Below are 288,358 nucleotides of genomic sequence, written 5' to 3'. Positions count from 1 at the left end.
GTGAATTCCTTCACGCAGCACAGGGGCAAGCGGCTCAGCTATGAACGCCCCTCTTTCTTGAAAACTCCCACAGTGCTCACGTCGGTCTCCTGGTGGAGATTCACAAGTCAAACCACCTCAAGCATGAGTTCACTCCCCTTTTTTGTTTGATTTTTGAGACAGGGACTCATAGAGCTCAGGCTGGCCTGGAGTTCCTGATCTTCCTGCCTCCACTCCTGATGTCTCTCCGTGACTCTAACCAAAGTTCAACCCAGAGCTGCCGGCTGCCAGGCTGTACTTGCCTGGAAAGTACAGGGAAACAGGTAAAAGCAGAGATGAGCAATCACAAAACCGGAAGATTTATTCACTCATTCCACAAGTCCTCCTTACTGTGTGTTTGCTGATCCTCTTCTAAAAATTGTAACGCATTGAGTTTGAATGCTCACTCTGTGTCAGACACAGTTTCAAATGCTTTTTATAGCTCTAGGCATAGATTTATTAAATTCTCACAGTTATTCCTTGCAAAAGGTTTGTTTTGTTTTGTTTTTACAGTTGTAGCTATTTGTTCTGCATTTTACATTTGAGCAAACTGAGATGCCCCACAGTAAAATAACTAGATAATAAAATAAACCCAGGTGAGAGCTAAAATCTGGCTCTATATTCTTAACCCTGCTTCTTTGTTGATAAGAGTGTCTTAACCCAGTACCCACTCATATTTCCCCATATGAATGTGAGGGCTGCAAGGCATCATGGCTTACATGGAGAAGCCAGAGGAGAGCTTCTGGGAGTTGCTTCTCTGCCTCTACTATGTGAGTTCCAGGAGTTGAACTCAGATCTGCCAGGCTTGGCGCAAGTGTAACAACACTGAGCCATACCATAGGCCCTTCTTATTTTTAACAGACTTGATTTAATAGACACTTTCCTGGTGATATCAAATGCTTCGTCATCTTCCATATGGTGAGAATGCAAATACAAATAACACAGGAATGCTTCTTCCCTCTGGAACAATGGTTCTCCACCTTCCTGACGCTGAGACCCTTTAATACAGTTCCTCATGCTGTGGTGACCCCAACTACAATATTATTTCATCACTATTTGTAACTGTAATTTTGCTACTGTAATGAATCATAGTGTAAATATCTGATATGCAGATAATGATAGGTGACAGGGGTCACAACCACAGGCTGAGAACCACTGCTTGGGAAGCTCACACCCTGGTAGGGGAGCGCTAACGAGAGCTACCCCTTGCCAGTGCCACTCGGGAAGCTCACACCCTGGTAGGAGAGCGCTAACGAGAGCTACCCCTTGCCAGTGCCACTCGGGAAGCTCACACCCTGGTAGGGGAGCGCTAACGAGAGCTACCCATGTCAGTGCTGCTGGTTTACAATTGACTTCTGTTGTTTGAGTGCAGATCGTACGAGAGGTGCGTAGAACTATAGGAGTGTTGCTTTATAGGGAGGAACCATATGGCATTTCATCGGAAGACTAGAGCCCCAAGTCTGGTGCAGTGAGTGGCACCTGTCCCCAGTCCCAGGAAGCTGAGACAGGAGGATTGCTGTGAAGGTTATCTTCCTGTCCTCACACACCCACCTCAAGCCTAAGAATCCCCAGAGAGCTCTGGTGGATTCCAGGCCCAGTGCCCCCAAGAATTCTGTCTTCCACAAGAGCTATCTTCAGTAACTTTTTAGAATGTGTTATGCTGATATCTTGTTTTTACTCTATCAAATAAAGCTTGCCTGAAGATCAGAGAGAGGAGCTACCCACTAGTCAACCCTAGAGGTCTGGACAAACAGACAGGAAGTAGTATGGCTGGGCAGAGAGAAATATAAGGTGAGAGGAGACAAGGTTCAACCCTTTTTGGTTGAGGAGTTAGCAAGGTAAGAGTTGGCTGTGGCTTGCTCCTTTCTCTCTCTGATCTCTCAGCATTTACCCCCTATCTGGCTCCAGATGTTTTTATTATTAAGACCAATTAGAACTCGTGCATCAATGTATATACAAGCACATGTATAAAAATATTTTTATGTAACTCATCTTATTAAGAACCAACCATATACAAGAAAATCAGAAAGGTACAAAACTCATGCCTCCAGCCTGCCTTAGCAATAATCAAGCCCCATGGTGCTCTTTTTTTCCCCCTCAGTTTACTTTAATATGTGGTCAGAATGGAGACTACGGGTCGAAATGATTCCAGCAAAGACAGAAATATTGATGGATATAAAGGAAACAAGGAGGGACAATGAACTCTCAACATAGAGGTTTCCGTGACCCTTTCCTAGATCCTGAAGTCTCCAAGGCTAACAGTACCTCTGGACCCCAAAGAGAATCCCAGGCCAGTGCTGGTATTCACACAGAAGAAAACCAAAGACCTTATAAAATATATATGCTAAATTACATTAAAGTTGTGCTTTCTAGGTTATATAAAATGACACCCTGCAGATGTGAGTTTTTAAGTGCATTTTTGCACCCAAGACAGAAGTTAAAACAATTTAAGAACTATGTTGGGGGAAGAGGAAAAGTATAAGTGGTTAAGTGAAGAGAAATTGGATTGCGAGAAAGGAAATTCATGGAAAGGGGAAGAAACCAAAAAGGATAAAGGCTAAAAGCAACCAATATTTTCGTCTTTGACCCTTGAAAGAAGATGCGTAAAGAAGAAGCTTCACTGGGCTGGAGGTGGGGAAAATCAGGCCTAAGTGATTCATCAGGGTCTCAAGAAACCACAAAACCTCTGTCCTCACTGCTTTTAAAGAGCCAGGGAAAGAGTTGGGCATGGTGGCTCATGCCTTTAATCCCTGCACTCTGGAAGCAGAGGCAGGGGGATCTCTGTGAGTTCTAGGCCAGACTGAGTTCCAGGAAAACCAGAGCTACATGGTGAGATCTTGCCTTGAAAAAACAATTTAAAAGAGATGAACCAGAGAAAGAAAAGGGGCCCTGACTTGGATAGAAGAGAGAAGCTGAAAAACCTGGAAATGGAAAGAGAAACCCAGAACTCCGAGTGCTTGCTCTGCTCATCTTGGGAGGGATGTGCAAGTCACCCTGGTAACAGCAACAGAGTTGAAGAGACCCCAAGCAATTGCCAACCGGGTGCCAAGCCTGAGACCCTGTGACATGCCCCAGCCACAGCAAGGACAGAAACCTCCTACTCTCAAGTGCCTGAGAGGAATGAGCTGAGGGTCCCAGGGGCCCCACAGAGAACAATGACAGAGTAGGCAGGTGGCAGTTACAGTGGGAAGGGAGAGATACTGAGTGGGGAATAGGATCAGGCAGCGGGGCAGTAGAGAGCTGCTTTAGCCTTTAGCCGAGATTCGGTTTCTAGGCTGTGCAAATCAGATTTGTGAAGTGGTGATGTCCTGGGTTTTCCCATCTGAAGAGGTCATGTGACAATTGCAACTGTACACAGTATTGAAGCACTTTGGGGAAGGAGCATGTTGGAGGAATATACCAAAAGCGAAGTAAAGTCTCATGGTCTCTAGGTAAATTTCTGAAGGGGAAGACAGCTCTGTGTATGGACACCATGACACCCGGAAGTGAAACTGCCCATATCCTCGCTCACCCTTCCGGCCCTGGGCTTTGTGTAGGCGTCTGCAAGCCAGTGTGTCAAGGACACGGAGAAGGTCATTAAGAGTAGATAAGAACCTCTTAAGATTAACAGGGACCTTTTTTGTCATCAAATGTATATGAAAGAGACACAATACATATACAATCTTATTTCAGAAAAAAAAAAAATCAGAAACACCACCAGAGCCGTATGGGACACCTAAGTTCTATCACATATAAGACTGAAACCCCAAAGGGAGAGGGAAAGGAAGACAGGACTCCTAATGTGTACGTAGGGCAAGGGGACCCAGGATGGTGTTGAGGTGAGATGGACCTCTTCGCTGAGCTGGTGACATCTGCTACGAGACTCAGATGAGAAGACACTAGCCAAGAGAAGGCCAGAGTGAAAACATTTAGACAAAGGAACAACTGGAAGGGCCCTAAATACAAGGTTGGTGTGGCTGGAACACCAGGGACAGGGGTGAACACATACTGGAGTGTAGATGGTGTGAATAGGTAGGCAGACTAAAGAGTAGAAATTGCTTGGAGATTCATTTCCTTCCCCATAGTCTCTGCCTGCCCTTGGTCAACAAAACCGTGGTTAGGTAGGTATGGCCCCATAGACACATGTATTTGAATGCTTGGCCTATAAAAAGTGGAACTCTTAGGAGGTGTGGCCTTTTGGAGGAAGTGTGTCACTGTGGGGGTGGGCTTTGAGGTCTCATATGTTCAAGCCATGCCCAGTGTGGCGCACAGTCTCCTTCGGCTGCCTGCAGACCAACAAATATGATGTAGAACATTTCACTCTTTCTCCAGCACCGTGTTTGCCTGCGTGCTGCCTTGTCCCACCATGATGATGATGGACTAAATCTGAAACTTGAATCCAGCCCCATTAAATGTTTTCCTTTATAAAAGTTGTTGTGGTCATGGTGTCTCTTCACAGCAATAGAAACCCTAATTAAGACAGAAGACAAGGCTGAGAACGAGCTGGGCCAGTGTGACAAGGTCTAAACACTGGATGGTGGCATGCACTCTTAGTTCAGAGCAGAGGAAAGAAAACAGGAGATGTCTTCCTGAAGATGCCAGCATCCAATGATCAAAGTCAATCAAATCACTGAACAGGTCAGGCAGGCAGATGCCCTTGTCCGTCACAGGGCCCCTCAGTGAATAAACCTTATGTTAATGTCATTCATTAAGAGATTCAGATTTTATTCAAGTGGAATAGAGAATCATTTGAAGTTTAGCTGGAGAATGATACGCTCTTACACATGTCTATTTATCTTCCTTATGGTGGTTAGGTCCAAATCGGGTCCCTCAAAATGGCAGTGCTGGTGACAACGTCCTACACACAAGGACTTTGGCTGGGTATAGAGAAGGATTGTTACTGGGCAAATAGCCTGAAGTCGGGTTTCTGTTTACTGGAAAATTGGATCTCACAAGGCATGTTTGTGTTTACCTGGAATCTCCTTTAATCCCTCAATCCTCCCAAAGGCTTTAACTACCGTGGGCAAGGGCATCTGGTTCCTAGTCAATCTGAACAGTTCCAAGATTCCTTCCCTGCTGACTGTCATATAAAGTCCATTTGCTTTTCCACCAATCATCTTCTCTCTGCCCTGCCCACAGCCTTGCAGTCTGAGTCACAAAGAACTTTTCTTTCTGCCTGGGGAGTGGTCTAGCTCGGTGATTTCACTGGACGCTTGAAAACGATGAAATGTACCAGGAGGTGGTGGTGCAGGTGTTTAATCCCAGTACTCAGCAGGCAGAGACAGGCAGATCTCTGTGAGTTCGAGGCCAGCCTGGTCTACAAAGTGAGTTCCAGGACAGGTTCCAAAGCTACAGAAAAACCCTGTCTCAAAAAACAAAACAAAATAAAATAGTGAAAAGCATTCAGACTCCTGCACATCCAAACGAGCATTTTGCTGTGTGTGGAACAGAACCGCGGGGAGAGGGGCAGCAGAGTAGTTACATTACAGGGAATCTAATTTTGAAGTGACGCTGGCTTCATGTTAGCACTTACTGTGAAATTGCACGGGACAGAATCTGAAGACAGGACTGACTGTGCGACAAAAATTCTCCAAGGTTTGGGCGGGAACAAATTAGCAAAGAATAGACAGGGTAAGGCGGAAGGGTGGGATTCAAAATTATGCTTTGATTAAAACATCTGTTTTAGAGAATATGTATCCTACTTGTAGAATTCACGGTGTTAACAGGATAAAGGAGAAAAATAATCTCAATAGATGCAGACACCTGCTGTGGTGACACACACCTGTCATCTCGGCATTGGGAAGTGGAGGCAGGGGACCAGGAATGTAAAGCCATCCTTGGCTACATAACAAGTTTCAGTCCAGCCTGGGTTACATGAAATCCCCAAAACAAAACAACAACAACAAAAAACAAACAAAACTATCGATAAGATCAACAGTCATTAATGTTTTAAAGAAAGAGAAATATAGAAAACTTTCATCTGAAAAAGAAAAGCATTCTAAAAACCTACTAATAGATACATCAGTGTGTACCTGTGACAGCCAGACGCCCGGTGTGCGCCTGAGATAACAACACTCAGGGGGCAGATACAAGGTTACTAGTTGAAAACACTGTGAGACTGTTTTTGGTTTTGGTTTTTTCTTAAGAAAAAAAAAATAGCGGTACCCCTTAGATTACTGGTGAAATATCAAAAATATTTTCCTCTGGCTAACTGTAAAAGAAAGATGCCTTCTGTCATCCACTCTGCCCCTGTACTGAGTCCCTACCTAACCCACAGGTCTGCCGTCCACTCTGCCCCTGTACTGAGTCCCTACCTAACCCACAGGTCTGCTGTCCACTATGTCCCTGTACTGAGTCCCTACCTAACCCACAGGTCTGCCGTCCACTATGTCCCTGTATTGAGGTCCTACCTAATCCACAGGTCTGCCATCCACTATGTCCCTGTATTGAGGTCCTACCTAACCCACAGGTCTGCCATCCACTATGTCCCTGTACTGAGTCCCTACCTAACCCACAGGTCTGCCATCCACTATGTCCCTGTATTGAGTCCCTACCTAACCCACAGGTCTGCCGTCCACTATGTCCCTGTACTGAGTCCCTACCTAACCCACAGGTACCAGAAAGGGAAGAAAGGGAAGAAGGGGACGTGTGGGTCAGGAATGAAAAAATAGAACTGTCATTATTTTATCTTTGGAAAATGCTGCAGCATGTATAGATTAATGATGAGAATTAATACATGTATTTATCATAATCACTGGTGGAAGTTACAAACACTAGTTGTATTATGTAAGCAGCAATGGACAATCAGAAAGTAAAAGAGTATTTAATGATACTACTTACAGTCATATCAAATTTGTCAAATAACTATAAAAATATGCAAGGCCATCTACTTCAAAAACAGAAAAATGATTGTGAGAAAAATGTAAATGAAATGCTAAACCATGTTCACAGGTTTAAAGATCAAGGTTGTAAAGATAATGCTTTTTCACACTTGATCGGTTTGTGCTTCAAGACTGACACGCTGGTTGTGAAACTTATGTGGATGTGTAAAGGAAAGACCTATAGTAACCAAGATCCAAGAAACTGTTAGACTGCCAGATAGCAAAGCTGACTACGACACCATAGTAACTACGCCAAAGTGGGATTATTAATGGTCAGAAACACAGACCAGAGAGAGTCGGGATGTAGCACAGGACTAGTACAGAGAGCAAACAGAGTGATGATACAGCTCCGAAAAGAGTCTGGGTCCAGGGACATTTGACTTACGACAAAGATGATGGTGACTATCAGAATGAGGGCTAAAATAGCCATTTTAGTGACTAGTGTCCAGGCAACTGCACACCCAAATGGGCCATTGCTTCATGCCATACTCCAAAAACAAATAAAGGCTATCACCAGCCTCGTTGTTAACTATAAAACATTTAAGAGGTTGAGATGGAGACCGTCTTCACAAGAACACATCATTCAACAAGACACAGAAAGTACTAGCCTCAGGAAAGGACAAAACCAGCACTATAGTGAACTCAAACTCTGTTCATCAAAAGACACCATTTAGAGGAAAAAGAATGTGTTGGGGGAAATGTGTAAAAATTTTTAACCTGAATATTTTTATCTTGATTATTTAAAATATTTCTTTAAATTGGTAAGAAAAGGGGAAACAAACTAATAGAGAAATAGCTAAGGGACTAGATTAGCCACTTAATAATAGAAGACATGAGCTGGGCGGTGGTGGTGCACGCCTTTAATTTCAGCACTCGGGAGACAGAGGCAGGCAGATCTCTGTGAATTCGAGGCCAGCCTGGTCTACAAGAGCTAGTTCCAGGACAGGAACCAAGAAGCTACGGAAAAACCCTGTCTCGAAAATCAAAATAAATAAATAAATAATAGAAGACATGCTCATGAGGGATGGGGATGGGACTGGAGAAATGGCTCAGCAGTTAAGGGAACCTGTTACACAGCTAGGAAGAATGGAGTTTGGATTCCAGCAGCCATGTAATAAAGCCAGGTGTCCCAGCACTTAGTCCAGCTTTGAGGAAAGGGTGGGGAGGTAGGAGAGTGGGGACAGGAGATAGTTGGAGTTTGCTAGCCTCCAGGTTAGCCAAGTAAGGGGGCACAGAAAAAAAAAAGGGTATTCAACCTTAATATTCATCAGGAAAATGAAAACTGTCACCACAATGAAATGTTGCTATTCATGCCCAAAAGGCAAAGGTTAGAAAACAAAAAACAACAACAACAAAAAAATAATGACAACTACCGGAGAGGGAGCCTCAAACATTGGAGAGCAGAATGCAAGTTGCTACGATCACTTAAGAAAACAATCTGGAAGGAGGACTGTGATCGCCGTGCTTCTCACGTGATGGTGGCCACGTGGGACTTCCCTCCCTTTGTTCAGAATGGCTAAAGCTCCACAGGAGCAGATCCAGACCAAGGACATTTGCAGAGGCAGGACTGAGTCAGCCATCTGGGCCAGCACAGATCTGAGACAGCTAACTCCACAGGAGCTGGTACAGGGGACCAACTGCTGAATGAGTGGGCCAGAGCCAGAGACCACTGTGGGTTCAGGCCTGAATCTGGGACCTTTGAGGGAGTAGACCTGAGTCAGGTCCCCTGTGAGTCTGGGCTTGAGTCTAGGACCTCCAAGGAACTAGGCCTGAGCCAGGACCTCTGCGGGTCCCAGTGCACCCGAGTCTGGAACCTCCAAGGGAGTAGATCAGAGCCGGAGACCTTTGCAGGACCAACCCCAAGCCAGGGACCTCTGCACAAACAGATCCAGATCAGGGAAATTTACAGAAATTGGTCTGAGCCAGCAACCTAGACCTGAGCAAGCCTGAGGCAGCAAGCTCCACAAGAGCAGAGCAAACCCCAGGAGAGCAACCTCCAGGAATAAGGAGTGATCAATGGGTAACTAGAACCGTGGCACTGACTGTACCATGAAGAACAACCATCTGAGCCCTAGATCCACTGGCACCTAGAAGATTAATCACCAGAGTCACAGACAGCCACAACCACACCAATTAGAGGAAAAGATGGGTAGACAAGGTAAGAACACACACACAACACCACAAAGAGCAACACGACACCAGTAAAACCTAAGGACCCTATAGCAGCAAGACTTGAATAACCAAATATAGATGAAAGAGAAGAAAATGACCTAAAAGAAAACAATCTGGCAGAATCCACTGTAGTTGAACATATATACACTGGATGCCTGAGTAGTGCCTTGAGGGTACCACTCCTAGGTATCTGAAATGCAGAGGTACGCGGACCGAAGCATCTGTACAAGGATGTCCACAGGAACACTGTTTTAATCACGCCAAGATGGGAACAGTTCAAGCGCATACCAGGAGTAGAATGCATGAGTACATCGTGGTACACACTAGCTAGAGTCAACCGCTGGCGATGGAGCGAGGGTTCCCGCTTCATGAGCAAACCAAGTGATTACACCAGTTTTCAGCCACTGTATTGGGGAGAGGTTTTACACAGCAGTAGGTAAGCAGAAAACACAGTGAGCTTCTTAATGAACAACAACGTAGAATATATTCAGCAAAGCATGGTGGTGTCTACCCGCAGTTCTAGCATTCAGGAAAGGGAGGCAGGAGAACTGTCAATTCAAGACCCATCTCAGGCACGGTAGTCAGATGCTGTCTCAATCAAAATAAATAATCAGATAAAAAGAGAGCAGGATAGATCCAACTTGTAAGTCACTTTTAAAAGTTTAAGGAAAGAAAACTAATTGGTTAAGTTTATAAAATTTTTCTAAAAACTATCATCTAATACTAGATTCATAAACAGAACATGGTTATTTGTATCTTGAACATAAAAGTTGAAGAAAATATTAGGGTTTAAAATTTTCTACTTCAATAGAAACTTATTTGGGAACCAAAAATACCCACGGGAGGAAGTCACTGGATCTTTACAATTTAAAGCAACGACATTGGGAGAGACGTGGCGTGCCTGCTTGAGGCCATGCCATGTCATAGGAGCTCTGCCTCACTAGATCCTCACCGCGACCCTGTGAGGTGAGTTCATAGCCCCGTTTGACAGACCAGGTTCATAGGCTGTGTAATCAGCCAAGGTCTTACAGCCCATAGAAGATGGAATCAGACCGACGACTCTGGACCCTCCTCCTGTGAGGAAGGTCGTGAAGGCAAGTTTCTTCGTGTCAACCCTGGCGCAGTTGTGGGACTAGCATGGCATGTCCACTTCCCCCATCTTGCCCCAGATCTTTCTGATGGATGAGAGGAGGGATGTGAGTACAAGTGGCCATCCAGGGAACACGGAAGGGAGACATCTGGAAGAGAAGCCATTGTCTCTGTGATTCTTAAAGCTCAGGAGTGTGGGTTGGAGCCAAAGGGGCCCGTGCTCTGGTCATAACCTGAGAAGAGTTCTGGAGAGTTCTGAAAGCTGTGGAGAGAAACAGAAAAAGGGTATCAGCACCTGGCTCCAGGGGGCATGCGCAGTATCACAGGATCCTGTGGGTTTCCATTTCCCCTGCGGACCCCCCCTCCCCTTGCCGCCGTGTACCCCATGCCCAATGCCTGGCCATGGGCAGCTGTGCCTTTCAGTTCTTTCATTATGGAATACAGGCGGGGGTCGCTTCTGAAGCTATCCATCCCTGTTCTCTCAGTCTACCGTTCTATCCTCCTCTCGCCACTTCAGGAAGCTCAAAGGAACGCATTCTGCTTCCCACTTGCCACTCATGGATGATAAAGACAGCCCCAGTCCCACACTGAAATTCAACAGGCTTTCTACGGTCCCGCCTTTCATTTCACAAAATGAAGAAGAGGCCTGCAGTGCAGAACTGGAAAAATGACCTGAGAACCGTGCAGGGAGTGACTGCCGCCCTGGGCCTGACCCACACAGGGGCGTCTGCGAGCCGATCAGCCCCTGAGAGACTCCAGAGCCTGCCAGCCTACTAAGAATCAAATGTCTGCTCAGGAGCTGTCTGCTTGCATGGGCAGTCACCAGCTTTCCCTCTGAGAGAAGAGTCCGAAGGCAATGTGACGGCTGTCTCTGTCAGAACACGCGGGGCGGGGTGGTGGGAGGTAGAGCGCCACGCGGTTCTTCTGAAGCTGGGGGGGGGGGGGCAGGGCGTGGTCTCTCTCAGCCTCCTCCCAGGCTGCCTAGGAAGAGGATTCTGGCAGCTGTCAGAAACCAAATCGCTTCCACCAGGTCCCATCTGTTGCTGAGCTGTTGAACTGCTGTCCACACCAGTCCTTTCCCGTGGGGTAGGTTTCAGGGAGGAAGGAGAAGCAGCCAGCCACATGGAAGCTGTCTAAAACAGGACCACGTTTTCACCTCCTTGGGAACATTCCGTGGTTTGAAAGTAAAAGCCACCTGCTGTTTCCTTCCTCCCGGCTATTTAAATAACAGGGACAGACGCAGGAGGATCTGGGGGCCAACAGTGGTTCTGGGAAAGATCTTCTGACAACTGGAATCATTCTTAGAGGAGGAAATGAGCTCACGGCTGCAAGCTGGACGGATTCCAGCTTGGTAGGAGCAGTGGATCGCCCCTGCTCCGAGAATCACACTGTGAAGAGCTCTTGCCGGGACCCCAGGACACTTTGAGATTTTACAAAGTGAGTTAGGCTCCCGGGAAAGGAGGCCTCAGATTATTCCTGCTGAGGTGAATGCTAACGCTGACGAGCGGTCTGTTCTGTCCTGACGTCCCTCACTGACAAGTCGCCTGTCCTTTGATGTCTGGGGGCCTTTATTTGAATGGTTTTCTTTATCCTTAGAGAAATAGGTACCGACCTTGGAGGAGTTAGAATTCAAAATGAACAGAGACACAAGGTTGCTTACGGAAGAGAAGAGAGAGCAAAGCCAGAGATTGGGCAAGAGGGGATGGGTAACAGCGCTAAACAAAAATAAAAGCAGGAGAAGTCAGGGGCAGGTGGAGAGGGAGAGGGACACTCGGAGCCACACACTGAGACAGCAGGGACAAGTAGGAGTCAGGAATGAGAAGGGTCAGCAGTCAGAGCTCTGTGAACCAAAGAGGCAGTGCAGCAGGCTGGACAGCATGCGGCACCCACGGGTCACACTGGTCAGCAAGGAAGGGAACAGAGCAGGAGGTGTGGAAAGATAATGGGGGACCAGGGAGCGGGAAAATAAACTAAATTATCATGGGTCTCAGAGCCCTGGAATTCCTCCCCAGGAGATGACAACTTCTGTATCTCTGAAGCCAATGTCTATCTTCATGGCCTTCACCTATCTTGCCTCTTTCATCTGCTATGTGGATTGTTCTGGAAATACGCATCCACTCACTCACTCCGTGTGCCTCAGAGGCCTTCCGCACTGGGCTAGTTCCTCAAATCTGTTGGTGCTTCCCAAAGAGCGACAGGCCCCTTCAGTGGCTCCCTTGTCACTTAAAATACCTTCTAGATCGTGAAGGGTGAGTGGGGTTTTCCTCAGGAAAAGCCAAGCCTCCACTATATTTGAGTAGAGACCAGAGGAAAATGTCACAGCGTTGTAAGATCAATCAGGGGAACATGAAAGTGACTTCCCGGAACTACGGAGCGAGGCCTTCCTGGTGCACACTCCTAGGAGGGAAATCCTGTCGGCACCGGGAGGTCACCTGGGTCCAGGCCCGGCTCACGGCCACTGCCCACACGCTGCTGGGGAAAACCAGGCTGTTCCACACCTGTTGTGGTAATGTTTAAATCAAAGCAGTGCCTAGGCCTCTGCCTGAGTGACCAGCACGTCTGCCCCTGGGCAGGAGGAAAGCAAGACAGGGCCATTTACTTCCCAGAACTGTGTCGGCCATCACCAGTCTCTTTGATTTGAACAGTCCTTCCTAGTCAAGTCTCACTAACTCTGCGTCCCCAGAGCTCATCTGTACACCAGGAAACCCATGGCGAGAACCATATTGAAATGCATGCGGCAGACAGAACCTCCTTCGTCCCAGCAGTGCTGTTAGCTGTTAGCAAAATCTAGCCCCTCCCACGCCCAAAAGATCAGCAGCCCATTGGCCTGCTCTAAATGTCAATCAACCCATTCTCTGAAATGTAAACCCACCACTCCCACCCCGCTGTGAGTAAGTTTAGAAAATTCTTCAGGCAAGCGTGCGCCCGGCTGTAAGCGCAGGGCTGGGTTAGAGCAGTGAGCCCTCTGGGCGGGACTCCAAAGCAGTGCTTCTGCCGTAAGATGGCCGATGTGACCAGCAGCGGCAGGAACAGGCACATTCGCCTTTGCATACTTACGTGGGATCCTTAGCTGGTGACTGTGCCCGTGTTAGTTCCGCCCTCACCTCATGTACTCCCCATCACTCCTATAATCCATAAACGACTCTGATCCTGAAACCTCTTCAAAATCCTCCAGCACCAGACTGGTGGAGTCCTCACCCAGGGGGCCACTGTCAGGTCTGGACATCCTAGCCCGGGGCAGAGATGTAGGGAAGTTGGTCGGAGCTGGAGGTGGGGAGCAAGGGGGTGTTGGCAGGATACAGATGGGCCTGGCCTCAGCAGGGGACACGGCAGCCTCAAAGACTTCTTCCTCATCCTTCTCAGACTCGGGTCCTCCATCTGAGGCTGAGGACCCCAGAACATGGTAGAGACTGGGGAGGCGGATGTCAAAGCGCAGCCCAAACTTAGCGAACAGCTTGTCATTGAGCGTGTAGAGCTTCTCGGAGATATCATAGCCCAGCAGGGCTGAGAAGAGGCGGGAGATGTATCGCTCTTTGTTCAGAAGAAGGTGGAGATTTTTCCTGGGCCAGGAAATGTAGCTACATTCGGTCTCAGCAGTCAGCGTGACCTGGGGGGTTAGGAGCAGATAAAGATTTAATGTGCAGAGACACAAGTGGCTATTTTGATTAGGGTACCTCTCTTCAGCCTAGCCGGGAGGAAGTCCAGGTACAAGTTTCTTGTGTGTGCTGTGATGTGCATGCCCTGTGTCAGGAGCTGGGGACAGCCTGGTGCTCACTTGACCATCACCTCCAAAGAGATGAGGGAAACGTTTATCGAGGGACAAGGCTACAGATCAAGCAAGTATCAAGCAAGCCAAGATGTATCAGAGGGACAGAGCACTAGGGTTCAGGTACCCGAATCTGTTCTTAACTTGGTTACAGACCGAAAGGATCTCATGACTCAAGAAGGAATAAAGACAGAAAAAGAAGTCACGAGCAGAACAGAACAGGCCCCCTTCTTCGGTTATTTATTTAAGGACCTGGGAATGTCTGCATAATCACTGTGCCTGGGATGTGAATCAGATTATGCCAGCAGGAGAGAGAAGAAACACTGTGTGCTTGGCACACAGTGGGCCTCCATAATCCTTGTTAAAATGATGATCTAGACATGGTGGCTCATGCCTTTCAACCCAGCACTCCGAAGGTGGAGGCAATGGATCGGGTACATAGTGAGTTCTAGGATAGCCTGAGCTATGCAGTGAGATCCTGTCTCAAAACCAAAACCAAAACCAAACATGAGTAGCAAAGCTAAGGTTAAAGTGGAATCATTCCAAGGATAGTAAGGAGAAGGGGATAAACTTAGACAATTTGTAACGATCTGTTTGACACAAGCCTTGGGCTGGCAGGGTTAGGGTGTGTTTGTGAGTGGAGGAGGAGGGACATGGCGGCTAACCTTTACTGAACTGTGACTATGTGCCAGGCACTCTGTTGACGCCTTATACTGACTATGAAGTGTGGTGTTGGCTTTTGAAGCAGTCTTTGTTAGAGATTATATACAACCCCTCTCGTGCCTTTCAGGGCCAGAACGATAGTTGAGCGGGTTAAGAGCACTTGATGTTCTTACAGAGGACTCTAAGTTTGATTCCCAGCACCCACATGGAGCAACTCACAACTGCCTATAACTTCAGCTCCAATGGGTCTAAAGCCTTTGGCCTCTGTGTGTGTGTGTGGGGGGGGGCACACACGTGTGCGCGCGCACACGCACACAAATTAAAAATAAAACTTCTAAAAAGACACTACTTTACCTCCCGTCCCTGTCCTCTCCTCCTCAGTGTCTGCTGAGCCCCTCCTCCACTTCCTGCTCCCCACAGCCCCCTGTCTCCTCTGTTAGACCAGGGCCCTAGCTAAATTAGTCATCAAGTCAGGGGCTGGTCGCTGGTTTCAGCCTGACCCTTCACCAGCCGTGTAATTTCCGTTAAATAACTATGCCCGGGCATGTCACCTCTTTGAGAGAGTCCTGAAGAGAACACTCACAATCTGTCACACTCAGTCATAGCCTCTGCCTCATATGTCCTTGACAGAACGTCCCAGGACAAAAGACACGGTGCCAACCACAGGGCAGATACGCCTGATGATGTCCTAACATGGATGACGTCGATGTCTGTACGGCCAGACACAGAGATTATGGGCTTTTTTCCCTTGTGTAGGTTGTTATTGCTTTCATTTTTTTTTTTAAAAAAAAGGATAAAATATGAAACTCCTTTTCTTCATCTTACTTTCATGGCTACCATTATATTTATTCCCATTTTAGCAAACTCCACAGAAACCTGTCTGTATGTACTGTCTCCTTTCTTCTGACTTGCTCTTTGGCAAATAAAACTGTCAATCATTGTTCCTGTCAATCAAGACACCCTGTGACCTCTCAGTTGCTGCTCTCACAGGCCAGCTGCACTCTGCCAGATCACCTCTCTTTGCCACACTGTCTCTGTGGGGTTCTGGGGTGCCAAACACTCCTAGGACGACCTCCTAACTTCTCCTCAGGTTCACTTTCTATCTCTTCCTTTTCTCCCCAACTTCACAGAAGAGGTCAGTTTCTTGACCACTTCTCTATGCTTGCATTCACTATGGAATGCTATCCCACCCAATGGCTTTTAGTCTTACCTGCATAAAACCCATTCCCAAATGTATCTCTCAAGCCCAGACCTCATTCCTGGATTCCAGACTCGACTATTCCAGCTGCCTTTGCAACACCCCCACTGTCCAACGTGAAGCAAACTGAACACATCCCAAGATGCATTTCTCCCCCTCTGGCAAGCTCCGCCTGCAGCCACCCCATCCTTCTAGCGCTCAGGTCAGAAAGTCATAAGCCTCCTTCTTCAATAACTAAGCATTCATTAGCCTTTCAGGCTCCATCTAGAAAACATATGTGCTGGCCCTTATGCAATCTGGTTCCCATGACACCTCTGCGGCTTCCTCTCCTGCTAGCTGCACCCCACCTCTCAGTGCTCCCCTTTCTGTACCGGAAGCCTGCAGCTCTCCCTCAGGACTTTAGTATTTGTTCTCTCCAGAGTGCACACTGTCCCCGCTCAAGCCCTTACTCAGCTGTCACCTGTTTAACAAGGACACCCACGTGCACTGTATTTAAACTGCAACCTTACGTTGCATTCTCTGCTGCTCTTTTAATCAGCAGTTACTGTTCTCCAATAGATTCATCTGTTTGTTATATCTAGGGTTTATTTTTGCCTCTTCTGCTCAAATGCAGCTTGCATAAGGGCAGGATGTGTGCTGTCCATTGGTGTCTTCCAAACCCTTTGGTCAGTGCCAACATATACCAAGTTCCCCAAGAGCGTCTTTGAAGGGAACAAATGATTCAAGTGAAGATGAACAGTCTTGTATGCAGCCCAAACAACCCAGTGTCATTTCTTCTTGTCTTGTAACCTTCCTTAGAGTCTGAAGAGATGGTTCAGTGGTTAAGAGCGCTCCCTACTCTTCCAGAGGACCAGAGCTTTGCTCCCAGAACCCATGTCAGGCCACTCACAACAGCAACAGCCTGTAATTTTGGCTGATGCCCTCTTCTGGCCTTCCAGGGTGCTGCACCTATGTGCACATACCTCTTCCACCACATACACACACAACTAAAAACAAATCTTTTTAAAAAGTCCTTCCCTGAAGGTTCTCTGGAAGTCTACTTTCTTTCATTTGTGTGTGTGTGTGTGTGTTGGGGGGTATGTATGTATGAATGTATGTGTGTATATGTTAGGGGGTATGTATGGGCATGTATGTATATATGTATGTGGGTGTGCTGGCCTGTGCATGTACATGTGGAGGCAGAAACTGACTTCTGGTTCCTTCTCTATTGCTTTACATCATATTTTTTGAGACTACACCTCGCACTTGACATTCAACTAGACTGGCGGGCCAGCAAGCCTCCAGATCTGCTTGTCCCTGCCTTGCCTGGTGCTGGGGTTACAGGCACATGTCACTATGTCCTGCTTTCTGTTGGTTGCTGATGATCCTAATTCAGCCCCTCGTGCTTGCATAGCAAGCGTTTCCCTACTGCACCAGGCTCTTAACCTCCAGAAACCTACCTTTTCATCGGTTCCCACAGGCATCCAGGACTGTCTGTAACAAAGTTTTGATAAGCACAAAGCCTTTTCTCTGTGAGAACATATGTAATTAAGACAGGGGTCCAGTGAAACAGGACACAGACCGCAGGCTGGTGATGAGTTCTGCAGGCTGTGCTGTGCTCTGCTCTTGGCGAATAATGGAAGTGTCACGGTGCCACCAGCCAGCAGATCTGGGAAAACTGAACTGTGGAGAAGTGTGACAGGACGCTGAGATTTGGGTTAAATTTGCTGTGAAATGTGATGTAAGCAGTCACTAGAATTGCTCTTGCAATCCACAGAGCTAGGTAAGAGGCAAGATCAAGACGAACTATAACCCAAGAACACGTGATACCTGCAAAGAGGAAATGGGATTTTACACAGCCAACAGCAAGGGTGTGGATCCCATTGCTTCTAAATGAGGCATACACACAAGATATAAAAGGGAGGAATATGAGCATGCTTACATTCCAGGCCGAGAGGCCATCTGGGGTAACAGTCTTTCCTCTGGAGTACGACCCACCTGCTCCTCCCTGTCATTGCTGTAGCCTGGTCTGGCTGGCTCCAGCCCTAAGCTCTTCTGTCATTCTCCTGGCCTGAGGGAGTTCCCAGAGAATGCCTTTGGGTGAGGCAGAGAGGGTGGGGATGGGACAAAAGATATTTGATTGGAGGGAGTCAGTGGCTAGTGGCCCTGGCAATGGCGGCAAGACTGCCTCTCTGACAATATCACCATAGAGCTAGGATTAGGACAGAAGCCAGCCCAGACAGTGGCATTGCCTGGCATGTGTCTGTTCCGGGGTTAGCTCATATGCTGGCTAGAGGACTCTCTGGTAGACATCACAGAAGATACACAGATCCTAGGACCAGCAAACTGCCTAGCAGAGTCCCTAAGAGGACTGAGTGAATCACTCTTATGAAGGCCCTTTCATTTCTCAGAGAAAAGAGACAGACAGTAGAAGCAGGCTCTTTCTGGGCTTTGTCGCTTTCTGGCTGGGTGCATGATGCTTTGGAACCTGAGATGGGCTATCTGTTAAATGGTAACAGTATTTCTGGCTGGTTGCATGATGCTTTGGAACCTGAGATGGGCTATCTGTTAAACGGTAACAGTATTATCCAGCCTAGCAATTTGTGTGACTCAGGAAGGCAATACAATATGCAGTGTGTGTCACGTTCTAGCCATCAGCAACCCGGAACCACAAATGTGAACGGCTGTAGAGAGGTCAGTAGGAGCTGAGTGGTCAGCATCCTTGTGGCCTCATGGGTGTGAGTGACCCGTTGAGTCTTCTGAGACACCAACCTGTCCAGTAAAAACTGTGTTCTTGGTACTGTGTTTTGAAGTGTGGGGACAGAGACAGATACAAACAGAGATAGGGTCAGAGATGGAGAGATGGAGCTGTCTCTGTGTCATTAGAATAGACAGTAATGTGCACAAGGCCAGCATGAAGGAAGGGAAGAACTTGAGCTGGCGGGTGGCTGCAGTAAGCTGTGAACAGGGAGGCAGGAAGGTGAGTCTGAGTAACCCTCATAAAAGAGTCCTGGGGATCATGGTGTCTCATTTAGAAGTGAAAATGTGGTTCAGATAAAGAGGCCATAGCAGGGTCAAGGTATACGGGTACCGGTGTTCAGCAGAGCTAGAATGAGCAGCATGAACCGGGAGAGCTGGGGCTACAGCCAGGGGATGCTAGGAGTTTCCATGATCCTACGTAGGATGGGTTTTTTTTTTTTTTTTTTTTTTTTTTTTTATATTCTAGGCATTAGTCTTTTGGAAGGTTTGTAGGCACAGGCGTGACATGACTGCCTGTCAGGGACCAATACCACCCTTCCCTGTTCCCCAGACCCAGGAGCCTAGGCACTCTTCTCCCACCAAAGGCAGGGGTCATGACCCCACCCCCTCTTAGCATCACATCTGGTGATGGCCCAAGGGCAGATGTGAGAGAGGGAGGCAGCGACAGGTGAGCAGTGCTGCCATTGGGCTCCTTGTTACCTGGAAGGTCCCCTCCTCGGAAGGATGCAGCGATTCCCATTCGGGAGAGTCCATGAACTGGTACGGAAAGATGTAGTGCAGAAACTGCCCATCTTGGCTCACTCGAACCCTGACGGAAGGAAAGAAGACACTGTCTGGGAAAGGGTAATTACTGCCCTGTGCCCTCTGCCGAAGTCACTTATGGCTGATTGGCTCAAATCCTCCAGCAGAAACACCTAGCTCAAGTGTGGAGAGGCCAGAGCAGATGTGACCCAATGAAACACAGAGAGCAGGTTCTCAGGGTCCTTCTCCTCCTCACCAAGCATGGTTCTCACTCCAGACTGCAGAACTAGAGTCCTGGGAATTGGGGGAGTGTAGGCAGAGGCTGCCTGTTCATTTCCCGGTTGACCAGACCCAAAATAATTACACAGAGACTATACTAATTAAAACACTGCTCAACCTATTAGATCAGACTTCTTTTAACTAACTCTTACATCTTAAATTAACCCATTCCTATTGCTTTATATTTTACCATGAGGCTTGTGGTTTACCGGTAAAGTTCTGGAGAGATGGGAGTGGCCATATTGGTGTCTCCCTGATTCTGCCTTTTTCCCTCCTCTATCCCTGCTTGTAATTCCTGCCTTGTTCTATTTTGCACTACCATAGGCCCAAAGCAGAGTCTTTATTAACCAGTGTTAATAAAACATATTTACAGTATACAGAGGGGAATCCCACATCACCTCCCCCTTTCTGTCTAAATAAAATGAAGGTTTTTAACTTTAACATAGTAAAATTCTATTTAAAAAACAGATATCAAGCAAGAATTATAGTTACAATATTTATATCTATTTTATCTTTTATTATAACTGAGGAAAACTATAACTATCTATTCTTCATTTCCATCAAAGACTCCAGAAGGATATAATATTACCTAAGTAAATAAGAATTACATTGTAAGCAACTTCCAAAACTCTAGAATTGACATACACACACCACCACCAAAAACAACAACAACAAAAAAGGAGAGGAGGAGAAAAGGAAGGAAGGAAGGGAGGGAGGGAGGGAAGGAGGGAGGAAGGAAGGAAGCAAGCAAGGAAAAAAGGAAGGAACGAAGGAAGGAACAAACGAACGAACGAACGAAAACCTCTTGAAAAGTGCCTTGGGCATGGGCCTTATCCCAAAGCAATAAGAAACATGTCTGAGGGTGAGGGTTGGACACTATTAGTTTAAGAATCTCCCCAGTAAGGTAAGAAATTGGAGGAGTGAAGTGAATTTTTTCTTGTTGTTTGTATTTTTATTATTTATTTATTTATTTATTTATTTATTTATTTTTTAGTTTTCCTTTGGGTGGCAATGCTACAGGGTGAAGGACAGATATGGAGAGACTGGGAAATGAGAGGGACTGGGATCCTTAATGTGAAATTCCCAAAGAATCAGTCAAAACAATATGTTTAAAGCCACAAAAAAAGAATCTCCTCAGTGAGTCCACTGTGTGTCCAGTACACAAACCACTGGGTTGTGGCTCCTCTGTCCACTAACCACGTGTGGCTATTTCAATTAAGATCGATGTCCATTAAAACTAAATACAGTTAACAGTCCAGTTCCTCCGTCACACTGATCAAACCCAGGTGCTCCGAGCTGTGGCTGTGCGCAGTCTGTGACTACCACATTGTACGGCGTGGCTGTAGAATGGCACCATTGCCATGGAAGATGCTGTCCTACCGGTCCTCTGTCCGGCAGGTTACATGAGCAGCAGTACTGAGGAGAGAACATGTTTGCAAGGGAAAGAAGACAGTGTGTGAGAGACGAACAGATGCTCCACGTGTGCCTGCCCCTTTAGTCATCACGGCAATGCAAGGTGGACCGTTTGGTTCCCTTCCCCGCCCCACCCTCTGTTTTACAGCCAAGAACACAGATGGTAAGGAAACCTTAAGGTCATATGGCTAGCAGGAAACAAAACCGAGATTCTGTGTTCTCACCATGATGTCATCTTACCAGTTTTCGTAGGTGGTGGTGGACACTTTCAACATCACCTTTCTGAACCCTCAGCAGCCATAAGGAAATGAGAATCCAGATACCTCATTCAGTGGACAGTCTTGGGATGCACACCTAGCCCAGCGACATTTCAACCCCATCTGTGAGACTTTGGAACTGGGGTGAAGTCACTGTGACTTGTGCTTCCAACAGAGACAACTACCAGACATTGGTTAAACTGACACACTCCTGTATTCAGGTATTAAAACCTTGACTCTCCTATAATGGAATTCAGACTTTACACAAGGATGTGCTCCAGCGGGCCACAGGGAAGGAGAACCTAAAGTCATACAGAATACCCAATAGACATGATTTTATGTTCTTCTAGCCTGAGGCCAGGCTGCATGTCTCTCTTTAAGTTTGAAAAGAAGTCATTTGCTTTTTCTAAAGGGCAACAACTAGACAGAATGGATTTCTGTGGCTCCAGTAAAGAATATAATTAATTAAAAAAATTTATGTATATAATTATTCCTTACTACCAACAAGTTAAGCAAACGCTTTAGCCTTTCTTATGCCCTGAGGCTTGTTTTCCAGCTCAGGGTTAGCAACCCCACCCATACTGCTTGTTGTCTTGTCTAGCCTTATGGCCAGCATCGATATGGGCGCTTTGCTCCTGCAGAGAAGGGACCTGCCCAACAGCAGTACGCCTGAATAAAGAGAGTGGTTTGGGGATGTGATGTAGCATCTAGACAGAGATTAAGATCCAGTAAGGGTCTTTTTCCCCGTTTCCCAAAAAACCCAGGCTTTCACATTTGCCTTCTCTTTTCTTTTTTTTTTTTTATTTATTTTTTTTAAAGATTTATTTATTTATTATGTACATAGTGTTCAGCCTCCATGTAAGCCTGCAGGCCAGAAGAGGGTTCCAGATCTCATTACAGATGGTTGTAAGCCACCATGTGGGTTGCTGGGAATTGAACTCAGGACCTCCGGAAGAGCAGTCAGTGCTGTTAACCTCTGAGCCATCTCTCCAGCCCCTTTGCCTTCTCTTTTCAAGCGGGTTACATTGGGCGAAGACGCGAAGAGACAAGCGCACCTCAGTGGCGCACACCCCCACTTGGAAGGAGCTGGCCTGCTGTCACTTCTGGAAATTTTCTAACTAAACCAACATTCACAGAACCTCCCGTCTTCCTGAACACTGGGGGTTACTGAGGTGGGTATAATCTGGTCCTTGCCTTCGAGAGGTTCGCAGCTGAACGGAAGACTCGAACATATAAGTAACAGGTTCAAGTCAGTGTGCTGAGTACTGGGGTAGAGCGGGCTCACAGGAGGGGGAGACGAAGAGCCTGGCTCTGTGCAGGGAGCAGGCTTCTCAAGGATGACGTTCATGTGAGTGCTGCAGGATTATCAGGCCACTGATGAGCACTTAAGGATGGAGGTGGACAGAGATCTGTTAATGTAATGAGAGCCCGCTCTTTTTTTTTTTTTTTTGGTTTTTCGAGACAGGGTTTCTCTGTGGTTTTGGAGCCTGTCCTGGAACTAGCTCTTGTAGACCAGGCTGAATACTTTCTACTTCTCCTCCTCCGTGCTGCTAGAGGTCCAGCTGGATCTGTGTGTATCTCTGCAGGTCAGAAGAGGGCACCAGACCCCATTACAGATGGTTGTGAGCCACCATGTGGTTGCTGAGAATTGAATTCAGGGCCTATTGGAAGAGCAGGTAATGCTCTTAACCTCTGAGCCATCTCTCCAGCCCCAGTCTTTCTACTCTTAATGTACAAAGAGGGCAGGGAAAAAAGGAAGGAGGGAGGGAAGGAAAGAAGGAAGAAATGATGGACAAAGATGTGTGTGTGTGTGCGTGTGTGAGTGTGTGAAGAGATTAAAACCTCAAAAAAAAAAAAGCAACTCTAAGGAAAGAAGACACAAAGAGAGAAGGAAGCCTGTGATATATATATCATTTCTCCTCCTCATTTCTTCAGGTAAGGAAGCTGGTTCCCAAAGCACCTCACCAAGATATGACACTGTCTGTATAACGTAGAACCAGGCAGCAAGCTGAACTGAAGTGCTTTTCATGGGTGTACTGTCTCTTTCGTCATTGGTGTCCTCCTTGGTCACACAGGTGGCAGGCAGGTCATTTCCTTTCCTAGCTTAGGCAGCCAGCCACCTGTTCAGAAGGCTGTATGTGCGGGAGTTGGTACATGTCATCGGCTATGAAACCGAAAGAGTAAGTATAGTTTAGCCGGGTGACAGGTTTTGAGGAAGCCACTTTGTTCTCAGAATATTGGGAGGGATGGCTGGCCGCCCTTGCTAAAACCAAACTAAAAGGCTTCTGGGGTTGGAGCAAAGGTCTCCAGGTCACCCTCCACATAGGACAGGGAGGTCTGCATAAGAGGCCTGCACTTCCTGGTCCAGAAGGAGTCTTTTCTGTGACTGGGAAGCATCCGTGTCGCACTTACCCGGATGCAGTGACTCCCTCTTAAATCCAGAGCCCAGCCACCAGCTAGAGGCCTGTTCCCTCTTGTCCATCCAGCAAAGCTGAGACAGAGGACAGGAAAGACGACAAGTCAAAAAGAACAGTGACAAAACCCTACTCCAAACCTTGAGAACCTAGAGAAAACTTGAAATGGCCTGGTTTCTACCTGCTGGTGCCTAAGTATAGCAGGAAAAGCTCTGTGGAAAAGCAAGCTTTGCTTCCCCCTTGTCAGGGGAACAGGCTTATACAAGTGCACAAGACATCAGAACTATATGCTAACTGTGTTTCTGCTAAGTGAACACCAGGCAAGGAGAAGCCGTTCTTTATTAGCCTCAGTCCCCTCAGCCCAGCAGAGGAGTGATGAGGAGCAAACAGCCTGGACCCCACGAATGAGGAAGTCTCTGCATTAGCTGTTAGTCCTAGAAGCATACAGCTGTGAGGTGAACCAGACAACAGTCACCATGCACGCTTGTCTACAGATTGCTGCGTTTGCTCATCCTGTCAACAAAAGGGTGTCTCCCCATAAAAATTCCCCCTTCCTAACTCAGTCAACCCTTGTCTTCTAGTCCAGAAAAACAGAAAACCAAAGTCTACATAACAATTTAGATCCTATAAAGTCAGATATAAATGCATGTTATGACTTTGACCTTAGCTGTCCCACCATCATCAGAGACCTTTCCCCACTGTGTAGATGGCCATCTTAGTTTGTCTGCCTCTCCCCCATCTCTCCTCCCTTCCCTTCTTCGCTTTCCCCTCCCTTCTTTTTCCCTTTCCCTTCTTCCCCTCCTCCTTCCATTCCCTTCTTCCCTTTGCCTTCCGGAACGCTCTGATTACCGTCATTTTTAGCCACACATGATCTCCAGCAAGGTGACGGGAGGGATTGTCTATGGTCAAGTGCCATGAGGTAGCATCTCAAAGGATGCAAATGCCTGTGAAGTGTGACATGCAGAGCCCATGGTGTTTTCTCATTAAACAGCCATGGCCGCTGCTGTCATGCAGGCTACGTGGACACACTTTGGTCCTAAAGTCAGCCAACGCCCAGCTGTCACTCTTCCTCTGAGGCTCATGTCTCCACTAAATCCCCAGTGGGACATCTGTGGGCCTCACTGCTCTTCTGTCACCACGGGGCCCACAGATTACAGTACAGACGCTCAGAAGAACAATCGGACTGCAAATAACACAGAGCTATTTTCTCTCTGTAGCTGCCAGTACATGGGCTGTCCTCCAAGGCTTGTATAGGAGATCTCAGATACAACAGGGTGCTTCCTTGAGGCCCTGGCAGGAAACAGGGGTCACGGCAAGTCTCCTGTTTCTAGGTTTATTTCCTGGACACAGTTGGTGCTTAGCAAATGTTAAATGCATATATAAAAGGAAGAAATCAATCTTACCGAAATGGTCAGTTTCCTAAAGGTCACAGCGAGGTTGCTTCATTACACATTAGGGTGTGTGTATGTGTGTGTGTGTGGGGGGGTGTGTTTCAGGTCTGGCCTCACCAGACTTTGCACTAGCAAGTGAACACAGTTATCCTTGAGAGCCTGGAAGATGCCCCGTGATCTAGTTTCCTCTTGGAAAGTGTCAAGAAAGAGGAAGCAAAGTCACTCCTAGAAAAATCTATTTGGGTTTGTTTGACTTGCCACATCCTTCCCTCGACGAAAGGAGACACGAAATGGAAAAGGACACTAGGCCATGGGAAGTGTGGGCCGGGGAAATTCCAGGCACTGACAACACAGAGCAGCTTACCGGCCAGAGAGGAGCAGGGACAGGCGGTTGATGGGTGTCTCACCCTCCACAGCATAGGTCTGCTCCGTGGCCAGTGTCAAGACCTGCTCATGGCAGCAGTGGACAATTTCTTTGTAGACCTGCAGGGGCACCTGCAGGGGCAGGCACAGCGTCTTGTAGAGGAGGTTGAACTCCTCGGGGAGGGTATTTACCCGGAGGCGATACACCAGATGCGCCAGTTGAAGCAGGCAAGCCGCAGTCAGCAGGAAGTTCCAAAGGACGATGTCCAGCCCGCAGGCATCAAACCAGCCCCACAGCACACAGCACAGGTAGCCTGGGCCCAGGATGCCGAAAAGATAGAAGCAGCCGTACACCCCACTGCCTGCCATGAAACCCATGAGCAAGAAGCAGCTGGCAAGGTGGTAGACAGCACCTTCCATATCCTGCTTCCAGCTACTGCACACTGGCCCCCGCCAGAGGAGCTCACCCAGCGCGCTGCTGTTGGGACTCATCTTTGGGGCTCTCAAAGACTCTCCAGGCCTCTCCACAAAGGAAAGTGGAAGAAAAAAAAAATCAAGCAACCTGGACTCCCCAGTGACTTCTCACCACCAACTCTGCCTTTGCTGGCAGGAATGCTTCTGGTGGCTCTGAGAAAGAATGCCAGAACATAGTACGCTTCATGGAAGACTAAAAACCTGTTTGTTGTTCGGGATGTTTTTTCTTCTCTCTCTCTCTCTCTCAGCACCGCTCTCGTCCTAGCTGCAGCACTCTGGCAAACTTCTTTGGCTCCGGCTTTCTTAGAATACTCTTCACCTTTAGTTTTCAGCAAAAAGCACACACTGTCCTCAGAGAAAGTAGGACCGCAACACCAGAAACTTCAGTAGCACAGGACGACAAAGCCACATCCTGCTTTCTGTTGTTCCCAGGCAGACTGAGGAGTGAGAGCCAGCAGGAGAGACACCCTTGGGCTCCATTTGGAATGCATGTTCTCTTGGCACCGGAAGAAAGGGTGACCCCAGAGGGATACCATGTTTGGAATTGGAATCCAAGAGGTACTGGCAGTGAGAGAAAACAGGCCAGGCCAACAGGCAGGCTGGTACGACACTTAGCATACCTCCAGAGGACAAGATAAGACCCTGGGGTCAACAGAGGCAGGCAGAGCAGTCAAAGGAAAAGCGAGCAGAGAATTGAGGTCCACAGAGCAGGCGGGACACAGTGCAGAAGCCCTGTCAGGAGGATTTGGGGATTTGTGTGTGGTAGGAGGGCAGTTCAAAGTGGGAACGCCTGGGGCTATTAACAGAAACAGTCCTGGCAGTGAGAACCGGAAAGCCCCATGAAAGGTCTAAGACACTCTGCAAACATCACTGTGCACTGATTTGACGTTCATTCGACAAAAGCAGCTGGGTAAAGCAGCCCCTTCAACTCTAAACTGCCACTCCGCTGCAAAATCTGCACCTAGTAAGAGTTAATGAAAGGTAACACATTACCCAAATCACCACTCCATCTACATCGATGACCTCCAATAAAAATGACTCATTTGGTGTTCAACCTCCAGTGGCCACTTTATATATGTATTGTAGGGACATAGCCCCACCCATTGGGGGCGTGTTCGCCTCGGGCTAATGTTTACGGATAAATCTGCCGGGCGTGAGCCCAACAGCCCCTTTTTTGTCTTTTGCTCCGCCGCTGGAACCTGTGGTCCTGTAAGTCTATTTCCTTATTAAAGCTGTATATATCTATATAATCTGTCTACATTCATTTGCTCCGCCACATTTGGCGTCCCAACGTCGGGCTATTTTGCCCCCGACCCGGCACAGGGGGGGCGCAAGCTCCACCTTTCCCGGCTAGTTGCCTGTGGTTGGTTTAGGGTTGAGGGGATGGGGTGATAATTTTTTGAAAAAAAAAAAAAAAAAAAAAAAAGAGACAAGAGGAAGAAGAAGGGGGATTAACTGGTTTTTTGGGATGATTGGTATTTGTGAATTACTGTTTATAGAAAATTGTACTGGTACTGTTTCTTGTATACTGATATGTTGAATATTGAATATGAGTGTTCCTACCTCTATTTTTGTATGAGTATGCTTATAACTTTGTCTATATTGTATTGATACTTCTACCATATTACATTGTACATTTCTACCTCTGATACTATGACATTGTTTACAGTTGAAGATCATTGTCTTCATATATTGCACAGTTGTTTATTCTTTTAGTCTTCAAAGTTAGATAGGTATTGAGAATTATATGTTTGTCATATTTATTTTTAAGTTTATCAGGTCTTTTAGTTACATAAAGATTATATTTAGTATAGATAGTATGATCTTCAGCCTCTTCGAAGAGCTGTAAAAAATGGCCTTTAATCTAACCTAAAATTTCTATGCCAAAGAGACACAATTACTCCTGGCAACACCACTCTACTCCCGAGAGAACGTTGAGCACCAAAGACACTCCACTGGGAGTTTGTCTTCTTGGCAGAACTGGCCTTTGGGTTAAGAAAAGCCCATACCTCAACTTCTGACAAAGATACAGAATATCCCTAAGTGGATAAAACAGGATTGTCTTATCTTGCCAAGACAGGGTAGGATAGTCCTAAAAAAGTTCCTTGCCTTTAATAATGGTATGCCAGTTATGTTAGGCCTTAGCCAAAGTTGGTTGACTCAACATTGCAAACGAGACTTTGGGTGATTGCCCAGGTAGTCAGTTGTCTCTGTCAATTGTTGCACATTTTGGATATCTCTCGATTGTTAAGTAATCTTTATTCCCTTCTCAGATCTTTGACGGAGTTAAAGATTATATAATTGTAGTTACTCTCTATGTTATTTAGACTCCTTGAGATAGAATGTTTAGCAAAAGTTTTGTTCTCAATATTGTTTGTTATATTTATTATTTGTTATTATTGTATATAGTTGTATTTGGTTTGGTTCTATCTTATTTAGACAAAAGGGGGAGATGTAGGGACATAGCCCCACCCATTGGGGGCGTGTTCGCCTCGGGCTAATGTTTACGGATAAATCTGCCGGGCGTGAGCCCAACAGCCCCTTTTTTGTCTTTTGCTCCGCCGCTGGAACCTGTGGTCCTGTAAGTCTATTTCCTTATTAAAGCTGTATATATCTATATAATCTGTCTACATTCATTTGCTCCGCCACAATGTATATATAAAAATATATATTAAACATCTATAACATATTGTGTATATATAAATATTATAAATATATATATGTTACTCAGTCATCACCAGTCTCCCAGAGTTTAGGAAAATGGGGGCCTCAGAGAGGTCACATGTACCAACACAGAGTAGGCAACAAAGTTGGAATTTGAACCCAAGTTTGTCATACTTAAGGCTGTTTTAAGTGGGCTTTACCATAAGTAGAAATGCCAAACATGCTGAACTAGATCCACTGACTCCCAACTTCACACTCCTAAGACATCTGATGACTTTCAAGAAACTTCTAAACAAACCCAGGGGATCCACTTTGCACTGCACAGAAGTAAATGTGAACTAAGCAAACATTAAGCCAAGAAACTTGACTTTCTTGCTTCTAGAGGACTTGCTGGGTCTCCATCCTGGCTGCTGGTTTGGTAGCGCCTTTGCCCTGTTGTTCTCAAGGTTTAAGTGCGTGCTGAGCAGCCTAGAACCATCCAAATGCTAAGTCTACTGGGAGTCACTGAACTAACAGTCTAAGGCTGAGGAAAAATTAGGAATTGTTGAATGCACTGTTGGAGTTCCCACCTGGACAAATACTTACTAAGTGCGCACTAACATTGTTGGGGTTCCCACCAGGACAAATACTAAGTGCGCACTAACATTGTTGGGGTTCCCACCAGGACAAATACTAAGTGCACACTAACATTGTTGGGGTTCCCACCAGAACAAATACTAAGTGCACACTAACATTGTTGGGGTTCCCACCCGGACAAATATTAAGTGCACACTAACGTTGTTGGAGTTCCCACCCGGACAAATATTAAGTGCGCATTAACGACCTGAGCGCCACTTTTCAAGGAGGAGGCTACAGACAACAATGGCAACTGGATGCCTGCAACAAATGACCAAATTAGGCTTAAAGAACAGCGTGACCCAGGAAGAAGGGCAGTATGGGGAGGGCAGAGCTGAGGGAGGGGCGAGGTGTGAGTAGAGGGGAGTCACGTTGTCCTGAGATGGTGGAAGCACAGTTTCTGAACTGTGAAAGCTCTCTGCGTGATAAGGGAGACATTTTAAATTTTTAATTGGAGTCAATTGATCTGCAAATGGTTTCATACTTCTCTCTCTCTCTCTCTCTCTCTCTCTCTCTCTCTCTCTCTCTCTCTCTGGAGACAGGTAGAAAAAGTGCTGGAGCAAATCTGGAGAACAAAGACCACAAGCCTCTCTCACAATGGTGCTTTGGTCCTGTGATATTTTTGTTGTTATATTTTTTGAGCCTGATGTCACTTCGGCATAGACTGACCCAGAACTCACTGGTCTACACAGGCAGGTCTACAGTTCTCGGCAATCCTCCTGTCTGACCTCCCACACGCTACGATTCCAGGTGTGACTGTGGTGTCATCTGAGCAGTGGAGGGTGGGGATTTCCATACACTGCTTTTGTCGTTTGCCGCTTCCTGTCAACCTGCCTACTTTAGCAAGCAGCAGCTGTCTGGGCATCATGCACAGGGCTCCCGGGGCTGGAGTCCCTGCCAGCTGTGGACAGGAAAGTCAGGGGAGGCCGGCAGGGAGAAACAACCAAGGCTCTATCCCAGATAGAATTTCAAAGCAGGTCAGCAAGACTAACCAAAGGCTTGGCCCTGACTCTTTAAAGAGACAGGCGGCTCAGCTAACCACTGCTGGCTTGTCCAGGATCCCTACCAGTGCACCTGGGATTAATTGAGCAGGGGGCCTAACTTTTATCAAGCAGTTATCATTTTCTAATGGTAAACGCGACACCCACTGTTTTATTATCTAATTTTTTTGACACGGTCTCATTACGTAATTCCTCTCCATTTTTTTTCTTTCTTTTTTTATGGAAGAAAGGGGCTTAGAAACTTGTCTAAGATCACAGAATTAATGTGAATGACGATTAAAGCCTAGGGCAGTGTGAGTCTAAATTGCAATTCTCCATTGGACCGTTCTCCAGCATATGTGGAGGAGTTGATAACACCTACACACATGTATTATAACAGAGGACCTGACTATGTTTGCGTGGTGAGATTAATGCCCAAAGACCAACAGAATGCAACAACAGGAAATTATTATTTTTTTAAAAAAGTCAATTTGATAGAAAAAAAGAAAAACTATACTGTCTGTGTTAAGATAGCATGTCCTTCTGAGGAAACCCACAGACATGAAAATACACACACAGTGGGAAGAAACAGAAGTAACTTGACAATTTAAGTCAGTAAGCTTTTATTCAGACAGACTGTGAGGTAGTGGCAAGGGACACAAAGATGAATGAAAAGGAATTTGAGGGTTTTTTGGTTTGTTTGTTTTTTATCTAGAGGGAAGACTAACCTGGAAAAAACTGCAGTCTCATAAAAGATGACCCCAGGATGAAAGGAAAATCTCTGATGTGATACAAAGAACAGGGGAAACAATTGGAGGGAGGTGAGTTGAGGGGGCCTGGCATCTGGGCAGGTGCTCTCCAGCTGGGGAGGGCATCTGAGGAAGAGGGAACAGATGTGTGGGCAAGCCTAGGGTTCCAGGTGTGCACCATGACAGTAAGGTGGCCTGAGCCCTCTCGTCCAACTGTGTGACAAACACTTGTAGGTACCATGTTCAGGACACGCCAAAGGATGAGGACAAAGAGAACCAGCAGCAGCCTGGGTTGCTCAAAGTGTGACTCTGCCGTGATCGTAAACACGGCGCCTCCCATCTCCTGACCAGAGAGTGAGTCCCACATCTGTACTGCTTATGTCACCTCAGCTGGGCATCCAGCTGCGTGGAGCCGAATGTGCCCTGTCTCAGACCCCCACACGCTCTTCTCCAGGGAACAGCTTCCTGAGCGCTTGCTGACTGTTGGAGCCTGGACGTTGATTTCTCACACTTCACCAAGTTTTCTCTTTGACATTTGAGTCAACACAAAGAGGAACTCATCTTGTACACTCAGTGTGATCATTCAGGATGACCTCATGGTCTGCTGGGTGAGATGGAAAACTAGTTTCTGACTTAATATCCATCGGCTCCTTCCTCCTGTGAAGCAGAATTTCAGTTTTGCCCAGAGATCTGATGAGATACGAAAGAGGTGGGCCCTGTTTAGACCACTTAGCCTTAGGTGCACCACGGACAACTATTGTTTTATAAAATACACGTAACAATACTGCTCAGGCAGACTGAGGGGTGGACTCAGAATTCCATGCCTGGGGACAGGTCTCTGCCTCTTCTGCCTGTCTTGAACAAGGATGTCCAAATGTGCATGCTTGGTTTCATTGGTCCTGGAAGACAGAACTGAGATGAAAATAAACCCGGGTGCTGGGTAGCATCAGCACCTAGCTGGCATAAAATTGCATGCAACTCCAGACTCTTACACTTATCCTCATTTTCCTTGATGGGAATTTTCTATATGTGCTATTGAACTCATTAGACTCAACAAAAGGTGAAACTACTAGGAGTCTCTCTCTCTCTCTCTCTCTCAGGGTCTCCTAGCCCTGGCTGGCCAGGAATCACTATGTAGAGCAGGCTAGTTTTGAATTTAGAAAGATCCCTTTGCCCCAGCCTCAAGTGCTGGGATTTAAGGTATGTGCCTCCTTGGTTAGGAGTGGGACTTTGTGCCTACTTTCCTTTCTCCTGTGCTGAGGTTTTGTCTGGCTTGAACTTGCAAAGGTCTTGTACACTCTGTCACAAGTCTCTCTGAGTTCATATGTGCACTGGCCCTGCTGTGCCTGGAAAATACATGATATCGGCTAGGAGAGGGAAAATACAGTTTTCTCCAATGGAGTGGCACTGGGTGTATCCACCCCGCACCAGGGTAGGCAGGTGCCATGGTCAGGAAGACAAGTCAGACTCCACGGTGTGTGTGTGTGTGATAAGTGTATATATGGTCATGTGGGTATGTGTGCATTCAGAGCCCAGGTGTCAATGCTGTATTGATTTCCCCCCTTTTTTTGAGACCGGGCTTCTCAGTGAACCAGGAGCTCAAAATGGCTAGAGTGGCTGGCCAGAAAGCTAGAGCTCTGGAGAGCTGCCTATTTTACACACACACACACACACACACACACACACACACACAAACACACATGCACACACATGCACGCACGCACACACACATGTGCACAGTGTTGGGGTTACAGACGCACACCTCTGCACCTGGCTTTTATACAGGGCTGAAGACTGGAACTCAAGTCCTAATGCTCACGAAGCAGGCACTTAATCGAGCCATCTCCCAGCCCTTACGTTTTTAATAGCTAAATAAAGAACCCGTGGGCAGTTACACATGAACTCTTGTGGGAAGCACCTTGAATACCCACACCCATCAGAATTAAAAAACAACATTCAAATTTTCACGACTGTTTTTTATTTATGTACTCATTTTCTTAGAAGCTCTTTATGAGCAGAGTACACATCTTTCAAATCTTTGTATACTCTGAGCACACCAAAGTTGAAACAGTGTGCCCTTTCATTCAGCCCCTCTGCCCGGAGGAGAGTCTGGATATATAATGTACATTGTCATTTGTTGTTTGAGCCTCTTGAGAAGCTCACTCTGGAAGTGGTGAAGTGGTGTTGCTCCCTCCCCCACAGCCCCAACCTTTCCCCCCCCACCCCTGCTGCCATGCACACACTTTAGACCAGTGGTTCTAATGCTTCTAATGCTGAGACCCTTTAAGACAGGTCATGTTGAGGTGACCTCTAATCATAACATTCTTTTCATTGCTGCTTCATAACTGTAACTTTGTTACTGTTATGAACGGTAATGTAAACATCTGTACCTCTGACAGTCTTAGGCAGCCCCTGTGAAAGGGTCATTCAACCCACAAAGGGACCACAACCTATAGGCTGAGAACCACTGCTTTAGACCACGCATGTTTGTTTATGTCAAGTGTCCTCCAAAACTTGTCCTGGGTCAGGCTGGACTCCTGGCTCAGAAACAGGGAGAGCCGTCAAGGTCACAAGGGCATTTAAAACGCCGTGCCTCTGAGAACTGCGAGAAAGCTTTTTCATCAGAGACTATCCCACAATATAAAAAATGCTTGCGGTGAGGATGGGAAGCGGAAAGGACCCTCTCTATCAGGAGGTTCAGTTGCCTTGGCTTCTCAGTCAGGTGTCTGCTGGATAATGAAAGCAGCTGATTTGAGGATGTCGCCTTCCCGTTGTCACGTGCTCCTTTATGAAGGAGACTCTGCTCCACCCAGAGAGAAACTCCAGCTGGCTGCCTCAGCACGGCTTCCCTGTTCATTTCTGCTAGGTGTTCTGAGCTCCAGCTTTGATGGTCTTTTGCTGTTTGTTCTCCGACTTCTGCTTACTATATACTTAATAAATCCACTCATTCACAATCGAAAGCGTAGCTATAAATCATAGATCATTCTCCGGTCCAACAGAGCGAGCAGCACATCAGATCACATAACTCAATATTTAGGGCTGTTCCCACACATCATAAGCCTTTACTAAGCATGTGCTGGATCAAGAAATACATATCCACAAATGGGAATTTTTACTGGGCTCAGGTGCCAACAACCTAGACTTAGTGCCTGCTCATCAATTACTTGTCTCTAAACACCTGTACTCACCTCGCCTGTAAAGCAGGGATTAGTTTCTCCAGAAGCATCTCCCCAGACTGTGGAAGGCAGAGTAATTCTAGGACTGGCCCTGTCTAGGGACACGGCCTGTTTTCACTAACTTTGAAGCTGACCGTTTCAAGGTTAGACAAAGGGAACTGTTAGACAAAGTATCTATACTGAGTTTAGGAATTACCGAGCATAAGAAAGACATGGCAGAGGTATGTCACCTACTAGATCAAATTCTTTACTTTTCCACTCCTGTGTTAGTATCTAGGCATTATAACTGAAATGCTGCTTACTGTCTCTGGGAAGGCTATATACTTAATGGATCCACCAGGGAAGGCTGGGCAGAGGGTCTTCTGAGGTGCGCTGTCAATAGGGTGCCTTAGTTCTTTGCAAATCAGGCGAGGATACCAAACTAGAAAAGGTCAAAATATCAACGTGTTACCTTTAAGCTGAGGAAATTGGCCTCCTCAGACACTAAGGGACACATGGATAATGCTTTTCTAAATATGAATTGCCTCTAGCTACCCTTCACGTGAGGGACAGGCTTGTGGGTTTCGGGTGATTTCTTCTTTACATGACCATAAATCCAGTCAACATCACACACACACACCAGAATTTATGTATCTGACACTGCCTGCCTTGGCTGGAGATGCAGTTGCTGGAGGGTGTCTGACACATAGTAAGTACATACACAATGTTCTGGTTAAGTTACAGTAAGTCACAGAATGAATTCTTATATCTAATTAACTGAGAGCAAAATAAAGGGAAGAGCTATTAAATCTCATTAGTAAGAGCACATTTAGAAAATATAAAAGTCTTATTTCCACCTTAAGATATGAGCAACTAGGACTGGAGAGGTGGCTCAGCAGCTAAGACTGTTTGCTGCTCTTGCAAAGGAGCCCTGTCAGGTTCCCAGTACCACACAATGACTGGCATCTGTAACTCCAGTCCCAGGGGCTCTTAGGGCACCAGTACTCATGCGAGATAGACACACATACAGGAAAACACTCAGACACATAAAACAAAAACCATCTCTTTCTATAAAGTAGAATATGGCTGCACATACCTGCACCTCCAGCATGCGGGAAGCAGAGGCAAGGGCACAAGTTCAAGGCTACCTGGGCTACAAGGAAAGACCTGTCTCACCACTCCCCAAATGTAAACACAGAGGGTATCTGCGACAGTTTATTTAAAACTTAACATTGGCTGCTGGGGTTGTAGATCCGTCTTCCACTTTGTAGTCTAGGGCATATGCAAGCAGTCTGAACAGCAATCTACTAAGGGTCTGTCCTGGACAGAAAGTTGGTGTATAGCTGTCTCTGTAAACTATACACTATTTATTAAAAGTATCCAAATGAATGTTAAGTAAAACTGACTAAAGAATCAAAGAATTACTCCTAGTAACACTACACGCTAGTGGCATCTGATTTACAAATGACGTCAGTGCTCACAAAACCTTAAGTTAGCTATTGTTACTTTTCAGATGACAACTCAGATTCAGAGACACTGTGATTTACTGATAGCTCACAGCCAGCAGATGAGCCAGAGACTTGCTGGAGTTGTAATCCAAAGCAGGAGGAACCCAAGTTCAAGGCCTCAGAACACATTCAGGTCCAGCCTGGGCAACTCAGTGAGACCCTGCCTCCATCACACTATAGACAGTACGCACAGGGCTAGGGGCAAAGCTGCAGAACACTTCCCTCACTTAAGGTCCTAGGCTCAATCCCCAGCACAATGACTACCAGAACAAAAGGGAAAAAAAAGAGGGAAAAAGTCACGTTTAACCAGTGAATTAGGCCAGTCTTAAAGGATCTGAACTCTTTTATTATATAAAGAAACACCCTCGCCACCCTGCCACACATGAAGATTAAATAGTCCTCTCGTGATATTCCTCAGCATCCTTTGTTTTTGAGGTTTTATCTGTTTGAGGTTAGAACTCAAGGCCTTGTGTATACCAGGCAAGTTCTCAGCCACTGCGCTCAATCTCCAGTCTGTACTTGAGATTTTCAGTTCAACGCACGAAAAGGCTAAATCTGGTTAAGTGCAAGTCTTGCTGAGATGACATGGCTGTGACGTCATTTTCAATAGGGAAAAAAAATGTTCATTCTATTTCCATAACCTAATGTTGGAGATTCTACTGGTTGAGAGAAGAATCTGCTTGCTCCTACAATAACTATGCAATCCTGTGAGTCACAATAATGAGGAAGAAACTCACAGCCAAGGTTGTTACCATATGCTGTGAGAGGGAAAGGGAAGGAACAGAAAGTCCCATGGGTCTGTGAGGAACAGAAGAACCACAACGAAGATGGTTTGCCACACTTTCTTTTTGTTTTTTAATAAATTATAAATACTTCATTCACTTATCAAAGTGCATCAAGGAACTTCCAAAATATTTACTCTTCTTCATTCTTCATGGATTTTTCATTCACAGTGTAGGCCACCTGCAGAAAAGATTTTATTTCAGAAAGTCAGAGTTCAAACATCAAACCAGACCTTGGGATTTAGGGACTTAAGACCGTCAGAAATACATGCTTCCCTGAAACATTAAATAACTGTCACAATTCTTCTAAACAAGGCATGAAACAAAGACTGCTTTTCAAAATCCTAGCTTAGCTTAGCTAACACTACCCTAAACTGTTCATTACAGTACCTAATCTTTAGAAGTTTTTGGTGAGGTAAAAACGCCATTTTTCCTAGAAGTACCTTTAAAAACAGGCCAAGGCACTGTGCTTTTACACCTGCATGTCTCTGCTGATTCAAGAACTGCTGGCAGCACTGTTAGAGGCGGAAGGAAGGTCATTTCAGTACAGTTCCTGTGGGAAGCTCCTCCTTGATCCAAGGGCAAATAAAGAAAAGCCTCTGAGTCCACAGCCAAGATCCAGAGAGAGAGCAGCAGAGGAGAGCGGGGTTGGCCTGGGCTCCGCAGTGCCAGGCCTCTCCATAGCCCCTCATTCACCCCACCCTAGTCTCTAAGCAAGAAGACAGAGAGTAGCATTGAAAAGATGGTTACTCAGGTGCCAAGTCTAACTCACGAACTTCCTAAACCTGTTCCCTTCGTTTAGATTTTAGACAGGAAGTAAGCCTCACCATGACACAAACATCTAAATTCCCTTTTCCCTAAAGAGCTTGAAGAAAGAACGATACACTTAAGCAAAAGTCTGAGCAGGAAAAGGAACCAGAAACAGAGCTATGCCCCATTTCAACAGCCTGCACACCTCTTGGTACCGGCTCCATATCAGAAGGGGCTGACTGTGAAAGAGGGTATAAACTCCTGGTTCTCTGGGTGGGGGGCCTGGCAGTTGGGACTGTCTTTTCATTTTGGCATTTCCGAGAGTCTTAACAGGTGATCCCTATAATGCATTATCTTGAGATACTTTTTCTTTCCTTTTTTGTTTTTTGAGACAGGGTTTCTCTGTGTAACAACCCTGGCCATCCTGGAACTGGCTCTTGTGGACCAGGCTGGCCTTGAACTCACAGAGATCCACCTGTCTCTGCCTCCGAGTACTGGGATTAAAGTGTGTGCCACTACCGCCAGGCTCTTGAGATACTTTTGTAAATAATCTATGTATAAAATAAAGTTCAAGCCGGGCGGTGGTGGCGCGCGCCTTTAATCCCAGCACTCGGGAGGCAGAGGCAGGTGCATCTCTGTGAGTTCGAGACCAGCCTGGTCTACAAGAGCTAGGTCCAGGACAGGCTCCAAAACTACAGAGAAACCCTGTCTTGAAAAACCAAAAAAAATAAATAAATAAATAAAGTTCATACCGGGTGGTGGTGGCACACACCTTTAATCCCAGCACGCAGAAGGCAGATCTCTTGTGAGTTCAAAATCAGCCTGGACTACAGACCAAGTACCAGGACAGGCTCCAAAGCCACACAGAGAAACCCTGCCTCAAAAAAAAAAAAAAAAAAAGACAAACGAATAAAGTTCAATTAAACAAACAAATAGCAGCATCACCAAGACTTTAATTTTATTTTAGTGGGTTTCCATATTTCTTTTGACCTTAAAAGCAGGAAGGGAAGAGCCACCTACTCACTCCCTGATATTTCTAATTCGATGCCGATTTGTCTACCTTGGCTCTCAGTGAGAGAACACTGTACGACTGAAGACTCACTACCAAGATACCTATTTTTCTTTATAGTTTCTGAGTCTCTTCTTTTTTTTTTTTTTTTTTTTTTCCGAGACAGGGTTTCTCCGTATCTTTTTTTTTGGTTCCCGTCCTGGAACTAGCTCTTGTAGACCAGGCTGGCTTCGAACTCACAGAGATCCGCCTGCCTCTGCCTCCCGAGTGCTGGGATTAAAGGCGTGCGCCACCACCGCCCTCTGAGTCTCTTCTTTTGCTACCATTAAATCTTCAGAGATTTGCTATTCGGCATAGTCCCCGTTTCTTCAGTACTAGGAGTTGGAGTCAGCAGGTGACACGGCCTGTGAGTTCTGGAAAGTGTCCCTTAGGTGTTCCTGAGGTCCAGCTCTAGGTGAGAACCAGTGACTGATGTAGAGTTCCGGAAAGTGTCCCTTAGGTGTTCCTGAAGTCCAGCCTAGGTGAGAACCAGTGACTGATGTAGAGTCACTTGAGAGAGGGCAGAAGAGGGGATAACTTATCCCCAACTGCTGTGCCTGCTCCGATTGAGATCCACTTAGGTTTCTGAATTAAGGAGCTTTTATGACTGCTGAAACACCCCAAGTTTGTGAAGTGCTTTTCCTCTGAAGAGGTTCTCAGAAGATATAGTCTAGCAGTCTAAGAGACAGGGCGGGGCAGGCAGCTGTGCTGGAGTCTAGTGCATCGAGGCTTGGGTGGGAAGTGTGCTCCCACGCACCCCAGCAACAGATCTTTTTCATTATCAGTCATCCTAAGTCTGAACTCAAGGTAATGTAGAGCCCTAAAATGAGCATGCTGGCGAGGAAAGCTCACAGAGTGTAGGAGCAACACGCCGAGGGCCTCTGTTTGGAGAATGTAATCCTACCACTGCCCTTCCACGGCTCCAACTCCCCCATGATGCTCTGGGGACAAGACTTAACACAACTGAGGAGAAAGCGCCAGGGCGCGGAGCGAGCGTTCTGATGTACAGATGCTGGGGCCTGTGCCTTCAAACACCTTCTCCAGCCACACTTCTTATCGGGTGGGGGACACCCATCTCCTTTCTGTACTTCAAAGACCAAGAGCACTCGTGTGACATTCCAAAGAGAGGTGAAAGAGAAGGAAGCCAGCTCTCCACCACTGCTAAACTGGAATGTGGCCTTGGTATCTCCCTGCTGTCGTTAAATTAGGGGTGGCAGGGGAGGTGTGACTTGAGCAGCACAAATAGCTCTGCCTGGAGTCTGAGCTTCCAGTCCCCCTCCTGCTCAGCCCACCTCAGGAATCCTGCTGCAGTGAACCCCATTAATTTCTCCTCTCATTCACTCATTCCCTTAATTAACAACACCCTATTCAGCACCCACTACAAGCCAGACTGTGGTCTAGGTGCTGGGGACAGGCTGGGGGTAAAACCAGATGCTTCCCAGAGTGTAGGTCCTGGCTGGAGGGAAGCAGGGTGGTCCCTGGAAGAGGATGCTCAGTACACAGGTGGTGACTAAAGACACAGTAGCGGTCAGCCACACACTATTAACCTTCTAAATTAAGAACTCAGTTCCCCGGCCTCATGAGGTCCAATTCAAGTGCTTAAAAGTCACGCATGGCTAGTACTGACCGTCTGAGCAATGTGCCATACACAGGACACCTCTTCCATCGTAGGTGGTACTGGATGCGGCTGGAACAGTCAGGGAAACACATCCCTACTTCACGTGGGGCATGGAGGAAAAGCCTCCCTAACGAGACCTCAAAATAGCAACTGGAACAGAACAGGGTTCTGAACTTCCCACGGCCTGAGTCCCTCTTACTATAATGTAAACCTAAGGCTCTCAGCAAACCAGTTCTCAAAAGCTTCATACCAGCTCGGATTTACTGGCTGCTCTCAAGCTGTTGCCATCACTTACTACCCCATACTAGGGACTGAAGTTACTTTCTGAGTGCTATTTAAACATGCTGGACTAACCAGGCAAGCTGCCTCGGAGCTAACCCTGTGGAGCAACGCGGACTCTAAGCAACACAGTTCACTCACCACGTCATATCTTAAATCCCAGTGCTCGCATGCACTCCTTGTGGGCCTCGATGAGATGGCCACAGTGCTCTTCTCCTTTCTCGATGATGCTGTAAGATAAGACGCACTAGTTACCTAGTAACTAACGGTAAGCACATGCATGGAGTGTACATGGCAGTGCAGGAGAGCGGGGCCAAGCACACAGAATGCGGCTGAAGTTACGAGCAAATCTCTGCTATACCGAACAGCTTGGCTCCTTTGCTCTAGCTGTTCTTACAATGGGTCCACGCCCATAAAGATGTTCCACAGAACTAAGGTTCTGAGGTTTGTTTTTATTGTTGTTTGGGGAAGGTTCTAACTGGATGAAATAATTACACATAGCAAACGATAGCTTTAGTCTATACCCAAGGAATAAACATTTCTTTAAAATGAAATAAACTGAATAAAATATTTACATGAAATGAAGGGAAGGGGAAGAGCTTAACTTGTGAGCCTATTATCACACAGAAATTAACTTCCTGTTTCTCCTTACATCCAAACACACTTAAACCCATTTTTAATCATTAAACACCCGACAACATAAACATCCAAAAGGATCTGGCAGCCAAGAGCCACAAGATAAATCCTACTCAAGGACTTAGCTTTGGAGTTCACCAAAGTCCATCAGTGAAGAGAAAGGAAGACAGTTCCAGCCAAGTTTTTAAAGCAGGAAGAAAATAAAAACTTGTAATGACCCACACTGTGCCCATCCATCAAAACAGCATCGGAAGTTAGGACGCTGGCAGTGACATTAAGACCGTCTGCCATGCAAGGCCAAAGTGGCTGGCGCTAAGGAAGAACAATCATTTCTCCTAGTGTTTGAGATCACCAATGTGTAGCCAGGGAGCTGAAATCCACCCTTGAAAAAGTCGTCAGGGAAGGCGGGAACGGAGTGAGCTTACTCACACTAAATAAAATCCTTCTTTGAAAGATTAAGGGACATTTCACTGATAAAATCTACAAAGTAACCCAAAGGCCCAAAATGTACTGGCACATGCCTGAAACCATGTTTGGGAAGCTAAGGCAAGAGAATCCTGAGTAGGAGGCCGGCCTGGGCTATGTGTCAAGACCCCGTCTCAAACGAAGTTGGGAAATACGGAGGGTTTACTATTAAAATCCTTGCCAGCAGATGAGGCAGACTGGGTGGGATGCCGGGGAGTCCCGCATAGCAGAAACCTTACAGAAATGCTGGACTCGGTCAACACACACGGGAGGCAGACATGATAAGTACCCTGCTGAAGCTGGAGAATCGGGAGTGCGGTTCGCCTGTATTTCTAAGCTCTCAGCATTTCCACAAGCAGGCATTACCACTGCGGGACCCTCAGCATCAGACCGCTCTTTAAATTCTCCACTTCCAGTAGGGCTTGCAAAGTGGTCACTCTCACTACACCAACAAATTTTTCTTTCGTCTATGTTTTTTTAAAAACATGGTCTCACTCTGTTGCTCAGGCTAGATGAACTGTGGCAACCCTCCTGCCTCAGTCTCCTGGGTAACGAGATAACAGGCTCGAGCACCCATACCTGTTTTTACTATTACTTCCTCACTTTGACGGGAGAAATAGCTGGAGATGCATATTCACATCATCTGAGGGCTCCTCATGAGATCTGCTCCAGAACTGAGACTTCATCAAAGTGAGAAAACCCAAACCTTTCGTGACTTGATAAGCATTAATGTCACCTATACTGTAGAAAGGCTTTTAAAATATGTATTTGTTTTTATTTCATGTGTATGGTTGTTTTGCCTACATGTTTGTCTGTACAGCAGGTGTATGCAATGCCAGCAAAAGCCAGGAGAGGCTGTCGGACTCCTCTGGGACTGGAGTTAAAGATGGGTGTTGGGAATCGAAACCAGGTCCTCTGGACCAGCAACCAGCGCTCTTAAAGCAGAACCATCTCTCCAGCCCCAGACAGGCTGACTTTTAACCTTCGGCCTTTTAAAAGGGGATCCCTACAGAAATGTATTCTGTGTATCCTATTCGCGCACATTTTGAAAATATTCTCAGAAGTTACTTGAAATTTTTTTACTTTAATCTTGCTAAAGGTATCAGAGCTAGTGGTATAGTAATGGCAGGTAACAAACCTCCACATAGTTTAAGTTCCTTTAAGTCAAGTAGCATTTCTATGCACTTCTATATATCTGGACCTAATACCTAAGAAGGTTAAAGGGCATTGCAGCAAGGAATGAAGAACGAGAACCTTGGGGGCCAACCCGATCTTTTGCCCTCTCCCGTTACCCCTAAGTGAGCCTGAGGTGCGCGCTCAGGGAACAGAGACGACTGCGAAACTATGGGTTCCCGTTACTCCGGAGGGCCAGGGGGCAGAGCGGAGGCGAGCGTGCGGAAGCCCGGCCGTCCCTCCCCGGCCGCGCACTGACCACGCATCGCGCGCCTTCTTGGTCTCCGGGCAGGCGCAGCATGGCTTCAGCGGCTTCTTCTCCTGAGCCTCAGGAGGGGCAGGGCTGGCGGCGGCCAGACCCGGCATCTTTCCAGCGAGACGCAGCAGCGAGCGCACACGCGCAAAGACCCCAAGCGGCAGCGATCTGCACTCACTTTCCGCAGTCAAGCTAATGGAGAACAGGAAGTCCCGCCTCTCAGAACGGAAGCGAGCCTAAGATGCGCGTGCGCGAAAGAGCAGTACGAGGGCTTTGACCCAAGGGCATGGTTTCTTCTGCGCAGGCGCAAAGGTTAAAAGGTCACCCAGTGTTGCTTTTGAGATAATCGCAACATTTTTTTCTTTCTCTTTCCTCGCTGCAAACCGTCACGTGTGCGTACCCGTTCCCTTCTGTCCTTCAAATTCATGGCTTCTCTTTTTCTTTAATAATTGTTATTGCATGCATATGTATAAATGTATACATATATATTCCCAAATATAACTTTCTCGGTTCAGTATAATTCTACCTGTATGTACGTTTTAAGGATTGACCTTTTGGCACTGAACAATCAGTGTGCCTTTCCCGGGGAAGGCCCCCCTTCCCATTCCCGGCTTTCCTCTGCTGCCCGCAGTTTTTCCCATAGAGTTGAGGCCTCATGGACTTTTCTCCATCCGATTTGACGTGCTCATTTCACCCAGAGTTTAAAAGTGTGCGTGGGCAGATTTTGCATAGCTGGAAGATGGGGAGAGAGTTGAGAGGCCTCTAACCCCCTTCCGTGGATGTTGAAACTATAGCTGAAGAAGGCAACATTACCTCTCTGAGCTCCTTAAGAGTGAAATTCAGTTCCTTTGAGTACCAGATCTTGGGGCATTTCATGACCTCCCGTCTTCCTGCCCTTCCCCCTTCATGCTGTAAGGTCTGCAGATGTTGAAGGCAAAGGCAAAGGTCCCTTACCCCCTATTCCTCTCTGGCATATGCACGAAGTCTTCAGCTAACATTTCATGACACAGTAGCTATGCGACTTTTTTTTGTCTAGTTTCAACTGTCCCCCCCCCCCCCATGTTGGGTACATGAATAAAAAGGCAAGGTAACCGATAGTGAAAGTAAAACCCTCAGTGCTGCTCCATTCTAACTGTAGAGATGTTCACTTAGAACTGGGCACATGTTTGGGTAACTTTCTTAAACTAGCTTTTAGCTAATGGCGTGGGGCAGGTTATTTTTTTTCCAAATACAAGTATTTATAGGCAAGGAACTCTACCCTCAGCTGCACGACCCTGACTGGTCATTAAGCGCTGGGATTACAAGTGTGTGCCATCCGAGCCTGGTTTGTAAGGCTTCCTGAATGCTGAGCAAACACTACCAACTGAGCTACGTCTCTTCAGTCTCCAGCTGGTTTTACTATAAATTGTCCAATCATATATTTGTCACTCAAACAAAATTAAAAAATACTTTTTCCAGGTATTTCTTTAAATCCAAGTAGGAACAATATAATCTTCAGGATAATAGCTTCCATGGATAGTGTTGAGTTTGAGAGTCATTTCATCCTCATAACAAACCGAGGTTCAGAAATGCATCTAATTTGTTCAGAGTTCCATGGCTCCTGAGGTTCCACCTCTCCCAGTGTTCCGTGTGCTATGCCAATGTATCTAAATGCAAAGTGACTTGCATTTTAAAACCACTGACCTGGATTTATTGTGCTACTGGCAGTTTTTTTTTCTTTTCTTTCTCTTTCTTTCTTTCTTTCTTTCTTTCTTTCTTTCTTTCTTTCTTTCTTTCTTTCTTTCTTTCTTTCTTTTTTTGTAAATGAGCAAGGAAGAAAAAGAGAACTGGAAAATGTAGGGAATTATGAGGATTGAGTTTGATACAAATTGTAGGCCAAAAGGGGCGGGGGAGGAGAAAAATTGTAACTTTTTTGTAACTGATAGTTTTTTATCCCATTTTCCCCTTTGTGGAGGAAAGTTCCTGGAATGAACCCTGCCTCACTCTGGACGTCCTGAGAGGCCGATCAATTGACTAGAACTCTAATGCTGTAGCGAGGATGGAATGTTGCTAGTCCACAGCCAGCTTGTCTAGGAGCAGGTTTAGCCCCCTTAGCTGCCCTGATTGCCCCCTCCGGTACATGACCAAATTCTTTTGTGAGTGTTAGGTAAACAAACAGACACTCTAGTTCCCAGCAACCACAAGGCTGAGAACACAATCAGATACTAATTGAGGCTCTAGCTAAGATTTTCTCTCTTTCTTGTGACCTATCTTTTGTTTTTACCACTACATCTGGGAAGTGTCTTGATGTATGATTTTCTTTGTTCCTTCACTGTAAAGCTGTGGGAGACTATTACCATAATAGAATGTGGAACTTGGGATAATGTGAAACTTCCCAGACCATGGCCATTCAGTTTGTCTCCAGAATAAACTATCCCTTGTCCCCTTTGATGCTTGAGTTGTATTTTTGTGTTGAAACTTTTTTTTTAAAGTGGAATTGATATGGACTGGTTCCCTGTGTGGCCTCCTTAGCAGAGGCAGGCCCCTCAAAGCCATCTCCTGCCTTTGCTTTCTTTAGATGGATCTATCTGAGGCTGGAATAAACCCTTGGCTGCCTCTTGAGCACCATGACCTATAACAGCTGCTTCTCTGAGGTGGAATAGTCTTCTGCTCATGAACAAAATAAAGAGCACACTGGAAACGATCAAACAAACTTATAAGCTCAGCCCTCAGAAGACAGACACAGGAGGATGCAGAGTTTAAGGCCAGCCTGGGTTCTATACTGGGTTCAAGTCCAGCCTAGGTCTCAAAGCTTGATCATGTCTAAAAAACGAAAGATCTCCTTTCAAAAGGGAAATAGTTACTAATTTGTACTCTAGGATGCTATAACCAGCATACGTATGTGGTTACTTTTCCTTTTGCCTTTGATAAGTGGGTAAACATTAAGCTTTACTTTTCTTTCTCATCCTAGATGCTTGTAGACTAAGATGGTTTATTTTATATTAAATGGAAATTAAGAATATAAAACATACCCAATATTGCTTCCTATATAATCCCATGAAAAACACCAATAACCTATTTCCCCCAAGAAGAGCTATAATTAGATTATTAAGTTGAAGGGCCTGAGAGATAGTTCAGTGAGTAATTACACTAGCCACCAGGTCTAGCGACCTGAGTTCAGTCTCCAGGACTCAAATGGTGGCATAAGATAACCCCATAAGTACACTGTGATGCGCACGTGCGCGCATGCGCGCACACAGACACCAAACACACACAGACAGACACACAGACACACACACACACGCCAAAATTTTAAATCTTGAAAATCGGTTAACATAAGGATGGACACTAATAAAAGATAAGATTAGTAAGACATTTAATAGTTTTTATATCCAGTTTTTATCGCTCCTCAATTTTTATTTTAACTAGCAAATTTACCCTTTTTAGCTCTTGGATTATTGTTGCTAAAATTACTAAATTAATAGGCAACAAGCTTGAAATAGTGAGTTGGGTAGAGTGGGATGGCCCCAAATAGCAAATGGCTTCTATGAATGCGATGGCAGAGCCACTGACATGACAGTGTAACCCTGGCTGCCCTGGAACTCACTCTAGACCAGGCTGGCCTTGTACTCAGAGATCCACCTGCCTCTGCCTCCAGAGTGCTGGGATTAAAGGCGTGCGCCACCACCACCCAGCATGAATTACTTTTTAAACTTCTTCAGTGTTAAAGGTGTGTAGCCCTGTTCCATGCCTACCGTGCCGAAATTTGATGACTTCACCCAAGGATGTGCAGTTGCTGTTAGTAGCGAAGGAGCGACACCATGTGTTGAGAGAGAAGAATTACAAGGCTTAAAATCTCATCAGTCTATTTAATGGCTAGCCTCTGTGTTGCTTACAGAGCTAAGCAACTTTACATAATATTTGCACGTCTGCCTCTAAAGGAAAAAAAAAAAGCTTTCCAATTTCCCTGGGGAAATATGTACTATACAACGTCCTCTAGCTTCTGAATCTCGAGAAGGCTGAGTTCTGACTTCATTTGCAGGTCAGTTCGTAAGTGGTGGGAGAAGCCATCAAGCCACCGGGCCACTGGGAGATGACACTTATCACTGACAGCAGCAGCAGCACAGAGCGTTAGAGCATCTTGACACCAGTCTCCAGAATCCCTTTTCCCACACGTGATGTGAAAAGGCCAAATAGCCACACGTGTATTGAGTTGCTTCGTAGGAAGAGAATTCGTAATACAGAGAAATAAAAATGTCCTTCCTGCCTTCTGCCTAAAGGGCAGTACCGTCTCTATCGGGCAACATTGCTTCCCACGCAAAGGGACAAGGACAGACAATGCCCCCTGCCTTGCAAGACACAATGGAAATTAGTCCCTGTGCAGCGTTCAAATATGATCAAATCTTCCCTTTTAACTGAATTTCATTAACAAGAACCCCTCCTCAGTGTTGAAGTTTCTTTTATACAACTACATCAGATAGCGAGACCCAGCTTCATGAAGGCTATCTGTCCAGTCATTTATTGTTTACTGTGGACATCTTTGTGTCCCGCCCAAATGAAGCCCTAGTCTCCACTGTGGCAGTTAAGATCAATGACGTCACAGGATGCAGTCCCTATGAAGGGATTTGGACCCTTAAAGAAGAGACTGGTTCCTCCCCCTCAATTATGTCATATAAGAATAGAACAGAACAAGAAGGTAGCCATGAGCCAGCCAGAAAGCCCCTCGGCCCTTATCAGAAACAAAATAGATTTGCACCTTTCTTATGTTAGACATTCTAGAGCCCTTGCGAGAAATGAGCATCTGTTGTTTAAGTCACACATGCTTAACAAGCCATGGCACCAAGACATCCATGTAACATTTTTAACACAGCCTAATGGTAGCACACATTTGTCACGTCACCGTTTCTCTAGGTCAGGAGTCTGGGCGTAGCTTATGGATTTTTCCAGATTGCAATTTAAGATTGGTAGAGGTGACTGTTTTATCTGAGCTTCCAGCGGAGATGAGAATGTGGCCAGCCTCACCCCAGTTATTAGAGAAATACAGTTTCTTGCTGTTGTAGGGGGGAGGGTTTCGGATTTTGGCTTCTTTCTGGCTATCAGTCGGAGGCCATGTCAGTTCCTAGAAGCCATCTGCAAGTTCTTTGCAATGTGGAGTTCCAAACATGGTCACTTGTTTCCTCAAAATCGCTTATGAAGAGAGAGCAAAGTGAACACTAAAGGTCTCTGTAAAAGATCAATCACATAGCCACTTCTTTTCCCCTGTGGCCTGTGGAGTCTTTTGGTTAAAGCAGGTCCTAACACTAGAGGTGTAGGTGTGACCCAGGACAGAGGCCTGCCAAACTCAAACCCATGGGCACACAGCCCAGGACAGTTATGAAGGCATCCCAATATGAACTTGCTTGAACCATTGAATTCTTAAAAAGTTTTTTATTAGTATTGTGTGTGTGATTTGGGGGAGGTGCTTGCTGTGGCCAGCATGTGGAGGCCAGAGGACGACTTTGGGGAGTTGTTCCTCTCTGTCTACCTTTACATGAATTCTGGGGCTCAGACTCAGATTGCCGGGCCTGGATTGTCCTTGGTAGCCAGCACCTTTACCTGCAGAGGGACCAACATTAAGAGTATTTGTGTGTGTGTGTGTGTGTGTGTGTGTGTTTTAAAAAGCCTCAATTGTGAGTGGCTAGAGTGTGATCTTTATAGAGAGAAATGACAACGCCGGGTTGCAATGTCACAAGGCTGGACACGCTGACCAGAGCATCAATACCAAGGGGTGACCTGGGAGCCACCTTAGGACTCCCAGGTAGCTTACCACAAGTTGATTAGTTATTTGAAGATAAATGTAAGACAGACTGTGTGGAAATAGATCTAAAAATGGAGAGAAGTGTTGAATTATTACCTTAAGTTCCTGGCCTGGGAAAATTTCCCGATTTCTATAGTTGCGAGTCCATGAACCAAAATTCACCACAGACTGTGTGGAAATAGATCTAAAAATGGAGAGAAGTGTTGAATTATTACCTTAAGTTCCTGGCCTGAGAAAATTTCCCGATTTCTATAGTTGCGAGTCCATGAACCAAAATTCAGGAAAAAAAAATCGACAAGTTTCCAAAATATGTTCTAAAGTGAAATATTATTTTAGAAGCTGTAAAGTTCGAGCTAATTAGAATATCAGATATGTGGAAATGCATGTAACCATAGCAGCAGCACTAAAAACAACAAAGCATATGGTTCCAAACTCACAGAGACAGCTGTCTCAGGTGGGATTAAAGATGTGCAATAGCATGCCCTGATCATTTCTCTGATTTTGATGCATAAAAAAAAAATCTAGTATTGATCTTATCTTTATCATCGTAGTTCAGGAGAACCAAGTTGGTTTAAGAAAGTTTTTTAAATTACAAAATGCTAGAAACTCAGTGCTCTAGAACAAAATGAGGGCTTAAAAAAATCTTTAGTGGGACGGACCAAGAATAAATAGCATCTTTGAGTCAACCATGTAAATGTGAATATGTACTATATGCTTGAACAAAATAATTAATATTAACATTGTTAGCTATGATGGTAGCAATTTTTTTTAAATCCATAGCTTGGGCTAGAGTGTATGTATCTCAGTAGGGGAGCGCTTGTAGCGTGTGTGAGACCCTAAATTTAGTTTGCAACCACCAATAATGAATGAGCAAACAACGTCATTAATTTGAGATGCTGGCTACTTTTAAAGTAAAGTGATAAATGAATGAAATTTCTTTTAAAAAGAAGAATGTGTTGTGGGCAAAAGGTTCTGAGTATTCTCAAAAACTGACTTTTTTTTTTTTTTTTTTTTTTCTTAGCAGAGCCTACTATGCATGCGCCGAATTGTCCATATCTGCTCTAAACGCGAAGAGCAGCAGCTGGGAGACAGATTTCCAATTACTGATGTTCTAGTTCACTCTGAAGCTGATATTATCTTGGTTACTGCCCCAAGGCCCAGCATTTAGGAGCTTGGATTCCTTGATCCTGCGAAAAGGGGCTTTCAGAAAAGTACCCAATTCTTCTAGAAGGTTACGAGACCTCCCAGGGATCTCCAAAAGAGACTGGTGGCAAGGGCTGTTACTAGCAAATGGTTCTTGGTTCTCTAGAGTAGCCCTTTCTCCAGCTTGTGCTCTAAACCCTAGCTGGGCGGGAGCGAGGTCGTCCGCCCCCTAGCTCTTCTTCCTAGCCCCACCTCCGTCCACATCAGCGTTTCCTTTCTCTTGCCTCCTTCCTTCCTTTCAGTTCCCAACTCCTCAGGGAGCTCCACATCCTGCTTCTTCATCCTGCCAGGTGTGCCTACCGTGCATCCCCCAAATCTACTTTGTCACTCCGTCCTGCCTCTTCAAATTGCCCATCTAGGTCCCGCCCCGCCCCTCCCTGCCCCGCTGTCCCGCCTCTGAAACTCGCCCCGCCCCTTACCCCGCGTGTGCGTCTGAGGTTGCTATAGCTACGGTGTACCCAGCTACCAAACCTCCCATAGCTGGTGTTCTGCTGGCCAGACGAAAAAGGCAGCACCATGAGCCGCACAGTGACCATCCAGGAGCCCAGAACCAAGCTTCAGGGGTTTCCGTACCGGTGCCAGCGGTTGGGGGCCAAGGGCAGCGCCAGTCGAACGTATGATTTCCTGTACGGTAAGGGCTGTCCACTTCTCCCAAGAGTTAATGTTACCTGGTAGGGGTGTAGCTTGCTAAAAATAAAATAAAATAAAATAAAATAAAATAAAATAAAATAAAATAAAATAAAATAGCTCCAGGACAAGCCCCCTGTCCCCAGACCGCATAGTTAGGGGTAGTGGTCCCTGCATGCAGGTGGCCACGCGCTGCGGCGCTTCGGAAGCCACAGGTGCACTCAGCTTCTCCAAACAACAGGCGGGGTCACCTTTTTTCTCCTGATAACTTATTTTCCTGAAACCTAGTCCGAGGTTTTGGGTACACATTCAGAAAAGTGTGAAATGACTTGCAGAGCTGAAAACTCACGCAACGTGCCCGCATTCAACCTGCATAAAACATGCAGCGAAAATAATCTTCCTGCCCTCAGGATCCAGACAACTCCAAGTTCGGTGTTCTGGGTAAAGTGGTGCCAGTTTCTCTCGCATTTGTTTTCAGAGGACCTTTTGTTTTCGTTCAACCTTCCTATCTACCAAAACATTGTTAATAGACTTGGTGCACTGATTCCCCCGGGGCTAATTAAACTCCAGTTTACGTTAATGTCTCGATTATCCATACGTGGTTTGTTTCTCCGGACCTTAATTTCTGGTCCATTCGTGTTTGTAGCCTCCTCGGACCTATTCCAGCACACAATGTTAGGTGTGTAAGTGTTAACTAAATTATTGGATTTGCTGCTACTGCTTACGCACCGCAACTGCTTACGCACGATGCCTTCCTTCTCGGATTTTGCCCACGGTAGAACCAGGCTGTCACCTGAACCCGACACTATTTTCAACTATGTCCCTTTGGGTTCCCATGAGACATCCATAAGACCCATCTTCCTTGGCGTGGGCTGTGTAATGACAGCTCACATGTTCTGCCTAATTGTCTACTTTGTTACTCTTGGTTTCATCTTAGGAAATAAATCTTATAAGTGTTTGGCCAGGGTATTTGTTCCCCTAGAGAAAAATCGACTTGGGAAATCAAATGACTCTCCAAGCTGCTTATGAATTTAGTCTCATGTTGGTTGATTTTTTTTTTAAAAAAGAGTTTTATACTTATCTACCGTATTGTATGTATATGAGTGTTTACCTGCATGTATTATTACACCCCTGGAAGTCAGAAAAGGGCATCAGATCCCCTGGAACTAAAGATCCAGATGGTTGTGAGTCATCTTGTGGGTGCTGGGAATGAACCCAAGCCTTCTGCTAGACTCTAGACTAGCAGCTAGACTAGCGAAAGTGCTCTTACTAGTTGAACCATTTCTCCAGCCTCATGTGGCTCGATCGTAATAGATAATACACTCAGTCACCAGTACCATTCATCACTAAAGATGTGCCCAGGGAGCAGGTACTTACTGGAATGGGTTAATCAGTTGTTGACCTTTGGAGAGATAACGTGGGCCCATCATCAACAGAGTCTTTATAAATCTGAGGGATGAATTCTAAAGATGACTGATATTTCTTATTAGAAACAATATTTTCTTACCATGTCTACAGTTCTCAAGATGTCATGATATCTGCATCCTTCCAGTGCACTGAACATGGAAAACGGTGCCCAAATTTATCCACCGTGTGTGTGTGTGTGTGCGTGTGCGTGTGTGCGTGTGTAGTGGGAGGGGGCAGGAATCAATACTGGAAGCCCTTCTCAATTGTTTTCCACCTTATTTTTTTGATTTTTATTGTTGTTGTATTTTTTTTTTTTTTTTTTTTGGATTTTCGAGACAGGGTTTCTCGGTTCCTGTCCTGGAACTAGCTCTTGTAGACCAGGCTGGCCTCGAACTCACAGAGATCCGCCTGCCTCTACCTCCCGAGTGCTGGGATTAAAGGCATGCGCCACCATCGCCCAGCTGTTGTTGTATTTTTTATTGATATTTATTGAACTTTACATTTTTCTCTGCTTCCCTTCCTGCCTCTCCCCTCCCCCCTTCAGCCCTCCCCCAAGGTCCCCATGCTCCCAATTTACTCAGGAGATCTTGTCTTTTTCTACTTTCTACTTCCCATGTAGATTAGATCTATGTAAGTCCCTCTTAGTGTCCTCGTTGTTGTCTAAGTTCTCTGGGATCGTGGTTTGTGGGCTAGTTTTCTTTGCTTTATGTTTAAAAACTACCTATGAGTGAGTACATCTGATAATTGTCTTTCTGTGTCTGGGTTAGCTCAAAATAATGTTTTCTAGCTCCATCCATTTTCCTGCAAAATTCAAGGTGTCGTTATTTTTTTCTGCTGTGTAGTACTCCATTGTGTAAATGTACCACATTTTTCTTATCCATTCTTTGGTCAAGGGGCATTTAGGTTGTTTTCAGGTTCTGGCTATGACAAACAAAACTGCTATGAACATAGTTGAGCACATGTCTTTATGGCACGATTGAGCATCCTTTGGATATATACCCAAAAGTGGTATTACTGGGTCTTGAGGAAGGTTGTTTCCTAATTTACTGAGAAATTGCCACACTGACATCCAAAGGGGTTGTACCATCTTGCATTCTCACCAACAATGCAGAAGTGTTCCCTTTACCCCACAACCTCTCCAGCATAAGTTGTCATCAGTGTTTTTGATCTTGGCCATTCTTACAGATGTAAGATGGAATCTCAGAGTTGTTTTGATTTGCATTTCTCTGATGACTAAGGATGTTGAACATTTTCTTAAGTGTCTTTCAGCCATTTTAGATTCCTCTGTTGAGAGTTCTCTGTTTAGGTCTGTACTCCATTTTTTTTATTAGATTATGTGATCTTTTGGTGTCCAATTTCTTGAGTTCTTTGTATATTTTGGAGATCGGCCCTCTGTCTGATGTGGGGTTGGTGAAGATCTTTTCCCATTCTGTAGACTGTTGTTTTGTCTTGTTGACCATGTCCTTTGCTTTACAGAAGCTTTTCAGTTTCAGGAGGTCCCATTTATTAATTGTTTCTCCCAGTGTCTGTGCTGCTGGGGTTATATTTACGAAGTGGTTTCGTGTGCCAAAGTGTTCAAGTGTACTTCCCACTTTCTCTTCTATGAGGTTCAGTGTGTCTGGCTTTATGTTGAGGTCTTTGATCCATTTGGACTTGAGTTTTGTGCATGGTGATAGATATGAATCTATTTTCACTCTTCTACATGTTGATACCCAGTTATGCCAGCACCATTTGTTAAATATGCTTTCTTTTTTTCCATTTGGTAATTTTTGCTTCTTTGTCAAAGATCAGGTGTTTGAAGATGTGTGGATTGATATTCGGCTCTTCCATTTGGTTTCATTGGTCCTCCTGTCTGTTCTTATGCCAATACCAGGCTGTTTTTAGTACTGTATCTCTGTAGCAGAGTTTGAAGTCAGGGATTGTGATGCCTCCAGAAGTTCTTTTATTGTATAGTGTTGTTTTGGCTGTCCTGGGTTTTTTTGCTTTTCCAAATGAAGTTGAGTACCATTCTTTCGAGGTCTTTGAAGAATTTTGCTGGGATTTTGATGAACATTGCGTTGAATTCTCCACCTTATTTTTAACACAAAGTCTCATCGGACCTAGAGCTTACAGACTCTGCTGTACTGCCCTGGGAATCCTCCTGGCCCTACCTCCCAAGTTCTGGGATTACAAGTATACAGGCTGCTGTGCTGGCTCTTTGTATACTTGCTGGGGCTCTAAACTCACATCTTCACACTGGTGTCGTAAGCACTTTACTGAGTGAGCACTGCTCTGCTAAAAATTTGTTCTTTTGACTAGAAATGGAAATAGTGTTTATATACAAGATTCCTCCTCTTGAAGTATTTTTTAGGTGACCCAGACCCCAAAAGAAGGGGGAAAAAGGAGTATTTAGGGTACTGTGCTAGAAACATGATAGGCTTTTTGTTTGCATCCCAATTCCACAAGATGACTTGGAATTCACAGGAAAGAAACACATCCAAGAGATTCCCTGTTAGGTGGGAGAGGGTAACAGGACCATCACCTGCTACAGTTAGGCACTGTCTAAACCCTCTAATTTGCTTTCCACTTAAGAAATTGCAAGCCAAGTATAGTGGCGTTTACCTCCAGCCCTTCCTTCCTGCTCAGACGGCAGAGACAGGAAGATCTACTACATTCAGGAGTTCAGGCCTCTCCTGGACAACATAGCAAGAATCAGGAGTCCAGGGCTCTTCTGGACAACATAGCAAGAATCAGGAGTTCAAGACTAGCTCAGACAACATACCAAGAATCAGGAGTTCAGGGATCTCCTGGACAACATAGCAAGAATCAGGAGTGCAGTGCGGCGCGCAACTCTGCCAGCAGAGAAGACGACCACAACAGGATTCTTCTTGGAACGTACTTTATTGGAGCGCAGAAGACTGAAGATAAGATGGAGGCGAAAAGACCCCGAGCCCGACCGCGCGGGGGGGGGGGGGGGGGGGGGGGGGTGATATATACAGTGCCTGTTCCACCTATGATGTGTCATTGCTTGATTGGCTCGGCCCACACTGATGCAATTGGGTGAGCAAGACGTGTGAGCAATTGATAGGTGGATTCAAACCACTCTTGGGCCGGTAGCGAGCATGCGCAGAAGTTGTTTACTACTAGGGACACTAGCAAATGGCGGTAACGGGCTTAGTGCCAGACCCTGTGAACATGACTGCTGACAGCGCCGAGGTGCGCAAAGCGCCTGGTGCACGGAGCGCCGTGGCGCTACATCGGAACATGACAGCTGACAGCGCCATGGTGCGCAGAGCGCCGTGGCGTGCTACAGTGCAGGACTAGCTTGGACAACATATAGCAAGGCTCAGCATTGAATATAGAAAGGGCCAGTAAGATAGCTCAGTATGTAAGGGCCTCATGACCCGGGTTTCTGTCCTAGAACCTACGTGGTTCAAGGAGGGAACTGGCTCCTGCAAGTTGTCCCTTTGTATCTGCAAATGAGCAATGGCAAATAAACAAATGTAAAACCATTCATTTTCAAAATATACAACAGTGGCACAAAGCTTCTGGGAGTGACCAACCAATATCTGATTGGATTTAGGCCTGCTCTAAAGCTGGAACCCATCCCCGACACTGCTCAGGCCAAGAACCTGAGACTCGACAGGCCACGAACAGAGGGGAAAATAAAATACTGCTTGTAACAGGAGGAGCAGGCTTGTGGGGATTTCTGTCCTGCCCAGTTCCCACAGCCGGCAAGTCCCAAAGAAATCACAGAGGTCTCCATAAGTTATAAACTGATTGGCCCATTTGCTCAGGTTTCTTATTAGCTCTTGTAGCTTATATTAACCCATTGTTCTAGTCTATGTTAGCCACATGACTCAGTACCTTTTTCAGCAGGGCAGGTCACATCTTGCTTCTTAGGTGGTTGAGACAGGACTGGGGAAAGAGTTTCCTTCTTCCCAGAATACTCCTGTTCTCATTACCCTGCCTTTACTTCCTGTTTGGTTGACCTGCCTGGCCAATCAGTATTTATTTAAAACATGATTGACAGAATACAGACAATTCTCCTACACCAACTATTGTTCTGCTAAAGGAATGTAGCAATAAAATGTCTCCTAATGACATTCTGCTATACACATAGATCAGTGTCTTGCTCAGCCATCATCAGAGAAGCTTCCTCCTGCAGTAAATGGGAAAGACAGAGAGACCCACAACTGGACAATATCCAGAGAGAAAGAGACCTCGGAACACCCAGTCCTAAATGGGATGAATACATCAAGTCCCTCTCCTCAGGGAACTCCACAGAAGAGGAGGTGGAAAGACTGTAAAAGCCAGAGGGCATGGCAGATATCAAGGATGCAAAGCCTTGTAAACACAGCAGGCCTGATATTCACACGAATTCACAGAGCTCGTGGTAGCATGCAGAGGCCTGCATGGGTCCAAGCCAGAGGTGGTTCCAGTGCTGAGAGGGAAATGGACACAAGCCCCCATCCCTAACCCAGAAGCCATCTCTAGCTGATAACTGCTCACAAAGCAAAACTTAATTCTCTCCGACAGAGTCTCACTGGAACAAATATGATGGCATTTCTGAAGATTCTTTGTCCCATAATTTGTTAGGGACTTTGTTTCCTCTAATGATCTTCTGTATATATATATATATATATATATATATATATATATATATATATTGGCTTCCACTTTTGTGTTTTTACGGAATTTCTGTGTGAGCAAATGTGTGTGTGTGTGTGTGTCTGCGTCTGTATATGTTTCTTGTGCTTTTCCTTTGTGTTTTTCTTCTCTTTGTTTGCTTGATCTTATTCCAATTTGTTCGCTTTTATTTTATCTTATTTTACTTATTTTCTTTACTTACTTATTTTATTTTACTTATTTTTTAGATGCCTGTTTGTTTTCTAAAGAGAGAAAGAAAGGGCGTGGATTTGGGTGGGAAGGGGGAGGATCTGGAGGAGTTTGGAGAGGGAAAACCAGAATCAGAATATATTGTATGAAAAAAATCTATCTTCAATTAAAAATAGAAAAAAAATAAATAAAGACGAGAGAGAGAGATAAGGGGGAGAAAGTTGCATTCTTGGCCCAGGATTCTCCCTGGAGGTGTAAACATACTTTAATCTTTACGTCACTCTACTGCTTTACAGACCCGTTATTCATTGTGTCGAGTGAGCGAGACCATGCACAGGCGAATATACAAGCCACCCTGGTTCGAAGCAGACTGGTAAGTTCAACTTATCTACTAGCACAACCTAATCGGTAGGAATCAGCAGGTTTGGCTACTGCACTAATCAGAGTGATTAATCCAGATTGGGGGTAATGTAGGAATTACTGCACCATGATTACAGGGACCAGGCATGTTAGGACACGTAGCTCATTGCAGGAGTTAAGTAATAGCGAACAAAAAACCCATAAACTGGTCTGGAGAGACGGCTCGGAGGTTAATGGTGCTTGCTGCTCTTGCAAAAGTATGGGATTCAGTTTCCAGCAACCAGGTGCGGTGACTCACAACCACCTGCAACTGAGTTGCCTGTCACAGCAGTTCTGTGGGATTGGATGACCTCTTCTGGCCTCTGTGGGCACCTGGGTTCATGTATACATGCACGCATGTACACACACACACACACAGGAATCCATAAGCTAAGTCAATGGAAATTGTGTGTGTGCCTTGGTTAGGAAATTTAAGTGGTGGAAAAGCATATACAGTACAGAATAATATAGTCCTAGCACCTGTCACATAAATACGGTTGCTAGCCTTTTGAGTATCCTCCTAAAGATAGTCTGTGCATGCACTAGTAACTCCTCCACTGGTGCTAGATACATTGTTTTGTACTTTTGAAAAAACTTACAACGTAATTAAGTTGTATAGAAAACCTGACCATGTAATTTTGACCTTTTTCTCTCTGCCTCCCTTCCCCACCTTTAGAGAAAAGTTCCTCACTTTAGGTCCATGTTTAGTAACCTGTTTCATCATCCACGATATTCCATGTATTGGAGCAAGTCGGATCCTGTCCCATTGTGTGTCAATCGAGAATGGAGGGGACAAGAAGCCAGACACAAAGAAGTCCTTCGACTCTGTGCTACGTAAGTATCAAGGGGTCCTACTCCAAAATATACTCATGTTTTTAATGAACATATTGATTTTTTAAAATTGTAATTATTTCACATGATTTGAAAACTTATGGCTGTGATGTAAATCCCTCTTTGTAAAATAAAACTGATTAAGAAACAAAAGCCATACATTTTATACATATATAGGTTATATTTATTAACCATATATTAATATATATGAGTTTTATAATTATTTGAAAAACATGTAAATATATGAAATAAGTTCTAAAATATATGTTTATATATAAATATGATAATTTATTAGTCATATATGTAATCATTCTCTTATATATATTTACACATAAATATATATGTAAATATATATTTACAATTAAACCATATTTATATATGGTTAAAAGTTCTCAGAAGGTTGGCATGCATTTTTACATGTATGTTAAAGGACAGCTCACCACCAAAGCCAGGGATGATCCAGTCTGTTGTTCCTTTGGCTCACCTTAGAAATTGTAAGTGACCTTTTGGGGGCTAGAGAGATAACTCAGTGGTTAAGAGCACTGACTGTTCTTCCAGAGGCCCTGGGTTCAATTCCCAGCACCCACATGGCAGCTTGCAACTGTCTGTAACACCAAGATCAGACAAACATGCAGGCAAAACACCAATACACATAGAAAATAAAGAAAGTGATCTTTTCTTCTGGAACCTAAACTATGGTGGGTTTTTTTTGGTTTTTTATTTTTGTTTTTGTACTTACAAGTAAATCACCTTCAAAAATAAATTTATTGAAATCTTAATTATTTAAATGATTTACAAGTAAGTCATGGTAAGTTAATATAAATAATAATGTGGCCCAGAAAGGGCATGAAATTTTTATTAAAAATGGCATTTTCGTATTGGGGATTTTATAAATCTATTCATTTCCCAACTCTGACTTTCCTCTTACCAGATCAGCTAAGCTCAGCTCTGTTCCTACGCACAGAAACACAACACCTAGAGAGGATGGCTTGAATGTATTTCTCTGCTTCATTTTAGGGTGGATGCTTCCTTCCAGACACCCAAGGAAGAGTACGAAGATGCGGATGTTTCTGGACGGAATCGCTATAAATTTTTTGACAGGTAGAAAATGAAGAGTAATAAATGTTAGAGCCTGAGGCTCTGAGGAGCCTCTTTATGGTGGTGGCAGCAGTTGTCACTCCTAGGTGGGTGCAGGATGCCAGCCCTCAAGGTCAATTCTTTGCTTGGATGTTACCTAATCTTCACAGTAGACATACAAGAGGGCAGATGAGGTACCCATGGCAACGAAGGATGGATAGTTGATAGCAAAACGTCATCAAATGAAGTCAAATATAACACATATCTTGAAAGCAGCGGGTAGGAGAAATTGCTAAAAGCGTCCAAACAGACAATACTTGCAAATGTTGTTCAAACCCAACCACAAGCTTTTACTTCATCAATGACTGCTACTCTTGTGAAAATCATATTCTCAAGGCAGACCAACCTCAAATGAGGATATCCCTGCCAATCGTGGGCTGGAAGATAATCTTGATACCACATCTGAATTAACTTCCTTTCAAAGGTGACTTTCTGATCTACTTTATCACACATAAACATTTCCTCATGGAGATGTTCTCATACTTTAAGAAAACATTTTTTAAGAGAAATTTAATTTCTTAACTATAATAGATGCAAGTTCGTAGGCTCTCGGCAGGAGGGGAAGCTTCAAATGAAGGCCTTGGTCATCTCAGAAGGTCTTAAGAACTTGAGGACTTGCTGGGGACTAACAGGTACCTGAAGCCCGAGTGCAGAGAATCTCCTGAGAACACGGCTGCCTAGGAGACACCAGCGTGCAGAGTAACCAGCTGTGCCAGATCCTGGCTGGATCTCCTGGGCCAGAGCTGGGAATTTGCATTTTAAATAAGAGCATCTCCAGTGGTTTTGTATACACAAAACTTTGAATATTACTCATATCTTTTTAGTTTATTCAAACCCACTGATTTTTTAAAGGAAGAAATATTTAGGTAAGGAGAAAGGTTGAGCCAGTACGAAAATCTCACACGTGTTTTCCTGTTCCTCCCAGGCCCTTCCTTCCATTTCTTCAACAGATGCCGCTCAATGTTGTCTTAGCACCAGCCAAGTAAGTGTTTTATTTCGCAACTCTCTCATCATTCACTTCATTTTTACTTCAGGAAGGCAGTTCTCGAGATCAGTGCTTTGCAACCTATAAACCACCAACTACCATAGTCAGGAGCCTACCTGATCCCTCTGGTGATTTTCTGTGTGCCAAGGTCTGAGTAATAGTGTTACAAAGAATATAATTTTTCTAGTGGGTCAAAGTATCAGACATATGTTGCCATCTTATATACCATTTGTTTAATAAAGATGAATGGCCATGTCTATATGGATATAATGGTTATGACATGAAATATATTTCTGATATTGAGTTATGTGTGCTACACATTGTCATAGACTGAGGACTGAGTGATTTATAAGTAATAGAAATTCATTTCTCATCTTTCTGGAGGCTAGGAAGTCTGAGACCAAAGTACCAGCATTGAGGGTCTGGTGAAGGCTCTCTTGCCATGTCCTCATGTAGGGAAAGGGGGGAAGACTATGCTCACACATACTAAGAAGTGGGCCCTAAGTTGTTACCTCTAGCACCATTATAAGGTTCCAATCTACCCATGAAGGCTTATCACTTCCCAAGAGTTCAATCTTTGAGTCCCATCAAAAGAGGAATTAAGTTTTTCATCCGTAACACACATACACACACACACACACACACACACACACACATATTTCACACGTCTTTTTTTTTTTTGTTTCCCTGGAAAAACTTTTGGGGTGGCAATGCCTCAGTATTTTATCAGGAAGATGAATCAGTCATGAAATTTTTTGGGGGGGAGGGGAGTTAGGGTTTTAAGAGTCCATGAGTTCCCACTAGCTTGTGTCAGTTGTCTCTGTGGTTTTCCCCATTATGATCTTGGTACCTCTTGCTCATATAATCCCTCCTCCCTCTCTTCAATTGAAATCCAAGAGTTCAGCCCAGTGCTTGGCTGTGGGTCACTGCATCTGCTTCCATCAGTTACTGGATGCAGGTTCTGTAATGACAATTAGGATCATCACTAATCTGATTAAAGGGGAAGGCCTGTTCAGGTACCCTCTCCACTATTGCTAGGAGTCTTAGCTGGGGTCATCCTTGTGGATTCCTGGGAATTCCCCTACACCAGATTTCTCCCTGACCCCATAATGGCTTCCTTTATCAAGATATCTCTTTCATTGCTCTTCCTCTCTGTCCCTCCCTCAACTCAGCCATCTTGAATCTTCATGTTCCCATTCCCCATCCCCTCCCACTTAACTATCTTAACTACTCTTCCTTCCTGGGACTGCCCATGTGTGTTCTCCTCTTGGTCCCCCTTTTTACCAAGTTTTTCTGGAATTGTGCATTATAGCCTGGTTGTCCTTTGCTTTGCATCTAATATCCACTTATGAGTCAGTACATACTGTGTTTGTCTTTCTGGGTCTGGGTTACCTCACTCAGGATTTTTTTTTCTAGTTCTATCTATTTGCCTGCAAATTGTAAGATGTCATTGTTTTTTACTGCTGAGTAGTACTCAATTATATAAAGTGCCACATCTATTTTCTTTACCCATTCTTTGGTTGGTGGGTATCTAGGTTGTTTCCAGGTTCTGGCTATTAACCATGCTGCTATGAACATAGTGCATCCTTTGGGTATTTGCCCATGAGTGATATTGGTGGGTCTTGAGGTAGATTGATCCCCAAATTTCTGAGAAACCGTCATACTGATTTCCAAAATGCCTGTACAAGTTTGCACTTCCACCCGCGATGGAGCTGTCTCTCTGCGTCATAAGCTGTCCTCAGTATTTTGATCTTAGACATTCTAATAGGTGTTCAGGGTCGTTTTGATTTGAATTTCCCTGATGGGTAAGGATGCTGAGCAATTCCTTAAATGTCTTTTGGGCATTTGAGATTCTTCTGTTGAGAATTCTGCTTAGATTGTACCCCATTTTTAAATTGAATTATTTGGCACTTTAGTGTCTAGTTACTAGAGTCATTTATATTTTTGATGTCAGATGTGGGGTTGGTAAAGATCATTTTCCATTTTGTAGACTGCCATTTTGTCTTATTGACTGTAACCTTTGCCTTACAGCAGCTTCTCGGTTTCAGGGGTCCCATTTATTAATTGTGGCTCTCAAAGTCCGTGCTACTGGTATTATATTTAGGAAGTAGTCTTCTGTGCTAAGGCATTCAAAACTACTTCCTACTTTCTCTTCTATGAGGTTCAATTGGCTGGGTTTATATTCAGGTCTTTGATCCACTTCGACTTGAGTTTTGTGCATGGTGATAGATATGGATCTATTTACATTCTTCTACATGTCGACATCCAGTTATGCCAGCAGCATTTGTTGAAGATGCTTTCTTTTTTTTCATTGTATAATTTTAGTTTCTTTGTCAAAAATCAGGTGTTCATAGGTCTATGAATTAGTATCAAGGTCTTCAATTCGATTCCATTGACCCACATGTCTGTTTTAGTGCTAATAGCAAACCGTTTTTATTACTGCAGCTCTAGAGTAGAGCTTGATGCCAGGGATGGTTGACACCCCAGAAGCTCCTTTATTGTGCAGTATTGATTTGGCTATTCTGGGCTTTTGTTTTTCCATATGTTCTTATCTGTCCATTCCTCTGTCTATTTATGTGTGAGTGTGGGCACACATGTACCATGTCCTCTGTGTATGTCAGAGGACAACTTTTTAAGAGTCAGGTTTCTCCTTCTGTCTTGTTGACTCTCTGTGAGTGTGTTCAAGCTAGCTGAGGGAGAGTCTTTCTGTGAGTGTGTTCAAGCTAGCCGAGGGAGAGTCTTTCTGTGAGTGTGTCCAGGCTAGCTGAGGGAGGGTCTCTCTGTGCAGTGTGTTTAGGCTAGCCGAGGGAGGGTCTCTCTCTCTCTCTCTCTCTCTCTCTCTCTCTCTCTCTCTCTCTCTCTCTCTCTCCTCTCCCCCCCCCTGCAGTGTGCTCTAGGCTAAATGGCCCTTGAACTCCCTGCTGGTTCTTTCTCTGTCTCTTATCTTCCACTGGGAGTTCTGGGGTTACAGACACATGCCCCTGCAGTGGGCTCCAGGCATCAAACTCAAGTCACCAGGCTTGTTCAGCAAACACTTTTACCCCCTAAGCCACCTCCCTAGCCCCAGTATAAGTATTTTCACTTGTGCATTTTTTTTTTGAGACAACTTCTTGCTATATAGCTAGACTTGGTCTCCAGCTCACCATGTCCCTATCTCCCAGTACTGGATTATAGGTATATGCCCCATACCAGGATACGTTTGCTAGCAAAAGAAAAGAAAAGCACATTTACTTATTAATTGTGGGAGGGTTGTATGTGGGTGTGGGAGCACATGTGTGACACTGGACAGCATGCGGGAATCCATTCTGCCCTTCCATCATATAATTCCAGGCCATCAAACTTGTTGGCAAGTGCCTTTACCCACTGGGTTATCCCACTGGCCCCTGGTTATACTTTCTGTTGATGCGTTTGCAGTTTCCCTGCAGAAGATTTTTGTGGCGGGGGTTTGCTAACTCTCCCACGTGCTCACTGCGTTATCCCAGCCTTGCTTAAAGACCATCATCCATGAAGACACGTGGGTCCTGGTGCCTGGTGCCTTCAGCGAGCATTCTGTCCTCTGCATCTCTGCAAAGACACAGCTAAGCTGGGCTATAACTGAGATCAGGGACACAGCAGGGAATGCAGCGAAGCTGAGCAGTTCAGACCTGGGGATGCAGCACCCCCAGCTGTGAGCCATCTCTGGCTGTGCAGCACACACACACACTGTTTATGTCCACTCACTGCCCTGGTACCAGTGAGAGCAACACGGTTGTTCTCTAGGAACTGTAGGGCACACGGACACACTCATAGTCATGCTGGACTCTGTGAGCATTTAAGGGGGGGGGTCTTAACGAAGCCCAAAGACTTGTTTTTACCTGGTTCTGTAGTGTTCTAAATGTTCACATTGAGTTTCAACCTTTAATTTTATCCTCCCAGGACAGAACCATTTGTTTTTTCTTCTGAATCTTCCAAGTATACCGTCATCCCTTCGAAGTCTACTGTGGGCACTCAGACCGACTACCGGGATGCGGATGTGCAAACGGATCCGTACTCTCCAGAATATGTCGTGTGTCAAGACACTATTCCTGAGCTCCTGACCCTGGCTAACCTGACTTGGGGTGAGTTGGTAACTGTCACTGACTATCGCAGACAGCAATGCAAGCTACTGAGTTCCTGGGAATGACGCATTTTCAGGCAGTTCTGCTTTTTACAGTGAAGGATAACTCACATGCTGGGAGAAAATATTTGTACATAATATATTAGGCAGGGGTTAGTCTCCGTCTTCAGACTATACAAGGACTGCACACTACGCAATAGAAAGCAAACATAACCTTACTTAAAACTGGGCAATGAGCCTGAATAGACATTTCTCAAAAGAGGACAAGTAGCCAGAGATTTATTTGAAAACAAAGATGAGTCCCAGAATGCAACAGAGAGGTAGGATGACATGAGCATGAATGAGATAGAAAAGAAATGGGATAAGGGTCAGCCAGCAGCAGCACAACTATTGAAAACCCTAACAAGAGTCTGGGGTGATGGCTCAGTGGTTACTTCAGTGGGAATCAGCTCAGTGGCTGATTTCCAGAGGACCTAGGTTCAACTCCCAGGACATAGATGGTACCTCACAATCATCTGTACCTTCTGTTCCAGGGAATATGACACCCTCTTCTGGCCTCTGCAAGAAGCCAGGCATGTAAGTGGTACATAGTCATACATGCAAGCAAAACAACGCCCACGCACATAAAATAAAATGTGATTAAAAAAAAAAACCTGTTAAGAGGCCATTGTGGATAAGACAACATAAGGGGATCAAGGGGATTCGTATTGGAAAGGAAGAAGTTAAGCTTTCGTTATTTGCAGATGATATGATAGTATACATAAGCGACCCCCAAAACTCTACCAAAGAACTCCTACAGCTGATAAACACCTTTAGTAATGTGGCAGGATACAAGATCAACTCCAAAAAATCAGTTGCCTTCCTATACACTAAGGATAAGGAAGCAGAGATGGAAATCAGAGAAACATCACCTTTCACGATAGCCACAAATAGCATAAAATATCTTGGGGTAACTCTGACCAAGGAAGCGAAAGATCTATTTGACAAGAATTTTAAGTCTTTGAAGAAAGAAATAGATGAGGACACCAGAAAATGGAAGGATCTCCCTTGCTTTTGGATTGGGAGGATCAACATAGTAAAAATGGCAATTCTACCAAAAGCAATCTATAGATTCAACGCAATCCCCATAAAAATCCCATCAAAATTCTTCACAGATCTGGAGAAGACAATAATCAACTTTATATGGAAAAACAAACCCAGGATAGCCAAAACAATCTTATACAATAAAGGATCGTCTGGAGGCATTACCATCCCTGACTTCAAACTCTATTACAGAGCTACAGTATTGAAAACAGCTTGGTATTGGCATAAAAACAGAGAAGTCGACCAATGGAATCGAATAGAAGACCCGGACTTTAACCCACAAACCTATGAACACCTGATTTTCGATAAAGGAGCTAAAAGTATACAATGGAAAAAAGAGAGCATCTTCAACAAATTGTGCTGGCAAAACTGGATGTCAATCTGTAGAAGAATGAAAATAGATCCATATCTATCACCATGCACAAAACTCAAGTCCAAATGGATTAAAGACCTCAATATCAGTTCGAACACACTAAACCTGATAGAAGAGAAAGTGGGAAGTACTCTACAACACATGGGCACAGGAGAACACTTCCTACGTATAACCCCAGCAGCACAAACACTAAGACATCATTGAATAAATGGGACCTCCTGAGACTGAGAAGCTTCTGTAAAGCAAAGGACACTGTCACTAAGACAAAAAGGGAACCCACTGACTGGGAGAAGATCTTCACCAACCCCGCAACTGACAAAGGTCTGATCTCCAAAATATATAAAGAACTCAAGAAACTAGACCGTAAAAGGCTAATCAACCCAATTATAAAATGGGGCACTGAGATGAACAGAAAATTCTCAACAGAAGAAGTTCAAATGGCCAAAGACACTTAAGGTCATGCTCAACTTCCTTAGCGATCAGGGAAATGCAAATCAAAACTTTAAGATACCATCTTACACCTGTCAGAATGGCTAAAATAAAAAACACCAATGATAGCCTTTGCTGGAGAGGTTGTGGAGAAAGGGGTACACTCATCCATTGCTGGTGGGAATGCAAACTTGTGCAACCACTTTGGAAAGCAGTGTGGCAGTTTCTCAGGAAATTCGGGATCAACCTACCTCTGAACCCAGCAATACCACTCTTGGGAATATACTCAAGAGATGCCTTATCATACAACAAAAGTATATGCTCAACTATGTTCATAGCAGCATTGTTTGTAATAACCAGAACCTGGAAACAACCTAGATGCCCTTCAATGGAAGAATGGATGAAGAAAGTATGGAATATATACATATTAGAGTACTACTCAGCAGTAAAAAACAATGACTTCTTGAATTTTGCATGCAAATGGACGGAAATAGAAAACACTATCCTGAGTGAGGTAAGCCAGACCCAAAAAGAGGAACAGGGGATGTACTCACTTATATTTGGTTTCTAGCCATAAATAAAGGACATTGAGCCTATAATTCGTGATCCTAGAGAAGCTAAATAAGAAGGTGAACCCAAAGAAAAACATATAAGCATCCTCCTGAATAATAATATTCATAAGGCGATGTAAGGAGACAGAGACAGAGACCCACATTGGAGCACCGGACTGAAATCTCAAGGTCCAAATCAGGAGCAGAAGGAGAGAGAGGACGGCAAGAAACTCAGGACCGCGAGGGGTGCACCCACACACTGAGACAATTGGGATGTTCTATCGGGAACTCACCAAGGTCAGCTAGCCTGGGTCTGAAAAAGCATGGGATAAAACCGGACTCACTGAACATAGCGGACAATGAGGACTACTGAGAACTCAAGAACAATGGCAAGTGGTTTTTGATCCTACTGCACGTACTGGCTTTGTGGGAGCCTAGGCAGTTTGTATGCTCACCTTACTAGACCGGGATGGAGGTGGGTGGTCCTTGGACTTCCCACAGGGCAGGGAACCCTGATTGCTCTTCGGGCTGAAGAGGGAGGGGGACTTGATTGGGGGAGGGGGAGGGAAATGGGAGGTGGTGGCGGGGAGGAGGCAGAAATCTTTAATAAATAAATAAATAAATAAATAAATAAAAAAAAAAACAAAAAAGAATTCAAGGAAAAAAAAAGGCCATTGTGGCAGCGCATACCTTTGATCTCAGCGCTCAGAAGGCAGAGACAAGTGGGCCTCCGTGAGTTCCAGGCTAGCCAGTGTTACTTAGTGAGACCCTGTCTCAAAACAGCACACCGAGGAATCGAACTAAAACAAAATGATCCACAAGAGAGCTGAGCATGAAATCAACACACGCACAAAGACTAGTGTCCTTACTGCACAGGCAGCAAGTAATTAGAGAAGTTACTGGGAAAGATCACAGCCTAGTTGTAGCAAATGAGAATGGGCTTAATCACTTAATGACAGGCCAAGACTTTATAGAGAAATTAAAAATGGTTCTTTAGGCCTACAGAGGTGCGAGGAAGGCAGAAACAGACCATGCTTGTGGGTGGGGAGCTCAAATGGGTGTGATTTCCTTCCTTATATCTTCAAGTAATTCTAACTGAAATCCCTACTCCTGCTCTAACTGTCCCTGTGTAAGATAGGTAAGGTTCTCAAACTCCCCAGGGAATCCATGAGCTCCTTTGTGTTTGCAAAGCCTGTAGGGGGCAACTGAGATTGACTTTAAACCCTGTGGGCAGGAGGGAGGAATTGTAATACCCAGCAGGAATACCCGCCCACTGTAGATTTAGCAGTTTCCAGAATTAATGCGATCCTATCTTAAATCCTAGCTTCCAGACTGGAGCCTTTCTTGTGAGAAGCTCACACTGGGCCCAGTGAGACCAAAGGAGGGGGTTTGCTGCAGCCTTGTGTAGATGTAGATATTCAGACAATCTAGGGGTCCATCAGACATGCGAGTTTAAACCGAATGAAGTCCTGGATCGCTCTGAGAGTGCAGTCAAGGGTCCCCCACCACGGAATGGAATAAAGACAAGTTTCAGGATAACACATAGCCTCTGGCTATGAGCAAGCACATGTGAATCCAGCTCGCATGTGCTTGTAAAAACAGCATGTAAAGTCGGTTCATTTGTTTCTATGTTGCTCTTTCCGTTTCATCTTCAAATCAAATCTGTTTTCCGATTCCTGCCTCATGAGGAGCATAACTGCCGACGCATAAGAACACAGTATAGACCGCTGCGCTTGATCCCGACCTCCACTTCATGCCACTGGCTTTTAGCACCCCCCCCCCCCCCCGTTTCTTTATTTGTAAGATAGGAATCATTATACTTCTATGATAGGGATCTATTGACGAGTAGGTAAATTTGGACAGTTCTTGCTATATTATAAGTGATTAAAGGTGTAATTTATCACCGGGTAGCATACCTTTAATCCCAGAGCTAAGGAGACAGAGGCAGGTGGATCACTGTGAGTTCGAGGCCAGCCTGGTCTACAGAGTGAGTGCCAGGACAGCCAGAGCTACACAGAGAAACCCTGTCTGGAAAACAAAATGAAGTGTAACTCCCAGAGTCCCAAAATGCCTAGGTTAGGAAGAATGCTCTAAATTCCTTTTGTGTTTATCTTGGGAGAGGGAGGAGGAGAGCGGGGCTCGTAATTAAAAGAATCTTTAGCTTTAGTTTTAATTTTTAAATTTCTTTCATTAGAAAAGGTAAAGATATTTGATAGATAATACAGATGTCTGGTATGAAAATGATATTTTCATACTTTTATTTTTAAGTTACTAAACAAAACCCTATACAAATACCAGATATATTTATTTTCATATGTATTAGACATGGGATTAGTCATTTCTTTTTAAGCTGTTACATTTTCTTTTTAGGAACATATTTTACTCATATTAAAAAATTGTAATTATGCAAGTGTGTGTGAGGGGCCCAGGGGAGGGTGTATGCATGTGAGTACAGGTACCTGTAGAGGCCAAAATAGAGCGAGATCCCTTGGAAATGATGTTATAGGCTGTTGTGAGCCACCTGATGTAGGTGCTGGGACCCAAACGCTGGCCCTCTGCAAGAACAGCACGTACTCTTAAAATGCTTAATTGTTTTTAATTCTTTCCAGCCCTACTCATTTCTTTCTTTCTTTCTTTCTTCTTTCTTTCTTTCTTTCTTTCTTTCTTTCTTTCTTTCTTTCTTCTTTCTTCTTTCTTCTTTTTTTTTGGTTTTTTGAGACAGGGTTTCTCTGTTGCTTTGGAGCCTGTTCTGGAACTAGCTCTTGTAGACCAGGCTGGTCTTGAACTCACAAAGATCTGTCTGCCTTTGCCTCCCATGTGCTGGGATTAAAGGCATATGCCGCCACCACCCGGCCCCTACTCATTTCTTTAAACATATGTATTTCTTCATATATTAAATGAATTGATGAATAAACAAAAGATGTAGAACAAATAGAACAGAAAATTAAGAAGTAGCTCACTGTATGTGGTAGAAATATATTTTTCTTTAGACTTTTCTATATAATTATTTTTAAAATAAAAATTAAAATATTAAACAGGAACTCACTTGATACCTATTTCCTTAAGTAGTTTTTGGCCCTATGAAGATAATGGACCAAGACAAAGCTACATTTAGATCTGCTAGCTATAAAATCTGCAACTGGGTTCCCAAACCCTGGGTCAGAGGAGGCTAAGTTGAGCTAGGTCCTGGCTTGTGCTTCTGAGCTATACTATGACTATGACTAGATCAGTATTTGAACTCTTAAAGGTGGAGGTGAGACCTACTGCTAGACTGTATATTCACTAGAGGGGACAGATATAAGGAAGATTCTTGGCTCAGGATTATTTCTTTGTCATCTGTTCCTTTTTAAAAGTATGGTTCTTTTTAACTTTCATTCAACAAAACTCCAGTCTCAGATCTGTTTTCCCCTCTGCATTGAACATTTTGGAGATTTATTTATTTTTATTTTAAGTATGTGGGTGTTTTGCCTGCATATTAATTTGTGCACTACAATATGTACAGTGCCCACCAGGCCAGAAGAGGGCGCCGGTTTTGAGTCACTGTGTGGGTGCTGAGAACTGAGCCTGTGTCCTTCGGAAGATCAGCCAGTGCTCCTAACCACAAGCCATCTCTCCAGCCCCTCTTTGGATTTTAAAACATGGACTTGTACAGGACTTTCGAAGGTGTGGTCATTCTGTGGTCACTGACCATTTCCTCAGTGCTTTCCTTGAACATGTATGCAACCAGAAATTGTTGGTTTTTTCACCTCATCTCTTCATGCAGCTCCCATATAAATACACACAGAACCTTGTGGGGAACCTTGTTAGCCAATCATCTTTAAGAGGTGGGTCTTAGTTAAGGCATGGTTTTACTGGGACCCAGGGTAAAACGTGGGCACCTCCAGGTATGCGCTCTCTCTGTGCCTTTTCCCACGGGACATTGCTGTGCTTGGATTTCTCTTTTCCTGTTTCGTGAGTTTTCCCCTTATAATAAATAAAATTTAATTGTTTTATTCTTAACTAGCCTAGTTATTTCAACATCTTATTATTACTTACAAATAACCGACCTTAGCTTTGCCTGTCTCTAGCCAGTTGTTCGTAAATTTATCCCATCTATCTTTCACCTCTGGGCTTTTATCTTTCTCTATTTTATGCACCTTTCATTCTTTCTTACTCCATCACTGTTCGTGTAGCTGGGTAGCTGGCCCCTTACATCCTCCTCTCCTCCTTTCCCCTTGATCTCTTTCTCGTCCAATTTCTTCTCTCTGCCTGCCAGCCCTGCCTATCCTATTGGCTGTTCAGTTCTTTATTAGACCCATCAGGTGTTTTAGGCAGGCAAAGTAACACGACTTCACAGAGTTAAACAAACGCAACATATCTTTGCATCATTAAACAAATGTTCCACCGCATAAATAAATGTAACTCATCTTAAAGTAATATTCTATAACAAAACAACTTCTGCCTCAGTAAGAGGAGGCATGAATGAAGGGCACAGGTAACACACAAGCTTTGAGGCCTCCAGGGAAACTTTCCCAGTGACATCGTGATCTAGCCCAACGCTTGAATTTAGAGCAGGGCAGGAGGTGGCTTGTGAGTGTGCCCTGTGTTCCTGAGCTGTGACATTCCCTTTCAGGCCGAGGTCTCCCAGCAGGACAAGCTGAGGTGGAGATGATAGAACGGGCCCGGGAAAAGCGTGCGTGGGAAGCCACTCTGCCCCCACTGAACGACAGCCTCCAGGCTGAGAAGAGGAGGATGATGATGAACGCCATGGAGAGGAAGGAGTGGGCCTTCAGAGAGGGAGAGATTGAAAAGTAGGTTCTCTGGCTCCTGGACAGCTGTCCTGGGTTGGTGAGAGCAGCGTTCATGCTTCACCATCATCGCCGTCACCATCATTATCATTACTATTATGGTTTTTAGAGAACACATCGCTCAGAGTGCTCACTCTGTGCACACTGTTCTGAGAACACTCTAGAAACCCATAGTCTTGGGCACATCCTACTGAATCAGGAGGTCAGAGTCATCAATCTGCATCGGAGCAGACCTTCCAGAGAGCTCTGTTTCACACTTAAGTTCGAGAAGTTTTCCTGCAGTTACTCATTTAACGCCCACAACAACCTCATGAAAGAGGCACTATTATCTTCATTCTGCCACAGAAGAAATGGAAGTAAAAGCAAGATGGAGAAGTGACCCTGATGCCACCTAGAACAGTCACTGCCTGCTTAACAGAGGGACGTGGGTGACCCTGGTACCACTCAGTACAGTCACTGTCTGCTTAACCGAGGGATGTGGGTCACCCTGGTACCACCTAGAATAGTCACTGTCTGATTAACAGAGGGATGTGGGGTGTGTTCTGAGAAGTGTGTCACTAGGTGGGCCCGTCGCTGGGTGACTCTCAGAGTGCTCTTTCTCATCCTGAACAGCTAAGGTCACTCAGTGTGGCCCTTCGGTGCCATTGGAGATGTGGTAAATATGAGGTATACGGGGCTGCCACCAACATAAAATAGCAGTAAATTCCAACAAGAAGCTTTAAAAATAACACAGTAAAATAACAATAAAAGCCTGGTCTGGAGGTTAACGTCAGTGGTCAACAGGTAGAGGCAGGAGGGTCAGGAGTTCAAGACAACTGATGGTGTACTGAGTTTGCGGTCATCCTAGGCTGCATGAGGCCCTGTCTCTAAATACATAAATAAAACAGCAATAAACAAGCGGCATAAATCTGTCAGCATACATAGTGAGTTGTTGCCATCATCAAGTGCTGTATAGTATTGTATTGGCCAAGCTTTACATGGCTGGCTGCCCAGTGCGTCTGTTTACAACATCACCATAAGTGGGAACAATGTGTTGATCTGTGGAGCTTCAATGGCTCTGCCGTCACTAGGTGACAGGAACTGTTCTGCCTCCTCACAGTGTCACAGAACCATCACAGTACTTAAGACCGGATTCCTTGTGTAGCGTGTGACTATATATCCTTCACTCTGGGAAGCAGCGAGGCTGTGTGCCTTCATGTTAATAGCGCAGTCTCCAGAAGCGTTGATCGCCTGGCTCCATCCTCCGTCACTGTCTGCACTTAGGGAAGATCTGAGGCACGCTCTGTCCTCTCTGCCCCCCTACTTTCAGCCCCATCATCCCCTTGGTCTTTTCTGAGTCAGAATTTCTCTATGTAGTCCAGGCTGGCTTTGAATACATATCCTCCTGTCTCAGCCTTTCACGTGCTGATTGGTATGTGCATACCAGGTTTCCCAAGGCAGAAACACTGGTTCCTAAGGAGTTGAGGGCACAGACATCGCCACCACTTGCATGTGGTTGGATATATAAGCAAGGCAGCGCTAGAACACATGAGGAGGGAGCACAGATTCACGAACGAAAGAGAAGGTTAACAACTGAGTTCCTACTATGTGTAAGGACCAGTCCTGTCTCAAGATCGCTTACTACCTACCCCGGCTTTCTTCCCTCCTCCTCTTAACTCTGGTTAGTCTGGTACTGTTCACAAACCTCTTGTTCTCTAGGTTCAGCTGCTTAGAGAGCCCACCTCTTGCCCCATCTGTCTGCTCTTGGTCTTCCGGATTGTGTGCATGAACGCGCCCCCTTTCCCAAGCTCCCACGATATAGAGATCTGCGGCCGGAATAACCTCCCCGGGATTTCAGCTCACTTGTCCCGTTTTTTACCACAGTGGTCTTTTTAAACCGCACGAATATGATGCTTATAGGGAGGGCCTTCTGTGGCTCTCCAATAGAACTTGCGGTTTGGGAGAGTAATGCTCTGTAACCCACCCCAAGACTGCAGGACCTGCGGCTGGAGGTTCTGAAGCAGCTGCTGAGGAGGCGCGAGGAGAACCAGAACGAGCAGGACATGAAGCACCTGAATGCCCAGTGGTGGAAGCTGCAGGAGGCGAAGGAGGCCAAAGTGGCGCAGATCCAGCACACACACGTGTCAAGTAATTTGTGGCGTGGGCTTTGGGGGTTTTGATCAAGCCTTCCTGAGCTATGATGGAGTTCTGATTTGGCCTTAGTGTATCGCATAGGCAAGGAAGAAAGAGGAGTTATTTTTTGGAAGGTGGACATTGGCGGAAAATTGTTAAGAAGGTGTGACCATGTTCTAATAAGTAGTCGAGTTCTTGGCAGGCACACATATGCCATTGTTGGTGTGAGGCTCCCCACATTCATAGACCAAGGTTCTACTTAGGAAGCCTATTGATTAACTGTTTCGTTGTTTGTTTTTGTTGTTGTTTGTTTGTTTATTTGGTTGATTTTTTGAGACAGGGTTTCTCAGCAGCTATGGAGCCAGTCCTGGAACTTGCTCTGTAGACCAGGCTGGCCTTGAACTCACAAAGATCCACCTGCCTCTGCCTCCCAGAGTTCTGGGATTAAAAGCATGCGCCAGGCAACTAACTGTTTTTTTTTTTTTAATTCTTGCCCCCTAAGATATTTTAGTCTTCTGATTTCCTAATTGCTTCTCTCTAAGAGATTTTTAATGCCACAGATATATTTATGATTATATATCCTATAATTGTACATTTTCATACTCACTTCACTGATCATTTAGGGCAGGATTAAGAATGACTATGTCAGTGGCTAAGCACACCTGCTGTGCGAGCACAAAGACCTGAGTTCAAACACCCAGCACCCGGTGAAAAGTCGGGTGTGGCTATGTGTGTCTGTCCTGCCAATGCAAGGGAGGAGGGGAGAGGATCGCTGGGGTTGGCTGAGCAGCCCGTGTGTCTGAAATAGCGAGCCCCGAGTTCAGTGTGAGACCCCGTTTCAGTGGATAGAACAGCGCATACAGTGTTCTCCTCTGGCCTCCGCACCTGCTAGCACGGGCGTGTGCGCGCACCACATGAACATACAGCACACACAAAGAACTAAACTAAAAACTCAAGTTAAATCTTGAATTATTATTATTTAATTTTGTAGCTTTTCCTACTGAAAAAAAAACTTTTTAAATTACCTGTAAAATTGCCTTACTGAGGTCATTGAGATTGTTTATGGGTAAATGTGTTTGATCCTCAGGACCTACACGGTCGGAAGAGGAGAACTGACTCCTGAAGGTTGTCCTCAACCTTCACACGTGTGCCGTGGCACTTGACAGCCTCCAGCACAAACACTCACATCCACACACACTTAAAATAGAAGGTAATTAACGTTTTAAACAGTGTATTACCTTTTGAGAGTGTTGACCCTGGTAAGTGGCCACACCCCACTGGAGAGCTACACACCCAAGAATACACGAACAGCACAGATTGGACTTGATGGATGAGGACACAATAGACAAAAATAGGACACTAAATTGGGCAACAGGAGAAGGGGACGTGGCTCTGAGAGGACTAAGGAGGGGTGAAGGAAAAGGGGGCGTGGCTCTGAGAGGACTGAGGAGGGGTGAAGGAAAAGGGGGCGTGGCTCTGAGAGGACTGAGGAGGGGGCGAATATAATCAAACCACACTGTACAAAATTTTCAAGGAGCTAATTAAAAAAAAAATTTAAAACCAGCTCTGAAAGTTTTCAGATTGCCCCAAATTCATAAAAAAAAAACCCTGAAGAGTCTTAGTACCAATACATAGCAAATGATATGCACCCTAGCAACTCAATCACATTTTTTTAGAAAAATACGTGAACATTGATTTTTTTTTTCTGAAATTAAATTCTTACTTAAAAATTCTTTTTAGTGAACTCAGCTTATGTTTTATTTTCTCAAGCTAACCTCACTAGCTGTTGGCCATGTATTCAGACATTTTTTCTTTTCAATACAAGACATAGCTAGTGATGGATTCGACTTTTAGAGATAAGTAGTTAGATAAAAATTATTTTACTAAATTCTAACACTCCGCGTCACATAAAGAGTCCTGTGGCTGAACCGTGAACGGCAGGCGCAAGGCAGCAGTGGCTCTGGACTCCTCGCTCTAGTGATAGGCTGTCACAGCTGTTAGCGGTGGCCCAGGGAGGGCTGCAGAAGGGATGGCTCTCTGGGGAGAAGGGACAGAAGAGCAGATGGGAGTGCACGCATGACTCCCCGGATGAGTGCTTGGTTGTGCACAAGTGCACCTTCTTCCTCTGCCCACCAAGTCAGGCTGGAGGCTATGAGCCGGAACATCTGAAACCCTGGTGTTAGCCAGCATGAATCTGCAGAGCTCCCCTTACAAGGAGGTGGGTTGATCTAGCATTGCACAGAACATAGATTTTCTATTTACTCTGAATTGCTTTCGGTTATTTCACAATCTTCTATTGACTGCTTCTTTTTAGCCCAGAGCGTGCAGTTATCAAAGGGAAGTGTGTGGGGGTGGGTGTATGTGCGCGTGCGTGTGACTCCACACTTAGGACACTAACTGATTCAGCTTCTGCCTCCCTGCCTGTCATGGTATTCAGAGACACACAGATGGCTCACCTGTTTCTAGAGCTGCATTCTGGCTGTCGTGGGCCATCGTAAAATTTACCCAGCTCTATATCTTCCTTGTGAACCAAACGAGTTGCTTTACTAGTCTACATTCATAATTGGGAGTAGCGTCTGGGAAAGAATCATGGCAGTACTTTTTATTTCAGACATCAGAAAACTCCTAATAAAAGGGAAGAATATAGAGGGGAAGCTGCAGAGGAGAGACATCATCAAGGAGTATTCTGATTTTGCATCTCAGGTCTATGGGCCTTTGTCTCGCCTTGGTCGTTTCCCAGACAACAACTCAGAGGACTTTGTCGTCAGAAACCACTACCTCAACACCTACGAAGGTAAACAAATCCCGAGGGCAAACGATAGAATGCCTGAAAAGCAAAGGCAAACAGATGGCAGATGCTTGTCAGTACAGCTTCATATGAAGTAATAAAAACTCAGACGCAAAGAACAGAAAACCCCTGTGGAATAATCTAACACAGAGCAAATTCAGTTCTCTACGAAACGCAGTAGCTTAAGTGTAGCTAGCCAACGTCTGTGGTTCCTAATTCTCAGAGCTGGAGACCGGCAATCACCGGAGTCCAGAAGTCCAGGCTAGCCTGGGCAACTCAGCAAGATTTCTACTTAAAAACAAATGACAGCAATCACGCTTTGAAATATATATATATTGGTTTTTCAAGACAGGGTTTCTCTGTAGCTTTTGGTCCCTGTCCCGGAACTAGCTCTTGTAGACCAGGCTGGCCTCAAACTCCCAGAGATCGGCCTGCCTCTGCCTCCCGAGTGCTGGGATTAAAGGCATGTGCCACTACCGCCCGGCCAAATTTATTTTATTTTTTAATTTTATTTATTTATTATGTATATAATATTCTGTCTGTGTGTATGCCTGCAGGCCAGAAGAGGGCGCCAAACCCCATTACAGATGGTTGTGAGCCACCATGTGGTTGCTGGGAATTGAACTCAGGACCTTTGGAAGAGCAGGCAATGCTCTTAACCTCTGAGCCATCTCTCCAGCCCGAAATATATTTTTATTTAAAAGCTTTACCTCTGCTTATGAAACAAACAATGAAATCTAAAGGACAAAGTCAACTGGGTGGTCAATTCATGAAGGGCTCTGTGCCTCTTATGAAGCCCAAGAAACTTGTTTCAATTTTTAAGAGTTTAGCTCCCAAGCTGGCGCATCCTCTGGCCAAGATCCCGAGTTAGCGGCCAGACTCTTGAGCTTAGAGCCCTGGCTGGTGTCTCCAGAGCAAACTATGATGAGTTGGTGAACACCCACTTTAGAATGGGGATGCCATCTGTCATAAAGCTGTATAGATCGCTGCTGGCTGTACTTTCTGTAAAACACATCTTTAGTTTAGAATAGGCTCTTACCGTGCCGCCCAAGGCACTGAGAGCAGACGCTAACTCCACATACTTGACGCTTTAGAAACAGTTCATCCTCTTAAAAGACGTCACCTTCCAAAGCTCACGGTCCTAACAGTACGCCCTCAGCCCGTTCAAAGTAAGCAGGGGACGCTAAAACCACATGCTTCCTCCCACAGGGTTAGTGGAACTTGAATCATGCCTCCCCGATTTTGTGACGCAGCCCAGGATCAAAGCTCCAAAGCCCAAGATCATCACCACCAAGGCCGGCTTTCTGAAGAGGGCCGCGAGGATGGACTATGAGTTGGCCGAGGTTCACAAGGTATCGAGGAGGGGGGGGAGCTCTGAAGACTAGACGCTTCCTCTGACCTCTGCAGAGCGGTGCTGCACCCTGAATTGCACGTCATCACGGACAACAGTGACCATGCACCTGAAACACAACCTGCATTCTTTCTGCTCTCAGAGGTCCCCTGGGTGTCCTGATCTCCTGTGCAAGTTCACCTTCATTTCAAACTATGACAGGCCTTTCTAGGGTTCACCTTCCCTTATACAAAAGCTATTACTTTCTTAAAGGGCTTTCACCTGGGATCTATATAGGGTAAAGTCTGGAACTATGAAGTTAGCTAATTCTAGCATTGGGAATCACTTTGTTAAGAGTCCTCGTTCTGTTTTCTTCCTGTTATCTTAGCTGTGAGGGCACCACGAGGAAGAGGAGATGTGACCAAGGTTCTTATTTTTTTAAATCTAGTTTAAAAATCAACTAAGCAAGAAAGTGTGATGCCCATCAGATGTCAGCATTAGAATCCCATGGAGGGCTTCTTAAGATGTGCTGCTTGGCTCCACCCCCAGAGTTTCTGCTCAGTAGATGTGGGCGAGGCTGTGGAGATGGGCAGGCTTCACATGTCTCCAGGTGATGCTGTTGCTGGAGGCCCAGGAGTCACACTCTGGAATCCCTGGTTTATGACATCCTCTTGTCCATAGATATTTTCTTGCTCCCCTGATTCTTGTAACACATAAGAATCTACGGGACCCAAACTCAACATTAAAAAAAAAATAGGTCCTTGAGGACTGGGGGATGGCAGAGCCTGTGAAGAACCCCCCGGGGAAGCATGAATACCTAAGTCCAACCCCCAGCACCCAGGTAAGAAAGCTGGGCGTATGATAATCCCAGCAACTGAGAAAACAGGAGCAGCATCCCTGGGGGTCATTGGTCAGCTAGCCTGGCGTAATCAGCAAGTCCAGGTCCAACTGAGAGATATGAAAGAACCAAGGTGGCTGGCTGCCTCTGGAGAAACAGCACCTGAGTTTGACCTCTGGTTTCCACACGCATAAGCATGAGCATATACCTACACATACACATAAGAACACATTCCCTTGTGAACACACACACACACACACACATGCACTTTGGAAAAGCTTAGGACCTTTGAATTGATCACATGTGTCTTTTCTCCCTGACTGTGTCTCCATCTGTGTTCACCCTTCCTGAATACCATGCTCACCATTTTCTGTAAGAATTTTTTCTGTACTTTGTATTGCATTATAGAAACTCTCTTTTCCTCCTGATTTGCTAAAGCTTTTGACCATGTGCTTATGTTATTTTATCCAATGATCTACTGTGTTTCCAGAGCAAATGTTTACAGATGCTAATCTGTCCTGCGTCCGTGGTTGACCTTGCTTGGTCCAGACACGTCGCTCATTTTAACACATCGTTGGATCTGGTTAAACTTTTCGCTTCTCTGCTCATGAGTGAAACGGCTCTCTTTTTTCCTTCTAATTTGTCTGTGTGTGATACCAGAGTTGAACAGGTTTCCTGAAGTGACCTGGGAGCATCTCTTCTTCCTTCTCCCCTGAGAAGAATTTAAGGAATACCAAGCCGATCTGTCCCTTCAGTGTGGAAGGATGCACAAAGTCACACAGTGTTTTCATGGAAAAGAGTTTAACCCATGCCTCAGTTTCTCTACAGCATGTACAGTTTCTTTGCATTCATTTTGGTAAATTATCTTGTATAGAATCTCACTTTATCTGTTCAGTTTTTTGACATGATCACTGATCATGTTGTTTATATATAATCATGTTCATTTTTTCATTTGTAACATTGTTTATATCTTAACTCTTTTTCCTTAATCTGTTTTACTGAAGGGTTGCTTATTTTCTTGGAACTATTTTTCTAAACAATGAATTTTCAGGTTTGGACATATATTCACACTCTCTCTTTTCTTGTATTTTTAAATATCTCTTCTTTGAGTTGTTCTGTGATTATTTTCCTACACTCAAAAAATTAAATGTATAGATTATCGATTTCAGTCATTCATCAACTTTATATAAATATTTTAAACTAAACATTTCCTTTCAAAACACTGAGTTTTGCTACATTTCATTAGTTTTGATATGTGATGTTTGCCATTCTTAATCTCTAATATCCAAAAGTATTCAGTGTGGCTTTTTATACCATGCCTGTCAGATGTGTGAGACAGATTGCTTCCAAGGCCCCCTTCATCCCTGGGACGCTACTGGCGTTCAGCTCACTGACACTTGTCCTATAAACACATAATGCATTTTCACTCTGTTTTGATTTCTTTGAGATGGGTCTCGCACAGCCCAGGTCGGCCTTGGATAACTGCGTAGCTGAGGAAGACCTTGACCTCCTAACCCCTTGCTTCCATTTCCCGTGACCAGGAATTATAGGTGGATGCCATCACACTTGCCACATTTTTACTTTTATTGCTTTAAAAAAAAGATTTCTTTTTGATCAATAAACAATCAAACAACAACAACAAAAACCAAACAAACGGGCCCAGTAGATGGCTCAGCCGAAAAAGGTGCTTGCTGAGGAGTCACCCTGAGTTCTTCCTCAGACAGGCTGCAGGAGAGAGCTGAATCCAGAAAGCAGCCCTCTGACCCCCACATGTGCTCATGTCACAGACGTGCATGTGTGCAAGCACGCACGGACACACACACACACACACACGGCTACACTGGATATTTTAAAACTTAAGAAAAAAACAAAAGATTTTATCTTCCCTTTGTTTATTCCTTCCCTGCCGCTCCCCCTGTCTTTACAGACCTGCGCATCTCTGACCCCTGTCATTTTTCTTCTGCCTTAGGAATTGGATCATTTTCGGCATGGTCTGCCGGCAGTGAGCTCCAGGTTTTGTGTCCAGAATCTTCCTCCTTTGCTTTCAGCTGGGGGAGGGAAGTAAAAATTCAGGTACAATAAGAGTCACCCTTTAAAGTATGCAGTTCAATGGCTGTTAGGGCGTCCACAAGGTTGTGTCTGTGATCACTCTAATCCATCTTCCCCACGACGAACCCCATACCTCTGAGCAGTCACTTCCGTCCTCCTCGCTCTCCTCCAGTCTGTTCTTCTTCCTCTTTGTGGATGTGCTTGTTCTGAGCATGCTGTATAAGCAGAGCCCTACAGTAAACGGCGCCCCTCGACTAGCCCCATTCGTCCACTCGTATTCTAGCACAGTTCCCGGTCCTCATTCTTTTCTATGACTACACAATATCCCATTAATGGACACACCACATTCTGTGTCTCCACTCTCAGCTCATCAGCCTTTTGGTTCTTCCTGCTGTTGGTGCCGTGGGCTTCTGTGTTCTCGTTTGGATAGACATGCTGCTTTTGGTTCTTTTGGATGTATCTCTAGGAGGAGGATCATAGGCCATACAGCAACTGTTTTACTTTTTGAAGAACCTCCTGATTGTTAACAAATCGACTACACTATTTTTATCTCAGTGGCCGTGTGCGTGGATTCCTTTCTGTACATCCTTTCTGTCTCTTATCATCTGTTTGTTTTGAGCCATGTTGGTATGAGGGGGATGGTGGCTCCATGGGGTTTTGGTTTGCAATTCCCTGATAATTGATGACATTAAGGATCTTTTAAAATACCTATCGGTAATTTGTATGTTTTTCTAATACATGTCTATTTGAATATTTTGTCTATTTTAAAAACTAGTTGTCTTTTTATTACTGAATTTAAAAAAATATCCCAGAGACCAGACCTTTTTCACTTTAAAACTGTTTTCCTAGTCTCTAAGTTATCTCTTCCCTCCAGACAGTGTCCGTGTCCTTCAAAGCACAGAAGCTTTCTTATTTTTTATTTTTGGCCTTTTCACTCTTAATAAAATATTTATCTTATTGTTTTGAGAGAGAGAGAGAGAGAGAGAGAGAGAGAGGTGTGTGTGTGTGTGCACATGCGCACATATCAGCGCGAGTGCCCCAAGGTGGCCAGAAGAGGGTGCTAGACACCGTGCAGCTGGAGTGACAGGTGGATGTGAGCCGCCTAATGTGGGTGCCTCGAACCAAACTCTGGTCTAACATCTCAGCCATGTTTCCAGCCAGAGCCTCACGGCCTTGTACTGAACTCCGCCTTTGGCCTTTTTCTCTATTTTCCCACTGTATTGATGAGGATTTCTGACTGGAAATCTGCTGGTCATCCTCATTGTCTTTCCTCCAGGAAGGGTGGGGCTCCCATACCCTCTGGGGTCTTTCCAGGTCTTTATCTGAGGCATTTCTCCTGTTTACTGTTCCTTAAGTTTCCAAGATCATTACCAGGGTCTTTAGAGTAATCCTTGCAAGAAACCCTGTCTTGAAAAAAAGAAAAGAAAAGAAAAAACATTTCACTGTGTGGCTCAGCTAGCTTGAGCCTCATGACCCCTCCTGCTTCAGCCTTCCAAGTGCTGAGATTACAGGAATGAGCCACCATGTCTTGTCTCTTTGGACTTTAAAGTGTGGTATGTGTGCATGTGTGTGCATGTCTGTGTGTGTGTGCACGTGTGCATGTGCGTACGTGCGTATGCACTTGTGTGGCCAGAGGTAGATGCTTTTGTCTTCCTCCATTGCTTCCCACCTTATTAGTTTTGAGATAGTGTCCTTCTCTGAACATGTAAATTGCTGATGTAACTGGTCGGTCAGCAAAACCCAGGGATCGCCTGCCTCTGTCTCCCCAGGGTTAGGATTATCCCCCTGCCTCTGTCTCCCCAGGGTTAGGATTACAGCAGCTCTTTGCTAGCTTTGCCTTCTTAAATAGATCCTTAGAAGTGAAACTCGGGTCCTCTTCTGACTGAGCCACTCCCCCAATCCCCTACGGGCATCTTTTAAAACTTCTTTCTTTTTGGTGCTGGGAATTGAACTTACACCTCTCACCTATACCTCCTGCCTATTGGTCATTTAGCTCTTTCTTAAACCAATCAGAAGGCACCTTATTCAAACACACGTCTTCACAATGTACACAAAGTTTACTCCACAACAGTGTGAATTTCTCATGTTGATGAATAGTGCCAACTTTTCTCATATAACTAAGTTTCAGCAGTACATACAATTGCCCGTTTCCCCACACCCTTGCCAACCTTTAGTCCTGAAGGACTGACTTTGGAGTGGCTGGTGTGGGTTTGTGATCCATGTGGTGTGGCCAGGGCTCTGCTCTCGGAGCTCCCCAGCTCTCGGAGCTCCCCAGCTCTCGGAGCTCCCCAGCTCTCAGCATGCCCATATCCACCCACTGCTACGTCTTTACTGCTGCACCAGCAGCGGCTGCCCAGAGATGACAGCAACCACTGCCATTTTTGCTTGGGCCAAGTCCAGAGGTTCTATTACCTATACAGTTAGAAGATGCTAAATTTACATATATACATTTTTACCAGTTTCAACTTTCAGTGCTGTAGTTTTTTCAAACATCACTTGCCTGTGTTCTCATGAAAATATGCTGTAAAAATGATTTTATGACAAAAATTAGCTAAGTTATAGTCTCTAAGTCACAACACAAGAACTTGATACTTCTCTATTTAAAGTATTTCCCTGAGGCTAATGGAATTGTCTTATGTGTAATTGCGACAGGGTTTCTGGTGACACAAACAGGGGGAAACATCAAAAAATACAGAACACACACTCGGCCCCAGGAAATGAGCTTGTTGTTACCTAGTATCCACATCCTCCCAGACCAAAGGGATGGTCCCTCTCCACTTAGAGACCAATGCTGTTTAATGTCCTCCAGCTCCTCTGCAACAGCAAAACAAACGTTTAACCACTCACTACACAGGAGAACATCCTTTTTGATATTTATCTGAAAACAATAAGTTCTGTTTGGGCAGTGGTGGTGGCACACGCCTTTAATTCCATCACTCGGGAGGGGAGGCAGGTGGATCTCAGTGAGTTCGAGGCCAGCCTGGTCTACAAAGCAAGTTCCAGGACAGCCAGGACTGTTACTCAGAGAAATCCTGTCTCAAAAAAACTAATAATAATAAGTGATGTACACACAGGACAGAACATTTTTAAAAAATTAAAAAAAAAAATCCCACGCTCTCTGATGGAAACGGACACAAAACTAGGTAGGAATCGAAGAGACAGTTCAGCAACTAAGAGAAAGTTTACTGCTCTTGCAAAGAACCAGGGTTTGGTTTACCGAGGACCAGGGTTCTGTTCCCAGCACCTATGTGGTGCGTAACTCCAGTTCCAAATGATCTGACTCCTGCTTCTGACCTTTGAAGGCTTCTGCACACACACACACACACACACACACACACACACACACACACACGATGTGAGGAGTCCTTCTGTATATGTGTTGCTTTTATTGGTTAATGAATAAAGAATCTTGCTTGGCCTGTGATAGGGCAGAGTAGAGTTAGGTGGGGAAAACTGAATGCTGGGAGGAAGAAGACAGAGTCAAGAGAAAAAGAGAAACCATGTAGCCGCCAGAGGGGAAAGACACAAGCCAGCAGTTGGAATCTTGCCAATAGGCCACAATTCTCATGGTAAAATATAAAATAGTAGAAATGGGTTAATTTAAGAGATAAGAGTGATCTAGAAATATACATAAGGCGATAGGCCAAGCAATGTTGTAATTAATACAGTTTCTGTATGGTTATTTTGGGGCTGAGCAGCCAGGAACAAACAAGCAGCCTCCTACAACACACACACACACACACACACACACACACACACACACAGTAAAAATTATGCACTCAGACACGCACACATATACATAACATAAAATTAATTAATGTATATTTTAAAAAATAGATGCCACATTTATTCAGTGGTTAATGTGTTCTTAGGAATGTCATAGCACATGGTTGAGAATACACGCACCCAGCTGGCTCTTTCTCAGCTAACCTTGAATAAAGGCATAGGGATCGGGGTTGATACCCAGACTTACAGCCTAGACCTGTCACTGGGGAGGGTGGAAGTTAAGAGGTGACCTTAGCTGGTATATATTTCAGGCGCTGTTGGATAAGAAGAATAAAGTGCTAGACGGAAAGAAGCCTCTGCGGTTCCTGCAAAAGAACCCCATCCCCCAGGCTCGGCTTCCCACCCCCACGCTGGAGATGCGTTCCAGTGTAAGTCTGAAACTTCTACTTGAAGCACTAAGATCAGGATTGCAATCAGTTCGTGCTTAGGGTAGTTTGGGTTGGAAACAAATCAGGTTAGCAATGTTAGCATCTCAAGCTCTGGTTTAAAATCAGTTCCCTCTGTTTTAAATTTCTTTTGAGATTTTCTTTTATGTGTAGGGGCATTTTGTCTGCACCACATGCATGTATGGACCATGGAGACCAAAAGAGGGCTTTGGATTACCCGGGACCTGGGTTACAGATGGTTGTGAGCTACCACGGGGCTACTGAAGATGGCAATGCAGGCCTCTGTGAGAACAGCTAGTGCCCTTAATCCCTGAGCTATCTCTTCACCCACCACCCACCCCCACTTCCCTCTTAACTTGTGTGTAGCAAACATCTAACATAAACAAATATAATCCATGTGAAATCTAAACTATTTAGTATTTTAAAGAATAGAAACACAAGAATGAAAAATAGCTATTAGAAGGTAAACACCATGTATGTTGCGAAAAAAAAGGAAGAGAGAGAGAGGAGGAGGCTATGGGAGGAGACAGAGAGAAAGATGGCCTGGCACAGTGACAGATCCCTGTAATCTCAGCACTGGGAGGGGGGGCAAGGCAACAGCACCATTCAGATGTATGGAGGACCCCGATAAGTGGATGAGGCGTCTCCAGACTATAGCTTTCTTTGGTGGGGACCCTGACTGGACCGCTCCACACAGTTGGGCCAAGAAAGGCTCCCTCCCCATACCCTGTGCCTCCCTCTGGTTACCCATAGCCTTCCTCCATTGCCTGTTGCTTGCCTTTTCATCGAGAGGCCTTATCAGACTTCCAGGTTTGTTTCTGCTGCACTGGACACACATTTATAGACGCATATAATGTGTTTTGATCAGGGCTTCCATTCACTCTGCTCTAATTCCTTCCTTCTCCTCCTCCACCATGATTTCCTCATAATATCAAGGTCTCTTTTGTAAACCCACCAAGTCTGGCGTGTGCACGGGCACAGGGCCCTGTAGTGGAGCATGGCTAGCTTCTCAGGAGTTACATCCCTGCAGAAATCAGTCCCTCCCCGACTCCCAATGCCAGAACTGTTACATAAGTTGGTGTTTCTAGCTGCCGACTCTCACCACTATGTTCTGATTTGCTAGTAGAGCTACCTCGTGTGAACAGGGCCCTGCTCTAGCCACTTCCTTCATTACTCAAAAGCAAACATGAAAACCCCAATGTTAAAGGACATTGTTAGCTTATTTGTGGATTCAGAACAAGTTTTCTGGGAATGGCTCCAGGTACAGGGCTAACTTGGCGGTCCCATCATTTCTTTCTTTTAGGCTCTCTTCATGATGTATTGCTCATAATAAAAGTGATACATTTTAATGATACAGTACATAATATTTAAGACACCGTGTGTTCAATGACAACAGTGGATCCACATCTTAGCTCTCTTTCAATTCTTTTGACATCTCCCACAGTCTCACTCTTCAAAGAGGTCCCCCCAAAAACGTACGATGCTCTAGCTGCTGCAGTCCTCACCCGGTCCTCCCTTTGTCTCTTTAGGAAGAAGGAGAAAAAGAAATGGCTGTGATCTATCTGCAGAAGTTACTCCGGGGCAGAGCCGTACAGAACATGGTGCGTAGGTCAGACTACTGGCCAGCATTTCTCCTGTGATCGTGAACGCTGGAGACCGCGTTTGTGCTTCTGCCAAGGCCAATTCCCACATGCGCCTTGCCCTCCTATTCCGCTGTGCTCTGGGACAAGCTCCCCTTCCCTCCCAGTGCCATCCTTGTCCGCTGGGGCCACACAAGGTCACGATGAGCGGAATCACCTGCCTGTCCTGTGCCACAGTTATAACTTGGGCTATGTGAACTCCTTTTTCTTTTGTGGAATTGCTAACTCCCCAGATATGCGCATCTGAATTTTGACGGTTAGAGCATGGTAAACCAAGAGGGACTCCCTAATTTTCTATGATGCCTTAAAACAATTGAGTTTGCATAGAGTGAACAATATTTGTGTTAGAAACACAAAGTTGTTATAGTTTTGAGCTATATACCCGTGTGTATTCTTTTTTTTTCTTTCTTCCTACCAGAAATCTCATTTTAGAAGGAAGTAGTTTGAGTCTGAGGGGTGTTCCCTTAACAGGCAGCAGGCCCAGTGCTGGTCCTGACTTTAGGCTTTGGCCAGATGATCTCTGCGGTTGCAATAGACACACCTCACTTTAAAACACACAAATCCCTCTTCATGCCTTTCCCTCCTGAGGCCGTCAGTTCTTGAGAGACTGCCAGTGCAGGGCAGCTGGTGAGCGCCTGTGCTCAGCACTGGGCTTTCTCTCCTTAATCCGCGGAGAAGCTTGCAGTTCCCTTCAGATAGCGGATTGTGTGCTATGAACCCAGGGGTTAGTTCATCAGAAAAGCAAACTGCCCTCAAATAGTGCCGTCGTAGGGTTTTGTTTTGTTTGTTTGCTTTTTCTTTTTAAAGAGGGCGCAGTAAGTTAGCGGCAGAACCTGCGGCTTGCACATGCCTCCCAGCTCACCGTGCTGCTCTGGTAACAGGTAACTCTTTCTGGATTTGCTTTGGTGCAGATGTTTGAGGGCAAAGAGAAGCGGCTGGAGTTGATCATGGAGTTGCGCACCAGCCACGCCCTGCAGGAGGACGACAAGCTAGTGAAGAAAGCGGAGAAGCAAGTGACTCTGGCCCTACAGCGGCAGCGGAACCTGCATGAGAATAAGGTTCTGTCCTTTGCGCCCTTTGTGGCTTGCTGCGCCTTCCCCCTAGGGGCGGCTACTGTCCTGTGAACAGCGCTGTAATAACAATAGATGAAAAGATTCTAACAATTGCTCTACAGCCCGGGCACACAGCATTCTGCAGCAGCCCATATTACATGGGGTATGCCCTCGCTGAATCTAACGAGTGCTCTTGTCTTTACTTAAAAAATAGAAAGTAACCTCAAAAATCAAACCAAACAAATACACTTTTTCCAACTTTAAGATTTCCCCTTTGGATTTATCTGAAGCACTGACTAATGTTGCCCAACTCCCTGAAGCCTGGATATAGTGGAATGTCTCAAGGAGTAACAGCGGCAACACAAAAGTAACATGAAAAGCACAGTATGAGATTTTCTTTTAAAACACTGACCTTTAATTGTAGAACTTTGGAGCCACACATGAGTTGCTCCTGCTGGTGGAGGTACCCATTAAATACGCCACTGTCTCACCACGTTTGGTGACTTCTGTCAGGCTCTCCTGCTCTGCTGTCTGACATAACTAACAATGGCACCCACGTCCCATCCAGCATTCATCTCTCCGTGATCGCTCTCAAGTGTCACCGACTATATACCACAGTTATTTACTCCAAATCCCAGGTGTCTGCAAACCAAGCCTCAAAGTGAATCGATTTGCTGGTTAGTGTTAAAGTAGTAGTGCTTACAGCAGCACTGTTTGACCCGCTTTTAGTAAGCACACACGACTTTCGTGCTAGACAGGAATTGAGCAAAAATAAGAAGCTCAACTTGGGAATGACAGCAGCTTTACTGTTTTATACGGCAGCAATGCCATTGGTGTCCAGTGGGCTTGGGGGAGTAGGCGCAGGTGAAGCAGTAAGAACGTCCCAAGCTGTGCCACCTAAAAGTAGGACGGATGAAAGCTGAGGCTACCGTAGACCTGGAGTGTCTGACTCGGGTGGTCCTGGAGTCTTGGAGATGTTTGGACAGGATGGTAAGCCATGAAAGCAGGAGGTCCTGGGCTGCCTCCTGGGGGAAATGCCCTCCTTAGCCCTTTGAGGTGCATGGAGCTAAGCCAACTATGAGTAGATATTCAGGTCAACTGAGCTGGATGCAAATGTCTGTTGGGAAATAGTGTCGCTCCTCCAAAGACTGCGTATCTTTGGTCCTATCAAGGTACCCAGTGCAGGGGCCTCAGGGAGGGTGTGCTTCACAGGTTTAGCAATGCTGGTCTGGCTACCTCTTTCCACTTCTGTGGGAAACTGTCCAGGAAACACAGCTTCACTTCATGAGGAATTAGTGGTACAGCTGTAGCAGAATGCCTCCCAAGTGAGTTTGCTTTCAAATTGTGTTTCCCGACCCGAGCACTCCTGGCTACGTTCCCTGCAAAGGAATGGCGCTGGACCTGAAAAGGCAGCTGTTAGCACCCACCCCTACCCTGGAAGTGAGAGCGTTTTTGGTCCATGATGACAGGCAGAGAAGCCACCCTCTCTGGGCTGAGCATCCACTGTTGATACATGAGCAGTGACGTGCCCTAGCTTTACCTGTCGGCGCCCCTGTTTAAAACAAAACAAAACAAAAAACGTCAAGCTTCAGGACTTGAAAGTATGTGTGGGTGAGGATGGGGATGAGGGAGCTGGCCTAACAACTGCCCTTGACAGACGCCTCAGCCAGTGACCTCATTGTCCTTCCCTTCAGCCACAAACAGGAGGGGTGCAGAGTAGAGCCCTCAGTGCTAAAGCGGCACATGGTGGGAAGATGGGGGACTGTCCCTTACGTTTAGGAGAGGGAAGCCAAACAGGTAAGACATCCTAAACACATTTCTGTGTGAAAGCCCGGACACGGATATCCACATACCAGTGACTTCCTCCTGGCCAAGCTCCCCACGGGCCCATTATTTTACCCCAACAATATATGGACATCTAAGCTTTATTCTGTGCTGGTTCAAAGATAATTGTTAATAGTTTCGAAGTTATTAAAAGTTTAGAAAGTACCATGGTTTTTCACTTTCACGCTATTCATTGTTTTTAAAGCTCTTCAAGTTGGTAGATGAAGATCAGATATTTAAAAATTAAAAGTTCTCATGAGTGAATTTCTAGGAAGTTCTACTTTGTTGAATTGAATGCAATGTTAACTTCTTGTCTTCCTTCATGTCTGACTTTCTGCATAAAACTGAACAAAAAATTACAGTTGTGTGTCTTGCTGAGACAATGTTTCAGTAAGTCCTCTTCACGACTTGAGGGCTCTGAACCCTGGGACTTTCTCAGATCTGCTTTCTCGGGTCTAAGTTTGTGTTACATTTTCTAACAAGTGCCCAGGGATGGGGGTCACCGGGGAATGATATTCCTGGTGAAGGCTGTTGTAACAAGAAGTTGCCTTGCTTGGTTATTCTGGGTCGCCCAACACTTGAGAACCACCGTCCTTAAAGTCTTTCTTGTGTTTAAGTTGTCAGTCATTGAAAACCATCTGGGTGACCTGGAAGGAAGAGTGTTAGCAGACATGCTTGACTTCCTGTCCAAAGAGCTGGTGAGGCTGCAGGAGGAGAGGAGGATCCATGCCTTTGCGATGCTGGCTGAGCGCCAACGGCGCATGCGGGAGGCCGAAGAGAGTGGTCGACGGCAGGTGGAGCAAAGGCGCCTGCAGCAAGAGGACCAGATATTTATGGAGGCAAGTGGGGCAGCCGGGCATAGTAAACTTCCTAGGTCCAGGGCTTACGGGGAGCCAGGTTTAACCAAAGACATCTCATATTGGGATGTCTCGCGAAATCCTACAGACACTTCATGATTTAAATGGGATTTGGGTTTGTGTTCATCTTGCTTCCGCACTCTCCACTAAAGAGTACAAAGGCATTGTGGGTACTCTGGAGGGAAGATGCAGGCACAGCCCTTCCGTCCTGCAATTTAAATAACACGGAACATGCACATAATTATAGAATTAGAAATTCTATGAAGGGCGCAAACGAGGCAACAAATGGGGTCCTCTTTAAAGGGTATGATCAAGAATGGCGACTAGTCCACGGCTTACGTGACTGACTGCTCCTTTGGGAGGTCGGTAGGTGGAGAGGATGACGGGTCAGGGGCAGAAGCACAATCAGGAGTTCATCGGAAACTTAGCTTGGGACAGTCGAGTGGAAAGGCAGAGATTTCAGTCTCATCTGGGAAGGACACAAAAGAGTTAACAACGTTTTTGGTTTGACTTAAGGACGGCTTTGTGTGAGCGCATGTGTGACCAGTATTTCTCTCCCCTCCCTCATCTCTATGTTATAACCCAGCTATCTAGTGTCCTGTGTCTTTATAGCTTGCTTCCTGAATAAAGGCTCAGCTTCACGAGGGCAAGTGTGCCGTGTACTCACACTGTGCTCTCTGCACCATCAGCGTGGGCCCTGGACATACTAGGCATTTGACAAATATGTCTTGGCTGATAATGTATTCCACTGCCATTAAGACACTAACATCAGGAAGGCGTGGGGCTTAAGGCTGATATTTGGGTTCAAGGTACATAAAGACTAAGTATCACGCTGGGCAGTGGTGGGACACACCTTTAATCCCAGCACTCAGGAGGCAGAGGCAGGTGGATCTCTGTGAGTTCGAGACCAGCCTGGTCTACAGAGCTAGTTTCAGGACAGGCTCCAAAGCTACAGAGAAACCCTGTCTGGAAAATATATGTAAAAAGAATAAGTATCACATACTTAGGTTACACCTTTGGGCCCTCTAAGAAACGGGCCACACAGGTCTCGGTGCCTACCAGCAGCCCAGAGTCCTGGGCATTATCTCAGATTCAAAGGAGTATTCAGACATAAAAATGTTTTTGCCTCCATGAGACTCACAGTTTGTTGAGACAAAGACACACACGCAAAGTAGTGTTGATGCCCGTGATACTTTCTGTGTGTGTGTGTGTGTGCATGTGTGTGAAACAAACAAAGCTAAGTGGTTTTGCCTGAGATTACATAGTTAGTGAGCAAAATTCTAAAGCTAAATAAGCACTCACTAGGACCCTCATGAAAGTGGATACAGGCTGTGGTCAGGAAGGACCCCCGTGGTCTTCTTAGGCACTAACAGCGACTATATGGGTACTGATTTTATCTTAATTCATTATATTGTATGTACATTTATGTGCTCTGCATACCAAAAAAAACCCTCTGCATTCTATCTCATGATCTCAAGAAATCTTCAAAAAGTTATTAAGGGCCGTTATGACCTGGAATCCTTTCCCTTTCTGCTCTACAGCCTCTAAAATACGGCCCTTGTGGCAACTTAAGGTCACTACTGTCCACAAAGGTTTCATGTCCATAAAATAAAAAATAAAAAGAGCGAGAAAGAAGAGGGGGAAGCTAAGTCTTTCTTGGGCATATCACCTCAGCTCGTATTGACTTGGCCTGGCCTTGGTCATGTGGTCCTACAGAAACTGGAACTAGGAAATGTAGTCCTTGCGTACCTGTTTGCCTAGCTGAAATCCAAAGATTCTGTTATTTAAGATAAAAGACAGCAAGGGTATTAGGAAATATTCCTTAACCTCTGCTACAGTTAGGTGGCCTGGCCAAGTCACACAACTGATAAGGACAACCGGGATCCAAACCAGGTTATTGATCATCATTATTTTGTAGAGCTTTTAACCAACATCCAAGTAAGACCCAGGATCCAAGTTATGAGATGGGCTAAGTGGCTTGGGCTGCCCAGAAAACACGGGTAGGTGGATGAGAGACAGACTAGTGTCTTAATGAAAGAAATATATGAGCTGTGAGACCATCAAGCAATGTCTGTGTGGTTTCTGTACTGCCAACAATGGAAGTTCTTAAGCAGTATATATATTTTAATTTCTGCAGGTGATTAAAGTCCACCAAAGCACTGTGACCTCCTACCTGGAAGACATCATACTGAACACCGAAGAGAGTACTGCGGAAGAACAAGCCAGGGCCGAAATTGAGAGGATCGCTGAGGAAATCAATGACATCGCTTATGAAATGGAAAACCGGTACGCATCACGAGAAAAGACTGTGAAATGGATGATGACATTTACTGTTATTCAAGTGTAATCTTTCAGAACCTTCAGGCCCCGCCAGAAATATATAAGCCATGCTCTGATGTCCGTTGCTTTGCTAGCAGACCTCACTGGGACTCAACATGCCCATACCCCTCTTGGTAGGAACACTGTGGACTGAGTCCTTTATTTTCCTCTATCCTTCTGGTCCATTTCCATTTTATACATTACAATACCCAGAACATAAAAGCAGAGTAGATATATGTATTTGACATAGATTTGATTATTTGGACTGAATCCCAGTATGTTTTAGACTTCCAAGTATTTGCTGAATTTTTAACATGTGCTTCATAGCAGGCAGGATGGGGTCAAATTCTAATGTTTTTATGAAGTCAAACAAGCTTGCCAGGCAGGAATGTGCTCTTTCAGATCATCCAATCAAGGGAAAGGTGGCATTGAGGAATGGCTTGTGTAGGTCACGTGGGTCTCAGTGCCTATCAGCAGCCCAAGCAGAGAAAGCAGGAGTTCATTTTTTATTTATCTGCTCATTTGTTTTTGATGTTGTTTTCTAGTCGAACGTCTCTTCAGTCAGAGGAGATTGTTGCTGAGTTGGTTTATAGTTTTCTCATCCCAGAGGTACAGAAAGACTTCGTCAAAGAGAAAGGTAAGGGGTGTAATTCTAGACAAAGGTGGAGTGGCATTTCATTTTTATTTTAATAAATAAAGCTTGCCTGAGGATCAGAAAAGTTAAACAGCCCCTGCTGGCCAGCCTTACAGACCAGGCAGCAATGACACACACTTTTAATCTCAGTAGCCACACTAGCTTGCCATAGAAACCAGGCAGTAGTGGTGTATGTCCTTAATCCCAGAACTAGAGAGGATTATAAAATGGGAGGAGACAGCTCTCAGTCTCATTCTGAGGTTTCTTAGAGGCCGAATCACCATTTCGGACTGAGGTTGAGGCAAGAGCCAGTGGCTGGCTGGTTGGCTTTTGTGACCTTCATGTTGAACCCCTTTTTTTCTGTCATTGAGTTTTTATTAATCGTGCCTCACAAAGGTGTGGGGATTTCTGAAAAAGCAGTGGATTCTTGCTTCAGAGTTTATCGCTTTCTTCCTGAAGCTTGACTGCAGAAACTAATCACCTCCAGCAGGGGGCAGAATCCGCTCCCATCAGATTGGCAGAACGCCAATTACTTTAACAGGAAGTTCTGAAGTTCGCAGGGAGTTTTATGCCTTGCCTTGACCCACACACTTGCGGCCTTTTGCAGACCAGTGCAGAAACAGTGGGTACTGAGGCAGGGGTGCCCGAAGAGTCTAAAGACACCCTGCTGCTAATAGAATTTCTGCTGGGGTGACATGTAAGTTTAACGGTTTCAATTTGTCCTTTGTCAAAAATGGCAAGTTTTAAAATAATGGTGCTTTTAGTCAATAGGAAAGAAAGAATGTGTCTTAAAGAGAAAAGGACCCGGGGCTGGAGAGATGGCTTTAGTGGTACATACTGCTCTTCCTGAGGACCTGGGTTTGATTCCCAGCATTCTTCAGGTGGTTTAAACTTCCTGTAACCCCAGCTGCCAGGGGATCTGACACCTCTGACCTCTGACCTCTGTGGGGACTTGCATTCATATGGACATCCTCCCGCCCACAAATACATAATTAAAATTGTAATAACAATAAAAATTTTAAAGAAGAAGCGAAAGATTCTTTCAGAACCTTAAACTGTTGGGGCCAGGGCTGATCCCAGAGAGGGGGCGTCGTTAGGACAAAACCCTGAAACAGTGGCCCACAGGCCTTTAGCTGGTAGAGAGCCCTGGAGAGCCTGAGACAGAAAAGCACAGCACATGTTGATCAAGGACAAAGGGCTGGTGGACTCCGGTGCATTAGGTCGAAGAATGTTGCTTTTTGCCTACACATGGTAGTGTAACTTGAGAACAGGATCTCTCTAGCACTCCGCGCGTTAGGCCGCTTACAGTGTCTTTTCTGTCGTCCTTAGTTTACTGCAATCAGTGTATTTACACACATCATGGCCACCACCCTTAGATTCCCAGCAGCACAAGTCGGTGTTGGACAGAAGAATGTGTGGGTTTTATGTTTTCGTGGGTTCCACTGGATCCCCACACAAAAGATGCTGAGCTCCCACCGCCGGTGCATTGCAGTGTCCACAGCGGCAGAGTTAAAGACGCAGACCAAGTAATATATATTGTAGTGTAAAGGGCTGCTATGTTTTCAAGATCCCTGAGAATTAATGGTACATATTAAGCCTTCTTCAGAGCCAGCTTTCCTGAGGGAATTGAAAGAGATGGAAGAAAAAAATGGGCTTATTATTTATCAGTTTGCAACTCCCTCCGGGCAGCAGAAACAGAAGTCCCAATTTTGGTTTCCAGCACCCATGTTGGGTGGCTCACAGGCCGGGTAACTCCAGCTCTGGAGGCTCTGGCACTCCTAGCCTCTGAGAGACCCTGCATTCATGACCACAACCCTGTAACACATACATAGAAACATTTTAAAGATGAAATGATTTAAAAAAAAAAAACCCTCTCTCAAATCTCTTTCTGTGCCTAAGGGGAACTATTTTACCCCCAAGTGGGGGTGATCTGCTCTATACACTACCCTGTATAAAGTAATTGATACCCAAATAGCAAAGAATACATAGTTCATTTAATTTCCTTTGGGAGACAGGGTCTCATATATTCTATAGCCCAGGCTGACCTGAATTAGCAATCTTTAGTGCTAAGTTTACAGGCATGTGCCGCCATGCCCCATCCGCAGTACCTCTTAACGATCCTTAACTAGCTAGCTGTATGGTTCTGGATAGATCGCTGATGAACTCCCTTGTGGCTACAGCCTTCTAAAGATGAGACTGCTAATGATATTCTCTTTTAAGGCTGTGGTGGAATTAAATGAGTGCTCACACGCCAACTGTCTGAAGCAGTCTCTAGCATGAGTTAGGGACAAGTGCAGGTTGCGAACGTCACTGCCGTTATCACCGTGAACACTCATCCTTCCCAGGGACTTTGGCATTTGCTGTTGCCCGTGCTAAAGCTTGGTTCAGAGCGTTTGCTCCTAGGACCACCATCTGAGCTCATAGTCCCAGATGGTCCCATCCAACAGATCCGTGGAACTGTTGTTTCTGGGTTTTGGTGAGGCAGAAGGACCAAAAAGTGTAGCTGAGGAAAGATATCCATGCCCTGGTCCCACCACAAAAGCCCGAGAAAGGAGTGGTCCAGAGCCGAGATGCACCCTTCAAAGGCAACGCCCCAATGACCTACTTCCTCTACTAAGCCCCACCCCCATTAGTCCATGCAACTATGACTTAATAGATTCTTTGTTATATAAATTTTGTTATTAGCCGGGCGGTGGTGGAGCACACCTTTAATCCCAGCACTCGGGAGGCAGAGGCAGGCGGATCTCTGTGAGTTCGAGGCCAGCCTGGTCTACAAGAGCTAGTTCCAGGACAGGAACCAAAAGCTACGGAGAAACCCTGTCTCGAAAAATCAAAAAAAAATTATTATTAAAAAATACTTTTATGATTAAAAACATCACACACCAAAATTAGTCAGATCCCAAGTCTATACAATTCAATGAGTAAGGTTAGATTTGGCACTTGACATAACTCGTAAAATTAGTACACTGATAACCCAATTATTTCTCAATAGTGCCACAGCTGGTGGCCAAGCTTTCCATGGAAAAATACTTCAAATTAAAAATATAACAGGTCTGGTTTATTTTCAGAAAATGTCCTTCTAAAACATGCAATGTGTCGTTTTTATTGAGCACAGTAAACCCAAAACAGAAAATATGCATTTTGAAAAAAAATATATATATATTTTACCCCTGTCTTAAAAACGCTGAGGGACGATTTCGAGCAGAAAAGTAAAAGCTTCCCCTGTTGCTTTGGTTCAGTGAGGCTTGCGCAGCGGAAGCACATTCTCGCGGCCCATCAGATCATTCAAAGCTACACGGAAGCTATGATCCAGAAGAACGCCTCTGAGGAACTGCGGAGAACGGCCCTGGCGCAAGAGATACAAGAAAGGGAAGAGACACAAGAGATGCAAGAGATCGATGCGAGCTCAGCATCTGACCCACCAACTGAAGAACATACTCCAAGTGAGGGAAGCAACTAGGCGAGCTTGACATTTCCATCCGGAAGAGAGCCCCAGAGGAGAAGCAGCTCCGTTCAGTTTGGGCCACTGCTCAAGCAAGTGTGCCGTGAATGGACTGGCCGTTGTTTACAAGAAGAATGAAACGCTTCCACCGAAACTGTCTCCTCTCCTCTGGGCTAGCCTACGTATTGCTGTGTTTATTAGAAAGCTAGCGTTGGTTCTACAGCAGTTGGATTCTTGCGATCTAAAAAGTAAGGCTGTAGGTTATCGGGGAGGGGCCTTTTATTGTATGAGTGTACTCTTCCATGAATAAAGCATCATGGAATGTGCGAACACTGTTTGCAAAACTTGCTCTCCCAGAGGCGGGCCAGGTGCACCATGGTGCCTTGTGCTCCCTGTAAGCAGAGACAAACGTGATGCAGAACCTGCTGAGTTCAACCCAAACATCTGCAGTGCACCCGGGGGGGGGGGAGCTGGTGTTAGCCTCAACTAAATGTTCATATGCACAGAACTAAGGAGGTTCATATTTGGCATGGGGCTGCTCAGTTGGAATAGAAGACAGGAACACACCAGGTAGGTATAGGACCTGCCTAGAATACAAACACCACATCCCAGAGGCTAGAATCTCTTGTAATAATTTTGTTGACTTAGCTTCCAGGGGCCCTCAAATGGATCGTCCCACCTAGAAAAGTTAGTATGCTGAGGGAGACTCACAACTGTGGGTCCCTGGTGGGCACAAACAGTGCGTCTGCAAGTCATCCCGGTAGAGATGTGTTTTAGCAGTCAGGGCCATTTTTACTGTAAGTAGTGAGTTGCTTGGTAACTGACACATACATAGCACATGCTCTACCAGGAGAGCAGAACAGGAGAGTCCTGCATGATCCATGGTTGGTACATACAATATTTGTCAGTAAGAAAGGTAAGACAAAACCATAAAAGATATTGGAAGTAAGCCAAAGAGAAGCAGAGGAGAATCGGAAACAGCGTACATCACTCCCGGTGTCTGCATGCCACCTGTGTCCAGACATACTTTGCACAGAACATGTTCTTCAAGGAAGAGAAGGCAGGATGCAGACAGAAGATTCCTCATGGAGTAGCGACCACGGCCAAAGTACACTGCAAGTCCTTAGGAAAGGGTCACCTGGGAGCCGGCTTTGTCCTCTACTGCACAGCAATCAACAACAACAATAGAAAACTATTCTCCATCAACAGCTCTGCCCCGGATCTCTGTGAGAGTCAAGAGTATGATTGAAAATATTTCAAAGTTACAAATCAGTCTAACCTACTATTAGATCACCTGTGTTCTACCCCACCCACTTTAAAGTAACTTTAAAAAGGGAGGTGGGTAGGCAGAAACGTATGTGGTATGAACAGAAACCAGGCTGTATACCGTTACAAAGGCATGGGTTCTGCTTCAAGTGCCCTCAGTGACAGATGGTGTCCTGGATGAGAAAGTTAGATAAACCCTTTCCTGTCCTCCCCTGAGTTTCTTTTGGCCACCGTGTTTATCACAGCAACAGAAAGCAAACTAGGGTCCCTCTGAGTCTACCCCATAGGGACCTCTGTGCTCTGAAGGTCAGCTTGGGCCACACACACCCAAGAAGGATGTTAAGAGATTTTGAGAAAGACCATTGGGCAGGTTGATAAACTCCTGACTTCCTTCGACTTCACCTGTATTTACACCCTCAGTGTGTCTAACTCTGTTTTTTATTTATAACAACATATAAGATCCGCCTGCTTCTGCCTCGATTAAAGGCATGCACCTCCACTGCCCGGCTCATAATTTCCCATTTTTATATGAGTTGTAAACCTAGACCTTTGTGTGCCAGAAGAGCTTGGAGAGATGATAACAAGCTGTAATAATTTACCTGTGACTCAAGGACTTCTGGCCTGCTGCCCCACCTCAGCTGGAATCCTGCCCACTCTCCTTGGCTACAAAAGTGCCAGTCAGAACCGGAAGACCTACCTCTGATCATGGAAGTCAGTGTCCTTTTTCAGTTTTCCCAGCCTCTTAGGCTGTGACACTCTCCTGCTACCCCCAGAGCTCACTAGATAGGCTGTTTCTTCTGGGGACTTCAATCTCTATTTCATGTGTTGTAGGGCCCTGTTGAAGGCTAAGGCAACCTTGAAGGTCTTGGAGTTTATAAGCAACAGCTTCCCAATCCTGGAAGGTTTGGGGGGAGAAAACATCACTCAAAGCCTTCCTGCTGACCCAGCGGTGGTGGCGCACGCCTTTAATCCCAGCACTCAGGAGGCAGAGGCAGGCGAATCTCTATGAATTCAAGGCCAGCCTAGCTACAAGAGCTAGTTCCAGGACAGCTAGGGTTGTTACACAGAGAAACCCTGTCTTGGGGAAAAAAAAAAAGGCCTCACACAAAAAAAACAAAAAAACCTTTCCTGCTGGGCCAGTTCCTAGCCAGTCTTCTAGGAGAGTCTGAGGAAAGAAGAAGCTCTCAGAACTTTCTCAACGGTCCAGTTCACTGCTCCTAGATAGCGTTGTGCCCTGAGGTTGGAACTGCGAACTCATACCTGTCTCATAGCCCCCGCCTTTGTTTTCCTGCTCCTCCCCGCTTCTCACATTAACGTGCCAGTATCACAACTGTTGTCCTAGAAAGTGACTTAGAAAAATAGCGTGTTAGGAACTACAGACTCCAAGACACCTTATCTCCAGTGACAAACACCCTCAGAGAGGCAGGCACAGGCCCAGAATTAGGGCAGACACTTAAAACACCCTTTCCTTTATATGTTTTACAGTGATTGAAACTATGAAAAAAAAAGGAGGGTGTATAACAAGAGTAAATACGGTAGTCTGGTCATGACTAGTCCAGGCGCTGGACTTGGGACTTAGGAGTGCCATCTGGGGCCTCTTGGGGTGAAATGTGGGCAAGAAAAACCGTAGCTCTTATGGCCAGGGACGCCATAGCCGAAGATTAGCCAAGAAGGAGGAGTGGAGACACTGGTCATTTTTCTAGCAAGAGGCTCACCCTCTCCCTGGGAGCTCGACCTTGGCCCTACGAAACACTGCAGGCTTACGGCGAGACCTCTGTGTGCAACCAGGCAGCCACTGCAGGTGCCAAGCTCCGAGCAGAGCCCTCATTCCTGATTCTTCAAAGTGGACCCCAAGGGAGAAATTCAACGAAAGCAGTGGCCCCCAAGCAGGTACAATTTTGCTTTCTTTCTCTTTCTGGGAGTCAAGTGCCTCCTTTCTCTGTCCGGAAGGTTTATGGGAGCAGGGCTGAGGTCAGCGATGGGATATGGAGCAGGGTGCAACCTTGTATTTTCCTCTCCTCCTTTCTGGGTTAAGTACAGCGTGAAGACAGTTGCTGGACGTGGAGCCAGGAGGCCCTTCTACCTGGCCTACGTTTGTGTTGCAGAGGAATTATCAAAAGAGAAGCTATATTTCTGCAGGTGCTCTCAGGCGTTAGACGGCAGCAAGCCCCTCTGTAACAGGATTGGAGTCCCTGTAGAAAATAGCACTGCTGAAGACTGTGAGAACCAGGAACGATTAACCCTGGCTCCTAGAGCTTGGCAGGTTAGCGTTGGCGGCCCCCAGGGTGGAGGACGGCAGCAGGACAGTCACAAGGCCTCACATCCTCAACACACACTGTGCCTACCTCTGTAAGGAGCCAGCACTTGCCCCCATGTCAGAATCGTCCCCATGTATGCTCAGCATCCCGAGGCCCCCTCTCTGCCCCACAGGGCAGCTAGAGACACTGCTGTAAGGCTCCCACACACCTAGGGCTTCTTAGGAGACACCTTCAAGACTGCCAAACTTCCCTCTGAGTTTCAAGTGTGGTGCTGGCCTTTCCACAGGCTCAGCTGTTTTTCATTGCTGCTGGAAAGGTGAATGGCCACCACCCAGATGAAAGGTGGCTGGACTATCTACACTGAGATAAATGTTTGGTCTCTAATGATGTGGCCAGAGTCTAAATTATTCTGAGCAAGGCCTCTAAGTCTGTGGCTTACCCAATTGGCAATAGGAAGACTATTTATTATACTAAGTACTTGCTTAAAAATGCTACAGTTACCTGGTGAACTTAATCTAAACTGGCATCACCATATTATAACCCATAGGCCAAATCAGGCCCATCAGCTGTTTTTTTAATCAATAAAGTTTTATTAGGACACAATGCCATGTGGCTGCTTTTACCCTAGAACAGCAGAAGCAAGTGGCCTTCACAGAAAACACTTGTCAACTGGTCTAAAGGCAATCAACTTGATGCTAAATGATTGTGAAATAAACATAGACCCCCACAAAACCAGTTAGACAGTTTCTGTAGGGGGTCAGTGTTTACATTGCTAGGTCATTAATGATTGCAGGCTCCTCGTAGAATGAAAAAGCGGTGTAAATTCAGCTAACTGACTTCACCCATGCCCATTCTGCCAATCCTAATCCTCGGGTCCCACCAAAGCAACTGGCATGATGTGTTTACGCCAGACCACGATTCTGGCATTCATGTTTGTATACATAAATAGAATACACATAAGTCTAACAATAGGATTGTTGTCCTGCTATCTACGTTCTGTTTCTCCACTGCACGTGATATGGAGACCTCCCATGTCCACATTAAACCTGGTCTCATTTATTTTAAGTGCTTTGAGATATTTCAGCGTATATTTAAATTTTTTTTATTACCTGCATGCATGTGTGCGCATACATACGTGCCACGGCATGCACGTGGGAGGTCAAGGGACCACTTGCGGGAGTCAGTCCTCTCCTTCCACTCCGTGGGTTCCAGGGAAGGAGCTCACGTCTTTGGGCTTGATGGCAAACCCTGTCTCCCTGCATATGTTCGTGACTGGTTCCTCCAGCCTTCCTGCTGCCCCCCTCTGCGAAGATTCCAAGCCTTGGAGGCAGAGGTGTGATAAGCTGTTCCTTTAGAGCTGAACACGCCACTGTCTTACTATCTGTATGCTGACCAGTTGAGCCTAGTAATCAAAAACTGCAAGAAAGGAGCTTCTCTGATAAAGGTCGGAAGATACACTAATCTGTGCACTCAGGGTGTATTTAATACTATGTTTATTTAGCAGAGTACTAACCTTGGGTTCCCCTCTAGAGTCTATGTCCTAGACAGCCATGGGATCTTGGTGCAGTTAATTGTACCTGGTATGAATTGTACTTTGTGAAGTGGACATTAAACCCAATCAGAAAACTGTCGCTTACTCCTGTAACATTCCCGCCATGAATGCGCCAAGGAGCAGAAAGCGCCAGGTCAGTCTTGCAGGGTTCGGTTGCAGGGGAGAACGGTGAATGACTTCTCTTCCCTGGTTGCATGCGTTGAACCTCTCATTACTATTAAAGCTACTCAGTGGCGATGAAGTTTCCAGGTCAGGACCAGCCTGATTTCTCCATGTCTCAGGACCCAAGTGTGCAGGGTCTGCATCAATAGTCTTGTCATGGAGGTCTGGAGGGAAACCAAGAGCAATGGCAGCAACCTGGCATGTGTGGGCGGGGTCTGTGAAACTACATTGACATCTTGAGGAGAGGTAGCCCAAACCAGCTCCAGACTTCTTTATTTTATAGCTCTGGTGTCTGGGGAAGGCATTGCCTTTTCCCTTCTCCCACTACAGGGTGGCTCCATTTAAACTCCTTTAACATATGCGTATATTTTAGGAAGCTTCCATAGCATTTGGTTGCATGTGACTTTTTCTTTTTTTTTTTTTTTTTTTTTTTTTTGGTTTTTTCGAGACAGGGTTTCTCTGTGGTTTTGGAGCCTGTCCTGGAACTAGCTCTGTACACCAGGCTGGTCTCGAACTCACAGAGATCCGCCTGCCTCTGCCTCCCGAGTGCTGGGATTAAAGGCGTGCGCCACCACCGCCCGGCGCATGTGACTTTTTCAAATGTCTTCAGTGTCAGTTATCCCTCCTCTACTCTGCCTTCCCATCTTCCGCCCCATTTAACCCTTCCTTCTCCATTACTCCTATTTCTTCTTTACACCACCTTGTTCTAACCCTCCCTTGAAACCCTTCCTCCATGCCCCCTTACTAATCCTCTGCCTCCTATGGATACTCCCGCTTAAACACACACACATCTAAAGAGTCAAAGCCAGCATCTGCAGAGGAGAAAGAAAATGTGACATTTGCCTTTCTGGGTCTGAGTTACCTCACTCAGAATGACTATTTCTAGCTCCATCCATTTACCTACAAAGTTCGTTTTTCTTTACAGCCGACTAATATCTCATTGTGTATTATACTACATTTTCTTCTCCTCAGCTGATAGACGTCTAAGCCATTTCCATGTCCTAGTCATTGTGAATAGAGTAACAATGGTATAGATTTTAACTTCCCTGATTATAAGGTGAATATGGGCATTTTTAAAAATTTTAATTTACGGTCATGTGTCTGTTCCTGAAAGTCCATATACGCACAGAGGTCAGAAGTTTCGGGTGCCCTGGAACGGGGGTACAGATGCTTGTGAGCTGCCATGTGGTGGGGACCACACTCTGATCTTCTGCAGGAGCAGTAAGTGTTCTTATCCTCTGAGGCATCTCTCCAGAATTTATATAATTCTGGGCCATAGTGTTTCTTTTTTATTTTGTTCTTTATTTTTAATTATTCTCTAAAGACAGGGCTTCTCTGTGTAGCCCTAGCTGTCCCGGACCTCACTTTGTAGACTGGGCTGGCCTCACACTCAGAGGCCTCCGTCTCCGATTCTGGGATCATATGTGTATGCCACTACCAACCAGCCTGTTTTTCTTTTCGTCAGGTTGTCTTTTCATGTCCTTAGCTCATTTTTTTTTTATTTGTTCAGTTTTTGAGATAGGGTCTTATGTAACATAGGCTGGCCTCAAATTTGCTATGGAGCTAGGGCTACCCTTGAACTCCTGACCCTCCTCCCTCCACCTCCTAAATGCTAGCATCACAGGTCTGTGGCTCCATGCCCAGCCTTAGCTCTTCTTGTATTGAGTCTTCTTCCTCATGGGAAGGAGCCTGTTGCTTAGACTTGGAGCTAATGCTTTAGTCCAGAGTTGTGAGTTTCCTGAGTAACTTGTTCAGTTTGTGGTATCCTCCTGCCCACGGCGCAGTGACCTGACACGGGGGAACTGGCTTTCTGACCTCTGTCTTTCTCTGGGAGGATTGTTTCAGCCTTCAGGATTATGAAGGTATTTTAGCAAATTGTTCTTATCATTTGAAAATATGTTTGTAGTTTGTATGGACTATATTTCACACAGTATGACGTTTTGTCTTCTTAGAATCCCCTCCCCCTGAGCCCATTCCACTATGGATTTCATATTTTTTAATTTTTCTCCTGGAGACTTATTTTATTTCAGCTATTTTATTTGGTTACTGTATTGAACTCTCTTAATCTAGACAGATTCTATTAATTCTTAATCTAGATTAAGATGCTCTTAATCTAGGAATCTAGAGATTCCTTTGGAATTTCTAGATAGCCGGCCGTATTTTCTATGTACAGTAAGAGTCATGTTCTGTTATTTCTTATCCAGTTTAATTTTTCCTTACCGCTTTTTGATGACCTTTGTGCGTAAAATGAGCAATAGTCGGGACAGAGAGTAGTCTTGGGTTGATGCAGTCAACCAAATGGTCTTTACATCGTACTTCTTTGTTCAGTTTTTGAGATTCATTTTTATTTTATTTCTACGGTCGTCTTGCCTGCATGTTTGTCTGTGCACCACGAGTGTGCTTGGCGGCTGTGGAGGCAGAAGAGGGTATTGAATTCCCTTGAACTGGAATGCAGATTGTTGTGAGCTGCTATGTGGCTTCTAGGAACAAACCCAGGTCCCCTTGAGGAGCAGCCAGTCCTCCTAACTACTGAGCCATCTTTCCAGTCCCCGGCAGACTATAATTCTAAGGAATGTCTAACATGGAAATGTAATATTCTTGCCATGCTCCTAACTTGAATTTCATATTTTAAATTCCTTCCTCCTGGAATCTTCTCTGTTGGATTCCTTGAAGTTGTGGCTGACTCCACTTCCCTCTAGGGGAGTTCAGTAGCTTGGGAGCTACTGACCACACAGGAGGTATAAACTTCTCGGGTCAATTTGATTACGGTCTTGTCGGGAATTCTCAAATTCCCTCTCTACTCCGCCTGGAACCACACCAGGAAAGGCCATGAGCTGCTGTGTTGGCCTCTGTGGTGTCACACCGAGGCAACAACCCTGAGGATACCCTGGCTCCTGCGGAAGGTCATGACCTGACCCATCAGGCCTCTGGTGTTCCTGTATCACCCCAGGCTCCAGGTCTGGAGGCAATAACCCTCTCTGATGGCACTGGTGATAAAACCTGTACTTTCACTTTAATAGCAGCTTGTTTGTGTATAAAGGCCCCTCTGGGGGGCTGGAGAGCTGGCTCAGCGGTTAAGAGCAGTATTTGTTCTTTCAAAGGTCCTGAGTTCAATTCCCAGCAACCATATGCTGGCTCACAACCATCTGTAGTGAGATCTGGTGCCCTCTTCTGGCCTGCAGACATACGTGTAGGCAGAACACTGTATATATAATAAATAAATTCCTGGGAAGTACCCTGCGTTGAGCTCATGAAATTCTTGTCTATTCATCCTGGTTAACCGAGAATTTTTAAATCCTGAGTGGGTGTCGCATCCTAGAGATGACTTTCATCCTCTTAGTCTCTCTGTCTTCTTTGTAAAGAGGAGAAAAAAGACAAGATCTCCTCACCCCTCCTCCTGAGTTCAGAGTCGGGACACTTCTATACCGCCAGGTTCCTGAGAGAATAGTGAGGATGCCCATGAGTTCACACACATGTTCCACAGACAGAAAGCAGCCCTCTCAATGCCGCGGCTCGGAGTTCTGTCTTACAGAATAATCCTAAGAAACGGCGTGTAGTAACAAGGACTTCCCTGGAAGCCATACTTGGAAAGGCAGGAGTGGGTGGCGGCAGGGGCAGGGGTAGGGGGTGGAGGCAGGGGCAGGGGTGGAGGGTGGAGGCAGGGGCAGGGGTAGGGGGTGGCGGCAGAGACAGGGGTTGGGGGTGACGGCAGAGACAGGGGTTGGGGGTGACTGCAGGGGCAGGGGTAGGGGGTGACAGCAGAGGCAGGGGTACGGGGTGGCGGCAGGGGCATGGGTATGGGGTGCCTGGAGTTTGAGGCTATCGTGAGCTAATGGATAGACCCTGTCTTAGATGAAAAATGGTTTATAAACGAAGACTCGGCATTGTTAGAAGCACTGCCAAGAGGGCTGAGCTGTGTCAGGTTTGCAAATGGGGTGAACTGAGGGGCGGAGTAGTGGGCCCTCAGAATCTATAGGTCTTTGTACAGTGTGATCTGTGCATGTGTGTAGCTGTGTGTGTATGTGTATGTCTCTGTGTGTTCATGTATGTGTGTCTGTGTGTGCCTGTGTGTATATGTGTGTGTAAGTCTGTATATGTTTGCATATGTGTGTCTATGTGTGTATGTATGTCTGTGTATGCATGTATGTGTGTCTGTGTGCGCATGTGTGTGTGCATGTGTGTTTATGTCTTTGTGTGTATGCATATGTGTGTATCTGTGCATGTCTGTGTGTGTGCATGTATGTGTGTGCATGTATGTGTGTCTGTGTATGTGTGTGTGCATGTGTGTGTGTCTGTGTGTATGTGTGTGCTTGAGCATATGTATGTGCATATATCTCTGTGTGTATGTATATGTTTGAGTGTGTGCATGTGCGTGTGTGTGTGTGTGTGGTTCATTCTGTGCAGGAGGAAGAAGGAAGTGGGGGGAAGACCTTTGTCCTCTGTGATTCCCTGTACTGGTTTTAATGAGCAGGAAAGAGCAGCATCTTCCCGGGTCACAACTGCCGTCAGCTCTACAGACTTCAGTACTTTGGGGAGAAATGCTTAGATGGTCTTCATTTTCAACGTGGACAGACTCCCTCAGTTAGATGGCTTATCCCAAGGTGGGTGGAGGCAGAGATGGCCCAACAGCCACTAGGCCCTTCAGAGGGGAGACCCTTGACTTCCTGAGAAAGAGCAGAAATCCAGGGAAGGAATGCATCAGCTCAATGCTTGCTGGGGCTGTGCTGATCTGGACTCCGCCCCAGAGCCACTCCAGGGGTGGGTGCGGGCCCTGGGAGGTGAGTGAGACCTCCTTTGCACATGGGACCTTCCACATGGTCTGTTTGGAGGAGGCTGGGAAAACACCCTACTTCCTAGATCCCGTTCACCTACCCATCACACACATCTCTTGCACTCCCAGGGCACGTAGAGAATAGTGTCCCTCTGGTCCACGAGACAGAGAAGCAAACCCATGGGTGCACAAACTAACTCCCAGTCTCCCTGAGTCCCGCACAAGGAGTCAAAGTATGAAACCATGGGTGCTATGCACTACACATGCCCACGAAAGATAGGCACCATATCAGAGTTCACTGTGTCCTGTTAGGTACTGGACAGGGGAACGGGGTGTACTTGTACTGACAGCCGTGCCAGCTTTCCCCTCCATCCGGGCAGAGTCACGAACCCTCTGACCTCTTACGCTTGTTGACTCATATCTGGGAAGCACACAGGCTAACTTCTATTGATAGCAACTGAATTCTGAAAGACTTGGGGTTTCTATCTAAATGACCCCTGGAGGTCACCTCCATGGCAGGGATGGTGTGTGTGTGTGTGGGGGGGTGGTGTTTACAATACTTAAACCATTTCAAAACAATTTTATCTCCATGGATTTTGTGGCAATCTATCCATTTATAGTCCAGAGTACTCGGATAAAGGGGACGGGTGTAGGTCCAGCCACTAACAGCTGTCATTAAACCAGACACATCTCAGCCCTCAGTTTCCCTCATTCCTTGCTCCGCTCATCTGGGCATAATTCCCACTCTGCGCACTTCATAGGCATCTCTACATGAAGTCGTGATTTTGAAATCATTTTGTAAACAGCAGCAGCCTGTGTAAACGTTAGTTAATACATGTACCAATCTTCTCCTTTTGTTGGACCAAGTTGGTAGTTAATGGTAGTTTTGCAAGCCGTGCTTTCCAACTTCTGTCTTCTAAGGTTTCCCATTGCTTTTTCTTTCCTTTGCAACCGGCATCCTTCAGTCATGTATACAAGTATGCGTCCGTGCATCTGGTATCTCCAATGGTTTCTGTCATAAGATCTTGGTTCCTTCGCCTTTCGCCTTCGCCTTCAATGAGACTGTTATTTCACCCTCGAATTGTGGGCTCTCCTTCATCAAATCCCAGTGACCTGGTCTTGAAGTTTTCAGCCATGACTCATTGGGAGCCCAGGGTATCTGCGCAGCCTCCCAGGGAGGGGCGGGGGGGGGGAACGGTCTCCTTGTACACTTGCTTTAAGAACTGGCTATCAAGTGAGTTTGTCTACTGAAAGATGTTTTATCAGAGGGGTCACCTCCATCACATCCTTTGTGTGCACTGCTGATTTGGGGTTCTGTTAGCTGGATTTCTGAGGTCCTTCTTTTTCTCCCAGAATGGCAGGCAGGCCAGCACCGTCAGTATCACAGGGAGCCTGTCAGAGCCCAGAGCCCAGAGCCCAGACCCGAGCCACATGAGAAGCTCCCAGGTGACTGAGTGTCCTTTAGAACTAGAAGAGCATACCCAGGGTATGCTTCAGATTACTATAAACAGTGGGGACAAGGAAACAGTTGTAAGAGGGAAGGTGGAAAATCTCAGTCGAGGCTGCAGCGTCACAGGGTTCCTGGCACAGTTCGTGCCGCTCAGATGTAGCTGGCTGGCTGGAGCCAGCTGCCTGTGGGTCCCACATTCCCCGCACTTAAAGTTCAGCTGCTCAATCCCCCTGGCGGCTTCCCTGCCTCCTGGCCTCCTGTCTTGTCTTTTTCTACCCTGGTCTGGTTGACTCCATGCACAAGGCAGGGTACTTGATCCAAATTAATAGCCATTTTTTTGTCTTGTAAAAGTCTTTAAATGTTTGATCAAATTTTGTTTTGGCTTTTTTTTTTTACATTTTGCACAGGATTAAATACTCATAAATTTTTATTATAATTTTTTTTAGCAATGCTATTTGAATTCGGGGTCTCATCCATGGTAGGCAAGCAGTCTACACAGAACCATATCCTCAGCCACTTGAATTTTTTTTTTATTAAATTTTGTTCTTTGACCATTTCATATGCGCATATAATGTATTCTGACTGCTCTCTCCCCCAACCTCTCTTGCTTATTCCTGTCCTCAGTAAGCCCCTCCCTCATCCCTGGGGCCCTTTCCCAGACCTATGTCTTTTGGGTTTTGCTTTGTGGTGCATTTGGTTTAACAGGGCTACCCTATTCAGCCATGAGATTGGAACTATCCACTGGAGCCTGGTAGAGTCGTCAGGGTCCGCAAACGGAGGGCAATGACGGCCCTTCTCCCAGTGTCTGCCCTTAACTATTTTTTAAGTGTGTGGTTTAGTAATGATAAGAATATTGACATTGTTGTGCAAGGCATACAGACCTCCTTCATTCTGTGATGATGCTGAATCTTGGACCCATTAAGCACCTCCCATTTCCTTCTAGTTGCCTTCTGTTTCTTTGGGTTTGGCTGTGTGTGCATCTCATTTAAAGAAAACCACACATGATTTGTTTTGTGGTTGGTGTATTTCATGTAGCATACTGTCTGCAAGGCTTGTACACTGTAGCATTTTATAGCGTTTATTTCCTTTAAGTCTGAGCTAGTATTTCATCATTTTGTTGATCCATTCTTCTAGGGGATTAATTATTTGTTTCCCCAGCAGTGCTAAGGCTGTAACCTAGGGCCTTGCACACGCTAGGTTCATCTGGTGATGAACATGAGTTGCTTCTACCTTTTAGCTCTGCTGAATAAAGCTACTGTGTTCAAGGGTGTAGAAACATCTCTTCAAGACTCCAATTTCAATTTTTTTTATATATATATAGACCTGGAAGTGGTTGTGGATAACATAGCAATTCTGCTATTCATTTTTTGAGAACTGTGATACCATTTTTATAGTGGCTGTGCCATTTTGCATCCCAGCAGCAGAACACAGGGACCCTGGTCTCTCCAGACCATTGCCAGTACCTTTCGATGGTTGATTTGGACATGGCTGCCATCCTCATGAGGCCGTACCTCATTGTGGTTTTGATTTGCATTTCTCTAATGATTAGACATCTTTTCAGGTTCTTTTTGGCAAGTGATGTACTTTTTCTTTATTTTCTTTCTTTTTTTTTTTTTTTTAAAAAAAGATGTGCCATGTTCTTTATGATGAGCATAAAAATTAGTTCTGTGTGATTTCCATCAACTTGGAGGACGTGATTAAGCTGTTAGGTAGCAGTCCCTCACGTCTGCAAATGGCTCTAGGTCACACATTATTCTGTTGTTCTGTCTTCTGCTTGCAGCAGGTTGTCCTCTTGGAAGCTGGCTGGAGCAGCCCTGTGTGACCACAGATCAGCCCCCCCCCCCACGTATCATAGAGCTTAGTGTCTTATGTCTTCACTCGGCACAAGGACAGCTCTGTAGGAGAAAAACAGTTTACCAGTTCTTTTTCATTTTTTATTCGTTTCCTCCCAACATTTTATTTAATGGTTTTGTGGATGGCAACATGGAGGTACAGCCAAAGCGGTCAGCCCTTTCGTGGGGCACTGTCTCCAGTGTCTGATGTCTAGACTCGGTAGGAAGGCAGCTGAAAGAGTCAGCGGGCCACTTGTCCCTAGAGGACAATCCTACCATTCCTCACAGGCTCCAAAAGGTCTCCAGATACTTTCTTCAGGAGACTGAATGACCCTGGTCCCACTGGGAGCCCTGTGGGGTGGGCAGAGGAGCAGGAGGGCAGGCTCCTGAGCAGCGTCCTGCAAGATCAGGCGGGACAGTTTCTAGTAGTCTCCTGCGCAGGGGCAGAGGGAGCCGTGGACACCCACATACGACACCACTGACTCTGAACTGTAATTGTGTTCTTCTAAGACGGTCAGAGAGGAGGTTATTCTTTTGTCTTTTCCTAGTCCTTGTCCTTAGAAGAGATCAGCTGATGGACCCCTTCTCCTGTGCCCTCTGTTTCTGTCCTGCTTTTTCTTCCTGAGTTTGCTCTCTCTGTATTCATGCAAAGTGCGAGGGACCCCAGTCCTTGCAGGAAGGTAGGGATCAGGAGTGACAGAACAGGGTCTCCCATGGGGACTTCCTTTGCAGAATCCTCACCATCCGCAGCTTCTGGATGGCGTACCTTCCTTGAGTCACGTTCCCCCCCCCATGTTGAATGCCAGCAGCTTTAGCACTGACCCTTTCTTTATCGTTGCTCTTTCTCTGACTAAACCCCAGAAAGTTTCTCTGATTTTAGGGTTCCTATGATCCGATTAAACAAAATGAAACAACCCCCACCCCTGCCTCCTGGTCTCTAGGTTCCTCATGTCTGTGTAGACCCTTTGGCTGTACTAGGAAACACATTCACAGTCCCGAGGTTGGGATGCATGTCTTCGGGGACCACTATGAGTTTATCTACAGGGCACAATCAGACTAGTGCATTACACGATTAATTTAAGCGTTATGTTATTTTTCAGGGTTTTGCGATGTTTGATTCATTTTTCCTAATACTTGTAATTTCTTATCATTTCTTTTTTTCATTTTTTCCTTCATAAATACATATTCCTTTTGGTACCTATATTTGTATCTCCCATTCCTTTTTCATTTTACTGGCTTATTTATGGTTTTTTTTGTTCTTATTTTGTTTTGTTTTTTGATACAGAGGCCAAGAGAGGGTCTATCTCAAGGTTCGTGGAATTCTCAACGTAAGCTAGAGTAGCTTCCAACTGATAATCTCAACTGCCGCAGCATCCTGTGCACTGCTAAAATTACAAGATTGAGTGTCAAGTCAGCTTGGTATTGTTTTCGTTGGGCAGGGTTCCTCACACGGTGTCAGCTGCATATAAACTGACTGAGGGCCCATTAGCTAAACTGAGCATCCAATGAATTTCACCCCCCACATACCACTGACTCAGAAGTTGGCTTGTGGCTGGGGTGGTCAGAAAGGGACCTGGGGAAGAGTAAAATGCAGCAAGCATGTCCTTGGTGACCCTCCTTTGTGTGTGATCCCAGAGAACCTTCCTAGGCCTGGAGGTGGGGGCAGGACAGAGTGCTCACTGAGAAGGCCCTAAGGATTATACTATTAGCAAAGTTTTGCAGGGGCCATGATTTGTGCTGACTGCCCAGGCAGCTGTTTCCCGTCATTTATTGTGCCCAAACTGCAACTTGTGGCCATTTTTCTGATTCTTCCCAGGCCTCTGCACCAACTGGCTGTCTCTCAGACTTGCTTTGTACTACCTTAAGGAATCCATTCATCATCTTGATTTCTCTTGGATCCCATGTAGTCTTGACTGGCCTCTCACTCTATAGACCAGGCTGGTCTTGAACTCTCAGAGATCTGTCTGCCTTTGCCTCCAATGCTGGAATTAAAGGTGTGTGTCACTAGGTTGCCATCATCTCTTAACACTGTCTCCCCAATGCTAGTGTCTAACCTCCAGGAGCTCAAGGCCTTGAACTTTCATTCTGTTCCTTGACTCTTTCTAGTTCACAATCTTGGGTTTTACCCCCTTAGTGTTCTCTGTCTCTGCCGTACTGGGTGACCAGCACCCTCTCCATCACCCGTTCCTTGTCTAGGATTTCAGCCTTCCTCTGCTAACAGGAGTTTGCTATTCACCCTATCTCTCTGATACAAACTTCTCAACCTAATCTAAACATCTCATTCTTTTTTGCTCCAAAGACCCCTACTTCCCATGGCTGTCTGGGATCCCTGCCTTTGTGCATGCAGACATTAGAAGCATGGGTCACCTTTGTTCTCCAACACTTTCAAATATTTAGCTCCAAAGGTTACTAGTGGAGCTCCCTCCCCACCCTTCCGCTTTCCCCTGGACTCAAAGTCTCTTCCAATATCTTCCCTCTGTCCTTCTGCAGGGGCAAGTTCTCTCTCTCCCTCCTTCTCCCTCCCTCCCTCCCTCCCTCCCTCCCTCCCTCCCTCCCTCCCTCCTTCCCCCCTCCCTCCCTCCCTCCTTCCCCCCTCCTCTCTCTCTCACACACACACACACTATCCTGAATTACAGAGTCATCTGCGATCATTTAAGCATTCACACAGATGTGCTGTTCGCTGTAGCATAATCTCTGTGGGTCAGCAGACTTCAGGTCTATGGAACTGAATCAGGCAGGGTCTCTGCTGGCCCAGAGATGAATCTGAAGTTCCTCTATGGCTTCTTTCCCAAAACCAAGAACAGTAGCCTGCCAGAATCCCTGTGCTGAGCTTCTATCTAACTCATTGTCCCTCTCTGTTGGTCATGGCCCTCAGGAACTTTATTTTTAAGCCCCCAAGGTGTCTTCTGTCTTCTTTTCTTCTCTCTCTCTCTCTTTCTCTCCTGAGTTTTCTCAAGCCTTGCCCACTGTCAATACTACCAACCTCTCTCCTCTCACTCCTGGAGAGTTTTTTTTATAAGCAGTTATTTAACTCCTATTAAGCCTAGCCCTCTGCCCTATGGTCTCCTTAAAATTAACCATGCCTTTTCTTCTCCTCAAATTCAAGCATATCTCATCTGAGGAGCAAGCTCAGCTTTTGAGTGACATGTGTGCAAACAGTGTCTTTGTTCTCATGCCCAAAGTCTTGCCTGACTCTGCCGACAGCCTCTGTTTTATCTTGTGGAAACTGAGTCCCGATAGGCCCGTGGGCACAGTGAGCAGTCTAGCAGCCATGGGCAGGCAGGGCTCACTTGATCTCCAGCCTCAGGGAGCTAAAAACAAAGTCCTCTGACTGGAGGAGAACCGTCGGGCCCCATTTTTATTCTCTGAGCATTTGTTTTCCTACGGGGCAGCAGCAGTTCACATGCCTGCCGGCCATAGGAGGCTCAGTGTCCCCACTTGTCACCTATACTGGTTACAATCCTGGGTGTTGTGGGAGTATTTCTTCCTGGTTCTAGCCTGTATTGTTCTAACAATGCTCTCGAGTAGGCTTTCGCGTGTTCATTCCTCTCCCACATAGGAGTTGGCTCTGCATTAAGTAAGACCTGTCACCTATGTTGAATACATTTTTTGTGGATAGTGTAAGATAAAGGTTTATATTCATTTTTCTCATGTGTGAAATTCTGGTTTTCCCAGTGCCATTTTGAAAGGCTATTCTGCCGGGTGGTGGCGGCGCACGCCTTTAATCCCAGCACTCAGGAGGCAGAGGCAGGCGGATCTCTGTGAGTTCGAGGCCAGCCTGGTCTGCAAGAGCTAGTTCTAGGACAGGCTCCAAAGCTACAGAGAAACCCTGTCTAAGGCTCTTCATTCCTACATTGAGCTGCCTTGTATATCCACCTGACCCTGATGAGAACAGAAAGGGATCGCATCACTAACCGCAGTTCTGATGTACCACACGCTATGCTATTTATGCCAATATCGGTGTTTGAGGAATGGGGCTTTGTGAACATTTTTATCATTTAAAGAAGTGTAATTTTAAATGTGTTTTCTAAAACATTATTTTGATAGTTCTGGGCATTAATACTGGATACTAACAGAGTACAATTTTTCATTCAATTTTTCTCAACTTTACTCTTTTTGTTCAATCTATTTATTTTGTCATTCATCATTGTTTTTTAAATTTTTCTTATTTCAATATTTGGACCAGTGTAGGCTTGATTTTTTTAAAAAAATATTTTTTACTTAAAAGTTTGTTTCAAATAATATATTTGATCATGTTTTCCCCATTCTCCAACTCCTCCAGATCCTTCCCACCTCCCCACATAGCCAAATTTATATTCTTCTCTCTCAAAAAAACACAAATACAAAAGTCAAAGCAAACAATAAAAAAACAATAAGACAAAACCAAAACAAGATGAAACAAACCAACATTGCTTGTATTTTTAAAATGTATTTGAGTGTTATTATCTGCGTGTATGGTCTACACTACATGCCTGATACCTACATTGTCAAAGTAGGGCTTGAGAGCCCCCTCAAGAGCTAGTTCCAGTTCCAGGACGGATTCCAAAGCTGCAGAGAAACCCTGCCTCAAAAAGAAAAAAAAAAAAAGAAGAACAAAGAAAGAAAAGAAAAAAAAAAAGAACTTTATTTTGTGTGTAAAACGGTTTCTTTAAAAAAAAGAAAAAGGTGTTGGCCTCTCGTGTCTTTCAACACACCGTTTTAGTTTTGGGTCATGTCACACTACCTATGATGTAAGGAGTTTCTTTTCTGGTCTGTCTTTTGTTCTGTAGGCCTTACACCTGAACAGGCATCTCTCTCCAGAGATTTGGTTAATTTTTTTCCTGTGGTTTTATTGAACATATTTTCTCTGCATTTGACATGGAATTCTTCTCTGCCCATAATTCAAAAATTTGGTCTTTTCATGGTGTCCCCAAATCTTATATGAACCATTCGTGCACTGTATTTTCTTTTTAATGTACATTGGTGTTCTGCCCGCGTGTGTGTCTGTGTGAGGGTGTCAGATCCCCTGGAACTGGAATTACAGGTAGCTGTGAGCTGCCAGGTGGGTGCTGGGAATTGAACCCAGGTCCTTTGGAAGAGCAGCCACTGCTCTCAACTGCTGAGCCTTCTCTCCAGCCCCTGTGTTTTGCTTTTTAAATTGTTCACTATCTCTGGTGATCCAGTTCCTGTCCCTGGGGCTCTGACTCCCACACGATCTAGTCTATTGTTGAGACTTTCCGTTAAGCTTTTATTTAACTCATTCGATTTTTCATTGCAAGCTTTATTTCATCTTGGGTTTTCTTTCCTGTTTCTAACTATTTACTGGATTCTGTTTTCATACCCTGCGTTGTCTTCATTCATTCATCTGTTTGTGTTCTCTTAAATTTATTGAGGAATTTATTCCTGGACTCTTTAATTTCATTCTGGTGTCTCTGAATTCCTTCAAAATATTTACAGCTGTTCTTTTATGGTTCCTTGTCTGGAATTTCGTCTAAATTGTTTTATTGAAGTTTTTTTCTATTCCTTTGGAGGAGGCAGTATATCTTGGGTTTTACTGTTGCCTAGGGTTTTACAATTCAAGTTATGCAACCTTCACTTTGTGACTTTTCGTGTCTGCCTACATTTTGTGTTTGAGTCTGCTTGATGTTAACCCTTGATTGGTAGTTTAATCTTGGGGTCGTTTGGTGTTCTTTGGTGGGGGTGGGGCCCAGATTGGATAGGGGAAAGTGTGGCCTTTAAACCCCACAAGTGGGTATCCTGGGGGGTGAGCTCCACTCAGGTCCTGATGCTCTGGGAACAGGCTCCATGTGGGATCTGAAGTGTTTGTGGTTAAGATGTTGGAGGGAGGGAGATGTGGTTCTAATCTCATTAGAACAAAGTCTCATTCAGGTCCCAAGATACAGGGCGATGTGTTTTATGTGGGTCCTGAAGGGCTAGAGGTTCTAGCGATGGGATGAGAAAGAAGGAACTATTGGCCTGAGACGCTGGGAGTCAGGATGACTAAGGAAGGGAGAAGGAGCCTCTAATCCGGGGTGTGAACTTTGCTCAGATCCTACAATGTGGAGAACAAGCCCCATCCTTCGGAGCTGGGAGTAAGGCTGCTGGCGGAAGGAGACATGACCTCTCATCTGCAAATCGAATTCTACTGCGGTCGTCTGGAGATACTGGAAAACGGACTCCACGTCCGTCCTGACAGACCAAGGCTATGTCCATCCTCAGAGACCAAGGCTATGATGCCAGAGGAAGGTGATGTGGGCTCTAACCTGGCGAGCTAGCTCCAGCGATGTCTGCGGAGCCGGGGAGGGAGTTCCACACCCCTCCTGAGGTGCTGGGGGTCGGGTAACCTCTAGGGAGGGAGAGTCATTCAGGTCCTGAGGTGCTGGGAGATCCTAAGTCTTCTTTGGAGAAAAGTCTATTCAGATCACTAACATAATGTCGCCGCCCCCCACTCCCTTTTGTGTTCCATTTTGAAAAGGATCTCTTTGTAAACTCAGGCAAATGCCAGGCAAATGCCATTACACCAGGCTCATCTTCTCATTGTGCCTGTTGTGTAACATCTTGGTTGTGTCCTGACGTGGTCTTCATCTAGTCTGGATACTCATCTACTGTCAGTTAAATAGTCTGCAAATATCCTCCTTCTTCTGATAATTTCTTTTCTGTCCTCTGTTCCTGGCTTCAAGGGGGAAGAGGAGGCGCAAGTTCTCCTTGGCTTATCATCCAGAAGGTGACAGACAGGCTGGGGGAGTCTGAAGTGCTGGGGTAATAGCTTTTGGGAAGGGAGACCCTGTTTACTCAGGAAACTGTTTCCATCTGACTCAGTGGAATTGGGGACTAGGTGATGCCATCTCCTCAAGGTTAGTAGGTCTTCAGCTGCCAACTTGACACAAATCTAGAGACACCTGGGAAGAAGGAACTGTTAGATCAGGATTGATAGAGGCAACTTGGAAATAAAAGAAAAAGGGGGAATTGGGTTGGAAAGGGGAGCTTTGGGGATGGACCATTCCTGCTGTCGGTTCTGTGTAAATACCAACCTAGGTATGCTGATCTTACCAGAGCTTCCAGGATGCTAACAACTCCTAGGAGTTATTAGTCAAATCAGCTTTCCGGTCTTGATTTTCTCAGCCAGTCTGGCTATGAGGTGATTAACCCTTCAGGAACCTCACCAGAAGAATTGCTTCTGTAGGGCATTTTCCTTATAACTGATGCAGGGGCGTCCAGCCCACTGGGGCGTGCCATCTCTAGGCAGAGGAGGGGGGTTGGGGGGCGGGGGGCGGGGCTATGTTAAAAAGACAGCTGACCCTGAGCCTGGGAGCAGGACAGTAAGCAGACCTGTCAGCTGACCATGAGCTCCTCCTCTAAACTGCCTAGTGATCAGGTAGCAGTGGGAAGACACAGGGAAGGAAAGTCAGTCTACCCTATTACCCAGATGGCCTCACCTTCCTTACCTCATCCTCTCCTACTTTGTCGGTGAGGCCTGAAAGTGAACGTATCAGGGAAATGTGAGCATGTAGGAGGACTCAGAGTGCTCTCCTGTGAATGGGATCTTAAATAGTGTTCCCCCTTCCCTGTCTACGACTCAACTCTGGGGGACTAGAGTGTAGGAAACGGCACATTTCTGAAGGCAGTTTCCATGCTTATAAATAGTTTTCATCATCTAGGGCATAAGGGGCTCTCACAGGCAAGATAGCCGTGTCTAACCAGAGCACTATATTACGTAACTCTCAGCACCATTATTTAAGATATATTGTCTACCAGTGATGAATTGTTGGGTGATAATTTCTTGTTCTAATAGCAGTCCATCTCTAGGTTGAAAAAAATAAGTATGTATACATACATACATGCACACATACATGCATACATACATGCATGCATATACACATACATGCATATATACACACATACACTCATACACGCATATAGACACACATGCATACATGCATACATACACACGCACATATACATACATGCATATATACACACACATACATACAATGCATACATGCATGCATATGTACATTCATACATACACATACATGCATACACACACATACACACACATACACACACGCACATATACATACATGCATACATACATGCATATATACATACATGCACATATGCATGCATGCATGCATACATGCATGCATACATATGTACATTCATACATACATGCATACACACATACATATACGCACACATACACACACGCACATATACATGCATGAATACATACATGCATATATACATACATGCACATATACATGCACACATATATACATGCACACATGCATACACATGCATACATGCGTGCATGCATACATTCATTCACACATACATGCATGCATGCATGCATACATACATAATACATACATGAAGCAAACCCCAGAAGCCACGCACTGCACTACAGCTATTCCTAAAATTGATCTTTTACATTTACACTTTAAGAAAATTTTACATTACATTTTCCTAGAAAAAGAGAATAGCCACCTGGGCATTTAAGAAATACAATCTAACCATTTAACCATCCTTTAAATGCAAGATATTAGCTCTCTATTTTGTAAATCCTGGACCATGATTTCTGTTTTTTTTGTTTTGTTTTGTTTTCTTTTTTTTGTTTTGTTTTTTTGTTTTTTCGAGATAGGGTTTCTCTGTGGCTTTGGAGCCTATGATTTTTTCTTTCTAAAAAATTAACATTTAAAAGCCTCAGACCCAAATCATCCATTTTGACCTATAAGATCAAAATTAACATTTCAAGTACTTAACATTTTAGTTATGCTTGAGGTAAAGTGCTGTGTAGCCAGTTTTTCTTCAGTTCCAAATTCTACAGTGAAATGTTAGAGAGAAAACACAAATGATAGTTCCAATATGTTACTGTAGTCCCAAATCCTTACACACACACATACACACACAAACACTTTAAATTATGCATACCAGGAACAATATTTTTATTGGTAACTTTAATTTTTTTACTATTTATTTATTTAGTCCTGAAACTCACTTTGTAGACCAGGCTGGCCTTGACTCACAGAGCTCCGCTTGCCTTGCCTCGTGAGTGCTAGAACTAAAGCTGTGCACCACCACCTCCCAGCTAAATTTAAATTTTTAAACATATTTTACTTTTATTTATTCTTTGAGAATCTACTACCTGTATACAAAGTATTTTTCATTATATGACCCTCTTCCCTTTTTCTGGAATCTCTCTCAGACTCCCTGACCTTGCACTGTCTCTGTAGTGATTGATTTCAGTGTGAGAGGGTCCCATGGCAGGTGAGGACAGTGAAGACAAAGACGCCTTGCAGACAGAGTTTGAGTGTGGTGTTTACTGAGATGAGGGTAGAAGAGGGGAAAAGGAGAGAGAGAGAGAGAGAGAGAGAGAGAGAGAGAGAGAGAGAGAGAGAGAGAGAGAGAGAGAGAGAGAGAGAGAGAGAGAGGAGAGAGAAAACCTGTCTCGCCCAAAACCTGTCTCGCCGGGCGGTGGTGGCGCACGCCTTTAATCCCAGCACTCGGGAGGCAGAGGCAGGCGGATCTCTGTGAGTTTGAGGCCAGCCTGGTCTAGAAGAGCTAGTTCCAGGACAGGAGCCAAAAAGCTATGGAGAAACTCTGTCTCGAAAAAAAAAAAAAACCAACAACAACAACAAAAAAAGCTGTCTCCTCAGAGAAACCGCAGAATAGGAAGAATGAGAAGGGGAGGGGGGGAAGGAAGGGAGGGAGAGGAAAGGAGTAGGTGAGGCTTGGCTCTTTTTTTTTTTTTTTTTTTTTTTGACCAGGCTGGTCTCGAACTCACAGAGATTCGCCTGCCTCTGCCTCCCAAGTGCTGGGATTAAAGGCGTGCGCCACCACCGCCCGGCGAGGCTTGGCTCTTAAAGGGACCTTTGTACCTGTGTACTGACTAGGACTTTGGGCTGGCCAGAGTAATGCCTGGATGCATCCTACCAGATGACAGGGCAGGGCAGCATAATGCCTGAATTCTAACAGCCCCCCTTTCAAAATCATGTTCTCTTTTTAATTTTTTGATAACTCCTTGAGTCCATTTAGTGCTACTATTATTGGACTCGAAGGTCACAACCTGTGCCCCAAGTCAGGTCCAGCCATCCCAAAAGTGGAAAACTGAAAAAGATTTATTCAATGTGGCCATATCGGGGAGAGAAACAAAGACCTAGGAACTCAAGTCTGTCTTCTGGGTCCTAAGGTGAGCTCAGTCTAAACAGAGGACCAAGGATGTGCACAGGTACGCAGCGTCACAGTGTGGTCCACCAGCGACCCACCATCATCTGGGCTGCAGTCTCATCCTAAAGTTAGAACTGTGTACCATCTCTTTTGGGAGACAAGCCAGTCCCAGTCATCGTGGTTCTGCCCCACAGCCTCCTGTGCCACCCTTCCTTCTCCCAGCATGAGAGTTTAGGAAAATTCCCATTTGTTCGGAGTCCGTTGTTTCAATAATCTGAGGTCAGATTAAGAAACACCCATAGCGGCGCACGCCTTTAATCCCAGCACTCAGGAGGCAGAGGCAGGGGGATCTGAGTAAAAGTTTTCTGCAGGCAGAGAATTCGCAACCCAGAAGTAAGACGAGGAGATTATATAGGTTGTAGGTGAGGCGTGGTGAGGGGAGGTGTATGGTCAAAAGCTAAGCGCTTTTTGTAGGAGAGACGTGGGTGGCTGGGGATGTAGGTGGTTGGAAACTCAGTGGAGGAAGCTGCCATAGCTGCCAAGAATTCAGAACTGGGCTTTTTGGTGCCTTCCCTTTGTTCGGAGACTCTCTGAGCTACAAGGTTTCGAGGGACAGAAATGGGGCTTTCCGGATCATGCAGGGTAAACTGGAGATTCCAAGTGAACACTGACTCTGAGGCCAGTCTGGCTACAGAGAGAGCTCCAGGCAAGCCAGGACTGTTACACAGAGAACCCCTGTCATAAAAAACCAAACAAAAACAACCACCAAATCTCTTTAGAACATCTTCATTTCTGCCCAGTCCATTACACTACCAGTATGTGTGCATAGAGGCGTGGGAGTATCTACTGGAATTTGGGTGGACCAGCAGGGGTCACACTCCTGAATAAAACTATTTCTCCTTCAACAGTCATCAACTGTCAATAGCTCCTCAATTTCAAAATCATCAACAACAAAAACAAACAAACAACAACAACAAAAACCGCGGTTTGCTACTCAGTTATCTTCAGGAACTCCAGAACAACTTTGGCCCCATGCTTCTTTATGCACAAAATGACACAAAAACAAATATATTAATACAAAATATACTTTTAGATAAACCATCGTAAAATTACAAAGGCTAGTCAGCTAAAATTTTCCCAGGGGGTCCCCGAGACAACACAAACTAGTAGTTCCTAAATCGCAGAGATGTGACCACCAAGGAGCTTTCTCAGCTCTTGATGCTTTTACCAACGGAGCCAGGGTACCAGGGAATTAACAGTCACCAAAGTTGCCTTACCCCAGTGTCTGCCAAGTCTGTTGTCTCATGTCTTAAAAGAACAAGGAAATGTGGGTAGAAATGAGCAAATCACAGGGAGATTTATTAAGAAAAAAAGAGCTAGAACTCCCGAGAATGGAGGTATTCCCAAGGCTGCAGTTATCACAGTGCTATCCCACTCAATGATCTTTTAAGACAGAAACTGGGGTCATTTTTTTTTTATTGAGGTTGGCAATTTTTAGTTTATCGTGGGCAGAGCCAATAAGTGGCCTACACCCCCCTTTGCATGCGCCCTTCGCTAATCAGAGAAGTGATCCTGCACTTCTTCTATAGCCAGGGGAGAGGCTATCCATCACGGTCATCTTCACCCACCTGCTCTGCACACTCTGTTACTCATGTTGTAGATTATTCACTGAGTCACTTCCTGTGTGATTAGCTCATGATTTACAATAGGACCTACCCTTACTTCCTGTGGAGAGCTACTGTCCATCTCAACGGTAGAGATAGACTCAACATCTTTGTTTCTCTGGGTCCTGAGTTGGTTCACAGAACCCCAGTGGCTCAAAAGATCAACACACCTAACTTTCCTATCATATGGCAGATGCCTAACTAGTTCAAAGGAAAGTCCAAGTAGACAGAATTTGCCATACAAACAGCACAGTGGTCCACATGGCTCACTCAATAAGACACTAAATAGTTCAGAAGAACCTCCAGGCCAAATGGAAGGCAAAACCCAATGTACACTGATCAGAGAGAACTTATCAAGGATTAGTATTTCTTGAGAGCGGAAACCAGAGTCCAGACATTTATTTCCCTGCTTATAAAATGGGGTATAAGTAGCTGACGCTGGTGGAAGTGGAAAGATTTTTGTTTTTTAAAGGAAAGTTTTCTGCAATAAAACAATTGTGATTCAGGCTCTACTCTCACTGGTTGTCTGGTGTTCAATTGAAAATCTTTGGGGGCAGTGTCCTTTCTCTCTTTGTGGAACCTTGGGCTACACCACACCTAAAAAGTCATCATCCTCCTGCGATCTCCCCAGCCCCAGAAACAATATGGAATGATGCTCTTTCACATGAGTTGGTCCCCTTTCCAGCCTATGATCAACTCATGATGCCCTCAGTCCATTCAGTGACTCCATAATCCACTCCAGACATCGTCATCTTTGCTCATTTATTCCTCCCATAAGAGCCTTTTCTTTCCCATATTCTGGGTTAAGTGTTCTGCCTAGAGCCCCGACTATGCATAAAAATGCAGTGGTTACATCTTAACAACAATTCAAATAATAACCTACAGTTTTTCCCCATGGGATGTCAGGTCCAGCGTCCAACCCAAATGTGAGCCTTACTCAAAAGGAAGTGTTCCCCTATCTCCCTTTACACAGCCTTCATTTCCTGTGCTTTTTTTTTTTCCCCAGTTTTAGTCCAAGACACACAGATGCAAATCTGGAGATGAGACCTGAAGAAAGTTGGAGCTGTGTTGACCTTGTCCGCCGTGAAGCAGATTCTTTCTCAGAAAAACCCACCATCAACGTAGATGAGGAAGATGGCGGTCTCCAGATCTGCCGTGTATGCGGGGACAAGGCCAATGGCTATCACTTCAACGTCATGACGTGTGAAGGCTGCAAGGGATTCTTCAGGTATGATCACCCATCAGTTCTCACACATTTGCCAGCACTGACAGACTGCATCACCTCTAGCGTGGGTTTTCCCATTAATTTGGTTGGGTGATGTCTCAAGGCTTCATCTTGATCTGATGTCTAGGGTCATTGTATGGGCTGATGGGCCATTCAAAGTCCTAATAAATGTTCTAGGACACACATGTCTACCTCAGAGGAATCCTAATCTTCAAGTCTTCCTTTATCTACTACCCAGGAAAACATCATTTCCATTAAGATAACACTTTATTCCTCTGTATATTCTTGAGTAAAATAAAAGGACAGCAAAAAGTTAAAAAAAAAAAAAAAGAGAGAGAGAGAGAAAAGGCAAGTGTTCAAATCACTCTCATATGGTAGTCATAAAATAAATCAAAGCTAAGATAATTTTATCTAGGAACACATTTCTTTTAAAAAGACCCCCCAAAAAAACAAACCAAACCAAACCAAACCAAAAGAACCCCCAAAACAAAACAAATCAAAAAAGCCCTCCCTAAAACAGCCTAATGCAAAAGAGAAAATAAAATCCTACTTCAAAACATGTTAGGTCTGGACAAAAGGGTCACCATCATCAGAAGAAGGACAGAAAGATTCGTGACAGCTTGGCAAAGCCACCCTCAGCACGGGGGCTCAGATCCAAGGTGGAAGGGAAGGCAGGAAGCAAAATGTGAAGGAACAGCTCCAGTTCACCTACAGGAAGGGAAGGGCTTTGCGGTTCTCACCTCAAGGCCACACTTGGGACATTCAAACATTCCCATGACCGACAGATGTGTGACTTTTCCCAGGGAGACTTCAACAAACATCCGTTCACTACAGATAGGCTGCCAACAATGGGCCATGGCTGCTAGTAGGAACCCATGAAGAGCCCTGGTCCTTGTGAAATGCTGTTATACATTTCCTTCTGCACCTGTTTGTCCTCATGATGGACAAACCAGCAACTCTGAATCCTCCATTTCTCAGTGAGTCGTCCCTAAAGTCGGGCCTCTGCATACCGTGCAGATTGTTACGGGCTAGTCTGAGGAGTCACTGTTCCCCACACTGCTCTTCCCCTCAGCCCGCTGGCTACTCTTCCCTCTCCTTTCACCAGCTACATGGGGTCAGTATTTGTTTTTTTTTTTTTTTAATTCTTTTTAAATTAAAATTTCCGCCTCCTCCCCGTTTCCCATTTCCCTCCCCCTCCTCCCACACATTGCCCCCTCCCCCACTCCCCTCCCCCTCTCCCCACTCCTCTCCCCCTCCCCCCACTTCATTCCCCCTCCCTCTCGATACTGAAGAGCAGTCCAAATTCCCTGCCCTGCAGGAAGTCCAAGGTCCTCCCACTTCTATCTAGGTCCAGGAAGGTGAGCATCCAAACAGGCTAAGCTCCCACAAAGCCAGTTCATGTATTAGGATCGAAACCTAGTGCCATTGTCCTTGGCTTCTCATCAGCCTTCATTGTCCGCCATGTTCAGAGAGTCCGGTTTCATCCCATGCTTATTCAGTCCCAGTCCAGCTGGCCTTGGTGAGCTCCCAATAAATCAGTTCCACTGTCACAGTGGGTGGGTGCATCCCTCGTGGTCCTGATTTTTTGCTCATGTTCTCCCTCCTTCTGCTCCTCATTTGGACCTTAAGAGCTCAGACCGTTGCTCCAAATTGAGACTCTGTCTCTATCTCGATCCATCGCCAGATGAAGGTTCTAAGGTGATATGCAAGATATTCATCAGTATAGGATAGGGTCATTTCAGGTTCCCTCTCCTCAGTTGCCCAAGGTACCAGCTGGGGACCTCTCCCTGGACACCTGTGAGTGGGGTCAGTATTTGTATCGCAGCAGCTGGCCATTCCTGTTTGGGCAGCCCCTCTGCCTCGGGCATCTACATGAGTAGGTGTCGTCCCATCCGGCACTTTATTTGGCTTGAATATTGATCTGGTCTGCAGGGGAGGCTCAAAGCCTCAAAAAACATAAAAACAAAACAAAACAAAACAACAACAACAAAACCACTGGTCCCAGTGGAGACTTCATGGCCGTGGCATGGCTGACAGAGTAGATGCAGCATACATTGCTGGAAACATGCGTGTCACCTCTGCAGAGTTTGATTCTGCCGCATCCAAAAGGCCTCCAGCCTAAAACTTAATTGCACGAGATGTTTTCACTGTTACCACCGCAGAGCTGGCAGTGGATTCCACCTTCACATTCCATAAACAGCTGGCAATGGCTGCCCTAGTGCTGTTAATGAGACCCTGGGCCTCTCCACTGTGGGATTAATGCCATACTGGCACTGCCGGTTCAGGTGATTTTGGTCACGCCCATCCTCCCTCCAACCCTCTAAATGGCTGGTAACACAAAGGAACCCTGAGGTACTTCGAGATGCGACTGTTTAGCCTGTCCTACAAGGATCTTTCTTAGGTGGCTCAAACACTTTTTCTGTACCAATCTACACCGCACCTCCCTCTTATCAAGTTATAGAAATGATAGAAAACTTGGATAGTATGGGGTACAGACATCCACCAAGACCCCGGGAGACCCAAGAACATCTGTATCCATTTTAGATTTACAGGCATAGGTTGTAGGATTTTCTCAGTAATACCATCATCTGTCTTATGCACCTTACCTGGCCATATATTCCGAAGAATTTGTGCCTTGTTTAACTGATTTCCCATCCTTATTTCTTTCAATGTACTTGTGTATCTCTCAGATGGTTTTTCTAACTCTGCGAGACTAACATATCATCTATGGAATGAAATCCTATTTACAGAGGGTAGACAGGATAACAAAGCAAGCGCGGCTCCGTGACAAACTGCGAGACAAGACCATGGGGGGTAATTTGGGGGAATGTTTTAGAGGCCCACTTCTGACTGCTCTATGGAATGCAGGTTGCTCTTGGGATTCAGTAGCTAAGGGGGCAGTGAAGAAAAGTATTGTCGAGGTCCAGGATAGCATGACACGATCTAATCACTTCTGCCAGCTGTTCTGTCCAAAAAGAGCGATGTTGGGTGCCGTGGATGCTCGAGAAGAGGATGGCCAAATTCAGCTCTTCATAAGCTACAGTCCTTCTCCACCAATAGTCTGGCTTCCTCCCCGTCTACATCAGGCTGTTGAGAAGGCCGGTGTAATATCTCCCTTTCCCAATTCATGATGAAATCGATAGTTACATATCTACAGCCTTTGGGTAGGCAGCTTTACAGGCTCCCATCTTGCCTAACGGGGAGAAAATGTATACTGTAAAGACTGCAGAGTGGAGGGAAGACAATGACCCACCCCCAGGACAAGCTTACACCCGTCTCTGTATCCATCTTCTGCTCACACTGACACAGTGGTTTGGAGTAGTGCCTGTAATATGATTCGCTTGACTGTAGATTGCAATTAAACCCAAGCGCTTTACACACAAGTAGGCAACCAAGAAATCTAGAACTCAGCATGGTGCCTGTGATGTTCATGTGTGGCCCTCACTGTGGCCACTGTTTGTCACCCCATCAGCGGATCAGCTTCCTACAGTGGGGGCCACCAGTCCTGCTTTATCTCCCACTCCATCTGCCCCCCTTTGGTGCACTGCCATTCAGGTTTTAAAGCCTTCCAGAGACAAGCATCCCCTGCCCCCAGAAACCTCTGGCTTGACACGAATACTGTCACATTTGCGTTCATGTGACCCAAATAGGTCCCAGCATTCATTCCCCCCTTCCCCCTGTCCATTAATGCTTTAGCACCTTAAGAACCTGATTTGCATGACAGTCTGAATTGTCCAGATCCACCAAAGGCTCTCCTACCTGGTAAAGATCATATCCCAACCACAGGGCCCAGCAAAGTCACTGAAAAGCCCCAGAGCTGCTCTGAGGTCTTTGTAAAGCAACCTCTTAATTTTTGCTTGTTTGTTTGGTTTGGTTTCTGAGGCGGAGTTTCTCTCTGTGTGCAACCTTGGTTATCCTGGAACTTACTCTGTAGACTAGGCTGGCCTCAAACTCACAGAGATTCACTTGCCTCTGCTGGGATTAAGGCGTGCATCACCACCGCCCGGCCTGCCTCTTAATTTTTTAATTTTCACACCAATACATTCTATCTGGCCCTACAAACTGGATACAAAACACTGCCAGCCTCACGCTAATTCTTCAGTAATTGCTGCCTTTGCTCTAATGCCTTCCAGTCCCTGATATTTATGCGGACTTCAGCTGGTCATAACCACGTGTGTGATGGTCAAATGAAGCAATCTCGTAGGGACCGATTCCCTCATATGGCTTCCGGTTACACAGACTTCGCCTCAAAGAGAATTGCATGGTTGATTGTATTGCTCCGTTTCTCTACTTTTGCCTCACTCAGATTGTTCCTAGTTACTCAAACGTCCCACAGCTGCACAAGCCAGGTGTGAGAGTATAGGCAGAGGTTTTCTTTTCTTTATTTTTATTATTTTTGTTGCACTATACGTTTTTCTCCGCTCTGCTCCCTTCCTCCTCCTCCCCTTCTACCCTCTCCCATGACCCCCATGTTCCCAATTTACTCAGGAGAGCTTGTCCTTTTCTCCTTCCTATGTAGATCCATGGATGTCTCTCTTAGGGTCCTCTTTGTTGTCTAGGTTCTCTGGGGTTGTGTGAATTGTAGGCTGGTTTTCCTTTGCTTTATGTCTAAAAGCCACTTATGAGTGAATACATATTATATTTGTCTTCCTGGGTCTGAGTTACCTCACACAATATGACTTTTTTCTAGGTCCATTTACCTGCAAATTTCAAGATGTCATTATTTTTTACTGCTGAGTAGTACTCCATTGTGTAACTGTACCACATATTCTTTATCCGTTCTTCAGTTGAGGGGCATCAGTTGTTTCCAGGTTCTGGCTATTACAAATAATGCTGCTGTGAACATAGTTGAGCACATGTCCTTGTGGTATGAATGAGATTTCTTTTTTATACCCAAAAGTGGTATTGCTGGGTCTTGAGGTAGATTGTTTCCTAATTTTCTGAAAAATCACCATACTGATTTCCAAAGCAGCTGTATTAGTTTGCACTCCCACCAGCAATGGAGGAGTGTTCCCCTTACCCTACATCCTTTTCAGCATAAGTTGTCATTAGTATTTTTGATCTTGGCCATTCTGACAAAGTGTCGGATCTCATGGGATCTCAGAGTTGTTTTGATTTGCATTTCTCTGATGGCTAAGGATGTTGAGTATTTCCTTAGATGTCTTTCAACCATTTGAGATTTGTCTATTGATAGTTCTCTGTTTAGGTCTGTACCCCATTTTTTAAATTTGTATTATTTGTTCTTTTGATGTCAAGTTTCTTGAGTTTTTTGTATATTTTGGAGATCAGTCCTCTGTCCAATGTGGGGTTAGTAAAACTTTATCATTTATGTAGGCTGCCATTTCGTCTTGTTGACCATGTCCTTTGCTTTACAGAAGTTTCTCAGTTTCAGGAGGTCCCATTTATTAATTGTTGTTCTCTCAGTTGTCTGTGATACTGGGGTTTTGTTTAGGAAGTGATCTCCTGTGCCAATGTGTTCAAGTGTACTTCCCACTTTCTTTTCTATGAGGTTCAATATGACTAATTTTGTTGAGATTTTTGATCCATTTGGACTCGAGTTTTGTATATAGTGATAGATATGGATCTATTTGAATTCTTCTGTACGTTGATATCCAGTTATGCCAGTACCATTTATTGAATATGCTTTCTTTTTTCCATTTTATATTTTTAGCTTCTTTGTCAAAAATCAGGTGTTTGTGGGCGTGTGAATTGATGCCTGGGTCTTTGATTTTATTCCATTGGTCCTCCTGTCTGTTTTTATGCCAATACCAGGCTGTTTTCATTACTGTAGCTCTATAATAGAGTTTGAAGTCAGGGATGGTGATGCCTCCAAAAGTTCCTTTATTGTACAGGATTGCTTTGACTATCCTGGGTTTTTTGTTTTTCCATATGAAGTTGAGTACTGTTCTTTTGAGGTCTGTGAAGAATTTTGCTGGGATTTTGATGGGCATTGAATTGAATGTGTAGATTGCTTTTGGTAAGATTGCCATTTTTACTATCTTAATTCTACCTACCCAAGAGCATATGAGATTTTTCCATTTTCTAGTGTCTTCTTCAATTTCTTTCTTCAAAGACTTAAAGTTCTTGTCATACAGGTCTTTCACTTATTTGGTTAGAGTTACCCCAAGCTATTTTATGTTACTTGTGACTCTTGTGAAGGGTGATGTTTCTCTGATTTCTTTCTCAGCCTGTTTATCATCTGTATAAAGGAGGGCTACTGATCGTTTTTGAGTTAATCTTGTATCCTGCAACATTACCAAAGGTATTTATGAGTTGATCATCTCATTAGATGCTTAAAAAGCCTTTGACAAAATTCAACGCTGTTCATGATAAAAGTCTTGGAGAGAGCAGGGATACAAGCAACATACCTAAATATAATAGGCAGAGCTTTCTATCAGGATCGCCATCGAGTTCTGTCCAGCCAACCACTCTCAAATAACCACACAGAGATTTAGCATTAATTATAAATGGTTGGCTGGTAACTTAGACTTGTTACTAACTAGCTCTTACAACTTAAATTAACCCTTGTTTTAAATCTAAATTCTACCCTGTGGCTAATGGCTTGTTACCTCATTTTTCTACATGTATTGCTTCCTCATCTGGCTCGCATCCCCTCCAACTTTGCCCTTCTTCCCAGCATTCTCTCAGCCTGGCTCTCGCCCAACCTCTCTCTGCAGCGCTATTGGCCAGTAGGCTCTTTATTAAACCAATGAGAGCAACACATCTTCACAGTGTACAAAAGGGTTAATCCACAGCATGAGAGACTCTTTTATATCTTGTTTAAGTCTTTCTCAGTTCACACAGATCTGAGGCAGTGTGTTTCATGATAATCATGGCTTCCTGTAGTGGGCTATTATTAAGGTCTCTTAGTGCTGAGGCAAATATGAGTGTGACACCCATGAACATACCCCTAGGCTGACAGATGCTCTGAGCCTCTAAGCTGAGCTCAAGCCTGCCAGTTACAGTGAGTTCGGTCTCTACTTCAGGCCTCCCAGCATACCCCCGTTCTGTTCCCAGGGTTCCAAGCCAGCTTCTCTCATTTCCCGCACTGTTGGACAGAACAGGGAGAGGCCAGGGCCAAGGGACACTAAGGTCATCCAGATGTAGAAATGAAGGGAAACATTCATTTAGGGCAGCAGAAGCGTCCTCGGTGGGAAACCCAGAATGGCTTGGCTATGGAGTGGTCTGCCAGAGCCTCTGACATCATTTAGTGCCCAGTCACAGCTGCCTCTCTGGGAAGGTGTTGGCCCTTTAGCACCCTTCTGGCTGGTGACAAGCTGCAGCAGAGCCCCCCACCCCAATCCCACCCTGGGCTTCCAACCTCCCCACCCCAGGCCAATCAGAGCCCACTAGAAGGGGAGCTGGGGAAGGGAGGGGGCTGCCTAGGTCCAGAAGCTGCTGGGGATAGGGGAGGTGAGGGGTGGAGGTGGCAGTGTTCCTCTGGCTCCCTCTTCCAAGTTTGAGAAAACCAGGTAGGAGCACATCTCCATGGATACCATTAGTAACAAAGTATGAAGACGGATGGGAGGTGATTGGGGAAAGGCCTGGAACCAGCAGTTGTCTTGTTCTGGAAAGAGGCTCTGGAGCTATAGGTAAGCATGAAAAGAATGTCTCATTGTCTGCAGAATCATCTCAGAGGTCTCCTCTCTGAGTCCCAGACTTTGGGGTAGAATGCCAGCCTACACATGTTCTGTAAAATCCCTAGTGTGTCCTGTCTGTCGTGGGCAAGGGCTGGAGAGGCAGGTGGTATGGCCTCTAGCGCCTGGCCCAGGAGCTGAGTGCCCTGTAAGAGGCTGCTGCCTGGCAGCTCAGACCCAAATAACCACCCGGATACTGTATTAATTAAATCACTGCTTGGCCCATTAGCTCTAGCTTTTTATTTGCTAACGCTTACATCTTAATTTAACCCATCTCCATTAATCTGTGCATCACTACCAGCAAAATTTCAGTACATCTGTCTCCAGGAGGCTCATGGCTTCTCCCTGACTCTGCCTTTTTCCTCCCAGCATTAAGTTTAGTGTGTCCCCTTCCCCCTCACCCTCCACAGCTCTGTTCTGCCCTATCAGGCCAAGTCAGTTTTCTTTATTCATTGATGGTAATCACAGCATACAGAGGGGAATCCCACATCGGTGCCCCTAATGCTCTTTCTTGTCCCACAGAAGAGCTATGAAGCGCAATGTCCGGCTGAGGTGCCCCTTCCGCAAGGGGACCTGCGAGATCACCCGGAAGACACGGCGGCAGTGCCAGGCCTGTCGTTTGCGCAAGTGCCTGGAGAGTGGCATGAAGAAGGAGAGTGAGTGGCGGCAGGGCAGGGGGCTCAGGCTCGGTGGACTGGGACAGGCTCCAGAGAGCCGAGGCACCATGGTACGCCATGAGCTGGTGTGCATTTGGGAGCCTGTGGGACTTCGGAGATACCAGACACAGGTTCTCTGCTGCAGGAAGTGTGGTGGGAGATGCCTGCCAGGGCCGTGTCCTCTTTCTTTTCAGCTGTCCCTGCACGGTTTCTTTAGTCTCCTAGTAACTCTAGTGGTTTGTGGGGGCTGGGGGAGGACGACCCCGAAGGGGCACAATTGTTGAATCTGCTTCTTTAACTCACAGTGATCATGTCGGACGCCGCTGTGGAGCAGAGGCGGGCCTTGATTAAGAGGAAGAAGAGGGAAAAGATGGAGGCTCCACCGTCCGGGGGGCAGGGGCTGACTGAAGAGCAGCAGGCGCTGATCCAGGAGCTGATGGATGCTCAGATGAAAACCTTTGACACCACTTTCTCCCACTTCAAGGATTTCCGGGTAGGGGCTTAGAGCTGTGATAAATGCCCATGGCTATGCCAGCTCCTCAGTACTGAGTCACTTTTCCGAGGTCGCTCATGCTGTGGTGGTCTGCATCACGTTTCTCTGAGAACTGGCCAGAAATGGGAAAATCTCAAAATTCTTTCCCTGACCCCAAACTCTGGGGTGAGAAACCCTTTGGTTATTCCCCGGCCAACTCAGGTTGGAGAATCTTTACTCTCTGCCCGCAGCAGGTAGGAGCCGGGTGACGATAGTGGAGGCTGGCATGCTGCCCACACCGAGGTGTGAGGCCAGGACCAGAACGGGTGGCCTGCTGGAATGGGCATTTGTTGGCTAGCTCTGTCTTCACTCCCAGTGTCACCCCTCCCTCTTCCAAAATTCCTGAACAAGTAGTTCAGGCGACTGCACCAGTAAAGAATGGTCTAGCCGCCAGTATCTGTGTTTCCATTTAAAGCAGTGGTTCTCGACCTTCTTAATGCTGCGACCTTCTAATGCAGGTCATGTGAGGCCCCACAACAATAAAATGCTTTACTACTTCATAACTGTAATTTTGCTACTGTTATGAATCGTAACGTAAATATCTGACACACTACCTCCAGGTTGAGAACCGCTGATGGACAGCTTCCAAACTCTTACTCTGTCTCCTAGACAAAAAAGGGAGATGCTTAGGACACACTAGGCAAGGAGGCCTCCCTCACCCTTCACACTGGCAATGCAGGACTATGGCTATTAATTCACAGAACACCGCCTGTCAGACAAGGGCTATGTATACATGAGGGCACCTGTGAGTCACGGCTATGATCTTGTTTCTCACACTGCAGCTGGTCATCAGAAGCCTATGTGGGGACTACTTGTCTGTGACAACACACAACCTCCCCTCTTTGCCTCCTACCCTTTATCCTAGCTGCCTGCGGTGTTTAACAGTGGCTGCGAGCTCCCAGAGTTTCTGCCAGCCTCGCTGTTGGAAGACCCCGCCACGTGGAGCCAAATCATGAAAGACTCGGTTCCAATGAAGATCTCTCTGAAGCTGCGGGGAGAGGACGGCAGCATCTGGAACTACCAACCCCCCTGCAAGAGTGACGGCAAAGAGATCATCCCTCTGCTGCCGCACCTGGCGGACGTGTCAACCTACATGTTCAAGGGCGTCATCAACTTCGCCAAGGTCATCTCCTACTTCAGGTAGGTCTTGAGGGAACAATGGGTGTAATCTGTGGTAAAGTCCCACGAAGCTGGGGTCAAAAGACCCTGTGATGTCTCTGCCCCGGGGGACCATTGCTACTGGGGTACAAAGTCTATATGGCTCGTTAGTTCTGTTGCTGAGGGACAGTCAGCTTTCCCATTTTGGAATGGGAACTGATCATAGCAACCTTGTAGGGTGTCTTAGTTAGGGTTTCTATTGCTGTCAAGAGATACCACGACCATGGCAACTCTTATAAAGGGAAACATGTAATTGGGTGGCTTACAGTTCAGAGGTTCAGGCCATTGTCATCATGGTGGGGCATGGGGTGTGCAGGCAGACATGGTGCTGGAGAGGTAGCTGAGAGTTCTACATCTTGCCCAGGCAACAACAGGAAGTAAACTGAGACACTGGGTGGTATTTTGAGCATAGCAGACCTCAAAGTCTGCTCCCACGGTGCCACGCTTCTTCCAGCAAGGCCACACACTCTAGATGTGCTACCCCCTATGAGCTTATGGGGACCAATCACATTCAAGCTACCACACAGGGCTGATGAAATTTAAAAAAAAAATCTGAAGAACATTTCCCCATGAGGACAGAAACCATGATTGGACATTTGCAGACTAAAAGTTGAGTTGGAAGGCCAAGGAGGGAAGTACATAGAAGAGAGATGTGGGGTTTCCAGCTGTCTGGTATCAAGTAGGCCATGGGGAGGATAGCTGCTCCTGTAATCCACAGACCGCATCTCCCTAGAGCTGGGCATGGAGACAATGACCATGACAAATGGTGTCAGCAAGAGAACCTGGGACCTGATGGAGTGGGAACCAGCACTCCATAACATGCAGTCTGTGGTGCTAGGGGTGATGCCCAGTGTCCTCCACCTTGCCTTGCCCAATGGGGGCAAGTGGGGATGAATTACACATGCAAGGAGCACACCGTCAGGCAGAGAGCAGATGGCCGGAATGGGACACTGGGTCTTCGTTACTGGAAACAGCTAGGAACATGAATTACATTCAATATCAGGTAGCAGCTCTTTCCAGTGCAAGGTGTGCCATGTGCAGGATTTTGCTCTCTAGAAACACTTCTGGGAAGGGAAGACACTTCATGACCTGAAAAGTCACCAGGGCTTACTTAAAGGGGCAATCATTGCCGGTAGGCACACAGAGGCAAAAGTTTATGAGGCTAGCAAGGAAGACCCATACATTAAATGTTGGTCAGAGACTGTCTAGGATGTTGGAAGAGACAGGGCAGTCTGTAAGGGTCCTGGACACAGAGCTAAGGAAGCATAGAGCGTTCCTGGGGGTGGAGAGAAGACCTCAGTGGGTAAAGTAACCTGATGGCCTGGGTTATGAGGGAGAGAGGTTGGAGGTAACTTGGAAGGAACTGCATCCTCAGGAGGCTGCTCCATCTCTTCCTCTTCTAACTTTTGGATTATGAGCTGGGGACTCGTACCAGCCTGTGGACAGTCCGCCTAGGAGCCGTCATCACCTCCTGTCCTTACTGCCAGGGATCTGCCCATTGAGGACCAGATTTCCCTGCTGAAGGGAGCCACTTTTGAGATGTGCCTACTGAGGTTCAACACGATGTTCGACACAGAAACTGGAACCTGGGAGTGCGGTCGGCTGGCCTACTGCTTCGAAGATCCTGATGGTGCCCGAGAGATGCCTGGCAGAGGGAGGGAGGGAGACAACAGCCGAGGGAGAATGGGTGATGAGGGAAGCCTGAGTTCTTGAGGCAGGTTCCTGAGGTGCTGGCTGTCTACCCTATACTCACCCCCAGGTGGCTTCCAGAAACTTCTCTTGGATCCGATGATGAAATTCCACTGCATGCTGAAGAAGCTGCGGCTGCACAAGGAGGAGTACGTGCTGATGCAGGCCATCTCCCTCTTTTCCCCAGGTGACGCCCCCCTTCCCCCCAGCTGCTGGCCCCTTCAGTCATCTGCATGAGGCAGCAGTTCCCTGCCCAGGGAAGGGCCCAGCCACCATAAGCTTTGCTTCCCACTGCACAGGCAGACTGCAGCCTTCTGTCTTCTTGTTTGGGGTGGTCGGCCAGCCGTTCCTTTGTCCTGGGCTGGACTGAGCTTTCTTTGTCCCTCTCTGCCCTGCCTGGCACCACAATGCCTTCCTTTCTCTTCCCTTCCCTTCTCAGACCGTCCTGGTGTGGTGCAGCGCAGTGTGGTGGATCAGCTACAGGAGCGATTTGCCCTCACCCTGAAGGCCTACATTGAGTGCAGCCGGCCATATCCTGCCCACAGGTGAGGATGAGCAGGGAGGGGCAGATATGAGGGGAAACCTTCTTGCTGCCTCACTTTGGGCCTGATTTCTAAGCCCCTACCATGCCTGGGGAAGCTTCCGATGACCAAGGCTCTGGGACTGTTTTGTCACTTTATTGAGACTTCCAGCCTGAGTCTACCTGAAGGGATACTTGTCTGCCCAGGGTTCCCTACATTTCTGTCAAGATGTGGGAAGGCTGACTCTTCTGTCTCTCCCAGAAGCAACCACCATGGCAGTAACTATAGTGACACCACTCATAGTGACAGTTCATCTATAATAGCTACTACTGACACCCAAGTGTCCACCTCAGGGCCAAGAAGCTTGTGCATATCATGTATATTGTAACCCATAACCTTCAGAACACTCCCCTCAGGTGGATTCCAACACCATGCTATAAGGGAGTCAAGGCGATGCCCAGGATCACACAGGGTGGAGGGCTAGAGCCTGGCAGCTACAAGATTATCAAAGCTCAGGCTTGTCAAGAAAACCTGTTCGGAGACTGGCATGATTAAGAGCTCCCATGTCTTCGCCAGCCTTCGGATTCCCATGTCCTAGTGCCCAGTCCATGACCACAGGCGTGATGACAGCAACAAAGCTGATGACAATGTGCCTAAGGCTTTGAGCATTAAGGCCAGTCTTGGGTATTCTGGCATGAACTTGAAGATCCGCTCTTTGCTTGGCCTGCTCAGTATCCTGGGATGCTAGGGGGTGGTGGTGCTTACATGTTTATCTGTACAGTTACTTCTGCAAGGAGGGTGAAGGTGCTAGCTTCCTTACCTATCTTGGGGAGATCAAGGTAAGTGTGTTCAGATGTTGGATGCAGCAAGAGATGCAGGACTGGAATCCAGCCTGAGGGTCCTAGCCGTATTGACTCAGTCAAGAGATTGACCAAGATGACGACTCTCCTCACCTCCATATTAATCTATGAGTTTGCCACCTGCAAGGTCTGAACTTTGTACAGAGGTCTCCGTGTGCAGGACTCAAGGTGGCGGGGGTGGGAAGAGGAAAGGCAGAGAGACGGCAGCTTCTGCCTTCTCACGCATAGGCTGCAGGGATTCCACATCTCGCTTGGCTGATCGTGGATTTTCTGAGACTGAATTTGTGTGCTCTCAGAAGAGGGTCAGTCTGGTGGGACGGGAAGGGTGGACTGAAGCCCCTACTTCTCTGGCTGCCGGCAGGTTCCTGTTCCTGAAGATTATGGGTGTCCTCACTGAGCTGCGCAGCATCAACGCCCAGCAGACCCAGCAGCTGCTGCGCATTCAAGACACGCACCCCTTCGCCACCCCCCTCATGCAGGAGTTATTCAGCAGCACAGATGGCTGAGTGGCTGCCCCGGGGCGGAGAGCTCATGGGACAGCCAGATCCAGGCATTCTGTATTGTCACTTCTAGGGCTAGACAGACGGACACACTGAGAACCAACAATGCCTTATGACTGCAGCTGGCAGGAAAAGGACATGAAGCCCCAAGTTCAGCCTGTGGCAAGCGCTGGCCTTATAGGTTAGCCCCATCCTTGTGCTTGGGAAGAAATCTCTGAATCCCACTAAATTCTAGTGTCGGGTGGGAAGGGAGCAGGTCAAGTTATGTAAGGGTGTACATACCCACACATTCCCAGCCCCCAAGCTTCCTCTGGACCTCAGCTCAGCATCAGGCTCATCAATGCCACTGCTGAGAGCCAGGAGCTGGTCATGACCTTGTTCTGGCTACATCACTCAGGTCCTGCATCTGAGCAAACACTGCTAATCACTAACAACCTGACTGCTGTAGAGGGCACAGCGTGGGCTCAGATGTGGATCCCAACCTCAGAGTTCACGAAGAATGTGGATGGGCACGTGACATACAGTCAGGGAGCTTTATGTGGGTTCTGGTTCCGAATGCAAGGTGCTTGTCAAGGAAGGGGTGGGAACTGTGGCTGTGGGGACCTGTACGTGACTTAGTGTGGGTACGTCTGCTCCCCAGGGTCTGGCTTGTTCCCAAGATGGAGCACTGGGGTTACCTATGATAAGGCATCAGTGACAGACAATAAATATGTGAAAGCAGAATTACCTGTGTACACCGAACTCCCGAGTACACTGGGGTCCTCAAAGCTGAAGTGTATGGAAGCATCTGCCTCATTTGTGATAGTCTGTAGAGCTGTCAGGCCTCTTCACAAGCTATGCCTTACTGCCACACAAGGTATTCCAAGCTTAGGAACTAAGCAAGTATGTTCCTGGGTTTAACGTAAGATCAAGACAAGAGGATTTCAGTAATGAAATTCTGGGTAGAGATATAAAACATATTTTTAAAAAGATTTATTTTGTGTGTGTGTGTGTGCGCGCGCGCGTGTGTGCATGTACAGGTGCCTGAGGAGGCCAGAAGAGGGTGCTGCATTCCCTGGAGCTGTAGTTATAGGTGGTTGTGAGCCACCCGATGTGGATGCTCGGAACTGAACTCTGGTCCTCTGGAAAAGCAAGTGCTCTTAAACCGCTGAGCCATCTCTCCAGCCCCTATTTTTTGACTTTTTTTTCTGGGAAAGAAAAAAAAATGTGAGAATGAGAAAACAGAAATAAAAAACAGAGCCAGGTGAGACTGAGGTAAGAATATAGGGCAGTCTGGGGAAACAGAGAGACGGTATCCCAAAGCACACATACACAGCTGTACTCTACTGAGTTCAGCATTGCCCTTTATAAGCCTGACCATCTACCTTTACGACATAAAAACGAGCTATTCACCTAATTAGCTTTTGTGCTTGATTATTACATATAAAATATATACATACCATAATATAAATGTAGTAACCAAAGTTTTAAATGTGTGAAAATACTCGGTTGCAAAGGAAGTTTGAAAGTAACTGAATTTTAACAAACAGGTAATTACTTGACTCTAATCATCTTACAAACAGGCCAAACCGTACTGGCATCAGATGTACAGAAGTCAAAACAGTAAGCTTATCTCCTACCACTCCCCGCCCCCATTTCTACACAAAGACATAAAGAAAGCATATGTGTTTGGGAGAACATGAAGCCCTTTGCAGCAAACTCATGAATGTAGCTTTCACTTTTTGAAATTTGGAATAACTGAAGACTTAGTTATAACTAGCAATACATTTCTCATTTGGAAGTCTAAATTCTATTCAACTATATTCATAAACCACACAAGCATCTCTCCTTCCTCTGGGAAGTTACCTTTGGTGCTACTCATTCAAAAGCCTGGCAGTAGTTAGACGTGGGTGGGGTCGGAGAAGTGAGGTTAAGATTAAGATGTAATACAGAAAACACTCCCTATCCTAGCTGAATACAAAACTGGTAAGGGCACAGGAATCACAGACAGTAAACACGTATTCCAAGAATGTGTACGATTCACGGTTGGTAGCACAGAAGAGTGCAGACAGGTTATACATCCTCTTAGCACCATGGCTGAGTTTTAAGATTCAGAGATCCATCCAACCTCCCTGCTCTCCAAAGTCTGGTTTCCTCTTCAGCCCCCTCCCTGAGCTTCTGAACAAGTAGAAGCAAGTATTGGTTTCTAGGCATCTTGGTGTCAACAATTCTTTTTCTGGTTCCCCACTCAAGAGGGGATTGGTCGATTTCCAAAGTGCAGGAGAAAAGATCTGTGAGCCACTGTAGGCCTCTGGCTCTCCCATCATGCAAGAACCACTCAGCAGCCACTGTCTTGGCATGAGTGACAAATCTTCATGTGGGAGGCCCAGGAGTGACCCTTGCTTTCTGGGAAGAAGAGAGACCTAAAAACCAACCAACCCACCCCTAAGCCACCATTAACTGGCAACCCCAGCTCCAGGTAGCTCACCAGTCAGCAGAGCAGTCTCAGTTCACTCAGGTTGCTTTTCTTCCCATAACCACAGCTCTCTAACAAACAGAGCAAGGTGCCCGGAAAGACTAGCCCTACTGCTGTCCTACGGTTCAGCACTATGCCTGGAAGGACTCAGGAATAAAGAACCTTTCAGGTCCTATAGTCCCAACTCAAATGGCCACGGTAGGACCCCAAAATGATGGAGACCACCCCGCTGCTGACCCAGCCCCATTCCCTACTTCTGTCAGTGCTGGAATTACAGGCAGGTGGCACCACAGTGAGTTCCTTCTAAAAATGTTAATAGAACTAGCCCACTAAATAAAAAACCACACTCAATCGAATATAAATTTGTCTTTATTGAAGCAGCAGTCACATGACCTTAAATCTAACCTTTAGGCCTGACAATGAGCCAGCCCTAAAAAAAAAGGGTGTTTCTGTTTGCACTAAGAGACATAACATGTTAACATACATTATCCAGTACTGGAAATGAGCGGCCTCAAACACGTGTTGGTTATATGGGTGACACAGACCCACTGTCCATGTCGTTCATGTTTTACAGAGACTCCCAAAGGCCATTACTAATAAGCAGAAGAGAAAAGAAAATACAGTCACACCAAACCATGGACACAGTAACCAAAGACAGCAGCTTACACACATTTTTACCACTGTCCCTTCCAGGGACATTTTCTTTCCATAACAGTATCTGCAGAACGTCCTCTACATTAAGTCCAGGGGTTTCCAGGCCAGAAGCTGCCCCTCCTGTCTATATATCAGAGCAAGGCCATTTCAAAGAATGAGAGTTGTGTGTTCGTAACAAAGATTCGTGTTTCCCCAGTTAGTGGAGAGGAGATGGTGATGTGACTATAAGTTGCAATGGCAAAGTAGGCAGAGTAAAGAGAGGGGTGGGCACTGAAATAAAGACCACACACTTGTGAATTTTAATTTCATTTCCAGGCTAACCTACATTTTATTTAATGCAAATTACAGTACCAGTTAACTATTTCCAAACCAAGTCACATAGAACGAAATGTATTTACAAGGGAATGGGGGAAGGGAAAAAAACATTGAGCATACTTTCCACAAAAAAGTTTATATTTAAAATAAAAAAAAAACATTCAGTCACAGAGGCATTCAAGTAGTAATGTTATACAGCGTTTGCTTTTCCTTTATATCAAGACAGATTTGCACAAGTGTTTGCAATAGTTTGTATACAACCCACAGTCCTTTATATATATATATTATAATAATAATAAATTTTGTTTAGATTTGTTTTTAAGATGGAAGTGGTCACGCTAATTGGTATGTGTACAGGCCCAAGTGATCCATCGGCAACACATTTATAAATGCAAATATTACAGGCAAGCACATTTCCATACAACTATCTGTATCTGCCTGTAGACAGATATAGTAAGAAAAAAAATTAACACAAGGTAGTCTACTTTGTCAAGCTAACCCCTTATGTACTGGCTGTCATTTTGTTTGTATTGTGGAGATACACAATGGAACAACAAGCTTGAATAAAATGGCATAGCCCCGCGAAAAGGCCCCAGACGCCAGGGATCACTTCCCAAGACTCTCCAAGGAGATCTCGGTCTGGGACTCTCCTGTGCTTCTAGTTGTTTATTTTCAGTGGCTTCAGTTTTTACCAGAAAAGACAGGTTTCACCATAAAGGATGCTCACTTTCCATACAGGGGAGAAACGTGTTCATCTCTGTGATGAGAACAATCAGTAGTGTCAATAGGAACCAGACACAATTTTGATTTAAAACAAAGAAAGAAACAAAAACAAAAACCCCAACTCTGGGAGATCTGGCACTGGCCAAACTTCCTTTGGAAGATTCCAAAGTTAAAACCCTTAAAAGGGAAGGGAAATGTAACAGAATTGCCAGTGTCTTTACATCCACAGGGATAGAGAACACGGTCCTCTCAGGACCTCTATATTGGTGTGGACAGGAAGACCAGGTAGATACACATTGCTAATACACAAACCTAATAAATGGATCTAAAAGAATTAAAGACTTAAGTAAAAAACAACACAGAATGTTATGGGAAAGAAGGTGCAGTCTTCTGCCATGTGCAATAAACACACGATGTCTCAAAAATAGCAACCTTTGGTTTGATAGTGGCTTTTTTGTTTCTGTTTTCCTTCTTCTATTCAAGACATACAAAGTAGTTGGTGGCAAAATGAATACTTTTTTTTCTTTCAAAAGGCCATATTAGGCACAGTTAGGAAACTGATTTTCAAAAAAGAAATTAAAATGATGCTTCACCCAACAAGATGGCAGGAGGGAGGAATGGGTTCAGAGTCCACTTGACAGTCCTCACCAGCACAGCGCATGGTACAGCAGCTGCCAACAACTTCACCAGGGCACCCAGACCACTGGCGTATCAAAAAACAAATGCCACCATGACAGCGTGACTTCTTTTTCAAAATCAAACAAAACCGATGTCTCTTTCTCTTGGTTGGGAGGGCAGTAGGTGGGGGCAGAGTGAGCGTGGGATCTTCCCAATCTGCTGCAAGGCCCGCTTTAGGGCTTGAGGAAAAGATGAGCAAAACCCAATCCATCTGACATCCTCCAGCTCTGGGACTCCCTGCGCTCCACCAAGTCCCTGCATGGACTAAGTGTGAAATTAAACCGGTCGCTGTTACTGAGGAGGAGACAGACACACCCAGAACCAAAGAAAGGCAAGGCTAAAATGAAATGAGATTTCAAACACAGTTTCCTCTCCCCTACTCAAACTGTGGAGGGGGCAAAGGTGCTGTTACATTGTAACTTCAGACCGAAAGGGGACTGACAGGGACACATGGATAAAGGAAGTCAATTAAAAAACAAAACAAAACAAAACCAAATACATGGAAGCGAAGGCACTCCAAACTATATAGATACACTATACATTGCTAGAGTTATTGTTACAATAATACAGGCCGGTACCTACTGTACAGAGTCAAAACTATATGGCTTTAAAAAGCTCGTCTACATTTTTGTCTGGTTATTAAACAGAATCACTGCCCTGAACAGTAACTTTTTGCTCATTAATAACAGTTCCTGGGTCCACATATTTACATACAAAACAATAAAACTTAAATTTAAAAACATCGAAAGAAAATATAATATACAGGCTTGAATTTGGTGAGGAGCTTTTAATTATTATTATTTACAAAAAGATATTCAGACACCTGGATCTCACTTGTATAAGTTCTGTGATCCTGCCATGATCCTTGAGAAAGAAAAATCGTGCACCTCAGCCCACACACACACACACACACACACACACACACAGAATCGCGCATGCACACTCACAAAAACACACATCACGCACGCACACAGGTTAGAGAAAAGCACCTAACCTTGCTCTTCTCTTACTCCATCTGGGCGGTGGGGAGTATTTGCTAAAAGCAAGCACTGATTTTTATGGACTCTAGCAAGTACACCAAGTCCAGAGTAGTGTCTGTGTCTGGCTGGGCAGTTTTATCTGAAAGCAGGTTCCCTCTTAGGCCACAGAACCACTTATTCAGACTCTTTACAAATTCTTTCTAAAAACGGCCTTCTAAGTCACCCCTTCTAGGAACTATGCTGTCAAATACTTTGATTTCAGAATTCTTTCAAACTCTGTATCTCGGAAGCACTTCACAGAAAGTAAAAGCCTATTTGTTTGATTTGGTTTGACTAAGCATGCTTCCTTTCCTGTGAACTCTGACAGAAGCAGAGGTTTGAGAAGCCCCTTTTGTGGCCCAAAGAGCGTAGCCGCACAGTGAGTGAAAAGTCAGATGGCTCGCTGCTGTCTCTCTACTATCGATTCATTTCGGCAGGCAGCGCAACTCTCTTGGAGAGTTACACACGCGGTTGAAGAGGCATGACAGGGTGCTAGGGCCTGGACAAGGGCTGCCAAGAGACCCCTCTTCCCACTCACCTGGAGGGCAGGACCCCACCCCAATGACTGAAGGTGGTAATGAGGGCAAAGGAGGCCACACACAGCCAAGGGCTCTGGAGGCCTCATCATTTGCTGACCTTAGCAGACACTGGGGAAAGAGAGGGAGGAAGGAAAGGTGGCCATCACTCAAGTGATCTTTAAATGTGAAAGGTAACTGATTGTGCCTTAAAGATTCATAGGTCAAGTAATGGCCCATAAGCACCAAGGTTCATTTTAGAGTATATAAGGCCCACAAAGATACCAACCTTAAAAGGATCAACAAACTAGTTATGAATTCTGTTCCTCATTCAAACGTAATCCTTCAATCCTCCTTGCTTTCCAAGGAATATTGCTTTGTCTTCAAATAACAAGAGACTGATTCTTACACCATTCATTGATAAACATAGAAAACTAAAACAAAACTCTTAATGATTGAGGGAACATTCTTTTCATGATTCAGTCAGTCAATTTTGATATTATAGACAAAAAGAAAAGGCAGTATTGAATATATGTATATATAACATATATACACACATTGATATAATCAGTTTTCCTATAAAGTCAGCAGGTACAGGTGACTTTATCATTTTGATGTGTGGTTTTTAATATGCCTACCACTTAAAATCATAATGGCCTATCTGACATGCATCAATAAATAAATTTAAAAAACATGATGTTAAAAAGCAGAAATTAAATATACAGTCTAGATTTGGATTTAAAATTAGAACTATGTGTAAGAACATGGAAAGTCTTGCAAGCTTGATTTTCAATTAAAATATGAAAAATAAAGCAGTAGACTGTTACAGTTCACATTATTTAGCTACAATGTCTTCTCTCAAGTGTATTTTTCTAAGGGAAATAACTTTAGAAAACTCTGGACAAATTCATTCACAGTGGTGAGATCTGCCCCTGGCCTGCTGCCTTCCTGTCATTTGCCTTCTGATGCATCCAGAGCTGCTGGCTCATCACCATCTCCAATCTCATCTCAGGGCACCACCTCAAAACAGTATGAAGTTATGCGGACAGCCTTTGGTCAGGTGAACCAAGATCCACCCCAGGGCATGCAGCTGTCGCTCCCTGCAGCCTTCCTAAGCCAGCATCTGCAATACTTGCACTGGTCAAGAGCAAAACAAACCTTAAATAATCAATCACAAATCTTCCCTTCTAAGTTTCAGACTTTAGTGACCTCCCTGGGCTATGAACAATACACATTTCTTCTCTCTCTCTCTCTCTTTTTTTTTTGGTCTGTCACACCTGCCATCAACCTGCCAAAGGCAAGTCTTCAAATACCCGAGGCTATGTATACATTTTACAGGTGACATTAAGTCCCTGCTGAGTACACCTGCTAAGCTCCCAACCAATTTCAAGCTGTGCACTGTATCAAAGTCCTACACCAGACTTTAAAAGAAAACAAATCAGAAAATAAACCAGCACAGAACAGGTTTTCTTCTGTTGTGGTGGGGGCGTGAGGCAGGAGTCTGGTCTTTAAGGTATACAACAGCAGACGTCTGATTTAAAAAAAAGAAAAGATTGTCGTGGGAGAGATTGTGTGTTCTGGTGCTCCGCTCCTCCCCCCGCCCCAGCCCTCCCACCCCTTGGATCTCCTTAAAAGTGAGAATACAATGAAACTGGTTTGTATTTATAGATATTTTACAAGGTTAAATAAGAACAACAATAATAAAAAAATTGAACACTAAAATGAACAGGGTTTTTTGTTTTTGTTTTTTCCTCTTTTTAATTTTCTTTCCAAACGTGACCAGTGTTGCTGAGTGACACTCAAGTAACTGCTGGTTTTTCCTGCGCAGCTGGCTACTTGGGGCTGTTCAGGTGGAGTTGGAAGCTGATGCAGAAGCGGCATTATTGGTCTGTCCACGGTCTCCAGCATTAGTATCTGCAAATCCAAAGTCCCGAGAAAGTGTGAGCAATGTTATGATACCACAAAGAGCACAAGTACACTGCTCCACTCGCACACAGTGCCGTGGCCTTCCAAAGCTGTTAGCTGATACGCTGCTTTCTGTTTGGAGCTAAGTGGTGGTACTTTTGTGGGGAAGACAATACATTTAACACAGTACAGACTCAGGGGCACAGAAGTTGTTTCTGTCTAGGTGTTCGCTATAGCTGGGACCAGCAGTACTCAGGTTGGAGTCTAGCTCCCCGAAAACAAATGAAGATACACAGATGGGAAACTAGCTAAAGATTTTGAGCCATGCTCCAACAGGTATCTGGTAAAGTTATCCAAGAATACACTTTACTATTTAAGGGCATGTTGTTCAGTTTATCAACTCCATAACCACTGTACTTCCTTCCTTCCTAAACTCTTCGTTTTCCTGTTCCCCAAATAATCTACCCCACATCCATTTAACCCACTGGGGGTCAGGCAACATGTGAATACTTTTATAGTTCATTAACTTTTACCTCAAAATATTCCCGGCTGCTATCAGTTCTACTTTCATTTAAATAAGGTGACCTCGGAGTCATACTACCAGGGCATGGGGACATCTTAGTCACTGGCAGATGACATGTAAACCAGAACATACTCTCTAAAGCCACAATGAGCCTTTCCCAGACATCAGTGAATTGCTAGGGATGAGGCTTCATTCATGACATGACCTGCTGAAAAGGAGTTTCACTGTTCAGTCATCCACATTTGGTGTAGCAATAATACAACAACAATTCCTGTTTAGATAACAGATTCCCCAGGCCTTTCTTCACTTTTATGATTCAGGCACAGGCTGTATTGAAAACTGTCAGAAAAAGCTTGGAAAACCAGAGTTACTTCAGAGTTGTAATGTCCCCACAAAGCATCCTTCTTGTACCAATTCCTGTGTTCTACACAACTGTCAGCAAACGCACAATCATCACCAAACACCACACACGCTCCCCACTTTCTGCACAAGATCCCAGGAACTACTGCTCCATCTTTAAGCCCAGGACCTGAGAGGCACCCACTACACCCTCACGTAAACTAGCACTGTGACAGCTCTGGCCATGTGGTCTAGCTGTGCCAGCTGATGCCAACCAAAGTGTGCACTAAATACCTACCCACACCATCAAACTGCACATTTATGGCAACTTACTCTTTGGCAAAGTCCTATATAGCTAACAGTTTTCAGATGTCCTTTCATGAGCTATAGCCCATTAGTGTATGACCTAATCCAAACTAATCTCCCTTTACTTGAGTAAATTCAAAGACTGTTTACACGATCACCATGAATGTACAAACCTTCTTATGTGATCATACAACTGGAAACTGATAAAATCTGTAAACTCATTTCCAGTTACATGATCAGAAAAAAAAATCTGTCCTGAGAAAAGGAAGGAAGGAAGGCATAGAATCATCCTAACATCCTGTAGCATCCTCCAACATGACACCAGGGATTCATGCCTCCTGGCACCTATGCTCTTAATGTAGTCCTTTCCCACACTAAACAAGACTGACCTGCGTAACCAACCAGATACTGCAAAAACAATGGCATGTGATTTCTAAGGCTAGGATATAAAAGACACATGGTTTCCACCTTACTCTCTCTACTGGACCACTTGGTGTAAGGAAAGCCAGCTGATAAGATCCAATTATGGCACCGTGACGAGGCCCACAGAAAGGGTGGTTAGCCCTCCTACCAACACATGCTTATAGCCACACGAAAGATGCAGTTCGGAAGTATATCTTCTAACCCCGGGAAGCCATCAGATAACTGCAACCCTAGAACCCCACCCCCCTTATTAAAAACAGATTTATTTTTTGCTCATATAATATATCCTGATTATGGTTATTCCTCCCTCTACTAATCCCAATGGCTCCCCACATCCCCTCCCATCCAAATCCACCCCCTTGCTGTCTCTCATTAGAAAACAGACAGACTTCTAAGGGATAATAAAATAACATAAACATAAAATAAGACGAAACAAAAATTTAACACATCAAAATAGACAAAACACATAGAAGGAAAAGAGTCCAAGAAAAGGTATGGAGAACAGATAGAGACAAAGATACCCACTCAGGAGTCCACAGAAACACTAGACTGGAAGCTGTTACATACAGACAGCTTAACCACACCACTGAGACCCTTGCCCAGCCAGGTGGCTTCCGTGTTCCTAACCCAGAGAAGCAATGATAGATAATGTTCAGGATGGCAACTCAGAGCTGACATCAACATGTTGAAGAACTTAAAATGCCACTAAGGGTTGTACCCAGAGGCCCAGGAAAGCATCGGTGACCAAGCCCCTCTGCAGACTGTCCTAGCTCGGTAAGACAAAGGTCACACCAGATAAACTGCTTCCTCCTCAACTGGTTTCTTAAAAAATTGTCTTCTGAGAAGGGTATGTAGTTCCAGGGTTTTTACACTAGACTCCATGAAAAAATTACTTTAAGAATTAAAACTACTTTTCTGACTGTTTCTTTTCATGTGCGCTCACATGTGCATGTGTGCATATCACTGTGAAGGTGAGGCAATGCTGGGTCTTCTTTATTGCTCTTTCACCTTGTTCTCTGAGGCAGGCTCTCTCAATCAAACCCAGAGCTCACTTCTTTCAAAAGTCTCCTAGCCAGCTTGCTCTAGGGCTCTATCTCCACCCTCCAGAGATGGTTAGTTGGCAGCCACACCCACAAGGTCTTCACATGGGTTCAGGGATCCAATCTCTGGCACACTTGCTTTCTTGCTTGGACAGTAAGTACTTAACCACGGAGACATCTCCCCAGCCTCAAGCCATTTTTTTTGTTTGGCACTATTTTTTCCGAGATAGTACTTTATTCTCAGCCAAAGTTGAACAGGCTGGTCTTGACCTCTCAGTGACCTTCCTGCCTCGGCTCCCCAAGAGCTTTATTACAAGTCTGTGCGACCACACCGGCTTCTAAGTTTTTGTACACAGAAGTCTGTATCTGGCAAACATTTTCTAGGATAGTAGAACAGGAGTGTGTGTGTGAGTGTGTGTGTGTGTGTGTGTGTGTGTGTGTGTGTAAGAAGGCATACTGCCCCTAGCCCCAGATTCTCAGAAATGTGGAAGTTACTAGATTCTGGGGTTATGACCACCACCATCTGTATCAACACTGAGCAAACTACCTCATTGTAGGTTTTCAGGCCATAAACTCATCTCGACTTCTTCTTCTTCTTCACTCATTTAGTATTAGCAATTCCTATCCATTTGGGGGCCGATGTGATTATCAAAGGTAAAAGTTGGGAAGACAGTGGAGGGTCACACTTTACACTGTTACAAAAGATCTTAAAGGCAGAACCCATGGAATAGGCTGGGAGGTGAGAACAGAGAATAAACATAGTTGAGGTTCTAATGGTTCTGCCACCATGAAGCCAGTATTCCCAGAGTGTGGGCCTAGAAGAAAATGGCCCTGATCCAGAGAAATGCTTGTGCTATGGCCCAGTGGTAATGACAGAACATTCTATTTGTATTGACCAATGTGGTGAAAGTTACTACATATGGCTACTCAGGCTGCAATTAAACATGAACACAATTTAGTATCTTATTTGTCCTAAACACTTTTCAAGTTCTCAAAAATATAGTCATTAAAATTTTAATATTTCTACAACTGGCATATTAGAAGAGGATATTTTGGATAATCAAATTAACCTTGGGAAAATGCATGTATGCTTGAGAACTCAAATACATTTCATTTCCTTATTTCCTTTATTATGCTTGACCAACTTTAGTCTAACGCCAGTATGTCTGTACTTATCAGGCTTAAGGTTAGAAATCTCATGACATGTTAGGTCATATAAAACAAAATTTTGGCATTCAGAAAATATTATTTATAGTACAAAGGTAATTTAGTCAAGCTATTTGGAGTGGAAATAGTGCTAATGCAGAACAATGTCTTGTTATAACCTGTAGGGACAAACAGAATCTACTCTTCACTGGAATCAAAGTGTACCCCCAAACTCATACTGACACTGAGCTTATAACCTACACCAGTGAGATCAAGCTCCACCTATGGTCAGGTTTTGCTTGTTTCTTCATAACACTTATTATGATCTTGATAGTTAATAATAAGGGAAGGGAAACCCCCTCAGCAGCAACATCTTCAACTCTATCCACATTATTCCCAGACAGAGCTGTGGCTCAGGTACTAAGGAAGCTGCTGGTCATTGAGAAAATAGTGAAACATAGATGCTTGTGACTCAATCCAGCCACCAGGGTTCATGGTTAGCCATCAGTGAGACTACTCAGATCTGATCTGCTGGCAGCAGGGAAGTCTCAGCTGTCTGGATGCTCAGAAGTAGAGCACATTCTAAGTAAGAGACTTGACTGTTAGGGTAGAGAACCAAAGAACATGGGGTTATAGGTAATATTTTTATTTTTTAAGTTAAAAGTGCTAATTTAGGAATAAAGAAAAAAACCTAATAAAATCAGGAAACTTCAAGGCAAGGAAGTGAAATCTGAGAATCACTTGGGGACATCTACAAGAACAACCCACAGGGCACTCATCGACTGAATCAAGATTTTAAATTACTTTAGGAGGAGCTGAAAATCCCTAGATAACATTTGACTTAATAGGACAGGGCATGCTTAGGGGTTCAGTTTTGAACCCAACAAGTACCCTTTACCTATCAAACTATCCCCCTTTGGGACAGTCTCTCACTGGCCTGGAGCTCACCAATTAGGCTAGAACGAATAACCAGCAAGTTCCAGGGACCATCCTGCCTCTGCCTTCTCAGCACAACATCAGAGGCACGCACCACCACGCCTGCATCTTATGGGGACTGAACTAAGGTCTCATGCTTGCAAGGTAGTCTCATACAGCTCAGCCTCAAACTCCTAGTCCTCCTACCCTTACCTACCATGCCCAGTTGGCAGGTTGCATTTTAAGCTACTCATATACAAGTTTATATAAACTTAGCTCTAACACAGAGTACATACAAATTTACTGGTGTGCGTTTGTTAAACTGCATTAGTTTAAAACAGAAATCTACGTATCTAGAAGAGCTACACACATTTGGCTGCCAAACTGGTAGCATGTAGAAGAATATGCACGCGTACAGTGAAATCTCCCCATCCCACTCTCCCGGGAAATGAAAAAGAACTTTTACTGCAATGGGAGTAGAAACTGGGACAGGCTGTGCGGAAGGCAATTTGACAGAATGTATTAGAAACTATAAAACTCCTTACTCCTTTAGCATTACTCCCAAAACTATTTAAAGAGAATAAGCAAGGCTTTCTGCAATAAGTTTCAAAGCACTTTTCAGAAGAGCAAAAACCAACAAAAGGCCAAACAATCCTTAAATACAATTCTAATGTTCAAAAATAAAAAAATAAATTAAGTGAACTACCACAAAGCAAGGTACTCAATACTATTTAGTAACACAGTATGTGTCTATAGCAGTATACTTTCACACTCAAAATAGCATCTCTTTGTTTACTCATATATAGACTAAGAAAGACAACAACATTATCTGTGATTATCTCTGGATTCAAGGACAGAGAACATGCTATATTCCAAATTTACCATCTATCTTTAGTGAAGGAAAAAAAACTTTAAAGAAGTCATGCAATTTTCTAAAATTCTACATACATCTGAGTGAGGATGAAGAAAAGCAGGGAAGACAGGATCAGGAGGGAAGGACGGTGAGGGATCCAGGGGCAAATGCCCTAATAAGCACTAATACACAACACACTGTGAGACTGGCACAGAGACGGTCTGGAGGGGGAGCTGGAGCAGTGACCCGAGGACAGAACTCACACAAAACAACTGTAAAACTGACAATGAGATGAACTGTTCTGGATCTTTCTTACGCAAGCAGAAAGAAATGGCTAGTGATGTACAAGACAAGAGGAATTTCAGAGTGAGAATAGGAGCCAGGAGACCGTGCAAACCGGCTAAACTTACATAGACTCTAGCAAAATAGATTTCAAAAAGCTTAGAAAATAGGTAAGCTTTAGCCAAGAACTTTCAAGGGAGCTCATAACAGAGAAGAAACAGAGAAGAAACAGTACTTAAAACAGCAATTACTTTGCTCACATAATTGCAAATAATCTCACTGTGAAGAAAAAGGAAAAAAAATCAACTAAAAGGGTCCAAGTTTTAGAGAAGGGCACATGTGTTCAAAGAACTGAAAAGAACACAAACCTACAGGGACAGGCCTATGGGGACAGCCCAGAATTGGTTTACATCAGGAAACAGCGAGAGCTTTCAAGGCAAGATCTAGAAGTTAAGTCTCCTGAGCAGCCAGGTACCACGACAGAAGGGAGATCTTATTCAACTCATATCATGAATCCCTTTTTTGTAAAAGATTTTCAGCCAGGAAAGGAAAACAGGAATCCCAATAAACAATGCAACCCGAAGAAAGGGCAAAACACACACGTTAAATGTCTTCTAATTCAGAATCGACAGTACAAGAAACAACTCTAAAATCGATTCCACAATTCATTTAATAAATATTGAAGACACTACAAACTTCACTGATTCGAACTCTCCCAAACAAGATAGACTAAACTAAGTTTAATTTTCATCTTTGACAGGGCTCTTCCCCCACCCCCTGTTGGAAAAGGACTGAGAATTTTCTTGACAACAGCAACTTCCTAAGGGTCTTTGTTTTTGTTCTGAGAGTCATGCGTAAATGACTACCATATAGTTAGTTTAAAGCTAAGCAAACAAGAGTGCTTACCAGTCACTCTGAGGTGACTAATCTCCAGTAAGACCTGCCTAGTTTCTCATCTTATCAGTAACTGGGGTAAAGGCAATCTCTAGACCCTGTCTTGTCCCCTCTGGTATACTTGGTTTGTTTACATAGAAGCAAATGAGAAAAAAAATGTGCAAGTGATAAACACGTTCTAGAAAACCAAATGCCTTGACACTGTAGAACACTCCCATTCTACAGCTGAACATCTTTGTCAGGACTGAGAGCTACTCTTCAGAGTTTGGTTGGTTGAGCATAATCCTACATGGATTACCAAAGTGATCCACATAGAAATCACTTTTAGGGTGTGTGTGGGGTCAACTTGATAATGGGTGATGCAAAAATGGAATGCGCTGATTTTGTTGGCAGTAGTGGGTTCTGTTACTGGAATAATCATGAGACAGATTATCTCTGCTCAGTAAACAACGAAGAGGCTAACTGAGATCCCGGCTTTAGAGTAGAAATCATCTGTATTCATTAGACTAACATCCTCAATGGACAGAGAAAAATTGTTCTACTTATAATATCCTTGTATCCCTTACATTCAGTTCATTCGATAGTCAATCAAGTGATCTCTGAAGAGGTTTGTGTGTGAGTCAATGGTCCAGATAAAACGTTTCCAGACAGTGACTGAGATGATCTGAAGGTGCTGAGAAAATCTAACACACACACAACCCTGCAAAAATTCACAAAGAGTTCTCTCTATATATTTTCAGGAGATTCTTAAGTCATTTAGAGACATGCTCAACTATAATGCTCCAAGATACCAAAGCATTTAAAGGTAAAAGTACTGCTAAAACCAAAACATGAACGCAACACTAAAATGGTCTTTTGGAGAGGAATTTCAACACTGACACTCTAACAAAACATTACATATATATACATACACACATGTGTACACACACATACACATATCCCTTCTTTACAATTTAGCATTGTCACCAACATGATTTTAAAGATTTACAAGTGCCCCCACAATATTTCCAAAACTGTTCAACCTTCATATAAGAATAGATTCCACAACGAATTCAAACCATTTTCTGCTGTTTGCCATCCAGAACATTGTTGTCCTGTCTATCATACATACGAAATCTGTTACGATAGCCTTTATTGTTATATATGTGATTCCTGTCTCTGTATGTAGCGGCGTTTTCTTCTTCTACTAGATATATTAGGAAGCTAAAGCCCTAAACTGGGATTAGTGATTTTTAAATTTGAACTTTGATGGTTGTATATTCTAATATTTTCCAATGCATTTTTAGTCACTGTGCCTACAAGTGGCTACCTGAACACTGAACATAACAGAAGGAAAAAGTAATCAAAACATTTAATGTAATAGACATACTATCCTTGCAACTTTCAAGAAGGGTGAGAAACTGTGACTACAAAATTTAATAGTCAAAGTTTCTGGAGAGGCCACACAGTAAGAACTAACTATATGTCCCCAGAGTAACATCAAAAGGACTTTAGGACTCTATCCAGATATGTAAAGATTTATTTTCTTTGCTTTCCCAGAAGCAGCAACAGAAAGAATTCATCGACATCTAGGCATCTGGAAACTACTTAGTGATTCTGGCCATTAGTCTAAAGCTTATCTCATGACAGCCAGCATAATCGTGGTTAACGACATCTTTTGTCAATCTGTCTTGCTTTTCTACTTCTGTCCCACTTACTTAGGACTGAGCTTTGCTTCCAGGACCAAAAGAAGGCCAGAACATCCCAATCCTTCCTCTAGACAGCTACAAACATGGACACTTCTGAGGCAGTCACCCAAGGGCCCGGCAGCTTTGCTCTGGACCACACACTTGCGCTGTGTGGAGCAGGAGGAGAAATAATACTTTATAGGTCAGATGGTAACTCAGGGCTATGCCTAAGTTCTGAATTCATTTTGTACCTAAACCTTTATAGATGACTGACAGGCACATCCCTGGGCTGCTGAAGACAGGTATCTGCTTCTTGGTGATATGGTTTCACTGTAAACTAAAAGTGACTCAGCCTCAAAATTGATAATTATTTTTGATACAGAGTTTCTATTACAGTGACTTAAATCAAGAAGGGCAATTATTATAATAACTTAGAGGTTCAAATTCTAACTCATTAAACCCAGGACATGCTAGGGTTTATTTAGGTGGTACGGTTTAGGTGGATATTAGAAATTCTGACTTTGAAAATTTAATATTTACAATACTTTTAGGTTCAGATATCCAAGTCTAGAGCTTTGCAGCTTAAATGTTTATTTCTTTGAATTATGAAGCAGACTGAGAAATGGTTTCTGAGAAGAGCTCTGTGTATGCCTAAAGGCATTCTTTTGCTATGTCTCTGTGTGGTGACAGACTCCCACTTAATCCAAGTCGAGAGAGACTTTGCCTTCCATGGATGTGGGATGCTGTATTGCTTTGTTGTGAGATAAAGTCTTGCTTTTAAGTCCTGGTGGCATAGTACTCACTCATGTAGCCCATTATGGCCTTGAACTCATGTCAATCCTTCTGCTTCAGCCTGTCAACTGCTAGTAATACCAGTGTGAGCCACCATGTCCAGTGTTTTAAAAACCATTACTGGACTTGTCTTAGTTTGCAAAAATAATAATAGAATTAATAATGGCATTTTCCTCTCACCGAGGGCCTACTGAGAGGCCACAGGGTCATGCATATGTGTATTATGTCTCTTACTTCTCAAAATCCTACCCCTGCTGCTTTATAGATATGGAGCCTGCAGCAAGAAAAACAGATGCCATATATTTTTAAGGTCATTAAAGACTGTCACTCCCACTGCCACACACCTATAACTAATAGAGGCAGCTATTTAAGGTCATATAGTCAATCTGTTGGTGGACACCCGTGTGGAGGCATACTTATTTGACCTTCATTTGGCCCCTAGAAAATTCTATTCTTTGTGGTGTCAAACAATTGACTTACACAAGAAGGGCTTAAAGAAAGTGTCCATGAAAAATACACTTACTATGTGAAAATGATGAAATCTTCATTGACTGTTATTTTTATCAGTACCAAGTCTGAGGCCTATACGGAGAAAGTGCAGTGCCAGAAACACTCCTCCTAAGCCAATGAGCTTCTTGTCTAACCAATAATGGAAATTCTTAACCACTGGTAATGTTGACTTTACCTGTAGGGCGCTCAGAGAAATATATGCCATCCTCTCTGGTGACCACACATGCATGTCTTTACCCTGACTTTAGTAACTGTTCTTCTACGAACTTCTTCATGTTCTAAGTTACTTCAGCTTGGCCATAAATTCTCAGGGTCACAATCCAATGCCAGTTTTTCAGTTTTCTTTTACAGCTATAAAAACCATGCATACTACTGCAATATATTTTGCAAATTATTATAACCTGTACCAAAGCAGTATGACCAGGTTACAACAGGCTCCTTTCTAAGAATACAGTATATTCTACAGCCTGAGTTACAAACATCCTTAATTATTTTAGTATCTCACAATAAGAAAATTATTTTAGAAGCGGGAGAGACGGCTCAGTGGATAAGGGCACTTATTCTTGAAGAGGACCTGGGTTCCATTCCTAGCATCCACATGGCAACTCACAACCATTCAAACTCCAGTTACAAGGGATCCAATACCTTCTTCTGGCCTTTGGGTACCAGGCATACACATGGTGTACAGACCTACATGCAAGCAAAAACACTCACAAAAAAATATAAATTTTTAAAAAATTATTTAAAAATTTCTACTCTCTACTAGTTATCGTTTATTTGTATTTGTATGTTCACATTTATGCCATGGTGTTGGTGTCAGAGGAGAGCCCATATGAGGTAGTTCTTTCCTTCTACCTAGAAGTTCCTAGAATTGAACTGAGGTCATCAGGCTTGGTGGCAAGTACCTTTACATGATGAACTATCTTTCTAGCCCATAATTCTCATTTTTACATATATCCTAAAGCATGACTGTCCAACCTTTGACACAAAGTTATTCTCTATCAATGTGCCGAGCCATACCCTAGCTATTTATCCTGGGATTGCCTGTAGACTTCAGGGTACAGATTAGACATGTTTGGTTTAAAGCAGCTCTACTCAGCCTCCAGGACACAAGCTCAGTGAGCAGATACATCAGCACAGCGCTTGGGCTTACTCCACATGATCAGCGGCCAACCTGATACATGTGGCTAGTGAAGCAATACGTTTATTGATAGTTCAGTTAACCACTCTGTCTTTATTTTAAACAATCAGGCAACAGCACTAAAAAATAAACCAAAAAACAAAACACCACTGTGTTTCTTTTCTATATAGCTTTGGCTGGCATAAAACTTGCAATGTAGATCAGGTTGGCTTCAAATCTCTGAGAGCTGCCTGCCTCTGCCTCAGGAGTGCTGAGATTTCAGAATGCACTACCATGACCTGCTAAAATTATATTTTTACATTAAAGAATTTAAACCACATTTCAACAACATCACTGTAGGAGAGCACTGCTGTTCAGTTTGCAGCCGAGGGATCGACATGCTCATAGTGTAAGTATGAAGTTCAAACGCCTTTCTCCAAGTTCCACAAGCGGAAGGAATTAGCAAACAGACTTTTCTTGGAAGGTAGGACGGAGTAGAATGGAACGCTCAATCTTTAAAGATTTACTCTGGGTAGAAGCAGAACTCTTTCCTGAGAGCTGAAAGCTCACTACTCATCACAGACCTGTCAGCAAACGAAATATCTCATCTCCTGATGCAGAAACAACCTCAAAGCCAAATGTTTCAGTTCTATGTAACTGATAATGTGGCAAAGGCTGGCTCCTGACACTCGGTGTACCAATGTTTCCCAAGTTCCAAACTAGCTGACTCAGGAATCAGAAACACGTTCTACGATCTAGCTATAACTGGGGGATCTTTATGAGTTTTTATTTGTTTTTCTGAGGTGGGGTGGGGGGAGTGAGGAGGGTGATAGTTTAATCACATTCTGATGTAAAATTAAATGTATTTTCATTGTACTTTTAGCCCCTTCAATGATTTAAGATTATATTAACTTATATCCATACTTCTTAAAACTTGCCTATTTAGGGTGATAATGTAATTGACATCCAGAAGTTAGAACTAAAGTGGAGCATTCCTCACAAAGCTCCATTTATAAAACCTGTTTTCTCCTTTAAACATCTTACAGTAAGAAATCAGGATGTACCTTATATATAAAGTGCATTATGTATGTGTCCACACTGTTTGTGGGATGCTTCTTCGAATGTTTTAGGTGGAAAGCAGTATTTTATTCTCTTTCACTCACGTGACTGATTTGTTTAGATAAGTAAGGGGAATTAAATGTTCATACTTACCACAGGAAATGGAGACAACTCAGCGTGTGAGAAGAACACAACAGAGGGACCACTATACTCACCTGAGGCTGCAGTGGCGTTCGTAGGGGTGGAAGCAGCTGCTTGAATCCGAGCGTGGGGAGGAATAAGGATGGTGGCCAGAGGTGGGTTACTTGACAGTTCTAGAGAAACGGAATCAAAGGTTAGAGTCTAATCCCATCCTCTACACGGAACTCCCGTATAGTAAAAATAAGTCACAGTAGGAAATACCAGCTTATAAACTGCCCCAGTGAAGCAGTCAGCAAGTTAGAAAGGATGAGCAGTCGTGCGACACAAAACTGATGTTTAAGAACTAAATTCATCTGTGGCAAAGGTAGCAGTGAAAAGTTTCAGAGTAAGTGTGTACGTAACAGCCATCAGTCACCCCGCCACTCTGCAGCACGCGGCTCTAAGTGGTCGAGAGCAGAACTTGAGACAACAGCAAACAGAAATGGTCAAATGAACAAAGAGGCAGTCAAGAAAGGGAGTCAAATAGGATTACTGAAAATAAAAGCATTTTCACCTTATTTCAAAACATTTCTTAAATGATTATTGCTGAAAAGTTCGAATTATTTTTAATCTAAAAGTGGTTACTTCTGCCAATGTTATATAAATTATCTTCTTTTGAAAAATTAATTTCTATTACGTCTTAAATTAAGTTTAAGATAAACTGAAGCTAATGATATTAACGCTATGCATGGTAAAGAGTGGTAGTGAGCTTGAGTGTATAACTGGCATTAGTGTCAAGAGGGACTGTCCTTCCTGTCATGCTGGTACTCTAGCATGTAATCTGTGAACTCCATTCTCGTTGAGGTCTGAACACTATGTGCTCATGCTACCTACAGAAAGACATTATCCTTTCAACTACAGCATGCATCTTGACAACTTAAATATATGGCATTATGAAAAGCTGAGGAATAAAGGAAACCCTAAACCCATAAAGTAGTTTGAAGCTTCCTTTTAATTCCTATTAATCTTTCTTCAAGCTGCTAGAAAGCTGTGTTTTGTCATAATAGTTTTAAAAGGTTTGAGAGCCAAAACCTTTTGGCCAAAAGTGACTTATTCATAGACTGGCAACTAAATACTAATTTTGTGCTATATTAAGATTCTAAGTAAGATTATATTCTAACTAAGAAAAACAATAAACTGATACCAAGATTTGTGAAAAATTAGTGGGAGAGAAAAGCTTAAAAAGCAGAAAGAAGACTCATTTTTCAGTAAGTGAGAACATTTATAAGCTTGGCAAATAGCTGTGCCCTAATTAGGGTGCAAGAGGTATGTGTAACTCCCACTGAGGAACAAGAAGATGTTACCCAGTTCCCTTGAAGCCAAACAGTTTAACAAAACCTTAACTGGGCCAGCAACGGAATCTGGTATGGCTGATTAATGCAGATTAATGCAGTATGTGGTAGTTATGCCCCATTAACCTAAAAGAAATTTAAACTTGCTATCCTAAGTAAAATCTCCTAAAATAGAAAGTTAATAAAACCCAAACTGTCCATCCACATACCCATCCATCTAGTAATATTGGACATGAAACAGTATGCTAGGTCTCAGGGTGGAGAGATAAGAGGTAACTGTCTTTGCTGGATCAACAGAAAATAGAAATGGTCAGCTGGGTGGTGGTGCACACCTTTAATCTCAGCACTTGGGAGGTAGAGGCAGGTGGAACTCTGTGAATTCAAAGCCAGCCTGGTGTACAGAGGGAGTGCCAGGACAGCCAGGGCTACACAGAAAAACCCTACTCGGAAATAAAACAAACCAAAAAGAAAATAGAAATGGTCAAATAAACAAAAAGGCAGTTCAGAAAAGGACTCAATCTATTAGAATGACAGCACTTTCAAATTAAAGTTCCCAGACGTTCAACATCGAGAAGAACCTGTAAGAGGAAAGGGCGAGTAAGGAATGGAGCATGAAGTGTGGCAAAGCTACTGTGAAGGCTGGAGGTATCTTGAGCTGCTTTCCTCACAGCCCATGCTGCCCATCTCCCTTTGTGTACTTTCTCTTTTCAGAGCACACTCAGCTTACCTAGACTAAGGAACCTTACTATCCATTCACAATTCCTTCACCTGACAGTTGCTATCTGGGTGCTCTCTACTATGTAACCAAGTGGAGGATTATGTCTCATTCTTCAACCTCTTGAATTACATGGTTCTATTTTGATCCTCCATTAATTACTAATTACTCTTATGAAGTCTGCATTTAAAGTTCACTTACACTACTGCATAGACATACATATACAAAATGTACACACACACACACACACACACACACGAGCATCTTAATATATTTAGTCTGATGAGAAATGAGTCCCAGGATATACTTATGGAGTATACTTGAATAGATAGTCATAGAATCACAAAAGACTGCTACTGATGATCTATCCACACTATATCCAAATATACATGTATAATGTTCAGTTTTAACCGTCAACTTGATATGAGCTAGAGTTGAGAAGAGATTCTTGATGAGGGACGGTCTAGCTGAGACAGAACTGTGGCCGCACCGCTGAGGATTTTAATTATGTAATCTGATTTTAGTAGACCCAGTCTACAGTGTGGTTCCATTCTGTGGTCTGGGTCCCAGACTATATCAGGGTGGAACTGAACTAGGCAGTTGCAATCACTCTCTGCTCCAGACTGCGGATATGACTAGATGCTTCAAGTTCCTGACGCCCTGCCCTCTCCCTGCAGTGACGACCTTCCTGGAGTTGTAAGTCAGACCAGCAACTAGGACGTGTATTCATCAAGCCCTGAAAAGCATATTCATACTCAGACCATGTAGAATACTGTTTATATTTGATACAGAGCAAGTAAAACAGTTTTCAATATAAAAATATTCATTTCTTTAAAAATGTGATTAGATGTATATGGTTAAAGCTTGAACTATATTATATGAGTATTCTTGAAACAGAGTTTGTTTTAAAAGACATGTACGAAAGCTAAGCAGAATGACAAACTGCAGGATTTCTGTGTGCACATGTGTGTGCAGTTGCATATGAACATGTGCTAACGTGCACGCTCACGCATGAGTGTGTGTGCGTGTATGCAGGCGTCCTCACACATGCGTATGTGGAAGACGGAGGAAAATCATGGGTGCCATTCCACCTTGGGATTAAAGTGTGCACCACTAGTTTTGTCTGTCCTCATTCATGTATGTCAAGCACTTTACCAGTACAGCTTTATTCTCAGCCCAAGTTCAGAAACTGCCTAGCTAATGGTATATAAAGCTGACCTAGTCATGAAAGTCCTTCAGTATTTTCAAGGCCACATTCTAAAGTACACAGCAATTTCCTTCATGTTTATGGCTGCAATTTTATAAGAGAACAGATACAAGAAATGGAGGAAGCTTAGAATGTGCTGTTGACATAATCTGGCCATGTCAAGAATCCCAGAGCCTCAGACCCATGGAAGAATGACAATCCTCACTTCACCTCAGGATGAGGCTCACAGGAAAAAGGCAAACTTTCCCTTGTGGTCTATGTGTGGATATTGATACTGTGTGCAGAAAATGCCCACCAGTGTTTTCTCCCCCATTGTTCTCCTACAGAGACTGCTTTAACAAGCTAAACCTGTCTGCTTGATACAGCTGTGTATCAAAAACTGTACCACCTTATTATATCTGTACGTAAAACCCCACCTCCTTTTTCAACTGCATGCAATACCCTGGATCTGTTTACCTCTATATAACAAACATCCTGAGTTTCCAGAGTGCTGAGATCACTCCAGCCAAGAGCCCAGATCACCTGATTCCAGATTCGCTCCATGTGTCCATCTGTCTGTCTCCCTTTTCTTCATTCCCTCAACACCCTAGTCAGGTCCAAGTCCCTAAACATGAGGGACACTACAAATAGGTAATAGCATTTATTGAATTTTGACTCGTTACAGTGTGATAAAGAGGGTAATATACCATTTCACACCCATTAGGAAAACAAAAACACACCTGTAGAGGAATTAAAACTCCTCTACCCTGCCAGTATGGAAAAAAGAAAGATGTTCAGCTGTGGAGATGGGGTGCTAGTTTCTATAAACAGAATTATCATGTGACCGAGTAGTGCCTCAAGTATTCAAATAAAAGTTTACATATAAACTGTTACAACAGTACCCAAGAGTCCATCGCAGATGAATGCCTAAGTAAAACATAGGATGCAGCCACACAAGAAAGAGCGAAGGATAATAATGCTCTAAGGATGAAAATAGGTTAAGTGAAGAAAAAAGATACTTAGCATCACACACTATGAGGTTCCCAAAAGGTAAATCCATGGAGACAAAAAGCAAATTGACTGCTGCTGAGGGCTGCTGATGGACTAATGGGGAATTCATGCTAATGAGGACATGATTTTCTTCAGGAGCAAAGAAAACGTTTGGGAAGCTGATAAAGGTGTTAGAGGCACAGCATGAGGAATATATAATCGACATGCTTGCCCCTTAAAAGTTATTTGTTTCTTTCCATTCATTCATTTATTCATTCATTTTTATTTATGTATGAGTGCTATTTGCATGTATGCCTGCATGCCAGAAGAGGGCATCATATCCCACTAAAGATGGTAGTGCGCTGCCATGTGGTTGCTGGGAATTGAACTCAGGACCTCAAGAAGAGCAGCCAGTGTTCCCAACTGCTGAGCCATCTCTCCAGCCCCCAACTGTTTGCTTTAAAAAAAAAAAAAAATCCTTCATAAATTTCATCTCCGTTTTTTTTTTTTTAATTAAAAAAACCCTCAGGGATTTGGTGAATTGGTAACTTTAAATTTTTATTTCATTAGTAGTAATAGAAGGTTCTCACTGGTGAGTTAATAATCAAATGAATTACTTCAAAACAGCACAGGAGAACAATGTAAACTTAAGTATGGATTCTGGAATCTAATTAAATAAGACGTTTAAGTGGCATTTCACTTTACTTACACACACACACACTCACTCACACATGTGTATTTACACACTGTGAAGAATATGTGCTAAATATGTCTGGAAACAATGAGAACTGCCCTTTCATATCTACCTGTCTAAGGATTAATCAATACTTCTATATGTATTTGTCACACATCTGACCAGGGGTTTTGCTAATTAGTTTCTTTTTAATTACAAAAGTATTTATCAATGTATTAGAAATCTTGAGAACTACACTGCAGTATGTAACAAAGTGATTATTAGCCAAACTAACTAATCAGCAAGAGCTGTGCCTTCAGTTTTCTCTGCATTTTTTCTGTTTCCAGCATTTTCTTTACATGCATTACTATTGGCGAAAACCAAAGCAATAAGGAGTAAAAACAAATTTTCTTTGTCAAGAGAACTGAGAAAGAGGTCAGTTAGCAACCTAGTTTAACCCTCTGTCAAACCACAGTTGCCCTCCCTATCACTGACCTGAAGTTATGCAGCCTTCCCTGACACTTCCAGCCACAGGGCTGGTGACAGAAACAACTCGCTCCTGAGCTAGCTGGACTCTCATGGATTCACCTGCAACGTGATTCAGTCTATATGTACAGTTCCTCTAATTTTCTGCTATCATTTTCAACCCTGTAATCTGGAGAAAGATCATATATTTATTCTTTTCTTTATATGACTATCCTTTACATGATATACCAAGGAGATGGGGAACATTCTGTGATCAAGATAGAGACATTTCCTTTATTGGAAGATGAACATTTTACCCTCTGTATTTAGATTATTCTAAATTGAATGTGGAGGAATGCATGAAATAAACATGTAAGATTTGAATAATGGCCTGTACGGCTTAGCCTACAAGTGCCAACATTATGTGACTACCATCTATGCTGAGGGTGTCTTGAGTCACATTTAAAAGCATATTTAGATGTCCAGAGATTGGTAACTCTTTAAAGCTGATCTGGAACTCTGATGTGTTTGGGATCCTTATCACTCCATGTTAAGCAGAACAGTAACGAGTGGGAGGATAGAGTATTCAGAGAAACACTTGAATTATAGAGCCTGGAAAAAAGAATTTGTAGCAGTGTTGGCAGTAGTTTTAAAATGTACCCTCCACATACAATAAAAGAAATGCCTTTTGATCTCAGAAGGATCACCATCTCCCTCATGCATTTCCTAGCCTGCCTAATCCTTACCACTCAGTCAGTCAAGATACTCATCACTTCCTTCTCTTGTTTTATTGATAGAGAATTACAAACTCTTTAGTGTTTAGTTTGGGGAGGAAGATACCATTAGAGGAGGTGAGTTAAAAAAAAAAAAAAGGAAGACTGCCTGGAAGTCTTGATGAGGAGGAAGTGAACACTAGAATGACAGACAGGTAGATGATGGGAATCTTTAGATTTCTCAAGAACCACCAATGAACAAGTGAACTCAGCTTCCTTTTAGTGTTTACTCAGCAGCAATGTCTACAGACATGCAGGTGTGTATGAGTAAGAATGGCTCCCACAGGCTCATATATTTCAATGTTTAGTCATCAAGGAGAGGCACTACTTGAGAAGGACAAGCAGGTGTGGTCTTGTTGGCGTACATGTGTCATTTTGAGGTTTCAGAAGCTCAACCCAGTGTCTCTCTCTTCCTGATACCTGAAGATCAGAATGTAAAGCTCTCAGATGTTCACCAGCACCAGGTCTGCCTGCAAACCGCCATACTCCCCACCATGATGATAATGGACTAAATCTCTAAGGCTGTAAGTCCCAATTAAGTGCTTTGTTTTATGAGATTTCCATGGTCGTAGTGTCTCTACAAAGCAACAGAACTATGATAACAGGCAAAATTAATTCCTAAAGTCTAACCCTGTCTCTATGCTTGGGAAATACTGTTAGTCTCCTTTGCTTATTCAAATCTAAGGCTGCACTATTGCTTAGTCTTACTGGTAGCACTCTGACAGCTCACTGAAATCTCTATGCACTTTTGTCACATGACCAAATTTAGTACAATCTAGTAAAAAGTGGTCAAACTACAACTGTCTGAAAACTTTTATCTGTCACTCCTCTGTTCAAACACACAAAGACTGGTATAATAAATTACAGGCATTTCTTACTTCCACAAGTACTTAGTATGATCACTGTCACCTACAGATAATCACTAAGTGTCATCTCACATCCATTTATCGAGTATTCTAGTTACCTTTCTACTGCTGTGAAAACATATCATAAGCACAGCGACTTACAGAGGTAAAGTTTATTTTGGACTTAATTAGAGTCCATGAGAGTAGATGGGGGTGGCAGGCAGTTGGGCAGCAGAGGAGGCCTCACATCTCAGAGAACAAACAGGAAGCAGACAGCACACTGGGAAAGAAACCTAAAAGGCCACTCCCAGTGACCTACTTCTCCAGCACTTCTCAATCCTCTCCCAAACAGCTACCAACTAGGGCCCAAATATTCCAATGCTGGAGACTTATGGCAGACATGTCATTCAAATGACCACGCCCAGAAACAGATAAAAATGAAGTTTCTGGAATTACCTTGAGTGGTAAAGTTGAAGAGTGCAGGTGTGTCTCGCCCATTTGGTAGTTTGACATTTGGGTCCCGTAATTCATCAAAAAACGAATGTGCACAAGCTTCCAGTGGTGTTAATCGGGCAGTTGGTGTATATTCCAGTAGACGGCTACACAGTGCAATTGCCTCTGGTGGAGTTCGGGGCCGGAAAACCTGAAAGGACAAAGAAGTAGAAAGAACAATTAAGTTCTTTTATAAGAACCTAATCAAAAAATCCTTTGAGTACTGAGTTAATTCCCACTATATAAAAACATGGCTATAAAATCTAGAATTAAGAGTTAACTGCACGTGATGAACCATTTGCTAATAAAAAACTATCCAAGAAAAGCTCGGGGAATACCCTACCTCTTAAGCATGACCATAAACTACTGTAGACATAGAAAAGCTGAGATCTGAAGCAAGCACAACTATAAGAATATATTTTTTAACTTAAAGTGTTTACTGCTGTGGCCTCTGGTACTCTTTTTGACGAAACAATTATTTTTTGACAATGGATGGCACTCTTCAAATCTTATTTTTTAAATAAGTATTTATTAAATACGTCAGTCAGTAGTTTTAAGAAAAGTATCTTTTTTTTTTTTTTAAAAAAAGAAGAGCTGTTGTTTTAATTGTAAAAATACTAATGGTTTGGTATTATCTTCTTAACACATAGAGCCTTATTCAAAGTTTCTGGAATACCTAGAGTTTCTCAAACGTCTGGCATTGGTCTCTTGAACAGTTGGACAGATCATTCTCACTTGAATTTGTTTCAATGAATAATAATCTAGAGTTTTAAATGTTTTCAGAAAGAGCCGATGATTTACAGAAAGGTCAACTGAAGACTGTAATGAAGCAATACTAATTAAACTGATTTGCTTAAAAGAATAGACAGCTTTACTAAACCCACTGTGTCTTAAAAGAATAGACAGCTTTATTTAACCCACTGTGTCTTAAAAGAATAGACAGCTTTACTAAACCCACTGTGTCTTAAAAGAATAGACAGCTTTACTAAACCCACTGTGTCTTAAAATGAATCAGTATATATAACGATGAACATAGACTTTATTCTAAATGACAGCTAGTTAAAGGTAAAGAACAGAGGGGAAAACATAAGCATGAACAGATGGAACACAGAATCTTTGAAATGAAAAGAAAAATAAAACAGATTCCTTGATAAAAAGCATACGTGAGCAAAGCAAAGACAGGGTTGGTGAGGACGGACAAAACAGTATCAGGGCCCTGGGAGGTGAAGGCTCCCTAACGAGAGTGGCTCACATCACTTGGGCTGAAGACAGGAGAACTTGTCGTCAACATAGGGCTCATTAATAGTCAAGGACTAGTGGTAACTGCAGGGGTTGTTTTCTTTCCCCTTTAAAAAAATACAGTTTATTATAGAAATACATTATTTTCCACAGAAATTGACAAAGTACCTTGAATAGAATCTTAAGAATTTATTTTGAGGTTTGGTTAATTTAGAACTCTAAGGCTTAATCAATTTTGAGGGCTTGGTCAATTGGCCATTTTAGAGAGCCCTTTGCAAATTCAAAACTGCCTTGTCTTTATGTTTTTGAGTACTGTAATTTGCCTCAGCCAAGGGAATCTCTCAAAGCTACTATACAACTTAAATGTTTCATTTCTCCACCATTTTTAGTCACCACTCTCTCTCCCTTATTTCCAAGTGCCAATCAAATCCAGAATGCAAAAAAGAAAAACAGTAAAAATTGTCATAGAAATAATGAAATTAGCTAGGTGATTCTTTGTAAGTTCAGGGCTAGTCTGGTCTACATAGTGAGTTGTAGGATAGTCTGAGCTACATAGACCCTGATTCCAAATAACAAGAAAAATACTAAAATTACTGGTAGTTTCTATCTACTTGACAATATATGGATTTACTTGCTACCTAATGCAAAATGTCTTGCCACCAATTATGATATTAGGTGAATAGAACTAGACAGCACTTGAATGCAAAAATAACTCTTGCTAAAATTTAAGAGCAGGAGACATAAATATTAGGTTCTTTGAAATCTAAAAGTTCATGCTTAACTGGGCATAGTGACCTGGGAGGCAAAGACAGGGGATTATCATCTGTCAGTTTGAGACCAGCCTGGATTATACAGTGACTCTGAGGCCAGCAGGGCACATTGTGAAGCTTTGTCTCAAAATACAAACAAGCAACTGAGTTGTGGTGGCACACATCTTTGATCCCAGCACTTGGAGGGCAGGGGCGGGCACATCTCTGTGAGTTTGAGGGCAGTATGGACTACACAGAGAGTTCCAGGACAGCCAGGGCCACACAGAAAAACAAACCAACAAACAACATGCTTTGAAAAAACAAAACAATCACAAACAAGCAAAAAGAAAACAAGCATACTAAATCGTGCTATATTAATGAAAAGTTTTCTGTTGAAAGTTTTAATAAATTAGAGTTCTGGTTATATTTTGGACTATTTAAAAGAATCCATTTCCTGTATCATTTTTGGTATTCTGCTGGCTACAAGTGACCATCTATCATCTGGGTACTAAAGCACATATTTTGTGAAGAAATCCTAACTTGAGGAAACAGAGGGTTAAAAAATAACCTATGCCAAAAGACTTTATGAGAATAGTAACCTGCCTTTAAAAAAAAGTATTCATTTACTTTGACTTTTCATGAGATTCCTCATGAGAAAAGCTTAAGTTCAGTACCTTATGGATAAAGATTAAGTGGGAAATTACGTGAATCAAAACCCAGTATCTCTCAGAATTCAGATTTCTGACCATAATAAGGGGTATGATAGCATGCAACTTCCAAAATGAATAGTCTCAACTAGACACTAGTTCTTCTAAAGCAAAGGGAACCAACAGCTGCTGAAATACAGTTTCTAATCTACTTCTACATCATTCCGTATTGAATAACAGAGAACCTTTGGTTGTTTCTAAGAATAACTGGAATTCTCTTAATCCAGATGTCAACAGATACTGACAAGCTAATATACTACATGAACCTATACCAAAAACACAAACACAGAAACCATTTTCCCAGTGTTTTCATCAGCACAGTTCACAAAGGAACAGCTGCTCAGTCTTCCCAAGAAACATTTTCCCTAGTGTTATAAAACTGGCCTAAAGTTTAAAAAAAAAAAAGTACATACCCGTACTCCTGGGGTGAAATGTCCTGTTCCTGACGAGTCCTAAAGGTGATAATGCAGTGAAATAATCCAAACAGGGGAAGTCAATGCAAAAGAGAATAGTCCAGCAAGGAAAAATATATCCAATGTTATAAGAAATCCATGGTGTAGGGGACATAGAAAATGTTTATACAGTTATAAACTTTAAGCATTCGTCTCCACAGTAGTAAGTCCAAATTTTAAAAATTATTTCACCACAAGTGTATGCAAAAAATTGCTTTGATTTGTGCAATGGTGAGGCACAGTAAAGAAACATTGCTGTTTTAGTTTATCATGTTCCAATGCCAGTGTGTTTATCAAAAAAATATAAAACCAAAATAAGTTAAAATCAAAATGAAATCTAGAAGTAAAGTAAAGAGGTCTTCTATGACCTGGATTTATCATCCGTAGACATGGCTGGGAGGGGGCATATTGGCCTGCTTTTAAAAATGGATATTCCCAATATGCTAGAATTTCACAATTATTTTTTTTTCAGTTACACAGTATAAACATTTTTTTTGGCTAAATTATTGGTCATGAGAGAAGTATTACGTTTATTTAATTTATATTACTATAAATTTGAAGCCAGATACTTTTAATTTGTGTGAGCTAAGAAAGAATCAGGCCACCGCGGATTATTCTCCTTTTTTGGATTGACTTCCCTGCTAGAAGATATTTTTTTTACTGATAGTCTCATTATATTAGGACTCTTCAGGAAACTGACATATTACCTCAGGAGTGCAGGTATAAACTTACTTTTTTCTACTATGGGCTTTGCCCCCTCATACCCTTGCACCCATGCCTTAGGAAAAAATATATAGAGCATTCTTTCCTTTTTACAAAAACTCACTGAAAAAAAATCCTTTATCTTTGAGTAATACAAATTCAATACAACTTCACCTGCAAATATGCCCAATTCACCCACCAAAAGCTAAACAAAAATTTATACAATAAACAAAACAACTAAGGGACAGTCACAGTTACAGGTGACATGCAGAATAATGTACACCAACACCTAGGCAAAACGGAGCCACGTATGCAGGGAGGGAGCAGGGTCTATTGTGTCTAGGTATTGAGAACACAAAATTGGCAGAACTCACCAGTAGCTGTGAACTCCCTTGACTAAGCTAGGAGAATGTAACATTCTTTTAGGATAGCTTCCAGTGGGGGAATTAAACATTTTGCAAAAAATAAATAATCCGCGGATTACTTTTAGTCTGCAGACTAAAATTTAGTGCACGGGATTAAAACCCAGTCCATGAGAATAAAAATCTAACACAACCAGGTGGACAAAAATAGAAAATCATATAAAAAAAAAAACCCCTAACAGCATAAAGTAAGATTCAATTGGGCAAACTAACAATTAGTATGCAGACTAAATATGGCCAGCCAAGTATGCAGCAAGGCCACAGACACCCCTTTAAAAGCTAAAATAAAAAAAAGTAATAAAAGAACCAAAATGAAACAAAGCAAAAAAGAGAAAAGAGAGAAAAATGAAACAAAAAGAAAAAGAAAATAATCAAATGAACCAAAACACTGACATGAACTTTTTTGAGTGCTTCAAATACTACCTCACCTATGCAGCAACACATTTTCTTAAATTCAAACAAAGACACTTATCACAATTTCTAGTCCATAGAAAAAAACTATCATAAAAATGAATTTTCCCCAAAAAGTCTCTGTGATATTGAACAAATGCAAACAAATCCTTAAATGAAGAATTATTCAATGTAAATTTGCATTTGGGTAACTCAGATAACAGAGACAATTTCCTAAGAATTTGGCTATAAAAATTCAACCTGGAGTTAAGTACTATCACTGACCTGAGGCCCTTCAGAATGGCTCTTTATGAACACCACATACACATCAAGACCTGCAGTTAAAGCTGCTTCTCTGTCAGCTCCCACCAACGCTGCTGTATTATGCACCCAACCAAAGCAATATAGAATGCCCACTCTTACAATTATAGATAGTGAAAAATAATTTACAGAAACACAGAATAAGTCTGTGGCTGTTCCAAACAGCTGCCCACTACTAGCTTCCATTATAAGCTTATGAAACTGACACAATTTTTTGGTCATAGGCAGAATATAATCTTCCAGTTCTAGGTTCTAAAAACTGGTAAACCATGAATACTAAAGAGCAATTTCAATACTGAGTCAAGGAATCTAAAGCCTTTTGCAATTAATAAACTAGATTGAAGTGAGACAGTATCATGGGTCTGTTGAATAGTTATGTAAATTAACAACAACAAAAGAAATCAACTAAGTAAGTGATCTTCTAAGTACATAACTTAATAATTAACACACTATTTAAAATACTCTTTATTAGTATTTTCAAGCTGTCATACGCTGATCTAGTGACACACTGAAATGTAGGGTAGCCTAACCCACTATAAACAATGCATTTGTTTCCCCTCAGAAGCTACTTTAAACCAACTTTCAGAGAGTCCACAATGCAAGTAAAACGGGTATGTCTGAAGTCACTTCCTAACAGGGTGGGTCAAACAGAACGTAGCTCTAGCCTAATAGAGGAACACAATTTAACTTTTAGGGATTAGAAAAGCAGAAAAAGAATGCTGAAAACAAGAAATACAAAACATTCTTTTCTTAGTCACGACAAAACTAGCTCTAGCATCTAATGGATTTCAACTGTACTAATTAAAAGGCTGGATTTCCAGAGTTGCATGACACGGAAGGAAACGTTATAGACAGTAGCATTTACTGGTACAATGCACTCCTCTACTAACATCCTCATTGAGCACACATTAGTGCTCACCTACACATAAGCACCATTACCAATGACCACTTACTCAGGTAAACTTTTCATGTTTTTGCGAAACGGCAATTGGAACCAAGCTAGCCTTCCTAAGAGTACACGAGTATCTCCTTTTCATCCACATCTCCCATCGTAAGATGTCTGCCCAGCCTTTCTTTCTATACCCCAGCAAATCATGTCTTTCTGTCTCTCTTTCTTTCTTACCTTTTAAAAATCCATGCATTTGTGTGTGTGTGTGTGTGTGTGTGTGTGTGTGCTTGCATGTCAGGGGACAACACACTTGACTCAGTTCTTTCCTTCCACCCTGTGGGTTACAGAGATTGAATCAGGCTGTCCGGCTTGGCGACAAGAGCCTTCACCAGCTGAGCCATCCCATGGGTCCCACTTAAGCAAATCTTAAATCTGCTTCAACAGCCCTTGTCCTGCGTCATCTCTAGGGAGAATTCTTTCACTGCCTTCACTAAAGGTCTGTCTTGTGACAACCACTGGACATAAACAGCTTTGACATTTACAACACAAAATTTATATTACTTAATACTCGCTGTAACTATGCTTTCAAAGGCAAGGACTGTGTATTTCCATCCTTTATGGGGCCCAGCATAGCACTGGTGATAAAGAATACATAGTACCTAAAAAACAATGATAAATATATATTTTCCAGACAGGGTTTCCTTGTGTAACAGTCCTAGCTGTCCTGGAATTAGCTCTTGTAGACCAGGCTGGCCTCAAACTCACAAGGATTCACCTGACTCTGCCTCCCAAGTGCTGGGATTAAAGGCGTGCGCCTCCACCACTCGGCCAAATTAAAATATATATTTTTGCCTTCTCCAATCCATCCCCCAACCTCATCCTTTGTCCCCTTAAACAATTAAGCATACACACACATACACACCCTCTAGGAGGTGGAGAGTGTACATGTGTGCATGTGTTTGTCAGATGAAATGGCAGGTACACACACAAGGTAAGTAATAACTAGTTAGTACAACATTCAGGGTAAAGAACATTGAATACATAAAATCTGATTCACCACAAGCAATGGAGTAGATCTGAACCAACAGACATCCCCAGTATGTTTTATGTTTTCTGGAATACACACAGAAGTAGTGATTATTACAAAAAGAGCAGACAGAATGGGCTTCCAAGAAAAGCTCGTTCTTTGCTTTGTGGGCTTCTCTGAAGGTATTTTCAAGTAATGTGCTAAATAAGGAGTTGAAATGGATAAATCTGTCAGGTTCTCAAAAAACATATTAAAGGGTCATGGGAAAAATGTAGTTATCAAGAGTCTTAAAAAGGAAACACAATAAAGATTTTGTTTTGTTTTAAGCAAAGAACATGACTTTCTCAGTGTAAAACAATTCCTCTGACAGCTAAAAGGTCTCAAAGTCAACTTTCTGTTTCCATCTGGTAGCTAGATGGAAGCAATAGTATTCATTTGTACTGAAGCATGGCCTAACAAATCTAGCACCAGATAACTGCTCGGGTGGATACTATTTTCTGGGGTACTCACCTCACCAAAGGCCCATATAACTGACGTACACACTGAACTGCTGAGTATTAAACTACCATGTCAAAAAGTCGGCAATAAATATTTTTTTAGAAGTCTTTTCTTTACATTTATTTTATTTATTTACTTATTTGTTGTGTTTGCCTGCCCAAAGCTGGTTCTCTACTTCTACTATGTGGGATCCTGGGATCAAAGTCAGCCCACCCAGCTTGATGGCAAGTGCCTTTACCTGCTAAGCCATCTTGTTGGCTCTCATTCTGAAGTCATTTATAGCCCTGTTATCATTATGAAACAAAAAATCAGAAATTGCTGGTAACCTATACAACGACTCAGTGGGTAACAAAGTAGTTACATGATGACGAATAATCAAACTACACAGACAACGAGAAAATTCCATGAGAGAAGAGAGAGACCTAAGCTGAATTAGTATTTGCTTGGCAGAGAAGAGGAAGAACACTGCATGAGGGACATGGGGAGGGAAAGATACTAACAAGATGGAGGAAAAAAATGTAGCTTCTCCTGGATCAATTAGGAAAGTTTAATTACATGATAAACATATACAGCTAACTTATTAAGTAGTTTAATACAAGGATAAAAGATGGGGCCCTTGGGATTCTATTCTACTTCTTTCCACAAACCAGTATACTACAAATGACTTCTACCACTTTATAAGATACCTGTATTACTTATCTGACCTCAGAATTATTTGCTACTAGCACAAAAGAGAATATTTGACAAAAATATTTGTCAGAGTAATTTAAACAAAAGGTATCAGCTATTCAATACTGGAAATGGGAGAAACCTATGACAACTACAGAATGAGAACGACCTGACTAGGGATCCCTGGTGTAGGAGGTCCTTCTGTTTATGTGTTGCTTTCATTGGATAATCAATAAAGAAACTGCTTGGCCTGACAGGGCAGAATTTAGGTAGGTGGAGAAGACAGAACTAAATTCTGGGAGAAAGAAAGCAGAGTCAGAGAGCCGCCATGGAGCTGCTAGGTCAGACATGCTGAATCTTTCCCGGTAAGCCACAACCTCGTGGTGACATACAGATGAACAGAAGTGGGTTAAATCAAGATGTGAGAGTTAGCCAATAAGAGGCTAGAGATAATGGGCCAGGCAGTGATTTAATTAATACAGTTTCTGTGTGGTTATTTTGGGTGTAAGCTAGCTGGGAAGCCAGGACGAACAAAAGGCCACCCTCCTCATGCAATAGATCCCCTTAATTACACACTGAACTTTAAATTCACTGCCTAGTGGTATCTATTTAAAAGATGGAGAAAGTAGATGTGGGAAACTAGTAACTAGATTCTTCAGGGAATCTCAGGGGCTGGAAAGGGCAGCTAGCTAAGAAAAGATTGAGACAGTATGACCTAGATGGTCAGCACCCAAAGTGGGGCTGTTCTGAGTATAATGGATAAGCAGCTAATATCTATGCTAGAAATAATAATAAATCAGGCCATGTGATAACCCTTGAAATAATATGAATTTCACAGCCACCTTTCCTAAAGGCTATGAGGACTAAGAGAAGTAAGAATTGGGGTATAATGAGAAAGACGGATGGCACTTTCTGACAATGAAGGATTGAAATCAGTAAGGAGGTAGGAGGTTGTTTTATAGGTCTACACTATCACAATGACCTAAAACAAAACATAATGAGGCAGGAGTAAAAGACAAGGCAGAAGTATATTAGAAGCAGAATGTTCTCCATTTATTCACAACTAAAATAAGATAATCCTTTATAATTATTATAGCTGTATTTTGAAAAGAACCTGAAGACATGGCAGATAAAAAATCACTATTTTACAAAACAGAAATAAAAAGAAGCAGTAGTATTTAAATCCCACTTCATACTTAATGACTCACTGTTTAGCCATGCCTCCATGTACTAAAAGCCAAGATTTAAATTTCTTCTCTTTTTCCAATGAAATATCTATTCAGTTCTCAATCTACTGAAGTATCACTTCCACTAGCTTTCAGTCTGGGTGCTTCTTTTTTGAAATATACAGCATACACCAAAACATACGCCTTCATTTCCTTTCCCACTTAAGCCATTAATATGTTTTAACAACAAATTAGGCTGCACTATATACTTTATAATTTTTAAGATATATTGAATTTTATGTGTATGTGGGTTTTCCCTCCATAGACATTATGTGTACGACACGTGTGCCTGTTGCCTGCAGAGGTCAGAGGGTATCAGATTTCCTGGGAGTTCTGGGAATGGAACCCCAGTCCTCTGCAAGAGCAATAAATGTCTTAAGTGCTGAACCAATGCTCTAGTCCCATGCTAGCTATTCTGTAATGGCCAAGGGCAACTTGAATGGATTCTTAAATCTGCAAAAACCCTGTAATACAGCACCCGTCCATCTCTCCTGCACACCTGCATCCTTTGTTTGTGAGAAAGACAGTTTTCTCCTTAATCTTTATTTCTCTCTTTATTTCAAAAATACAAATTACTCATCATGAAGAATAGCACATTTGTAAAAATAATTTGTTTTTAGAAAGAGACTGTTAAATAGGATTCCATGGTGGATTTCAGTGTATTTTTAAGTCGACGTGAAGGGATATATGGTAATTACTGAGGATTACACTGCAGCCAAGATGCCAGGGCTCACACTCTCGTGGCTAGAGGAAAGAGGACTCAAATGAGTTCTAATGGAAGACAGCAGAAAACAAAGGCCTAACTGTCTGTCTTTCCAGATCCGGAGGACAAGTGTTTTTAGAGAACACTACATATACTTTTAAATAACACGACGGCCACCCAGTACAGATAGCATTTCTCAGCTGCTGTCAATCGGCATAACAGGAGGAAGATACAACTACACTACCTCTTGGAATCTTGAATTCCACATTTTTGAAAAATCTTTAAAAAGGAAAATTCAATACAAGCATATTCTGATCATTTACCCAATTGGAATTTCTGTGTGCAAGTTTGTGTGTATTAATGAGACATTAATGCAAATTTATTTGTTACAGAATATATCTGCATAAAGGGAAAGCTAAATTGTCAAAAAATACTATATAAATGCAGGGTTCATTGCAGTTTTAATATAAAAGGTAAGAAAATGGAACAATTATTCTATACATGTTATAGAAATCGGCATCTAAGTAAAAGGGTTTTACATTTCATTCAAGTTTAGAAAGTATTTGGGGTTTTAGAGAAACATCAGGAATCCAGGAAGTCAGAGCAATGTTTAATTTACTGCAGCTTTTCCTATTTTTTTCTGGCTAATAATTCCTTTGCAGAGATAAAACTGAGGGCGGGGATAAAAGATATGACCATACATCAACATTGATGGGTGCTGTGGGAGCTCCTTCAGCCAATAGCCTTTGGGCGTAGTATCTTAAAGGCTACTGGCTGAAGGAGCTGAAGGAGCTCCCACAGCAGATGGCAGTACTGAGGGTTACAGGGGATTCTGTGACTTCGACTGTAGCACTGTTTGATGTCAACTCCATTGTGTGTGTGAACATGGAGGACAAGTGGTGAACACCTCCTTCTTGCTTCACAAAAACAATGATTACTTAAAAGTACGGAAGTACAAGCAGGCAGAACATAAACTCTCCCAGAATTATATTCTTCCTATTCCAATCTATATTTTGGATTATGTCCCTGTCTCCTTAACTTAGTTGGAATTACAGTATACTATACATAGTGGTATATTATTTGTGTTTTAATAAACAAAGAATGCCTAAAGATTGGTGCAAAGTAGACACACTAGTCAGCCATACAGGCCAGGCAGTGGTGGTGCATGCCTTCAATCCCAGCACTAGAGGGGAATATAAAATGAGAGGAGGCAAGTCTTGCTCTGTCTCAATCTGAGGATTTGTGGAGGCAGGGTTGCCCATTTTCAGTCTGAGGTGGAGGAAGGAGCCAGTGGCTTGCTGCTTTGCTTTTCTGATCTTCAGGTTGAATCCCAATATCTGTCTCTGGGTTTTTATTATTTATGCTACATCTGGTGCCCAACATTTGGAGGACAAATTCACAAAAAGGCTATTTTGCCTATGGCTTTACAACCACCAGCATAGGCCGAAGCTACATGCATCCAGAGACATTGCCCTACCAGCTAGGTTTTTCTTTTTTCTCTCCTGGAAGGTTCTCCCTGAACCTTCTCCGGCTGCTGCCAAAGTAGGTAGCGACCTTCAAATCCAGTCAGGCTATTACTGTTCTACCCAACAGCAATAATCATCAACACTGTCAGAAGATTTGGTAGGAAAACTGGAAATTTTTTTGTTTGGGTTTTTGTTTTTCGAGACAGGGTTTCTCTGTGTTGCTTTGGTGCCTGTCCTGGAACTAGCTCTTGTAGACCAGGCTGACCTCGAACTCACAGAGATCCACCTGTCTCTGCCTCCCAAGTGCTAGAGATTAAAGGTGTGAACCACCATTGCCTGACTGACAATTAGGAATTCTTAAAGGGAGGAATTGGTTAAGAGAGCCCCCCCCCCAGCATTAAAAATATGGGAAAACCATTACAATGGAAGGACTTGGGTCTCTGTATGATAATGTGCTAGACAGATGAAAAATGGAACAATTAAATGAGAGGACATCTAATTTAGATGGAATTTATGTGATGCCAATTGTAAACATTATAAGCATTATCATTTTTGTTTTATCACTAAAAACATTGATTAATCTGAGTGCTATGATATAGGACTTAGAAAAAACCTAATAAAACTGATCACAGAAATATTCAAATCCAGACAGAAGAATTTAATGGGGTAGTTATAGAAAGATCAAATCAAACTCTAAATGATATGTTAAATAAACAGAAAGGGATGATAAATACCCCAGAAATAGATTGCATAATTCGTTATCAACTCTGAATTCTCAAAATGCTAATGAGAAAGGAACAAGAACTGCAAAGAGACAGTGGCTAGTAGAAAAAACTACAGAATTAAATCAGCGGATATACTTTAAAGATGTACTGACCTCATAATGAAAACCAGAACATGTGTTACATTGGGAAAAGGGTTTTGCTTTTGTTTCTAAAGGAGAAGAAAGCTATGGATACCATCAAAACTGATAAAGATTCGATTTGAACAAGAGACACCTCTTAATTCAAATGAATGATAGTTCATCAAACAGCATGGCTATTTAATCTAAACTAACCTACACAACTAACCAATCCTTTTTATTTGATCAGATATAACTTGCCAAAAAAGAATCTCCTCAAAATTAGGGTTGGGGAAGGGTTTTGTTTCTGTCTTTTCAGGAGAATAAAGGTATCCAGTTAAGGAATCTGAAGACCACTGGACAAATGAGACATCTGAAGAAAAAGGACAAATAATCAACCAGAAAAAAATGTCTCAAGAAAACAAGTAAATTGGCCTACTGGTATATCACATTTCCAATAATGAACCATGAGCACGCCTAACAGAAAATTTTGAAGTCTCCATAAGGAGGATGGGGCCCCACAACAATGATTCCTCCAGAACTATGATAACACCACTAAGATGAAAAACACCACATAAAGATTGGCTTTGGACTACAAACTGCTCAGAACAATTTCAAGGTGGCTAGCTAAGATGATCCAGCCTAACAGACTGCTCTAGCCAGGACTGAGACAAGCCTTTCACCTTCCCATCACACAGAGACTGAACAACAAATGATATAGCACCTCTCCTAGGATTTGACAATTAACCCAAATTTTTCTTTTTAGGATTTTTTTTTTTTTTAATGACAATGAGTCATGTCTGCTCCTGCAGCACCAATCTATTTCAGCGAAGATAATGAGCTTCAAAGAAACTTCACATGGAGTTTAGTTTCTTTGTGGCAAAAGTAAGCCACTAAGCAAGAAAATGCTCTTGCCTTGACTGCTGACAGTATGCTGTCCTAATTGGACACAAAAGAGAGTGACTGCCAAACACCTTCAAGACAAGGTAGGACAGCCCTTCAGAATATCCTGCTTCACAGAAAATTCTGTTGGATATACTAGGCCTGTAAGCCGAAGATAGATGCCCCAACATCGTAGAGAAACTTTGGGTGACAGTCCAGGCAGCCAGCTGTTTCTGTCATTCTCCCATTTTTTGGAAGTCGCTTGTTTGCACTTCTTGCTTACTCAGTTAATAATTATTTCCTTCTTGGGTTTTTGAGGGAGAGTAGATAGTCATAGTTTTCCTTGTTTATCAGATGCAGAAAACAAGTTATGATAGAAAGTAAATTAGGTACAAGACTTTGACTCACTAAGATAGGATAGATAATGGAGTATTTTTTCTGAATTTGTCAAGTGCAAATGGACTAGACATTGTTGTAATATTTATTGCCTATATATATATATATATATTGTATACAGTTATTGTACTTATTGTATAGTTTTTCTTATATTAGTTATAGCCTTTTTTATTTTAGATAAAAATGGAAAAAATAATGGCATTATTATTTGTTTTAATAAATAAAACTTGCCTGAAGATTAGTACAAAGCAGCCACACGAGTCAGCCATACAAGCCAGGCAGTGGCTGCACACACCTTTAATCCCAGCAGTCACACTAGTCAGAAACAGAGGCTGGGCAGTAGTGATGCATGCCTTTAATTCTGGCTCTAGAGAGGAATATAATATGGGAGGAGACAGGTCTCACTCTCAGTCTCAATCTGAGGATTGATTACCCTTTTGGTCTGAGAAAGAGGTAAGAGCCAGTGGCTGGCTGCTTTGCTTGTCTGATCTTTAGGCTGAACCCCAATATCTGTCTCTGGGTTTTTATTATTTGTACTCACAATAGACACTGACCTGTAATAACTCCAGTGGGTCCAATCTGTTACTTGACCTCTAAGCCAACAGGTCACCTAGGATCCTCTGGGTTTAGAGCCATGGGAAAGATCCTAAATATTATTTCACTTGGCTCCAAAATAAGCCTTAAACACAAAGATCTACTTTACTGAAGACTAGTGTTCGCCATAAAGTTTAAAAATGAAGGGGCTGGCCTCTTAGGAGAATGAAAGCCTCAATGTGTATTTCTGGCACCAAAATATTACCGATATCTTTGTTTAAAGTAGGAAAAGATAGTTGAATGTTAAGTGTTTGTCTGAAGAGAGGCTATGAGACTATTAGATTATACATGTAAACATCATATCATTAAAACAATAATAGAACAGAAAGAGGAAGAGAGGCAAGTGTACTGATCTAGTCTTAAATTACTTCATCTCTTACTCTTAAATGTTTTACAATAAGATATACAAACTTGTCAATATATAAAACAATTTATGAGGACAATTTAAAATACAGTGTCCTGTTTGAAATACATACTCTCATCTATCTCTACTACCCACCTACCACATGACTGATCTAAGGACTCAGTATTAGACACACAAGGACTAGTGTTAGCATTAGCACTGTCACAGCTGCCTGCAGTCTGGATCCCTGGATTCCTGTCTTTGGCTAGTTTCTGAACCTATAAAATGAGGCAGCTAAAAATGAACACCATCTATAAATTCTGACACATTCTATTTTTCTTTGCACTCCTGATTAGATTTTCCCAAAGGCTAGTGACATCCTATAAACATAAATTACTTTCCAAGTACATATCCAACAAGATTATACCTGCTTTAAAAATACTTCTGCTGAAGTACCAACAGGATAGTAAACAAGGAAAACATGCACCATCTATAAGAAGGTCTATATTTTGATAGTTTAAAATATAGTTTAAAGAATAAAGAAAACTTAAAGGCCTTTATCTGTGATAATATTGAATTACACATCTCTATTTAAATCAAGAAATTAAGTTTAAAAGTTTAAGTTTTTAAAAATCCCATCCCATTATTTTAATGTTATGGGTATTCTGTTCTCTGTTCTTACTTGCAAAAGAAAGCCCAGGCTGGCTATTGTCCACAGGCCAACAGTAAGAATAAAGTATACTGTCGGACACTGAGCTATAGCCACTGAGCTGCCTTCAGAGGATTGCTGTGCATCTGAAATCAACACAAGGTATGTATTCTCACAATAGTTTAGCTTAAGTACAATGAAAACCCCAAAACTTAGTTAACTATTAGTTGATGCACTTTCTTAAAAACTCATTTTGACTCACCTTTGTCCAAGGATGTGCCTTGATTTGAGGGAATTTGAATTCTGTATAATTTGGGTTCATTTCTCTAATTTGCTCCCTTGTTGGTGTTCCCAGGACCTAAACCAAGAAAAACAAATACCGTCAGCTTTTCCTATGTGTGTATATGTGTGTGTGTATATATAGATGCACTGGTTTTACTGAAATAAAAAATTCCAAACAAATAAAATATAAAACTCAATAGATTTTGTAAGGACTTTTAAATTTGTATCAGTCTGTAAACCATGCTATACCGCCACAGACTACGGTTCTATGGTAAGTATACTGAAAATCTGAGTCATAAAAATATTACTAGAAAATATTCCAGGGACTGGCTTACCAGTTAACACAACTATCTGTAACTCTATCCCAGGAGGTCCTAATAACACCACTGGCCTGTAAAAATGGCCAAGATCAAAAACACTGATGACAACCTATGCTGGAGAGGTTGTGGAGAAAAGGGAACACTCCTGCATTGCTGGTGGGAATGCAAGCTGATACAGCCCCTTTGGACGTCAGTGTGGCAATTTCTCAGAAAATTAGGAAACAACCTTCCTCAAGACCCAGTAATACCACTTTTGGGTATTTATCCAAAGGATGCTCAATCATGCCACAAGGACATGTGCTCAACTATGTTTACAGCAGCTTTGTTTATCACAGCCAGAACCTAGAAACAACCTAAATGCCCCTCGATCGAAGAATAGATTAAAAAAAAAAGTGGTACATTTACACAATGGAGTATTACACAACAACAACAAAAAAATAACGACAGCTTGAATTATGCAGGAAAATGGATGGAACTAGAAAACATTTTGAGTGAGGTAACCCAGACACAGAAAGACAATTATCACATGTACTCACTTATAGGTGGTTTTTAAACATAAAGCAAAGAAAGCCAGCCTAAAAACCACAATCCCAGAGAACTTAGACAACAAAAAGAGACTTACATAGATCTAATCTACATGGGAAGTAGAAAGTAGAAAAAGACAAGATCTCCTGAGTAAATTGGGAGCATGGGGACCTTGGGGGGAGGATTGAAGGGGAAGGAAAGAGGCAGGGAGGGGAGCAGAGAAAAATGTAGAGTTCAATAAATGTCAATAAAAAATGTCTTAAAAAAAAAAAACCACCTGGTCTCTGAGGTTACCAAACACTCTCATGCTGCAGATACACATGCATGCAAAACAGTCATGCATAGCATATAAAGTAAATAAAAAATGACAAAATATTCAAGTAACCCTGGCTTCCTTTCCCATTGTATTCCAACACTGTCTTAGCAGCTATAACGAAATACAACACTTAAATTGGCCAAGCCTAACAATGTTGTAGCCTGAAATCTGTTGGCAAATTTCAAACAGGTCCTTCCTCAAAAGCGAGACTCTAGGCTTGATTCATACATACATAAAAATCAAATTTAAAGAAAAGCTAAAAATTCAAGGTACAATCAAGCAGATTCTACACTGAGAAAGAATGGATTTGCGAAACAAGTTTGCTGAAGAAAAAAAATCACACTAACAATTTACTGGCAGTTTCACAGGAAAGTAATATAAAGTTAAATATTTAATTTGTGCTAACAATCAATGAATGATCGGGGTAGATCTATAAATATTCTGAACAAAGTAAAGACATTCTTTAAGACAGTCTCACTATGTGGCCCTTGCTGTCCTGGAACTCATGGATATCTGTCACGTGAGTGCTGGGATTAAAAGCATACCCAAGCATGCCTAAGCCACACTCTTCAGTTTTTAATAGGCTTTAATTCTCTAGATACCATTAAAACTTTTGTAACTTCATTGACTTTTAAAATACTTTTCTTCAAAAGATACTCTTAAGAAAATAAGACGACAAAGACTGAGATAAGATGGTAAAATACATTATTCAACATATCTAGACTTTATCGGGATCTCTACTGATTCACTAAATACTGGAGATATCTGCACTCATATGCTTATTGCTTTATCAATAGACCAGATCAATCTGTGTGCACATTGACGGGTGATGGATACAGGAAAATGTGTCATGCATACACAATGGAGTATTATTTTGCCATAAAACAGATGAACTTTTCTGTCTTTAGCAACATCATGAATAGAACTAGAGGACACTATAATAAATTAAGTTGGCCACAGAAAAACAATTATCACATGTTCTACTTATTTGGAAGGCGAAAACCGGCCACTCCATTTATATATTCGTAGGAGGGCCTCTACATTAACAGTGGAGCAGAACTACTCAATAGTAGTGATACAAAGTCCCTTAGTTATAGCTGTTAATCAGAACTTAACAGCAGTTTTTATCTTTAAAAAATGCACTTGTAACTTTTAAGAAGCTTTAGTAACTGACTTGTAGGTTGTCATTAAAAATCCTATCATTATTTTAAAAATCAATTAAGCAAATAAAGAAATTCCCCAGAACACTTTATTTAAATCCATCCAACCTTGAATTTATTAGGGCTATTAGATGTGGTAAAAGACATCCAAACATCACAAATGTTCTAGATCTCACTCCCCTTGCTAAACACTGAACCAGAGTCATTTTTCTACTCTTTGGATTAGCTTTTAAATCTTAAAACCAAAGCACTTCCTAGGCAATTATTTTTTTGTTGATAAAGCTGGAAAATTGAAATATTAGAACTCTCTCCCTTCTTTAATCCTTATTTCTAGTCTGGGTGTGGTGGCGCTCACCTTTAACTGCAGCACTAGGAAGGCAGAGGCAAGTGGATCTCAGCCCGGTCTACATAGTGAGTTCTAGGTCAGCTGGCCCTACACAGAGAGAAACTTGCCTTTCTACAATTGTTCATGAATGGTTACAGAAATCCCCAAACCTCAGTTAACTAGATAAGTGACCTGATCTACAGGCCAGTGTAGGGTTTTTTCCTAGAAAGAGCCAGAGTAAGCAGTGTATGTTTATGGGCCATACTTCCCGTTCATTCTTCAGCTCTGGGGCTGCAGCACAAAAGCAATCATAACAGTACGTGCGTAAAACTGGATTCAAGTCTGGGTCCTGGTTGGCTGACCACTTACCTGTTTCAAACATTTTTTGGCATGAAAAATGAAGGCCTAGAAGGAGTATCTTTTCAGAGGTAAGAACTAGCTGGAGACAGAACTTGATGCTTTCCAGAGGAAGATTGGCTATAGGGTTAGCAGGGAAGTAACAGTTTGGTTTCTAATTGTAGTGGTTATATACAGGAAGTGAGCTGACACAGACGTTTAGAAAAGAGAAATTGGGGCTGAGGAGGTAACTCAGTTGGTGAAGAACCTTCTGCGAGGCAAGCATGAAGAGCTGAATGTGACTTCTAAGAATGCAGGTGAAAAAGCCAGGCCTGGTAGCATGCTGTTCTGGGAGGTCGAGGGGGCAGAACCCCGGGAGCACACTGGCCAGTTAGCCTGTCATAGAAGGCAAGTTTCAAGTCAGGGAGAGACCTTGCCTGAAGCAACAATAAAAAAATGGAGTGGGGGTCCTGTGTCTGACAAGTGGCACACAAAATCGTACTCTGGCCACCGTAAGACACAGGTACGCAGGTGCAAGCACGTGGACAAAAGAGAAACTGAGAAAGAAGACTGGCAAACTGCCTTCTAAAAGTTTATTTTTATGCCTACAGACAAATACTGCTCCCAGTCTTAATTAGAGAAGTTTCTCTTTACAATAAACAACAGTGAATATAAAGACTCATGGATACTTAACACGCTGAGGATAAAAGACCACCACCATCCAGGATATTTATACCACTCCCTCTAAGACTCCTGGAGAAAGAATGAGAGAGCAAGAACAGGGGAAAGGGCTGTGAAATAGCACTGCAATAATCATGTCTCAGGAACTGGACTGCAGTATAAGCCTGGGCCCGTCAACAGCCACATGGACCTGAGGCAGGTGGGTGAGGGAGAAGGCTGCCCCTCCTTGCTGGCTACTGCTAAGATGTGGGGGCAGGGCAGTCACTCTGTGCAGCTGTGCTATCACTGAAGAGCCTAGCAGGCTCCAACAGACAGGTCCAAACCCACAGTCACTCAGTGAGAGACTTGTAAGGAAGAGGGGTACTGACGTGGATGATAGGGGGAATAGAATAAGAGTGTTTTAATTCATTATATAACCTGCATGAAATTGTTAAAAGAACAACTTTAATAAAAGTTTTCAAATAAAACAATTTTAAAGGCATTAAAAAAAGAAAAGGTCTGAGATAGAAGTAGGTCCCATGAAGAACAGTATCATGGAAGTCAAGGGAGGTAGATGGGAGATAAGACATGTTTGTCCCTAACTCCTTAAAATGGTTTCCCTAGAAATAAGGCAAACAATAAGGGTGAGTGTGTAAAACTGTCAGTTTCTGGATCAGTGATGCAGCAGTGGTCTACCTGCTGGGCAGCACAAGGGCTGGGATTGACCACCAGTACAGAAACCAAAATTAAAAGACACAATCTCTTGAACTTCATTGTACTTCGAAAACAAATGAATTTTTTGAGTTGTGTCAACATTTATTTATAATAGCAATAAAAATGACAAAGATAGTAAATTGTAAAATAAAATGGTTAAGTCTCAAATCCTAGGACGGATGCCTGAGGTACCTATTTAACATATCAAAGCAGACCTGGCCTCCTGGTCCACCCAGCATCCCTCAGTCCCTATCTGTTACAGGATATGGCTGGCATAACCCCAACCTACACCCAGAACTCTCCAGTCCGGGGGCTAGACTGCCCTTACCTGTATCTTCCATTTATCAACAATAAACTTTCTCCTCCACCATACCTGGGAACATATCTCTGTGAGTTTGAGGCCAGTCTGGTCTACACTGCAAATTCCAGGACAGCCAAGGCTAGATATGTAGGCAAAGTCACAAAAACAAAACAAAACAAAAAAATCATCTAACAAAAAGCCTTCAGAAGAAATTTCTATAAGCAAAATGATAGCATATACTATTAGAGTTACAGCAGGTAGAAGAGCTATTAAAATGATACTGAAAAAGATGAGGAGATAACAGTTGAACCAGGTTGTATGTGAGGTGGTACATTACTATTATTATTATTTAAAACAGGCTGACATTTTAAGGAGCTATAGTTTTAATCCTAGAATACCCTCTGAACAACACAACAAGGAAATAAGTCTTAAAAAGCCATGATAGTTGATCCTTACTGCCCCCTCGACAGGATTTACTATCACCAAGGAAGACATCTCTAGGTGTCTCTGAGCTGCAACAAGCAGGGTCCTGGCAGGCTAAATACCACCATTCATTGCTCTCTGCTTCTTGCCTGAGTGAAATGCAAAGAGCTGCCTGTGCTCCTGCTACCATGCCTTCCTCACCACGATGGGACTGTGTCCTCTGACTCTGAGCCAAAATAAATCCTTCCTTGCGTACTTTTGTCAGATATTTTGTCATGGTGATAAGAAAAATAACTAATAAAGAAGGAAACAGAAACAATACCTGGTGGCTCATACCTACAATCCCAGCACTTGGGTGCTAAGACAGAAGGACTACCAAGTCTGACAAGACAGGTCTACACAACAGGTCCAGACTAGGCAAAGCTAGCTAGCTCGTAAATTCCCTATCTAAAATACAAAACCAAGGCCAGTCTGGTCTACAAAGCTTGTTCCAGGACAGGTAGAGCTGTTACACGTAGAGGTAAAACTACCTCAAAAATCCAAAATAGATGGTAGGTAGGTAGGTAGGTAGGTAGGTATAGGTAGATAAAATAAAATATAAAAACAAGTAAAACATAAGCCAATAGAGTTCCTGAAGCCACTGACATATTACAAACACTAGGGCCCAAACACTTGTGCATAAATCAACAACAGCAAAGATCAGTACAAAACCAACACAAATAAGATGAGGTTAAAGTGCCACACTGCAGTGAGGGAAGGGATGGACTCCTGAAAACATCTGGAAGGAAAGCAAGGAGCTGATGTTTACTTAGAGAAATCTAGGAGGCAGATGGGACAGCAGCAAATTCTGTTCACAATGGCAGCTAAGTTAGAAAGCAGCATGCTAATAAAAATAATACTTATTGGTTAAAAAATGAAAGACAACATAAGTCTAAAAGCCAGTGAGACACTATGACAACAAACTGGGTGTAATTATATAAAGTCAACACCACAAGTAAAAGACATTTTAGTGACTCAGCTATTACAGCTCACCTTCAAAACCACATTTTAATAGGTTAGAGAGTATTTCACCTGATTCGCTATGGCTATCTCTGAGCTTTGAAACTGGACAACTCATTTTTTCATTTTATGGATAGGATGTTCAATAAGGGCCTCATCATTTCAGACACAAAAGGAGGTTCAGTTGAGTTTTAAAGAAATGGGATTATTATTTTAGTCTCCAAGAAACCTTGGTGGAAGTTATCCATTCACAAAACTAAAACTACTTATTTCTGGATTTCTTAAAACTTAAACTAGTCCTAAAAGTTTTATGCGCTTCTCTCCAGGCACGGCATTTCACGGTCCTGGTAGGCTTTAACTGCAAACTTGATGCAGTTTGAAGTCACCCAAGTAGGGGTCTCAACTGAAGAACTGCCTGGGGGAGACTGGTCTGTGAGCATGTCTATGTTTCAGGAGGTCCAGGCCACCATGGGTGGCAGCACTCCCTGGATCCGCCAGGGAGTCACAGTAGCACTCCTTCACGTTTCTGCTGGACTTCTTTGGCTGTGAATGAGTTTCCTGATCAGAAGTAATGCTGCGTGACATTACAGCAAGCAGGCTTGCCATCAAGTCCCATCATGACTTCCTCAATGACGGAAAGTGCCCTACAAGTGTGAGACAAATAAACCCTTTCCTCACCCAAGGAGCTTTGCTCAGAATGTTTCATACAGTGACAGAAAGGAAATTGGATTATTCACATAATAAAAGAGGAAGGAATAATGATAAAATTATCACTCCAATGGAAGAGGAAGCATTTTTCTATTGTAATAGAGTTTATGACCTTTCCATCTAGGCAAAAGTACCTTCTTCTTTTGCTCACATTCTCTGACATCATAAAGAAGAGGAGAAAGATTAAAAGAATCGGGGACCTATCTGCTACATCTCTTTGTTGTTCATCCCTTAACCAAAATCATTTCAGTTGTATCTGGTCCCATCCATATTTCTTATAGTTTTTTTTAACCCATTAGCTACAAATCAACCCCCACACAGAAAATATCAAAACAGAAACTGAATTTATAGTTTCAAAGAAGCAAACAAAGACCATAGTAAGCATCTATAGAAAGCACCACAATAGGGCTTCTTCCACGAGCTTTATTTATTTTTCTTATTTTTTAAATGGGTTTTATTTATTTATTTATTTTTGGTTTTTCAAAGCAGGGTTTCTCTGTAGCTTTGGAGCCTGTCCTGGAAACTAGATCTTGTAGACCAGGCTGGCCTCGAACTTACAGAGATCCACCTGCCTCTGCCTCCCGAGTGCTGGGATTAAAGGCGTGCGCCACCACCGCCCGGCTCCATGAGCTTCATTAAACAACAACAAACTAGCTCAAAATCAGACTTTTCTTTCATTGGGCTTCTAAAAAAAATATTTTTCTTATTATTTTTTTTTTGAGATTATAGCATTTCCCCTTTCCTTTCCTTCCCTCCAAACCCTCCCATGTATCACTCTTACCTCTGCTCCCTTTCAAATTAATGGCTCCTTTTTCTTAATCATTGTTTCTTACACACACGCATGCACGCACGCACACATAGCTCAATCCATATAATGTTACTTGTGTACACACACACACACACACACACACACACACACACACATATATACTTTCAGGGGTGACCATGGGAACGACTGTTTCTCCAGCCCTCAGAATTCCTTAATTGCCTACAGTTCTTTTTCAGGGTTGAGGACTCCAGAGCTTTCCCCAGGGCTTCCTAAAAATGAAAGGAACAAGGACTACAGAAGAGACATGCCCAGGAGGTATTAGTTGCTTTTTTACGGCTCAACACCAGAGGGCACCAAACTTCAACAATGGAGCTGTGCAGACTGCTAGTTTTGTTTAAAGCTACTGTAAAGAAGCCATAATAAAAACGTTATTCCTCTGCTTAAAATTCTGCAGTGGCTTTCTAACTCCCAGCATACAGCACATGTCTACGGCCCACAGCTCTAGACCCCTCTCTCCTGGTGCACTCACACTCTATCAGCTCCACCATCCACAGCTACCACACGGTAACTAAAGCACACAGCAGACCTGATTCCAGTCAAACAGCTAAGCACTAGCCTTTTTTCAGTAGTTTTCTTATGAAGCCTTTTCAGACAGCACCACCTCCAATGGGAATCCAGCCTTTGCCTCTGAAGAATGCTCAATCATCTGAGGTAAACACCTCCTCCCCCACTGTTCCTGGTTGCTTCCTCCCAATCGCCCTCTGAATTCCTTCAGTGCAAGAACCTCTACATTCTGGGCCCAATACCAAGACAAAAATCCTTCACTGACTCAACAGATGTAGTTAAAGAGCTGAATACTTTGAAAGACTTTTCAAAAGGACACGTGGCGTGCTGGCTAGTTTTATGTTGCCGTGACACAGGCTAGAGTCATGGAGGAATTCTCAACTCAGAAAATACCGCCTGAGACTAGCCTGTACAGAAGTCTGTAGTGCATCTTCCATGATTGACGCTTGATGTGGGAGGGCCCAGTCCATTGTGGGTGGTGCTACCCCTGGGTTGGTGGTCCTGTGTGCTTTAAGAAAGCAGGCCGAGCAAGTAATGAGGTGCAAACCAGTAAGCAACATTCCTCCATGGCCTCTGCATCAGTCCCTGCCTCTAGAGTCCTTCCTGCCCTGACTTCTCTCAGTGATGGAGTGAACACATCTTCATCCATTTACTCAGTGACGAACACTGATTAATTTTCAGGTTGATTTCAAATCTTAGTTACTGCAAATGATGTTGCAATGAACATGAGAAAGTACAGCATCCACACACTCAAGTTTGGGGATACACACTTGCGGCAAAGAGGGCTTCATCATGTTGTAATTCAACTTTTAGTCTTCTAAGGAACCTCCAAATAAGTCTTCCATACTGTTGTACTAATTCACATTCCCACTAACTGCATAAACGTTCTCTCTTCTCCACAGAAGTGTGAGTGAGGTAAAAGGTTCCAACTTTCTTCTCCTCTCTCTATACATATACCCAGTAGTCCAAGCACTCCTGCCTCTGGTGACTGTTTTCTTCTATTGAACTATCTTGGAATCCATGTCCAAAAAAAAGGTCAACTAGCTAAAATATAGAGATTTATTTCTTATTGGGGTGCATTATGTGAAACTCCCAAATAATCAATAAAAATATCATATTGGGGAGAGAAAAGGTTCAGGGTCCTAATAGTACTCTAAATCCAAAAACAGAAAAAAATATTTCTTGACTTTCAATTATATCCCATTCATCTGCAACTGAACATTTAAGTCTTAAGACTAGGACATGAGTCTTCCAATTTATTCTTTATCAAAAGTATTTTAGCTATCAGTCTTTGCTTCATAAATAAATTTATACTTGGGAACAAGTCCCTGTCCTCCCTTAAAAAGTTGACTATTCTGGGGCTGCAGAGATGGCTAAGAGGTTCTGAACTGCTCTTCCCGATGTTCGGAGTTCAATTCCCAGCAACCACACCCATCTGTAATAAGATCTGGTGCCCTCTTCTGGCAGGCACGTATGCAGACAGAACACTGTATACATAAAATAAATCTTTTTTTTAAAAAATTGACTCAAGATATCTTCTTCCCTGCTCCCATATCCGCCCTTCCTCTAGGTCTTGGGCAGCAGAGGAGAGGGTGCCTGAACTGGCCTTGTCCCATAGTCATACTGATGAATATCTTGAATATCACCATAGAACCTTCATCTGGCGATGGATGGAGATAGTGACAGAGACCCAATCAGAACACTGAAGGTCCATTTGAAGAGCAAGAGGGAGAAGATAAGATGAGCAAGGAAGTCAGGACCGTGAGGGGTTTGGTCCACCGAGACAGTGTGCCTGAGCTAATGGGAGCTCACCAAAGCCAGCTGGACTGGGACTAAACGAGCATGTGATCAAACCAGACTCTCTGAATGTGGCTGACAATGGGGACTGACTGAGAAGTCAATGATAAAGGCACTGGGTTTTGATTCTACTGCATGTACTGGCTTTTTGGGATCCTAGTCTGTTTGGATGCACACCTTCCTAGGCCTGGATGGAGAGGGAGGGCCTTAGACTTCCCACAGGGCAGGATACCTTGCCCTGTCTTAGGACTGGAGGAAGAGGGGGAAGGGCCAGTGGGGGAGTGGGAGGAGGGGAGGAAGTGGAAATTTTGAATGGTATTATTTATAAAGTAATAAAAAAATAAAATAAATGTATCACAATATTTAAAAAATTGACTCATCTGTGAAAATGTAAACCACTGACATAAAAGTGGAAAACTGTTTGCTATATATTCAGAGGAACCAAACATTTAAAAAGTTTCTAGGCGAATCTCTGCGTGAGTGGAGTAGTCAAGAAAGGGGTATTAAGCAGGAAGGGAGATGGGAGATATCTGGAAAATCCTGAATTAAACCAAAGCCCAAATAAACAGCAGTCCTGTTTCAGGAGTTCTAAAAGTATCACTCCCTTTGAGACACAGAATCTGTTTACAATGCCCAGTTCTTGTCTCAAAAATAAAGTATCGCTCACTCCCTTTGAAACACGATTCTGTTTACAATGCCCAGTTCTTGTCTCAAAAATACTGAACAGTATTTTGTACACTTTAAAGTCTTCTACAAGATTGCTTTGTGTTCTTATATGACTTCCACTATGTTTTTCTAATCTTTAAGAAAAAAAGCAGTATTGTTAATAACGTTAAGGGTTCAGTCTGAAATTAAAAATGGCTACCAAAAAGTGGTCTCAGCTGCATAACCCAACTAAATACAGACTGAAAGAAGATGACCAACCACTGGCCTTTTCAACTGTATCTGGACACAGTGACACTGAGCCTCTATTTTTCCTTATATTAAAAGGAAAAATATTTAATTATGAAATAGATCTTAAAATAATTTAATCATGGGGCTAGAGAGATGTCTCAGTGACTAACATCACTGGCTGCTCTTCCAGAGGATACAGGTTTGATTCCAGAACCCATGTGGCAGCTCACAATGATCTGTAACCCCAGTTTGAGGATCTAAGGGATCAAACACCTTCTTCTAGCTTCTGGGATCACTATGCACACAGGTAATACACAACTATACAAGCAGGCAAAAAAAAATTTTCATATGGTAAACATAAAAATAAATCTTAAAAAAACTAAATGTTTATTTATTATTATTTTAAAAACCTGTTCTATACCACAGCAGGCTAAATAACTTACAATTCCTTTCTCCTTTTTTATCCCTATGTGTACACGTGTACATGAAGGCCCAAGATCAGCAACCATCCTTGGTCACTATTCCACAATATTCCTTTACATAGGGTTTCAATATAGCTACTCTTCCCAACCAGCTTACTCTGAGCTCTCTCGGCAGAAAATGTCGGGCAGTCAACACTCACATGGGTTTCTGGGGACTCAAACTCTGGTCCTCGTGTTTGTACATGTTTTCACATCTGGATCATTTCCCCACTGTTTAAATGTTGTTCTGTATTGTTTTTTTTTTTTTTGGGGGGGGGTCTGTGTGTATGGCATTTTTGGTTCAAAAGTATACCTCAACCATCTCACCTTGATTATTTCCACCAACTGATCCACGCCACTGTCCCCAGGAAATATTGGTTGTCCTAGCAATAACTCAGCCAACACACAGCCTGCAGACCATACATCTGAAGAAAAAAAAAAGGGGGGGGAGGTTATAACACTATAATTTGAGGTGAAATCTATATTTTATTTTTATCACATGGAACTGGTTATATCAAAACGACAATAATTTAGTCAGAATCAGTGATGGTTTCATCCCACATATTGCTAATTAAAAAAAACCTATTCATATGCTTGAACCCTTTTTATTTTTTAACAAATACATGTTTGTTTGTTTTTTATAAGTATTCATCTTTTACAGTATGTGTGTGTGTGAGAAAAGAAAGGGAGAGACAGGGAGACACACATAGAGAAACTAGGGTTGACTCACTATGTAAGCCCTAGGTTGGCTGGTTCCTGTGTGCACATAAAAATCTTACTTAGCCTTAGGAACCAAGATCAGGGCTGGAGAGATTGCTCATCCATTAAGAGCACTTTCTGCTCTTGAAGAGAACCTCATTAGATTCCCAGCATCCAAATGATGGTTCACAACCATCCATAGTTCCAATTCTAAGAAATTCGACATCCTCTTCTGACCTCTACAGGCACTAAGTATGCATGTGTTATCTGTATACATATGCAGGCATATATATGCATATATATATATGTGGATATATACAAGCAAAACACTTTATACACATAAATTTTAAAAACTTTAAGAAGAAAGCATCTTAGATCTAAAAATGGGCCAAATCCATGCTTGTTAGGCTTACATAAATGGTCCATGAGTCAGACAATATGATTGTAATTATTTTAGGTGAGCCTGGCACAACTCAATACAGTATCTTACATATAGGTATATATAGTATAGATAACCAATATCAAACATTTGAATAAGACTCTAATCAATTAGAATATCGAATGACATTCCCAAGGACAAAGGGTTAAATTTGCTCTTGGGGACCACTGAGTTAATAAATATATTAAGAAAGTCACCTTCTATTATACTTTCTTATAGTACTTTAGTAACATTTTATTTACTCCTCATAGTAACCATGAAAAGTAGGGAGAATTAGCCATCATTTTCATTTTACAGCTCAGGGAGAGGATACTTGATGTCAGTCTCAGCTTCCCAACCCCATGCACACACAATTAAAATATGAAATAAAATCATTTTGTCCCTTATCAAACCTAGCCTTAAGTTTGATGGATTTTGTCTTGCTTTTCAGATCCAGAAGATCATGGTCTTTGTGCTGACACAGCAAATGTACTAGAACAGGTAAGACAGGTTAATGAAGATTTCGACTCTCTCTAATCCTTGTATCACTAGATATCTCTAGTGAAACTTTTAAACAACCAGTGGGTGTAGGTGAACTAATGAGTTAAGTTGACCAAAAATTAAGTAATGCATACAGTAGAAATTCAAAAATATTACTGCCCTATCAATTACAGTATTAACATTTTAAAAGTAACATTATTAATTAATCAATTATCTAAGTAGGTATCAGGCTCAGAAGTAAATATTTCAGGAGAACTAGAAAACTAATACAGGATCCACGAGATAGCTCAGGAGATAAAAATTCTTGCATCGCATGGCTGAAGGCCTGCGTCTGATCCATAAAACCTACATAAGGACAGAGAAGAAAGCAGACTCCAAAGTTGTCCTCTGACCTCCGCATGCATGCCACGGCATGCATCTTCCTGTCATTCATCCTTGCCTCATTAATCTTTTAAATAAACTTAATAAAAGAGCTATAGTACTTACACTTCATTTGAAACTTTAAATTCAAAACAAATGCATTAACCAACTACAATACAAAATAATACTTTTATAATTTGAATGCTAAAAAGCATAGAAATAGAAAAATACACATTAAAGTCTAAAAGGTTAATTTTAGTTAAATTTAGTTCTACACATTTCTGCAAAAATATATTGCAGCCATGCCATTTCCCTGTTGGAGAAACTCTTAAGAATCAGGGTGCAATGACCATTTATAAGCACTATATTTGGGTTTTGTACTCACCTATACTAGAGGTATAATCAGTGGCTCCAAAGATCAACTCTGGTGCCCTATAGTACCGAGAACAGATATATGAAACATTGGGTTCTCCTCGGACCAGCTGCTTTGCACTAATGAAAAAATAGAGATAAAAAGCAATCTTTAAATCCATACATCAATGAAACGAGCATTTCACACACCACATTTACCTAAGCCTCAGAAGACTGCAATAATGCAACAACACACCTGTAACTGTTTACAAGGAAAGAAATATACAATCTCATCAAATTGGTATAAAAAAGTAGTGATTTTTAAAGGAAGCATTTGTCAAGTGTTACCTAAAAACCAAAGAGATTAAAAATTACAAAAGGATACAGATTTTGAATTGTTTTGGGTCCCCTGTTTCCTGAATTCTGTTTCTGAAATATAAAAATGGTTGCCAGGCACAGTGGTGCAATCCCAGCACTCAGGAGGCAGAGACAGCTGAATCTCTGTGAGATGGAAACCAGCCTCATCTACAGTGAGACTTCTTGGTCAGCCAAAGCTACACAGGGAAACCCCGTCTCATATATAATAATTAAATAAAATATAAAGATAAGGGGCAGGAAATTTAAAGAGTGAGACTAGATCAGAATAGATGAATGTATCAATACCCTTCACCTACATGCCTTTTTAAAAAGGGTAAGAAACTGCGCTCTGCTTTTAAATTGGACTTCTGACTCAGGATGACCAATTCAAGGTTTACATAACCAAACTATCCATGCTTTTATATTCTATTCAGTTTGCTAATTGTCTAAACACCTGTTACTAAACAAACTGCAACTCAGGACTTATAAATTCTATCTCTGTTTACATATTATTACAATTTTGCTCCTAAAGTACTTTATAGTATATAGACTTAAACACTGACGTGAATTACAGTGTCCCTCAGATGACCCCACTCCAAATCAGCAAGCTGACCTACGAGATACACTGACACAGGAGATAAATACACACACAAAATCAAATCAGAAAATATCCAAGCTAAAGGTACAGGAAGGCAAAGACACAGCCAGGAGAAATGGTCCTTCAACCTAATGTCTAGGCTTCCTTCCTCCCAATTTACTTTTAGTCGATGATGCTAAACTTGTTTTCCCTTCATTAGCAGTTTCAAAATTTAACCTTCTCAGGCCCACATAAAACAACCACTTGATACATTAAGAATGTTTTCAGCCATCAGAAAATCAAGACACTTAGGACTTTTCTACCTTCAGAGTGCACTTTGGGGGCTTAGAATATAGCTCCTTGATAAAGTAGCTGCCTAGGATGTAGAATTTAAACTCCAGCTCCCAAACAAATGGCAGGACATGCCCTAAGTCCCATCACACCACTGGGAGGCAAAGGCAGTGAGTTTCTAGGACAGACAGGGCTACAGAGAGACTGTCTCAAAACCAAAATAAACAACTCTGTCTCAAAACCAAAATAAACAAGGTCCACTTTTAATTGACAGACAGATTCTTAAATATTGTAAGAAATTTTACAATAAGTCAAAATCATACGACTGACAGCCTTTACAGCCTGGATACTCTACCCCCCAATACTGACGAAGCTAACTTTTTCTTTTGCAAGTGAGAGGTTTTGACTCTCTAACTTGTGACCGCAGCGATTCTGGTCCTTAGACACTCCATCCCTTCCTGCTACTGCCAGGCCTTTCTTCACCTAGAACATAAGACTGTTCAACTAAGTTTCTGCCACCCTAGTACCTAAGAGCATAGAGTGTCTCCAAAGTCCTACCTCAGAGCTGGTATGAATGGGCTAGTTCCACACCTGTGTGAGTTCCTTCTCCAACTTATCAGAACAAAACCACTTGACATCCCAGGAGAATCCCAGTGCCAACAGTGCTCTGACAGTACTTAGCAGCCGCTTTCCACGGCGAGGCACTGCACAAACAACAAGCCCTAGCTAATCCAGGCAGCTTTTCCTACATGAGACACACTGTGGGGCTCCGTTCCAACCATCAAATGTTAGAAGCTTATTTTCAGAGAGCCACAGCCTGCAGAGTGAGATACTGGGAGGGTTTATAATCGGAAAATTGCAAACAGGGATGTTTGAACAAGGTGCGGAATGAGAGGAAGAACCAACTTACTGACAGAGCAGATTTGTTCACTTTCTTCCAGTATCTCCCTGCACCCAGGGGAAATATATCTGTTGTTAAACCCACAATTCACTCTGCGGTTTGGTGTAAAGTCTTTATAAAAGATGTAGAAGTATGGGTCAATATATAATTGGTGGTACTAAACTGAAAAAGAAGAATTTCTAACAAGGATGGAAAAAAATTAGACAAGAGAGAATCCAAGTTATAAAGACAGATGTTTCAGAAAAAAAGGGAGAGTTTTCCTGGTGGCTGTCACAGAGTATGTGTGATGCTCTATCCTACTATGGACACAGGCTTGACTGCATGTGGGGAGGCTTACAGCCACTGACTACCAAAAAGCGAAAGCATCGAGTTTTTCTACTAAGAAACAGTGTATGATCAAGAAATCAGTTTAAGAAATCAAACTAAATACGGTTTCTCGATGTACCTCACTTCTAAATTGAGGTTAAGTGAAGTTAAAAGGATGTATGTGTGTGTGTGTGTATAACTTAAAAAAAATTATTTGTAATGAAAATGGAGCATACACACACACACATTACATAAACTCAAGCAGTACTAAAGATGAATAAGTATGCAAGTTTCTCGAGTACATAATAATCTGAAAAATGTCCCATCCCACAAGAAATCATGTCTGGGACATTACCTATTAATTTAGAAATAAGCCATGATCAGGCATTCATGTGTTTTACATCACACTCACCCCTAGTATTTTTCAAACCAAAGCACACTATCCCTATAGTACTAATGGGGCAGCAGTTCTCTTTTTGCACGGGTTTACCACGTGGCTTAGCTCAGCCTCAAACACCTTAGTCTGCCGAGCACTTGGGCTATCAGCAGGTGTCACCACAGTCATCAGCTTGAATGTCTGTACTCCTGTGGAGGTCGGGGACAGCGTGCAGGACCAAGTCAGTCCCAGGGATCACACTCAAGTTGTCAGTCTTGATAGCAAATGCCTTTCTCAAGTGAGCCATTTTGCCGGCCCCTGACTTTTCTCCTTTAATACTTCCTAGATGTCATTCCTTTCCAGTTCAGATAATTCACTCATGTTTTCCTCAGTGCCATGTGTAACACTGTATTTGTATATATCATAGTTTGTATATATCATAGTTTTATTGCTACTAGATATTAATAACCAATTATATTATTATTTTAAAAATCTCTAAACATACTTAATCTCTCAACCTGTATACGGAAATAATCCTCAAAAGTTACATGTTAGATGAAAGGTACACAAATTTATTATTCCAATACAAATTATCAAAACCATCCTCACAGGGAACTACAATAACTTATATTCCCTGAGAAAGGATTACAGGGCCTAGACTACCACTGTAATATACTGAAGAGAGTATGAGGAAAGGGGAAGTGAGTGAGAAAACTAGCTTACCTTCCAAAGTCACAGAGTTTTAATACGGCTGTATCAGGATCCAACAAGAGGTTCTGTGGTTTAATATCTCGATGGCAGATTCCAAAGGAATGGATATAGGCTAAACTTCTGAACAGCTGATACATATACAACTGGAATAAATAACAGACATTAATTTAATACCTCTGGTTTCAAACATCGCTGAATCATTATGCAGTAAATGAATAACATTCTTGGCAAACTTGGAAAATGCTGATGATTATTAGTACACAGTTTTCCCCAAATAAGTTTTATGCTATTTCTACATAAATCAGGAAATCAAAGTATCATAAAACATGCATTTATGCTATTCTTTAGTAATTTAGAAAAGGATCCAGGCATGGTGGCATACAACTGAGGCAGGGGAAGTCCAAGTTTAAGGCCTACCTGGGCAACTCAGTGAGAACATATCTCAAATTAAAATGTACAGAGGCCTGGGGACGTAGCTAAGCAGCAGAGAACTTGCCAGGCAGGCACCAAGTCCGGGGCTTAATCCCCTTCACATCTCACCTCAAGACAGCTGGATAGATTTTTTTACTTAAAGCACAGATGAAGAGCTCAGAGAGAGATCATAAAAGCCATATGGGTGATAGATAGCAGCTTTTAGGTCAGAAGTCAGGCTCATTATTCTTTCTAGTATCTCAGGTTATAAAAGCATAGTGACATATTTAGCATCATTTATCTTTCTGAAATGTTAGCCTTTTTTTTTTCCTGAAATCATTAATCGAGGCCTAGGAAAACTCACAGGTAGAGTACGAAATCTAATCAATTGCCTATTGAGACATCAGTAACTCTGCTAGTAAGTAGAATTATCATCTTTCAGAATAATGTAGATTTCCAATGCCATTTAATAACAGAGGCCAGGGGATCTCTGAGTTCAATGCCAGCTTGGTCTACAGAGTAATCTTCAGGACAGCCAGGGCTGCACAGAAAAACCCTGTCTTGAAAATCCCAAACAAATAGATGCCACTGATACTGTGATGATAAATCATTTGTTTGTTTGTTTGTTTTGTTTGAGACAGGGTTTCGCTGTAATATTAGAGCCTGTCCTGGAACTAGACCAGAGCTGGCCTTGAACTCAGAGATCTGCCTGCCTCAGCCTCCTAAGTGCTGGAATTAAAGGCGTGTGCCACCACTGCCCGGCTAATGGTAAATCTTAATTGCTAGCTTGACGGTACTTAGAATAACCACGTCTGTAAGGGCATTTCTAGACTGAGAAGGGAAACCATCTGGATGTGGGCTGCATTATTCAATGGGCGAAGTTCCTGAACTGCATACAAGAAAAAGGGAAGCTCATGCACCACATATCCTCTGAACGTGACGGCTGCCCTATGCGGCTGCCCTATGCGCTCCCACCTTGAGGCACCTTATCCTCCAGGACTATTAGGCCACATACACTTCCTTCCTTGAGTTCCCTTTCTCTGTTACATTGTCAGAGCAACCAGAGAAATATCTTGATTGTTTTAAAACTTTGAAAAATATACCAATGTAACACATTCAGTATTCTATTTATTTCAAGACCAACATTGTGATTCATTCTTTTTCTTCTTTCTTTCCTCCCTCCTTCCTTATGTATTTACTTACTTATCTGTAATCTCTCCCAGGATAAACTCCGGCTTTCTACAAGCTGGCCTTCATCCTGTCACCCCCTCTTACTCCAGACTGACGAGACTGTAAACTGGATATGTACCCCTTATCCAGTCAGGCTCACTTTAAATCTTTCTACATGCTTACTTTATGAGCTCTACTCCCAGTTAACACCAAGGAAATCATTGCTGTAATGATTCAAATTAGAGACAGTAGCGTCTAATTTAAAAAACAAACAACATACAAAAACAATAGATTGGTGGTGGTGGCACTTGCCTTTAATCCCAGCACTCTTGCCAGAGGCAGAGGCAGGTGGATCTCTGTGACTTCAAGTCCAGCCTGGACTACAGAGTCAGTTCCAGGACAGCCTAAGGCTAAACAGAGAAACCCTGTCTCCATTAAAGTCCGACCATAAAATGATTTATTCACGATCCCTTGTGAGGAGAGGAGCCCCTTTTGTAGCCCAATTCCTCTTTAGTGTATATACTGTTCTTAACTTCAAGTCAGTTATGTACCCGTTCCCACCCCTACCCCAAGCTTTAAATTATTTTCAGTTGAAGATGGTAGCGTTAGGATTATTACTCCAAGACAGCTCTGTGTCAAGTGTGGAATAAAATACGTTAGTAATTATATTGCTGCCATTAAGAAAAAGAAAAGAAAATTCAAACAACTCATAGTTGATGGCACAGATAATAAGAATATGTCTCTAATTAGATTCAGCAATTCATAGTTTTAATCCCAGCACTCAGGAAGCTGAATGAAGCAAGAGGATTGCTACAAATATCAAAAGTTCCAAGCCAATCTGAGCTACAGAAAAGATCCTGTTCGTCCCTCCCCTACCTCACTCCAAAAGAGAGGAAAAATATGTTTCTAATCATCTACCACAACTATAATTAGGATTCTACTAGATAAATTCCTAGCTACTTTGAAATTAGTTCATATTTTAATAACACTAATATTATTATTAGTATTAGATACCAAAAACTAAAGAATATCTGCTTATGTCTAAAACTGACAAGTTTAAATTTCTACAATTGTAATAAATGTAATAAATATGTCTACAAATAGTAATAAAGCATTAAAATGAATATACTAATAACTATAAATTTACTTAGTAGGTTCCTGCTGTGCTGTGTGGTACAATGAAGACATCTAAAACTAAAATGATGTTATGGGGCTGGGAGATGTCTCTCAAGATTAGAGTATTTGCTGCACACACACGAAAACCTGAGTTTGGATCTCCGGAGCCTGTGTAAAAAGTTGGGACTAGCTGCACTTGGCTGTGACCCCAGCACTGGGTGGAAAGGGAGACCCAGGCGAGCCCACACCATGAGCTTCTGTATGGTTCAGTAAGAGACCTTCTCAAGGCAAAGGTGGGAGGGAGGCTATGGAGGAGAAGCACGTCCTCCTCCTCCGGCCTTGTGCCTCACTCCATACCACACACACAAGGTGTTATGGCTATCAATCCCTAACTATGAAAGTATCTGTATCTTATCAGATTATCTATTCCAATTAATGTATCTCATGTGCATGTGCCTCCAACAGGATGTGTGTGAGATAGGGCACACAAAACCTAGCACGCGTGTGCAGGCCTAGAGGACAGCTTCCTAGAGTTGGTTCTCTTCCACCTCCATGTAGGTCCTAAAATAGAACCCGAGTGACCAGGCTTGCACAGCAAGCACTTCTATCCTTGTGGAGTAATGAAAACTTTAAAAAGGCCTCCATGCCTCAAAAGCAAGTAAGAACCTAACACAATCTAGTTTGCTGCTTTTCTGGAGTAAATGCAGTATCAACAGAGTTGAAACAAATCCAATATTCTGCATAGTTCATATCAAATGTTTTGCAAACTGGAAGCTGTTCCATTGTTACATACCTTGACATAGATCACAGGGAGTGTCTGTTTGGCTCGACTATAGTGTCTGGCAACTCTGTACACTGTTTCCGGAACAAAGTCCAGCACCAGATTAAGGTAGACCTCATCTTTCTGAAAGAGAATGAAAGAACAAAACAAAACAACAAAAACCAAAAACAGATTAGAGACTGATCTGAAGTATTCAAATCAGAGTATATTCTCCATACATCCATTCATTTCAAAGAAAAGTTTCATATGGGTAATTTTAATTACAGAAAATTACTTTTGAATATAACCAGATCTGTACAAATGCATTTACTACACTTTATAATCCCAGTATTGTTAAGATTTGCATCATAGTGCCTATGCATATATTTGGACAGTTTATCACATCATAACTTTTACTATTTTCTAGGCTGAAAAACCAATGTCTCCCATCCTATCAGGAAAGACAGCTTGATGACAGTGTTGAGTCAAAAGCTAAGAAACCAGGCTGCGAGCCCTGGCTCTGCTGCTGATTAGTGTGTGTATGTCACAGTCTGCCCCGGTCTCAGTTTCTTCAATTTATATGAAAGGCTGGGTAGGTAGTCTTTGAAATGCATTAGTCCCCACACAAGTGTTTTGTTTGTGTGGCAGTCTAAAATTTGTAGAACAGTCACTGATACATGCAACAAAACTTACGGCAATGAGATCATACTCACAAGCTTATTAATGGTCTGGGGTGTCAGTTTCTCTTTTTAGTAGCATAAAGACAGCAGCTCAATGTTAGTCAAGATAGAAAAAAGAAAACAAAGCACTAGCCACACCCTGTTCTTTGAACAGCACCAGTTAGGTAAACTGAGGCAGAATGGTTACTGAGTGGTGACACTACAGATCAATGCTCACAATTCTCCTGACTAACTCAAGAGAACGGCTTCAGTGCCAAGTTTAAGGTCTCTTCACAGGCCAATGGCTTCCCTCTGTAGGTAAAAGGTGGGTGCAGGTATAAAATTGCCCAGATGTAACTCATTCCTCTACTCCTCCTCTTTACGACTAAGATCAAATGTAATTTCTATTATCTTTTTTTTTTTTAAAAAAGAGTTTATTCATTTATTTTTTTATGTATACAGTGTTCTGCCTCCATGTGTACCTGCACACCAGAAGGGGGCCCCATATCTCATAGATGACTGTGAGCCACCATGTCGTTGCTAGGAATTGAACTCAGGACCTCTGGAAGCGCAGCCAGTGCTCTTAACCTGAGTCATCGCTCCAGCCCTGTTCTTAGCTTTTTAAACGAAGTATGAAAATAGCAGAGAAAAAAACTATATTCAAGATATGAGTTCATGCATCCCACAGAGCTCAAGAAACACTTTTTTGTTATCTCTCCCTTTGGCGGTCTTCCTCCTTCGGTAGCCACCTGGAATACTAAGGCCTGTCACTCTCACCAGGACAGGGTAAGCAAACAAGGGCTCCAGCCTGCCGGTTATAAACAATCTTTAACTACAACACAGCTATACCCACAATTAAACACTGCCTATTGCTATTTCGGGCTAAAATGACAGAGTTAAATATCATGACAGTGACAGGGGATCTTGCAACACTACAAGTATTAAAGAAAAAAATGTGTGTTTTTTATAACCCTGGTGGTATTTAGCTTTAGTTTAGCCTGAACTCAAAAGCAACATGGCTACAAAGAAACCTCAATTGTGCTGAGGAAATCTCATATTAAAATCATCATCAATAAATTAAATTGGAGTTGAGGGGAGAGATAGATTCTATCCTGTTTTTAATACTTAAAATCACTATTAAGAATTTTGGGTTCTGGCTAGGTATGGTGTACACGCCTTTAAACCCAGCAAGTGGGATCTCTAAGAGGCCAAGCCAGCTAGAGATAAACAGTGAATCTCTGCATTCAAAGAAGAAAAAGATGGGGTTCTCAAAAGAGAGCAGGCAATGGGGAAGAGACAAAAAGCAGTTCATTTATTAATTGACCAGATAGCCCTCAAGTTTGTTCTTAAAACTGGTGGTGGGGAAAGGAAGGTAAAAGCTGGCAGGCAGTAACAATGACGCAAGGCAAGGCCAGCCATGCAAGATCACTGCTGTGCTCCGTGTGCTGTTTTTACTGCTTAAACGAGGTTCAAATACATTTTTATATTAAGAAGATAAAGGTGAAATTATAAAGGAAAACTGGTAAAACAAGGTTCTAGGACAGCGGTTCTCAACCTGTGGGCCAAGACCCCTTTGGGTTCATTTGTAATGATGAAAATACATCCTGCATATCAGATATTTGCATTACAATTCACAACAGTAGCAAGATCACAGTCATGAAGTAACAACAAAAATAATTTTATGGTTGGGGGTCAGCACAGCAGGAGAAACTGTAATAAATGGCCGAAGCATGAGAATGGTTGAGAACCACTGGTCTAGAACAGTGGGAAATGAAAACAAGAACACAGAGGAGTAAAACAGTATAGTAAAATTTCAAAATGCTCTGAAGTCTGAAATATTTTGAGTACCAACATGGCATTAAAAACATATCGTCTCGTAGAAAAGGCTGGTCACAGGTAGGCAGGTAAGTAGGATGGTGTGTGTTCTCCAGCCACTTAGGAGGATGACGCTGAAAGACTAGAGTTCAGGACTTCCGGGCTAGGCTGGGAAGCATACATAGCAATACCCTTCCTCAAGAAACAAGAGAGGGAGAGCTGGCTTAGTGGTTCAGAGCACGTGTTCTTGGTTTTATTCTCAGCACCCACATGGCAGCTAACAACTGTCCAAGGAGGTCCAATGCCCCCTTCTGGCCTTCCAAGCTCCAGACACATATAAGTGGTGCACAGCAGACACATATAAGTGGTGCACAGCTCCAGACACATATAAGTGGTGCACAGCTCCAGACACATGCAGGAAAACACCCATATACATAAAATTTAAATTAAAAAACGTATAAAACTAAACTAAAACTAAATGCCACCAGCAAACAAGAACAACATCAAAGCACAGAAAACAAGAATGTACTGAAGTTTTGTATAGAGTTAACGTCAGACAATGTGTTTGAGGCACATGTGAAATGTAAACACATTTCGTGTTTAGACTCTGAGGCCATTCTCAAGACATCACACTATGTAATATTTCAAAGTCTTTAAAATTCCAAAATCCAACATCCCTGGTACCAAAGCTTGAATAAGAGAAACTCAACCTGTAAAAGCAGGACCCAGGCTCAGTGGACCTCAGGACTTAGAAGCTGTTAACACATGAAAACCTTTATCTAAAGGACTATGGACCAGACAAACGGCTAGACAGTGGTTAAGTGGTTAAGAGCACTTGCTGCTCTTGCAAAGGACCTGAATTAATTCCTAGAACCCATATGGTAGCTTACAAACATCTATAACCCCATTTCCGGGGGACCCAAAAGATATGCATGTGGTGCAAATATATGCACTCAGGCAGACCATTCATACTTACAATGTAAAATAAAAAGCATCTTGAAAGAAACTTAAAAATAAAAGATTACTAAACTCGAGGGCTCCTGATTCTAAAAGTATTTGACAAAGTTTATCATGATACACTTATGAGCAGCTCAGAAATGGGGAGAGTATTTGCTAATGAATCACACCAGGAAGGAAGAACACAAAAATTAAGGAGGCTTCTAACTGTAAGGCTCCAGTCTGTCCTTCGTAAGCGCAATGGTTGAGATCAGGTTTTTTTGTTTTGTTTTGTTTTGTTTTTTTTTCTCTCTCTCTTCAAGATAGAAAAATCAGGGGTTTCAATGATTACTTTTTATTATACTATTGGGATCTAATGTCCCCCACTGACTCATGTACTGCATGGTTCTGGGAGACAGAAACTTTAGGAAGAGGACTAAGATGGAGGACCTTGTCCCTGCTCCCTTGCATGCTGCTCATTATCAATGCATTCAGTCCCTCTCCCAGAATCTCACTGCAGGAACACTTCTAGCATTGATGAAAAGTCCAAAGCCAGTCTCCTGAGTCTCAAACCAAACCGTCAGCTATGAGCTCTATAAAATCAAAACTAAGTTACTTTGAAAACACAATAGTGGGACAGACAAGGGTTAAATCCCTGTTGCAAGTGGGAAACAGTAGAAAACCAAATCTAACCATGGGCAGAACTAAATCTTAGCCCTAGGACACTCATTCCCCAGCCTTCCTTCTGCCACACCTTTCCACGGTGCTATTTCAGGTTGCTGAAAGCTCACCAAACTGACAGCCTGAAAATACTGCTGACATCAGTGAAAACCTCTTAAGTTGTGAGTTGAAACAATTTACTATAAACTGTTTTCCTCGGACATTTTTGTCATGCCAGTGTTTTGCAAGCTGACTAACACTGTGCATGAGTCCATTTATTAGAATTTGAAGAAACAAATGTATAGTCCGACTGTGTGATACGGTGAGGAACAGTGGGTGGTGCGTCAGTTTGAGACTTAACTAGATAGATTCATAAACAATTCCCAAAATGCGCTAACCAAAGACAAGCATCAGCAGGGACCTGATGGTTAGCCTGCAGTATCTCATTTTACCCAGCCGCCTATAACTGACATCACCAGGAAGGATAGCTGAAAATGGAAGACCAAGTTTGGACTGTCAGGCTCTAACAGGCCAGATTGATCTACTGAACTCTTAACGTGAAAGTTAACCAAATGGAAAGCCTTATAATGAAAATTCAGAGCATCAATATACAAAGACAGACCAGATGAAATCAAGATCAAACCTGACAGTCACCTGGAAAGTAAATGGCAGGTGTGACTGACAGAGCTGAACAGGAATCAACAAGATACTCCTAATCAAACCAACGGGACTGAGCAGAAGTGCTATGCTCTGACCAATAAAGATAAGTCCACTCTGCTCTGTACAGTTCAGGCCTCATTACAAGTACTGGCAAAAGTCCCTTTTTAGGCAGCATGGTTCAACAAAGTAGAATGCATCAAAGAGAGGTAAGTAAAATCATGTCTACTAGAGGGCCAATACTCCAATTTATTATACTATGAGAAATGTGGAGTTTAAATAAGGTTTTTTTTGTTTTGATGTTTTAATATACATTAAATAACATGAAGTGAGATGTTCAACCCCAGAACACAGGTAGAGAAAAGTGACATTTCACAGTCTCAGTGACTCTTCATTTGGCGGTTTCTGTAAAGATTGCTCAGGTAACTCATATTTATGACAGTATTTCACAAAGAAGGAAGGCCCAGGGTCCGCACTTCTGGCACTTGTAATTCCTGAAACTCAAGGATTGCTGGAACCTCAAAACAACCTCCTTTAATTGCCAGAAAATTTAGGAATTGGATGTAAATTTAAAGCTAATGACAAAAATACAACACAAAAATATGGCTTCAAATGCAGGCGCACAAGTCACCAATCCCAGAGCTGCTGCCGAGCTTCCACTGGCCTGAGGACCAACACTGCAGGAGAGCATCTCCTACACAAAGTGGATCTCACTGAGAAACTGCACCCGCTTACATAATGTGTGATTTATGGAGCCTTGGTCTCCCAGTGGCTCAGTTTCCCAGTTCATCGTTGCTCCCTCATCACTGATTATTCAGTCTTCTCTGGATCCCATATTTACGCCACACAACTCGAACATTTAAATGCCACAGTTTAATACCACCTAGCAGCAGTGGCGGCAGCAGCAGGGACAGACTCCAGTTATCACTGTAAAACAGGCAGTATTAAGATGCTTCTGTCCCCAGTTGACTGGTGATGAGAAGGAAAGAAAACCGCTTTAGGCCAAAGCTTTAAATAGAAACAATATCATTCTAAAACGTTCATGGGAAGCAAAGTAGCGCATCAGAGTTTAATGATAAGACATCCAACCCAGCATCACGGCAGCCCTGCACTCTCAGAATTGGTGATGGAATTTTAGGTAGCAAATACTCGTAAGCAGTTGTCTTTCCCCTGATGGGTTACAGGGCTAGCACAAGACAGGCACTAGAGCAACAGTAAGGATTGATGGACAATCTTTTGGCTTGGGAAGCTGTGCAAAGGGAAGCTTCCAAAGGGAAAGAAGGCATTGTAGTTTGAATGAGCAATGTCCCCCACAGGCTTAAGTGTTTGAACACTTGGTCTCCAGCTGTGGCACAGTTTAGTAAAGTTATGGAACCTTTAGGAGGCGGAGTGCTGGTGGAGAAAGTACCTTCACCAGAAGCAGAGCTGGAGGCTAAGTAGCCTAAGCCCAGTTTCTGGTCTCTCTCTGTGTGGAGATAAAATGCAATCCCTTTTCTTCCTACGTACCAGACAGCCACCTAGTGCCAACACTTTCCTGGGCAAAGTGGACAGCTTCCCCTTTAGAACTGAAATCAAAACAAAGTGTTTCTCCCCTGTGTTGTTTCTGCTAGGGTACTCTACAACAGCACAGAAAATAAACTAAATACAAGGTAAGCATCTAACAAAAAACCAAAACCAAACAAACAAAAGACAAACATCTAAAAGTAAGTATCAAAATTACCAAAACTTTCTTATGGGGAGAAATTAACTTACAAGTAAACTTTGAAGGACGGAGCAGCTCTAAGACATTAAGAAAGGGCAAATCCCAAAACCCAGGAGCCAGAGAGAATCTCTGAGTATTTGAGGTTAGCATCATACTCATTTCTCTACGTAGCTAGAGAAACCTGTCTCAAAAGGGATGGGGGGAGACAATTTAATTACACACAAATACAAAAATTATGCTTAGAACCAAAGCAAAACACACAAACCATGCCCCCACCACAAATGATCATTTTGAGGAAAGGGATCCCTACTACACATGACAAAGAACCAATTCATTTTTATTTAATGGACTGACTTGCAGACAATAAGAAACACAAACATCAAAACTGAAGAAAAATGCTCAGCTTCACTCATCCTTCCAGTAACAAAATAAAGATATAATTTTTTACTTCTCAAATGAGAAAGATACAATTTTTCACTTCTCAAATGAGAAAGAAAAATTCAATTTGAGAAAGTTAGGAACTAGAAAAGGTCCCTTTCATATCTGCATGGCCACATGCCTGCTAAGTCTGACCATGGAACCCTGTGAGAAGTCAGTGAGTTAATGCACTCAAGCAAAAGTGAAGCTACACAGAAGCAGCTGGGACTTACCAACACCATTTCTTGGAACCATCCACTAAAACTATTGTGTACCTGTGTGTGGTCCCTTATGTATGGGCAAGCTGACTTATTTATGAGGAGCAAGGAATTAAGAATAATCCACATGCCTTATGTCTTAGCTTTCTGCCACTGGCATAAGCCTACCATCAAAGCAACTTGAGGAGCGATGAGCGGGTTTCGGTTCACAACTCTCAGGTCACAGTCCATCACTGTGGGAAGTCAGGGCAGAACTCAGGGCAGGGGACAGGAGGAAGCCTGCTAACTGGCTGGCTCAGTTTTTCTCATACACTCCAGGACCAGGGTTAGCACCACATGCAATGGACTGGCCCAGAGAATGCCCAACATTTTTGTAGTCTCCGAACCCCCTGAGAGACAGGACCTCTCATAGTGCAGGCTAGCCTTGAACCCTCAAGCTTTGACCGGGATGTCCTTGAACTCCTCCTCTTTCTGCCTCGGCTATCTGAATACTAAGGCTACAGATGTGTGCTATCATGTACTTTTGTGTTTATACCTCGACATTTATACAATATCAACAAAATGAAAATGTAAGAATCCAAACCGGGTAGTAGAAAAGGAATGAAGACCTTAGAGATGAGTGTATATCTAAGACCGCATGTATAAAATCTTAGGGATCCTATTGCTTTGATAAAACACCAACACTAAAAGCAACGGGGGGGGGGGTGTATTTCAGCTTACAACTCCAAAAGTTGCACTCCACTGCTGTGGGAGTCAGGGCAGGACTCAAAAGTCAGAGTGTGATGCAGAGACCATGGAGAGATGCAGCTTCTTCTGCCTGCTTTCTGTACAGCAAACGACTCCTTGCCCAGGTTTGGAACTGCCCACAGTGGGCTAGGCCCTCCCACATTAAACACTAATTAAGAAATGCCTCACAGACTTGCCTACAGGCCAGACTTAGGGAGGCATTTTCTCAATGGAAACTCTCTTCCCAAATGACTCCAGTTTGTGTCAAGCGGACATAAAATTAACCAATACATATGGTTATAACTATAAAAAAAAAGAGTAAATTCTGATCACACTAGATTGACTTTCCCAGTTACAAAGCTTACAACACTGTCATATTTCTAGAGGCACAATTACAGCTAAATATTTTATAAAGAAGAAAAATCTTGGAAATACTTTACAGATCATAACACATTAAAAGAAAATGTTCATATCATTTTCATTGATAATTTAAAATATTTTGGTATGTTTTATAATGTGTTAGTATAGGCTTCTAATTTATTGTGCTTGCTGTTTTAAAATGATGGCAGCCACGATATCACTGTAGTACAGCCTGGAGCCACTACAGTTGGAAGCGTCTATTTGTTCATCTTTTATACCCAGCAAAGCAATTTCTCAAATAGGACAAGAGCGAAGTGTAGAAGGAAGTCTAGGAGTCAGGAAGGGACAGAAAGGACAGAAGACTTCTGGGACAGCAGATTTTCTATCTCAGGAGATTTTGTTCCTCACATAAAAACACCTAACTGATAAAATAATTTAGTATATAGAAACTGATCTAAAGGCATAAATCAAAAGAAAAAAGTTAAATACTGATAAACCTTGGTAAGGCAGCTAGGACTGGCTGTGACAGCAGAGCCACAATGCACTGCTGACTAGATAAGCACTATAAATCCAGCGTAGTGGCAAGAGCAGGCCTTAGAGCATCAGTTATGGATAGGGTCAATTCACCAAGATGTAACAGTTCCACATGTATGTACAAGCAAAGGACACAGCCACAAACATAGACAGGAACTGCTGGAAACTGTAATATACCACCCGTCATAACAAACAGAACCAAGTGCACTGAATACGGCACCCTACACAGCAATTCATTCTTCCCAAGCAGATGTGGGGCATTACACAGGACAGACCACAGTAAGCCACAAAACAGTGCTCAGTAAGCTGAAAAGGAGAGAAGTCTTATGAAATACCTTCTCCAGCCACAATGGATAGTAGCCATCAAAGACAGAAGAAGGGTTGGCGAGATGGCTCAGCTGGTAAGGAAGGTGCTTGCCACCAAGTCTGATGACCTGAGTTCAATCCTGGAACACATGGTGGAAGGAGAGAACTGACTCCCACAAGCTGTTCTCTGACCTCTACACTCAGGCTGTGGTGCATGCAAACACACACACACACACACACACACACACACACACACCTCTCACACACTCACCACCCCACCCTACCCCATCTTGAGACTTATGGAAAAAAGAAAACTAAATGTAAAGCAATTTTAAATATTAAAGTAGAGATAAATAAAATAGAGAATCAACAACTACAGAATGAACAAACAGAAACTGGGCTGGGGGAAAGAAGGGTGTGCGCGCATGTGCGTGTGTGGAGGCCAGGGGACAGCCTCAGGTGTCATTCCTTAGGAGCCACTTGCAGGCCCCTCGCTGGCCTGGAACTTTATCTAGAGTCCAGTCTAACTGGCCAGGGGACCTCAAGAACCCATCTGTGTGTGTCCAACTACACATGTGTCACTACGTAAACGTGGATTGGGGGACTAACTCAGGTCCTTGCAAGCACTCCCCAGTCTAAGCTTTATTTTACTGTTTTTCCTAATTGGAAAAATTAAAACAGCTAAAGTAACAAAGAAAAAAAGAAAAGAGTAACTAAAAATTAAAAACAAGCAAATAAATAATGACCGGGCAGTGGTGGCTCACACCTTTGATCCCAGCACTCAGGAGGCAGAAGCAGGCAAATCTCTAAGTTTGAGGCCAGCCTGGTCTACAGAGTGAGTTCCAGATGGGGAAACCCTGCCTGGAAAAACCCCAACCCCTACCCCCAAAAGAAAGTTATGGCAAACTATGAATTTAATGCTATCAAATAAGATAGTCTGCATGAAATAGAGCACTTCTCTTGGAGCATAAAAATAACTAAACTAACTCAAGATCAATTAATGAACTTCTAACACAAGATTGAATAATTGAAGACCTCCCAACAAAATAAATTTCAGGACCAGATGAGTTCAACAGTAAATTCTGAAAACCATCTGTAGAAGAAATTAACAATGGCACAAAACTCTTTTTCTAAAAGCAAGAGAGGAAACTGAGTGCAGTATCATGTACCTGTAGCACGCTACAGTAGGAAATGAGTGCAGTATCATGTACCTGTAGCACGCTACAGTAGGCGAGGCACGACACCATTTAGCCCGTGTGTTTTGAGATCAGGAAAGCTCTAGCTCAAAAGAAGGAAAGGGAGAAAAGTTTAAATACAGAAGAGAACAGAGCATTCCTTAGCTCAATGCAGTCAATATATCCTAATACCAAAGCCCAGGTTTAAAACAAATAAAGAAGACAAAAACAGAACAACAGCAACAAACCACAAGGAAACTACAGACCAGTATTCTCTATATAAATGCACATATATACACATAGGTAAAGGCACTCACATGCATAAAATTAAATAAATCTTTAAAAACAACATAAAAATAGCCAGGCAGTGGTGGTACACGCCTTTAATCATAGCACTCAGGAGGTAAGAGGCAGGCAGATCTCTGTGAGTTCGAGGTTAGCCTGATGTACAAAGCCAAGTTCTAGGACAGCCAGGGCTGTTACACAGAGAAAACCTGTCTTAAAAATAAACAAAAAACCTCCACCACTACCACCTGCTGTTGCTGCTGTTACTACTATTACTACTACTACTAATAAAAATCCTAACTTCAAAGAATAAATACTATTATTTATGCTGAGGTATTTTAGCACTTGGGTTTTTATTGTGGTGTGTTTGTGCACGCACGCAGAGGGGGTGCTAACTGTCCTGCTCTACCTTAACTCCCTTGGGGCAGGGTTTCTCACTAAGCCTTTCCAGCTAGGATGGCTGGCTCATAACTCCCAGGTTTCATCTGTTTCTAGCCCACAAATGCTGGGATTAGAGGCATGTATAGCCATGCCTGGTTTTTATGGACACTGTGGTTATGCTCGGGTTCTCAAGCTTCCCGCACAGCAAGTACTCTTACCCACTGAACCACGTCCCCAGCATAACACTCAGGTTTTCTAAGACTATCTACAAGGCTTTCAACAAATCGCCTACAAAACTAAAACTGACTCAAGAATTAGAGTAAGTGCTGATGAAACAAAACTGAGTAAGATCTAGGAATGCTTTTGAAAATGATATAGTTAATAAAAAAAAGGATCTAGTTTTAAAAATTATGGTAAAAATATGAGAAAATACCACTTAAAGGTATAAGCAGGATATGCTTGATGAACTGAGATAAATGAAACAGTAGAAACAGTGCAGAGAAGACATTCCGAAAAGCCTCCATAGAAAGAGAAACGACACACGTGGAGAGAACGTGCAAGACCAGAATACAGGTGCCTTGTCAGAGGAGGTGAGACAAGTGCAGCCACTGCACGGAGACCCAAAGACCTGGGGCTGGAGAGCGGGATCAACAGGTAAGAGCAGATGTTGCTCCTACAGTGTGGTTCCCAGCATCCACAAGGCAGCTTATAATCATCCCTACATCAGTTCCAGGGGAATCCAACAGCCACTGCTGACCTCTGTAGGCACGGGTCTAGACACAAATCTCACACATACACATAGACAAAACTCCTATACATAAAAAGTAAATAAATATAGGAAATAAAGAGAATGTCCTCTATGTTCAGAGGTCTAAGAAATCTAAAGTTTCCCTTTTAAACAAGAAAAGTGATCCAATCAGAAAGCTACCTGCTGAAATTTTACACTGGAACAGTTGAAATTTCCATCTCCAATGATCACTGATCATAACACTTTTGCTAAGAGTAGACACTGAATTCTCAACACAATGATCCATATAACCCTTTTCACCTGATGATAGTAAATCTAAGATAACTATGAGTTACATATGTTTTAAAAGATTGCTTATGTTAGGGACAGAAAAGAACATAATAAAAAAATAGAAATCCAATGAGTTTTCAGATGCTACATGTAAAGTCTCTAATAAAACTAAAAGCAGTGGTATCCAGTAAGAACCTTGCACATTTTAGCTATCATCATCATTTCTGCTATCACAACTATTATTGCTGCTACAATCTGCCCTGTTCAACCATCACTACTAAGCTATTTTAAATATTACATTTCTATTGCACAGCTTCTGAAGAAATCCACATGCTATGCTGAATAATATGGCATCTTTCATATTCTGGATTCAGACTCCCTACGTTTACTTTGAAATTCCATTTAGTAGCTGCGTAAATCTGAGGTAATTTACTCAGAGACTATTATCTCAGTGTAGTTTGCATCTGTAGCACTAAGATAACAACAGCATTCTTCACAGAGGGCACCATGCGGTTTGAACTATGAATTACAGGGGAAAGGCCCATGATACCACCTAATGACAGCAAGTCCTCTAGGTGTTCACACTATGACTAAATGTAGCAATTTGCTAATAATAAGTTAACATGTGGGGTCCATCACAGTCCAGTGTTATTGGCAATGGAAAAACATTAATGTTCCTTACAAAGCCCCAACTGTTAAGAAGCAGCAGGTAGACTTAACAAAAGTGAATAATCTGCCCACAGTCGTGGTGCTTCTCTGTGGCAGAACTGCAAGGCCAACAAACACTTCCAACTACGAAGCAGGTTATCTAGTTCATTTCCAAAAGGATTATATAATTAATTTTCAGAATGGATTCTTGTTACATACCCACAGCCAGTGGAAGACAGAAACATTTAAGCTTAGCCTAACTCTGTCCAACCTCAGCACCACATGAGTTCCTAAAAGTGAGAAAGAAACCACTTGACATCCTTCTACCTACAAAGTCTCCTCTACAAGCAGAAGAGAAACCTCTTCTCTTCAATTCAACAACCCATGACATCAAATATTTTTGCATGCAAGATGACAAGAGTAAACAATTTATACAGAACCCAGAACTCCTACAGAGACAAAATATGGTTTTATGTTCATTCTACCCCAACTCACAAAGTTCTGTAGAGTAAGCTGTAGCTAAGGTCAGGCATACAGCTGTTTCCACATAAAACTACTTTGTTCTCCATTTAGTCTATCAGAATTTATACAATTTCATGAGGATGGTTTCTACAGTTAAATACTAAAGTATTGGGAGAAAATTCCTATTGTACAGACTTGGAATTCACAAAATTGTTAAGTCTAAGGTTTCAAAACACCCAAAATTCCCACTGTTCCTAACGTAACAATCAAGGGAGAGATTAGAGCTCCTAAAACATTACAGGGTGACCTAAACTATGTTGATTACAACATGTTTCAGTTACTACAGCAAAAATAACCCAACAAGACTAAGAATACCTAGCTAATAGTTCTGATCCCTATCTTGATTGAACAGCTCCATCTAGTTACAATAGCTAGCATTTCCCTAGTAGTAGAGAGTTAACTGCCCAAAAGAAAAGTTCCTAAGCTATGATCAGGGGTCTAGAGACATGGCTCAGCAAAAGAAGCACCAGCTGCTCTTCAGAGGACCCAGGTTTGGTTCCAGCAGTGACATGGTCACTCACAATCTTCTGTAACTCCCACTCCAGGTCATATTAAGCCCACTTCTGGCCTCCCAGGGCAATGCATGCACATGGTATACAGACATATACAGATAAAAATACCCACAGACACAAAGTAAAAATAAATCCTCAAATCTGGTCATTAAAAATATTTGAATCCTTTTAAACGCTATTCAGATCTGAAATGCACTTCCAGACAAAAATTAAGGTGTAAGGTTAGTAACAACTCGAAAGTTAAAAACAATGAAAAAGGTCAAGAGTAATGATAATACAGCTCAAGGTAACAAAATATAACTCCACAAATTATGACATAATAGAGCAAGATGTAATGAGATCGATGTTTAATAAGGTTCAATGTAACTAAGTATACAACCATGTAAAGATAGAATATTAAAACTGAAGTCAAAAGAAAGGACAGTGCCAGAGAAGGTTTGTTTTGATAATTTTCCAAAAATGGAGTGATAAAAAGTCCAGAATAGGTGCTGGAAAGATGATACAGTGGTCAAGAGCACTGCCTGCTCCTCCAGAGAATGGAGTTTGGCTCCTAGCACTCACAACCAGGTCTAATTTCAGTTCCAAATATCTGACGCCCTCTTCTGGCCTCCACAAGCACTGCACAGACAAGCACGCATACACAGGCAGGCAAAACACCCATATACATAATAAATAATATATATATATATGTATGTATATATAATCTTAAAACAATTTTTAAGCCCAGAGTATTAGGATACAAAGAAAGAATAAAAAAATATTCAAGCTAGATAGGGAATCTGCACAATGATTTAGAAAGAGTTGGAAATGGGGGAAGAACATCCAATATAGGTAAAGACCTAACAAAAGTTTAGAAGCCCAAATAATAGAATTCATATAGGTTCAAAGACAGAAAAATATTAGAAGGAGAGAGAGAGAGAGAACAGAAAGAAGAGGAACAAAGAGATAAGAGGAAATAAATCTAGAGAGAGACGACAAATCTAACCTCAAGCCTAGAATCTGGAGCTGGAAACTACTCCAAACCAAGAAGTGTCTTTTTATTTTACTCTGAAAAAATTAAGAGTGCTCAAATTTGAAATATATGATGTTAAAAATTACTTTTATTATTAGATACATATTTATTGTTTCTCTAATAAACTTGGTAGAGACCTTTCAGAATTTATAAGAATGGTTATGGTAAACAGAAAACTAAAGGCAGGAACAAGGAGGGGAATCTCCCTCTGAGGTACTCAGATAATAGCCAGTCAGCTTTCAATGGAGATCACGGACCCTCCAGCCAAACCAAAACCCAAACAGCCATTCAGTACCTTGTAAGCCTCCCTCTCTGTCCTTTAATTTTGTAAAAGTTAAATTTGTTAACATTTACAAAGCATTAAAATAATGTCTGGTACATGGGAACTATGCTTATTAAAGTAATTAATACACAATGTTTAGGGAATTTTTAAGGAGGCATTTGCAAATGAATCTATATGTTATCTAGTAGATCATGAAACAAATAATTCTGACCTTTACTTTCCTCTCTGGGGAATTATAATGTCTAGTATTTAATAATAAAAAAGTCATGAGGATGCAAAATTCATTATAAAAAGCTGTGGACAAAGCAGATGCTCTCTAATCTTATTTGTGAAGGGACAGGAAAAAGTAAAGATACGCCAAAATAAACAGTGGTGGCAGTTTGCTAGGTTAAGACAAAGAAAAAATAAGTAGGTATATCAACCAATTGGCTTTAGAAATAAAAGAATTCCAAATGCTTATAAGAGTTTACAATTCCTAATATTAGTAGACGGATCTTAAAAGCAAAATAAACTAAGAAACAAGTGTTATTAGATAAAATTGTTAATTATGGATGTTAGACCATTTGTTATGCAATTAATTATAGATCTGTAGACATGGACATTACAAACATGGATCAAGTATCTTCTTGCGTTATAGGTTTGAGGAGAGACACCTCAAATTTCTAAGGAGACCTAAATACAGTTTTATGAAAAATCATTAAATAATGATTACACTAGAAATGTTCTGTGAAGTCAAAAGGCAACATTGGCTTAATAACACCAGATATTACAAGCATAAAATATGAAGCCCAAAATATCAAGTGATCTCATTTGGACTAATTTTTAAAAAAATCAGGTTGTTTGTTTGTGTTACATTGTTGCTTGCCTTGCTTCTTCACTTCAAACCAGTGGGGGGGGGGGGGGGCACTAGAGACTGAAAGTGTAGAGGACAGTGATAGGCAGCAAGAAAGAGACTAGTAAGTACCCCAGATCTCCTGAAGAGACCAGAGAAAGAAGAGGGTGGGGTCCTTCTGTTGCTTTCAGAGAATTAAATGCTAGCACAAACAGTGACTATTTGCATCGAGTTTCACAGTTCTGGCCCTGGCTAAGCAAAGTCCTCCACCCCCACTTATCTTCCTCTTCTAATCAACTTCCAACTAACATAAGAGCATAATTTTCCTTCCTCTACTAAGCAGATGAACTATCAGAGGTTCATAAGCACATAAGGAACACAGAAATATCAGTAAAAGATATAATCGCGTGTGAGAACTGAAGACATGTTTACTTTAAAGTAGAAAATTCTTTCCCCTCCATTTTTAAGGGGTTGGGGTTTTATGGCAGTTCTCCAGTAGTTCCCATCCTGAGCAGTCCTAGACGCTTGGGCTATCGCCGCACCCAAGGTTCCACAATGATGATGGTAATGACTAGGGTTGAGGACTGGGCTGTCTCTATCGCACTGGATGACCTCTTTCTCAATGTTTCAAGTGCTGAGGTTATAGACATATGCTACTGCAGTGAGCTCAGAAAATTTGCTTTTTTTTTAAAATTGTGGTATGTGTGTGTACATTCATGTGTGCAAGAACGTAAGTCCACGCCTATGTGAGGAGGCCAGAAGAGGACACTGAGTGTCCAACTCTATTATTATTCCCCTGAGACAAGAAGTTCTCTCACTGAACCTCACGCTAGGCTGGCAGTCTGCAAGCCCTCAAATCTGTCTTTCTCCACGCCCCCACAGAGCTGGAACTGTAGGTGCAAGCAGCCATGTCAAGTTTTATCTGTGTGCTCTGGAGACTTGAACTAAGGCCCTCACGCTGGTGCGACAGGAGCTGCTAGGCTGTCTCCCAGCAATCCCAGGAAGATTCCTTAAAGTTCATTTTCTCATCAGCTATTTCATATTATAATCAACAATACCCTAGGACTGTTTCTTCAGTTCAGAATCACTGTGGTTTGTATCTGAATTCTTCTAATCAATCAGCAAAGCGATTTGTTGGATGGAGGGGTTATTTCTAGAAGAACAGAAGAGTCAGTTCACACTTTTTCACACCTACCTTCTCACCACTTGAGTAGAAGAAATACCGCAATCGGACTATGTTACAATGATCTAGCTTTCTCATGATCTGGAGCTCTCGGTTCTGCAAAAAAAGCACATGCAATAATTAAGAATAACAGCTACTCATCATAATGACCAAGGTACTTCTAAAATAACATTAAGCATAGAAACAGGCTCTGAATATGCTGTTAAAATGTATGGCAAACCAGGCACCCAGTGGCACGCAACTGTAATCTCAGTTCTCCTGAGGTGGAGGCAGGAAGACCATGAGTTCAAGGCCAATTGGGATACACTACCTACAAAATAAAAAGGAGGGAAAAGAGAAAGACCATTTTCAGAAATGAGTCATCTGCCATTACTCATCAGTAGAACAAATGCAGAAATTAAGGTCTGGATTTCACTCCAATATTACAGGACCACAAAATTCCCTAAATGATCTCTGATAGGGCGGTTTTTATAAGTATCAGGCAAATCAATGTTCAGTGAAGTCTCGTGTCTGAAATGCACTCGACAGACAACTACTGCCATTCTCGTGCTCTCACTAAGGTGCTCTTTTCTAGCTGAGTATCGATACACCAACTCCACAGGGAGGGAGCATTGCTGGTCTACAAGTGCAGCACATTTATTCTGTGCCACACACTGTTCAATATTATGGACAAAGAAATAAACAAAACTATTCTCAAAAAACTTAAGGGTCTATTGTGTATGAGCTCATGTTTTACCTTTGGGTTATGGCTATACCCAAAGGGAATTTTAAAATATGGAAATTTAATAAGCATAAGCTGACTCATTGGGTGATAGATTTCTTAGACAAACATACACCTGGTTTTCAATGTCCAACTTCCAGAAAAAGCCCCATGGGACCATGCATGCCTATAATCTCAGATCTCATAAGTAAAGGCAGGCAGATCCTAGACGCTTACTTGGTCAATCAGCCTAACCTACACACTTAGTATTTCAGGTTCATGAGAGACCCTGAGCTGCGAGAGCACACTCTGCTCCTTCAGCCAATAACCTTAAGATACCAGCCCACTGGGGCGTGGTCTCTTATACTTTAAAAAAGGAGCAGAACCATGCTGGCCCCGTTGGGACGGTTAGACTCTGTTTGCTGTCTGTGACAAGAGGACTGTTGTTTGGGACGGTGATCTGTAAGTTTTTCTCCTTAAAAAAAAAATAACCCTTCTTATTATCCATAATTCTCAACTGGTGTGGGACTGTTTTGCGGCTTCATCTGGCGCCCAACGTTTGGTTTTAGAACCCCAGGCTCTACTGCCGTCACCAGCTCAGGGTGCTCCCAGCTCAGCGCGAGTCCTCCCTCAGTAGGCCACGGCCTGTGCGAGGAGCCAGCAAGAAGAGGGAGAATGGTAAAAGACACTCAAGGTTTTCTCCAGTCTCTCTCCCCTCTATTCACTGCCTTCTCCCCCTCCACACACACACACCCCACAAACACCCATGATATTTAAGTCCTCTTTATTTGGGTAGTAGTTTTGATCAAAGGTACAATTATCTGTCACCTGTGTGGTCAATTTAGCAGCTTTCTGAGCTCAATGAGTGTAGAAAAATGTGTGTAGGAACTGACGAGTGAAGTGGGTTTTTGTTTTGTTTTGAATTTATATTTTTTAAAATTTCTTTTGGGGGTGGATGCTACAGGGGTGAGGGACGAATATAGAGGGACTAGGAAACGAGCAGAATTAGGGTATATGACATAAAATTCCCCAAGAATCAATTAAAAAATTGTTAAAATGTCAAATTTACTAGCTATAGATAATAGATATTTTAGATCAAGGTGTGAGGGGGAACTCTGTAGGAACACACAGGGACTCCTGTCCATCAATGTGACTTAGGAGACAAGCCTCTAGCACACCTGTGATTCAAGATCATGATCAGGCCAACCGAGGCAGGAAGACCCCACCCTGAAGTCCATGGCACTGCTCCCTGGGCTTGTTCCCTAGACTGAATAGAAGGCAAATGCTAGCTCAACAACACTACCATTACCATTCTCTGCTTCCAGGCTGTGGGTGAAATATGTCACCCCTTCCACAAGGATTTGCCAGTCAAGATGAACTGTACACTTGAACTTTAAGTCAAAGGAAACTCTTTCTCCCTGAAGTTTTTCTTGTCAGAGTATTTTATTGCAAAACAGGAACTGTAACTAAGACATATTTGAAGCTGTTAGCAAACAACACAGCAGTTATGAAGAACCTTGGGGATAGGTTTGGATGTTCCAGAAAGAGCTAGAAAGATAAGACGGTGGCATCATTGAGAGTATGAGAGTAGGGGGAGTAAGGTCAAAGAGAAATAGTAGGGGGCAAAGAGGAATAAAGCCTCTTCAGCCATGGTGAGAAATTCAATTTAAATGTAATGAAAGTCAATAGAGATTTTGACAGGTGAAGTTATGAGCTGACATAACCATTCCAAAAGAGTGTTCTAAAAATTGAACAGAATATGTTTAAATAATGGGGGGCAGGAGGAATCTTGAAAAAGAAAGGAAGGAATAATGGAATTTTAAGCGAAGAAAGAAAAGAATCTACCTTGGAGACATGAAGGAGCTTTTTTAAAAGGCATCGTTTTTATTAAAGGGTGTTAAGGCATTAAGACAGAAGCAGAAAACTGGCAATACGGCTAATGGAAGGTGCTGGTTTCAGAACAGCAATGATGACACAGACTGATGAGGCGGAATTAAAGCACGTGTAGGAGGCACAGGATATTAAGGACGAGAAAGTTTCAGCGGAGCTCCAGCTATGAAAGGTCAGAAAACCCACTCTCCCCAAACACCTGCGAACTGCTTTCCTGAAGACCCAGAGTAACCTCGGGGAAAATGCGAGCAACTCAATGTGTTGTTCAACTCACGCATACACTACGTACCAAAAAAAAAAAAAAAACAAAAAAAAAAAAAAACAAGGAACCTTTATAACTACAAACATAACCTCTCATGAATAACATAACTTATTAACTGTGCCAAGAAATTAATTTTTAACACAGAACTAAAAAGCTAATTACTATGAAAATAACTCTATAGACTACAACCAGGTAACAGATTAATAAAATAAAAAAAATACTCTAAAACAATCACACAGGTTTTAAAAAATCCACCTCCAGGTCTGGAGCAATGGCTCAGTGGTTAAGAGCACAGAATCCTGATTCGATTCCCAGAACCTACATGGTAGTTTACAGGTAATGCCACAGAACCTACATGGTAGTTTACAGGTAACGCCAGTTCCAGGATATCGAACACGCTCTTCTGGCCTCCATAGGCCCTAGGCACATACATGATGCAGACATTTAAACAGCAAAATGTGCACATAAAATACAAAAATAATTTTTTTAATCCAATTCCAAAGGCTGGAAAGAAGGCACAGTGGTTAAGATGTTTGGTGACCTTGCACAGGACCCAGGTTTGGGTGCCAGCACCCATAAGGTGGCACCCAACAGTTCCAGGGAATTCAGCACCCTCTTCTTGCCTTTATGGGCACTCAATGGGCACATACTAATGCAGGCAAAACACTCATAATACACAGAAAATAAAAATAAATGAATCTTTTTAAAAAAAATCAGACTCTAGAGTTTCCACAGTATAAAAACTATTCTATTTAAATTGTAAAGGCATATAAACAACAGGAAAAATTGATATTTGTGCTAAAAAAAAAAAACCCAACAGACTGGCTCTGAACAAAATGCATTCAGCAATGAATATAAAGCAGCTATTCTAATCATAATGTACACACGTATTCACTTTCTTTAATTTCATCAAAAAATAAAATACAAGCCATAACATAATATATTGCATAAAACAGTAATGGCACAAAAGAAGGGAAATGAGGCTATATTTGAGCTGTATTTTACTGGAATAAAGGCAGCATTAAGCTGACACAGACTGTCATAAATTGAAGTGCTGAGTGTAATCCCCAGAACCACCACTAAAGATTTGAGCTTAAGAGTCTACTTGTGGCATGTCTGCAAGGGGTTTGAGAGATGGCAGAGAGTGGCAAGGCCCGAACTAAATGCTGACAGCACCATTCCAGGGGCTAGGCTCCTAGGCTGTCTGATGAGCAGAAGGAAAGCAGCGCCAGTGTCTATGTCTTTCTGCTTCTGACTGAGGCACATGTGCCCAGCCCCGCCACACCTAAAACAGCTCTTGCCCCATATTTTCCCACCACAATGGACTACACCCTCAAACTACAAGCCAAAATAAACCCGTTCTCTCTCTCTTTCCCCCAGATATTTAGTCAGAGCAATGAAAAACCTAACACAGTGCACTAAAAGTTTCCATTTGGATTGGGATAGGGAAGGAAAGGAGTTCTCAGGAGGCCCCACCCATCCTTAAGGGACTCCTGACAGCTACTGCTGGCTGAAGGAAGAACTGTCACTTTCTCCTGTGCCGCTGATAATTTCTGCCCATGCTCCAGTGAAATCTTCCCCATGTGCTCATGTCGGCAATCCTAACTAAATGCAGTGGGTAGCACACACGACATGACAGGCAGAGCGGGACCTCTGTGGAAAAGGAGGGCTACACAAGAAGGGAGGGATGAGTAATGGGGTGGGCGAAAGACTTGCTAGACTTTAATACATACATGTAGCAAACTGTCAAAAATAAGGAAAATGCATTTGTTAAAGACAAATAAGCCAGAAAGTTCTAGAAGGGAGAGACAAACCAACATGAGATAGAAACTACAAGATGGTACCAGTAACTCCTTATATGAGATTACATAAATTATAAATGAATTAAGTACATGACCAAAAGGCAGAGATTGCCAAACTGGAGATTTTATTAGCTTTTGAGACAGGGTTTCTCTGTGTAACCCTGGCTGTCCTAGAACTCGCTCTGTAAGCCAGGGCATGCCCCACCACCACCAGACTAGAACTGGGTATTTTTAAGATGTAAATATATTTATCTATAGGAGATACAGTTTAAACTGAAACACACAGATCATTTCAAAGCAAAAGAAATAAAAAACAAGCTATGTATTCTAATGACCTTTTTATGAAAATGAGGACACTTGTCGGGCGGTGGTGGTGGCGCACGCCTTTAATCCCAGCACTCGGGAGACAGAGGCAGGCGGATCTCTGTGAGTTCGAGGCCAGCCTGGTCTACAGAGCTAGTTCCAGGACAGGAACCAAAAGCTACGGAGAAACCCTGTCTCGAAAATAAAAAAAAAAAAAAATGAGGACACTTGTGGATATTGTAATCTAGAAGAGGGAGACCTGTTTTCTGCCAGTGCCAACTCACTCTGTAATGACTTCTCCTTACCCAAACAACCCACCTACGCATTAAATGTGTGCTCTACCTTAGACCTAAATTTTGCTTCGCATACCAAAGTGGCAAGGCTACCTGCTCACAACAGAGACCACTGATCACACTATTACTGGAATGACCTGAACCTTCCTGCTACGCACACCTAACGAAACTCGCTACACAAGCCCCACTTCCTTCACCAGCTTCGGGCCATCCTCAGCTGTTTCAGCACACAGACTCTTCTTATAGTATTTAAAAAATATTTTCATGTTTATTGTATTTCTGCATGTATTCTTACAACTACAGGTCACTGGTGTTATAGAAAATAAAGTATCCCAAAGCTTACAGAATTCAGGTATTGTCTGTAATGACCAACATACGCTCTGCCTTAGCAACTATCTAAAAACTCCATAGGAGCAAAAATTGAGTTGCTGCCTTTGCTGGTCAACCAGCATGGAGAAGGGAACTGGGAGGGAAGGCAAGAAGACTCATACATACACAATGAAGTCTTACAATTGTAATAAACTCCGTTTATTTTTTTAAAAGCTAGCTACTCAAGATATAATTTCTCTGAAAAAAACCTGAAGAACACAATTTAAGCAAAAATTGTTTTTTTCCTCATTTTCATAAAAAGGTCATTAGAATACATATATCTCTAAAAGGACTGCTATGGTTTAGATATATTCCCTATAAAACACGTAAGTTAAAGTCATGATCCACAGCTGGCAAATTCAAGCACTAGGAGTGACTGAATCCTAAGGGCTTTGGACTCATCAGAGGACTGATCCTTAACGGATTCATGCTGTGATTAGGAGGGGACTAGCTGGGGAAAGGTGCTTTCTGGGAGTGTGCCCTGGAGAGGTGCACTTGTCCCCAGTCCCTTCCTGCATTCTCTCGGCTTCCAGGCCGTTACACTCTTGTGCTATATTATCGAGCCACAGGCCTAGGAACAATAGATCCTGCTAAAACTATAAGCCAGAGTCTTTCCTTTCTTTAATTTCTGTGTTTTTGTTGGGGCAACAAAAACTAACAAACAAAGGTTATTTTTGTTCATTTTTATAATACCTGACAACTTACACTGGGAGTGGAGGTAGTGGGTGAGTTGTCTGGCTTGTTTCTGAAAGCCATAGAGCCAAGAATTCCTGGAGCTACTTCGGAACCATTATGTAAAACCTGAAGCAAGTTAACTTTTAGGTGAGGAAACAGCCAGCAAGCTTACAACTGTGGGTGTCAAGTAGGCGCATACGTCTGCCGATCATCTTTCCTTTCTTCACCAAAGTCTGCAAAATAGGATTCACCTCAAAGATTTTGTTTTTAAGACTACTTTCCCTAAATGTAACTTCTGTAAAAAAATGAATGTTATCCAAAGAGCTGAACCAGTTTAATCCCCGTCCATAGTAACAATAGGTGCCACCCAAACACTCCACAATGGCTTTTTAAATAGCAGAATAACTCCAAGTGCACAACAAATGTTTTCAGCTCACCTATATCAGAACTGAGGGTCTCTGCAGAATGATGCACTAATGAGTGGGCAAACCCAAGCATCTAGCACAGTGTGATGGACTTTAGCTTACTAACAAGCTGCTGTCTTTGTATATGAGTGAACATAGGAGTGTGGGTCTGGATGAGAATGGCACTCATGGACTTTTGTTTGATGACATGGTCCCCAGTTGCTGAAACTCTCTGGGAAGAATTAGGAGGTGTGGCCTTGGAAGAGATCTGTCCCTGAGCAAGGTGGGCTTTGAGGTTTCAAAAGCCCATGCTATTCCCAGTCAGCTTTCTTTCTGCCTTGTGCTTGTGGCTCAAGATGTAAGCTCTTAGCTACTGCTCCAGTGCCACGCCTGCCTGCTGGCCTGCTGCCATGCTCCCCCCCATGATGGTCATGGACTCTAAGCCTCTAAAACTGTAAGCTCCAAATAAATTCTTTATTTTATGCATTGCCTTGGTCATAGTCCCTTATTATGGCAATAGAACAGTAAGAGAAAGGAGAAAAGAGAGACCTGGTAATTATTTTATAAAATTCTGCAACCCTGCCAGAGAAAACATCTTAATATACAAAGATAAAATTCTTAAATATTGCAAGCCACGAGGAACCACTAGTGTGTTCTGAGTAATAGATTTGTTTTGGGAAGATTACCAGCTATGAAAAGGGTTATTAAAGGGACAAGGGAAAGAAAGAAAACCAGGACTGCAGTGAGGGGAAACACTAAAAAGGGAATAGGAAACCAAGGACTAAGAGGCAGATTAACAATGGCTAGGTGGAAAGAGAAGGCAATCTTGCAGGCTTCTTACTAACATGGCTTTTTTTTTTTTTTCCTGAAAGGGCTTTAGGATACAGAAGGGGAGAGTTCACATTGGTATATGCTACCTGAAGGTGAAAAGCCTAAATGTGCCCTCTGTCCTCAGCAAGAGAGTTATATGGCTCCTGAAGTCACAAAAGCACACACAAATGTGTATAAAATTATAAAAGATCCCCAGACTTGCCTGGACACCTAATTAGAAAACGAAAAGTCTAAAACAACATCAAAATACAACTAGAGAACTCAACAGCGGTGTCACAGCACCCCCGTAAAACTTCCTGGTATTCAGAAAAGAGCTCTGAGACATATTTACACCAGGTGCATAAGTGACCACACACGAGGAAAAAAATGATAGAAGTTGTAAGAGAACCGCAAAACTAACAGCCTGAAACAAGAGTCGACGAGTGTTTTCTATGAAGGACCAGATGGGAAACACTTCAGGCTGGCAGAACATATGGACTTTGCTCCAACTACTCAACTCTGCAGTTATCAACAAAATGGAAAAGAACGGACATAACTGTGTTCTAATACAACTTTATTCTTTATTTACAAAAACTAGAGGCAGGCCCACAGTTTACCATTACTCTAGAAATAAGAAAAATTCTTGATACCCAATTTTTACTGATGATACCTACTCCCTCAAACTTGATTTTGTCAGACAAAGTTGTAATTTTTTATTTCTAATTTCAAATTCTATTAAATCACATTTTTACAAGTTGGCTAAGTCCAATATTAAGAAATTCTCCTCTCTTTATTCTATTTTTTGTCACTTTATTGTTTTTTCAAAACAGGGCTTCTCTGTGTAGCCCTGGCTGTCCTGGAACTCACTCTGTAGACCAGGCTGGCCTAGAACTCAGAGATCCGCCTGCCTCTGCCTCCCTAGTACTGGGATTAAAGGCGTGCTCGACTACAGCCTGCTCCCTTCCCTTTATTTTAAAATGAGTTACATGAGAATTCTCTACAATGTATTTTGAATATATTCACCTCCCTCTACATCTCCCAGATCTACCTCCTCCTTCCATTCCAATCCAATTTTTGTGTCTCTCTCTATCCCCCGTCTCACCACCATCCTTTTCTTTCCTCCACAAATATTTGGTGTTTCCCACATGCTACTCTTGGATATGTGGCCTTCCACTGGAATGTGGTCAACTACCAGGGCTCTCAACATGGAGGGAGAAGGTGGGCATGTAGTTCCACCCCAGCAATAGGCAACTGAAAACTGTTGGGGAGGGAAAGTCTGTTTACTTTAAAACTGTAGCCCTGGTAGTTGAGAACACGTGCAACGTTTATCTTTCCAGGTCTGTCACCTCACTCAGAATGACTGTTTATCTGGATTTTGTTTTCCCAGGATCCCACTATGTAAATGTATATCACATTTTCATTATCCATAAATCAGCTGGTGTACATTTAGGCTATTTCAACTCCCTGGCTATTACAAAAAGAAAAATAATATTAAATACGGATGAGAAAGCATCTCTGTAGAAGAGTGCTTTGGGTATATATCCAAGAAGGACATAGCTGGACAGGGTATATATCTAAGAATGACATTGCTAGACAGTGTGGTAGATCTATTTCTAGCTTTTTGAGGAAATGTCACACTAATTTCACCAGTTTGTACTGCTACAAACATCTTTATCTGCATTTGTTGTTGTTTTTAGAAAAAAAAACTATCTTAGACATTCTGATGGGGGTAAGATGAAATTTCATAGTTTAATTCTGAATTTTCCTGATGGTGCAGGGATATTTAACATTTTAAAAAAGTATTTCTCAGCCAGTTGTCTTTTTTCTTCTGAAAATTCTGTTTACTTCCATGCCCATCCCCAACTTTTTTGTGGGCTCTTTGAACAGGCTTTCCCTACCTTGTTCTGGCTATCCTGGAACTCACAGAGACCCACCTGCCTCTACCTTCCCAGTATTGGATTAAAAGCATGCACCACACCAAGACAAGTCTCTATGCCCCAATTTTTTTTTTTTTTTTTTTTTTTTTGTGGTTTTTCGAGACAGGGTTTCTCTGTAGCTTTGGAGCCTGTCCTGGAACTAGCTCTTGTAGACCAGGCTGGTCTCGAACTCACAGAGATCCACCTGCCTCTGCCTCCCAAGTGCTGGGATTAAAGGCATGCGTCGCGTCACCACCGCCTGGTTCTATGCCCCAATTTTTAACTGGGGATTTGTTTGTTTGGTTTTTTGAGATAGGGTTTCTCTGTGTAGCCCTTGCTGTCCTGGAACTAGCTCTGTAGATCAGACTGGCTTCGAACTCAGAGATCCACCTGCCTCTGCCTCCTGAATGCTAGGATTAAGGGCGTGTGCCACCACCATCCAGGTTTAACTGGGTTTTCTAGATGTTAAGTTTTTGTCAGTACTTTGTATATTCTAGATACAAAATCTATGTCAAGTTTTCCTCTAATGTGGTATCAGCTGTTGATAATGATGTATATTTGGAAGCATCAAAAATTGATTCTGTTTTCTAATCCAATTTGCTAGTCTACATTAAGAGTTCTCATTGAGAGATGTGTTACCTACCACTTTGTAGATTCTGTGTTGTTTCCTTAGACGTCTTTGAATTAGCTGTTCTAGCACTTATTTACTCCTTTTGCCCTCCAGTGTCTTTACCCTTTTCTTCAGATTGAGGTATTCCTTCCAGAATCCTCTGTCGAGCTGCCTTAGTGGTCATAAATTCCTTAAAACTGTTTTTAATCACAGAAAAATTTATGTCTCCTTCAAATTTAGTGGATAGTTTTGTTGGGTATAATAGTTTCAGTTTATAGTTGTGGTCTGTCAGAGTTTGGATGCACCTCTCCCGGACCTTCTGGCTGTGTGTGTGTATTTGACCTTTGCTCTTTTGCAGCATACAATGCCTATGTCCTGATGAGTTTCTTCTCTAACCCTGTCAATCTAGTGTTCCTAGGTCTCTTGTACCTAGGATGTGCACCCCCTTCTCTAGGTTTGAGATTTTATTGAAAACAACCTCTATGCCTTTACCATGGTATTCTTCTTCTGTGCCCAAGATTCACCTATTAGGTCTTTTCATTTTCATGTGTCCCAATGTTTGCCCATGTTGCTCTTTCCTTTTTTCTTTTCTTAACTTTCTCACGTGCTTTCCTCTACTTTATCTTCCAGTCCTGATTCCTTTTGCCAAGTAAGCCTTCTGTTGGTGAGACTTTCATTACTGAGGTTTTTATTTGGAGTTTTCTATTTCCAACATCATTTCACTTTTCTTTCGCAATTCTCTCTCTTTACTGAATTCAATTTTTCTATCATGAATTGGGTTCTATTTCATTAAATTTTTGTTGTTGTTCTTTCAGCTATTCAGCCATAGTTATAATCATTCTGTTGAATGGTTCATTACTATGTGATGAACTTTTTCAAAACATGTTCTCTTGGTTTTTCATGTCCGTTTCATTTCTGCACTGGGACTTGTTTGAATCTGAAGTAGTTTGCTAGTTAGATGTTTTTCTTTTTCTTGAAATCACTGTTCTTTCAGTTTAGTCATACACAGTATACAGGAGAGGTGGGACTTTTATTGGCAGCTCCAAGTTCTATCTCTAGGCTTCTGAGTTTGCTATTTACCCAAACAAACACCATATCCAAGAGTCAAAGCATGTCTTTTCCTAGTCCTCTCCTCTACTGTCTTTTGGTGGTCTCTCTAAATCTAGTTGTTTTATCTCGAGTAAGCTCTGGTCAGCCCAACGTTGGCAACAGTAGATCCTGAGAAACCAGATGTGCAGTTGGGAGGCATGGAAGAGGTATGTGGTTCTGTGGGGTCCTCAGGTGCTTGGGCTGAGGCTTCAGGGTAGACTGTCCTACCTGTATGATTGTGTGGCTCTACAAGGGCAATCCTTCAGTTCTTACATGTTCAGTTTTTCTTACATGTATCTTTCAGCTTCCAGTTTATAAACAGAAAGTAAATTCTATGAGTCAATAAACATTTCTATATAGGACATAAAGACTATTTCTCTATCAATTTGACCAGCAATTAAGTTTTTCACAGGGCTTAAACTGCCTGAAAATAAGATTATATATTTAAAAAGTACAACAAAGAGGAAAGACATCCTTAAAAGGTGAGGGGTGGGGGTGGGGGGTCTGGAGAGACTAAAATCCCATGTGACTACCAGCATGTAGTAATTCAAATCCCTAAGAATACTAGATAACATCTCTCTTTATCTTTCAAAATACATTATAGATAGGAGTACATATTCACAATAAACAGTACTGATTTCATATCCACTATTTCTCTTTATCCCAACTATAAGTGAAAGCCTTAAAACCTATAACTTACTGCAAAGGAAAACTAAAATAGTTAATGGAACTAAGATCACTAATTTAAAATGCAGTTTACTGATACTCAAACTGTAAAAGCCAGATTCAAACACTAAAAGTCACTTTTCAGAACAACTGACAGTCTGTTTGTCTTAACATTAAAGGGCTCCTATATCAATTAGGTAACTAGCTAAAGTTTACTCCCACATCACAAACATCCCCTACAAAACAACAACTATTTTTAACTAAATAATGTATTACAGTTCAATGGGGAGCGGGGAACAGAGGACATTCAGATTTTAGGTCAAATACTATTAAAATAGAACTGCTATATCAGAAATTATTTTATAAGTTCTGCTGATTATTAAAATATGGATAATTATTCTTGGTTTTCTTTTTCTCTATGGTATTACCTCCCATCCTATTTTTGTTCTGAAACAAATTGCTTCACAATACCACTAGCAACATAGGCCAATTTACTTATCTACCTATCTACCTACCTACCTACCTATCTATCCAGTCTTTCCTCTGAACAAACCTAATTCATTAATGTAGTCCTAAATATGTTATATAAATCCCTAAGTTATGTAAATTTTTTACATTAAATGACAGATTTCTAAATTGTAAGAGAAATTATTACTATGAAAAAGAAAAGAAAATCAGTCAACAAAGCAAATTTTATTTTTGGCCTCAACTATTTGTATATGGTAAAGAGAACAAGGAGTAAATTCTACAAATAATGATGAGTTAATGTAAAGAACTTGAGTAAGTTAGTCTATCACTTCTTAGTATGTAAGTGATAAAAAGTAGGTAATAACAAAACCAATCAAATATTCAGGAATAAGCTCATTAAGAACAGCCCCTGTAAGAAAAACTGAAAGACATAAAAAGTAGACTTAAACGAATTGGTATTTCTTTTCTTATCAATTCAACATTTGAAATGCCAGATCTTCCTAATTTATAAGCTTGATGAATTCCAATTAAAAATGCAACAAAGGGGAAAAGTTTAGGTGTAGCCCAAATAATGTGCCAAGTTCATCAACAACTACCAAGAACTCAAGTAGGCACGTCTAAATCCCCTGGGTGTCATTATCCTCTAACCAACCTGGCTCTAGAAAGTCATTTCTTTTTTATTTTGTTTTGTTTTTTAGACTGGGTTTCTCTGTGTAGCCCTGGCTGTCCTGGAACTCACTCTATTGATCAGGCTGACCTCAAACTCAAAGATCTGCCTGCCTGCTGCCTCTGCCTCCCAAGTGTTGGTATTAATGGTGTGCACCACCACTGTCCGACCCATTTCTTTTTTATATAAAAATAAAAAGCCTGAAATGTTATATCACAGATGCTAACTCTATATAAGGATTAGCTAAGCTTTATGAAATATCCAGAACCTTCTGTAAACTGCCTGCTGTCAAGCCTGAGAACCCCCGGGTTTCACAAGTAGAAAAAACAAGAGTGCTACAATTTGCCTCTGACCTCTACACGTGCCCCTAGCATAAATGTCTCCCCTCAACCCTATTCATACAACTAAAATAAGTGTAATCAAAAATATTACAGTCAATGAAATGGAGAGTATCTCCAACTAAATTGTTAAGTAGATATACTTTTCTCCAAACCGACTAATAACTTGATACAATTTTACCGCCACCCCAGGAGTTGTTTAAGATTTAACAAGACAGTAAAACAAAAAAGAAATGGTCACAAAGTACACTGCTGGTTCTCATCACTCAGGAAGTACAATGTTAAGAGACTAATCAGTGAAATCTACGTCCAAGCCAGTTGTAGTCTGTCACCTGTAATCACAGCCCTGAGCAGGTTGAGCCATAGGAGTGTCTTGAGTTTCAGAGCAATCTGGGCTGTACAGACATAGGAAAGGGGAGGAGAATAGAAGGAAAGGGGGAAGGGAAAGGGCAGAGAACAGAAAAAGGAAAGGAAGGGATATAGCCCAGTGGGTAAGAGCAATATAATTAAAAACAAATATATAGAAACAAAGATGCAAACACCAGGTTTTACCTTAAATCGCTTGTCCTGCAAAACTTTCTTGATGGCGACCAATTCTCCTGAATCACAAAGTTTGGCTTGATACACCACACCAAATGATCCATTTCCAATCACTTTAGTGTCTGTATAACTAACTTCTTGTGGCCTGTCAGGACCCTGTCCAGGAGTTGCCACCACTGTAGTCACCTTGCTGCCATCTTTATCTCCTACAGGAAGAAAGGGATTTAAAACAAAAATGAAAACTGCATAGAAATATACCAAAAAAGAAACTGCCAACAATTTATAAAATAAATATATTAAATAAATATTTAAGTATTAGCATGAAGATAGCTTAACTACAGGTAATTTAATCCATTTACAAGTTCATTCTGCTTCATTTAAATACAAAACGTGGCTTGTTGAAAACTGTCACCTATAATGCAAATGTATTGTTCTCATTAAATAATGGCATTGGGAAGGTCTGGAAGAGGCGAATAACAGGACAACAGGGAGAGGAGGTATGATCAAAGAAGCATGTGAGCGAAACTGGGAAAGAATAAATAATTTTTAAATACTACTAGTGGGAAGCCAGACATCATGGCTCATGCCTGGAATCAAGACAAGGTTATCACAAGCGTAATGCCACCCTGGGCACATACCAAGAGTCCATATAAATAAAGAAGTGCAACAAAGCTAAACCCTCCCCAAGTCACAGTTCAAATGGTGGACTCCCTTTGGGTCTGACTTTCTAACTTATTTTTTTCTAAGGTTGTTTACTGGAAGACAAAGTAAGTGATAACTAAAAAGATGTAAGGACAACAACTCCATTCTGACCATTCTGCCTTTTGGAAAGTAGGACTTTGAGATTTTGCTTTTATCTTAATCCCTTTAACAAATTAAATGTAATATCTTTGAGAAAATAATCACATGAGAAAATTAACTTTGGGTGTGGTGGTGGTGGGGGTTTTGAGACAGGGTTTCTCTGTATAGCCCTGGCTATCCTGAAACTTACTCTGTAGACCAGGCTAACCTCAAATTCAGAGATCCACTTGCCTCTGTCTCCCAAGTGCTGAAAGGAAAAGAACATGTAATTTGAGGATAACATGTAAAACAAAGCACAATAAAACCCATTCTAAATTGAGCCCATGTGTGTCTTACCTACATATACCCTCATCTCATTTACAGACCTTTCCTTACCTTTTTGCGTTGCCTCATCCTTAACAGCAAACCATAGGGGCCCCCCTTCAAGCTCAAGACCAATCTGATTGGAAGTCCACAATTGTCTCTGAATTCTAAACTATCCTAGGTTACCTATTGCCTGGTTCTCAAGAGCTTTAAACCATTCTCTTGGTGACTTCACAACACATTTAAGTTCTAGAAACTAGAACCATGATGAAATAACAATTATGACTCCCTTTTCTAGCAAATGTAACACCCATCCAATGCAAAGTATAAAAATATATGTATACAAGTTTTTGCCTCATTAATCTATATCTTTTTCTGTTTCTATTCCATCATGTAACTTTTAAGATGTCAAGTGAACTCATGCTAACCTACTGAAGAAGCAACTCCTAGCTGCTCAATAAATGAACACCCAAAATGTTGGTGGCAGACAATGACCAGTATGTAATCTATTAAATACAAAGCCTTAAAAGATATCCTTCATGCCAGATACAGAACAATGACTGAAAATTATGAATGGCTTCTTAAAAGGAAGGCCAGGTGATTTACAGGTAATCTGGCATTACATATTCAGTTTCAAGGAAAAACACTCAAAAATATATTACTAGTGCAAATTTCAAATTAACACAGTATCACATGTTGAGACAAATCAATGCCACAGTTTTATCTACAACACTATTATGTATGCTTTGAATAAATACAAACAGCATAAGTCAGCACATACACCGTGGTCCTAAGAGCTCTTAACTGCTCACTCATAACTTACAGGAAAATAAACCGGGGAGGAAGTGGGAACTGGGATTGGTATGTAAAATGCAAAAAGATAGTTTGTTTTCTTTTAAAATAAAATGATAATAAAAAAGAAAAGAATGGTTTTAATTTTAAATTATCACGTTCCATCTTTAAGAATCTAACAATACTCACCTTAATTACAATTTTTCAATTGCTTGTAAATTCTATGTGCTCCCCCCAAAAAAATATTAGTTTCTTGTCTTTTTCTTTCTTTTTTTCTTCTTCTTTCTCCTCCTCTTTCCTCCTCTTTGTCATTTTTGGGTTTTTGGAGACAGGAGGTCTCTCTACTCAGTCCTGACTATCCTGGAACTCACTATATATACAAAGTCAGCCTGGATTTTGAGATCCACCTGCCTTTGGCTACTGAGTGCTGGGATTAAAGCCTACACCACCAAGCCCAGCTCATTTTTAAAAACAGATTCACATTCTTAAAAGATGCAGAGCAGTGAGATGCAGAAAAATTAAAGAACAAAGCACTACATACTTTATTATCCAGCTATTTCAAAGAAAATAAAAATCACATGATTTCCTAAAGTCTTTTCTCTTTAGCATGAAAGTTAAAGCCATGGAATTACAATTCCATTGAACAGGTCTGCTTCCCAAATCTCAGAGATCTGATTCACAGAACAACGTAGTCCTACTTTGAAAGTAGGGAACTAGTATGACTGGTTGCAGGGCTGCACAGTATTTAAAAAAAGTATGCCTTTCTGCTGTAGGAAGACATTTCAACCCAGCAAACAGGGACCAGTTTTGAGTGGGTTCCTGTAAGCCATGCCACCACAGCAGCATCTGTGATGACCTCCCCATTTGCCTCCTCAGGTAGTACTTGAAAACCAGGAGGGTGGGTACAAACTATTAAAGACAATCAGCACTACCCTGGGTTTTTTTTTCACTGCAAGCCTAAAATTTGTTTCCTGATCGAGAAATGGGAAAAGGTACAAATCCAGTAATTGCTGGAATAGTAGAGTGGACAAACTACGAGGGCTTTATCTTTGTCTACTCAAGATCTGGTGGAAGGGCAAAGAAATGGATCTGGCTGGCCTTAAACTCCTTATAGAGACCAGCGATACTTCTTGTACTCAGAGATTCAAGAAGCACTGCCTCCCTAGTGCTATACTAACACACATAAAACAAAGAGATTCTTGAGGCCTCTTAACCTTGAGTTGTGACTGCCACAGACAACATCCAATCCCTTAGTAGAAATGAGAACATTTGCTCTATCTTCTCTGAAGCAGTTAGAGAAGCTGCAAAGAACTCTTGGGAGTCAAATCTCTGCTAACATTGTATGTCTGAAGCACACGAGGAGCAATGGCTCTCAGGTTATCCATACCAACTCAATCCTAGAACTTTTATTCGAAAAGCATCACACTTTTCTGACTGCTTTATTCAGAGTTTAACTTAAAAAGACTGTTAACCTGTATTCAAAAGTGAGCCAGGCGTGGAGGCGCAAGCATTTAAAACCAGCACTAGAGAGGCACAAACAAGTGGATCTGAATTCCAGGCTAGTTTTGTGGATACATATAGTGAGTTCCAGGCTAGCTAGAGCTTTGTTGAGAGACCCTGTCTCAAAATAAAATAAATTAAAAAAAACAAACAAACAAGACAATAAAGTAAGATTTCTTTTGAAGCAAAGAAAGAATTTACAGCCAATTGAAACAGTAATTAAGATGAACCCAATCAGATTTCTGAAGCTGGAACATGAGTAACAGTGTTGAAGAACACAACAAGGTAATAATACTGGGAGGAAGTTGACAATATTACTGCACTGGCAACTAGCGACTGGTGTGCCAAGCATGTCACCAGTGGCACTGGCATCAGCTGACTTGGCAATTGCATAACAACCATATAAACTAATATGGTGTTTTCCCAGATAACTTCCCACTTCACTGTTTTGTATTCTTTAACATTAACATAAAAATGAAGACATAGTATGTCTCCTATGCAAATAAAAAATGAGTTGAGTAAGAAAGACTCGCTTCTAAATTTTAACACACCGCTTTGTGGTACCTCTCCTGCACTGTACGTCCTAGCTGTGGCCTAAAGACTCATTTCACATGCTTTCCCACTCCTATAGAAGGAGAAAGTCTGGTAACAGTCAGTGGAAGGATTGGCTCCAGAGTGGGAGAAGTATCAGAATACAGAACAATCTTTAAAATTTCCTACCCTTACCTACTTACCCCTGGTATTTCCAAATGGAGTTTGGCAACATTATGCCCTGAAATGTCTACTTCCCAAAAGCAGGTGAAAAATAAAGCTCTGAACACTAGACTCTGGGACATCCAAAGAATTCAACATTAACCACTAAAAGATTACTTTGTACAGTGGGACAATACTGACATACAGAACTCAGAATCCTCATGAAAAACTAAAAATAACAAATCTGTTAATTAGAAAAAAAATAACTACTTTATTTAATGCTAAATATCTTAGAATACACGGACAGCATAACTGTCGAACTAGTTATATGACATACACCATTAAAATAAAATTGGTCTTCAAGCGCTGTCACCGTCTCTGGGGTAGAACAGCAGAACTATGGCAATTAGTAGCACAGCTCCAGGTCCTCTCTCTGACTCTTGGATTCTTCTGTGACAATCAGAATCTGGTCACATGGTACACATTTCCTGCTATAATTAGAACAAGAGAAAGGTGTATGCACCTTCCTGCTTTTATCATTGTAAAGAGATCCTCAACATATCAATCACAATAGATCCCTCACAAAAATAATGGAAAGATCAAATGCAATGTAACAACTGCCTTCCAGCCAGCGAGAAAGTCCAGCAGACAAAGCCACTGCCATCCTAGTCGAATGCCCTATCCAGAGGCAAAGAACCCATGCTGGACAGCCATCCTCCCTCTGCCTTCCATTCCTGCAGACGGAACATGCTCAGGTTCATCTCTCTCTCTCTCTCTCTCTCTCTCTCTCTCTCTCTCTCTCTCTCTCTCTCTCCACACACACACACACACACACACTATATATATATATATATATATATATATATAAAATAAACTTTTAAAAACTTACTTAAAAAAGAAAGGACTATCTCTGATTGGAGACTGTTAAATATAGAATACAAATGTAGAGCGAACATCCAAAAATATCAAGTGCCTATCTCAAGAATAAAAGTCTGAGACCCTAGCCCTGTCATTTTAATTTTATGTGAAGTGATAAATCTTAAGGCAACCTTTGTTTACTTAACAAAGTCTTTTTTTCCTTCTTAAAGAGGCCAGTTTTCAAGATTCAGAGCTAAGAAACAAGTGAAAGACATTTAACCACGAAGCTTTTAAAGACTATTACCAAGTCACACAACCCAAACAAATGGCCCTGAAACTGTCCGTCCATGTCCCGGGCTGCTCTAGTGACCTGAAGCAGGAAGCGGAGTTGGTAATGCATCTGTAAAAATCTCCCTTTGCCTCAAGAACATGGCCTTGATATTAAACACCACAAACTGAAAAGACTGCCACAGGCCATCTGGGGCTACACAGAAAGAACCATTTCCACCTAAGAACATTACGATGTAGAAAAACAACACTACCTATTATTTCTCGATCATGAAGAGAAATAACAGTAATTTTCAAGTAAGACTATAGTTGTCAGAAAAGGAAACACTAACTGTAGTCAATCTCTATCTTAAACAACTGACTAAAGAACAACTATTAAAGCAAGACGCTCTCCCCAAAACACAAACCCGCTCAGAAACATGAACAACAAAGGAAAATCAAAATTCAAAATGAGACAAATTCTAAAACCTCACAGTGAAAACAAAATTCCTACTCTTTTTCTGGGACTCTCTAGACCACAGCGCAAATTATTCATGGGCGCTGGAGCAAATGAAGCTGAAGAAGAAAGAAAAGGAATACCAGGAAATCAGATAAAGCAATCAATTCTAATTAGCAATAACATTTTTAAAAATTCTAGGGCAATTTGTAAGTAAACCCTTTATTTAATTAAAAAAAAAAAAGTCAGACCCACATAAGCCTATCGATATAAAGCAGTAGAGAAAATCAACCAAGCAGAAAACAATCGACTGAACTCGCTTCTGTAAAGGGCTAACCTGTGCTGCACTGTGCTCACTCACCTCCTGCAGCGCTGGTTCTAAACACACAGCAGGAGTACTCTGCGCTGCCAACTGCCTACCACGAAATACTGCCTGAAACACCCCGATTCGCACTGAAGACTACTGGACATTATGAACTACAGTCTTTTTTACTATATGTACCAAGTTTTCTGCTCTTATAGAAACAGCTTAATTACAGAAAACAAGGACTTTTCTTCTTTTCTACATCCCTCAACATGTATTATATTAGAATGTATATATTATATTAGAATTTTTTTTAACTGTTGTTGAAGCTAGAGAGATGGCTCAGCAATTTAGAACAAGTGTTGCTCTTGCAGAGGACCTAGGATTGATTAAGTCTCAGAACCCACGTGCTGGACTTACAATTACTAGCTGTATCTCCAGTTCCAAGGGATCCAACACCCACCCTCTTCTGTTATCTGTAGGCACCAAGCACACACGTCATGACATACATACATGCAGGCAAACAGAGATCTTGAAAACAGACAGTTTTAGAAAAGCACTATTCAGTATCCCACAATTCCACTGCAAGCTCACAGCACAGGTCCAGAACACTATGACAGCGAAGTCACGGCACAAGAGTTTGAAGCAGGGAATGTAACTGCACGCATCCTAGTGTTCAGCCACTTTCTCCACTCTTACACTCTAGCCTCCCCAGTGTAGGGGATGGGACAACCTGCAGAAGATGGGTCTTCTCCCCTCAATCACCATAATCCCCACAGATTTATCCAAAGGCTCATTTCTGGGATAATACTAACGCCTGCTATAAGTGACAACACTATGTCAATGTGCTTCTATCATTCTGCCCTGTGTATTTATGCAGTATTCTCAGCACTGACCATCATAAAAGCAAACTATTCTACTCTGAAAACTTGGAAGCAGGAGGTGCAGCTCAGTGGCCATGTGCTCACCTCGCACACAGAAGCCTAATCCTAGTACTACAAACAAAAATTCTGAAGTACTCAGGTAGCACCAAATATTCACGGATTTAATTATTTATGTAAAAATAAACAAACATCCATTCAGCGTGCAAATTTGATTTTCTCTTTAGTAAGTGGTAAAACTATACTTAAAGAATTTTCTGAAATACATTTGATTTTTTAAAGATTTACTTATTTATTATGTATACAATGTTCTGCCTGCATGTGTCCCTGCAGGCTAGAAGTTGGCACCAGATCTCATTACAGATGGTTGTGAGCTACCATGTGGTTACTGGGAATTGAACTCAGGACCTTAGAAAGAACAACCAGTGTTCTTAACCGCTGAGCTACCTCTCCAACCCCTATACTTGACTTATTAAAAGTAAATGTGTGATATAATATATATATATATTTGTTTTAGAATTATAAATTTCATTGTTTTCAGTGTCTATGTGCACTCTTGTTTTGGGGGAGTGGTTTCTGTCCCAGCACTCTGGGATCTAGGGACTGAACTCACATCACAAGGCTCGTACATTAAGTGCTTTTACCTACTTGGCAATCTTGCTGGTGCCCTATACCTATTTTAGACGGTGATACACCTGCTGTGGCAAAAAAAAAAAAAAAAAATACAAACAAAAACCAGTCACAAGAAAATGTTTAAGAAGGCCAGCTCTAGGAGACCCTGCAATCATTACCACCTAGGTCATAGCAGACAAGGAATACACTTTCCCTGGTGGCCTAGCAGAAGGATTGCTGTGACTGGTACAAAAAGGACAATGCCATAACTGGTATAAGCACAAACCCTCATTTGTATGAAAGATTTCTTGTGATTGGTCAAAGTGCCCCTTTCACCAATCAAAGTGCCTATATATGAAGACTATCTGGCTCACTTTTTGAGCCAACTAATATACACTCCTGTGTTGCCTTCCCCTTATGTTGCAACATTAGGCTCGGTGAAAACAACTTCTCGGATGGGCTTTTCTTGCCTACTTCTGTTAGAGAAAACTGAGCTGGAAGTAGAAAGAGGGCAGTAGTGGCATGAGAGACAGGAAATGGCCACAGCAGCACTGGCCGTGACAATGTGGTGGCAGCAGCAGTAAACCAGCTAAGAGGCTACAGAGTTTCCAGTTGCTTTGACAGCAGCAGATGAGAACGATCCACCAGCTGAATTGGAAAAGCAAGCCAAACCCACACCTGCCTTGGTACGCAGCAGAGGCGTGGAGCTGCACAACTGCCCAGCACAGACAGACAGCAGAGGCAGAGCTCAACAGTTGCCAAGCAGAGTTTCATGCACCGTGGAGAGGCCAGGTGCACCGACAGTTACAGGAGGGGTAGGCTACAAAATGGGCTGTGGCCCAACAGCCAGCGGAAGCAGCAACAAAAACCAAGACAAACAATCAAACTAAGGCAGTGGTAGCTACCTCCCAAGTGGTGACAGTCATGATAGTGACCAAAGCAAGCTAACCAACTGCTGCTCTGAAGGGAGGAGACACCCAAAACTTAGGCCCCTAAGCTGCAAAGTCAGCTATCTTGAAAGGCTGAGGAATTCTACAGGAACCATAACTATTGTAAAACTAACTGTTCCAGTAAATAGAGCTACACGAGAGCTATATATAAGACACTAGAGGGTGCTACCTACTATTTTTACTGCGTGCCTGCTGCCACTGCTGTCAAACACTAAGACACAGGAAAGGTGGCCAAGAACAATACTTGAAGACCTTCTCCTTGCCTGCCCAAGTTCCAAGTATAACAAAGGACCTCAGCCAACTGATGGATAACGCCACGTCCTGGAGCATCCACTCTACCATAGCTGGCTATCTGTAATACAGCAGGGGGCTGCTTCAAAGGATTCTTGTGAGGAATGCTAACACTGGCAAGTAGCATTGGCTTTTCTGTTTGTTTTTAACAGCACAATAACTTATATTCTTTGCATTCTGACTTACTGAACAGAAAAGAACAAGACCCCCCCCGCTAAGCTTTTACCTCTGTCTGTGACGACTGCAGTGCTTATCACATGTTCTATACTTAGTAAAAGCATCAGCCCCTCACTTCACTAGGAGCTGTTATGGAAACAGAGGTTATCTTCATCATTTCCCTTCTGCTTATTATTAGCACAGGGCTGAGGACAATGAAAGTGCTCAGCAGACGTTTGCTCCAGGATTTACCAAGACCGTTCCAGCAGTTAGCGTCTGAGAACTGACTACTTTACTTTTCCTATGCTTGCCGCTGTCAGATCCAGATCCTGAGGGGAAGCATATAAATGCCTTTACAACAGTAAAATATAATCCTAGACTTACTGAAAACAGGTCAGTGTTTGCCACACATGGGTTTAACACAGGCAGGATAGTTATTCTATTCCAACACATGCTACGGCTTTTGCTATTAAGACAACACAACGCTCTCCAGGTTCAAAAACCTAACTGTGTTCAACAAAACTGAAAAGTTTAATTATTTCACGAAGAGTCTGGTAACAGAACCCTCTAGCTACCCAAGATTTTACTTGGAAATAACTATACTTGTTTTGAGCTAGTCTTAATTAACTTACTTTTATCTTCTCTTAAAGTATAACTGTACTTTAAAATAAGCAACAACCCCAAAACGAGAATGAACTATACTAATTTAAGTCTAAACTTCAGTATTATTTCACTAAAAATCAGAGAATCAAGCATATTTCTGTTTTTTCTAGCTTCCATGAACTAGAATAGAACCAAGCCCAAATGAATAAACACTCCACTTGCTCTAACCCACACTTGAAATAATTACAATTCAGATTTTAGAAGCAAGTACTGACCACTGGTATCCAAAAGATCCGCATGGTGCGCACTAGGCACTTTCACAGCCTGTACATGTTTTAAGACTTTATTTATTACGTATACTGACCGTGTCGGTTCACAGAGCAAAGCCACTAGTGTCTCTCTCCTGAAGCTGCGCTGGAAGAGATGCTTCCTGGGTTCTTAGTAAATAAAAAGCCTGAGAAGTATGGCTGCTGATTCGATAGTGGGTCGTGAAGGAAAGTATGAGGACACACTTAACAGAACATCTCCCAGATTGCTTACCACTTGAAAGTCAGAAGCTAGGAGAGACATAACGGTAGGAGACAATCTTTGGATGGCCCAAATGAATACTTTGACCCCTTTCAGATATTGTCATCTCACTCAGTTATTTCAGTTGGACTTACAGTCGATAAGAGGTGAAGAGCTCCAATTAAACAACTTATTTGTAAAATCTGGCAGTTTACCACGCTACATTAAGAAAACAATGTCGATGAGTGAGATGAAAACACATATGCTGCTTTAATTTTTAAAAATCATCTAAGCTGAGACAGTAAGAGAGATCTGTGTTGCCACTTTCCCTTCTGCAGCATCCTTTTCTCCTGACGACTGTCTATGACAGTCTTCAAAGTAAGCTGTAAAGTATGCAGGAAAGGGAAGAAAATCTGTAGTAAAAGGTAGCTACGGGGGGTGGGGGGGTGGCACATGCCTTTAATCCCAGCACCCGGGGAGCAGAGGCAGCCGGATCGAGGCCAGCCTAGTCTACAAGAGCTAGTTCCAGGCCAGGCTCCAAAGTCACAGAGAAACTCTATTTTGAAAAACCCAAGAGTTCAACACAGTAGCTGGAAGCACGGTAGCACAAGCATGGCAGCAGGGGCTGGAAGATGAGAGATCGCCGTTCATCACAAACATGATTTAGAGGGACCTAACTGGAAGCAGAGTGAGGCTATACAATCTCCAAAGTGGCCTCCAGTGATAGACTTCCTCCAGCAAAGGTTGCACCACCTAAATCTCCCTGACCAGCACCACAAACTGGGAACCAAGTCTGCGGGAGACACCTCATAGTTTAACTACCACAATGATAATTTCAAACACTTGGTGTTCATTCAATTTACTTTCACCTTCCAATTGTTAATAAGTTACAGGTCAGAAAAAGAAATTATTTCAATCATTACTCTCATCCACAAACTGCCTATGATATTTTATCTTGCAAATTACCAAATGCATAGTTTCCAATTGTCCAGGCTAGTTTTATGTCAACTTGATACAAGATAGAGCCATCTAAAGGAGGGAACTGCGATTAAGAAAATGCTTCCATACAATCCAGCTATAGGGCATTTTCTTAAGTAGTGATCCATGGAGGAAGGTCCAGGGCTACCCCTGGGCTGGTGGTCCTGAGTTCTATAATAAAGCAGGCTGAGCAATCCAGTAAGCAGCACTTCTCCATGGTCTCTGCATCAGCTCCTGTCTCCAGGATCCTGCCTTGATTAAGTTTCCGTCCTAACTTTCTTCAACGAAAAACAGTGATGTGGAAGTGTAAGTCAAATAAACCCTTCCCTCCCCAAGTTGCTTTGGTCATGGTGTTGCATCACAGCAATTGTAACCCTACGACATGAATTCAACAGTGTCTTTGATTTAAGAAGTTTCAACTTCAATATGGTGGGAAAGTGATATACATTCAGTAAGCTATACTTTAAGGCTACTATTTATGTACCATTCTCTTCTGTACTGTTCCCACAGGGGCAGCCTCCCAGTCACAAAGGGAAACAAACACCACTCTACAGTGTTCCATATCACCAAACTAAGGGAGATTAAGTGTATTAAATGCATTTCAAAATATTCAAGGTTTTATCAAGGGATACAACAAAACTATGCATCTTCCAATGTTTTGGTGGGAGAGGTACAGTCCAGGGTAGACGTTCTTTCACACGCCAGCAGAGACAGAGACCCACACTGGAGCACCGGACTGAAATCCCAAGGTCCAAATCAGGAGCAGAAGGAGAGAGAGCACGAGCAAGGAACTCAGGACCGCGAGGGGTGCACCCACATAAGGAGACAATGGGGATGTTCTATCGGGAACTCACCAAGGCCAGCTGGACTGGGTCTGAAAAAGCATGGGATAAAACCGAACTTGCTGAACATAGCGGACAATGAGGACTGCTGAGAAGTCAAGAACAATGGCACTGGGTTTTGATCCTACTGCACGTACTGGCTTTGTGGCAGCCTAGGCAGTTTGGATGCTCACCTTACTAGACCTAGAAGGAGGTGGGAGGTCCTTGGACATCCCACAGGGCAGGGAACCCTGACTGCTCTCCGGGCTGATGAGGAAGGGGGACTTGATTGGGGGAGGGGGAGGGAAATGGGAGGCGGTGGCGGGAAAGAGGCAGAAAGCTTTAATAATTGAATAAATAAATAAAAATGGGAAAAAAAAGAAGTTCTTTCACGCTCCAGGCAAACACTGACTTCTGTCACTAAGCTTATACTGTACCCATAGTCCTCAAATGTAGTTTTTTTTGGGGATAATCATTTAAGATTATTCCCAAAACCTAGAGCAAAAGATTTTGGGGAGGGGGTGTCACTAAATAAGAGGAAAAGAAAACTGGTTAATGGCAAGGGCTAATCTTGCCTTTCTAGTGAAACTACCTGGAAGAGAACTAAAACTACCTGATTATCCCCAGTAAAGTGAGTCTCAATCTATCTGTCAGGACAACGTCATAAAGATCTATAGTTGCAAAAAAGTGCAAACCCATACACACAAATCAATCACTGTTAACACAGATGACTAAATTCCACATCCCCAAAACATATGTGCATATTAACTTTAAACACTGTTTCTTTTTCAAAATGTAACACTGAAACCATACTCTGACCCAGTATTTCATTTTCTGTAACAAAAACCAATATTGTATATGCTATATATGGAATAATGCTTGTACACTGTAAGATTTGTCACTCGTATTGGTTTAGTAAAACATTGGCCAGTAGCCAGGCAGGAAGTATAGCCAGGGTGACCAGGCAGGAAGTAGAGGCGGGACAATGAGAACAGGAGAATTCTGGGAAGAGTTTGTCTGCAGTTGTCACCCAGACACAGAGGAAGCCAGACACAGCAAACAAGATGTGACTGCCTCACCGAAAAAGGTACCAAGCCACATGGCTAGCACAGACAAAAATTATGGGCTAATATAAGTTATAAGAGTTATTTTAATAAGAAGCCTGAGCTACTAGGCCAAATCAGTTTTGATTAATGTAGACCTCTGTGTGTTTATTTGGGACTAAAAGGCTGCAGGATCAGGCAGGACAGAAATCCCTGTCAACAATTAGGAGGTGTGGCTTTGTTGGAGGAAGTATGTCACTGTGGGGGCAGGCTTTGAGGTCTCATCTGCTCAAGCTATGGACAGTGCAGGACAGTTTCCTTCTGCTGTCTGCAGATCAAGATGTAGAATTCCCAGCTCCTTCTTCAGCACCATGTCTGCCTGCACACCACTGTGAAGATAATGAACTAACCCTCCGGAACTGTAAGCCAGCCCCAATTCAAAGTTTTCTTTTATAACTGTTGCCAGAGTCATGGTGTCCCTTCACAGCAATAGAAACAATAAGACAATGCCCACATTAAGAACACTTGTTTAAGGCTGATCTCTAATTGCTGTTGTTGTTATGTTTATACATCCTCAGGATATCATGAATTAGAGGAGCCAAGATTCGTTTAATCATTACATAGTTCTGAGGAAATTTGAGTTAAAATGAATCTATGCAACCTAGTAGGTTTCAGAAAGACACAAGTATGCAAAGATCGAAACCACAATACACTCCAATGAATACCTTAGAGTCACTCTCAAATACACAAGTTCTTAAATGTAGAAATACAATCAAACATCAAATTTACTTTCATTAAAATTCCAAACTTCTGGTGACTCCACAGGTCATTTCTATTGTGTTCTGATCACTAAGCACTTCACTACCTGTTCTACGGATATGCCTGGTTATTAGTCAGTTCCTGGATCCAAACAGCTTATACTCAGGGTATTCTTAAGAACTCCTGTTTATCCATCTCAGCTACCCAGTGCTAACCTGAAGAACAGGTAAGCATTTCTTAATTATAATGTGAAGTGTTCTTCTGTCAACTCGGGGAGTTAAAGATCTACCAAAGGGTAAAGATGATAAAACAACAGGAAACATATCACATGCAATGTCAGTTGCTGCTTTTAGAAATTGCTGAACCTGTTCAATATAGTAACGAGTTTCTTACTTTCTATCCTTTAAATGTGATTACTCTAAATAGTCATTAAACTCCCTTAAATAAATCTACTTCAGACATACAGTATAACAAAACAGTGCAAGCATGCTGTTTATTCTTGTTTAGACTAATATCCTTATTTTTTAATTTTTTTAAGTTTCTGAGATTTATTTAGTTCACATATGTATGTATGTATATATGTATGTATGTATTATATGTTTTGCCTGTGTGTATGCATGTATATGTGAATGCCTGGTGCCCATGAGGAGCAGAAGTGGGGAGCCTGATCCCTTGGGTCTGGAGTTGTGAGCTACCATATGAGGGATAGGTATCAAACTCAGGTATTCAGCAACAAGTGCTCTTAACTGCTCAGCCATCTCTCAAGCCCTGTTAAGCGACTTTAAAGGCATAATATATAGTCAAAATATTAATTATAAGAACTTCAGTTTTCTTTAATTATCATAATTCATGCTTAGTAGTATTCGTTGAGAAAACATCAAAGAGCAATGGCAAGAACTATGGATGTAACTCAGTACTTGCAAGGCCCTAGGCTTGACCCCCAGCATTTCAAAACAGAAAATTAAAGGGCCAAAAAGATGGCTCAGTGGTTAAGAGTGCTTGCTGCTTTTCCAGAGACCCAAGTTCAATTCCCAGTACTTATGCCAAGTGGCTCACAGCTCCTGCAATTCCAGTCCAGAGGATCTGATATCCTCTGCAGGCACCTGCATGTGTGTCCCACATAGACATGAATACAAATAAATAAATATTAAAATAATCTTTATTTTATTTTTTCTTTAACAGAAAAATAAAAGGCAAGATAATCTTTTTGAAAAATGGCTGGAACACCTAGATGCCCATGTACAAGAAAATGAATTAAAAAGCAACTTTATGCAATTAAGTCAAAAGCACAAAACTCACAAAAATTAATTCAATATTCACACACCTAAAGAAAATATGAATCTACAGAACTTCTAAAGATAACAAAAATCTAAATGACCTTGAAAAAAACTGCACACACTAACTAGACTATTAAGGGAAAACTGAGCTTTATTAAAATTAGAAATATCTGTTCTACAAAAAAAAAGTCTGAGAAATACTTGCAAAACTCATTATCTGATAAAAAACATGCATGCAAACTGTACAAAGAGTTTCTAAAACTCAATAAGAACACAATGGTGGGTTGGAGAGATGGCTCAGCGGTTAAGAGGTTGTTCTTCCAGAAGACTGGGTCTCAATTACCCACAGGGTGGTTTACAACCATCTCAAACTCTAGTTACAAGGTATCTGATGCCCTCTTGACTCTGAAGGCACAAGGCACTATCATGGTACACACGCACATATGCACGCACACAAGCACACATGCATGCACACAAGCAAAACGGTCAAAATTAAGTGACCTTAGCATGCTGGAGCAAGAAGAATCCTAAGTTTAATATTAGCCTAGGATATATAGTGAGACTCTGAAAATATCCATAAAGAGAAAAGAGAAATCATATTAAGCTAAGAAAAGGTATGAAAGAACATTAGATATACATTGCTTAGTGAAAGAAAAACAAAATGCTACATACTGTGAGATTACGACCTCTGACAAAGACAAAACTATACATTAAAAAGCTCAGATTTGCCACAGTATAGTAGTAACTGGTGAACAGATAAAAGATGGATATGAAGGTAGTAAAATAATTCTATATGCTATTTTAATAGTGACAACATGATCTCCTCAATAGTCAAAACAGACAAAACAGTCTGAGCATCAATCGCAATAAGGAATGATAAACAACAACCTTTGGTTAATATCAACATTGTAATTATAAACATTAATTATAAAAATACACCTCATTGATGCAATGTATACTGAGGGTATGAGCAAGGGGGAATGGGGATTATAAGGAACCATTTATATGTTTTATTCCTATTTTTTAGTAAATCCAGAAGTCCATTATTTTAAAAGAAAAAAATCAGAAAAGGGCATAAGAGCACAATAAAGTCTTTGGAAAATGCATTAAGATTCTAAGAAGAAAAGGATGCTGCTGTGTGTCTGCCACTGCCTTGTTTCTGCAGCCCTTCTGCTCTTGTCTCAGTGCCATCTCGGATTTAATAAAAATCAAAGCTGTAGGCGGGTTACAACAAGCACACATCTGTTTAAAAACTCCCTAGGTAATTCTACCTCGGCAAGATGCAAAAAAAATAAAATAAAAACCAGTAACCAGTGAGCTGAGCAGGCTGCCTTGGTTTTTACTGAGTGGTAAACTACTGTATAACCTAATTTCTTTGTAAACAAAAGAGACCAAAAAGGAAAGTCAAAAACTACAGAATTACATTCACCTCAAAATTTCTTTTTTTTCTACATGAATAAGTTGGAGTTAAAATGACTTGTAGGTTTGGGATGTGACTCAATGGCGGAGTGCTGGCCTAGATATGTAAGTTCCTGATATGATTCCCAGCATTGCCAAAAATAACATTAAAAAGATAAAAGTAAACAGCAGGACTTCTAGCCAGAGCCCTATAGCTTCACTTATCTTAAAACTAATAAAGATAAGCAAGCAGATTTTTCATTGTTTTCAACCAAAGGACTACAAAAGCAATTAACTACAGCCCTAAAGGAACTAATGATTGATGAATTTATTGTGTCTCTATCACAATTCTCTGTCCACAAAAAACAATCATTTACTATTTTTGCAACTGTCTGAGATAACCCAAAGGACCATCGAGAGTGTAAGCTGAGCGGCTGAGATCTTAGTAAGGCAATCCAACAGATAAGCTGTCGTTACCTCTCACTGGATAGCAACCTTCTGCTTCCCAACATTCACAGGAGCAATGATCAGCAGACTCAGCACAGCGCCTACATAGTTCTACTTTTAAAACTGTCATGAGTATCATACTAAATGTAAAAGTCAAGGCTAAGCAGGGGCACATACCTTTGATCCCAGGGCTCAGGAGGCAGAGGCAGGCAGATCTCTGCGGGTTCAAGGACAGCCTGGTCTACAGAACAAGTTCCAGGACACCCAGGGCTACTACACAAAGAAACCCTGTGAAAAAGAAAAAGAAACCCGTGGAGGGAGGAAAAGAAGCCAGGGCTAAAGAGGTGGCTCAGCAGCTGAGAGCACTAGCTGTTCTTTGAAACAGCCAGGGTTTGGTTCCCAGCTCAGGCATGGTGGCTCACAATGGTCACTATTTCCAGTTCAAGGGAATCTGATACCCTCTTCAGGCCTCCATGGGCACCAAACACAAATGTGATATACAAACATATATATACAGGTTAAACATTTCTACACATAAATTTTTGAAAAATATTTAAAGTATCCTTACCAAGACTCTAATCACCTATCCTAAGCACCTAGAACCAAAACAATACCTGAGCACCATATAATTCAGTTCACAACAGTCATGTGGTTTTCAATAAACTTAGTAAGAAAATAATTGTTTTATGTATTTTATATATATTTTGAATGATATATTATATATATATTGCATGATATAAAACACTTACTTTATATCATGCATCATGCTGGGCAAGGAAATGGAATGGTAACAAAACCAAAACTTATACTCCAATAGAGAAAACAAACTCATAGGAGTCAAGAGTAATAAACGTATTTTCAAATAAAATAAAGGATAGGGTAGTTACTGAGTGGGGAGGCATTTAAAAGAATTCTGAGAAGGGCAGTGGTGGCACACGCCTTTAATTTCCTCAGTTGGGAAGCAGAAGCACGTGGATCTCTGAGTTTGAGGCCAGCCTGGTCTACAGAGCAAGTTCTAGGACAGTCAAAGCTACACAGAGAAATCCTATCTCAAAAACCAACCCCCCCCCTCAAAAAAAAAGCTTCTGAAATAATGATGAAAACCAAGGCCCTGGGTTCTCTGTGGAGGGGCAGAGGGACCTCTGTAGTTTATCTAGGTGGAAGTGTATATGCCTAGATGTGCACTTAGACCTGTGCAATCTTCTGTAGAGCTACATCTGTTTTAAGCCTACTAAAAGCAATACAAAAAAAGATGGACTTCATCCCATTCTACTGGTGAGTTTCTACTACTTAGCACATCAGTTTTCATGTTGTTCTTTCCTGATGACCCCAAACTCTATATTAGAAGAAAACTGAAGGAACGCAAGGGCTTTACACTTGATATATTCCGTGATCCATTCAGAGTCTAGCATAGTCAAGTCACTAAATCAATCCCCCTAGAGCAGTGGTTCTCAAGAGGAGTCGCCAAAGACCACTGAAAAAAACACAAATGTTGACACTATGATTCATAACAGTAGCAAATAACAGTTATGAAGTAGTGATGAAAATAATTTTACAGTTGGGGACACAACATGAGGAGCTGTAGTAAAGGGTGGCAGCATTAGGAAGATTGAGAACCACTGAACTAGAACCAGTCAGATTTAAATACTGCACCTAACTCTTACTAGCTATACATGGCCAAATTTATTTATTTCAATTTCTTGTGCCTCAAGTTCCTCATCTGTACAAGAAGAATAATAGGATCCTTCCTCAGAGGATAGTTACAGAGATTAAATAAATAACATTCAAGTGTTTGCTGCTACGCTACACATCTTACTACCAGAAGCACCTACATGCCGCAAACCAAACCAAAACAGAACCCGCAGTACTTGTCCAGCAGGTCAACAGTACAGACAGCTAACTGTTGGTGACACAGTATAGCACTCCATTTCTGCTGCAAATTTTAAAGAGAACAACCATATAATTTTGGAATAAAATCCTACAGTAATGAATCAATTTAGCACACTCCATCGAAACTGTTCCTTACATAAGCACTATGTAGGACAGCTCTTTGGACACCTAGCTGGTATTACCACACAATATTTAATGGAAGCCAATGGATTCTAGTATAGGAGAAGAGGAAAATGTCTACATGGACAAGTAGGGAACTCATTAGTTAGTGGGTAAACAGTTATGGAATCAAGTTCCTTTCAATGGCTTGTTTTATTCTGATGCCCATACCCTCTGTGGTGGTTCATCTTAATTGTCAACCTGGCAAGATTTGGAAGCAACTTAGGATCTTATGTTTGGGTGTTTATAGAGACATTTCCAGAAAGGTTTAACCCTCCTGAACATGAGCAACACCATGCCATGGACTGGAGTCCCAGACAAAACAGAATGCAGAAAACAAGTGGAACACTAAGTGACCAGCCACCCCACACACCTGCTGCTGTGCCTGCCTCACCATGCACGGTAGACTGTTCCCTCTCGAGCCATAAACCAAAATAAACTGTTACATTGTTTTTGTAAAGGGTTTCATCACAGCAATGATAAAAGCAACTAACTGTGATCTACCTGACAACTGAAATCAACAATTCAACCAGTATCTGTAGTTACATGGGTATAACATCTCCCTGTAGTGCACGGCCCTGTTGGGCTTTTAGTCTACTAGGAGAATACTATCTAGCGGGTAAAACTACACAACAGGTTATTACACACAACAAAAGCCATGGGTGGAGTGAAGAAGCAGGGAAGGCGACATAACCTAGAATGCGAGACAACTCACTAGTCACTACTGTAACTGTGACACAACGCTGACCAAGCAATGCTGGGCTCACACATGGTTTCATATGTTACTTTCCGTGCTGTTTCTATTGCATGGTGAAGCAGAATATCCTGGGGGCCAGACATGGTGAAGAAAAGCTGCATAACTCATGGCAGACAGGAGGCAAGAACTCGGGGGGAGGGGTGGGGGAGTGGAAACAAAATAAACACTTCAGAGTCCACCCTCAACTAAGGCCCACCTCCCAATCGTCTGTTCGGTATTCTCGTGATGCTACCATCCCTCAAGAGCACTCCGAGCACATGGGGGGGCGGCTGGGGAGAGCACATCTAACTGTAACAACTGCAGGAAGACAACATCAGGAAAAGAGGAAAGGACAGCCCAGGAAAGGTAAGGAAACCATCTGAATAAAAACACCAACCCAGACCAGCAGACGGGATCTTATATCATGATAATGGTCTTCAATTTCTTCTATAAGGAATGATTTACTAAACATAAAATGCACACAAAATGATGTGCGCTCAGATTTCTCAATGTTTACCTGGATAGAACAGAAAGGTAGACAAAGCTAGGAACAGAAAACTAATAATAGCCTGAGAGTAGAGAACTTTGTTCTGTGAAGGGCCAAGTAGTAAATAGTTTAGGTTTTGGATACCATGGGTTATTTGTAATGAACACACAGATTAATGAGCAAGGCAGTATTCAATTACAGCTTGATTTTCACAAATACTAACTGTCCACATTTAGCCTTATAAGCTAATTTGCACAACAGCGGTCTAAGCAAAGGGTGCTAACATCCCAAACTTAAAAGTCAGGGCAGACCCGTAGAGTGACGAAAGGTAAGGTATAAGGCGCGAACAACTGCCTGCAGAAAAGAAACCAAGAAACCCATGGAGAGCAGTGCCACGTCCTCAGAAGAGGAGACAGACGCAGGCCAGAGACTGTGAAAACAGTTTCTGCTTTAACAGGTTCAGTTTTAGGTGGTTATAGAACATCTAGGAGAGCATTCAAACAGCTCTGGAATTCTGAAGAGATAAAAGAGTTTTAAGTCTAAATTTGGCCACAGAAGCAGCAAAGACCAGCCAAGAAGAAACAAAAGGCAAAATTAAAAATCTAAACACTCAATTAGGAAGGGAAGGGGAGGAAAAGACCGCAGGGAAGACTGGGGTCTGGGAGAACGTTTTACGTGAAGTAGAAACAGGAAGACAGACTCTTCCCAAGGATAACTTTTAATGACCCAAACTGACAAAGTCTAGAAGGTAGGATACTCTGGTTGTAAGGAACACAAACCAGTGCATAGTAGTTAAATGCAAATGACAGGGCTGGCAAGGAATCAGCGAAGGGCCCTGCCATACAAGCAATGACGACCTGAGTTTGGGTGCCCCGCAACCACAAAAAAAAAAAAAAAAAAAATAGGGCACAGAAGGGCACCTATAATCCCAGCCCCAAGGAGACAGAGACACCGGGATCCCTGGGACTTGCTGGCTAGCCAGTCTAGCCCAACTGATGATTTCCAGGTTCAAGTGAGAGGCCTTGTCCTCAAAATGTAAGGTGGAGAACAATGAGCACACAGCCAAAGTCAACCTCTAGCCTCGACACTCCCACACAAGACAAACCAGAGTAAGATAAGAGACAGAGGGGTCGATGGTCACTGGGATAGAGGGAGGGGGAAATGGACAGTGGCTGCATAGCGGGCAGTTTACTTGTGGGGTGCGGAAAGTGTCTGAGAACTTCATAAAGGTGTAGATGTGTACTATAAATGTACTAAATAACACAGAATCATGTATTTTTAAAGGACAAAGTTTTATACCTTTTTACCTAAAATTGGGGGGAGAAAAGAGCAGTGGGAAAGCCAAAGAACTATGATGACAAAACAGGATTTATGGACAATAAACACGTGGTATGTAAGGTGTCCTCAGGGATCCCTTGGATCCCTCTAACTGCCATGGACACTGGGTAATAAACTCTTAACTACCCCAGCACTACAGATAATTATTTTTATCACTAACCAAAATATGAGTCTGGGGTGTTTTTGTTTTTGCTTTAGTTTAAGTAAGAGGGATCTCCACGAAAGTTATCGAAATTTCCATGTTAGTGTGACTAATGCTTTTCAAAAGCACTAAACTATGACAGCAATATCTTTTTAAAATTTTATTTATTTATATATATGTGTGTATGGCTGTTTGCCCATGCGTATATCTATGTATCATATAAATATGACAGGTGCCTGAAAAGGCAGAAGATGACATCAAATCCTTTGAGACAAGTATTAGCTGCCAGGGTGCTAGGAATTAAAACTCCGGTCCTCTGAAAAGTAACCAGTGCTATTTGCTATGGCTAACTGCGGAGCCATCTCTCCAGCCCTGCCTGACATCAACTTCTTTTTTAAGGCAATCAAAGCTTATTCCAAGTAAAAATACCAAGTCATATTAATCCGATACTTCCATAAATAGTAGTTTCTCCCACTGATAAGCACTGATGCTATGTGAACAATCTGCAGACATAATATCTCTTCTTTTCCCTCTTAGGAGAAAAAAAAACCCAGCATTTCAATGGTCAGGGTGCCAACCTAGCCCTGTAAATATCAGTGTGTTGTATCTATTGCTGGAAGAATAATTTTATTTGTAAGGAAAGAACCAAGGCATTTATGAGTCACTTGGATTACTGCAGACACAGGCATGTAAATAAGAAACACTTCTGAAAGAGGAAATGAAACTTACTATGCTAAATCATTGCTGAATCTAACAACATAAATTTTTCTTTTTTTACTGAACTAGTTATCAATAAAATAAAACCTGGTACTGTAACATTTAAAACAAACTAAAATTTCCATGTGGGGTTGAGCAGTGTTGATGCTTATGAATTAACGTTAACACATTCAAGCAATTCCCAGAAAGAACAGCTTACTGTTTTAAATACACACCAAGTGACTCTCGCCTTTATACAGTTATAAAGGGCAGGTGTCACCAGACTTCAATGGAGAAGGCGACCCACAAAGCATGATCCCCATGAGTAGTGTTTCTCTTTATCAAGAAGCACCAATTCTCCAGGTTCTTTAAACAAGGCACAGCAGTTTGTAGATGGGAGGAAGGAATGACTAAGCTGCAGGTTATCACTCTCAGGCTATCTCAGACGCGGCACAAATCCTAACTTCCTGTCTTCTAAGTAGTGCCCCCAGGTCAGAATTACAGGTTACCCAGTAGCTCTGTTACTAAGCCTACAATATTCATGAACCCCTCCAGGTAATGTGAAGTTCCAGTCTTAAAATAGCTAGTTCACAAACCCCTACTGCGATCCCTAAGTAAATACCTCACACAGCATTTCTAGGTCACCCTGCACCTCCCCGTTTTTTAAATACTTTATATTATTCAATTAGAAAGAAAAGGATGACAAAAAATCATTTTAGGAAACATTGTTTCCAATGAGTATAAGAAATCCTACACTGCAGTAACAACCCACCAATTTCTAACTTATTTGCTGCAAATTCTCACTGCCCTCCTAGACTAAAGTCTGTCACATGACTGCTTCACTCTATTCTTTTTACAAAATATATCAGTACCCTGAATTACAGTGCAGCTTAGGAACACCCTTCTTATCAGACTTCTAGAAACATCAAGCTTGAAAAATCAGAATTTTGAAGACAGAAAAATAACTAACTAACAAAACTGAGTATCCACTCTATGTTAATTCCAAACTGTTTTCTATGCATTATATCATTTAACCTCTAACACTTCTGTGGGCTGTGTGTTATTACTATTTCATTATCTTAAAGATAGAGGAAGTTTTCATTGAAATTTGGTTCAAAGTTAGAGCTGAGTCCTATGGATAGAACTCTGCATTGATGAACTTCAGTAGCAAAGCCTGGTTTAAAAGCCACAACTTATCAGCTGTGAATTCTAAACAAACTACTTAACCTTTCTAAAATCAATTTTGTTATTTGCAAAATATAGGCAACAATTCTTGTCTCTCAGAATTATTAAAGAAATAAATGAAGTGGTGATACATGTCTTTAATCACAGCACTTGGAAGGCAGAGGCAGGGGGATCTCAGTGAGTTCGAGGCCAGCCTGGTCTACAAAGTAAGTTCCGAGACAGCCAGGGCTGTAACACAAAAAAGTCCTGTCTCAAAAGGCCCAAAAAGAAATGAAAAGGATGCAAGTAAACATACCAATTCCAATTCCTTCAAAAGGACTCATACCCACAAACACTAACTCATCAGAAAATTGACAGTAACATTATACTGACTGTGTATGTCACTATGGCTCACATTCTATTTAAACTGTATTGATGTCTGGGCCAGCATAAGGGCTTAGCTGTGACTGATGCTTGTTGAAAGAAGCTGCGGGCTGCGTTCCTGCCACCCAGCTCCCGGCCGCCTGGCTAGCTTATGTCCCAAAATAACGACACACAAACTGTATTCATATAAACACTGCTTGGCCCATTTCTATTAATGTGTATAGCACCACGAGGTGCGCTTACCAGGAAGATTCTAGCCTACGTCTATCCTGGGTCGGAGCTTCATCACGTCTGCCCTGGAGAGCAGAGGCTTGGCGTCTGAGCTCACTTCCTCTTCCTACCAGCATTCTGTTCTGTTTACTCCACCCACCTATGTTCTAACCTATGAGGGCCAAGCAGCTTCTTTATTAATTAACCAATGACCTTCCTCCATCATTTCTCCTTTTTCTGTTTAAACAAAAAAAGGAAGGCTTTAACTTTAACATAGCAAAATTACATAACAAAACAGTTATCAAGTAAGAATTACAGTTACAATATTTATATCTATTTTATCTTTTATCATAACAATGGAAAACTATAATTATAACTATCTATTCTTCAACTCCATCAAAGACTCCAGAAGAATACAATATTACCTAAGCAAACAAAAAATAGGCAACTTTCAAAACTCTAGAAATGAGAGAGACATCTCGCTGCCTGGACAGTCACACAAAGTTCTTTTGTACCGCTGGGGCATTCATCTTCAGCCTTCAGGCCCATAGTATCCAGAGACATTTCCATGAAGCAGGAAATTTCAAAGGCAGTTCAGTCACTATCTGCTGTGTCCTGCAGAATGTCTCGCAGACTCCTTCATGAATCAGAAACCCCGAAAGATCATCTCACCTTTAGGCAAGTTCAGTAGTCCTCTCTCTGCAGGTTCTCTGTGTCCAGTTTATACAATAGTCCAGGCAAGAGCAGTTTCTTACCCAAATGGCTATCAAACTCTATAAGGAGCCTCTTCGATGCCCATCTTGTTCTTGAAGTAGATTGGTGCTGCCAGGAGCAGATGTGTTTCATTGTCATGAAAAATCCTAAGTTATTAAAATATTAAATGTCCTATTCTGTAGTCTTTGAAAGATATGAAGAATGTCTATCTAAAATATATCTATGCACATCTAGAAAATCTAACTAACATGGCTACAAACTTGACTATTATAGATGATTATCTATTAACAACCTATATACATTACATTTTTAAATGAACTACACAATCACAATACCTTAATCAATATCAGAAATACATATACATATAACAAAATGGACCTTAAATTAGTATCAGTAAATCAAGATTCATATCAATGCAAATTATTCACATCTATATCATCTCCCCCTTTAAATGTAAAAGAACACTTATAAACAATATATGGGAACATGGGTGCAGTTATTTCTCTCCAAACTGCTTCCTGCTGGAAGGGGGCATTGTAATTTAGGTCTTTTATGGTGTAACCTGTGTGCTATGTTCATCTCAGCTGGCAGTTGAGTGATGTAATTTTCTGAAGGTGTTCACTGCAACCTTTCAGGAGGGCGTGGTCTATCATACCATATTGGGATAGAAGCAATCCACAGGGTCTCATCCTTGAGAAAAAAAGAGAAGAAACTCCTTTCCAAAGCATCATGTCCTTAGATCCAAATTTTAAAGTCAAGGTATTTTCAAAATATTGGATTAGTTCAGCAGCATTTATAAACAAATATCTTTTAGCAGCTGTTGCTCCTTCCTCAGCATTCAAATAATTCAAAGAGAGCATAATAGCATACAGTATCAAGACTCTCTATATTTTCCATCTTTGTGCAGCTTTATTTTAACCTCTATTTAGTTTATTTTTACTTTTACTTTTTGAGACAGGTTCTCTGTATATCTTTGTCCTGGGATAACTCTGTAGATCAGGCTGTCCTTGAACTCTCAGAGATCCGCCTGTCTCTGCCTCCCAGGCATTGGGATTTAAAGGTGTGTGCTACCACACCTTGAAGTCACAGAGGTCAATCTCCATTCTGCCTCCCAAGTGTTGGGATTAAAGGTGTGTACTACCACACCCAACTACTCTCTTTCTTCCTTTTTTTAATTTTAAGAACTTTAACTTTTAGCCTGCATATATTTTTAACACACTGTAAATCATGTAGAGGTTTTGTTTTTTAATCTCTCTTTACTGTATCTCTCTTTTTCTGACCACATGAGCCTTTAAATTACTGAGCAATATGGGTAGGATTAAAGTTGTGACTTTGACGGCTGGATCCAGCCCATTTCTTAGCTTTCCAGCCTCATGGCGGAGATACCGGCTGTAGTCATTTTTATTGTCACAACTCTATGGCGTTTCAAGGTCCTTGCCAGCAAGCAAGCTGCAGCATTCTGCTCACAGACCACACTCAGCCAGACTGCCTGCCCGAGTCAGAGTTTGCCCTGGCAGTGCAGCCCAGAAAGCCAGCATTTTAAAACAGCACAACTTTTTTCCTACTACGGCTGAAAACAAACAAGCATGCAGTCAGCTTTTATCAACACCATTTAAGTGTTTCGTGGCAGGACCTCTTAAAAGAGCTGCGGGATTTTGCAGCTAAAGCTGAGTCAGGAAGCCTCTCTTAGATGAGAGCGCTTGCTTGCCTCTGGCAAGCAGAGCAGACCGGAGAAATTGCTGCTACCAAGAAAACATGCTTTATTCTTTCCCAAGCTTTCTCAGGCTTTCTGTGGATTCAGTTATCAACACGTTGGCGCCATTCTGTTGTAGGAGCTGCGGGCTGTGTTCCTGCCGCCCGGCTCTGAGCCGCCTGGCTAGCTTATGCCCCTAAATAACAACACACAAATTGTATTCTTTTAAACACTGCTTGGCCCATTTCTATTAATGTATGTAGCGCCATGAGGCAGTAGCTTACCGAGAAGGATTCTAGCCTACATCCATCCTGGGTTAGAGCTTCATCCCGTCTGCCCTGGAGAGCAGAGGTTTGGCGTCTGAGCTCACTTCCTCTTCCTCCCAGCATTCTGTTCTGTTTTCTCCACCCACCTATGTTCTAACCTATCAGGCCAAGCAGTTTCCTTATTAATTAACCAATGACCTTCCTCCATCAGATGCTAACCACCAACCCAGACAACCAGAGTCCGATGCCCAGGACCCACACCAGCTCCAGCACATTGTCCTGTAAAGTTCAAACACAAATAATAAACTAATGTAATTTTTGAATATTCTTATTTAAACCAGGGACTAGAGAAATGGTGCAGCAGTTAAGGACATGTGCTGCTCTTACAAAAGTCCTGGGCCAGTTCCCAACACCCTTATCAGGAGGCACACCTGCCTGTTACTTCAATTCCAAAGGAATATGACACCCTCTCCTGGCTTCCTGGGGCAACTGCAATCACCTGATCAACATGCATCATTTAGGTACACACATACACATAAAAATCTTTTTAAAAAATTAAACCTCAGCCGGGCGGTGGTGGCGCACGCCTTTAATCCCAGCACTCGGGAGGCAGAGGCAGGCGGATCTCTGTGAGTTCGAGACCAGCCTGGTCTATAAGAGCTAGTTCCAGGACAGGCTCCAAAACCACAGAGAAACCCTGTCTCGAAAAACCAAAAAAAAAAAAAAAAAAAAATTAAACCTCAAAAAATGATTCAAGATAATGTATTTTTCTGCCTTTTAGAAAACTGCAAACTAGAAGAAGTGCTGTGGAATAAACCACTTTTACCTTTTCTTCATTATTCAAACTGCCTTATTTGACTTTTTAATCTTCAGGAGTCCAGCTGAGTACCAAGTAAAGTTGGTATTAAATGTAGGAAGAATAAATGTGGGTGCCTTATAAAGGGCCTAATCCTTTCCCCCCATAATGAGCCTCATTATCCTAAGCCTGAAAACCTTCACACAAGGCTTCAGTGCTGAGTGAAGTTGAACAACTGACTGCAGAACAGCATATCCTGCCGCGGGTTTCTCCGCCTGCCTTTCTCACAGCACTGTTCCTATGGAATACACTTTAAAGAGGTAAACTTCAGTGAGAACAAGAACGCCTGAAATTGTAATTGCAATCCCTCACCAAAAAGGCACCTATTGTGTCTAACAAACAGAGCATGTGAAAACTCCCCCCGCCTTTAAATGCTGTGCCCACCTCACAGAAATGCTGTGGGGGTTCAATGATGTGTGGCCTGTCAAAGCCAGCAATCCCAGCAAGCTGGGTTCTCTACAATACACTCACTCTTTGGTTTTCTAGCTAGCTATTTTTTTTCTTTCTATCATTCATCTAGAGTTATTTAATAAGATACCATGTGCCAAAGAGCAAAGTTCCAAAACTCCAACTGGCCTATAATTCTTTAATTCCATCACTAAACTAGAATAAAAGTAGTCATCCTGCCGGGCGGTGGTGGCGCACGCCTTTAATCCCAGCACTCAGGGAGGCAGAGGCAGGCGGATCTCTGGGAATTCCAGGCCAGCCTGGTCTACAAGAGCTAGTTCCAGGACGGGCACCAAAGCTACAGAGAAACCCTGTCTCGAAAAAACCAAAAAAAGAAAAAAGAAAGAAAGTAGTCATCCTTAAAAGCTACAGAACCCTAACCTGTAAGCGCTAAAACTTCATCTCTACCACCAGACAGAGTACCTGACCACCTAACAATACCATGTGCCTACTATTCATTAAAAAAAAAAAAAAAAAAAAAAAAAAAAAAAAAAGTTGAAATCTCCTGGGCCACAAGCATCATCCTAAACTCTGGAAAATACAATAAACTAGTAAGACATCAAAATCCTGCACTTCAGCATTCTACATTTTATTTTTTGTTTGTTTGAGACAGGGTTTCTTTGTGTAGCCCTGGCTATCCTGGATTCGCTCTGTGGACTAGATTGGTCTGGAATGCAAGAGATCTGCCTGCCTCTGCCTTCCCAGTGGGAGGCATGTGCCACCACTCCCAGGCAGCAGCCTACATTTTAAATAAGAGACGGGAAAAGACAGACAGTAGACACAGACAACTATATAGTATAAAAACAAGACAACCTTTAAAAATATATAACAAAATCTTAAAGATCAAAGTACTGGCTGGACATGGTGGCACAAGGCTTTAATCCCAGCACTCAGCCGGGCGGTGGTGGAGCATGCCTTTAATCCCAGCACTCGGGAGGCAGAGGCAGGCGGATCTCTGTGAGTTCAAGGCCAGTCTGGTCTACAAGAGCTAGTTCCAGGACAGGAACCAAAAGCTATGGAGAAACCCTGTCTCGAAAATTAAAAAAATAAAAAATAAATAAAAATAAAAAAATAAAAAATCCCAGCACTTAGGGAGGTAGAGGAAGACAGATGTCTGAGTTCGAGGCCAGCCTGCTCTAAGAATTGAGTTCCAGCATAGCCAGGGGCTACTCAGAGAAACTCTGTCGAAAGAAAAGAAAAGAAAAGAAAAGAAAAGAAAAGAAAAGAAAGAAGGAGGGAGAGAGGGAGGGAGAAAGAGAGAAAGAGAGAAAAGAAAGGAAGAAGGAAGGAAGGAAGGAAGGAAGGAAGGAAGGAAGGAAGGAAGGAAGGAAGGAAGGAAGGAAGGAAGGACAAAGTACTTAAATCTAGCATAGCTTTTAAGGTTTTAGCCATGAGGAGATCAGAGAATAGATCAGATTCATAAGCAGCAACCTGTTGGACTAAAGTTTTCACTTTGAAAAAAAAAAACATTTTATTTTACGGTGTTGGAGAAAAGGCTCAATAGTTAAGAGCACTTACTGCTCTTACAGAGGACCCAGGTTTGATTCCCAGGTTAGTCATTCCAGGTGGTGACTAACAACCATCTTTAACTTCAGACACTTCATGCACATTTAGGCAAGATACTCAAATACAAAATAAAAATTTTTAATATTTTTTATTTTAGTATATTTATTTATTTGTGTAAGAGGCAGAATAAACAAGACAGTCTACAGGAATCTGTTTTTGCCTTCCAACACATGGGCGTTGGATTCAGGTCATCAGGCTTAGAGCTGGTGCTTTTACCTACTGTCCTATCTCGCCAGCCCTAATTTTTTCACTTCTTGATAAAAGTGTAAGACTTAGAAGATTTAGGAAATCAGCTTTTAAAAAGGTGAGTCAGGCACAGAAGCAGATTCCTATAACCCCAGGATGAGGAAAGCTAAACTTAAAGTCAACCTAGGCAAGATAATGAGACTGCCAGAAGAACGAAGTATTAATTACAACAGCTACCTGTGTTCCTACTGGGAATGAAGAATGATTGCACCATGAAAAAAAGGCCAAGTCCACCCACTCATTCATTTTGATAAGGCTTTCCTGCCAGTAACAAACTTCAGATGCTCTGCATTTTTATCATCAAAAAGCAGATACAGTGGTGAGAAGTTAAGTACAGCTTCTGATTTTCCTAGGAGGCACAGCAAATTCCCTGACCTTAGGATCTTTCAGCCCCCTCTTCTGCAATGAGCCTTCGGTGTGGGAGTGTTTTGTAGATGTATCTACTCGGACTAGGCTTCACAGCTCTGCTTCCATTGGTTGTAACTTTCTATAATGGCTTCTGTCTGTTACAAAGAGAAGTTTCCTTGATGAGGATCAAGGACTACTCTTGTCTGTGAGTATAGACACATGTTTATAGATTGTTAGGGCGTATGCTGGTTTAGTAACTAGTGCTTGTAGACACTTCTCCAACAACCAAGACTTCACTCACTAGCACTAAGGAATTAGCTGGGTTTCCAGTACCAGGCAACTGAGTAAAGCTGGGAACAGGAGAGGTGGTCCTCCCAAGGATGAGCATACCAGCTGGGAACAGGAGAGGTGGTCCTCCCAAGGACGAGCATACCAGCTGGGAACAGGAGAGGTGGTCCTCCCAAGGACGAGCATACCAGCTGGTTGCCCAGAGCCAAAAGGGCAGCCCTGAAACATGCACGCAAGTAACATCATATGACTCAACAGGACACATATTTAGGAATTCTCATGTATATACACATATATATATACAAATATATATATGTGTGTATATATATATGCACACACACACACACACACATACATGCAATAATTGAAAAAGAGGCTATGAATTTGAAGGAAAGCAGGAGGGGCACACAGGAGGGTTTAGAGGGAAGGAAGAGAGCGAAGAAATGTAATTAAACTTTCATCTCAAATATAAACATGAAAAGATGAAAACAGTAGAAATCAAAGGATGTACAAATAAGCTTCACTTTAATTCCTATTTTATATACTTGTCAAGACTGTGTCATAGATTTAAACTGTTATTATAGGAATTCTATTTTAGGGGTGCTTTGGAGATTTACTACTTGCAGAAATCCTCAAGTGAATTCCTTCTAGGAAAAAAATGGGGGGGGGGTATTTTAAACCTAACAGGTTTAAAATAACAAAAGTTCACTGTGAAAAAAAAAGAAAAATAAAGATAACAAAGACAACGTATAAAAACAAAAAACAAAACAAAAAACAGTAACTACCTGCTCTCGTTTCCTTCCTGTTCCTGTGACGAAGACCATCTGGGCAAGAGGGGACTAGATCTACACTTCCAGGTCCCAGCCCAGAGGGAGTCAGGACAGCAACTTTAAGAAACCAAGGCACATGACTTTAATATCAGCACTCAGGAGGTGGGCTGGTTCTAGGACAGGCTCCAAAGCTACAGAGAAACCCCATCTCAAAATAGATAGACAGACAGACAGACAGACAGACAGACAGACAGACAATGGAGGTACACAGTACTTGTGTCCAGCTAGTTTTCCTATTCTGCCCAGGACCACCTACCATAAATGATACCTCCACAGTGGGCTGGACGCTCCTAAATCGATTAACAATCAAGATAGTCCCGTAAGACAAGCCCACGACCAATATGCTCTAGGCAGTTCATTAACTAAGGTTTTCCTTGATGACTCTAGGCTGTGACAAACTGACAATTAAAGCAAACTCGGCCACTCTACCAGAAAACTAGAGAATATAGAGAATATAGTCTCACAGGTTCTTCATTCAGTGAAAGGCTATAAGACTTTCCTAACTTTCTCATATACTGTAGTTTGAGGTTTGGAATTGTGTTCTACAGAATTATAAAACAAAATTCAAAATGGGGGAAACTACTCCTAAAAAATAACAGCAAAATTGGCAGAGGAGCTACTGGCAGCTGGAGGACGATTAAGACGGGAGAGTCACTTGCACCACCAGCAGTTTGCCCACATCCCAGTGCGTAGTCCCACACTCATGTGCACACGGACAGCACTAACTAGACTCACAGGGTTATTACTAACAACAAAAAGACAGGACATGAAAGTGGGAGGGGACAGGGTGAAGGGCAATAAGGGGAGTTGGAAGGAGGTGCTGGTGGACGGATATGATCAAATACATAGTCTAAATGAATGAATTTCTAAAGAATAAATTTAAGGGCTGGAGAGATGGCTCAGCGGTTAAGAGCACTGCCTGCTCTTCCAAAGGTCCTGAGTTCAATTCCCAGCAACCACATGGTGGCTCACAACCATCTGCAATAAGGTCTGGTGCTCTCTTCTGGCCTGTAGGCATACACACAGATAGAATATTGTATACATAATAAATAAATAAATAAATAAATAAATAAATAAATAAATAAATATTTTTTTAAAAAAAGAATAAATTGTCTACTTCCCCTATTCAGGTGGATGACTATACGTTTTTCTTTGGGTTCACCTTCTTATTTAGCTTCTCTAGGATCAGAAATTATATGCTCAATGTCCTTTATTTATGGCTGGAAACCAATTATGAGTGAGTACATCCCATGTTCCTCTTTTTGGGTCTGGGATACCTCACTCAGGATAGTGTTTTCTATTTCCATCTATTTGCATGCAAAATTCACGATGTCATTGTTTTTTACCGCTGAATAGTACTCCAATATGTATATATTCCACACTTTCTTCATCCTCTTAAGGTCCAAATGAGGAGCAGAAGGAGGGAGAACATGAGCCAGGAAGTCAGGACCACGAGGGGTGCACCCACCCACTGTGACAGTGGAATTGATCTATTGGGAGCTCACCAAGGCCAGCTGGACTGGGACTGAATAAGCATGGGATGAAACCAGACTCTCTGAACATGGAAGACAATGAAGGCTGATGAGAAGCCAAGGACAATGGCACTAGGTTTCGATCCTAATACATGAACTGGCTTTGCGGGAGCCTAGCCTGTTTGGATGCTTACCTTTCTGGACCTAGATAGAAGTGGGAGGACCTTGGACTTCCCACAGGGCAGGGAATTTGGACTGCTCTTCAGCATAGAGAGGAAGGGGGAATGGAGTGGGAGGAGGGAGAGGGGGCAATGCATGGGAGGAGGGGAAGGGAAATGGGAAACGGGGAGGAGGTGGAAATTTTAATTAAAAAAGAATAAAATAAATATAAAAAAAAGAATAAATTTAATGGGCTGAAGGGATAGCTCATCAGGTTTAAGAGCTCTTAGAGAGGACTTGAATTTGACTCCTAGAAACTACAGCCATCCGTAACTTCGATCCAGAGGGTCTGACACCTTCTAACCTCCATGGGTACTAGGCAAGCACATAGTGCATATACATACATGCAATACACGCATGCAAATACTTGTATGCACAAAAATAAAATTAATTTAAATATTTTTAAAAGAATAAATTTAAAATATTACTTTGAAAAACAATGGCAGCCTAGTGTGATATGTGATAGCACATCCCCAAACTCAGGAGGCAGAGGCAGGTACATCTTTGTGAGTTCAAGACCAGTTAGATCTATATAGTGATCTACATAGTGAGTTTCTGGTCAGCTAGGGCTACAGAGTCAGACGGTCTCCAAAATACAAAAACAAAAAACCACTGACGAAAGATAAACAAATAAGCCTATCTATGTGATGGCTATTCTTAGTTGTCAACTTGACTAAGCTGGAATTAACTAAACTCAAGGGGCTAGGTATGCACACTTCTGAGTAATTTTTTTTTCTCATCGAATCATTTAAGTAGGAGGACTCACTCGTTTTAATCCAGATCTTCTAGATGGGAAGAGCCACCCTGAATCTGGGCCACACCTTATGCTGACAGCTTATGTAAAGTACAGGGGAAAGGAAGATTGTTCTTTGCCTGCCTGCTCTCACTCTGGCTGGCAAATCCATTCCTTCACTGCATTAGAACCTATTACATCTGGATTCAAGTGTACACTGAAGACCTGCTGAGACATCCAGTGTTGCGGGAGCTCCTTCAGCCAATAGCCGCTGAGATACCAGCCCATTGGGGCATGGTCTCTCTCCCTTTAAAAAAGCGGCCACTTCCCTCCACTCGCTCTCTGGCTTCTGGCTCTGCTTCCGGCGACTAGGCTCCCTTCCTGATTGCGCAGAGGGCTGTTGTCTGGGACGGTGATCTGTAAGTTTTTCCCCCTTAAATAAATAACCATTCTATTAATCATAATTCCAAACTGGTGTGGGATTGTTTGTGACTTACGTCTTCAATCCAGCTTCATGGACTGAACAACTACTGGATTCTTGGACTTTTTATAGGTAGACAGCCATTGCTGGACTAGCTGGACCACACAGTCTGTAAGCCATTCCAATAAATACCCTAGAGATAGATGATAGACAGACAGACAGATAGATAGATAGACAGACAGACAGAGAGGGATACATACATACATAAATGCTGTTCCTCTAGAGAACCCTAATAATACACTGGATTATCAAACATGTAGCTTAATCCACATGCTCTCTTCAAATGATTTTAAAACTGTAATCTCCCTATCCATCCTTAAAAATTAATTAAAAAGGATTCTTATATTACTGTTAATTATTTTTATAACTTCTAAATAACATTAATGTATTATATGGACAGACATGATCACTCACTACTCTCAAGATTTCCACCATTAGAGAATAGACCTCTAAGTTTAAAACTTAAAAGTCTGAAAGGGAAATTGTATAATCCAAACCCTTCATCTTGAAACAGTCAGTTCTGGAAATGCTAAGTCATGAATATATTTCTTACTTAAAACATACAGTGTCAAACATGGCGGCACACACTCAAGATGCTGAGACAGAAGAATTTCAAGTACCAGACCAGCCTGGATCACACAGTGAAATTCTGTCTTAAAATAAAAAAGGTCTAGATGGGGCTAGAGATGGAACTGGCTGCTCTTCCACAGGACCTGGGTTTAATTCCCAGGGCCCACATAGTAGCTCACAACCATCTGTAGCTCCAGTTCCAGGGCATCCAACTTCCTCTTCTGGTCTCCACCAGGCAAGCATTTGTTGCACAAACATAGAGGTAGGCAAAACACCATATACATAATTGAAAAAAAAATAAAAGAAAGAGGGCTGGAAATAAAGCTTAATGGTAGATCTTACACAGCATTTAGGCAGTCCTAGGTTCCATCCCAGCACTTCGATAAAACAAACTTGAAAGTTTGTGCAGTTTCATACCAAAAGCACAGCAGAGAAGAAAATACTAGATACATTCAACTTAACCAAAATTTAACTTCTGTGCAAAAGACACACTGTCAACGGATTGAAAAGGTAAACAACAAAAACTGAATTTTTAAGTCTTACTTATAACAAAGGTAAAATACCTTCAGAATAAAAATGAAAATAAACTATTTCTTAGTTCCAATAAAATTCTGTAGCAAAATTTAAAAGGCAAAGGTTTGCACTTCTCCAAAAAAGACAAGTGAACAGTCCACGAGCAAACGAGTAGCAGTGCTCCACCACGTCACACCAGCCAGAACAGCCACGGACAAAAGGCAGACAATGAAGAGCTGGAGAGATGGGCCAGCAACTCAAAGTGCTCACTGCTGTTGCAAAGGACCATTTGCTGCCCAGCACCCACATGAGTGGTTGAAAACCTCCTATTACTCCAGCTCCAAATGATTCAATCAATGCCCTTTTCTGATCTCCATAGGCACCTACACTCACACACACAGACATATACATAATTTTTTTTAAATAGAAAATAAGTATTAGAGAGGATGGAGAAAAATTAGAACCCAATTACTGGTGGTATTGCCAAATGACACAACTCCTAAGAAAAACATACTGACTATCCCTTAGGAAAATAAACATTGAAATGTCACATGGCCAAGCAATACTACTAGGTATATATCCTCAAAGAAATACCTGTTGTTCAATCAAAATCTTGTACACATATGTTCAGAGTAATGCTATTCAGAATATTCAGAATAGGGGGGAAAAAGGTAAAATAATCAAAATATCCATTATCTAAACAACACAATCTAGCCATTAAAATGAAACATAGTACAAGAATGAGCCCTAAAAATATACTAAGAGAAAGAAGCCAAACACAAAAGGCCCCATAACCAAACAATGTACGATTACCTTTATATGAAACATCAAGAACAAGAAAACACACAGCAGGTTAGCAGGTTAGTGCCAGAGTCTGGTGAGGAGAAACAGGGAGCAACCACTTAATGATCGCAGGTTTCTTTTGAGAACAGAGTTCTGAAGGTACCTAGTACAGATGAACGTACATAGTGTACTTGCCAGTGTCACTCCAGTGTATGCGTTAAAATGGCCAACTGTGGTATGATATTTCACAATAAAATCATCCAGATGTGATCCCTAAATAGTATTTCCTATTAAAACAACCAGTATGTAGACCAGGTTGGCCTTGAATTCAAGAGATCCGACTTTCTCTGCCTTTGAGTGCTGGGATCAAAGGTGTGCACCACTAAGGCAGGCCAAATGAAGGACCAGAGTAGAGTAGTTCAGCAGGAAAAAGTGCTTTTCCAAACCCAACAACCTGAGCTCAATCCCAGGGACCCACATAGTAGAACCCTCAAACTGTTGTCTGACCTCCACAAGGTCTCATGTACCTCTTAATCCTCTTGAAGATTAAGGAACTACGCCTTTAAGAAAGGAAAGGAAAGGGAAAGGGAAAAGAAAAGAAAAGAAAAGAAAAGAGAAGAGAAGAAAAGAAAAGAAAAGAAAAGAAAAGAAAAGAAAAGAAAAGAAAAGAAAAGAAAAGAAAAGAATTTGCAAAAACAACCCAAAGCAACTGAGGGGATGAACCTTGTTCTGGATCCCTATCCAAACTTGCTTTTTCTACCTTAAAGGAAAAAAAGAAAGCACTGACTCTGATATGTAACTTGATTTTTCTTTCAATATTTAAAAGGTGGAATTTCAGGGCTGCCATTGTTATCTGTTCATTGTCTTAAATGTGTTTAACAACTTTTAGAAACTGATAGTGAAGCTGGGCAGTGGTGGTGCACACCTTTAATCTCAGCACTTGGGAGGCAGAGGCAGGCGGATCTCTGTGATTTCGAGGCCAGGCTGGTCTACAGAGCGAGGAATGTTACACAGAAAAACCCTGTCTCCAAAAACCGGAAAGAAAAAAAAAGTGGTTCATTATACTATTCTAATCTGCAGTTTATGTAGTTAAAACCTTAATAAGAAAAAAGTTTAAGAAAATTCTTCTATCAGAAGCTGAATTCAGCACCCATGAAGAGCCAAGTAGAAAGGGAGAGGGAATTCCAAGTCCTCTCTCTAGTTGAGTAACTTGGTGCTGCTAGCTGCTCCTTTAAAAATGTCCTGGCAAGGACAAAGAGGAGCTTACTCAAAGGTCTCCTATAAAACCTCTCTGTCACAGTGTAGTGCTGTCTCATGTCCCTAGCGCTCCCGATGGTCTCAGCTATCTCACAGTCCAGAGCATGGAGAGAGAGTTCTCAGCAGCACTTCGGCAAAACTGAGACTAAAGCTCAACAGGGAAAACAACTTTCTGCTTAATTCTTAATTAATAACCTTGATGGTTCTAAGTGACCCAAAATAGTTATCCATACTTCTTAGGGGTTTCTCAGAACAACTACTCCTACTAAGTAATACTACTGACATCCCAGCAGGGGAAAAGATTTTTGTATACCATAATAACCTGGTGTTTCTATCATATTTGGCCATTTTAATGAAATAGTTACTGCCTGGTAGTCAATATATACCGTAATGCCACCGTATGCATATCAGACTAAAAATAGGTTTTTTTTAACTGAAGTCTAAAAAGGACGTGTATACAAATATCTGGTGGACATCTGCTGATTACAACTAATACTAAAAAAAGTGCCAGGTCCCTAACAACTACACTTCTTTAAAGCCCTCTAAAACACGTGAGGTGGATTCTACTACTTGAAAAGAGAATGTGGTCATTTTTTTTCTCAAATAATTAACAGAAGTCTATTGTACTTGATCAGAGAGGAGCCCGAAATGGACTGATCTTACAAATTCAAAAAATGATTCTAAAAAATACTACAGATCCCTAAAGGTGGTATCAACCCTCACTCAAAAAGCACTGTAAGTTATGCAACCTTCCCTGTGGTACACAGAGTTTATCTGTACAGAGCAAATGATGGAGACTCTATCAGTCAGCAAGAACAGTAAGCTCTTGTCCTCTATGACTGAGCTGCTGTTTCTAAGGAGTTAGCCCAATGGTCAGCAACCGCATAGTAGTAGGACAGAAAAAACAGAACCGAGGAAGCACAGTAGTTATGAACTCATTGTGGCACATTCTCCTTCCTCAGTTAAGATAACAGTTTCACTGCAAAGCTATGGCTCTTGCTAGGTGTGAGGTCCACTAAGCCTCAATTTCCCTCATGTACAAATCATGCATCTTATTAGACTGTGGTGAAGATCAATCAATTTCCTTCCTTTATTACATCACTAGTGTTGCACAGTGATGTTATAAATACTCAAAGTCTGGAGAGCCCGGATTCAACACAACACCTGAGCTTAGTCTCCAACAGCAGTAAGATTTTGAATACATCAATTAAAGCATGGTTACCTTGCTTCTTCATCTACTAAATACTGACAATAATGTCTCAATGTTTTTGGACTTTAAATGACAGTGCTTGTTACACAGTAGGCCCTCCAAATGGAGCTAAGTCTGACTTATATTGCTAAGACCGACCATCACCTGTATCTCAGGAGACTCAACACAACATAACCAAACTGGTTTAGTTTCTTCCCCACCCCCGACTCATGCTTTTGTCCACAGCAGCAGCAGCTTCATCTCTTCCCCTAAACTTTAGAATGCACAGGTTTCCTAAGGAATATGTGGACAAGCAGAGAAAAACAAAAATGTTGTGGCTTAGTCAGACATGACACACAACTATGTTTTCAAACACCGTTTCATTTGTAAATTAATGCGGAAAGTGACCCAGGTGTGCAATCTACACTGCTACCATACAGAAAGCAGTACAGTCGGTGAGTCTCCTGCTTCCGGGACCACTCTTTTCTAAGGACGGAGGAAGCTGACCTACTCAGTCCCATTTTGTTTTGAGATAAATTTTCATCATCTTCCATTGTAGAACAAAAAAATTACAACCAGGCCGGGCGGTGGTGGCGCACGCCTTTAATCCCAGCACTCTGGAGGCAGAGGCAGGCGGATCTCTGTGAGTTCGAGACCAGCCTGGTCTACAAGAGCTAGTTCCAGGACAGGCTCCAAAAAACCACAGAGAAACCCTGTCTCGAAAAACCAAAAAAAAAAAAAAAAAAAAAAAATTACAACCAGGACGTTGCCTTCCAAGGTGCACAGTCACTCTTGCATCTAAAGTCTCTGAGGAAAGTGACCCCTCCTGCATAACTGAATGTAAGTAAGCGGACTGTCCCTTGTTCTTTTATAACTCCTCTGCTCAAGAAAAGCTTAGGTCCGACTCAAGGAGAAAGCAATCTTGCCCAGGGTTTCAGAACTGTATCTTAGGCCAGCTACCTCACAATGCACACAAATACTGAGACATACCACACCGACTAGTAAAAACTAATTGTTCCTCATACACAAATAGAGACAGCCAGAGTTTACAGATATTTAGATATCACATTTAGCAACAAATAATACTCTTCACTCCTTCTGGGAAAGCTCAGAAGTGACATACTAATATATACTGCTAGTTTATCAAACAACTATTAGCTTAAAGACCTACAGTTTTCATAATTCCCTCAAAGAATTATAATTGCCTAGGTTATCCAAAATGAAAGGAACTATTCCTATTTAGATATTTGTCTGTTTACTTATTCTCTATTCTTTAACAGAATCAACTACTGGATGAAAGGAAACTCATGTCATGATTCTCTGTTCTCAATCTCTCTTCTATCCTTATCCACTCCAAATAAAATCCCTGAAGGCTTAAGGTCATTGTAATAACTGAACATGCTCAATGTTTCAAAGGTACTATGTTTGCTTAGTACAGTCTAACAGCTGCTTTCTAAGTAGATTACTTCGTTCATTCAACTATAACCCAGAGTTCAAGGCCAATGAATACTAAACACACAGTATAATTGAAATCTACATCTATCTTTATCTTTCCACCTGTCTTTCTCCTTTTAATTGTCTTTTTCGTTCTCCTTTAAAATAACAAGAGTTGGAAACATAGCTCAGTGTTTAAGAGCCTTTGCCGTTCTTCCAGGAGACCTGAGTTCAGACTCCAACACATATACCAGCACCAGACACTATCACATCACGGCACACTGTGTTCAACTCAGTGTGTGTGAAGTGACACAATACAGAAAGCACTATTCTGTACACTGCAAGAAACAGGGAGGAATTAAGACACTTTTGTGTCATGCTGTATCTTATAATCTTCCAGAGAGCAACAAAGACTAGCTAGCTAGAATGTAAGGTACAATGTATGAAAGGTCATCAAGACTGTTAAATCATACGCAAGTGGATTTCATAACAATAGGTTAAGAAATAGATTGACTAGATGGTTAGGGAGAAGGGTATTTGGGACTAAAAGCTGAGGTCTTTGAAACATCAAAGGAGAGAACACACAACAAAGATAATTTAGCACAGTACAATTTCATTGTGACTGGGGCAATCATAGCAAGGATACATCTAACAAGCAGAGTAATAAGAATATCAACATATAAATTAGCAGTTGTGCTAAAATATGGAGAGAAATCATTACCCTTACAGTAAGCACCCTTTGAAGAACAAAATTTTCTTAACCTCTGGCAATACAAAATTTCAAAAGAAACAAAAAACACGACTAAAAAGACATGAAACAATGAAGTGTTTTTAACCCATATTTTTCCTGTTACTTGAACAGCACGAACTAATTCTTGAACAAAAGTTTAAGCCTGCACTATTCAGTATAATAACCACTGTAGCTACTCAAAATTAGTAATTAAGTGCGAAAAACTAGGCTATAAAGATTTAGTATGAAAAATAAATGTAATAATTTTCATAATTATGTTGAAACATTTTAATGTACAGAGTTAAAAACATAAACACATAAATTTATGTCTTTTTTATGTGACCCATAGATAATTTCAAGTTGCCTACATGATTTACTTTTGTGGCTTACACAACTCTAAACACTAATATTAGTATTCTTCAGATTTCTATGCTTACTTCATGTTACCAAGGTAAGTGTGATGGCTATTCTTGGTTGTTAACTTGACAACATCTGGAATTAACTAAAACCGAAAAGTGGCAAGACACACCTGTGAGGGATTTTTGCTTAATGTGAAGTGGGACGATCCCTTCTAATCCAGCTCTTTGAGGTAAATGGGAAGACACACCTCTAAACTGAGCCACACCCTCTGCTGGAAGCCTATATAAGGCCAGGGAAGGAGGAAGCTTTTGCTCTTTGCCTGCTTGCCCTCATCTTGCTAGCAAGTCCATTCCTTCACTGGCATGAGAGCCCCTACTACTTTGGGATTCCAGCATACACTGAAAAACAGCTGAGACATAAAGTCTCATGGCTAAACAACTACTGGATTCTTGGACCTTCCGTTCATAGGCAGCCATCATTGGATTAGCTGGACTGCAGCCTGTAAGTCATTCAAACAAACTGTCTTTCTATATATAAAGAGAAAGATTCATTCTTTAAGTTTTGTTACCCTTGTGAGTCCTAATACAGACTTTGATACCATAAGTGGTTCTAGAGCAACAGAAGTGTTAAGGATGAATCTTTTAAGCATCTAAAATAGGTTTTCCAATTTCCCGACGCCAATAGTTACTGTGCTTGGAGTATACTGAAAGCCTATGGTGTGAACTATTTTCACAAACTTAAGGAGACAAATGCATTTGATTATACTAATTCACCGATTGTGAGAGGCAATGAATTTGGTGACTCTGTATATAAAATGTTTGACAACTTATAGAAAAATAAGGAAAATGATAATGCTAGTAGGTTGCTCCTAGCATCTCTGAATAGACTGACAAAGGAAAAGAACTATCAACTTCTAGTTCATCTCAGGACAAGAATGAACTTGGTGATAAGACTGTCGGGGCTTCAAATGTACATAAACACTCTAAAGGTTTCTAAGTATGCCCTATCACCTTTCTTGTAGGATGGGGTCGCCTGAGGATATTTTTTACTAATAAATATTGCTGGTGTGCTCTCCCCCGCCCCTTCAGCTTTCCTGTTCTCCGCTGGAACCTCGGGTTCTGTAAGTCTCTTTCCCAATTAAAGCTGAATATATTATTAAAATTTCTGTCTGCCTTCATTTACGCCACTACATCTCTACAGCAGCCACAGAGCTCAAGTTGCAGAAAATAAAACTAATTATAAGATTGGCTGAGTTACAGCAAAAGTTCAAGTCCCAGCCTTGAAGAATGCTGGTGGTTTGGGATCCTGTAACTTGGGATGGGGATGTATGGGAGTTTTAAGCTGAGAACTTTTTGAACCCTTGGATTCTCAAGGGTTTATCTCACCTGAGGAAGGCGTCTCTCCACCCTTAGAAGATGTACTCCCACCTCCCACTGTCTGAAATATTGCCCTTTTTACCTTTGACTGAGAAAATTAATCTTTCATTGTCTCCTAAACCAACAGTGACTCTCTGTAGGAGGTGCCAGGCAAGACAATACTGATGTCCCTCAGGGCTCACCAATAGTTGCCTCTAGATCTAACCAGACTTAATTAAGATTAAGCAGGCTCCTAGAGGGGAGATAGAAAGTATGTATAGTCCATGAGGAGGTGTGCCATACTACTAAATAGCTTAATGCGCTTTCTAATCCATTCAAGCAAAGTCTGGGGGAAATGTGTGAGAATGAGTTTTAAGGGCATGGGATAACGGTGAAAGGAACACAAAACTAGATCAGGTTGAGTTTATTGATAAGGGCTCACTGAGTGAAGATTCTAAGTTTAATATGAAAGTTTCCACACTTAAAAAAGGTGACCAAAATTTGCCTGAATGGTTGGCTGAAGTTAAACATAGAAGGTGCTATGGATTTCCTCCCTAAGACTAAGAAAAGTCACTGAGGCAAGTCATGTATCAGGGGTGTCCCTGAACAGAGGCCTAGAGAGAGCAATACATGAAGCTGTGAAGGTGAAGTCTCGATTGCGTTGGAGAACACAAAATATCAGAGATGCCAGAATCATGTGATACCTGCCAAAGAGAGCTGCTAACAGGGAATAGGACCAGCCCAAGAGAAAGAAGACTGTTGTAGTCAACTAAGCTGAATGGAGTTGGAGATCTGAAGAGCATTTTGACATCAGACATGAAGATTCAGAGTTTAGAGTGTGCTCAGTTGGTTTCAGTCTTGTTTTTATATAGTAAATTTCCTCACTGTGGAAATTTGGAACATTAATGTATATCCTGTGCCATTATATGTTCAAAGTATGTGGGTTTTTTTTTTTTTTATAGGGAATTACAGTCAGGAGCTTGCATGCATCTCAGAAGAGTCTTCAAATAATGTTTTAAAATGTTGTTGAGACTATGATAGACTATGGGACTTTTTAAGTAGGTCTGAATGTATTTTGCATTATGATACTGTTGCAAGCTTATGGGGACCACAGAGTGGAATGTGGTCAGTTTGAATGTAATTGGCCCCCATAAGTTCATAGGAAGTGGCACTGTTAGAAAGTGGGGCTTTGCTGGAGTGGCCTTGTTGGAGGAAGTGTGTCACCCTGGCGGTGGGCTTTAAGGTTTCCTATGCCCAGTATCACAGACCACTTCCTGTTCCCTTCTGATCAAGATGTAGCCAGCACTGTATCTGCCCATACATTGCCATGCTCCCTGCCATGATAATAATGGGTGGAACCTCTGAACTGTAAGTGATCCACCTGAAGTAAATGTGTCCCCTTAGAAGAGTTGCTGTGGTCATGGTGTCTCTTCACAAAAATAGAAACCCTAAAATCTTGGCCCATGAACCTTTTTCCAGACTTGAGAGTTCGTAGACCCAGAATCCCTTGAATGAAGGGATGACCACGTCCTGTCCATCCACTACCACCACCCACATACAAGGACCTTGTTAAAATACTGTGGTGGCTTGAATAACAATAGCCCCCATGGGCTTATATATTTGAATGCTTAATCATCAGGGAATAGCACTACTTAGTAGGTGTGTGTAGATATGGTCTTGTTAGAGAAGTATGTCACTGAGGGTGGGCTTTGAGGTAGCAAAACGCCCAAGCCAGGACTGGTGGTTCTCTTCTTCTGCTGCCTGATGATCCGGATGTAGAACTCTCAGTCACTTCTTTCTCCAACACCATGTCTGCCTGCATGCTGCCATGCTCCCATCATGATGATAATGGACTAACCCTCTGAAACTGTAAGCCAGACCCAATTAAAAGCTTTCTCTTCTAAGAGTTGCTGTGAAACTGGACAGTAGTAGTACATACCTTTAGTCCCAGCATTTGAGAGGCAGAGGTAGATGGATCTCAGTGAGTTTGAAGCCAATTTGGTCTACAAAGTGAGTTCCAGAACAGCCAAGACTTACACAGAGAAACCCTATCTTGAAAAACCAAAAAAGGAAAAAATAAAATAAAATAAAATAAAGTTGCCATGATCATTGTGCCTCATCTCTTCACAGCAACAAAACACTAAGACAAGCATCTAAAAGTTTTACTATTAGCCTTTCTCCAGTCCTTTTTCCAAGAGGGACGTGTGTTATTTTCTTTGGGGCTAAACAGTTGTGAGGTAAAGGGCGGGACAGAAACCCCAACAAACAAGCAGGCCCAGCCCATCCATGTTACAGAATGGCACCCAAGTGGATAACTGTATCCACATAAAGCCTAAAAAGCTTAGGAAAGACTAAAGCATTTTGGTTTTCAGCCTTAGCAGTAAAAAAGCTGTGCTGTTTTAAAATGCAGGTTTTCTGGGCCTTCCTGCCAGGTAAAACTCTGACTCTTTCAAGCAGGCAGTCCCGATGGATACACTGTTGCAGCTTGCTTCCTGGCAAGGACCTTGAAACACCATAGAGTTGTGACAAAAAACTTCTCCATATTCCTTACCAAATTAAAGACCCATGTGGTCAAAAAAAAAAAAAAAAAAAGAGAGAGAGAGAGAGAGAGATACAGTAAAGAGAGATTCAAAGAGGAAAAACTTCTAAATGGTTTACACTGTGTTAAAAATATATACAGGCTAAAGGTTAAAGTTCTCAGAGAAAGAAAGAAAGAAAGAAAGAAAGAAAGAAGGAAGGAAGGAAGGAAGGAAGGAAGGAAGGAAGGAAGGAAGGAAGAAAGAAAGAAAGAAAGAAAGAAAGAAAGAAAGAAAGAAAGAAAGAAAGAAAGAAAGAAAGAAAGAAAGAAGCAAGCCTGGGAGGCAGAGACAGACGGATCTCTGTGAGTTCAAGGATAGCCTGCTTTACAGAGGGAGTTCCAGGACAAAGATATACAGAGAACCTGTCTCAAAAAGCCAGAAGTTAAAAGTAAAAATAAAAGAAATAAGAGGTTAAAATAAAGCCACGTAAAGATGGAAAATACACAGAGAATCTTGATACTGTATGTTATTATGCTCTCTTTAAATTGTTTAAATGCTGAGGAAGGAGCAACAGCTGCTAAAAGATATTTGCTTATAAATGCTGTTGAATTAATCCAAGATAGATATTTTGGAAATACCTTGGATTCAAAATTGAAGTCAAAAGGTATGTTATTTTGGAGAAGAGATTTTGCTTTTGTTTCCACAGAAAATGAGAGGCTGTGGATTTATTCAGAGTTAAGAAAAATCAGTTTTGATCAAGCAAGATCACCTGAGAAATCTCGGGCAGGAATAGACGGTCCAGATGTCTGAGTTCTTCATCCAGAACAGGTTCAAGACTGCTGCCTGAGATGATCAAGACTCACAGGATACTTCAGTCAGGACTTGTTCATAACTCTAAATTTTCTTTAGGTCCCCATAAGATTATCAGCGCCCCCAACCAACTGGAAGTAGCCTGGAATACTACACCCACATTCCCCCCAAAAAATGGACTATGGATATTTTCTTTTTTTAAAAAAAAAAAAAAAAAAAGAGGGGGAAGGGGTGTGGGAGAATTGTCTGTTTTCTGTCAATCATGTTTTAAATAAACACTGATTGGCCAGGTAGGACGTATAGGTGGGAAAACCAGACAGGAAGTAGAAATGATGTAATGAGAACAGGAGAATTCTGGGAAGGAGGAAGTTGATTGCTCCCACTCCTGACCAGACCACCAAAGCAGCAGGATGTGATTTGCCCCACTGAAAAAAGGTACTGAGCCACATGGCTAACATAGATCAGAAAAATGGGTTCATCAAGATGTGAGAGTTAGCCAGTGAGAGGCTAGAGCTAATGGGCCAATCAGCTTTATAATTTATGGAGACTTATGTGTGATTTTCTTTGGGGCTAAACAGTTATGAGGTAAAGGGTGGGACAGAAACCCCAACAAATAAGCAGGCCCAGCCCATCCATGTTACACATGTCAAGTAAAAGAAGCTAGATATAAAAGAACATGGCAATGACAGATGTTAGTGACGTGCCACATCTATACTATCAGCCTCCAAGACACTGGAGTAGTGAGGGCATGAAGATCCCACATTCCAGGACAGCCTGGACTGCAGAGTAAAACTGTGACGGCCAAAGAGGAGCCAGGCAGAGTGGTGTATGCCTTTAGTCCAGTGGTCCTCAACCTGTTGGTCACAGCCACTGGGCAGGGGGTGTCACTTATCAGATATCCTGAATATCAGATATTTACATTACAGTAGCAAAATTACAGTTATGAAATAGCAACAATAGTTTTTTGGGGTCACCACAACATAAGGAACTGTATTAAAGATCTCAGAATCAGGAAAGCTGAGAATCACTGCTTAATCCCAGTATTCAACAGGACACAGACAGATGGATTGAGTTTGAGGCCAAGGTAGTCTACAGAACAAGTTCCAGGGCAGCAAGGAATACATAGTGAGCTACTGCTTCAAAAACTACAACAAAAAAGCAAGGGTGAAGGGAGAGAAAAGATCACAACATAAAAACCCATTTCTATAATGAAATCTAGACTAAAGTTATAGGTTAATGATTGTCTACAACTAGGAATACATGATGCAAAGTAACAGTAATGGAACCAAGGTTTCTTTGTGTGTGTTGGGGGGGGGGGTGATAAAAAAATATCTTAACATCAATTCATGGTGATGTCTGCACAACTCTATGAAAATACTAATAACCACTAAAATGTATACTTTCAATGGGTAAACTTTATGGTATATGGATAACATGTCAACACAGCTCTTTTCAAAAAGGAAGTGTGGGCATCACAAACTACTGCTCGATGTCTAGATAGTGAGAAAAATTTAAGTTTGACTAAAAATAATAGTTTGATTATATTATAGCCAAAGGCAGAAGGACATGACAATGCTATCTACTATGAGAAGCCAAACGCAGTATCTAATGCTAATTTCATTTCTATTTGCCTTGAATCTGTTTCTCCTACTACTGGAGAATGAACCAGGGCCTCACATATGCTAGACTAACACCCACTACTGAGCCATATAGCCAGTGCTCTGATTTATTTTCACACAATGTCAGCTGCCCAAGCAGCCCTTGGATTTGCTACCCTGCCTCAGTCTCCTGAGCAGTCGGGATAAGAGACTTGCACCACCAGTGCTCACTCTCATAATTTTAAAGATAAACTAAAATTATACTAAACAGCCGGGTGGTGGTAGTGGTGCACACCTTTAATTCCAGCCTGGTCTACAGAGTGAGTTCCAGGACAGGCTCCAAAGCTACAGAGAAACCCTGTCTTAAAAAAAAAAAAAAAAAAAAAAAAAAAAGATACTACTCAATAATATGACAAAAACTACTAGAAAAAAAGCTGTCGCAGTTAAGGCTGCATCAGAGAAGTAGGACCTGAAGGAAGAAGATCAACTTCCACTGTGAGAAACTTGCTCTGCTGCTTGATTTCTTTAAACTTCATGAGTACATAACGTGAGTGACAGACTAGAGAATGGCTGCGTAGGAGCAGAAGGAAACCATGCACTCTTAAAGAGGTTAAAGGCACCAGCTTCCTTGACACCGACACACTCTGTGCCTCTGAGCACTCAAAACAGGTTTTCTTATCTAAGGTGTTAAAAAAACATAAGGAAAGGCTAACTTCTGTGTCTTCTTTACTATGAACAAAATATCTACTTCTAAAAAGACAGATGATACACTTGGCATTGCAGACACAAATATCAACAGTGGGAATCGTTTCAGACAGGACACTGAGCACTCACCGTTCGAGACTATTATTAGTATTTACCTGTAATTACCACGAAAGTGCTCTCACATCTGTACTTAACTCCCCTTCTAATGGACATTCTGAGTAAAAACTTCATGATCTATTGGTTAAAAAAAATATCAATTTTCTGCAGGCATCAATTTAAATTTTAATTCTAACCTTTTTCTAGAGCCAGTGTTAGTTTAAATACATTTACACAAAATACAAGTCCATCACAGAAATTCATTAATCTGTAAACATTAAAAATAAACTTCAGCTGGGTGGTGGTGGCGCACACCTTTAATCCCAGCATTCGAGAGGCAGAGGCAGGTGGATCTCTGTGAGTTCGAGGCCAGCCTGGTCTACAAGAGCTAGTTCCAGGACAGGCTCCAAAGTTACAGAGAAACCCTGTCTCGAAAAAAAAAAAAAAAAAAGACTTTGCTGAACATCTCTTAGATTTTTAAACCATGTTTTATGTGTTAACAAAAAATATGAAAATAAAGCACACAACTGTCTAGGGGACGGTAATCAATTAATAATATTGTGATTAGCACATCCCATGCCTTGCTCCATGAACTTCCTTCCTTTCAGTTTGACTAATGCCCAGAGAGTCCAAGCTTTGAGACACCTAAAGCCACAAACACAGCTACAACTCTCACTGAATGTCAAATGTAACAGCACCACACCTAGTTCTTCAGACACTGCCTTCGAAAACTCAGAAAAGCCGAGCAATACTAAAAGGTTACACTAATCAAGAATAACACAGACTCCTAGAGAAAGAAACTGCCATAGTTAAGGCTGCATCGAGAAGTAGGACTTGGCAAGTAGATGACCAAATACATGTATCTGACTCAACTCAGCTACTTCAGCATGCTGCGAAGGAAATGGTTAATTAATTGAAAACCATTAACTGATTCTATAGAACAGGGGAAGCAGAGGATATCACCTGTAAAGAGAGACCTGGTGTTTATGAAACAAGCTAAAATGCTTACTTATATTGGCCAGTTAGTACCTACAAATTTCTCAGACATATACAAGAGTTCTTTAGCACAGTTAAGATGCTCAAATTTGGCCTAGTGATGGTGCATGCCTTTAATCCCAGCACTTGATAGACATAGAGACAGGCGAATCTAAACTCGAGGCCAGCCTGGCCTACAGAGTTCCAGGATAGCGAGGGCTACATAGAGAAACCCTGTCTCAAAAAAAAAAAAAAAAAAAAAAAAAAAGAGAGAGAGAGAAGGAGTAGAAAAAAATAATTCTTATTAATGACTAATTTGGAGAAACACTTTCTAACATTTCCTGGGGATATAAATATAGCAGAAGCAGATTATTCATAGACTGCCAATACTATTCAACATAAACCTGTGCTGACTTAACATTAAACAAACAAATAAACAAAAAGGAGCCACATAGTATTTTTTCCTTTGTGCTGGCCTGAGTCCTAATACTTTTTTTCAATGTAATTTGTAAGTAAATATTGTAACTGCTAACAGGCATACCTGAAACTAATTTCAAAAAGCTCTATGATGAAAAGTCACATAGTCACTGCCAAATTATTTTTAACAGGCTACCCTAAAAATGTCTGGTTATAATGGCCAGCTTGTTTTCCCAGCTGCTTAGGCAAGAAGATCACAAGTTCAAAGCCTGCCTGAGCTATGGGTGCACTCAAGGCCAATCAGGGCAACCTTGTCCCAGATTTTAGAAGAGTTAGGGAGGTGCTGGCTGGAGAAATAGCTTAGCAGTTAAGAGCACTGACTGCTCTTCCAGTAGACCTGAGTTCAATTACCAGCACCCACATGGTAGCTCACAACTGTCTGTAACTCCAGACTCAGGGGATCTGAAACCCATCTCTTGCCTCAGAGGGGCAGAAGACACATACGTTGCATGTATGCAGATATACATGCAGGAAAAACACCCATATACACGAAATAAATTAGCAAAGAAAAATTATTAAAAAAAAAACTTGGGGCGGTGGTGGCACACACCTTTAATCCCAGCGAGTTCAAGGCCAGCCTGGTCTACACAGCTGGTTCCAGGCCAGGGCTACACAAAGAAACCCTGTCTCCAAAAACAAAACAAAAGAAAAAAGAGTAGCTCGGCAAAATTATTCCAAAGAGAAAGACATCATCAAAAATGCTGTGAAAATCACACACACACACACACACAAAAACCCACAAAAGTGTAAGATTCGACCATTTATGAACTGAAACTTGACAATTCTCCAAAAGACAAGCAAAAGTGCTGCAAAAGATTTGGTAAACTCAGAACCCAAGTCTACTAAGCTGTGTCTTTGTAGCTGGCACCAGACCAAGTGCATTACAAGACATAAGCAGCATGTCTTGGAAAGTTTACCTAATGTCAGTTAGGTTCTGAATATTGATTGCTTAAAAAACAAACTAGAGCCAGGTGATGGTGGCACACGCCTTTAATCCACCACTTGGGAGGCAGAGGCAGGCAGATCTCGTGAGTTCAATGCCAGCCTGATCTAAAAGAGTAAGTTCCAGGGTAGGCTCCAAAGCTACAGAGAAACCCTGTCTCGAAAAACAAAAAACAAAAAAATAGACAAAAGAAACTAGAATAAAAACCCAATAATAAACACTAGCATGGAATAAGTATCTTTCAAGTTATATTTTAACTCTTTGCACATTTACTGATGGAAGGGAGCATGTATATGGAGGACAGGGGATAACTTGAGTTTTTTCCTTCCACCACGTGGTTCCTGGGATCTAACTGAGGCAAGCAATGAGAGCCTTGACCTTTTGAAGCGTGCCACCAGTCTGAATCTGTAAACTCAACAGTAAGGTAATCTCAGGAAAATGTTTCTGAATCTGTAAAGGTAACAGTAAGGTAATCTCAGGAAAATGATTCTGAATCTGTAAAGGTAACAGTAAGGTAATCTCAGGAAAATGTTTCTGAATCTGTAAACTCAACAGTAAGGTAATCTCAGGAAAATGTTTCTGAATCTGTAAACTCAACAGTAAGGTAATCTCAGGAAAATGTTTCTGAATCTGTAAACTCAACAGTAAGGTAATCTCAGGAAAATGTTTCTGAATCTGTAAACTCAACAGTAAGGTAATCTCAGGAAAATGTTTCTGAATCTGTAAACTCAACAGTAAGGTAATCTCAGGAAAATGTTTCTGAATCTGTAAACTCAACAGTAAGGTAATCTCAGGAAAATGTTTCTGAATCTGTAAAGGTAACAGTAAGGTAATCTCAGGAAAATGATTCTGAATCTGTAAAGGTAACAGTAAGGTAATCTCAGGAAAATGTTTCTGAATCTGTAAACTCAACAGTAAGGTAATCTCAGGAAAATGATTCTGAATCTGTAAACTCAACAGTAAGGTAATCTCAGGAAAATGTTTCTGAATCTGTAAACTCAACAGTAAGGTAATCTCAGGAAAATGTTTCTGAATCTGTAAACTCAACAGTAAGGTAATCTCAGGAAAATGTTTCTGAATCTGTAAACTCAACAGTAAGGTAATCTCAGGAAAATGTTTCTGAATCTGTAAACTCAACAGTAAGGTAATCTCAGGAAAATGTTTCTGAATCTGTAAACTCAACAGTAAGGTAATCTCAGGAAAATGTTTCTGAATCTGTAAACTCAACAGTAAGGTAATCTCAGGAAAATGTTTCTGAATCTGTAAACTCAACAGTAAGGTAATCTCAGGAAAATGTTTCTCCTTCAACTGTCACTTTTCCTTGCTACTCTGCACAGCAGCTTTTACATAAACATGCTTTTCTACATCATATTCACAATTTTCAAAGGCAAATTCTATAATAATCAAGAAGATATGTAAAACCAAAGTTAGATGCCAAGACTGCAACATCCACATTGAAATCCCTATACCATGAAACTCTTTCTTCTTCAAATTATGCATAGTTTTCCTTTTTACCACTACTGAACATCCCTGAAAGATCAGGCAGAAAATGATGCTAACTGTTCCAACAACTTTATTTTCTCAGAGTGACTATGCTCTTTGCGGAACAGCACCTGGGGAAGCAGGTTGGTCCTGTCTCAGCACCAGGTCTCATTGCTGTCACCCATGTTCCTCTGCTTCTCATTCTCCACTGGAGGGTGGAGTATCCCAAGAGGCACTGTTCCCACATCCCCACATCCTGTCTTTCCTCATCTCTGTCTCTCAAGCCCCCGAAATCTTATTTAAAAATAATGGAAGTAAAGAAGGTCAGTCAATAAAAGTGCTCACCACCAAACCTGAGGACCTAAGTTCAGGCCTCAGCACCCACATCATGGAAGGAGAGAACTGACTCCTCTCCACATGCACACAGACGTATGCTAAATTAATAGATGCAATGTTTAGTAAGCAAGGGACAAAAACCAGAAATAGAAAAAAAAAAGAACTGTGACCCCAGGGTCAGCATGTTTCTCGGCCTCTCTATGCACAAAGCTCATACAATAAGAGTCTCCCCATCTCATAACACACTGCTTCAAGACTTTGGCTTTCCCAGTCTTGTTTACCCAAAATAAAATCTCACACCTGCAACTCAAGTCCAATATAAGAGACTGTTGAAACTGGAAGCAAGTATCATCTGAAGAGCTAGAAATACGAGAAGACACCTCATCTTCTAAATGCAGTCCCCGATCAGCCATAACAAACTGCTAGGTGTCTGGGTCCCTTTAAAGTTTCAGAGTAATGCCTGTCACTTGAACATTACCATTCTGAAGGTGCATGCAGTGAAAGATTGTGCAAATCTTACCTAACTATCCTAAGCTGCTAACAGCTATGAGTCAGTCTAGATGACAGAAGTTAAAAGCAAGGTCCCGTTTTCAATCTCACACTTGAGCAATGCTTTCTCGATTAAATGGTAAAAATCAAGAAATTAGCTAGTGAGCCAGGCATGGAGGCACATGCCTTTGATTCTAGGCCTTGGGAGACAGAGGCAGATGGATCCCTATTTCTATAGAGTTAGTTCCAGGACATCCGGGTTACACAGGGAAACCATCTCAAAAAAAAGGAAATAAACTTTCTTTGAAAACTAGAAAGTATCCAAGTTGCTAACCAGTCTCTGATTTTAAAAGTGCAGTTTGACACTGCAGACTACTAGGAGCTACAAATCGGTCTATCTTCCTTAATGACTTTTTGTTTTGAGACAGGGTCCACCTATGCAATACTGGCTGGCCTGGAACTCACTCGCTATGTAAATTAAGCTGGTCTTACTGAACTCAGTGATCTGCCTGCTGGGCACCTAGTCAAATTTCCTTCCAATAGATCACCACAAGCACTTACTGACAAAATTCTAACCAAAATTACCATGCACTTTCTCTATTTTGAGTAAAAGGTATTCCAAAGAACCTGTGTATATGTTGATACTCACGTTTGTAAATCTGGATGTGGATAAAAATACTGATTTCATTATAGCAAATAAAAAGTATCTGAAATATACTTATTTAGATTTGGGATAAATGCCTCAACCAAAAAAATTAGAATCAACTTTTAAATAATATTAAAAGACCATTATTATTTTACAGGCAAAATTTACCTAAGAATCATTACTTGTAAAAAATAAATTTAAGAAAGATTAAGACTATATAAAATGCATAAATATTTAATGTAATCCCAGGACTCCAGAGGCAAAGGTAGGTAGACCTCTGTAAATTCAAGGCCAGACAGGTCTACGTAATAAGTGAGTTCCAGGACAGCCAGGGCTACAAAGACCCTGTCTCAAAGAAAAAAAAAAGGTTTTAAATATAAACTAGCTCCTACTTGACATTTGTGAGTGAAGATCAGAAACCGCAATTAACAAACTAGAAAGCTAGATGTCTTTGCCAGTAACTAACTGCTGTCTGCTGAATTTCAAGGAAACCTATTGTTCATGACATTTTAAAAAGTGAACTCATCTACCCTCTCATCTCAGCATTTTCTCAATTTCCCATTACAATGAACAATGAAACTCAGCGGTCAAGTCTTCCAGACCAATAACCTCAGAATTTATTTTTAACTCCTGACTCCACAAATATTCCCCTTCAGTCCAGTCCAAAAGCCCTGCCAGCTTTTCACTCACAGCCTTCAAATCTGTTCCTTTCATCCCATTTTCACATTCCCCTTCCTGACTTATAACATCATCTGCAATCTCCCAGAAAGGCTTCTTATGTCTCTCCAAGTCACCTTGGAACATCCTGTTCAGCAATCCAGTTAGTGCAGATCGCTCTTAGATCCCCACCCAAATTTTTACAGGCCTCTTTTGTTCTTTATTAACTAACTTTCTAAGACTCAATGCCTAGCCCCTTCTTTGCCCTCTTAGGCCCCTCTAGTTGAGATAGGGCAACTTACTCTCCGCCTCTCAGGGAACACTGGACTCTGTGGCTGTCCCTTCTCCCTACACCAGGGCATGCTTCTCCGTCAGTTCATGGATACCAGCACCTGTCTAGCACAGGCCATCTCTAGAAATCTTCCTGCTCCAGCCCCTTTTCCTTTGTTCCTCTGAACAACTGATTCATTTTGCAACTTTATAATCTCGCAGTTATCATGTTACTGTCTTCACAGTTTTCTGAATGTGGTTCTGGGGACAAGGACTATGTGTTCTGTACCTGAGATTTTAAGAGTCCCTTTAGGAACAGCAGCACCCTAACAAATTCCTGCCTCTTTCATCTACATGTCCTTAACCTGAACGTCAAGGTTATTAAATATATATATATACACACATATATATAAAATTAGCGTTAAGCTCTTTCATATCAACATCTTTTTAATGTTAGCTAATATGGTAATACAAAAATTAAAACACTTTAAACTACACTCCTCAAATTTACTCCATCCCTAAAGAACCTCTATCAAGAATTAACAAGTTGTTTTCAAGAAAAATCCTGAAAAAATAAAAAAGTTCCCAGTTTCTGGTATTTTATCCTAGCATCACAGATCTCTGAAACCTAATAAATGGATTGCCTAGAACTAACTGCCTGGTTTAACTAACCAAAGCACACAGCACACACGGAAGCACCACCAAAAGCTCTTCTTCGGCAGCTATCATGAGGTCTTCAGAGCTGAAAATTACCCTCAAATTTTTAATAATTCCTTTCAAATGACTCCACAGAGTGCTTAGAAAGCATGACCCTTCCCTGTAAGATGCAAATCAGCTTCCCCTTTACATCCCATGCAGTCCAAACTAGCTAGTCACTGAAGGAAAAAGTTAACTTGCAAAAACATTTCCCATTCAGTCATCTCTTTGGACTCCCAGTTTCGGGCAAATTCCAAAAGCCTACACGAACCGAAGTCTCCGGTGCAACAGAAAGGAATCGTTTCCGATTGCTTAATCAATTTCACACAGCAGCACATACATTTTGACTTTTGAAAAATCTCAGTTCTCCAGTTAGTTCAGCTTCTCTCAGCAGCAAAGGGCTTTTGGGTCCTCACTCTTCCTTCTCAGAGAATAAGGGAACGAGCTATTTTTGCCAGAATCTGCAAGACTGCTGTCAAATAAGCTGTCATTAAATACCACATAAACATCTCCACAAATAGATTCATTTAAACGCTGGATACTCAGTATATAAAATACTTCAAGAACACAGACTTTCAACGCAGATAGATCCCCCAGCAAAAGACAGTGACAGATATTAATACATTTTAAATAATCCTAAAAGGGTATCCACTTGTACTCTAAAAATTAACAAGTAATGAATGCAATGACACCTCAAAATTAAACTTAAATGACAAGTCAGGGACAATTAGCACTTAACTTAGTATTTGATACAATGATACTACAATCTCAATCAAACGTTGAATCTACTTCCAAGTTACCTTTTGATTAAAACAAATTATATGGTGGCAGATTGGCCACGTCAAAACAGGAAGGTTAAGAGACACATTAGACCACTTATCCAATTGAAGACAATGCACTTAGAGATGCAACTGCTGGGATATTTATCTGGGGTATTTCTCAGCTTTTACCAGTCCCTAATAGAGCGAGGATGGGACGCCAGCTTGCCTGCAGCGGGAATGTGGGTTACCAAGCAAGTCCATCCCCAGATTAAGAAAATACTTTGTATAGTCACACGGGCAAAAAGAAATATTAGGAGCCTGGGACACTTAGTATCTCTGTTTAGAATACAGAACCATGATAACCTAGGCTAACTAAAATAACCTCCCTCATTCCAGAAGACACATACTCGGCAAATGTACATCATGGTTTATTAATCAAGTTTTGTCCTCATTCAAAGGGATGGGCAAGTGAACGCTTCCGTCGCTTTTTTGACCTGGAGGCACAGGAGCGCTTGAAAAGACAGCGAGAAGAAAACGAGTTTCAAATTCGACCAGCCAAATAAAACTAATATTCTCTCAATTCAAGGTTAATGAGGCTGGGGGATGGGGTACGGACCTGGGAGGAGAAAAAAGAGATGCTTCGTCTCGACTCAAGGCAGGTTTTGCCCTTTTCCATTACCTCTGCTGGTTCTATCAGGTCTGTTAGTTTAAGGTCCTGGTATTTCGAGGTTTCTTATCTTAATGGTGAGGTGGAGAAAGGGTGTAAAATAAAATCGATACTCACTGCTAACTTTCATGCTACCAAAAGCTGAAGGCTGCTGCACTGGCTTGCAGCTCTCTGCAAAAGAGGTGGTTCTCGGTCGCCCCGACATGACGGCTCTTCTTGAATCACCTTTTCCTTCCTTAATCCTTTTCTTCCTTTTGTTTTATATTAGGGTGCTACGTTAATGATAAATGCAGCATTAAGTTCTCCCGCAAGAAAGAGGAAAAAAAAAAGACTCCGTCCTCTTGGCTTTTCACTCCTTTTGTATAGCTATTTAAAAAAAATGAGAGCGATGTATTTCTCCTTCAAGACAGATCAGTACGGATATTTAACACATAGATGATTTAGGGCTGGGGGGAAAAATACAATTCTTTCGCCTCCCTTTCCTGGGAGGGGAGAAAAAGGGTGGAGTGGAATCCTTAAAAATATATATATATATCACGTGAACGAGGGCAAATACTTGATTGAAAATAAGTACTCTGAGTATTATATTTTCCTCGGGGATTTTTTTCCGAGTCAATGAAGAAGGGAAGCGGCGGAAGGATCACGAGCCTCACGCTTGAAGAGAAGGGGGATGGGAAGGAGGGAGGAGATGGCTCGGAGATGCGACGGCAAACGCTGCGGCTCCGGCAGCAGCGAGATCCGGCGGACTGACGGCGGCGGCCGGGTGAACCGGAGGGCAGCGGAGTCGCGAGTCAGCGGCGGGCGGTGGCGGCGGCTCCTCTCCTCATTGCGCCAGGAGCAGCTGCAGGCGGTGGCTGGATCCAGCGGCCATGGCGGCGGCGGCGGCGGAGGCAGCTCCCTTCAGACCCCAGGCAGCGGCTCCTTGACTGCTCCCCATACGCCGGGGACATGGGAACCCGGCAACCGCTTCCGTCCCTCGGGGTCTCCTCCCCCGTCCGCGGCCCCGGCACCGCCGGCCTCCGCCCCTCGCTTCTGCTCAGCGGCTGCTCAGGAAGTGTCCGCGTTGTGCCCCGAGCCCGAAGCCCTGTCAGCGGCTGCAGGGCCGGCTCCTCCTCACTGCCTTCCTTCCTTTGTCACTCGGCCCAGGCGGCGGCGACGGCGGCGGCACAAGTCCGCATTCGGCCGGGTCGGGGGCTGCTCTGAGCGAGGCGCGCCGTCTGCGCAGCCGCCTAGCCCTTCCCCACTCCCCCTCCCCCTTCCTACTCGTCCTCCGCCTCCTTCCTCCCCCACCCAGCCTTACACCGCCCAGCGCCCCGCCGCCCGCGTAACAGGCGTCTGGGAATCGCCCGCCGAGCCCGCGCCCGCCAGCTTCGGCTGGGAAGCCGAAGCCCAAACCGGAACCAATCAAAGACGTCGTTTGCTTGCGGCTCCTGCCGGAAAAAGCCGAGCTGCCTGAATAACCAATGAGAAAACGCCGCCGGGAGACCACGCCCCAGCAACGAGGAATGCCGACGACAGCCGAAGTGAAGGAAGATAGAATCGCCTCGCTCCGTGGCTGGCTGGAGACGAGATTCGACAATAGCAACAGTGGCCAATCAGAACGGCCGGCCCGC

The 288,358-nt window shown here is 42.5% G+C and overlaps 5 protein-coding genes across 7 annotated transcripts; 2 read left to right on the top strand and 3 right to left on the bottom strand.

Moving 5' to 3' along the window:
* Positions 1–9,469: 9,469 nt before the first annotated feature.
* On the bottom strand, positions 9,470–26,048 carry Popdc2 (popeye domain containing 2). Its single transcript, XM_057765436.1, has 4 exons — positions 25,365–26,048; positions 19,205–19,313; positions 13,197–13,746; positions 9,470–10,401 (listed from the first exon to the last, which is right to left on the bottom strand). The coding sequence occupies exons 1-3, from the start codon at positions 25,853–25,855 to the stop codon at positions 13,240–13,242; spliced, it is 1,107 nt and encodes a 368-aa protein (XP_057621419.1). The 5' UTR covers positions 25,856–26,048; the 3' UTR covers positions 9,470–10,401; positions 13,197–13,239.
* A 10,288-nt stretch (positions 26,049–36,336) lies between these two features.
* LOC130872212 (cytochrome c oxidase copper chaperone) lies at positions 36,337–42,729 on the bottom strand. The gene is made up of 3 exons (XM_057766084.1): positions 42,519–42,729; positions 40,127–40,215; positions 36,337–36,471 (listed from the first exon to the last, which is right to left on the bottom strand). The coding sequence occupies exons 1-2, from the start codon at positions 42,623–42,625 to the stop codon at positions 40,131–40,133; spliced, it is 192 nt and encodes a 63-aa protein (XP_057622067.1). The 5' UTR covers positions 42,626–42,729; the 3' UTR covers positions 36,337–36,471; positions 40,127–40,130.
* A 7,272-nt stretch (positions 42,730–50,001) lies between these two features.
* Positions 50,002–96,134, top strand: Cfap91 (cilia and flagella associated protein 91). Its single transcript, XM_057765415.1, has 17 exons — positions 50,002–50,125; positions 56,643–56,719; positions 57,422–57,579; positions 58,594–58,677; positions 59,639–59,695; positions 63,614–63,795; positions 70,843–71,020; positions 72,987–73,144; positions 75,741–75,923; positions 77,127–77,269; positions 84,172–84,288; positions 85,836–85,907; positions 86,858–87,004; positions 89,440–89,661; positions 91,817–91,965; positions 92,544–92,635; positions 95,872–96,134. Exons 1-17 carry the CDS (start codon positions 50,011–50,013, stop codon positions 96,090–96,092), a joined length of 2,355 nt encoding a protein of 784 aa, XP_057621398.1. The 5' UTR covers positions 50,002–50,010; the 3' UTR covers positions 96,093–96,134.
* A 26,072-nt stretch (positions 96,135–122,206) lies between these two features.
* Positions 122,207–135,959, top strand: Nr1i2 (nuclear receptor subfamily 1 group I member 2). Of its 2 annotated transcripts, none has more exons than XM_057765851.1 (8): positions 122,207–122,403; positions 130,560–130,693; positions 130,999–131,186; positions 132,091–132,365; positions 133,871–134,013; positions 134,143–134,259; positions 134,512–134,617; positions 135,815–135,959. In XM_057765851.1, exons 1-8 carry the CDS (start codon positions 122,216–122,218, stop codon positions 135,957–135,959), a joined length of 1,296 nt encoding a protein of 431 aa, XP_057621834.1. In that variant the 5' UTR covers positions 122,207–122,215. The 2 variants fall into 2 exon arrangements, with proteins under 2 accessions (XP_057621834.1, XP_057621833.1); XM_057765850.1 differs by having other exon boundaries at positions 122,216–122,403; positions 132,214–132,365.
* A 2,800-nt stretch (positions 135,960–138,759) lies between these two features.
* Positions 138,760–287,664, bottom strand: Gsk3b (glycogen synthase kinase 3 beta). 2 transcript variants are annotated; one of them, XM_057764199.1, is made up of 12 exons: positions 286,863–287,664; positions 230,377–230,570; positions 216,575–216,658; positions 199,755–199,865; positions 196,277–196,407; positions 192,780–192,886; positions 190,744–190,841; positions 179,125–179,220; positions 166,806–166,844; positions 163,662–163,848; positions 156,302–156,400; positions 138,760–144,226 (listed from the first exon to the last, which is right to left on the bottom strand). In XM_057764199.1, exons 1-12 carry the CDS (start codon positions 286,948–286,950, stop codon positions 144,159–144,161), a joined length of 1,302 nt encoding a protein of 433 aa, XP_057620182.1. In that variant the 5' UTR covers positions 286,951–287,664; the 3' UTR covers positions 138,760–144,158. The 2 variants fall into 2 exon arrangements, with proteins under 2 accessions (XP_057620182.1, XP_057620183.1); XM_057764200.1 differs by lacking the exon at positions 166,806–166,844.
* Positions 287,665–288,358: the final 694 nt, after the last annotated feature.

Source organism: Chionomys nivalis, chromosome 3, assembly GCF_950005125.1.
Source record: "Chionomys nivalis chromosome 3, mChiNiv1.1, whole genome shotgun sequence".
Classification (NCBI taxonomy): Eukaryota; Metazoa; Chordata; class Mammalia; order Rodentia; family Cricetidae; genus Chionomys; species Chionomys nivalis.
This window is presented reverse-complemented; position numbering and strand designations above follow the sequence as displayed.

Bases quoted from the DNA above. Each gene is read 5' to 3' on its own strand.
- Popdc2 (XM_057765436.1), bottom strand. From the start codon at position 25,855: ATGAGTCCCAACAGCAGCGCGCTGGGTGAGCTCCTCTGGCGGGGGCCA. The intron at 19,314-25,364 runs GTAAGCTGCTCT...TCCTTCCGTCAG, and splicing joins TCCCTGCTCCTCTCTGGCCG to GGTTCGAGTGAGCCAAGATG. The intron at 13,747-19,204 runs GTAACAAGGAGC...CTAACCCCCCAG, and splicing joins CCGAGGAGGGGACCTTCCAG to GTCACGCTGACTGCTGAGAC.
- LOC130872212 (XM_057766084.1), bottom strand. From the start codon at position 42,625: ATGCCGGGTCTGGCCGCCGCCAGCCCTGCCCCTCCTGAGGCTCAGGAG. The intron at 40,216-42,518 runs GTCAGTGCGCGG...CTTATCTTACAG, and splicing joins AAGAAGGCGCGCGATGCGTG to CATCATCGAGAAAGGAGAAG.
- Cfap91 (XM_057765415.1), top strand. From the start codon at position 50,011: ATGAGCCGCACAGTGACCATCCAGGAGCCCAGAACCAAGCTTCAGGGG. The intron at 50,126-56,642 runs GTAAGGGCTGTC...ACTGCTTTACAG, and splicing joins AACGTATGATTTCCTGTACG to ACCCGTTATTCATTGTGTCG. The intron at 84,289-85,835 runs GTAAGTCTGAAA...TTGTCTCTTTAG, and splicing joins CGCTGGAGATGCGTTCCAGT to GAAGAAGGAGAAAAAGAAAT.
- Nr1i2 (XM_057765851.1), top strand. From the start codon at position 122,216: ATGAGACCTGAAGAAAGTTGGAGCTGTGTTGACCTTGTCCGCCGTGAA. The intron at 122,404-130,559 runs GTATGATCACCC...CTTGTCCCACAG, and splicing joins GGCTGCAAGGGATTCTTCAG to AAGAGCTATGAAGCGCAATG. The intron at 134,260-134,511 runs GTGACGCCCCCC...TTCCCTTCTCAG, and splicing joins CATCTCCCTCTTTTCCCCAG to ACCGTCCTGGTGTGGTGCAG.
- Gsk3b (XM_057764199.1), bottom strand. From the start codon at position 286,950: ATGTCGGGGCGACCGAGAACCACCTCTTTTGCAGAGAGCTGCAAGCCA. The intron at 199,866-216,574 runs GTAGGTGTGAAA...ATTCTCTTTCAG, and splicing joins TCTACTCAAGTGGTGAGAAG to AAAGATGAGGTCTACCTTAA. The intron at 156,401-163,661 runs GTAATTCCAGAA...CCGTTTCTCTAG, and splicing joins CTTCAACTTTACCACTCAAG to AACTGTCAAGTAACCCACCT.